Raw genomic sequence first — 288,358 nt, 5'->3', positions numbered from 1 at the left:
TCCCTAAAGACAGTTGGGAAGTCAAAGATAACTCATAGATGTAGCTCCTACGTTAATTGAGAGATTTCCTTACCTGAGACATTACTATAAGTCCTTCACCAAGAGAGATGGTATGTATATTCAGTTTAGTTCATCTAAAATTGAACTCCCAGGTCAGGTAGGTGGATAATTGTCACATAATGTATGGTAATGAACTGGACGTTTTGAAATATTCCATGTAATATACATAAAGGAGAAAGACTTACAGACTGTCTTTGGGACATGGCTCACATATTAGAACAAATAGTTGCGTGTCATGAGTTCTTGCTGTTATCCTCTAAATATTCAGACTTTGAAAACAATCCAAGGGCTAGCTGAAAAGCATTAACACTCCCCTATCTTATTCAAAACATTCTGAATACCGAGACATCTACAGAATTCAATGGAAAGGCCTAAATTTAGAGATGAACACCTGAATCTCCACTTCAGGTTAAAACCCCACTAAACTGCACCACTCCTTAGAGGGAGGCGTTTACAACAATAGTAATCATATCTGCTTCATAGCTTTTAAAACCAAGTGTGTTAAATATGGAGCATAATTGATAATCTGTACATTTCGTTTTCTTTCAGAAGGAAAAAGCTGGGGTTTTTTGTGTTTTTATTTTTTAAAATTTTCACTATTTTTTGTTTTGTTTCACTTTTATATTAAGCCCTTCTTTACTCTAAAACAAAGTGGAGAGAACTCGTTATGAAATCCTGCTCTAGAGCTCGGTATCCTTCAGGCCTTTGTTATGAACCACTGCTCGGGGTGTTCAGTATCCTTCCGGCCCAGGCCTTTTTACTGGTTTTAATCCTAATAGATAACACTGGTTTTAATGTGGTCTCTTCTTCCTTATAGGCATGGGGTCACAATAGGAAGACCAACCTCTAATATTACTCAAACCACAGAGTGTGGAAAGCGCATAGATATTTTAAGAACTGCTCGTACACATGCGTACAGTATCAGAAAATAGACATTTACATGTGAATTTTGTACATGCAAATACAATAATATACTAAATGCATATATTTAAATATAGTGTGCATGTTATATGTAAATGTATAAAACTATGTATTCAATTTGAAATAGCAATATTTTGATTTTTGAGTGTAAAAATATTAAAAAATATAAATTGGTTTGAAGCTGGGAATTGACAATTTTAGAATTGTGTGAAGTTTAAACTCAGGCTCAAAATGCTATTAAAATCAGGAACAGAAAAAAAGGCAGAGTAACTCTAAATAGAACTAAAATATAAGTGAGTATTTGTACGTTAAACAAAGTTATGCATTTAAAATCAGTCAGTTACATTATGATCCCTTTCCTAAACTTCCAAACAGGATAAAGTCATCCAGACAAAAATGTATACTAATTTCCTTTTTGTGTCAGGCAGGTAAAATGACCTCTCTGGCCAATGAGGAAGGAGGCAAAAGGCTTGAGGCTGCGTCTCTAAGGTACAACATTACATCTGGCCTGTTGTCACGTTTAAGGAAAAGGATATGAACTCCATCAGTTTGTCAGCAACCACGCTTTATCATCTTCTGGAAGCAACGATCCACATGTGCTTTTCCTGTGACCTTTGATTATCATAAAGACAACTAAAGCAAAATGACTATTTTTAGAGAAAGACTTGGCTTTGACTATCCCTTGCTTGGAAACACAATTATTTCAAAAGTTGAAAAGGCAAACAATTATTAACACTAAACAAACAATTGCTTGTTAATATATCAATATATCTAAAAAATGTAATCTTCTGCCAATAAAATAGCAAACAAAATTAAGCAAAATGTAACAATATATTTGACTATCATTTGATACTTTTTTAATGTCTTTGACTGTAGAATATAAATGGGGTACATGATTCACATTTTAGGGTGCCTGACCATGAAACAGACTGTTCTGAGCCTTCCTATTCATTCGCATTCTTGCAAAATACAGAAAATTAGGTTGCAAAATTGTGTTGAATGGATACATGCTATTCTGTAGTCAACCCCTGCTGCTGCTAAGTCACTTCAGTCGTGTCCGACTCTGTGTGACCCCATAGACGGCAGCCCACCAGGCTCCCCAGTCCCTGGGATTCTCCAGGCAAGAACACTGGAGTGGGTTGTCATTTCCTTCTCCAATGCATGAAAGTGAAAAATGAAAGTGAAGTCGCTCAGTCGTGTCCGATTCTTAGCGACCCCATGGACTGCAGCCTACCAGGCTCCTCCGTCCATGGGATTTTCTAGGCAAGGGTACTGGAGTGGGGTGCCATTGAATTTATATAAAACAGACTTCTTGAGATCTGGGGATTCATTTATATTGTTACTGCTCTTTCCCGTTACTTAAATCCACGACATGTTGGTGTATAGTAGGTAAACAAAAAATAGTGCAGGAATGAATGAAATAAAATTAGATAGAGTAATAAAATGATCAAATGGCTGACAGGAAGAGTATATGAATGGCTCAGATCTAGACACTGTCTCAAGTTGTGAAAGTAAGTTTCTTTCTCATTGGAATTTGCAGGTAAGTGACAGGCACCTTAGTGGATTATGCTAATAGCTATATTGGAAGTAATTTAGAGTTGGGACAATATGAAACTGGGTAAAGAGGATGGCAGTTCTACAAGGAAAAACAGTGCAGAAAAAACTGGCACCCAGACTTACCATTTCCTGGATTCAATATTTTTAGAGGCTGAGGTGCACTTTCTCCTTGCCAGCTTTTCGGAGTCCTTGCAAATCTCTGAAATTAATTCTGTTTTTTCTTTTCTTAAAGATTGAAGAGATTCAGCTCCCTGCAACAATAGATTCAGCTCCTTGCAACTTGAGTCCAAATATATACAACAAAGTGGTTTTTTATATCTATTTTAGTCCAAGTTTGCATTCACCACTTAGAGTAGCATGATTAAATTTCAGTTTCTGCATCCCATATTTGAAATGTGAATTCACCAGTGTGTCTCTTCCTCTAGAGAAGTCTCTATCCATATTTAATAGAAAAAGAAACCAAAACAAAGGGAAATGCCTGCTAAAAGGTAGAGAAATAAAAACAAGACCAGGGAGGCGGTAACACTAAGCATCTTGGAAGAAGCCCTGTTCGCCTTCTGTCTGGGGAGGAGCAAGTGAGAAGCAGAGTCACATGTATGACAAGGAAATTGACTTTAATTAGCAGAAAAAGATGAGATTGTTTTTACATATTTAAGTGAAAATGAAAATCACTCAGTCCTGTCTGACTCTTTGTGACAACATGGACTATACAGTCCATGGAATTCTCCAGGCCAGAATACTGGAGTGGGTAGCCTTTCCCTTGTCCAGGGCATCTTCCCAACCCAGGGATCAAACCCAGGTCTCCTGCATTGCAGGAAGATTATTTACCAGCTGAGCCACTAGGACTACCCACTGGAGTGGGTAGTCTATCTCTTCCCAACCCAGGAATCGAGCTGGAGTCTCTTGCATTGCAGGCAGATTCTTTACCAACTGAGCTACCAGGGAAGCCCACGTTAAGGGGAAGATACTTTCCATTTTGAGACCTCATCTGAGCTCCATTTGTTTGCTATGGCTTAGCAAAAATCAGAGAAGAGAGTTCATCTAGCGTTGGACTTTACCTAGATGAAAAATATGAAAGTGAAAGTGTTAGTTGCTCAGGCTCATTGCTATCTGACTCTGTAACTGTGAATGTAGCCCACCAGGCTCCTCTGTCCCTCGGATTCTCCAGGCAAGAATACTGGAGTGGGTAACCATTCCTTTCTCCAGGAGATCTCCCTGCCCAGGGATCAAACCCAAGTCTCCTGCATTGCAGACAGATTCTTTACCATCCGAACCACCAGGGAAGTTACCTAGATGGATGCTATATAATCATAAGAGAACAAAAGAATTTAGTATATTGCAAAAATGCCAACGAAATAATGATTGATGGGCTTTAAGTTCAATAAGGAAGGAAGTGAAGAAAAAATAACAGATGAAAAGAGTAGAAATCTGGACAGACAGAAGCCACCCCACCCTAGAATAACAAAAAGAAAATAAAAAGTTTGAATTAACTTTTTTCAGAACTCCAGAAATGAACCAAAGGCTTGTCTCAAATCTGGAAGACTTATTAAAAAAAAAAAAAAAAAGGCACTTTTCCTGGAAAGATCAATCAACTTTGTGGAGTATTAACTTAAAAAGTCCCATCACCTGATCCCCAGCTCAGTGGTAGCCTTGAAAATAGCAGTGTGCAGATGGTAGCAAAAAAGCAGACAGGGCTCGTTTGTGAGAACCTGTGACCTGTCTTATTCTGACCTGTCTGGTGGTTGCATGGAAGATTGGTTCAAATTATCTCTGATTGTCTTTATTTCACCTAACTCAGGACTGACCTGGTGCTAAAGCTGCTTCCTGGGGAAATTTGTCAAAAAGAATTCATGGGCTAATTTATTAGGTTGCTGCTGCCTGAGGCAATAGATAAGTGTTGGTGCAAACAGCATACTAATCAAAAATACACAGAAGAGAAGCTGGGGAAGGATACATACATAGATTTTTTTTCTTATAAATCCCCACATTGCTGGGAATCTAGAATGTCACACACATGGGCAGGGCTTTGCACATGACCAGGGAAAGCTTCCAGCTGAACTTAAGGCTCTATGGAAAAAGGAAGTCAAGACTAAAGAAGAGGTGCCTACTGCCTGGCTGAGTGTTGAAGTTAAGCCTCAACACATAATGATGATTGCTTTCAGAAAGAGAAAGAGGAATGAACTGATCTGGGTGGAAGAGGCCTCTCCATTCATGACAGCAGGCCATTCTGCTAAAGGGTATACATAAATATCTGTTTGGGTCTAAAATATTTCAGACTTTATAAAGCTTATTTTTTTAAGTTTTAATATGCAAATATATAGTATTGCCCCCAAAACTTCTAAAGGGAAAGAATTAGTTGCTCAGTCATGTCCGACTCTTTGTGACCCCATGGACTGTAGCTGCCAGGCTCTTCTGCCCATGGTATTCTCCAGGCAAGAATACTCAAGTGGGTTACCATTCCCTTCCCCAGGGGGTCTTCCTAACCCAGGAATTGAACCCAGGTCTCCTGAATTATAGGCAGACTATTTACCATCTGAGCTAACAGGGAAGCTTGTCAAAACTTCTAAACACATATAAAGATATATATATTCTCATGTATGTGTGTATATATATATATATATATATATATATATATATGTGTATCAGTTCAGTTCAGTTGCTCAGTCATGTCCAACTCTTTGCGACCCCATGGACTGCAGCATGCCAGGCTTCCCTGTTCATCACCAACTCCAAGAACTTATTAAAACTCATGTCCATAGTGTCAGTATTTCTCCAAGTTTCTAAACAGGAGTGAACTCGTGTATTCTTCAAACAGAAGAACACAAAAAAATTGTCTGGAATCTGGAGTATTGTAGAATTTTCAGTTATGATTCCATAAATAATGGCTGAATATTCAATTTTATAAAGTAATTTACATTTGATTCATTTTGGTCCATTTTCTGGATTGTTAGACAAGTGACCACTAAAAAGTCTACAGAGTGTACTTGAGGCTCACTTCCTAGGTGATGCTAGTGGTTAAAAAAAAAAAAAAAAACCTGCCAATGCAGGAGACACAAGAGATGTGGGTTTGATCCCTGGGTTAGGAAGATCCCCTGGAGAAGGACATGACAACCTACTCTGCTATTCTTTCTGGAGAATCCCATGGACAGAGGAGTCTGGTGGGCTACAGTCCATGGGATTGCAAGGGCTTGGACACTACTGAAGCAACTTAGCACACAACACATGCTATTTATTGAGTACCTGTGACTTGACTTGATTTTTTAAGTGATTTTAGTATTTATATTCAATAATTGAAATGTTTACTCTTGCCTCATTTTGTGACTGAGAAAATGGAGTTTTCAGAGAAGTTAGATAAATCTCCCCAAATTAGAAGGGCTTCCCTGGTAGCTCAACGGTAAAGGATTCATTTGCCTGCGAAGCAGGAGATGCAAGTTCGATCCCTGGATTGAGGAGACCCCCTGGAGAAGGAAATAGCAACCCACTCCAGTATTCTTGTCTGGGAAGCCCCATGGACAGAGGATCTTGGTGGGCTACAGTCACAGTCAGAAAGGGTCAGACAGGTCTGAGCAACTAAACATCGTCATCAGACACCATTAGTGGTGGAGTTGTGATTCAAACCCAATACGGTCAGATTCTAAATCCAGTGTGCTCTTTGCAACTTAAATATCCTCTCATAATGAAAGTAAGAGAGGTCCTGAATGCTACGTGTATGCCAGTTCTAATTCATGAAATTTAATATAAGGAATTATTTATATTGCATGTCACATACAATATTATAGTAGCTAGTGACTGTCTATTAAGTAAACATAATAAAAATTAGAATAGATAATATCTCAATCTACAAAATGTTATCCAGGGAAATTGGAAAACAAGATACAAAGCACAAGCCTCTTTATTAAGGAAATTTTATTTTAACAGAGATAAACTGATTTTACAAATTCAGAGAAGTCATGAGAAATTCCGCTTGTTTTTAAATATCCCTCTGGTTTTTGACATGAATTAATTATAAAAAGAAAATTTCTGTAGAACATATTCTATGAAAAGTTGAAAAGAGAGAATTAGAAGACTGTCACACTGGAGATCTATTTTAAGACCATTTATATAAGACATCCCAGGTAATTATACTGTAGAAGGTATTTTCCCCCCTATTTTTAGGAAGCATTTTAAGTATTGAATGCAGAACAAAACCATCAAAGTCAGTAGAAATAAAATGTGATCACTTTTCACAGGGATCCTGAGAGAAAACCATCTAGTAACTAAAAAACATTCTTTGGGTTAGGTTAGATAAAATGAACGTCGTTTATTCTATTGCCACTGTTAACAGCCTAATGTTTTATAGAAGGAAAATCTGTCCAAAGTTTTACAGAATGACCACCTCCTCTTTGCTTCTGATCATAATTTGTTGAGTTTACTAAACATCTTTAATACTTCAACTGTCCATAATCTAGTCTGTGAAGATAGTTGAGTTGATTAGCAGCCAAGTCCATCCGGATAGTTAGGGGTTCAATCTCCACATAGAATGTTAGTTTTGCTCCTGTCACTTGATTATAATTGCTTCTATTGCTCTGTTCTTCTTTCTTGAAAACTAAATGACATATAAAGACATTAGAAATATTTATAACTTGCTGTAAAAATATCACAAGTACAAATGAGTGCGTCTCTGTCTGATAAGGATGGTTCTTCTAAAACTGCATAATTGCAAGTGTTACGTGTGTGTGTGGTAGCTGTTCAGTCATGTCTGTCTCTTTGCAACCCATGGACTATAGCCCTCCAGGCTCCTCTGTCTATGGAATTCTTCAGGCGAAAATACTGGAGTGGGTTGCTGTTTCCTTTTCCAGGGGATCTTCCCAACCCGGAGATCTTCCCAACCCAGGGATCAAACCCAAGTCTCCTGCACTGCAGGCTAGATGCTTTACCGTCTGAATCACCTGGAAAGCCCAATGAAAAATCTTCTTGTGTTGAGACTTCTATAGTTCTTTTGAAAGGATTTTTGTGAGAGGAACCTAGTAAACACTAACAATCTACTCAGAAAACCCAAGCATGCATAATTTAAGAACTACTGGAGAAGACACGGTTATATATCTCTGCTCTCTGAAGCACCTCTGATGGTCTGAAAAATAAACTGTCGTTTGGATAGGACAGGTTTACTTAAAGAAATATAGGAATCTTAGTTAAATTTCAATTTCAGATAAACAGCAAATGATATTTTAGCACAAGCAAATCTCACATCTCGCATGGTATATGCTTGTGCTACACATTGCTTGCTGTTTATCTGAAATTAAAATTTATCTGAGTGTCCTGCATTTTATCTGTCCGCTTTTGATTCAGAGTGAATCAACAGAATAATGGACATAAACTAAATACACTGTGGATCTCTAGGGTCATAAAGCAAATACACACATTTGTTGTATTTCTCTTTAAACGACTCATGTTGTTCTTTAAACAAATACTCATGATTACTCTAGGCTGGGAGTCATATAAAACCTGATTCTTTATTTAAAAGACTTTAGAAAAAGATTGTTTACAGTTTCATATGATTTATAAGGATTTTGTTCATAGATTTAACTGAAGAAAAACTAGAAAGACAAACAGACCAAATTAATTTTACTTATTATCAAACTCATTCTTTGAAATAAACTCTTCAAATACAGTTCTATTCTTTCAGTGTAAACTCTTTTATGATAGTTTCTTGCTTTATGTTAATCATATTTTTGATATTGAGCACTCCGTAGACAAATATTCAACTAACTGATTACTCAACAGTTTTGCTCTTATTTTAGCCTTTTCTCAATAATTTCACATTTTAGTATTTCAAAATTCATTATTATCTACATTTAGAGGGGAATGAAAAATAGTTCATTTAATAAACCAGTTTTTCTGTTAGATGAAAGAAAAATTTAAATAAAGATTGAAGCCAGGTTTGAGATGACCTATTGGTTTCAATCTCAAATAAAGTGAATAAATGACATATTGGGTTGCCTTTAATTTAGAAAAATCCTCTGAAAAATTATCTGCCAAAAATGAAATTACACTTCTGCTTCAAGAATATTCATAAAATTGACATTTTAAGTATATTAGATGTTTCAAAAATATGTTTTAAAGTATCCTCATGTATTCTAAAAATATGTTGTTTCTTAAGTAAGAAATGTTTGATTTAAAATATTTATATTAAATATATGTATATACACACAAAAATATATACATACCCATGATATTTATATACATTTATTAACTATATAAACATTTATATATGTGTGTATATATATATAATTTGATGATGCTGGTATTAGTATTTTTACATAAAGGAAAATAGAAAAACAAATCTATCAGTGGTAAAAAAAAAAAACCACCTGCTAATGCAGGAGATGTGAGTTCCATCCCTGGGTTGGGAAGGACCCCTGGAGAAGGAAATGGCAACCCACTCCAGTATGCTTGCCTACAGAATCCCATGGACAGAAGAGGCTCGTGGGCTACAGCTCATAGGGTTGCAAAGAGTCGGACACAGCTTCGCAACTAAACAACAGCAGCAATTAATGATTTTAGCAAGGTTGTCCATGCTCTGTGAAAGCTATGTTACAGAATATATAAAAATCAATGTAATTCTTGACTAAGTTAATATAAAAAGAGATTCTATATCTGTATCCATTTATATCTTATAGATATTATCTATATTAGAAAACAGCTGCTCAATCACATATATAGCACATACATTGAACTTTTAGCAATGTATGTTCTTATAGCCTGAGTATAAAACCTGAACAGCATACTATATTATAAAATAAAATTCCTAACTAAAAGATTATGGGAAACTTTTCTGAAGAGTGTCAGCTGCAGTATGAAAATCTTACTTTTGATATTCTCTTTCTCTGCAGACCTGAGTGAAGAGACAAGACCAAAACAGATGGTGGCTGACTTTCACCCTCTGGAAACAATGGTCAGGTTAATAACTTGACCTGCCTCTTAGAAAGAAAATTGAAGCCATTCTTCCACTTGGTCTAGACAGTGACCATGAAAAGAGGCTATTATAAGCAATGTAATGAAGACCATAACATTTTTGTCATGAGCAAATCTATCACTGACAGACCTAAATTTCAACTCAAAATTTGAGATTATTCTTCAATGAAGCAAATTAAATGAAAGTAGAGAAGCCCCATACCAAGAGATAGAGAAGAAAATGCTGGTTGTAGAGGTTCCAGGGGTATGTGCAACTCTTTTCTGACTAGTTGTGTCTGACTTTGTGACCCCATGGACTCTAGCCCACCAGGCTCCATGGATAAGTCCATGGGATTTATCGCAGCAAGAATACTAGAGCAGGTTGCCATTTCCTCCTTCAGGGGATCTTCCCAATCCAGACATCGAATCCTTGTCTCCTGAGGCTCCTGCATTGGGAGGTGGATTCTTTACCACTAAACCACCTGGGAAGTCCCAGAGGCTCGAGGAAATATGTCTAAAAATTATTTGTTTTTAATGGCACAACACAGAGGCAAAAATTCTGATAAAATTTTCCCATCAAACCATACAGTTAGACACACACTGCAGGACTCCATTATAAGTTGTAGTTGTGAAGGCAGCCTATGGCTTGCGTGGATCCTGAAGACACATGTTAGTTGTTTGAGCAGCGTGTTAGTTGTGGTCTAAGGAAGAGCTGCTTGAGAAAGAGGAATTCAGGCCTGCTGTATAGATGGGTCCATAAGATACATTGGCCCTAGACAGAGGAGGATCATTTTCAGCATGAGGTTCTAACCATGGGAGGCGCTGAAGGACAGTGTTGAAAGGACATCCACCCAGTAGGCATAACTCTGAGCAGAATGTCTAGTAGTTTTTTAGTGCGTAAAAAGAGAAATGGCCAAAATACAGGACAACGTTGTTACATGGGCGGGGGCTAATCTGATGGATGGAGAGTAAACAACTTGGAAGAAGCATCGTAACTGAAAAAACTGGTGGCAAAAATTTCTGAAAAGTAGCCTATGATCATTCCCTGAGAAGATAAGCTAGCCAGGTTGACTGCATTGGACCACTTCTATCATGAAAGGGTCGGGAAGATCCCCTAGAGGAGGAAGTGGCAACCCACTCCAGTGTTCTGTTGCTGTTGTTCAGTTACTCAACCGTGTCCAACTCTTTGAGACACCTTGGACTGCAACACACCAGGCTTCCCTGTCCTTCACCATCTCCTGGAATTTGCTCAAACTCATGTCCATTGAGTCGGTGATGCCATCCAACTCTTTAATCCTATGTCGTCCCCTTATCCGCCTGCCTTCAATCTTTCCCAACATCAGGGTCTTTTCCAATGAGTACTCCAGTAATATTCCCTGGGAAATCCCATGGACAGAGGAGCCTGGCGAGCTATGGTCCACAGGGTCTCAAAGAGTCAGACATGACTAAGTAACTGAGTGTACGAGCACAATCCTGAAAGGGGCAGGATTTCTTTCTCACTGGCATAGACACTTGCTCTGGATATGAATTTGCCTTCCCTGCCTTTAATGCACCTGCCAAAATCATCATCCACAGAGAGCCATGTTATTATTGCCAAGATATTAAGCACAGCATTGTTTCAGATTGGAGAACTCACTTTACTACAAATAAAACATAACAATGGAGTTGGCACAAGGAATTCACTGGTCTTACCCTTTCATGTTACTCTGAAGCAGCTGGTTTGATAGAAGCGGGTGTGGGGTGACCTTCTGATAACTCAGCTATTAGTGTCTGTTGGGTGGCATTATTCTATGGACTTAGGGTAATGTCCTCCTATTTTTCCCCAAAGTCAGGATTTAAGGATATGATAATCAAGGGATAAAAATGAAAAGCAGATCCTCTCACTATTCCCTCTGCTGGATTTATTAGGAAAAAGAAGTTTCGTTCTCATAAAACGTTGGGCTCTGTCAGTATAGAGGTCTTACATTCCTCGGAAAGAATCCTCCTCCTGGGGAACTCAGTAACTGTTTAATTAAACTAGAAGCTTAGTCTGCTACTTGGCCACTTTGGGCTTTTTGAATGCCCCAGCTGACAAGCAAAGGAAAAGTTTTTTTATTGCACTGGCTGGGTGTTTGACAAGGACGATCATGAGAAAATGGGGTTGCCACTAAAAACTGGGTTAGAGAGGGATATGTCTGGGAAGTCTCTTGATTCCTTAATTATCCAATATTATGTGATGAAAGTTGATAGAGAGCCCAGTACAGACAGGGCAGTTATTGTCACATCCTCCAGAAATGGAGGCTTGTGGGGTTTTTGGAAGACAGAAGGAGCCCAGGGGTCATTGTCATCTGGAGGGTTCTTTGGTGAGACACAGAGGTGCTGGCAGCCCAGTTCCCTTGTTCTAACTTCTTCTATGAGCTTGTCTTTCTGACAGCTGCCTGTGCTGGTCAATATCAACACCAAGGTCACCTCCAGATGCAAAGCTGACAGTCTGACATCTCCCCCGGTTCCTGATTACAGTTCCATTATTTGCTGGACATGCCTGGCTTGACAGATTTCCTTGCAGGTTCCAACCCATCCACCCATCACATCTCAGTGCTTCACAAGAACTGGTTACCAACTTGTCTCTTCTTCAGATCCCTTCAGATCCCCTTCAGATCCCCACCAGCCCCACCTCTTTCGCTACCAAGTAAAGTCTAATTCTAACAGTTAGTCCCTTGCTTATAAATACTCATTGCGGTTATGCTTTCTTGACCCAGCACTGATTAATACAGCTCTGAATTAGAAAACAACAAATTCTGAAAGCTGTTTTCTTTTTCTCATGAACTCAGCAAGAAATATGTTTTCTGTGTAGCCCTGTAATTTTCAGACAAATCATTTGCTTTTCTGCCAAGAAAATCTCTGTTGCATTGGATTCCAATCGTCATCAATATCCAGTTATAAATCCCCAGCAAAAAAGAGATCATAGAAAGGGAGTTGGATGTGAATATTCAGCCAGTTTTAATATGGAAACTGTCCACATTCTACCTCCCCACCCCGTACCACACCCCCATTGTTTTCATCCAGAGAGGAAGTCAATCCATTAAAAGAAGAAAGGCATCAGCCCCCAGATATAAGATAGTGATATCTTTACTTCCATGAATTGTTTGAAAACAGAGCTCTCAGCGTGTTGAGATAAAGGAGATTAGCCTGTAGTTTGCTAAATGAGCTAGACATTTTTTAAATGTTTCTTTAAGATATACTGGTCACAAAGGAAAGCAATGCATCTGTGCGTGTGTGCACTTGTGCGTGTACACTGGGGTCTGCAATAAGAGGTCGTGGAGGAGAACATGATGAACAATAAGTGTGGGGTCCTAGAAATCAGGGAAATGACAAGAAGGACCTCTGGTCTGAGAAGAGAGAGCTTGTGTGAGCCCCCAGAGAGGGGCCACGGTGATGGCCATTGTCAAGCGCCTTTAGTGTAACCCAGACTGAGGCAGTACCAGAAACAGACCCGGTCTTCACGGAAGGAGAGGCTTGCGTTCTTTCCTCCCAGAGCCCTCCTCTGCAAGCTTTTGTTTGGAGGCAGAAGAGAATTTGTTTCTTAACATGTGATTAGCTAAGCAGAGAGAAGACTCTGCCTCGTGCTTAAATGCTGAGGTCTGTTCCCATCAAGGTCTTAGCTGCAGATAACTTTCCACGATATTTCAAGGCATTCATGAGCCTAAGGGGAGGCTGGCAGGAAGCATCATCAGCAGATGGGTGGGAAGAGCATGTCACATCAAAAGGAAGTAGGGAGGTTGGTTAGACATCAAGCTGAGGATACCCGCCCGGGACCCTCATCCATGAAGACCCATTGCAACAGAAGTCGGTTATATTCCCAGTAAAATAGTCACATGGTTTGAGACTGTTGAAGTTCCTTAAGGAGTTTTACTCCTTATAATAAAGATCATGATCTCCACATCAGAAGCATGCATTTTAATTTACTGTAAATATTATTTGTGATTTTCATCTTAAAGCCTTGAAGGCTTACATAACTGAATTGCTTCTACTATATACTTTGAGAAATAAAACTCTGTCAACAGCCTTGGAGTCCTTGCAGTAACCTGCCCAATCACCTCCCTAAAAGTTTTATTCTAAGTGATAGAGTGATGACTGCCTGATCTGCGCCACTAGTCTCATTTTGCCGTTTTGGGGGCATTCACAAAAGTAATCATATTGTACATCTTCTGACTGAATGGCCCTAGCTGGTCGTAGTTGTACATATCCCCAGTTTTTATTGATAAGGCATTGCTGTGGTGTGATGTGCTCACTCAGTCATGTCCAGCTCTTTGCAACCCAGTGGACTGTAGCTTGCCAGACTCCTCTGCCCATGGGATTCTCCAGGCAGGAAGAGTTCAGTGAGTTGCCATTTCCTTCTCCAGGAGATCTTCCTGATCCAGGGATCAGAGCTGCATCTCCTATGTCTTCTGCATTGGCAGATAGATTCTTTACCACTGAGCCACCTGGGAAGTCCCAGGATGAGGCATAGTAGACTACATTTTCCAAAATGGTTGTACAAATTTACACTTTTATTCACAATGTATGTGAGATTTATTTCTTTCAACTCATTTGCCTATATTTAATTTTATAATTTTTTTTCATTTTTAAGACATTCTGGTAAATGCTGATATCACTATATGGTTATAATTCATGTTCCCCTGACAACTAACACAGTAAATAAATTATTATTTCATATGTTTGATAGCCACTTAGAATTAATCCATTATGAAATTTCTGGCATTGTCTCTTCCCCATTTTTCCATTGGCTGGTTGTCAGACTTTTTCTTAATGATTTGTAGAGGACTTTCTTTGTTGCTGTTGTTGTTGTTTATAAAACTTTTGTTGTTTATTTGTATCACAAAAACCTTCTACTCTGTATATATATATATATATATATATCCCGAAGACTTTCTATTTTATATATATATTTTTTAATGAACAACTGTAGTGTCTGCAGATGAGCAGATGTTCTTAATCTGAGTATAGTAAAATACACCATTAATTTCCTCTGTGGGTAGAGCTCTCTGAATACTATTGAAAGTAACTTTGCCTAACCTGAAATTTTGTAGGTATTTTTTGAAATGACTTACTAAAATTTTAATTATCTTTCACATTTATGTTTCCCTGATTTATTTTTGGATATGATGAGAGATGAGGCAAACATATGCATACTGAGTAATACCACTCATTTATTGAAAATACCTTCCCTCCTCCGTTGATCTTCAATGTTAAACTTCTGCTTTGGGGCTTTCAGTTACATTTGGTTATTTCATTTATTGTTTAGTTGATATCACATTTTTCTAATCACTTTACTAAAGCTTGTAGGAGAGTCATGGAACCCGATGGACTTGCCAGGTGGCACAGTGGTAAAGAGTCCACCTGCCAATGCAGGAGTGGCAAGAGATGCAGGTTCCATCCCTGGGTGGGGAAGATCCTCCAGAGAAGGAAATGGCAACCCACTCCAGTATCCTTGCCTGGAGAATCCCACAGACTGAGGAGTCTGGTGGGCTACAGTCCATGGGGTTGCAAAGAGTCAGACATGACTGAGCGACTAACACTTTAAGCAAAATGTGTAGAAATTTCATCTCACAATAAGATGCATAATCAACGAAATTTAAAAGTGTATTTGGACTTTGTCTTTGGCTACCATTATTATCAGGACACCTACGAGAAAGCTGGAGGAGCTCAGAGCTAAGGCTATCAGATTTGCGTTTCTGCAACAGGGAACACAAGAAGGAAACCCATCTCCTGAGGGGAGTATGACTCTCAGAGACTTGAGAACAGACCAGTTTCATAGAGGGCCCAGCACTAAGACAAATTAATCTTGAGCTGCCTCAATCACTAGCATGGGTTTCATTAAAGAGTCTTTTAATCAGTTTAGCTAAAAGCACAGAAAGAGGCTGAGTAATTATGACATGGAGACTTGAGAGACGAGGACACCAGAATTCATGGAGATAATATTACTTCTGCTCTTAGTAAACCCACGGTAGTTAGAGAACAAGGTTGAAAGTTTAAGAATACTTAGACCTAAAGGACTATACCCCAAATTACTTCTTGATGTTTTCTTCTTCTTTTCATGGTACTCTTCCATTATGTCACAAAGTTTTATGTGTTTTATCTCTTAAATCAGGACTATTCTCACCTCTCCACTTACTTTTCCCTTACATGAATCTCGGACCATGACAGCCTCCCCTGGATTACTAAATGATCTCTCAAAGTCTGGCTGGTAGCCCTCTCAAAACACAGAGTCTTAGATGAGAAAAAGACTTCTTGAGCCATCAAACCAACATAAAAAGTCACTTCCCTGGCTTTTGTTGTTTCTCAGGATTTGCCTTCTCTTCCTGTTCTGCAAGCTGAAATTGGTATCCCTCACCTGCATATTTTACCGGTGTTCTCAACATGGATGAATGTTTAATGATCATGAATTGGGATTAAAAATTCTATCAAGGCACAGAATTATTATTATTTTTAAAGAGCATGCTTTGTGTGTGATAACACTGTTCAGGCAATATTATTTTCATTATCCCCACTGAGCAAAAAAGGCAATTCAAAGAAATTTGCAATTTTATAGCCTGAGGAAATTATTTCTATGGGAAAAAACATCCATCTCTGTTGCTCAGATTGCCTAAATTCTCTACAGTCTAGAAGTTGAGCTGAAGGGCAGGTTCCTCTCACAATCTTATGAGCTTTTGAATGACTTACTTTGCCTCATCTTTTGGTCAAATCTCATGTACCTTTTAATAAATAATTAATATGCTTAGAAAAGTGTAATTTTTATATGATTTTTATTTGACTTTATAAGGACTTGAGAAAGTATGCTTGAAATTGAGTCAAATTTTTAAACCCTACTTTCAGTCTAGGTATATTAATGTTTCATGAAAATTACTTTGCAATTACTTTGTGTATCTTATAAAACAAGTTAATGGCTGAAATTATCTTCCTAAGTTTTTGTTCACTTTCTAATACAAATTTTTCTCTCTGGAGTTTAGAAAAGTATAAATATCAAAACTCAAGTCCTTCATTTTTTTCTGCTAAGCTTTATCTATAGTACTTTTGTATTTGGCATAGGGTCTTCAGCATCACTGTGCAAAGTATAGTGTTGCCTGATGTTTACCTGATTTTTTTTTAACTGCAATGTATAGTGATGTCTAAAGCCAATTTTTCTTTTTTTTTTTAATGTTGTAATGCTCTGGATATTAGGCCTTAGTAATGTAAATAGCTATCGGTTCCAGAGGTGGCCATTTTCCTCAAAGTAAACTTTTGTTTATAAGGTCAGTTAGCTGTTTCCAGGATGATGAAACAGGAGAATGCCTTTGACTGTGTGGATCACAATAATCTGTGGGAAATTCTGAAAGAGATGGGAATACCAGACCACCTGACCTGCCTCTTGAGAAACTTGTATGCAGGTCAGGAAGCAACAGTTAGAACTGGACATGGAGCAATAGACTGGTTCCCAATAGGAAAAGGAGTACGTCAAGGCTGTATATTGTCACCCTGCTTATTTAACTTATATGCAGAGTACATTATGAAAAACGCTGGGCTGGAAGAAGCACAAGAAAGACATGCAGATGACACCACCCTTATGGCAGAAAGCAAAGAAGAACTAAAGAGCCTCTTGATGAAAGTAAAAGAGGAGACTGAAAAAGTTGGCTTAAAGCTCAACATTCAGAAAACTAAGATCATGGCATCTGGCCCCATCACTTCATGGGAAATAGATGGGGAGACAATGGAAACAGTGTCAGACTTTATTTTTTGGGGCTCCAAAATCACTGCAGATGGTGACTGCAGCCATGAAATTAAAAGATGCTTACTCCTTGGAAGGAAAGTTATGACCAACCTGGATAGCATATTAAAAAGCAGAGACATTCCTTTGTCAGTAAAGGTCCATCTAGTCAAGGCTATGGTTTTTCCAATAGTCATGTATGGATGTGAGAGTTGGATATAAAGAAAGCTAAGCCGAAGAACGGATGCTTTTGAACTGTGGTGTTGGAGAAGACTCTTGAGAGTCCCTTGGACTGCAAGGAGATCCAACTAGTCCATCCTAAAGGAGATCAGTCCTGGGTGTTCATTGGAAGGACTGATGCTGAAGCTGAAACTCCAGTACTTTGGCCACCTCATGCAAAGAGTTGACTCATTGGAAAAGACCCTGATGCTGGGAGGGATTGGGGGCAGGAGGAGAAGGGGACGACAGAGCATGAGATGGCTGGATGGCATCACCGACTCGATGGACATGGATTTGGGTAAACTCCGGGAGTTGATGATGGACAGGGAGGCCTGGCGTGCTGCGATTCATGGGGTCGCAAAGAGTCGGACACGACTGAGCGACTGAACTGAACTGAACTGAGCTCAGTGCAAAGATGTTGAAGTCTGTGAGGTTTGCTGCACCATCTAACTTTACATTCCTTTCACTTTCCCCATCACTGCCAACACTTTTCCATTGCTAGCTGTAGAATCACAGGGCTTTTCTGATTTCTAATTGCATTGAAATGATATAATTCAATTAAATGACAATGAAACAACATTCAGGAAATACAGTGAATCATATCACAATAATCACTTTATTGTTACTCATTCACACTAACCTGTAACATTTCCAACAATTTGCCTCCTTTTGTACAAACAGTAATATGTTTTTCATAAAAGAGAAACATATTTAATGGGTATAAAGCTTCAATCACGCAAGATGAATCAACTCTGGACATCTGTGCCACAACACAGTGCCCATTGGTTAACAATACTGCATGGTACACTTGAAAATTTATTCAGGGAGTAAATGTCATGTTAAATGTTGTCACTTCAGTTAACAATGTATAATAAACTTTAGCATTATAATTAATATTAGGATATTTACCATTGTTAATTAATGATATCATGGTATATTATTATATTGGTATATATCAACATGAGTATGTACAAGTAATATTATTCATAAATAATGGTACCCCTTATTTTTGCCTTTTGATATTCACCACACTCTAGTAATATGAAAGTTAGGTGTACTGTGCTAACACCTCGAACTCCATTCATTATGAACAGATGTATGTTTTTACTAACATACACAGTAATGAGCATACCTGTATGTCAGATTATCATTCGTGTCCAAATTGGTCAACAGTTTCTATGCAAAAACATCATGTATGTTCTTTTTCCCAGGGAAGATTCCTCTTCTCAAAACACTAATATTAGAGAGGCCATCATTACTTATCTTCAGGGATACAAACATTTGGGGAAAACATGATTTCTCTGCTGTAATACTTGTAAATGTGCCACCTTGTTCTTTTTGTGACTTATAAATGCATTTATCCCAATTCTCCTTAATGAAATCACCCTCCATGATGACAATGTTTATTAAAGACATTGGGAAAAGTGGGCTTCTGGATCTATGATATTGTTTCTGGAAATTCTCCTCTGAAACTGTAGCATCAAACAAATGTTTCTCTTGTTCTTTTTCTTTTTTGTTTGACCTGCCCAATATTTATTTTTTTAAATTTTTTTTTTAACCTCATTCTTGATAGGACATACCATACAGTTCACAAAGGCTGTAGATATATTTTGAAAAATTAATGAAATAAAAAATGTAGTAAAAGAAATGTTTTGAAGAAAATTTGATTTTTAATATTCTTGATTGTAAAGTTTATTGGATAAAAAAGGACTGCCATGAAAATAACACAGTCTAACCTCTCACCATACGTTGTTCAAGCAAGGATGACTGTATATTTCATATTTTTAAAAAGGAAGGAAGGAAAATTTTTCTGATATTACAACACTAAAACCAATCCAAAAAGATTGAGAAGAAAATACTGAGGGTATTTGAAGATGTATTTATGGTATAAATCAGAATTGAATATGATAGGCTTTTTTTTTTTAATTTTGAGTAAATGAAAACCAAAACAGTGATATTATGTTTCTACCTGTTTCCTATTTCCTTGCTACTCAAAATCTAGTTTAAGGTTCAGCAACGTTTGTAACACCTGGAGGCTTTATTGGAAATAAATTCAGGCTCCACCCCAGACGTGAGGAAGCTAAATCTGCACTTTAATAAGATCCCCGGGTGATTCATATACACAAAAGTTTGAGCAACATTGCAAGTTAAGTGTTTTCTTTGTGTACCCACAGAACTTGGTTACTTAACATTCAATGAAACATTTTAGTTATGTAGATCACAGTACCCATACATTTTCATAAATCTCCTGTTGTATAGTAAAAGAAAAAGAAGTGGTAAAAAATGTTTTAGGGAGGTCAAGCATATTTCTTTGAAAAGCGACATGTGTTTAAATAAAACAAATAGCTTCTCAGTATTTGGTTTGTGTGCAAGAAGAGTCATCTGAAGCACTGAATAAAATATATTGAGAGGAGACTCCCAGCACCAGGAAATTGGAATACCCTGAATTTTCACTTCACCTGAGTGCAGACCAAGTAAATATTGTCTCTTTTATTAACTGTGAAGCTCTAATGAGGTAAAGAAATACTCAGAGAGGCCTTCTTTGAGAGTGATTTCACTTTCACCTGCTTCCATGATCTTCTTACCATTACATTCAAACAATCAAAATTTATGAAGACATATTTTTTTCTGTAAATATACCCAATAGAACTGTAGCAGCACATTTCAAAAAGGTCCCGACAGTGTAAGCAAAGACCATGTCTAATAACAGTCAAACACCTCAATACTTTCCAGAAATGAGAATTCCTAATAAACGGCTGTGGTCGGGGTGGTGTCCACACCTGCAAATGTCGATGCTCTTTTTTCAGTGCTTCTGGAATGTTTTTCTCTTACAAGAAGAAAAGACAGAGGGGAAAAAAAAACGTCTAGGTTGTATTAGTTCATGACTTAGATATCTAGTTCATAATGCTGAACTAGATCTCACATGAGTAGAGTAGAAGCTGTTAGTCTAAGAAGACCATCCATATTTTAATGATTTCTTATTGTTCTATCTTATTCAGCAATTGCCTTGCCTGTGCATATAATTTGCATGTATACACATATATAATGCATATGTATATATATATGTGTGCATAAGGTATATATACACATGTGTACATAAGCACAAAGATAAATAAATAGGTAGGTAACAGTCAGAAGGAGTATATACACTGAATTAAATTAGAACTAAGTTCTAATCCCTAATCCCTGGAAAACTCTCAAGCTGATAGCTCATTTCTTTTTAATGCTGAATAATTTTCCACTGTCCGAAGAGTAGCACAGCTGATTTATCCATTCACCTAATGAAGGACATCTTAGTTCTTTCCAACTGAGTGAAGTTGCTATAAACATTCATGTGCAGATTTTGTGTGGATATAAGTTTTCAATTAATTTGGGTAAATACCAAGGAGGATGATTGCTGGGTCATATGGTAACAGTATGTTTCATTTTGTTTTATAAGAAATATTCAAGTTATCTTTTAGCATGGCAGTACCATTTTGCATTCCCATCAGCAATGAATGAAAGTTTTCAGTGATGCAAAAAAAAAAAAAAAAACTGTAAAGAATATTTTACTTTCCTGAACTTGGCAACAGATGCACATTTGTGGCCTTAAAATGAAAACATGTATATCAGTTTAATGTATCTGCTCTAAATTTTTAAGAACCAATCTAAATCATGCCACAAACATTTTAGAAGACACTTATGCATTAATTGACTGATCCAAAATTGCTTAAGCTAATCTGCAAACTGGGGCCTCCCTGGTGTGGCTCAGTGCAATCCGCCTGCAATGCAGGAGACCCAGGTTCAATCCTTGGGTTGGGAAGATCCCCTGTAGGAGGGCATGGCGACCTACTACAGTATCCTTGACTGGAGAATTCCATGGGGTCTGACTCTTTTGTGACCCCATGAACTATAGCCCACCAGGGTCCTCTGTTCATGGGATTCCCCAACAAGAATACTGGAGTGGGGTGCCATTTGCTTCTCTCGGGGATCTTCCCAACCCAGGTATCGAACCCGTGTCTCCTGCATTGGCAGGAGGATTCTATACCAGTGAGCCACTGAGGAAGCCCTTATCGGCATAGCAAGGAATATATTGCCAAGGTAGTTGTATATAAGAACAATAATTATAATTTGAGAGACTCTGAGAGCTCCAGCCTTCTCCCTATAATACACCATTTGAGACGTGCATGCTCATGTGTGTGTGTGTGAGTGTGTGTGTGAGTGTGTCTGCATCTGTCCAGAAATGTGGTGTTACAATCCATCTGAATAAATCAGGTCCAGTTGCCTTGGGAAAACGTACAAACGGCTGGTTAATTTTGCCTTTGGGCAGGAATTTTGAAGTAAGTTGTGAGTGGAATACTTTCTAATTGTTTTTAATTTTTTAAAACTCAACAATCATATGCATACATGTGATTGATTCATATGATTTATTGTCTTAAGACATTTCATGAGTGTTGTCTGCATCTTCTCCTGATTCTCTAATTGTCTTTTACTGGAGGGTGTAGGTTGAGACACCTCCTTTCCTGCCGCCTAGAGATCACCACCGGCGATCAGTGAACATGCATTAAGAGTCCCAGAGTCTGTTGTCTTGCAATATCAGATTCTAGTTGTAGAACAGACTCAGATATATTTCCTCATATGAATGTGTTCCCCGTCACTAAGTTCTTAATAGAACAAAAACATTTCTTGGACTTCCCTGGTGGTTCAATGGTCAAGAATCTGCCTCCCAATGCAGGAGACACGAGTACAATCCCTGAGCCAGCAAGATCGCACATTCTGCGGAGCAACTAAGCCCATACTTCACAAGTACTGGGCCTGTGCCCCAGAGACTGGGAGCCACAACTGAAGCCCATGCGCCTTAGAGTCTGTGCTCCTCAGCAAGAGAAGCCCCCACAATGAGAAGCCACAGCTATAGAGCAGCCCCCACTCACTGCCACTAGAGAAAACCCCACGGCAAAGAGAGATCCAGCACAGCCATAAATAAATAAAAATAAATAATTTTTTTAAAAAAGATTCTTGAACCATTTTCTCTAAATATAGTAAAATTCTAAAGACATTTTTTTTTTGCTCTCTTTTCCCCCCATAAAAGAATTTCTATGCACTGACATCAAGTATAACATATATTTGGGCTTTCCAGGTGGGTCAGTGGTAAAGAATCTGCTGGCCAAGCAGGAGACATGGGCTCAATCCCTGGGTCAGGAGGCCAGCAGCTCTAGTCCTCTTGCCTAGAAAATCTCACAGACAGAGCAGCCTGTCGAGCTTTAGTCCATGGTGTCGCAAAGGAGTCACACGCCACTTAGAGACCAAACAAGAACAGCACATCATATATTCACTTTATTCTGTCATGCCTCGGCACACTGTCCAGAGTTACATTACTTTCTTAATTCTTGTAGACATTACTTTTTAACTTTGGAAAAGAGTTTGCAATTTAATTGCAACTTCATATAAATGTCATTTGTTTCAAAATTCGAACAATGGTTAGTTAGAATCACAAATCAGTTCTCAATTATTTAATTGGTAAATGTTAATTTTTGTCAGGAATTAATCAGATGTTAATTGAATGCTTCCTTTATAATGTTCAATTTTTTAAATGTTCTGAACATCCGTTCTCATCTTCTAAATGTGTCAGGTTCTAGTGTGCACTCCTTTGTTTGGTCTTTCATGAAAGGGCAGAGTTTAAGGCACTAAGATTTACAACAAATTAAATAAATACGTGTTTCTGTTTTAAAAAACCTGGTTAGTATATATACCATGTATAAACTGTAAAATGCATAGTACACTACCATACCCTAGGTCTTCTGTCACTCTTTATGAAGAAGGACTGGTCACACTTGCTCTCTCTCAGGGCTAAAGACCTCATAATTCAGATCTCAGGGGAACATCTGATTATCATGAATTGCTTCCTGGAGCCTAATTCTTCAAAGGGTGGGGCAGACACATCCTGGTTTAGTCTCCCCTCCTCCCTGCCTCCCTCCCTCCTGTCTTTCATTTCTAAATCAAGATCTATCACTGAAAAGTGTTTAAGTGCAAATATTTATTAAGGACACATATTATGCCCTTCAATAAATATTTGTTGAATAAGTGAATGCTATTTTATCTATTTTAATTGTGTGTGGAATTGGATGCGATAGTCTATTACTCATTGGTGAAAGTAATATGTAATTTTCTTACCTGGTGAGTGTTCCTGTGTGTATGTATCTTCAAAGCAGCTTTGAACCATTTGAAAAATTATGTGATAATTTAAAAAAATTGTTTGTTGTCAGTAGTCTTTTTCTGTAAAGTAACGTGTAGTAAGTATTTGTGGCTTTGGAGACCAGACAGAGATTTTTGCAGAAGCTACTTCTGCCTTGGTACCACAAAGGCAGTCATGGACAGTGCAGAAACAAAATAGCGTGCGCGTGCTTCAATAAAACTTTATTTACAAGACAGGCAGTAGGCCAGGAAGCAGTTTGTTTAATTCCTGCCCTAAGTACTTAAAATGTTGGATTTAAAAAAATATGTAATCAAAGGAAAATAAATTTTATTGTTTATTAACACTACAATCTTCAGATTTTATTAAATTCATAAAAATTATCTAGATTAGGAAGAATGTTAAACTAGTCAACAATGTCTTTGCCATGACTATCTTATACTTAAGATTATATCTCATTAGTAAACCTTTTATCTTCTGAAATGAAAATATATGAGCTTATTCAATTCATGTACCTGGGCTCTGACCCTAAAGAAGAGAGACTGCTGATCAATCATTGTGACATTCACTGATCTAGCAATCTACTTGTATGTTATACAGATTTTTGTGAAGACTTTCATTTAAATATAAATCATTTTGTTACTGTTTTTGATAAAAGTATTGTTCTTAGTGGCTATTTTAAATGAAACTAAGTAAAACACAAAGATAAAAAGAAATGAGAACCTAAAATAAATTTAGTTGTTTGAAGTTACACACTATATATATGTATGTATATACATATTTACATATTCACACACATAGATGCATGCCTGTTTTATTTGAAAACATTTAAGTAATATAAAAAAGCTCAAAATATTTTTAAAAAATTTAACAACACAACAATCTACTTCTCCAATTACATTAAGATGAACCATCCCAATGAATATTAGCAATGAAACCCCTAAAGATTAGCTTTTTCTCTTTAGAGAAATAATTCAAGTATTCATGTGTTACTTTAATTCATCCTCAAAGTGTAAGTCATATACTGTTGTTAGAGAAAATACAAAAGCTATGCTAGGTTCTAATCATCTATAACTCAGCTCTTCCTAAAAGCTAGTGTACAAATTGGATTCAATGGTAGCAAATCTTATTGTACATGTGAAAACAACTGTATTATTATTTTTGCTAATTGTGATGGATTTTTATCCTCTGGGAATTACTAATTCTCAAGAGAAATATAGCATTCCTTCTCATGTTGACAAAGACATTTCTGCTGAAGGATTTGAATTCTGCAGCCAGATTTCCTGGGTTCAGCTGGTAGTTAGAGCAAAACTCTTAAGCTTTTTGTGACAGAGTAAGCTGAAAGGCAGGAAGAATAAAAGCATTGTGGTTACCTTATTATTTTGTGATGGTTTAATCTGAATCATAAGGAACTATTAATAAAGAAATATGTGCTTCCTTGTTTTTCCTTAGAATTCATTGGTAAGTGTGTATTAAAGAAGTCGACCAAATCAGAAGATCAAAAAAAAAAAAAAAACCAGAAACAAACTTTTTTTTTTTTCATTTATTTTTATTAGTTGGAGGCTAATTACTTTACAATATTGTAGTGGGTTTTGTCATACACTGACATGAATCGACCATGGATTTACATGTATTCCCCATCCCGATCCCCCCTCTCACCTCCCCTTCCACCCAATTCCTCTGGGTCTTCCCAGTGCACCAGGCCCGAGCACTTGTCTCAGAAACAAACTTTCAAAGATTGTCTTCAGCTCATGATATGAGTATTGTCCTCAGCTCAGCTGGGAAAAGCCCCTGCTCTCCAAGCATCCACTTTACACCCAGTTCTTCAAAGCCCAGTACTCAGCGCCGCACCCCTGACCACCTGAAGCCTGGCTAGAGATTTAGGGTTTCCCTGGGGTGTGTGCACCAAGTCGCTTCAGTCGAGTTGGACTCTTGTGACCCTATGTACCCTAGCCCAGGCTCCACTGTCCATGGGATTCTCCAGGCAAGAGCACTGGGGTGAGTAGTCATGCCCTCCTCCAGGGGACCTTCCCGACCCAGGGATTGAACCCGTGGTTCTTACCTCTCCTGCACTGGCAGATGGGTTCTTTACCACTAGCACCACCTCAGGTTTTCCCCGCCTCTCCTAAAATCTGCAGAAAAATTTGCTAGATCCCGAGTGATTTTTGTCTCATTCATGTCTGAGGAACACGGCTGTAAGAGAGCCGTGTGTATTACGAATGTGCCAAGTGGCTTTAGCCATGTCCAACTCTTTGTGACCCCATGGGCTGTAGCCCTCCAGGCTTCTCTCTCCATGGAATTCTCCAGGCTTCTCTGTCCATGGAATTCTCCAGGCTTCTCTGTCCATGGGATTCTCCAGGCAAGAATACTGGAGGGGGTTGCCATGCCCTCCTCCAGGGGATCTTCCGCTCCCAGGGATCAGAAACACATCTCTCTCGTCTCCTCTGCTGCCAGGCGGGTTCTTGACCACTGGCACTACCTGGGAATTCCATATTACCAGTGCCTGGGTACAAGTATCCCTTCAGTCCCCATCACTAGGGTACAGCACTCAGATGCTATCCATACACCTGTTCAGGCCACAGAAAAGTGTCTGAAACCCCATCCCTATGTCCTTGGAGAAAGACTATTGCATGAAAGGCTATGAGTGCTACAGTCAGTGTGAGAGATGGCCAATATTTTGGACTTTGTGGAGTATTTGAGCAGTGAAAGTGCTAATATAAGAAAAAGGTGAATTAATTAACTTCCTGATCCTTTCTTTCAGGGAGTATAATAATAATAGCTCATCTATTCCTGGTTCTGCTGAGTGTCCATTTTCTTGCTTCTCTTCTTGTTCCAAGTTGGGGAGCCCTAGGAATTCAGGATTAGTTCATTATTCACAACAGTTGCACAGAAAACTTGAACATTCAGTGATATTATAAAATGTATATCACTTAATAGCAGAAGTAACTTTCTACCAATTCCTTACTTCCATGACTTTGGCAATTAAATAACTATTGATTACTAAAACTACAGACTTTTATTTCTTAAATCATTGATTCAAATAAATGTTTCCAAAAATAAAGTAGCTTTAATTCATTGTAATTATAATTTTACATGCCTGGATTACAAATTATTTCTCTTACAGCTGATTTTTTAATATTTCTGGAATACAAATGTGAAATTTATTCTTAATTTATGCTTACATTTTTATGCTTACATTTGTTCTAATTTTTATTTTTGTGAAGACATTATTATTATGACCACTTGGGATATAATTACATTTTACATTTTAATTCTTTAGTTTCTTTCTTTTTTTGGTATATTGGATTCACTATTTGTTTGCTAGAAATAGTTATATCAAGGTGATAAAAACCATAAGATTAGAGTTATTAATTACACTTGGCTGATGACCTCTAAAAGGTACATTCACTATTTCAAAGATTTGAAGGAATATGTTTTTACAAGATTGCATTTCTTTTCTGTTGTTGTTGGCATATAGTTTTCTTTAGTTTATTTCTATCAGATTAAGTAAAATTCTTGGTAGCAATATAATTGACATTGGTGAAATAATGGCATATAATAAATCATGTTGAATAAATATTTAGTAATTTATTATATGTGTATGTCTATTTTCTTTCTTGTCCAAACATTGCTCTCCCATAAAGAAAACACCTAGATATGGGTAAAAAGAAAACCATTCAGACATCTTAACCTTATGTGCTGTTCAGCTTTACTATTATACAAGTGAATTGGTAAAGGAGAGAGAGGTCTTCCCTCAAGGTTTAGTGGTAAAGAATCTGCCTGCCAATGCAGGAGACATGGGTTCTATCCCTGGGTAGGGAAGATGCCCTGGAGGAGGGCATGGCAACCCACTCCAGCATTCTTGCCTGGGAAATCCCATGGACAGAGGAGCCTGGTGGGCTACAGTCCATGGGGTCACAAAGAGTCAGACACGACTTACTGACTAAACAACCACAAAAGGAAGGAGAATACAAATGTTTTCCCTACAATATGTTGGCCTCATTTACCTCTTGTAGGTATCTGGAGACAAACTATAACGTGGGCTTCTCTTTGTACCCAGCCTGAGTAAACGTGAGTGGTGGCTCTGGGTGATCTGTCTTCCTCTTCTAGCTACTTCCTGCTTCACATCAGCGCCTCCTGTCTTAGCTCCATCGCGTTGTTTTCTGTCCAAGTTCATCTCTTTCCCTCACCACGTCACCTCTTCTCTGTCTCTCCCTTCTTAGCACTTTATTTCTCATCTCCTGTTGTCAGTAATCTGTAACAAAAGTAAGGGAGATGAAAATGAGAACTTTAAAGAAACACTGGTTGAGTGTATCTCACTGCATTTCTGTACTTGTTTTTCTATAATCCCTGACATAAAATTAAACCGTTTAATAGGCAACTATCAGGGGTTTTGCCATTTCAAATTGTAAGTATCCACCAATTGACCACACACAAAGTAAGCCATCAATTGAGATGTGTGAATTCAGTGATATTTATGAGCTCTTAAGAGGATCCTTAATGATGAGATTAATTGACCTGATGACTCCTGAAATGAGATCCATTCAACATAACAGACAGATAATCCCATAAAGAAGGCAAATGCTTCCCTTGAGATCAGCCTCCCAGAGGCTTGAAAGATCAGTTTCTAAAGAAAGGATTAAAAAATTACTTCCTGTCATCCTTTTAATGCATAATACACATGTTCAGAGGGTGACTGAGTGGACTAGAGGGAATAAATTGTACTTAACATTTAGATCATAGAGAGATTGGTACAGATCATAGAGTTTTATAAATTATTTGGGATTAATCAGTCTACTTGTGTTCTGGTCACAAATTTACCCATCCCTGTGAGGCCAAAATTTAGCACTGAGTCCTGAGTACTGAGCTTTTTAGTTGCAGCCTTCTCTATCCTCAATGCATCCTTTTACTAAAGCATCTTAATATGCTTACACAATTTAGTGGAGGATGAAGGCTCAGTAACTTCTTCTTTCTGTAAGTGTTAGAACCGTGCATTTCTGGATGTGTCTGCGAACTATAAAATGTGCTGTGCTTAGCACAACTGTGCTGTGCTTAGTCGCTCATTCACGTCTGACTCTTTGTGACCCCATGGACTGTAGCCCGCCAGGCTCCTCTGTCCATGGGGATTCTCCAGGCAAGAATAGTGGAGTGGGTTGCCATGTCCTCCTCCAGGGGCTCTTCCCAACCCAGGGATCGAACCCAGGTCTCCTGCATTGCAGGCAGTTTCTTTACTGTTTGAGCTATCAGGGAAGCTCATAAAGTGCAGTAGGGTTTATTAAATTGAATCTATCAGTGCTATGACAATGTGACATAATCAAAGCATATGGTTTTCAGGCCTGCTGCTGCTCCTGCTAAGTCGCTTCAGTCACGTCCAACTCTGCGACCCCATAGACGGCAGCCCACCAGGCTCTGCCATCCTTGGGATTCTCCAGGCAAGAACACTGGAGTGGGTTGCCATTTCCTTCTCCATTGCATGAAAGTGAAAAGTGAAAGTGAAATCACTCAGTTGTGTCCGACTCTTTGTGACCCACTAGCTGCGTGGCTTTGTGCAAATATTTTAACTCTCTGAATCTTGATTTGCTCAACCAGCAAATGGGAATGATAACAATATTTGCTTGGGTTCACTTACAGTGATATGGTGAATATCCAAAGAATTTAAAACACAAAATCATTGTAGAAATGAAATTAATATGCTCTGGCATACAATGTATTCTGAATGGATTATCCTAGAGTAACTTTTATTAGTCACACACACTAAGAGCCAACCTTATCTATCTTCACTTCTTCAGTGTCTAGCTTGGGTCCTAGACCCTGATGTTGGGAAAGATTGAAGACAGGAGGAGAAGGGGACGACAGAGAATGAAATGGTTGGATGGCATCACCAACTCGATGGACATGAGTTTGGGTAAACTCTGGGAGTTGCTGATGGACAGGGAGGCCTGGCGTGCTGCTGTCCATGGGGTCACAAAGTCTGACACAACTGAGCCACTGAAGTGAACTTGGGTCCTGGGACCAATGACTTGCTATAAAACAATCTTTGAGAGTCAAACATCACAAAGTCCAAAATACTGTCTCATTGTCTTGAGACTTATGTTACTGATTAAAAGCTGAGTGAGTAGTATATGCCTCAAATGTAGCTAGCTGTTTAAGGAACAAAAATTAAATAAATTTGCTGATTGGTTAAGTGAAGTATCCTGAGAGCACTTGGATTCCCCTCAGATTACTGAGGAGTTAGAGGGTGAGGGTCAGTTAATGCAAAGGACATTGTGACTCTTTTAAGTGTTGATGTTGAAATGTGTGGCTTGTACCATGTCAGTGAAATGTTCTTAGGCAGGTGAGTAGCAGGTGAGTGAAAGGTTCCTCAGTCATGTCTGACTCTTTGCAACTTCATAGACTATCAGTTCAGTTCAGTTCAGTCGCTCAGTCATGTCCGACTCTTTGCGACCCCAAGAATCGCAGCACGCCAGGCCTCCCTGTCCATCACCAACTCCCGGAGTTTACCCAAACCCATGTTCATTGAGTCAGTGATGCCATCCAGCCATCTCATCCTCTGTCATCCCCTTCTCCTCCTGACCTCAATCTTTCCCAGCATCAGGGTCTTTTCCAATGAGTCAGCTCTTCGAATCAGGTAGCCAAAGCATTGGAGCTTCAGCTTCAACATCAGTCCTTCCAATGAACACCCAGGACTGATCTCCTTTAGGATGGACTAGTTGGATCTCCTTGCAATCCAAGGGACTCTCAAGAGTCTTCTCCAACACCACAGTTCAAAAGCATCCGTTCTTCGGCTTAGCTTTCTTTATAGTCCAACTCTCACATCCATACATGACTATTGGAAAAACCATAGCCTTGACTAGATGGACCTTTACTGACAAAGTAATGTCTCTGCTTTTTAACATGCTATCCAGGTTGGTCATAACTTTCCTTCCAAGGAGTAAGCATCTTTTAATTTCATTGTTGCAGTCCCCATCTGCAATGATTTTGGAGTCCAGAAAAATAAAGTCAGCCACTGTTTCCACTGTTTCCCCATCTATTTGCCATGAAGTGATGGGAATGGATGCCATGATCTTAGTTTTCTGAATGTTGAGCTTGAAGCCAACTTTTTCACTCTTTTCTTTCACTTTCATCAAGAGGCTCTTTAGTTCTTCTTCACTTTCTGCCATAAGGGTGTTGTCATCTGCACATCTGAGGTTATTGATATTTCTCCCAGCAATCTTGATTCCAGCTTGTGCTTCTTCCAGCCTAGCGTTTCTCATGATGTACTCTGCATATGAGTTTACTAAGCACGGTGCCAATATACAGCCTTGACGTACTCCTCTTCCTATTTGGAACCAGTCTGTTATTCCATGTCCAGTTCTAACTGTTGACTATACAGTCCATGGGATTCTCCAGGCCAGAATACTGGAGTGGGTAGCCTATCCCTTCTCCAGCCGATCTTACCAACCTAGGATTTTAACCAGTGTCTCCTGCATTGTAGGCAAATTGTTTACCAACTGAGCTCTCAGGGAAGACCCGATATCATGTGAGTGAAATGTTCTTCGGCAGGTGAATAGCAGGTAAGTGTGTGCAAAGGACTGAGGGAAGGAAGGGAAATAGGTGATCTGAGGATCCTCTGTGAGTTTTGTATGCATTTCTGCACCAAGAGAAAATGCCATTGATATTGACATTCCTATCAGCTAACACAGAACTTTCTTCAAGTTGGGTAGAATGGACAAGTGCAGGGTTATGTGAGGGAGGGCTTTCACAAAGTATGAAAGTTCAGTCATAATGGGGTTTATCTTGGATGCAACAAAAGACTTTGGAAAAGCTTTATCAAAACTGTGTTTTAGAAAGAAACTATATTCAGAAAGCCTATATCATAGAGAATGAAATGGAAGAAGGGAGACCAATTAAGAGGTTTTGTAATAATCCACATGGGAGAGGAATAAGAACTCCAGGTAAGATGTGGGGGCAAAGAAGGAAGTATTATATCTAAATTATTTGATAGATGCTGAGATATTGCTTATTAATTTGATGTGGAACAGGATGGAGGGGAAGGCTCTGAATTTTTGCTGCAAGTACATGGCGATAGTCATTTAAATAAAAATTTCAAAATGAGAACAGAGTTTTAGGGAAGCAAGCATTGGTTTTGCATATTTTGATTTTGAGGTATCTAAATTACAAACCGTCTCCAATAAGGATGTGAAGATTGCATGGTTTCTCTGTCGGACAGAAACCTGTTCTAGGAATAAAGGGTCAGAGGGTTTACCACACAGGAGAGGGCTGAGTCAGTGGGGTGAGTGAGATGACCTGGGAAATCTCTGGATACAGACAAGAAAGAGTAGCCTCCAGGAAACCTGTGAGACTCCAAGACATATGGAGGAACAGAAGAAAGCGTCTTGGGCAGTGAAGCAAAAGTAGGTAGGAGGAGAAAGCTATTTTTGCAATGGTCTGACCTGAAAATCTTTCTGTCGTTCTGATTGATTATATTCTAGTTTTACTTCATTTATTTTCTATGGAAAAGTCTAGACGCTCATCCTAAAGCTACTTGGACAATTTGTGTCTGTATCCCAGGTGAAAACCAGGTCCACATTGAAATACTCAATATTAATTGTCTTGGAAATAATTTTTTAATTAAAAAAAATCAATTACAAGGTGCATGAATAAAAAGAAATCCTTCTTTTTAAAAGAGCACCATACAATATTCTTTTGATGATTGCCTCACACGCACACATATGCTATTCAGGAAAGAATGTGTTAAAATTACATCTGAAATTACAATATGATTACTTCACAGAGCATGCTCTCAGGTTGTGAAGGAAGCTAAAAGATAACATCTGTGCTCAGTAAGCATTTCCACCAACCATCCAGTGAGTGCCAAAACGCTTATACGGCAATGTGAGAAATCAAGGTTATTTACTTCCTTGTTAATTCTTTGTTATGCATGTCTCTTCCTTTCAGCCCCACATATTTTTCTTTTTTCTTTCGTGTTCTGACAGCTCTTTCAGTCCTAGATTGAAGGCTGTTGGTTCCTAAACACCCTCAGCATTTAAGCTCTATTAATTCTATAACCACGTGGACACTTTTGGCCTCAAACAGCAGAAACCCTGGGTGAAATGGTTTTGCTGTTACTGTAAGTTTTAGTACCTGAGGTAACAAGAAATCTGGACAGAGGCAATTCCAGAGTTGGCTAATTTAGTCTCAACAATGTCACCAAGTGTATGAGCTTTTTTTCTCTGCCTCACTCTTAAGTGTTAGAAAGGCCTTGCTCAAATCAGAAAGCGTATTTAAGACAGTTTTCTCTTGTGATGTACAGGTGACTTCACAGGTAAGCCATCATCAAAGAGGGGTCCAAGAAAGAGTATTTAAGGTAGCTTACTTTACCAGGGTTTCCTTGGTGGCTCATTGGTAAAGAATCCATCTGCAATTCAGGAGATGTAGGTTCAATCCCTGGCTGGGGACGATCCCCTGGAGGAGGGCGTGGACAGGGGATCCTGGTGGGCTATCGTCCACAGGGTCTCAAAGAGTCACACATGACTGAAATGACAGCACACACTGCAATGAAAATTAGTTAATAAAAAAATTCAGAAAGCAAAGAATTATATTACCTAACGTCTTTCTCTGTCTCTTTTTTCTTCTGTGGGTATAGAATTCAGCAGCTCAAATTTCTCCTTCTCTTAAACTTGAATCCTGAGAAGAGATCAAATTCAAATCAAATTATGTTCTATTGGTCACAAAAATCTATTCATATTATTTATTACACAAGAGGTTTTTAAACATCTGGTTTAGCCAACTTAGACTTTTATGGATTTCACATTTCTCATTTCCTGAAGATGCTCACAGCATTGGGCAATTTTACTTTAAAAAGATACAGTTTACTTCTCAATCAGTTCCTTCCTGTAAATTTTTTTCATTTAAAAAAAAAAGAGAGAGAGAGTGAGGCTTTAGGGCTATGTCCTCTTCATACTCAGTATTTGTACTTTGAATACATTTTGCGAGATTTGAAAAAAAGTGAAGAAATTAACTACTAACTGCTTGTCTAGAAAAGTTTTTCTTGCAATTTTGTTGAGTCAGTGATGAATGATAATAGTGTATACATTTTACAATCTGCTTCTTAATACAGGGCGTCCCTGGTAGCTCAGTTGGTAAAGAATTCACCTGCCATGCAGGGGACCCTGGTTCGATTCCTGGGTTGGGAAGACCCCTGGAGAAGGGAAAGGCTACCCACTCCAGTATTCAGGCCTGGAGAATTTCATGGACTGTATAGTCCATGGGGCTGCAAGGAGTCAGACACAACTGAGCGACTTTCACTTTCATGTTGATGCTGTCTTGCATTTTGAAAAAAAGAATGAGAGAATCACGCCGAAGCAGCAGAAGATATTAAGAAGAGGTGGTGAGAATACATAGAAGAACTATATAAAAAAGATTTTCATGACCCAGGTAACCACAGTGATGTGATCACTCACCTCGAGCCAGACATCGTATGTATAGTCCATGGGGTCGCAAAGAGTCAGAGGCGACTGAGCAACTTTCACTTTCTTAATGCTTTTACTTTCTTAATATAGATGTTCTTAATATGCCTAATAATTATTCTTTAAATCTACATTATCATGATAGAGTAGAAATATGGTGCTCTTCATACAATAAATAAGGCCCTTTATCCCATCTCACTTGGGCATGTCATAAATCCGGCAAGCACAGCTACTGAGTCTGAAAACGTTCACTATTGCATAACTTGTGCAGTCATTACTAAGTCACAGCTTGCTGGCTGTTACAGGATGCAAAGCTATATGAAATATGCCCTAGAGTTGCTCAGGATCTCATCTGGGAGACAGAATAATTATATGAGATCATCTTTCTTAGTTTGACATACGAGGCACCATGCAGTTTGACCTACTCTATTTTTCTAGTCTCATCAGCTACCGTTTCCCTGCACCACGGCCCCCAGGAACCTCTCCCTGCTCTTGAAAGGTATAGACCCTGCCGTGGTTTAGTGACTTTACGTGTGGTTGTCTTTATACACGGAAGATACATGTCTCATGCTGCAAGAGCACCATTCATCTGTCAATCCAATGCTCAGGAGCACACTCTGGACCTCAGCCTACAGCTAAAATGTTCTCTTTCTACCTCTGTCTGTCTCTGTGTCTATCTCTGTCTCTTGTCTGTCTATCTCTCTCTCTCTTTCTTTCACACACACATTTCCCCAAAATCCCTTATCTATAAAAGTTTCCATGACTCAACTTCTCACAACAGAATTACACTTTTTCATTTCTTTGTGGGTTCACATTGATTATTTTCAGACTGGAAACTCTCCATACTAAATTGTATTTTTCCAGTGTCTGGCCAAAACTCTTTTCCTTCCAAGTTTCGCAGTCATGCCCATACTAGCCCTTCGGCATCTTCAAAGCTTAATAATTTAATCCTCTGCAGGACTCTACATCTACTCCAAATACTTAGCCCCTTCTTGTCTTCATTTCTTCCCATATATGTCAAACATTTCATGATTCTTCACTTGCATCCATAACGCAGTACAGCCCTTAATCTTTCCAATATATTGAGAAAAATCCCTGACTTAACTTGATCATTCACTTTCTTCTTGCTTCGAATTTAGCTACTAACAATTGACCCAGGAAAAATCATATTTTAATGTATTACTGATTTCTAGTTTCTAATGCCCATTGAGGCTCCAAAATGTCAACAAAACTTCCCTGTCCCTTCCTGGTGAGGATAGTTAATTAAAAACAGTATCACATTCTGCAATAACGGTGAACATTAATGCCCTCATTAAAGATCTAAAGGAAGCCCATGCCTTGTGATGTGTGTCATATCTTCATTCGCTTGCCAATCTGGTTCTTGCAAGACTAGATGGAGCCTGGAGAATGACTGTGGAATAACTCAAGCTCATCCAAATGTGTTCTTTTCCATTGCAAGAGGATCGGAAGAAAGAGGATCAGAAATAGTTCTCATTCACGTGGTATTGAAAATAATGCACATTAAGTGTAATGTTTCAGAGCTATGTTAACTCTGTCCTCTGTCACAATATAGTCTGAAAATATCCAGACCATCTGGACATCCACACACAACATCAGGCACAGATGATATCATTCTCTTCAGGCAGGATGAACATGAGAGGGCTTGCCTGATGGAGGCTTTGCTAAGAAACATGTCCTGTAGTGGGTGGAAATAAAGTTTTTAGAGAGCCCATGGGCAGGAGCATGCTAGGATATTGCTTCTGAAGGTAAAGATAAATTACAACATTTTTCATGTCATTCTACAAAGTATGAACAATATTTGGTATTGCTCATAGATACTAGGAGAAATTCAATCAAACTAGGAACATTGTTCAGGATAATAGATCAAGTTAAAGGGAAAGTTGCCTTCTTTAAATAAGGCCAAGAGGAAAAAAGAAAGTTCTCTAGCCTTTCCTTGGGTCATATAATCTGAAAGCTCCATGGTGATGGATGTGCCAATGGTTAAAAAGGAGTCTATACAGTCAAAGCTATGATTTTTCCAGTAGTCACACACAGGTGTGAGAGTTGGACCATAAAGAAGGCTGAGTGCTGAAGAATTGATGCTTTTGAACTGTGATGTTGGAGAAGACTCTTGAGAGTCCTTTGGACTGCAAAGAGATCAAACCAATCAAGCCTAAAGGAAGTCAACCCTGAATATTCATTGGAAAGACTGATGCTGAAGTTGAAGCTCCAATACTTTGGTGAGAAGTATACTTTGATGGGAAGAGCTGACTCATTGGAAAAGACCCTGATGATGGGAAAGATTGAGGACAGGAGGAAAAGAGGATGACCGAGGATAAGATGGTTGGATGGACAAGAGTTTGAGCAAAATCTGGGACATAGTAAAGGACAGGGAAGCCTGGTGTGCTGCAGTCCATGGGGTCACAAAGTGTCGGAACAACTGAGCGACTGAACAACAATAGCAATGGAGTCTATGACAAGTTTGAGAAAGAGAACTGCAAAGTGGAGTATGGTTTTCTGGACTAAAGCCAGTTACCCTACCGCAGAAAATTGCATGCTTTTTGAGGAAAGAAAGACACATGCTGCTATAACTTGTGGAGACTGAGCACTCAGCTATGGATTCCATGAGACCAGGCATCCCATTGCTTGCCTAAGTTGGGTCCTGATGGCCTTACAGGCGGCAATGGTGGGTGTGCACAGCAGTGATTCATCACCAGATAGACATGGAATATCCCGGATGAAGCAGGACCAGAGGGCACAGACAAGATGCATGAGATAACAGCCTAGAGCTCACTTCTCCCATTGTGTTGCGCTGGAGTCTCGTCTTTGACCGTCACCTGGGATGATATGTGGTGTCCTCTATGACCCGTTGAGGAGGCTAGAAACCCCCATCCTCACAACATGGATGAGTTGATTTGTGTCCCTAAGAGGAAATGGAGCAATGGGGACTGTCATTGTCCACTGTCTTCCTCTTCCAAAACCAATTCCCCGAGGAGGAGGAAGTCTTATATGAAACAGCCTTTGAAACAGTTGATCCTGAAACTGCAAAGAAGTGGAACAGAGTGGCCCGAAGCAAAGAGTGGCCGAAATTCACATCTCCCTTCTAGAAACTACTTTTGTCTCACCTGTGTGGGTAACTGATCATCTGCAGATGTTTGCTTCTCTAAGTGTTCCTCAGCTTCCCAGCTAAGTCAGACTCATCTCGGGGAAGCCCCAGCCAACCATTGTGCAAGATGACAGTATAGGAGTCTAGCTACGTCCGCCTGATGTGGGCTCTTCTGTCCTCCATACTCTGTCAGTCTGCTGCATAACCTGGCATCAGAAGGCCACTCAGTGTCTAGAGAAAGGAACGAGGACCTCACACCTCAGCAGAGCAATGCTAACACCTCTTCAAACGAAGAATACATGCCATGGGATATGTTGGCATGACATCTTTGGAAAATGCCATCTGCTTCTTTTCAAACAATATAAAGGTCCTCATTTCTTTTATTTAAAAAATAGCTAAACCTGCATCCATATGGTACTTTTCTCTTTCCTTCCTACGATAGGAAGGATTTTAAAAAAAAAAAAAGACTTCTTCTTCCTTTCTAAAGCCAGCTCCCCATCTGTGTTCCAGAGCATATTCTTTGTTGCTTCCTTGGTGGTCTTTTTTTCTATGACGTATGTCTTTATGTGTCTATCCCATACCCTTGAGTTTTTTGTCCCTAACATTATCTTCCAGCCCACACAAAAAGCAATATTACTCCTCTTAAAAAAGCCAAAAACAAGTCCACCATGTGACTCTAGGTGTCCCACCTCCTGTCTAACCTATTCCCTGCCCTTCTCAGCCAAGTATCATCAACTATATTGACACTAACAACATGTGTTCCCATGCCTTCCATGTATTACTCAATCTACCGATTTTTTAGGACCCTGATTGTGCCATCCCCATAAAGCTCACTTTTTTGGGACTTACACAACTTCCTTGCAGTCCATACAGCTTTTGCTAATAACCATCCTTCAGTTCTCTTTGGCTGCTGGTATCTGTGGGGTCTTCTTCCTTCCTCAATAATTTTCTCCATCCTCTCCTGACGTCTTTCATTCCTTTGAAGCTGCTTGTTTATGCACCCTTCCTCTCCCCATATGTTAAATGATGAGATTCGTCATGCCTCTTCATTATCACATTTCGTCTTCTCGACTTAGAGTTTTCCTTGACAATTTCAAACCCTTATGTGTTTGTTTGTTGTCTATAACCCGAATTACTCCTAGATCTTTAGCCTGTATCTCAGATCTTCAGAGTTGCTTTCCAATAAGCTTTGTTTTTGTTCCACTGCATTTTAATCTCTACCTAAGATTATACTTATCACAGACTAATTTATCATGGATATATTTCTCCTTATCCCACTGTCCAACCATGTTCCAAGACTTGAGGTAACTCCCAGTTTTGGTCCCAATTGACCTAAACATCCAAGTCTTGGATGAGTACCCCCAATATCTTTCCTGAAATAACTTATTGGATCAAAGGCAGGTATCTATACATAGTCCTACATCATAGGGCTTGACTCAAAAGATCAACTGTACCAATCAGATTTTGTTCAGAATTTCTCACTACACCCTCAATGGGGACTTTTTATTTTTCAAAGAATAGAATGAGTGGTCCATGTGCCATGTCATGCTAAAAATTATCTATATAATTCAGCCTCTTTCAGAGTCTTAAATTAGTTTTTAATGTTCCAGGAAAGTTGAGATGCGCTAACATTTCTGGCCAGGTATTCTTGAATGTCTTTCTCATCTCTGCCTCTCTCCCTATTCACTAGGTATCATCATCTCTGTCGAGTGCTCCCAGAGGAAATAATCATGGCTTCTAGTCATCACTGTTTTATGCTCAGTATTTCCAATGACCTTTGCAGTTCTTGTGATGTATTTGGGGGAACAGAACAGCACAGCTGCAAGTATAAGAAGAGAAATATTTTCAGATAAGACTAACATATCAGTTTTGTTTTGTTTTTTTTTTTTAACAAGGAACTCTCTAAAGTAACCCTAGTTCATTGAGTGTTTTTTTGAGGAATGGGGAAATGGAGCTCATAGGATTACAGGACTCTACAGATAAATTATTCAGCTAAACTTCAGGAGCACTGGAACAGAGTGCAAATCAGCTTTGAGGAGCTTGGAATAGTCAGTTTCTCTCTGAGGTCTTCTTCTTATTATGTCACTCCTTCACTTATTTTTTTTTTATTTCTCTTTACTATGTATCTTTTATTTATATTTTCCTTACTCATAATTTATGCTTCTTTCTCACTTCTCTCTTTGGAGTCTCTTTATGTATCTTTCAGGATTCCCAGATAGCTCAGTTGGTAAAGAATCCACCTGCAAGGCAGGAGACTGCAGTTGGATTCCTGGGTTGGGAAGATCCCCTGGAGAAGGGATAGGCTATGCACTGCAGTATTCTTGGGCTTCCTTGGTGGCTCAACTGGTATGGCATCTGCCTGCAATGCAGGAGACCTGGGTTCGATCTCTGAGTTGGGAAGATCCCCTGGAGAAGGGAAAGGCTACCCACTCCGGTATTCTGGCCTGGAGAATTCCATGAACTTTAGAGTCTATGGGCCTGCAAAGATCTCTCAGATTTAATTTGCTGCACACTCACTTCTGTGATTAATATTTTCCTGTTCATATTTCTAAGAAAATCTGATTAGATTAACCAACAATAAGCTCAGATTTATTTACAGAGTATGTTCTAGGTGCTCTATTATCTCGTAGAGATATCATTATCCTTATCATTATGCCCGTTTGTTGGAGGAAGAACTTGAAGCTCAGAGAAGTTATTTATCTTAGCCCAAGTTAAAAAAAAAAAAAGTTAAAGAGATAGAACTTGGATCCAGTTTCTCCACATGCTCACCAAACACAAGCTTGCATATCTCATTATCCTACCACACTATTTTCTCTGAGATCGTCCAGATCAGCCAGGTTGAGCAAAGTGACAGGGTCCAGACTATGAGTGCCAGACCCAACTCTCTGCAGGAGCTTCAAAACCAATCATTTCTTCAGAAGGAGTTGTGCTGGACAGGTTAAAAATGTGCCATACTGCAGTTTGAATACGAAGGTAAGGAACTTATGCTCAATTATGAAAACCAATCGTGGAACTTCAAATTCTAGAGGCCCTTCTAAAGCCATTGATTTTCTTGCTTAGCGAACACACTGGGAAATTAAATGAAGAGGGAAGAGCATGCAACTGTGGATGGGCGATGTTTGCACACCTAGGCAAATCTTTACTCATGCCAATTTAAGTGATAAGCATGGTGAACAAAATCAGCCGCTTTCCCTGCTTCCTGTCAACCCATGAAGGAGAAATTCAGAATGAGAACAGTCACCCAGAGAAGAGCCATTAAATGACTGGACGTGGTTCCCTGGCCAGAGAAAGAGGCCAACGTAATCAAATAGAAATGAAGAGCTTGGAAGATGAGGGAAAAACTGAGTCACTGGATTACTTTTCCATCTCTTATCTACCCTCCACTTTCTGTAAGAAGAAGGAGGATCCCAGGTGTGAATTTCTGTCTCTCACTCCCTGACACACTTTTACTTTCTTCTATAAATTTACATCATCACCTTGCTCACAAGAAACACCACTTTCTGCCAACTGTGGTTAGTCCTGCCCTTTCCACATGTCATGTATCCTCTGCAGTGTTGCACATTATTGCATTTTCATCCTATATCATTCATTTTTATGTCTCCTATGGCACCCCTTTAAAAAACACACACAAAATCCTAAGTCAACGCACAAAATTAATTGAGATCTAGATTCCTGGGTTATGTGACCCTATGGACCTTAGCCAGCCAGGCTCCTTTGTCCATGGGATTCCCCAGACAAGAATATTGGAGTGGGATACCCTGCCCTCCTCCAGGGGATCTTCCTAACCCAGGGATCAAACTCGCATCTCTTATGTCTCCTGCATTGGCAGGTGGGTTGTTTACCACTGGAGGCACCTGGAAATCCCTTTAAATTATTAAGAGTAGGCAAAGCTTAGATACAAAAAAAAAAAAGAGAAATTCACCAACATTGTTGTTGAAATTGGAGCCTTTTGGAAAGAAACAGGAAGAACTGGCAAACTCAGTCACTAATGAGTCACTGATGTCATTGAGGGAGATGGGTGAATGTCAAAAGCATTCAGAGCAGATTTTGAAGAGAGAACATACCATCAGGATGAGCCAATGGTAGGAATCCCAAGACAGGATACATTATAAGAGAAGAGGGTGTTCTAATTGTCTGGAAGCAACAGCAGGCTCAAGAAGCACCGCCCCAGGCAAAACTAATTGCTAACATCTCTCTAGTCCTGAATCCTAAGGAACTTGACTCTTACTTCTATTATCCTCTACCTAACCATATAATTATCTTTTTTGCTCCACTGAATGAGCAGAGGAGGACTATTTTTCATCACTGTATTTCTAAGATCAATCACTCATCGGGGAACAGAGGGATAATAAATAAATATTTGTTAATAAATGATTGAGGAAATCACAAGAATGCACTGAGAATGCTGACACTATTCCTGATCTCTTGAATGATGGGACATAAGAAAAAAAAAAGAATGATCTGAATTGGAAAGATCTGTGAGCGGCATAGGGTCCTCCAATAATTTCATGAGTTGGTAAAATGGACGAAGAAAAGTTTAGGACTTCACCGGCAGTCCAGGGCTAAGACTCTGCACTTCCAATGAAGGGAGGGCATGCCAGTTAACTGGATCCATGGTTCGGAAACTAAGATCCCACATGCTGGGGAAAAAAATTAAAATTTCAGAAGATAGGGATAATTGTTTATTATACATTCCTGAGAAATAAGAGAGGTAAAATGGCCCTCATTTCTCATCTATAAATTATGAGGCTCAGCTTTTTAAAATCTCTGTAGTCCTAAGAGTCCCTGGTCCCCACTGTGCAGACACACTTTGCCTTGGCAGTGACCAGAGAGATGCTATGTGGCTCCGTCTCCTTGGGAACAAAAGCAGAAAAGAGGTCAAGAGATCACAGGAGTCCTGGAGCACTCTGATCGTCTCATTCCCCCCTGACCGATGGCCCTTTCTGCTGGTCCCAGCCAGTCTGCTGTGAGGGATGTCGTATCCAGACTCCTGCTGTGGGAGGAGGGACAACACATTGCCCACTTAGACTATGTTTCTGATCATGATTATGATTTTTCTGTTTTCAGAAACCACCTATATTTTACAAAGATCCTTATTAAAAGGGAAAGTCTTAAACAAGAGTATCAAATGATAACCCATCGAAATTGTCTCAGTAAGCATGTTAACTGTTCTTTAAAATTGTAAATGAAACACACCCAGCCCATAAGATAAGAAAAAAAAGCTTTTGGAGGTATGGAACTTATTGTAGTTCTAACCTTTCAGATAATGAGAACTGAGTTAATTCTACAGGCACAACTATGAAAAATTAGCTGCAAGAGAGAATGAGCTGTTTCTGTTTGAGCTAATGAAGAATGACACTGTAAAAAATACCGTTCAAATAAAAATAAATGCTCATTTCAAACGTTGCTTCAGATTTGAGTCTTGCTGTGACTGTGTACTAAGAAGCTTCTGTTAGAAACAGTAAAACTTGCTTTCTTCTTCCAACAGCTAGTCATTTCTTCTAGTCTACGGTGGATTTTTTTCAGCTTAGAATTGTTATTTATGAAGTTGTCAGAGGTGTTAATAAGCACACATTAATAAAACTCCTGTCTGAAATTGAATACTTAGTAGATTAATGGTTGAGCAGCCACAAACACATTCAACTGGTCTAAGTTAAAAAAAAAAATACACCCAAGTTCCTTCCCTCAATTAGGTACACAGAGCACCTAGGGCTTAAGGTAGGATTACAAAATTTATACTCCTTTGCCAAGACCAACTCTAACCCAGGATCCAGATTTTTACTGAAGAATGTCATTTTGTGGAGAAAGGACATGCAGGAATGTCGCTAAAATTTATTCAGAGGTAAAGGTTTATTTTTGCTTTTGTTCTATTGGACAGTATTGATAGTTGTCGCTGAAACTGTTCAGAGATGAAGGTTTCTATTTGTTGTTGCTATATTGGATAGTATTGATAGTACAAACATAGTTAATTTCCCCTGAATATGCTTTCATTCCAACCAGAAACTGTGTGAATGTAGGTTTGGGGTTACAGAGGCATAAGAGTGGATACTGTCTCTGACGCTGGTGAATTAGAGTAATCTTAAATAAATTGTTTATAGGGGTGTGTGCGTGCTCAGTCATATCCGACTCTTTGCGACCCCATGGACCACATCCCACCAGGCTCCTCTGTCCATGGGATTCTCCAGGCAAGAATACTGGAGCGGGTTGCCATGCCCTCCTCCAGGGGATCTTCCCAGCTCAGAGATCAAACCCGCATCTCTTCTCTCCAGCGTGGGCAGGCGGGTTCTTTACCATTGCCCCACCTGGGGGTCTACATGGGTGCCACCAGTTTTTCAAAGTTCCCTTGACTCCACTTAGCTTTTACACAAGGCCGACATTTGTACCTGCTTTTACTAACGGAAAGAAATTTGAAGAGGATTTTCACTTTGCCGGAAAAAATGCGTAAGAAGAAGTAGCGTTCCGTGCCCGTTCCGCAGCGGCTCTGCAGAGGAAGGCCGCGCCCGGAGCAGGGTGAGCGGAGCCTCCGCCTTCCGTGCCTTGAATCGCGCTCAGTCTCAGAATCGAGCTCCCGGTGCCTCGAGCCGTCCAGCGTGTCAGCAAGCGGCCCACAGCGGCGTTTGCCCCATCCTCGCTGTCGGAGTGGCTGGCCTGGGGAGCAGTGGGGACCCTAACTCAGTTCTCTGGTTTCTGTCTTTTCCTATGTGATGCATTCTCACTGACGGTTTGCCTGTGTTCAGTTCTCTTTCCATAATTTTGACTTCTAACAAATCAAGCTATTCCTTATAGAGTAAGCCAAGGCTTAAAAAAATAGATAAGGAAATGTTTTTGATGTTTTTTCATAGCTGCTCATTCATTTGGACTCTCTGGATCTGAGCTGGCTGTTCAGCCCTCTGGAAAGGATGTTAAAATCCATCGATGAAATTTAAGAGATTTCTAGACAAGGATAATGCATTCCTGTCCAGTCCAAGGGTGCCAAGTCAACTGAGAGATGAGTGAACAGGAAAGAGGGAGGGAGACCAGGAAATGAGACATAAATAGAAGGAATGGGAAAGAGACCAGAACAGGTGTTAGAAAAAAGGCTATTTGGCCAAATTATGTTAAGAATTTGGCAGAAGGACAAGAGGAACAAAACCCTGGCTATTAGTCATCTGTTTTTGTAGGAATATAAACAGGACTAGTGTTCAAGTAAGAGCTGGTGTCTTAAACCAAGAAAAAGAAATGACATAAGATATTGATGTGAAATTAATGTGCATTATTTGTACCCCAAGGAAAGGAAAACAAAATAAGACAATTCCCCCAACAATTCTAAAACACATCCTGAGTTCTCTATGAATATTTGTCATCCCACATACAGAGATATCATTAGACTGCAAATAACAATAAATGTTATGAACACACTCAATTAGTGCAAGGAGATGACCTAGATTTAGTTCAACACTCGGGATTTTCTTAATTAAAAGGTTTTTATACCCATCAACACTTTAAATGATCTCTCATAGAGTTTGGAAACTTTAAAACCAGATGGTACTTTTGTGAACACTTTAACAGGCAAATGTGATGTTGTCATTGGATTTAAAAGGAACATGTGAATGTGAATTGAGGCCCCTGTAAGACAAACATAAAATTTTAAAGTGTCTGGATGTGTCTGCTCTGTAATCAGAGGTACCTATCATCATCATCATCTGATAATGAGTCAAGGTGGATGAAAGTGACCTGAGATTCATACTTTCACCAAGTATTTTCTTTCTATTCGGATACAATACACTTTTTAGGTTTACTTTGAAACACAAAAAGAAATGCAAAATGTAAATAAAGTACAGTAGAATCAATAAAGGATCCTTTTTACCATAAAAAATTGATTTGCAATTTTACCCAGGCCATTATAGTTGAAATCATTACACTACTGCAGAAAGTATTAATATCCTGTTTTCACATGCAAATTGTCTTTTCTCTATAATCTGGCATGTGATCATTATCACTTAATCAAAAGAACAGATGTAATGGATTAGCTGAGCCACACAAACAGGTCAATAGTCCACTGTGTTTGACCTACATAAAAGGCATTTTCATGTTACTTGACATAAAGCATGAATCCTATTACTGCTGCTTTGCTTAAGAAACAAAATTTCACCAATATTACAAAGAACTTTAAGCACCCATGACCCTTCTCCTCCTCATCCTCTGATTGCCTCAGAGTTTTGTGGTATTTAATCCATGGCTTTATTTAGAGTCCTACCATACACTATATGCTAGCATAAGTTTTTAAATTTTGTCTTTTTGGATGCAATATTTGGATAAGTAATCCCACAGCTGCTTTTCCAAGCTGACTGTTAAATACACCTGTTTAGGGAGCAGAAATAGAGGTCATCCATTTCCATTTATTATCTTATGTGGGGGTCTGTGTGTTTTTCATTTCCAAAAGTATTTTTGTAAGCATTTTATTGATTGACTTTTTACCTTAACTGGTAAAAAGTCTATACCTGTAGAATACTAGATCTTTGAAAGTTTCAGGGCTTATCTTTGTGAACAAATAGACAAATGTCAAGAATTTCTCCTGTGGGGAAAAACTGATATATTCTTCAACTATCGAATGCAATGATAGATATCTACAAGTGTACATAATGTGTATCTTTCTCACACACATACACGTGGATGTGTGTTTCTGTGTGTGCCTGTTTAACTTTAATTAATTTTGCTAATCGAGTCCTCTCTATGTTTTTTTCTGTTACATGAAAGTGAGCTGTCAGTCTTCTCATATACAGTAAATTTGTCAACATTTACATAGTTCTGTCCATTTTATCTCTTATATTTTGAAATTGTATTATTAAGTAGATCTATTTTTACATTTGCCAAGTCTTCCTGTTAAGTTGTATATTTTTAAAATTCTGTGTGGAAATACAGCCCGTTTATGTCTAGTGATGTATTTTAAACCTAAAGAACATTTTATTGGCATTTATATACCACTTTTCTTTTGGTAGTATTTTCCAGGTAAATCTTTTTTAAATTTGTAATCTTTCTGTTCATTTTGTGTTAGATATGTTTCATATAAATCTAATATAGTTAATTTCTTTATTTTTTAAACTCAGGTATATAATCAGTTTTTTTTTAATTTAAGAGAGATATTTCTACATAAATGAGTGCCTCTGTGTTGACTGAGATTGCTGACATATTTTAATTTATTTTTGGCACTCTATTTCCTATATTATAACATTTCAATATCTCCCTTAAATTCTTAAGTGGTCAAATAGTTTTAATCCCAACAAACTATGCTTCAAATCTTTCTATTTCAAAGAAATTTACTGATATGGGTCAAAAGTGAGTTTATCACATTTTCCTGTAAATTATAGAAAACCCCAAATGCAAAGTGGAGTTTAAAAATGTGCTTAGCGACAAAACTTTACCTTAAATTTTCTTATTGCTCCTCTCAAATATATCTATTCTTCATGAATCTGAGCTCAAAAATTGGGTACAAAGGTGGGTGAAGTTTTTAAAACTTCTGAAATGAGTTAGAGAAAATTATTTTGTTTAATCCAAGCTTATACTAGGTAATGAAACAATCATACAGAAAATCATAAAAATGATAATATTAGTTATAGCATGGTGGTTTAAATGATTTACTTAAGCAGATTAAAATGGCAAGGTAAAAATGATAATGGTGAGTATAAAAATATCCATCTTTCACAATTTTAAAATATTGACTTTGCTGTATGGTATAATTAAGTCAAGTCTACTGGGTGGGTTTCAGGCATGCAGGTGACTCTTTCCTCATCACCATCATAAATGCTGCTGCTGCTGCTAATCGCTACAGTCCTGTCCGACTCTGTGCGACCCCATAGACGGCAGCCCACCAGGCTCCCCCGTCCCTGGGATTCTCCAGGCAAGAACACTGGAGTGGGCTGCCATTTCCTTGTCCCATGCTTGCATGCATGCTAAGTCGCTTCAGGCGTGTCCGACTCTGTGCGACCCCATGGACAGCAGCCCACCAGGCTCCTCTGTCCACGGGATTCTCTAGGCAAGAATACTGGAGTGGGTTGCCCTTTCCTTCTCCAACTTGTAAATGCACACATCTGTAATTTTTCACAAAGCTATGGTGCACAACTTTTTCCAAGGTAGTGTTGACACCTGTAAAAGTAGAGATGGAAGGGAAGACCCCACAGATAACATCAAGTTAGACAATTAAGACAGTGAGTAAGAGCAATAGGTAGGTAGCTTAGCAGTCAAAATCTCTAATGTTTGGAATTTAATTTGCTCCTACATAACTTACATATTTTTAAGATCAAAAAATGTGCATCTCATTTTGACAATTCTTGGGAAAATTTTCCCAAGAATTATATGTTGTCAGTTTCTGGTTTGCTTTCTTTTTGCAACATATAAACATTTACCAAAATGCACTGTACTTAAAAGGATCTCAATAAATGTTAGTTGAATTTTCAAAAAAAGAATTAGAAGAGATAACTGGTCAAACTATAGACACAGGTGAAGTAGTTCTCTAAGACAGAATAAACGTAGACAAACAAAAGATCTTTTAAAGGTAAAAAAATAAAAGACAAAAGATCTTTCACATAAAATTTATTTAATGTCAAGATGAATTTCTGCATATCATATGTGCACTAAATGATATCCACATGTAATAGATTCTTGTGGAAAAAAGTAGATAAGAAAACAAACTGAAAAATATCACAAAACATATCAAGATCTCAAGGAAAGTTGTGAACAATACAACACAGATATTGAATACTTGAAATCAATTGCAGGAGGGTGGAGAAGTTCAGTGAAAATTCTAGAGAACATCTCAGCATGTAAAGAGATTAAATTGCAGAGAAAAACTTCCCTGGAGCATACAAGTCCACCCTAAAGTTCCTACAAGTGAGGAAACAGCTGTGGATAAGCCTAACGTGCAAGGCTAGGACCATAGTATTGGAAGGAGCATCTTATGAAATGCACACTATTTTGATCGTGGACCAAGAGTTAATTCATTTTTAGATATGTCATTTCTAGTCTTCCTTTTTTTTCTGCTTCAGAAAGTTTCAATATTCAGGTCAGGATTTGCAATACACAGTCAGGGAGATGCTATTCGGAGAGGAAAATGTGACCTTTGAACACCTTGTTGCTAATGAAAGGTTCAAGTTAAACCTTGACTAGTTAAGGAACTTGTAAAGTTTTACAGAGGCTTGCCTAGAATCCAGAATAAGGACCCGGAGCTGAGGTCAGACAGTGGCTTGAAGGAGAACAGTAGCCCTAAAGGGTTTGCTCGGAGGAGACAAACTATCCACCTCTTTTCAATATTTTGCCTGAGGCCCCTCTGGCCCTGCCATTCAAAATCATCTTTTCTGTCATTCTGGCATTTGTGGTACATTACAGAACCCTGATTTAGGCTGGCAGGTAAATTTAGAATATTCTTCCTGACACTTTGTTTTAACTTAGTAAAATACTAAATAAAATACGGCTTCTTGTCACAGATCCCAAACATCAAATATAAATAGATAGCAGTATTTATTTCAAAATGAAATTTGCTCTGGCAAATGCACTTCATCCTTGGTTGCAGTCATTCCACGCAATTTCCAGTTTCTCTTTCTCACTTTGGAAGCACACAACTCTAGGTTTTATGTCTATACAGTCTCTCGCATGGGGCCATTCAAAAACAAAAAGTGCATCCTTAACATTACATTTCTTTGCTTTTAGCTTGCACCAGAACGTTCCCCCCGTCTCAATGTGGCTTTTGTATGGGCACGTGCAATAAAAAAGCTAATAAACTTAATAAATGGTTCAGTTGCAGGCTGCACCTGTGTGTTACCTTCTTCCTCATTATCCATTTCCTCAGACATTGTCCATTACCTCGTCGTGGTCACAGAACCCTATTGTAAGTCTAAGAAATAGTGCAATAAAAGTAAATAATCTGAGAAAATATTACAGTGCAAACTGAAAATAGTTTTGTTGTAAATTTATGCACGTTTTTATTCACTCTGCCAAGTACAAGTATGTTGGCATTCTACTGTTCGCTTTAGATCTCCCAAAGGGATATGACCCAAATCCTTATTTCTTACGAGCTTCATTCAAATATATATTACAGTGGCTCAGTGCCAGCCAGTTTTTTTCTCAATAGGATTTGTGAAAACTGACTTAGACAATAGCACATGCTCTACACACACACACACACACACACACACACACACACACACGTACATATATTTCTGAAATGACCCTCTGTAACTGTCTGCATGCTCAAAGTAAAATAGAAAATTAAGTTTTCCCAATGGTTCAGACATCAAATGCATTTTCCTCCTGATAAATATGAACAAACTATATATTTTTTTCTTGAGACTTTTGAATAATAGATATATTTCCAAACAGTTGTGAGTGTGTGGACTCTGTTAAGAAAGGGAAATGGCAAGAGTTCCTGGTGACACTTAGTCCTAACATTGTCTATCAGATAACAGCGAGATATGAAGAAGCAAAGGCTCAATCTCCTCCTGTCTTACTAGCTTAAGAGAACTTTGCTCTTTTTAAGGTAAAGACCATTTAAAAAAAAAATGTGCCATCTAGTTAGTCTACATGACACTGTGTTTTCAATCACTTTTTTGCATAGGCTCTGTTGGCTGTTGATGATAGTATTCTCATCAATACTTTTGACAGTTCATAGCTGTCAGTCAAAAAAGATTTTCACAAGCTGCATTCAAGGCATGAGAAATGCACAGAAATGAAAAAGGTGATCCTAGGCTGACAGATCATTTGGGATAGCTCAAGCAGGCTCTAAGTGACTCTTGGTTTTCTCTTTACGGCTTTCTAAAGAAGACAGTGAATTGTTAAGTGATTTGATGAAAATTTTAGCTAGACTGTGTCTGTTTCTGCCACTAACCAGGTGGCATTAGTGGTAAAAAGCCCACCTGCCAATTCAGGAGACCTAAGAGACGTGGGTTCAATCCCTAGATTGGGAAGGTCCCCTGGAGAAGGAAATGGCAACTCACTCCAGTATTCTTGCCTGGAGAACTCCATGGACAGAGGAGCCTGGTGGGCAACAGTCCATGGGGTCACACAGGGTCAGGCACAACTGAAAAGACTTAGCAAGCATGCATGCACCCTGCCACTAACCAATAGGACATATTTACACTACATATACTCTACATATCTGCACACAGGTTTTAGCATTTCCATTGGCTTGCATAGCATGCATGCATGCTCAGTTGCTTAGTCATTTCCAACTCCCTGCGACCCCATGGACTGTAGCCCACCAGGCTCTGCTGTCCATGGGATTTCCCAGACAAGATTAGTGGAGTGGATTGCCATTTCCTCCTCCAGGTGGCTTGTGTAGAGAACAGGATATTTTCCTTTACAGCACATTTTGTTCCTTTAACTAAAAACAGGACTAGGAACAGCCAGATAACCTCTGAGAGTCATAAAAATATGGAGACAGTGTCCAATAGTTTATGTGTGGTAGTTTATATAGAGCAAAATTTCCAGCAAGATATATATGTATATATATGTATATATATATATAAGTTTTCCACTATGTAAATTTTATTTATCTCTAACCTGATTAAGAGGTGAAAACATAATTTAACCATTTAAAAACTCCTTCTCTCAGAAATTTTTTCCAGGATACTTTAAAATGCTTTGTTTATAATAAAGTAACTATCGGGACTTCCCTGGCAGTCCAGTGGTGAAGAATCCTTGCTTCCAGTGCAGGGGGTACAGGTTTGATCCCTGGCTGGGGAACTAAGATCCTACATGCCATGCGATATAGCTGAAAATTTTAAAAAGAAAAAAGAACATTAATTTTTTTTAAAAAAGCAACTATCAGTTTAGTTCTTGCTAAGTGCTAGACCTTGCACAGAGCACGGGGCCTCCACTAATCCTTGCTTACCTTTATAACTCTACAAAGTAGACAGACTTATCCTCGGTGTTCGGGTGACACCATTTATCCGGAGGTAAATTGCATGACTTGACCAAGCCCATAAAGGCAGTGGCTGGCTGATACAGAACAAGGCTGCTTGGATCCCAACCCTTAGATCTTTCCTGTCATGTCACTGCGACTTCTGAGGTCACCTTCAGTTCAGTAGAATCTCTTTTATTTCTTGCGTAACTCTGCTTGTTGGAGTAGTTCAGAGGCCACTGCTTTTTGTTCTGCATGATTTCCTTCTCCATTCCAGGTGTGTATGCCTATGTTTCAGTTAACTTCCCATTTACCAAGTTAGAACAAAGCTCTAATTAGAATGACCCCTTTATTGCATCAATATCAAAATATAAATGGCATCTTTAAAAAATTAAAAAAAAATAAATGGCAACCTTATAAATATCCATAACTACTTATGATTTTCAAATGATGCAAAGCAATGGAAAATAATTGATAATTTGTTTAGCTGTGCACAAATACTGTGCATGACTTGTTATTCGAATGTTGCCTGACCTGAGAATATTTTTCAGAGCATATTACCTATCAGAATTTTATTTGATGATCCTAAAGTGAATCTTCTAGACTAAGCTATGGTTTCTCCAGAATATGTAGAAAATTTAGTGCCCTGAGTTATCAAATATTTGAGATAAATGATCTAACCTTAACTCCAACTTAAATATTTGAGTGAAATAATCCCCATATACAGCCTATTTTCACTTATATGATGTATAGATATTTTGCATATTTATGAATACATGTAGTTATATGTTAATAAACAATAATATTTCCATTAGATTATTTTAGTATGGAAAGCATAGAAATATAACAGAATAGCATACATTTAATGCTAAAACTATGCAAGCAATAGTTTTATCAATATATCCTAATTCCTACTTCAATGAGGGTCATCATTGGAAACAATAATTTTCAATGTCTATATAAAAAATATAGAATATATAACATGTTTAATTGCACATAATTTCTGCTTGATGAATGTTACATAAAGAAATAAGTGAATACTTTAATAAATGAACTACTAGAGAATAAAAAAAAAAAAAAACAGAAAGAAAGAAAGTGGAATCGCTCAGTTATGTCTGACTCTGCGACCCCGTGGACTATAGCCCACCAGGCTCCTCCGTCCATGGATTTTCCAGACAAGGCTACTGGAGTGGGGTGCCGTTTCCTTCTCCAGGGGACCTTCCCAACCCAGGGATCGAACTCAGGTCTCCTGCATTGCAGACAGGCGCTTTGCCATCTGGGCCACCAGGGAAGCCCAAAAAGACTCTTAATAAATGCTTAGTGAAATAAATTGAATCTGAAAGTATTCTATGGTGTATTTGGAATAATATTTTGAAAAGTACATTCTGAAAAATCATTTCCTTCATGGGTGACTCTCAAGTATGTGTTCCATAATCACATACATTAATGACATGTTTTACACTATATAGGGCTTCCCTGGTGGCTCAACCGTAAAGAACTCAAAAGCAGTTTAGGACACTCAGGAGACCGTGGCTTCAGTCCCTGGGTCGGGAAGATCCCTTGGGGGAGGGTGGGGCAACCCACTCCATTAGCCGGGAGGATCCCATGGACAGAAGAGCCTGGTGGGCTACGGTCCGTGGGGTTGCACAGAGCTGGACACAATTGAAGCGAGTGAGCACATACTATGCACCCCTTTTGGGGACTTTAAAGTGTTAGTTTACTTGGCTTCTGACAACTTTTACAGTAAAGAAATCCTCTTTAACTTGATCCATTCATTCCCCAAGCCTAACTGACTCCACTTAAATTTTGCCAGTGGGGCAGCTAGCTTTCCCAGTAAGTCAGTATAAGAATCATTGATCAAGATGTCAATTCTTTGAATCAAAAATTCTTAATATTACCATATTTAAAATGCATTTGTCCCTTTATAGATGACAACTTTTATCTATAGCTTATATTTGGGTTTCTGCTATTTATGCTTTAGCGAACAAACATCTCAGTTGTAATAAATAGGGATATAAATGTGCTTTGAAAATGTCCCAGTTGTCTTAGTATTATCATGACTAAGCTTCATTACGGCATCTTGAATAATAAGTGCCAGTGCTTAAGATGAGGATGAAAATAATATGAATATTTCTTCTTTGCAATTTTTGAAATCTGTCTTAGGACATACACTCAAAATGTTATGCTCCCATCAATAGATAAGAATTCAAGACACGTGTCTTCTCATAGAATGCTCCTTTTTTAAATTTTTTAGGTAAACTCCATTTTCTTTTTATATGAAATCAAAGCTAGTAGTTGGTATAAATTATTCATGATAAAATTGCTTTTTATTATATTTTATTCTTGGCTTAAATACTTTAGTTAAGAAATTGGAGTTTAAATTAGTTTTAATAATGTTTTTAAATGTTACAGTAATACACTAGAAATGAATATATCCAGATGTATTTCTTTGTGAGTATGACTAAGAGGCAGAATGAAGAATTGAAAGGGTATGACCTTTGAAGTCCCCTAGATTTCAATCTTAGATTTGCCATAGGAATTCTGTGAGTCATAGATTAATTATTTAATAGCATGGGATATATTTTTTGTTAATCTTTAGATTTGTTATGAACCATAGGTATAAGCTGAGACTACTTTTTCTTTTGAGATAAAAATCATTGACTCAGTGTTTCTATTTTACCTTTTATAACTAAAAAAATAATAAAAAGTCACTCAGTCATATCTGACTCTTTGTGATCCCATGGACTATACAGTCCATGGAATTCTCCAAGCCAGGATACTGGAGTGGGTAGCCCTTCCCTTTTCCAGGGGATCTTCCCAACCAGGGATCAAACTCAGATTTCCCACATTGCAGGTGCAACCCAGATCTCCCACATTGCAGGTGGATTCTTTACCAGCTGAGCCACTAGGGAAGCCCAAGCGTACTGGAGTGGGTAGCCTATCTCTTCTCCAGCAGATCTTCCTGACCCAGGACTTGAACCGGGGTGTCCTGCCTTGCAGGCAGATTCTTTACCAACTGAGCTGTCAGGGAAGCCCTGTAGGAAGTATGACAAAAATCTCAAGATTGCTACAAATCCCTGTTATAGGCAGATTTGTGAACTCTCAAATTCATGTATTGGTCTTAACCCCCAAGCATAAACTTGTTTCCATAGGTGAAAATAACATCATTAAAGCAGTAATTAAGTTAAAACTAATTCATTCAATGGACCTTAGTCAAATATAGTCGGTGTCTTTTTAGAAGAGGGAATTTAGACACGGCATACACAGAGGGAAGGCGTTAGGAAGTAATGGGAGAAGACAGCCACCCACAGTCCAAGGAGAAAGGCTAGAAAGCTCTCAGTACCATTAAAAGGAGCCAACCTTGCCTACACCTTGATCATGGACTTCCAGGCTCTAGAACTGTGAGAAAGTAAAGCTTTGATGTTTAAGTCATCCAACTGCTGCACTTTGCTTGGTTAGCTTAGGAAACTCAGCTATGAAATTAAAAGATGCTTGTTCCTTGGAATAAAAGCTATGACCAACCTAGATAGCATATTAAAAAACAGAGACATCACTCTTCCAACAAAGGTCATATAGTCAAAGCTATGGTTTTTCCAGTAGTCATGTATAGATGTAAGAGTTGGACCATAAAGAAGGCTGAGGGCTGAAGAACTGATGCTTTTGGACTGTGGTGTTGGAAAAGATTCTTGAGAGTCCCTTGGACTGCAGGGACATCAAACCAGTTCATCCTAAAGGAAATCAATCCTGAATATTCATTGGAAGGACTGATGCTGAAGCTAAAACTCCAATGCTTTGGCCACCTGATGCAAAGAACTGATTCACTGGAAAAGACCCTGATGCTGGGAAAGATTGAGGGCTGGAGAAGAAGGGGGCAACAGAGGATGAGATGGTTGGATGGCATCACTGTCTCAATGGCCTTGAATTTGAGTAAACTCTGGGAGATAATGAAGGACTTGGAAAGCTGGTATGCTGTAGTCCGTGGGGTCACAAAGCCTCGACATGACTTTGTGACTGAACAACAAAGGAAACTCGTGCAATCCCAGGGGTCCGCAGGCCTGGATCTAATGCTTAGATTCTAAAGCTAAATCCAGTCTCTATACATCAACACCAAATTCAATCTCAGAGACAGAGTTTTGGGTAATACAGAAAAGAATTGCTTTGCCAGGCAAAGGGAGCCAGCAAATAATGCCCTCAGAACTGCACATTCCAACTTGGAGAGGGTAGTAAGGAGTTTAATAGTAGTTCAAAGAAGGCATGATCAACTCATAGACATTCTTCTGATTGGTCAGTGGTGAGTTAAGTGGGACCATCAACTTGGTTCTGACCTGTTTGGGGTCCCTGTGCAGGTGGACAGCTTACCCTTATCTTCTCCCACCTGGTGAGGATTTTAGTATCTGCGAAACAGCTCAAAGGTATTATTATGTGTATCCCTTTAAGAGCAACCAGGAATCTGCTCCAAGTCTGCACTATTGCTTTCTGACCATTGCTCTCTTATCTCTGCATTTCCTCGATTCCCTGATGAGCAACTGTTTGAACTCAAGGAAGAAGACAAGGAGAGGCTTCTGTTCCCAGGAGCCTCCAGGCCCTGCTGTTGTCAGTTTCTCTATAGTGTCCGACTCTTTGCCACACCATGGGCTGCAGCCTGCCAGGCGTCCCTGTCTGGGACCATCACCATCTCCCTGAGCTTGCTCAAACTCATATCCATTGAGTCGGTGATGCCATCCAACCATCTCATCCTCTGTCACTCCCTTCTCCTCCTGCCCTCAACCTTTCTCAGCATCAGGGACTTTTCTAATGAATCAGCTTTTCACATCCGGTGGCCAAATATTTGAGCTTTAGCATGTCCTTCCAATGAATGAATATTCAGGGTTAATTGCCTTTAGAATTGACTGGTTTGATCTCCTTGCTCTCCAAAGGACTCTCAAGAGTCTACTCCAGCATCACAGTTCAAAAGCATCAGTTCTTCAGCCCTCTGTCTTCTTTATGGTCTAACTCTCCCATCCATACATGACTACTGGAAAAATGATAGCTTTGATTATATGGACCTTTGCCAGCAAAATGATGTCTCTGCTTTTTAACACATTGGCTAGTGTTGTCATAGTTTTTCTTACAAGGGAAGAAGGTCCTACTTGGTTTCAATTCCACTAGACTATAATCTGTATCTTCACGAAAATGTATGGAATTTAGGAGACAGGTATATTCTCAATTTTCTGCTTTGTAGTAATCTATAAAAAATGGTCCATATTTCTTGGTTTTTCTAAAGTGAAAGTGTTAATCGCTCAGTCGTGTCTGACTCTTTGCCACCCCATGGACTGAAGGCTGACAAGTTCCTCTATCCATAGAATTTCCCAGACAAGAATACTAGAGAGGGTAGCCATTCCCTTCTCCTGGGGATCTTTCCAACCCAGGGATTGAACATTTTTCACATTCCTTGGTTTCTCTAAAGACCACTCATAAAGTTTTAAAGGTGATTTCAGGTTAAAATAAAAACAGCACAAACAATCCAAACCTGTATATCGTATACTTTTTTATTGCAAGTCCTTTATTTAAAGCCTCAGGAAATTTTTCAGCTGTGACATTTCTTTGCAGATTCTAGACTGCAACATATAGTGTTATTTGAATCCCATCTCTCCTCTCCCAATTCCAACCCCTCCCCCCACACACAAATCTCTCAGCTTTGTATTCTCCTAGGTTATTTTTCTTTAAATCCTTCCAAGAAACTGCATTCCCTGCATTTTATTATGCAGAAAAATTTGACATTCCATTTGGGCCTGGCTTTGTATCAATAAAATACATGGGTTTCACACTGAGTAGTGACAAGTCCTGGCTAAAACTTAGAAATGTGAGCCTCACTTTTCTTTTCCCTTCACCCGTCTTTATAGGTAGGAAAAAAAGGGGGAATAAAAATGCATTTATTTCATTATTATGTGTGCCAACTCACTCCAGCCCTGTCCAGCTCTTTGCAACCCTTTGGACTGGAGCCTACCAGGCTCCTCTGTCTATGGGGTTCTCCAGGCAAGAATACTGGAGTGGGTTGCCATGCCTTCCTCCAGGGGATCTTCCTGATCCAGGGGTTGAACCTGTGTCTCTTCTGTCTCCTGCATTGGCAGACAGGTTCTCTACCACTATTGCCATGAACATCAAAGGGTATAAGGTATACAGAAGTGTTGATCATCCTATTAAACAGCTCAGGCTGCCATAGCAAAATATCTATGGCAGACTAGGGGGCTTCAACACCAGAAATTTAATTCTCTTGGTTCTGGAGGATGGAAAGCCAAGAAGGAGGTGCTGGCTAACTTATTGCCATGAGAACTCCCTTCCTGACTTGCAGACAGCCACTTTTTCCCTATCCTCATGTGACACAGCAGAGAGAGCAACCTGGTGTCTCTTCCTCTTTTGATAAGGGCACCAGCACTATTAGACTAGGGCCCCACCCTTGTGACCTCATTTAACCTTTAGAACCTCACAGGCCTTATCTTTATATAAAGTCACACTGGGGCTTGGGGCTTCAACATGAATTTTGGGGGAACACAATTCAGTTGAATTTGACCCTTCAAATTTCACATTCATCTTATATGTAGAATACGTGAATTCCATCCCAACATCCACAAAGTTTTAACTTACTCTGACATCAGCTCTAAAGTTCAGTCCTTGAATCTGTGCTCAGTCATGTCCCACTCTTTTCAACCCCATGGATGGTAGCCCATAAGTCTTCTCTGTCTGCAGAATCTCCAGGCAAGAATTCTGGAGTGGGTTGTCATTTCCTTCTCCAGGGGATTTTACAAACCCAGGAATTGCACCTGAGTCTCTTGCAGCTAGGGGCTTGTAAGACCAGACAAATTATGTGTTTCCAAAATACTATGGCAGGAATAGCTATTTCCACTCCCAAAGATAAAAAAAAAAAAATAAGAAGAAGAAGAAGAAAGAGGTGACAGGTCCCAAGCAAACCCAAACCTGTCAAAGAAAACGCCACTAGCTTAGTTTTATGGGAAACTCAGTTATCTAGGTGTGATACAGGGTAGAATCCTTTAACTTCTATTTAGATGTGTTGCAGAATAAATTGACTTATGAAAAAATGTTAAGTTAATAAGCACTGAGCAACAGCTAAAACAATGTCAAAATACAATACATTTTCAGTTATGTTAATTTCACGGCTACAGTCACTGGCGACGGGTAGATAGCAGCACTGACTCAATGAACATGAATCTGAGCTAACTCCTGGAGACAGTGAAGGACAGGGCCCCCTGGTGTGCTGTAGTCCATGCAGTCGCCAGGAACTGGACCCAACAGGGACTGAACAACAACAGTGACAATTTACACTCTGAAAGCCAGCTTTAAAGTACCTGCAAATGCATCTAAATAGAAAAGCCTTGTCCAGTTAATCACCAGCAAGACCTCAGTTGGTTGGCCCAGTTTTATTAGAGGTCCATTTTGAACCCAGCTCAGGAACAGGCAGCTATTTCTACAGTCAGTCCCTTCTGCAGCTTCTCCAAGTTTTTTTTTTTTTTTTTTCATTTTCTTGTCACCAGGGATCCTGAGACATAGCAAGCCTGAAGCTTCTGAAACACAGATCAGGTTGAGCAAGGGTGGTAACAAAACTCAGCAGACGGATGCTAAACCAGTATATAACGCAAGAGACAAAAGAACAAGATGAGAGAAGGGGAAATGCCACCCTTTGAGCGGGAGCTGTGACCAGCTGAGCAGAAGTAAGCCAAGAAAGGGAAAACAAATATCTGTAAGCAGGAAGAGATTAGGGAGAGGTAGCAGAAAGGACAAGCTGGGCTATGGGAGGAAATGCTTGGTAATTCATCTTAATGCCTCAAGATGCCATGCCCTCGGATGGGTGATTTCTCCTGCTGCAGTTCATATACCTACTCAAGAGAATGTTAACTGAAGAGTGTTACCTGACATGTGAAACCCTGAGCCCATCACGGTACGCTGTTCTGTTTTCTTGGCTTGTCAATCGTCTGAATAAACATGTGGCTTTTCATGACGCTTGGTGTCTTTGTTTTCTTCTTTTCTGCAAGGCAGCTGTGTCCTGCCTGACTCCTCTGACCCGTCAGCCTGTCCTCTGTGATCTGGATGCTCCTGTTCACTAAAGGCAGTCTCTACCACAGATAATCAGTCAAGATCCACCCCTGAGCAGTGCCTCCTTCAAGGTGGACTTGGACGCTTTTTTTATGAGCTGGCAAATTTTCTCGTCATTAAAAAAAGGTATATAACTTACCATCGATCGTAATGCTGGGAAAGATTGAGGGCAGGAAGAGAAGGGGGTGGCCGAGGAAGAGATGTTTGCATACCATCATTGAGTCAATGGACATGAGTTGGAGCAAACTCCGCAAGAGGGTGAAGTTCAGGGAAGCCTGGTGTGCTGCAGTCTATAGGGTTCCAGAGTCAGACACAACTTAGCAACTGAAAAACAGCAATATGAAATACATTCATGGTATAGTACTGCATGTGACAGTGCAATATTAAGCAAACATAAGCTCCAAGATTTAGTCACCCATCTCTAGGAGTATTCTGTTGCAAAATCTGCAGCTCCCTCAGTCTAGAATTCCAGACCTTGAAGGCAGGAGAAGGGGATGACAGAGGATGAGATGGTTGGATGGCATCACCGACTCAAGGGACATGAATTGGGTAAACTCCAGGAGTTGGTGATGGACTGGGAGGCTTGGCTTGCTGCAGTCCATGGGGTCACAAAGATTCAGACTCTGCTGAGGGGCTGAACTGAACTGAGCATGAAAGTCAGGTCAAATAGAAACAGGGAAAGAAAACTGTAAATGGACCTAGAGTCTATCATGCAGTGTGAAGGAAGTCAGAAAGAGAAAAACAAATATTGCATATTAATGCATGCATGTGGAATCTAGAAAAATATGCAGATGAACTTATTTGCAGGGCAGGAAGAGAGATGCAGATGTAAAGAACAGATGTGTGGACACAGGAGGTGGAGGGGGGTTGGAAAGGGTAGTGGACTGAATTGGGAGATTAGGATTAGCATATATACACCACCATGTGTAAAAATAGATAGCTGGTGGGAGCGTGCTATATAACACAGGGAGTTCAGCTGGGTAGGCGTGGGCTGGGGAGGGAGGGAAGCCCAAGAGGGAGCGGACGTATGTTACATAGACCTGATTCATGCTGTTGTACAGCAGAAACCAATACAATATCATAAAGCAATTGTAGTCCAATAAAAAATGAAATACAATTTTAAAAAAATGTAGAACTTACACTGCATAAAGCTTTCATTCCTTAAGGAGGAGGAACTCCAGCCTGCAGTCCCTAACTCTTACCTGCCTTCTCTTCATGCTCCAGCTTGGACTCTCTCCACCGAAGGACATTAGCAAATAGCATGTCCTTAATTTTCAATCCTTGAGCCCTTCCCCTCCCCCTCTACATTTCTAACCGATACCTCTTTAGAGAGAATTTCTGACTCAGCTCAAATGCCTGTTTCTAGGTAAAGATTTTCATACACTTCCCCCCACTCCAACTCATCTCTAGGTTCTTCTTTTGTTTCTTCACATAGGTTTTTGAACACCTCTATCACGATCCTTAAAATGACTGAGAGTTATTACATACTTATCTGTCAGTTTTCCCAGTTTGTGGTTAAACTCTAAGCATCTGACAAAGGGAAGACCCTCTGTAGAAGTCAGCCAATGAAAGAAGTGAATAAAATAAACTGGCATCTCAAAAAACTGAGCATCATGACAGTTGCATTCTGTTTCCTAACAACCAGAGAAATGTATAACTTAGCAGATTGATGTGTCATAATATACATGTACGAACACTAACATCTAAATCCATGTAGGTTCAAAACTATCAAAGCTATACAGTGTATTTGAAATGGAAATTATGATAAACAAGCTTAATTTCCCAAAGATCAAATAATTGTTTTTCAATGTAAAACACTGAATTTTCATCTCTGAAAGAAGAACTTGGGTTTAAATCAGTTTTTACATTATTTTAAGCAGTGAGGTCTCCTTTGAAATTGTTTTTGTCTTTGCTTCAGTAAAAGTTTGTGCAGGGCCCCAGTATACAATAAAAGGATCATGACCCTGTTTGGCAAACTTTGTGAATGTTCTTTCATGCTCTGCTCCATGGAGGCCCTTGATACTTGCTGTGAAAGTCAAAGGCTTCATCCTACACAATTTGAAAATAACACACCTATGATCTGTTAGTTTCTTTCCCATTCTTCACAGCTTTGAATTAATAAAGCTGAGTCTTCTCATAGACAAACATTGACTGGTTCGTATATAGTATGCTTAATCTATATTGCCAATGTTTTATTTCTCAGCTCTAAATAGTTAAGGGCATCCTGTTATTAAACTAACACTGGTAAATATGTAAATAGCAAGTCCATTTTTTTAGTCTAACTAAATCCACTCAAGTCTACCCGTTGGTCCAAAGCTATAATGTTGTTGTTTAGTTGCCAAGGTGTGTCCAATTCCTCTCAACTGGAGAAGAAGGGATGCAGCAAGCCAGGCTTCGTGGTTCCTCACCACCACTCCTTCACGGATCGCTGCCTTGTCGCAGAGGGGCTTGCATAGCAATGAGGCTACAAGCCGTGCCGTGTATGGCCACCCAAGATGCGCAGGTCATAGTGGAGATTTCTGACAAAACATGATCCACTGGTGGAGAGAATGGCAAACCACTCTGGTATACTAACTGTGAGAACCCCATGAACTATATAAAAAGGCAAAAAGGCTCTAATATTGTATAACAAATTACCCAAGAGCAGACTCCAGCAACAGATCAAACATATCTGAAAGAAGCAAAAAGATATCCTAGAATATGTCCTCAAAACTTTATTCTATACCTGTGAAAAATACTTCGCTATATTGGAGTTCAGAAAATTACTAAAATGTTTTCAATGCTATAATATGGTTCCCATTGTATAGCCAATGTAATTTCAGTTCTCATATGCAAAGCTCGTCTGTAACAGCACTTATATCAAAGTGGCTGGGTGCTTTCATTCATTTTTATAGCTATTTGCATTGTACATTCATCATCTGAAACACAAAACAGTACGTCTGTGAAATAGAGTCAAATTTTGCATGCACAGCCCCTTGCAATATGCAAAATCATCAAACTTGGAAGCTCAAGGGGTTGGTGTTGGAAACTAACGAGGAGAAATGTGTTTGGAGCTTTACCAAATCAATAACTTTCAATATGCAGTTTAAACCGTTTGTTAAAGTCATAATGTGTGCAGGTATGCACATCCTTAAACACATGAATGTTTTGTATTTACTGGATGTGCACAGAGATCAAAGCTTTTGTCATAAATATTCTCAGTGTTTGAAGCACTTCTTTGAGGTAGAAGTCTGGCTCAAAAAAAAAAATCATAAAATGACTTGCAAAAAACAATGACCTATATTAATAGCATATTTAGAACCTTAACCAGTGCTTCCTAACATTCAAGTTTACATCTTAAGCTTTGATATAAACCATGTTTAAAATATTGAAACTATTGTCTTACTCTATGAATGCAACCTGCCAAACCTTATTGCACACCTATTTGGTGTAAGTTATTGCTGTAGGCATAAATTCTGCCTGGGCTTCCCTGGTAGCTCAGCTGGTGAAGAATCCACGTGCAATGTGGGAGACCTGAGTTCAATCCCTGGGTTGGGAAGATTCCCTGGAGAAGGGAACAGCTACCCACTCTGGCATTCTGGCCTGGAGAATTTCGTGGACTGTATAGTCCATGGGGTCGTAAAGAGTCAGACACGACTCAGTGACTTTTATTTTCACTTTAAAGTCTGTTCCAGTATTAAATTTGCAACTCATTTTCCAGAACGCTTTGACAAAAATCATTTTTCCCCCAAATTGTACTTATAATTAGTACATGTCTTTATGTTCATTAAGCACTGCAGAATAATAACAAACTTGGCTAAGAGATTAAGCTCAATATTTACACATTGTTGTTCAACTACTATGTGTTGTAATGAATCAAATTCCAGGTCATGGAAAGTCCATCATCAAAGGTTTAACATGTAGAATGTGAGTCCCTTGATTTCCTTAAGATTACTTATACAACATAGAAACCTTAATGGTTTTGATAATTTAGAAGTTATTTTAGCTAATAGATTCTACCTAACATTCTCTCCACCAGAACTTTGATTAAACTATCAGTATTTCAAATTTGTAGAGCCAGAGAGAATGCATTCACAGAAAGTCCAGATATTTGGAAGTAAATAACAAAAATAAAATACTGGTCAGAGATCTATCCTCTAACCAATACTTGGTCAACTGTAATATCAGTTGAGATGTGAAGTCTTGCCTTGCAGGTCTATGTGAATATGACATGGATATTATCTCAGGACTTTCTTTGGAAATGAGGTTCAAGATATCAGTTTTGCATCAGTTCCTTCTGTTTCAACTTCTTCTCTACAATAACAAGGAAAGACAGGAATGAATGATCTTATGAAAGATGAAACTCATCTGTCCCACCAGGGCAGGACTTCAGTGCATCGTGAAAAGGGAGGTCCTTGATCATTAAAGCTTCCCTGGTGGCTCAGTCATAAAGAATCTGCTTGCTAATGCAGGAGACCCCAGTTCAATTCCTGGGTCAGAAGATCCCCTGGAGAAGGGAATGGCAACCTACTCCAGAATAGTCTCACCTGGGAAATCCCATGGACAGAGGAGCCCTGAGGGCTACAGTCCATAGGCTTGCAAAAGTCAAACACCTAAAACAACAACAGGCTTGATCATTAAAAGAAGGATGATTAGAAACCAGGAGGCATCCAGTAAACAAGATTTCTCCAATTTTCTTGCTGAAACAAAATAATTTTCTTGCTGAAACAAAATAATTTTCTTTTGTTTTTTTAGTTTAGTTCTCACTTAAGCAAAAACAGCTTCTGCTGGAAGTACAAAGAAAGAGAAGACAGGGAGGTTGGGAGACTAAAATGATAATTTTTTTTTTTTTGATGGAAATTTCATTCCCAAACTTGGAACCTCAGACCATGTACTACAGCTAATGGCTTTTTGTGCAAGAAGGAAAATTTAAGTTGAGTTTGAATAGTTAGGACTTCATTGAATTGACATCAATATTTATGTAAAATATAGCACAGCCTTCCCGCATTTAATTGCATTTTAGGAGAGAAAGGAGAATCAAACAGAAGTCATAAGCAGTTGCTGAAATGTCCCACAGTAGAGTGTGTGCCTTGTGGAGAAATGAAAGTTATATGATGTGCTACCTTTTCATCTGTTCCATGTCTTTGCCAGCTGTGGAGATATGTCAGATGCCATTATTCCGTAAATTTGACTCTCTTTTTCAATTGCTAACCTCTTGTTGACAGTAATCAGAACTTGATGGCGGGGCCTCTGCAGGTGCTACGTGATAGTTGGTGCTGGTTTGATATAGCATGTGACAGCTTTAGTATTACATCCTGTAGGATGATACTTCATCAAAAAATATTTCAGATAATCCTTAGTCTTTCAGCAGAAACGTAATTGTTACTCATCTAATAATATTTCCAGATGGCATGGTGGGTGAGGTGTGGGCTAAAAATAAAGGAAGACTAGGCTTAAAAATTGACACCAGAGCAAAACGTGAAAGAGAAAAAAAAAAAACTTGCTAGGGATTGTGCAGAACTACAAAACTCTTTTCAAAACTAGGGTTGTAGAAGATGCTATGGCATAATACTTGGATAAAATGGAAGGACAACGTGAAATGTGCCCCACATAAGATAAGGGGCAAGCTTTTCAGTAAAAGCAAATAATGTTTTTCTTTATAAATTTCAGAATGAGGTCCCCAGTTTGCAGAAATTACATTCCTGCAGATAGCATTTTATGGTAACTGGCTGAATATTGCAATATACGATTCTACAGTTTTCCACAAATTTTGATTTGCTAAACCGCAAAGTTCAAAGGATTTGTTGCTAGAATTCATGTTTGTCTTTGTTAATTAACTAGCTTACATTGTTTCTCCACCAGAGTGTATCAAGATTTCTTTATTTGTTGACCAACTAGGCAACGCTTTCTAAGGATCCAATGCATTTACTGCAATAAAGGGCATGGACTTGAAAAGAATTACGTGCATGCATGCTGAGTCTCTCAGTGGTGTCTGACTCTTTGTGACCCATGGACTGTAGCCTGCCAGGCTCATCCCTGTAGCTGGCCTGGAGAATCTGTTCATGGGATTTTCCAGGCAAAAATATTATAGTGGGTGGCCATTTCCTTCTGCAAGGTAGAAGGCCCACTTAATTGCTATTTACAAGAGCAAATTAAGACTTTATAACTTACATAAAGCCCATTAACTTATTAGCTCAATTTAATAAAGTATTGCACCTATAAGCAATTATAGTGCTTCCTTAATAACAATGCATGTAACACCTACAAGATACATTTTCTAAACTTGCAAGCAAATATTTAATAAACAAATATTCTATGACACATCTTGTATTTTAATCAGTGAATGAATTTTTTTTCCTGTTTTAGAGAATGAAAAAGTAAATAAAATTTCCCTAAAATTTTTACAATCTCCACAAATAATGCTTATATTTAAGTTCTTATATAATTCCTCTAAAATTTTACACTGTATAACTAAAGTGTACTTGTCTTATAAAATGGCAGAATTTTTAATGCAATACTTGGTAGACCAATTATATTTCCTACTGTTTTGTTTACCCAACAGAATGAAACAGGACAACTAGAGTTACGAAATACCAACTTTTGACAACTTTTGATAAAAAAAAAGAAGTAGCTCAAATATTTGTCTTTGGTACAATAAATTAATAATTATAAATATTTAGTTTTACCTTTTCTTCATTCAGATATTCTTGTCTTTAAGGCAAATCTACAGCATAACCTACTGGATGCATATAAATGTCTTGCTTTTTTCTTCTATTTAGAAACCTGTTTAGAAATAGGAATCTTCTATTTAGAAATCATAGTGGGTCTGGGTAAGTTTTCTAATGTGAAGATCAGTACACTTTATATATTTTTCATGTATACTCTAAGCCTTTCTTTGAGGTAAGAATGAAGAACATTCCCACTTTAGCAAGTATGTGAAAAAAATTTTTGGATAAGCTACAGAATATTTAAATTGATTTGTCCAAGTCTCAAAGCAAGCGAATAGAATAGTCAGGAAAATAAAGTAGAATATCACTTCTCTCACAGGTTTTTCTACTCCACCAGCCATTAATTCATATCAATATGCTAATGCTACGGTCTAAGTCTGGGGCTATCAATAAAAATGGCTTCAGGTTTTTCATTGACTTGATCATAAAACAATACTGTTTGTTGATAACAAATGCCTGTCCAATTATTATCTTTCAGTCATTTCAAATATTTAAAGCTGCCTACCAACCTGTATCTAATCAATTATCTACCTCTGCCCATTATTGTATTTATTTATTTATTTTTTTAAGTATAGGAGTCAGGAAATAATGGGTCTTGGAGAGGATGATAAAAGGTGAACAAAATGCCTTTCCTGGAGTTTTGACTGTCTTTCCATAGCCTCATTATAAGATGAATCTCCAAGGTGTTAAAGATGTACCTTCATATTTATCCCAATTTAAGATCTCCAAGTATGGAAATTGCACCGCAGATGGTGCAATCACTGCAGATGGTGACTGCAACCATGAAATTAAAAGATGCTTGCTCCTTGGAAGGAAAGTTATGACCAACCTAGACAGCATGTTTAAAAGCCCAGACATTACTTTGCCAGCAAAGGTCCGTCTAGTCAAAGCTATGGTTTTTCCAGTAGTCGTGTATGGATGTGAGAGTTGGACTATAAAGAAAGCTGAGTGCCAAAGAACTGATGCTTTTGAACTGTGGTGTTGGAGAAGACTCTTGAGAGTCTCTTGGATTAAAAGGAGATCAAACCAGTCCATCCTAAAGGAAATCAGTCCTGAGTATTCATTGGAAGGACTGATGCTGAAGCTGAAACTCCAATACTTTGTCCACCTGATGCGAAGAACTGACTCATTTGAAAAGACCCTGATGCTGGGAAAGATTGAAGGCAGGAAGAGAAGGGGACGGCAGAGGATGAGATGGTTGGATGGCATCACCAACTCGATGGACATGAGTTTGAGTAAACTCCGGGAGTTGGTGATGGACAGGGAAGCCTGGTGTGCTGTGATTCATGGGGTCGCAAAGATTCGGACACGATTGAGCGACTAAACTGAAGTATGGAAATTATAAGCTGTAGGTTTGTACCTTATTTTTTTTTTTTAAACAAAGATGTCGGGACTTTTTCTTAAAGTCTGCACTGTTTGTTAATTTAACCATAATTTCTTTGGATGCTAGGAGAAATCTTAAAGCATAAGATTAAAATGAGTTAGTGTTGAGTAAGCCTCAATTTGGGCGTCCCTGGTGGCTCAGTGGTAAAGGATCAGCCTGCCAAATCAGGAGATGCAGGAGACTCAGGGTCAGGAAGATCACTTAGAATAGAAAGTAGCAACCGACTCCAGTTTTCTTGCCTAGGAATTCCATGGGCAGAGAAGCCTGGAGGGCTACAGTCCACAGGATCGCAGAGTCAGACAGAACCGAGCACGCATGCACAAGCCTAATTTTGCCAGAGTGTTCTACATTCTCCTTTCTGTTTACATATATTCTAAAACCATTCTCTAAGCACAAGCTGTGTTGTTGCTCTAACTGAGTACTCGGCACCACGTTTTACAAAATCTTTACAAAATACTTTCAACAGTTTTCTATTACTCACACAAACTGAGAGATTAGAAAACTGAACCCAGAGAGATGGCTTCATTTGCCTGAGGTCACACAGCTATTAAGTTAGTGAACCTGGATGTGGAAACCAGGTCCATTTGTCCCCCAGGTTAACATAGGTTAGCTTGCTAATGTGGCCCTAGGCTGGTGGCTATGGTAAACTGCTTAAGATGAATAAAATAGATATACTTTTCAGTAAGATCCTTTCATAAGACTATATACTGTTTTGCTGTACTTATTTTTATTTTTTTTCACCTTATCCTAACCCATGCTTAATGCAAGAAATTATGCTTCCTGGTCACCTGGAAACTGTCTATAACAAGTGATGGTGATAATGACAATGTGTGTGTGTGGGGGGGGGTTGTTAGTCGCTCAGTCCTGTCCAACTCTTTGTGACCCCAAGGACTGTAGCTGGCCAGGCTCCTGTGTTGATGGAACACTCCAGGCAAGAACAGTGGGGTGGGTAGCCATGCTCTTCTCCAGAAGATCTTCCCGACCCAGGGACTGAATCTAGGTCTCCCACAGTCCGGATATATTCTTTACCATCTGAGAAACCAGGGTCTCATTAATTAATGACAACATCAACCCTTAAAAGGACAGCAGGGTGATTGTTTTATATATTTTCTCTGTTAGCACATTAATTCAGTGATACTTCATATTTATTTATATTTTAAATATATTCCTGATCTTAGCATTTTTCCCTTCAAAATCTTCATTCTCTATGTAATTAGGTTAAACAACTCAATTTTTTTTACAGTACTTAGTAATCCTGCATCATACATGCTTTTGTTTCTGAAAAATGAAAGTGAAGTCACTCAGTCAAGTCTGACTCTTTGCCATCCCACGGCCTGTAACCTGCACAGGCTCCTCCGTCCATGGGATTCTCCAGGCAAGAATACCGGAGTGGGTTGCGATTTCCTTCTCCAGGGGATCTTCCCGACCCAGGGATCAAACACAGGTCTCCCACATTGCAGGCAGACGCTTTACCCTCTGAGCCACCAGGGCAAGCCCCTTGTGGCTCAGCTGGTAAAGAATGACTTATGTTTCTACCTGATACCAATTTCAGAGCAGTCCTGTCCTGTGACTACATTCAAAAATTCTTTTTTTTTCAGTTTGGGCCTGAACAATATGTAACAAATATTGCTTTCTTAGTTATTTCTTTCAAATCTGCAGCCAAGAACTTGAGATCTACATTTATTACAGTGTTCACATCTTCAGTCACTATATACAGAGAAAGAGGTCAATTGAAGCTAGCATCTTGGCTTTAGGTTATGCATATATTTATAGGTAATTAGTGTCAAGAGAGAAGTTCTAGAATTTTGATATTAGCAAATATGTTTTTCTCTTGAAATTTCCATGACAAGCAATATTACTAGAGGGCGATTTTTCCTTGTAATTATTTTATAAAAGAACTTCTATTTAACTTTTCTCAGAGTAAGTCTGTACATACAGAAACCAAATCTGAGCCCAGTTAAGAATTAGCTGATCAATAGTTTCACTCCAGAATGTATAAATATCCAAAGCAATATACTTATTCAGGAAGAAATCCTTAGTTTTCCAAAAATAAGAAAGAAGAAAATAAGGAAAGAAAGAAGAAAAGAGGGAAAGAAAAAGGAGAAGAATTTTGAACATAATTAGAAGTAGAATATTGTGGTCTAGGAGTTTTATGGCTGGTGGAATTAGTGCCCCTCTTTGGATATTTCAGAATTTCATTCCAGGTGTGAATAACCTCAGAACAGGGACACTTTCTGCAAAGCACATTAGCTCTAAATTACTAATAAAAAACAGATTGTATTTAAGGGCAGAGTTAGTTCGGGAATTGAAATTCCAAGACTGCATATTATTGTTCACTCAGGGATATTACATGAGGTAACAGTGAAGGAAAAGGAAAAAGAAAAAAGAAAAAAAAAAAAAAAACAGTGGAAAGGCCAGTAGTCTTAACATGGAATACCAGAGCATGTTCTGAGTGTGAACCATAATACCCAAAGGGACTGGAGTCTTGATGTCAGCCTGCTTGATCTAATCCTATAATGTAAGAAATGAAAGGCAGTTGACAGAAGCAAGCAATGTTATGTCTGTTTTGTTATTTTTTTAAAAAGTATTTCCTCCACTATTCAGGTGTTCCCTGTGAGGTACACAAAACCAGTTTTCATCAGTTGAGTCCATGCACTTGTGTTTCTGCCCTAAAACAAACCAAAACACAGCAAATAAGATAGAATGCCACCTCTTCCTCTTTGTGCTGTGATATTTTTTCTGTGATCTCCACTGAGTTATGAACATGTTAAAGCAGAGAAAAAGGAATGAGGTAGTTTGACTGGGTACAGATTTAGAAAATTTTACGAAAACGGAGAAAGCTTCCTTCTTAGAATGACCAATCCCTACTTGAGTATCTCCTTTCTTCCTGACTCATCTATCCAAAGACCTGTATTTATAACCATTTCCAATGCTATGTTTTTTGACCTTTTCACTAGAAAAAAATTATTTGAGCTATGTAAAATACCAACATCTTCATCAAACCTACCCTTTTACTAACGTGTTTCAAGCTTTTTTAAAGTAAAGAAACTGTTGCTGGATTCGGATTACACAGAATTGGTGAAACTGAAGAAATTCTGAGATCTGTAGATGTCCCAAGTGTGACCAACCAGACTGTGAAAGAGGCATTTGAAAAATCATGGTGCATAGACCTGGGGTGAGAGAAGATGAGTCCCAGAACAGACAAGATGCAGGACTAGAGGCTTGCTCAGCCGGTTGAAAACACAAACTGAAAATAAACGTTAACTGCTTCCAGTAAAAGAGGCTCTCAGGGTCAACGTACTGACCAGGAAGGAAGAGAGATGAAATTAATTGGAAGGAATGGAACTCTGAAGGAAGAGCTCATTTCCTTTCATTCTTTCTTTGTGTTAAGTGAATTTTTTTATTGGCGTATCCCTGATGGCTCAGTGGTAAAGAATGCACTTGACAAGGTAGGAGGCACGGGAGGTGTGGGTTAGACCCCTGGGTTGGGAAGATCACCTGAAGAATCCTCTGGACAGAGGAGCCTGGCAGACTATAGCCCATAAGGCCACAAAGAGTTGGACACGACTGAGCGCACATGCACAAAAACACAAATTAAACAGACAAACCCTATGTTTACGAGTTTACACGGGGTTTCCAAGAACCCAATTGAAGGATAAAATATAAGGTGATGTGTCTAACAGAGCTTAATGCCTTATCTCATGTGTCCCCAACCATTAGTTCTCCAATCACTTTGTTGTTGTTTAGTCGCTAAGTTGTGTCTGACTCTTTGTGATCCCACGGACTGCAGCACGCCAGGCTTCCCTGTCCTTCACTATTGCCAGGAGTTTGCTCAGACTCATGTCCATTGAGTCGGTGATGCTATCAACCATCTCATGTCACCGCCTTCTCCTCCTGCCCTCAACCTTTCCCAGCATCGGGCGAGTCAATCACTTTAGAGCCTTTATTAGGCACGCTTATCTTATATTTGTAATTCTAATTTGTGTGTGTGTTATTCTCTCAGTCATGCCGACTCTTTGCAACCTCATGACCTGTAGCCCGCCAGGCTCCTCTGTCCATGGGATTCTCCAGGCAAGAGAACTGGAGTGGGTTTCCATTCCCTTCTCCCTTCTTCCATAGGAAAGCCCAAGAGTTACTGGAGTATAGGCTACACACTCCAGTATTCTTGAGCTCCCCTAATAGCAGTTCACTGGAGAAAGGATAGGCTACCCACTCCAGAATTCCTGGGCTTCCCTAGTAGCTCAGCTGGTAAAGAATCCACCTGTACTGAGGGAGACGTGGGTTCAATCCCTGGCTTGGGAAGATCCTTGGAGAAGGGAATGGCTATCCACTCTAGTGTTCTGGCCTGGAGAATTCCATGGACTATACCTATACAGTCCATGGGGGCGAAAAGAATTGGACATGACTGAGTGACTTTCACTTTCACTACCCGAACTTGGCTTAGGAGCATCCCTGAGAAAAACACAGGACCAGGTAGAAAGCAGTTCAGGTAGAAAGGAAATCCACAAACACAGGTGAAAGCTCTAACCCCTGCCAAACCCCTCAAAAGATATTCAACCCATTGTCTCACAAAGGTGAGTGTGATTATTTACAAGATCTCAGTTCCCAAGAGCAAGAGCGTGTGCGCTCAGTGGCTAAGCAATGTCAGACTCTTTTTGACCTTTTGGGCTGTAGCCCACCAGGTTTCTCTGTCCATGGGATTCTCCAGGCAAGAATACTGGAGTGGGTAGCCATGCCCTCCTCCAGGGGATCTTTCTGACCCAGGAATCGAACCTGCATCTCCCACAACTCCTTCTTCAAAGGAGGATTATTTACCACTGAGCCATCCATCCAGGAAGCCCTCATACTTACCTCCGCCCTAACCTCCTTTTCATCATAATTAGACAGCTTCGTCTCCTACCTCAGCTTTTAATTAGGCTCTACTTTCTGCTAACCAAATAGTCTGCTAACTAACTAGTGTCACTTCGGTTGACACTAGTTAGTTTCTCTTTCAGCCTTGAACACTTTCCCCTCCTTTCCCTCCCAGTTACTAACTTTATTTCCTTTGTCCCCTTTGCCTCACTCTAGACTTTTTCTTACCAGACCATTGCTCTTACCGCCTTGCTCCTTCTATATCATAAGCATTACATTTCACAGTGTTCTGTTTAAGGTCATCTCTTCTCAGTTTCCACACTTTCTCCACAAGGGGTGACTTTCACTTTCAAAACTTAAGCCACCATCTCTAAGTAGACCACTTGTGATATATAAAATTGCTCTCTTTAAACTTCAAGCATCTCTTCTTCAAAGATTATGAAATGGAAGGATACTCAGAATGGATGGAATAGGAACTGCAAGAAGACCATTTGCAAACTGGTATCTTCATCCCCACATTATTCTTCGTCCCGATCATCTTCAACTCTGGGTCTTTCAAGTCCTTCCAATTAAATACATCTAAAACTTAGTTCTTCACCTCAACTCCTTGATCCCTCTCTCCAGATGCCTATTCCCTCCATTTTTGACCATGATAACTTGCAACTGTACAAGCAGGAAACCCATGGAGCAACCCTGTTCTCACATCCTCATACGGCCATGCCCCGTGTCAAGTCCTTCACACTCAGCTGAACAACTTTTCTTCAAATCTGATTGCCCCTCACAGTTTGTACTGCTAATATCCAGCTCTCCCAGCCACTGTTTTTTCTCAGCTTAACAATCACAACAAATCCTCATCCTGTCTTGCTTTCTCCATTGCTCTTTCTCTCACCCTTCCTCACTGGTAAATAAAACCTGATAATGTCTATAATTCCAGCTTCAAATACTTCCATTTTTTTCCAAAATCTCCTGGGTTTAACTGCCTTCCATGAACCTGTATGACATTTCTTTTTTTACTTGCCAATGTACCCCTCGTAATTCATGGCCCATCAATTCTAAATTTCCTTCCATTCATAATCTTTTAAAAAGAGACTCTCTGGAAATTTTAAAAGAGTAATTTTAAACAAGGGGCTTCCTAGTTAACACTAGTACTAAAGAATCTTCTTGCCAATGCAGGAGACACTAGAGACACAGGTTTGATCCCTGGGTCGGGAAGATCTCCTGGGGTAGGAAATGGCAACCCAATTCAGGATTCTTGCCGGGGAAGCCCCAAGCACAGAGGAACTTGGTGGGCCATAGTCCATGGGACTGCAAAAGCGCTGGACATGACTAAGCACAACTTTAAACAATCAAAATAATTATCTAGGTAATAGGTTTTTTTAGCTAGGATGATATATGTTTGAAATATGAAGAATTTTATGAAATATGGATTCTACACCAACCCCAGCACTAGTGGTAGAGTGACACAAAATAATAGTAAGGCCACATACAACTTTATGTGTTAGTGATGTTTTCTTGATTGCAAGCAACAGAAATTGACTCTTACTTTTTTGAGGGGACTGGGTACTGTGTTAATTCGTGGAATTAAAATAAAAATTCAGCAGTGAAGTCAGGGACTAGGTAAGAAACCAGGATGACACTAGAAAATCAGGTATAGGAGTTTGTTGATTTTGCCTTGGAAACTCTACTTTTGCTGAGGTTCAACCTAGATGACTCCAGGCTTTGAGTTGCCCCATCCCAAGTTTCAGATAATTGGGCACCAGAATCTGATCATCTCTATTGGAACCAAGTGTCTGCCTTGGATCAAATAGCCAAGTCCACTCCGCATGCTACAGAGCGTAGGACACGCAACCTGGAGCCCTTCATCTCTATCTGTAACCAAGTCAGAAAATGAAGACTCGCTTTAATTCAGGAGTATTGATGGGGTCTATTACACTAGTCGGTGTTTACTGTAAACTGAACGTGCAAGTTGCTCAGTCGTGTCTGACTCTTTGCAACCCCATGGACTATACAGTCCGTGGCATTCTCCAGGCCAGAATACTGGAGTGTGTAACTATCCCTTCTCCAGTGAATCTTCCTAACCCAGGAATCGAACTGGGGTCTCCTACCTTGCAGGCAGATTCTTTACCAACTGAGCTATCAGGGAAACCCAAATTTATTATTATTATCATTATTATTTTGGGAGTGCCAGGCCAGAATACTGGAGTGGGTAGCCATTCCCTTGTCCAGAGGATCTTCCCAACCCAGGGATCGAACCCAAGTCTCCCACACTGCGGGCAGATTTTTTACCAGCTGAGCCACCAGGGAAGCCCATTTGCTGTAAGTTTTTGTTTAAAGCAAGGACCATAAAGATCTTGTGTCTTTGGGGAGTGAATGAATAATTGACCATTTTAGAGAATGCTTTAGCAAGTGATGCTGGGAGGGGTATTATACAAAAAGAGTTTAATTCATTATTCTAATTGCCAACTATGAAAGGAGAAAAGTGTAACAGCTTTCTACTGCAGCACAACAGGATTCCTTCTATGCTGATTCAAGATGATTTATAATACAGCCTGAACAGAGGAGAGACGCCCCGTTTTTTATATTTAGAATTGCATTACATTGAGCACCTAAATATTTTATGTTCTTAAGGGTATTTGAACAGAGCCTGTAGATTGTTTTGTCTTTCTAGACTTAGATCTTGGCCTAAGGCATGCCCACCTGCTGGGGTAGCAGCCACCAGCCACCCACAAGTCTTAGAGAATTCAAGACTGCAGAGCAGTGGTACTGCAGTTTCTTGTGAACATGTCCAACTTCCTACTCCTCCTTTGCCTCTCCAAACTCCCTTACCTGGAAGCTGCATGAGAGCCATTTATTATTGAACGGAATCTGAGAATATGAAACAGCTGGTCATGCCTAATGTCTTAAAGATGCACGCGTGCTCACTTTTCACTTGATGCCCTCCTGGTAACTCGAGCAGATGCTGACTGCAACGGCAACATGAGTCATCTGAAAAGGCATGTATCTTGGAACAGCTCAAAAATATCAGAGGAAATTTACATAACTTTTTTAAAAAGCTAAACCAAAAATACATATACAAGTGATTATAGGAAGCAAAGAGATTTCACCTAAAATCAACTGATTAGTGAAGACGTACTTGCATGTGCAAGATGTTTTTTGGTTTTTTTTTTACTGAAATAGAGGAAGGTTATTTTATCTATGCAAATAGAGTGTCCTTGAATCTAATCAATTCTGCAGTGTGACAAAATAGTCTGTTGCATGGCCAATTCACCAAGGTGTTTTTGCCATGTGGGATTGATGCAAATTGTTTAATTTATGACTGTTAAAATGCATTGGAAGAAATTGTTAAAGGGTTTAAAATATTGTTAAAGCCTACATACTAAAGCAGTAAATTACGATAAGAGGAAAGCTTTTTTAAAAATCTGTTCTATTTTTTAATTAGCTCAGTGCCCATAACACTACATTTTATTGTCTTTATAAAGAAGCCTGCAATCACCATTGTCTGACATGTGACTTTTATGTCATATTTTCTAATATGAGTGTAACAGATTTTGGCACTGCCTCACTAATTTTGGCATTGCTTTTTCTCTTATTTAAAATAGTGACATTATTAAAGATTTCTTACCGCTTCTGGCTTTTGAGATCAAAAGTATAAATACTGATTGCTTTAAGAGAAGAATCAGAAACAAAATCATTTAACTTTGAATTTTTTTTTTTCCCCCAATTGCTCTATATCTATGTCCTCATAAGCGGAATATCTGGATAATGCAAGATTTAAAAGAAATCCTGTGTGTCATCTAAATTAAAGAATGTGTAATTTAGGACTAGATGAGGCTATAAGCAATATAAGGGCTTCCCTGGTGGTTGACATGGTAAAGAATCGGCCCGCAACGTGAGAGACCTGGGTTCAATCCTCTGGAAAAAGGAATGGCTACCCACTCCAGTATTCTTGCCTGGAAAAGAAGTCCATGGGCAGAGGAGCCTGGCGGGCTACAGTCCATGGATCTGCAGAGTCAGATACGGCTGAGGGACTAACACACACACACGCAAGCAATATAAAAATTAATGCCAGTGTAAACGAGATAGACACTCACTTCTCCGGCGTACTAAGCGAGTTTCGAGACGGCCATCCAGAGGTTCGGGAGCAGTGTACCACGCCACGGATGGCGCCTGGCGTCTCGGTGCTCCATTAGCCAGGACTCCAGGCTCAAGGCCAGCTCACACTTTGAGCAGTGAAGATCTCCAACTAATTACTCAGATAATGAAATATAACTAGGCTTGAATTATAGAATTTACTAGCTTCATTGTCAATTTAGGTAGAAAAAAAAAAAAAAGCTACCTTCTCCTTCCTATCTTCTGCTCAACTACATAAAAAGGGAAGCCTGCTATTTTGTAGTTACAACAAGGACAAACAAGGGAAGATTGTTTACACGCTCTGCCAATCCACAAACAAACATTTCTTATAAAATCAGATATTGATGAATCAGTAATATTTTACAAAATGTGTTGTATGTCACAAACAGGGAACTATTGGGTATACAAAAATGAGTAATACATACTTATATGGTAGTATCAGACTAATAATTCAAGATGTTTATAAATATGTGATGCTGCCAGTGTTGATAGTGTGAGGACCTATTTATACAGGGGTCAAGGAAAAAGGACAGGAAATGATGTTTAAAAGGAAAAAAAAAAGCAACAAATCGATATATGAATCGGCCAAATTGAAACAAAAGTTAAATTAGTGCCTTCAAGGAAATAAAAAAATAGAGTAGAAAAAATTTTAAGACATGCAGATTTCCTGATAAAAAGGTAAGTGTAGTAAAAACTTTTAAAAACAGAAGCTTTAAATTGATTTTGACCTATTATCAGGCAAGTGACAATTACACCATGGATATAATTGTCTAGACAATTAAATGTACTCTAAGATCTAAAGTGTAAATATTTGCTTCTCATTTTTTCATAGCTCTTTTCGCACCAAGTTAGTAATGATGAAACATCTAAAGGGCACAGAAAGCAAGCTGCCTCAGACAGAATGGCCAACAAAGGGACGGTATTCCTTCCCAGATCTGCAAAAGTAGCTGTGAAACAAGAACTGTATTTTCTGCCAAGTTCATCATGCACAGAGGCACTAGCTAACGTTGTCCAATTTGAACAAACTTGGCACGGAGAAAAAGAAACAATTCTTGTCAGTGAAATCTGGTCAAAGAAAAGTTAAATAAAAGCAACTCAGGAACTGAGAAAAAATTATACATGGTGTCCCATCAGTTAAACATAAAGTAATATGAAATAACCACCAGAATGATTGTTACTGAATTGAATAACAGTGTTACAGACCTGGAGAACTGAGATATACCATAATGGACAGTTTTGAAATATGGCGATGAAGTGGAATATATGAATGCTGATATTTTTAATTGGTGGAAAGTCTAATACAGAGATGAGAGAATAAAAAACACCACAACCAACCTTATCTTATTTTCTCAATTAAAATTTTTTAAACAATCTTAAACTTCCTATGTCTTTAAAAAATTATCTTAACATCAGAAAGCAATTAATTCACTCCAGAAACCTTATATGTCAGTAATTTTTACACTTTGCTTTTATGTTTACATCTATTTCAAGAAAAATTAAAAAAATTAAAAAAAAAAAGAAAAATTAACAGCACAATTCAATAATTTTAAAACCATGCATGATATGCTAACATTTACAGTATAATCTTAAGTGTATTTTGTCAACTTTGTCAATTTTATATAATGCTATATATTTATAAAAATATCTTTAGAATCAAGTGCAACTAATGTTAACCTCTATAATTCTGATGGAGACATTAGGAAGTTTTTGCTTTCTTTCTTTCTCTTCTACCATGTTTCAGTTCAGTCCAACTCTGCCACCTGATGGACTGCAATGTGCCAGGCTTCCCTGTCCATCACCAACTCCCGGAGCTTGCTCAACCTATGTCCATTGAGTCAGTGATGCCATCTAACCATCTCATCCTCTATCATCTCCTTCTCCTCCTCCCTTAAATCTTTCCCAGCATCAGGGTCTTTTCCAATGAGTCAGATCTTTGCACTGGGTGGACAAATTGTTGGGGCTTCAGCTTAACCATTAGTCCTTCCAATGAATATTCAGGACTGATTTCCTTTAGGATGGACTGGTTTGATCTCCTTGCAATCCAAGGGACTCTCAAGAGTCTTCTCCAACACCACAGTTTAGAAGCATCAATTCTTCAGCACTCAGCTTTCTTTATGGTCCAACTCTCACATTCATACATGACTACTGGAAAAACCATAGCTTTGACTTTGTTGGCAAAGTAACGTCTTTGCTTTTTATTATGCTGTTTAGGTTGGTCATAGGTTTTTTTCCAAGGAGCAAGTGTCTTTTAATTTCATGGCTTCAGTCACAATCTGCAGTGATTTTGGAGCTCCCCAAAATTAAGTCTGTCACTGTTTCCATTGTTTCCTCATCTGTTTGCCATGAAGTGATGGGAACAGATGCCGTGATCTTAGTTTTCTGAATGTTGAGTTTTAAACCAGCTTTTTCACTCTCCTCATTCACTTTCATCAAGAGGCTTTTTAGTTCGTCTTCACTTTCTGCCATAAGGGTGATATCATCTGCCTAGCTGAGGTTATTGATATTTCTCCTGGCATTCTTTATTCCAGCTTGAGCTTCATCCAGCCTGACATTTTGCATGATGTACTCTGCATATAAGTGAAATAAGCAGAGTGACAATATACAGCCTTGATGGACTCCTTTCCCTATTTGGAAACAGTGCGTTGTTCTATGTCCAGTTTTAATGGTTGCTTCTTGATCTGCATATAGATTTTGCAGGAGGCAGATAAGGTGGTCTGGTATTCCCATCCCTTGAAGAATTTTCCAGTTTGTTGTGATCCACACAAAGTCAAAGACTTTAGCATAGTCATTGAAGTAGAAGTAGATGTTTTTTCTGGAATTCTCTTTCTTTTCTATGATCCAATGGATGTTGGCAATTCTTCATGCTAAGAAAGTATGTTCCACTGGAAACATTATTTTTCTAGGAAACTTTCTAAATAAAATTTTAGCAAAAAATTGTTGTGGGGAAAAGAACTTAATTGAACTGTTTTGATAAATGAATTAAACATATCTGCTTCTGGAAAAAAATTCCAATGTAAATTGTTTGGTTACACAAACCATTATAAGTATTTCCAGAACATGTCATAATTGCAATTAAGCCATGTGGAACTCGACAGTATAATTATGCAAAGTTAAAAGCTTAAGACTGTGTTTGTGTGGGTTCACATTGGTTATGACAGTGAGATTCCTAAGAAGAAAGCTAAAATTTTTTAAAAAGCAAGTTTTTTTAACTAAATAATATTGGTTGGAGAAACCATATGATGTCCAATATTTTTAAGAACTTTTCTTAATTAGCAGAGGGATATCACTGCTAACAATAATTTTATAGGATACATATATATATGTATAAATATGCATTCTTATATATTTATATATGTTTATGAAACTTCCAGGAAGCACAGTGAAAAATAATTGCCTACCAGTGAAGCTCCAATATCTTTGCCCTCTGATTCAAGTAGCCAACTCATTGGAAAAGACCCTGATGCTGGGAAAGATCTAGGGCAGTAGGAGAAGCAGGCCACAGAGGATGAGATGGTTGACTGGCATCACCGACTCAGTAGACATGAGTTTGAGCCCACTCTGATTGGGATTCAATCCTTTAGTTCCTTGGTGGTGAAAGCATTGAGTTCTAACCACTGGACTGCCAGTGAATTCCCAACTAACTGCTTTTTTTGACCACAGAGAAACTGTGTTACCTCACATTACAGAATACTTTGCAAAGTGGATAGCATCACTAGTCAGAAAAAAGAAAAAGCTGGACAATTTAAGGAGCATATGTATTATCAGAATCAACCTGAAATTTATATTTTTCCCTAAAAGAAATTTATATCACGTCAAGAACTTAAAAATTTAAATCCATCATGAGTAAAAAGCATGGCAAAATCTAACTGTTAAGCATAGTGTTTCATATTATTTCAGCAATAAACAAAATTTGCAGGTTTCATAAATCTTCTCCAAGAAGATTTAATACATCTGTACCCCATCCTTGCTTTTTTATAAAACAGGTAAACATTTATCAGGGAAGCCCAAATATCTTCCCTTCAATTATACCTTGAAATGTGAATTTTTTCTTTTGTAGGCAAATATTAAAGAATAATGGTAGGTCATGCAGTGATAAGGGTCTTGGAACATAATAGCTTAATAAAAGGAGGAATATAAGCAGCATAAACTAGAGTTGGGTACAGACTATTACATCTCTTTATGAGAATGTGATCAGCCATAGACAAGCATGCCATCTGAAAATCACACAGCTGAGATGACAACACATGGAGATTGTATTACTTTGCCGGGGTTGCCTTAACAAAGTACCACAAACTGAGTAGCTTACACAACAAAACGCTGCTGTCTCAGTTTTGTAGCCTAGAAGTCCAAGCCCCAAATACTGGGAAGGTTTTTCCCTCCTGGTGGCTGAGGGATGGGGTGGGGGTTGCTCTCTGCTTTTTCTGGCCGTTCTCTGGCAATCTTGGTTTCCCTGGGTTGCGGCTGTATCCTAGCGATTTCTGACGTCTTCCTTACTTGGCAATCCTTCCGTGTGCATGGGTGACTTGAAATGTCCTCTTTTTATAAGGATACCAGTCATATTGGATTAAAGGCCCGCTCTACTTCAGTATGGCCTCGGATAATTGCATTGCAATGACCCGGTTTCCAAATAAGGTCGCATTGGGAAGCGCTGGAGGTTAGAACTTAAGAGAATGAATTCGATGGGAGAGGGGCATAATTCAACCCCTAACAGAAATCTTCTGAGTTAATTGAAAAGCTTTAAACCCTGAAGTAAAGTTAGAAATCTGATTCCTGGAATTCAGACAGAAATTCTGGCTCATGTGTCAATCACAGGCTAGTTAAATAATTGGATAAGGCAGAGACTGGGGCAACAATGCCAATGGTGCGTATGTAGGCACTGGTAGGAGACAACAGCTTGAAACAGAGTGAGGAGGGTGGTGAAAAGAAAGTGAAAGTATTAGTCTCTCAGTTGTGTCCGACTCTTTGCGACCCCATAGACGGTAGCCCGCCAGGTTCTTCTGTTCATGGGATTTCCCATGCAAGAATACTGGTGTGATTTGCTGTTTCCTTTTCCAGGGAATCTCCCAGACCCAGGGACCGAACCTGGGTCTCCTGCATTGCAGGCAGATTCGTTACCATCTGAGCCACAAGGGAAGCCAGGAATGGTGTAGCAGCAGCCAAATATTAGGCATGAATAGATCAGGGTGACGTACAGCCTAACTAGGGAAGTGAGAATTTCAACGGGAGTGCAGTTAGCATTTAGCGAAGCTCCATCTGCCTCCAAGCCCATCGATAAAAGTACTGGGATACTGGTAAATATACCTGTAGTCCACTAGAGTTGGGAAGATGGGAAGAGGTCAGAAGCTCCAGGCAAGGAGATTTAATAAGGATCGGCCCCAGGGACACTGAATGCACATGTGAAAGAACAGGTTTACATTTGTGCATTGAGGTAAGTTCACATCAAGACACACGTGAGTCTAGCTGACTGTATGTTGCCCTGAACTATCCAGATACTGATGAGACAAGATGAGATTGGTCTGGCTCAGGGGGGCTTTCTTCTCTTTCTGCCCTTACTTCCCCACTAACTGAACTCCTTACACCAATCAAGAACAGTCACACAAACACTATTTCAGAACCAAGTCTTAGAAAACCATGAGGGAGAAGGGAGGAACAGCATTCCTCATCTGAGGACACTGGCAGTATGGACCAGGGAACTTGATTGGCTCATTACAGGATTGACATTGGGGAAAAATATCACTTTGCTGCAAACCTCTGTATAGTTAGAGCTAAGGTTTTTCTAGTAGTCACATACAGATGTGAGATTCAGACCATAAAGAAGGCTGGGCACCCAAGAATTGATGCTTTTGAACTGTGGTGCTGGAGAAGACTCTTGAGAGTCCCTTGGACTGCAAGGAGATCCAACCAGTCCATCCTAAAGGGGATCAACCCTGGATATTCATTGGAAGGACTGATGCTGAATCTCCGATATTTTGGCTACCTGATGCAAAGAAATACCAACTCATTGGAAAAGACTCTGATGCTGGGAAAGATTGAGGGCAGGAGGAGAAGGGAAAGGCAGATAATGACCACTGCCTCAATGGACAGGATTTTGAGCAAACCCTGGGAGTAGTGGAGGACAAGGCATGTTGCAGTCCATGGAGTTGCAAACAGTTGGACACAACTTAGTGACTGAACAACAACAAAACCACTTGTGAGTGTTTGCAGTCCAGTCAGAAGAGATGGTCAAATCATCTCCCTTTGGGACTCTAGAGGTCCTGAATTCTGAATTGCTATTACCTAGCACATCAGGTAGACAAACTAAGACAGCAGACATCTGGGGCTAACCTCATCTGGCAATGTGGATATAAAAACTTAAGGAAGATTTCCCTTGCTTTCTCTTCTTCATAAACCTATGACTCCAGTGCTAGTATTATATCAAAAGAGGACAGAAGAATGTAGCTGATCATGTGATGCTCAAAAAGAAATACCATTTGGCAGTAATAAGATTTGGAAAATTATATCAGCTAATCAGCTTGCATCCTAAAAGAGGGAGTGTGGCAATATGGGAAACTCAACCTACATTGGAAGCAGTAATTGTAACCAAAGCTTTAGTGGATGGGAGTGGCACTATGGTACACCAATAAAGATAGTTTATTTATACCAATGCAAATATTGACATTGCTTTTAGGACACTGTGACTAATCAGTATTGATGCTGCTTGTGTGAAATAATACTATTATCCAGTATTAAGGCATACTTTTCATTCCACAGTCGTATCCTGAATTGCATAAATAAAACACCACTCCCTGGATGAACAGGTAGAGGAGTAACCCCATAGCATACATTTTTCAGAGCCAAGGCATTCATAAGTGGAAGACTTTTATATTAAAAGAGACAGGTCATGTGATGGTAAGCTTGTACAAAGGAAAGAAACTGCTATCAAGTATATGAGACATTCCAAGCTCAGAGCCCCTTCACTGGCTCCTGTCCTTTGAAGATAATGCCTCTGTATTACTTATGAATGTTTCCACAAGTCTAGAAGCAAGTGGATGGACACCAGTATGTCTAATGAGGAGGTCATACCTAACAGACCACAAGTATTTGCCTCCTATGGTGGGTGCCACAGATTGGGGTCTAGATATGGATGGAAAATTGAGTTCCACTGTCAACTATAACTACTGATTATACTAATCATGTACATATACATCTCACAGGATGAGTAGGGAGCAATTTGTAGGAATAATCTAACAGGTTCCTAAAATCTATTCTGGGGTCAAGAGAGAACTAATGAAGAAATAAGAGTATTTTAATATACAATTTACATTGAAGAGTTGTTGAAAATCATGCAATATAGTTGCCTTATCAGGACAATGGAATTTACCATATTGCAGATGACACAGTGTCCCAAGAAAAGGGGTCAGGAGAAATCGGTGTTCCAGAATCACAGAACCTTTTAGGTTCCATTTTGACTTAGGGGAAGAATTACATTGTGTTTACTGGGGGAAAACATTTTACCTAATCTCTTGGACAGTTCTTAGGATCCACAGCATTCATCAAAGCATATGCATAAGGAAGTGGCTCAAGTTATCAATCAGTCTTGAAATGTAGCTTTAGTTTTCCTCTATTTGGGGAACATGAGAGGTTACATATCAAGTTTCTTCTGTTTTTTGTTTGTTTCTTTTTTGTTTGTTTCTTTGTTTCACTTTGTTATGGCGAACTGTTCCTTCTTCCTTAAAAGATGCTGCTATAGCTTTGAAGCCATCTCCATGTATTTTAGGTCATCCAAGTTTTAGTGCTTTGGAAAGAAAAATGTCTTCCCTTTGCTCCCATCGAAGCGTTGTATAGATCATAAAGGAGCCGTTATCTTTCAGTTTCTTCACGGAAAGTTTTTCTGTTAAATTAAAAGGGGCCTTGGCTTTGTGATTCAGCTAGAAATCTGATACCCCTGAACTTCAGAGTTGCTTTTGGATGAAAGTTGGTACATGCTGGTCCAAGAATGTCATTTCTGCCAACTTGCTAAAGAGTGAACATGGACTCTCTATCTATATTGATATTTTTGATGCTAAAAGCCTCAAAATGATGCAACCATGATACCTAGAAAAATAAATCAGTCCTTCAAGTTTTCCACAGTATTATAGTGTGTCTCTGAGGTGCCTCTGCCCCCACACAATGGAGCTCAGACACACATTCTTTAATAAACTTGTTCAATAAACAATAAACACATTTAGACACACATTCACCTACAGTCTTGAAAACAACTAACATCTAAATTCTACCACTTTATTATACTTTATTTTTATTATACTTTATTATATTTTATTATACTTTATTTATACTAAATTTTACCACTTTATTATAATAATAGCTAGATCACATTATGTTAGTCTTCATAGAGATATTTCCAGTGAGTGGCATTTTGAACATTATGCCATTTGTTTAAATCTTAGGGATGTTAATAAGAAACAGCATTGCAAAATCCATTGTTTCTTTTATTTTGGTAAAATATACATATCATGGGGCTTCCCAGGAGGCACTAGTAGTAAGGAACCCACCTGCCAAGGCAGGAGACATAAGACACTTGAGCTCGATCCCTGGGTGGGGAAGATCCCCTGGCAGAAGGCATGGCACCCCACTCCAGTCTCCTTGCCTGGAGAATCCCATGCACAGGGGAACCTGGTAGCTACAGTCCACGGGGTCACAACATGACTGAAGTCAGACGTGGCTGAAGCCGCTGAGCACACATACACTGCTCCCAGAGCCTGGCAACCACCATTCTACTGGTCTACTTTCTATCTCTATGAATTTGACTCTTTTAGGTACATCACATAAGAGGAGTCAGACAGTACGTGAATTCTTATGTATGGCTTATTTCCCTTAGCATAATGTCTTCAGCACTCATCCATTATATAACACGTGTCAGAGTCACCTTCCTTTTGAAGGCTGAATTATATTCTATTGTGTGCATAAAACATGTATTCTATCCATTTATCTGTTGACAGACACTTAGGTTGCTTACACCTTTTGGCTCTTGTGAATATAGCTGTGATAAGTCCCTGTCTAAACTTATTTTCGGTCTGTATCCAGAAGTGGAACTACTGACTCATATGGTGATTCAATGTTAAATTTTTTGAGGAATTGCCATACTAGTTTCCATATCTGCTGCATCATTTTGCACTCCCACTTACATTGTTTTTATGACTAATATTTTTGTTGACACTTGCTACATTGTTATACACATAACCACATCTACACTCATATCCATATCTTTGTTTTATTTTTATGAAGAAAATGTTAGTTGTTCAGTGGTGTCCGACACTTCGTGACCCAGTGGATTGTATCTTTGTCCATGGGATCCTCCAGGCAAGAATACTGGAGTGGGTTGCTGTTCTCTTGTCCAGGGGATCTTCCTGATCCAGGGATTGATCCCAGGTCTCCCACATTGCAGGCAGATTCTTTACCATCTGAGCCATCAGGGAAGGGCATGCAGAAAATTGTTTATGTGGGAAAAAAAAAAAAAAAAAGAACAGCAATAGCTTTTGTCCTCCAAAACAAACTGTTGTTTTACTCCCATTGGATATTATGAGTCATGTATGTATGTTTCTCTTTAGCCTCAATCTGTAGGAAGTAGAGAGTCAAGATTTCAGCCCACACCTAACAAATCCACATCTAGCACTTAATGTCTAACTTTTCCCCAGCTTCAACTTGCTTTCATAAGTTTATTTTTTCTGGTCTGAATTTGCTCAATTTTTTTTTTTCATGATGAGCCACACGAATTTGTGTAAGCAGCTGGAACATGGTAGGCTACAAATAAACATGCAATATCTAAATTACTTCAAATTTAATTTCCATTCACTTGAAATAGCTTGGAGCTTGAAAAAAATCTACATCTTGCCTTTTCCCAAGTAGAGTGAGAACTTTAATGGAGATAGACTTTGTCTGAAAATAATTATTCTTGTTTACACTGATGAAGAGCAATATGAAAAAGTGAAAGTCACTCAGTAGTGTCTGACTCTTTGTGACCCCATGGACTATAGCCTGCCATGCTCCTCTGTCCACGGGATTCTCCAAGAAGAATACTGGAGTGGAATGACATTCCTTTCTCCAAGGGGATCTTCCCTACCCAGGGATCAAAACCAGGTCCCCTGTGTTTCAGAAAGATTCTTAACCATTTAAATCACCAAGGAAGTAATATATGGAAGGTCAAAACCTGCTAGAAAAGTTCAAAGAGAGTAAAAATGTAAGATCAACCCTTTCCTTCCCTCCTAGTTGCTAAGAAGGGTACGTATATTGTTTTAATTCTGCATTGTTGACTTGTTAGCAGTAATTTTAATGGGTAAGAAAGAGAATTGTGTTTCCTCATCAATGCCTAAGTTTCATGTTTTATGTTTTCAGTGAAACATGTGAATGGAGAGGGACAAAAAGTGTTAAAGGCATTTGGTTTTTGAAGTGCTATATTAAGCTTTAGCGTGGATTTCTGTGAGTATTTTCAGGGAGCCTTCTCCTGGGGGCTCCTGGGGACCACTGAATATAATTACAGCCCAGCTTCCACTGGGCTCAATGTGACTGACACGTGCACACATCTTCCTAGACCTCCCGAGTAAAGGCAATGTGTGACCTTGATTCACAAGATTCTGGAAGCAGCCATCGTGATTCATAGAGGTTTTGATGAGCTCATGTATTTAGGGCTCAGTGAGACACAAACAAGGCATTCATGACATTGGCTATTGCAGAACACAAGCAGTTTCAAATTGTTCTCCTATCTCCAATTAAATTGTTATGAACTTTCGATATATATATGACCTGTACATAGTAAGCCCTTTACAGGCTTCCCTGGTGGCTCAGCTGGTAAAGAGTCCGCCTGCAGTGTGGGAGACCTGGGTTCAATCCCTGGGTTGGGAAGATCTGGAGAAGGGAACGGCTACCCACTCCATCATTCTGGCTTGGAGAATTCCATGGACAAAGGAGTCTGGCAAGCTACAGTCCATGGGATCTCAAAAGTGTCGGACATGACTGAGCAACTTTCACTTACATATATTTGGGAAAATCAGTTCATGTTGCACTTAAAAATACAAACTCCCAACTACTTCTGTGTATGATATTTGATTAGCAATTACTATGAGAAATTTAATTTTAAATGCTAAAGAAAACAATGTGTACATATATACATATACATTAAGTACACTAATTTATATTCAAGACAAATATAGATGTAATCTATTGACTTTATTATATATCTATATTCATATCTATAGATGTGGGCTAGTGGCTCAGTTGGTAAAGAACCTGCAATGCAGGAGACTAAGGTTTGATCTCTGGATCAGGAAGATCCCTTGGAGAAGGGAATGGCTACATACTCCAGTATTCTTGCTGGAGAATTCCAGGGACAGAGGAGCCTGGTGGGCTAGAGTCCATGGGGTCACAAAGAGTCAGACAGGACTGAACCCACACACACACTCAAACATTCTGACAGCTGGGTAGCAATGCCTCATTCTGGTTTTCATTTGAGTTTCCCTCATGACTATTGTGGTTGCACAGCTTCTTGAGTGCATATTGACCAATGGGATTGACTCTTCTCTGAAGTGCCTATTGGAATTGCTTGTACACTTGTTTTGATTTATCTGTCTTCTTATTGATAGCTAGGCATGCTTTCTATATTCCGAATATGAGCAGCTTGCCTGATGTTTATGATACCTTCTTTCACTGTGTGACTTTTCATTTTTCTCACATTCTATTATTTAGTTTTAATTGGAGTATGATTACTTTACAAAGCTGGGTTAGTGTCTTCTGTACTGCATGTGAATCAGCTACATGTGTGTATATATCCTCTTCCTCCTGAGCCTCCCTCCCATCTTTCCACCCCACCCTTGCAGGTCATCATAGAGCACCCAGCTGAGCTCCCCAAATGGTGTCTCTCAATGATCAAAAGCTCTTAATGGTAAAGTGGTGAAGTTGATCTATCTTTTCATTTAGATTAATGTTTTGTTGTTTCTGTCTCATTTGACAAATCTCATTTTCCCTGACATCAGGAGCTTATTATCCCGTATTTAGAACTACAACCCACTAGACTAGATTTTTTAACATAGTATAAAAGGAAAAAAAAAAAAAAACACTTTTTAGTTTATTTTTCAGCATAGGTAACAAGTTCTCCCATATACTTAAAAGTTTGTTCTTTCTCTTCACTGCTTTGCAGTGCATATTTGCCATCGATCAATATGCAGGAGCATATCTGAATCTTTGTCCTATTGGTTCATTGGTCTGTCTTCACACAAGTACCATACTCTCCTAATTATCATAGTATTATAATAAATATTCATACTCAGTAGAGAAAGTTCTTCCAGTTTAATCTCCTTTAGGATTTTCTTTGAACTCCATATGCATTTTAGAAGTAGCTTGTCAGAGCTCATCAAAATACCAGTTGGAGTTTAGTTTAATTTACATAATATATTAGCAGAATTGATGTGTTTAAAAAATCATCTCCCTTCCATGAAGATGGCATCTTCTGTCTCTTGTTTAGGTTGTCAGCAATTGCTGTCAAGGACTAATACTTCTTTCTGAGTAGAAATACCATGCGAACTTTATTAAGCCTATTCCTAGCCGTTTGTATTTTGTTGATCGTATAAGTGGAATCTCTTGAAAATCTTGCATTTACTAACTCTTTAGTGTTTCCATATAGAAATGGAAGTGTTTTTCAGATATTAGAGTTTCTGAAAAACTGCTGAAACTACTCATTAATTCTAATAATTTCCTCTAGTTGCTTTGGGATTCTAGAGGTAGGAAATTACATTGAATTGATGCCTTCGAATTGTGGTGCTGAAGAAGACTCTTGACAGTCCCTTGGACCGCAAGGAGATCAAACCAGTCCATCCTAAAGGAGATCAACCCTGAATAATCACCGCAAGGACTGATGCTGAAACTGAAGCTCCAATACTTTGGCCACCTGATGTAAACAGACGACTGACTGGAAAAGACTCTGATGCTGGGAAAGATTGAAGGCAAAAGGAGAAGAGGGCGGCAGAGGATGAGACGGGTTAGGTAGCATCACCGACTCAATGGACGCGAACTTGGGCAAACTCTGGGAGATAGTGAGGGACAGGGAGGCCTGGCAAGCTGCAGTCCATGGGGTCACAAAGAGACAGCCACGACTTAGCAACTGAACAACAAAAACAAATTATGTTGTCCATGAATAGTTTCTTTTATTTATCTTAGTTCACTGATCAGGACAAAATTGATCTCATTGTGATATTAAGTATACCTGTCATGTCAATTACCTCACAAATAACACTTTTGGCATCTCATTATTAAGTGTTATGTTTGTATTTTGCTTTTAGATTTTTAAAAATGAAACTAATAAACTTCAATTTTTCCCCGGTCTGTTAAAATATTCCATCAGATATATATGCTTTTTTTCATATATTATGATGACCATATGACCCTTCTCTTTTACTCTAATGATAAGAAAAACTCAATTGATAGAATTTTTGAAGGTTAAACTACCCTTGAATTATTGAGAATAAAGCAACTTGCCATGATGTATTATTCCAGTTATATATTTATGGAATTCCTGTGTTGTATTTTCTCTTCATTTTTAAAAAGCATATTCATGAGTGAGTCTGGCCTTTACTGTTCTGTAAGCTTGATGTCCTTATTAAGTTTGGAATAATGGTTATTCTGACCTTTTAAAAATTAGAATTGATTCCTCATTTTTTGGTTTCTGAAAGAAATTGAAGCATTTGGTTATTTCTGCTTTATGTATTTAGTAGAATTTCTCAGTGAAACTATCTGGATATGAGAAAGTTAATATTAATTCATGTTTCATTTTCTTAAATAATTACATGGCTATTTAGATTTTCTATGTCCTATTTATCTGATTTTATGAGTTGTATATTTTTCAAATACTTTTCCAGTTTACCTAATTTATTCATGCTTTTCGCTGTGGAGTTGTACCTACCTGGCAATTTCTGTGAGGATGTCCCACATTTTACATGAATCTAAGTTATTTTGTGCTTTCTCTTTTCTTTTCATTGTCTTCCTCAGAAACTTTTACCAATGGTGGTTATTACTTCGAAGGACATATTTTTGTCTCAATATTTTCAACTGTGTAATTACTTTCTATTTCACAGATTTATATTTGCATCATCTTTTTTTTTTTTTTTTTCCTGTTTTGGGGTTTTCTTTTGATAACTTCTTTACATGGATATTTAGCTCACTAGTGTACAGTCTTCATTATTTTTTTATAAGTTACTATTTATTTGGCTGCTCAGATTTTAGTTGTGGCATGTGGGATCTTTGGCCAACTAGCTCCACCCATTATCAGAAAATTGGATTAAAGATTTGCTGAGTATGGCCTTGCCCACCAGAGCAAGACCCTGTTTTCCCCACAGCCAGTCCCTCCCATCAGGAAGCTTCCATAAACCTCTTATTCTCACCCTTCAGAGAGCAGACAGAATGAAAACCACAATCACGGAAAACTAACCAAACTGATCACGTGGATCACAGCCTTGTCTAACTCGACAATCTTAGTTATTTGAATGTTGTGAATTTGCTTGTCGTGGGTATCTTCTCATCAATTTTTGAAAATGCAAAGTATTTTCTCGAAAAGAATGCATATTTTAAGTTGCTGAGTGTAGTGTCCATTATATCATCATGTCAGACATTTTGAAACACTCATTTCAAGTAATGTCTCAGCACGGTCCAATAGTATCTCTGTGATGATGTACAAGTTTTGTGTTCTAAATTGTCTAGCATGGGAATCCTTAGTCCATGTCCTAAGGGGAATTTGAAATATGGCTACTGTAGCTAAGAAAGTATAATTTTAGATTTAATTCATTTAGATTTAATTTTTTTTTTCCTTTTTTTTTTTTTTTTTGGTCTTGTTTAATCTCACAAGACCTCCAAAAATTATTGGGAAAGAAAATCTTCTCTTGGTTCTACTTGACCTAGTCTGCATGGCAGTACCAGAGACTAAGCTCAAGTAGAAGCAAGAAAGGGAAGCACCCACTAGTCGCCTAGAGTTTACTATATTAGATGGGGACAGTCCTGTACTTCTACTTAATTTTTCACTCTTTTTCCTAGCATGTTCAGTTAGAGGTGGGTTAAAACCTCCCAAGACCCTTGCTTACTTCAGAGCTGCCCATTTCATTTTGAATATTCTGATGTTGCTTTTTAGGTGCATATGTATCGGGAACTATTATGTTTCCCTGGCAAATGAATATTTTAAAATATTGTATCCTTCTTGATAATCTCCAGGCCTCCCTGGTAGCTGAGCTGGTAAAGAATCCCCCTGCAATGCAGGAGATATGTTAGTGTCATTTCCTCAGATTTTCTTTGTTATTGTTTTTATGATACCACTTTCTCTAGTATTTTGTTCACCACATCCACATCTTTATATTTCAGATGTCTCTTGTAAACAATATATACTTTTGTTTAATTTAATTCAGTCTGAATGCAGTCACTCAAAAATTGCAAGGTTTTACACATATATATTCAGTGTAAAACTTACGGATTTAAATGGATTTCTTTCTGACAGTTTTCCACTTGATGACTATAGTTCATCACTTTCTTTTTTTCTCTCTGTCCAAACACTGCACAAACACATACTACCATACAAGTACTAACTTGCTATTTTATTGCTAGAAATAAAAATATGCTTCCTAAACTTACCAGAAGCTAAATTAAAGTTTTACTTCTGCTCTCTTCACAGAGTATAAAGAACTTACAGCACTAATTATATTTGGTTTTGGCTCTACATGCTTTTATTGTTGCTCTGTATTTTATCCTTTGTAATATTTCAAAACTCATAAAGCATTATTATTATATTCCCCAGCTCTTATTTAGTTAGATTTACAAATGTAGATTTTCATTTTCAGTTTACCCTACTTTTATCTGCATCTCTAAAATTTAATCTCAGATTATGTTCCTTCTATTTCAGGAACACACCTCAGGTTCCCCACTAGTATGCATCTACTGGAGGTAAATTTTCTCATTTCTCATTGGTCTAAGCTAAGTTTTTCCTTCCTTCATAGAAGACACTTTGTTGGGTATGGAATCCTAAGTCTGGAGTTAATAAATCTCTTTCAGCTGTGCATCTCCAATCTGACTGTTCCCGTTGTGCAATTCTTTGTAAGGCTTATTTTGTTTTCTTGAAGGTCATCTTTTTGCCTTGGCTGCTTTTCATATTCTCTCTCTGCTATTCTTCCTCCTTCCCCGCGTTCCTCTCTCTACAGTTTTGTTATGTTTCTCAATACAAATTTCCCATTTTTCAAAAATGTAATCAGTGTCAGGGTTCATAGTGCTTCCTGAATCTGTGAATCGATATTCATTTATTTTTGAAAACTCTCATCCATTAATTGTCCAAAGCTTGCAGCTACTTCACATTCTATCTTTCCTTCTTCTGGAGCTACAGAAAATTCCTTGTTAGCTTTTCTCATTGTATCTGTGCATTTTGCCGTCTCCTTTCAATATGCATCAATTTTAACTGCTACCTTCTGGTTATTTTCTTTGTAGCTATTTTCCAGGTCATAAAACCTATTGTGCTACTTATCCTATCCCTTTGGTTCTAAATTACAGTTGCATTGATTGTTTTTATAAATTTTCTATAATTTTAGTTTGATTTTTTTTAAGTATTGGGCGCTTATAAAAAATCTACTATTTCATTATTATTTTGATACATTAGAAAAGAGATGTAAATAGGTCTCCATATGTCCTTCACTAAAGTTCCCCTTATATTAACAGTTCATGTCATTGCAGAGCATTTATCAAAAATAAGAAATTAATCTCAGTATTGTACTATTAACTAATGCAAAACATTGATTCATATTTCACCATTTTTTCCACTCATGTTCCTTTTCTTCTGTTCCAGGATCCAATCTGAGAACCTGCACTATATTTAGTTTTTCTGTCTCCTGAATCTCCTCACGTCTGTGACAGCCACTCAGTCTTGCTGTGTTTCCCGTGTCCTTGACTCTGCTGGTGAATGTGGATTTGCTCTTTTGTAGAATATCCTTTGGTGTGGGTTTTCTCACGGTCACTTTGGAGCTGTGTATTATTGCAAAGGATGCTGAAGGCCATTTTCCTCCCTTTTCACTCTGAGCCTTGTCCAAACACCGTCAATTGCTTTGAGGTCCTCTTTCCCCCATGAATGTTGACCAGGCGCCCCGCAGCCGGAAGTGCCAGGGATGATGCTGATCATGGTCTGGAGAGCGCAGGCTGAGTGGGGGGTGGTCTGATGGGTCCACAAGAGAGGACCACAGGCCCTTGTTCCTCCCTTGACTCCAGGGTTTAATTTGACTGTGTTCAGTGAACATCCAGACCCAGAGGTCCCTTTCTCTGTGACCTCGTGATTCCTCCATGATTCTGTCCTGAATCTTTGGTGCTGTGGCTCACCTGTCTGTCCACTCCTCATCAGACCAGACACGTGGAATCCGACAGTGACCTCAGTTATGGGTCCTGCCCTTTCCCCAGTTTCTCTAAGGTCCTCAGCAGGGTGATTTCCCTCAGGGACAAAAAGACCTGGACCCCAAAGATAATCATCTTTTTTTCCCTAAATCAGCAGAAGTTGAGTAGAGGGCAAGAAGGCATTCTGGACATGAGCAGAAAGAGGGGCTCCGGGTCTGTAAGATCCTACATTTATTTTCAGTTTTGTGCAACCACCTGCTGCTCTGAACAACATTCTCATGTTTGGTGTTTTTGGTTGACCACGAATCCAAAGATAAAGTCCTCTCTACTGAGACTGGTCATTTCATGTGTGGGGGCTCTTTAACTCAGGAGACCCAGTCACACTGCCTTTCAGAGAAGGGGTCTTAGGAATTGCCGATCCTTTGTTATAAAAGTCTCCATTGTACTTGGAGGATGTGAGCAATAACCAAGTCACTGATTTAATGGCTTGTTCTGATGTTCCTTTTTCCAACTCAGCATCACTTACAGGCCAACTAGTGAGCAGCTCCTACTTCTGGTCCCTTTACAGGTGCTCAGGCCAAGTATTAGCTACCAGATTCCAGGGTTGTCTTCTCTTATTCCCAAGTCAAGACCCACTGAATCTTCCTCCCTTCTTGTCCAGAAACCCATGCCTCTTTCAGCCTCCTACGTCCATCACCAAAAATATCGGAATCTCTGACTCGAACTTGCCTTAGTTACAAATGGATACATTCCTCTGATACTCTTTACAGAACGCTGGGAGAAGACCAGAAGGACTTCATTACTCCTGGCACAGGAACCATCATGAATATAAAGTGTTTGATATTTTATATACCGCTTACCCTGCACCTCAACCCACGTGGAGAGCCCGGGTGGTGGCCAGAACATACTGATGGTTGCTTTACTAAGGAGGATCAATGAGTTTGGGGAAGTGTTGTTCTTTTAATTTTATTTGTTTTCTCCTTGTGGGTGCTGAGTCCTCGTTCTTGCATGGGCATTTCTCTAGTTGCCAAGCAAGGGGACTATGCAGTGTTTGAGCTTCTCCTGTTGCAGAGCACAGGCTCTAGACTGCATGGACTTCACTAGTTGCAGCATGTAGGTTCCGTAGTTGCAGCTCCTGGGCGTTAGAGCGTGGGCTCAATAGTTGTAGCACTAGACCTTACCTGCTCTGTGGCATGTGGGATTCTCCCGGACCAGGCAATCCAACCCGAGTCTCCTGCATTGGCAGGTGGATTCTTTACCACTAAGCCACCAGGGAAGCCCAGAACTATTGTTTTATAGCAAGCAGTAAGCAAACTTGCTTTTTGCCCCAGAGGGAGACATCACGTTATCCTTCAGGCCTGCTCTCTGCAAACACAGTCCTGAGCAACATGCCAGATAAAGAGTGGCCAGAAACACATCACTCCCAACAGCTTTACAGGGAAGCATGGGTTTGAAGGGACAATGATGCAAAGGAATAAACTGCTTTCTTTTTAGTGATCCCACTAAATTTTTAAGCTAAACATATTTAAAAATTATATGCATACACAACTCTACTATTCTCTTAAGTATATTGCAAAATACCAAATTGAACTACATTTTCAAAAGAATAAGAAACAATAAATATAAGAACAATATCTAATTCTCCTTTCTGTAAAGTGCTGAACCATCATCCTTTTTTTTTTCTTTTTTTTTTTTTTTAATTTTTTTATTAGTTGGAGGCTAATTACTTCACAACATTTCAGTGGGTTTTGTCATACATTGATATGAATCAGCCATAGATTTACACTTATTCCCCATCCCGATCCCCCCTCCCATCTCCCTCTCCACCCGATTCCTCTAGGTCTTCCCAGTGCACCAGGCCCAAGCACTTGTCTCATGCATCCCACCTGGGCTGGTGATCTGTCTCGTTACTTCACTTCTTAATGCACAACTAGAGGATTTTTAAAATTTTCTTGTGTGTGTGTCTGTGTGTGTTTAGCATATTTCCCTGGTGTGTAATGGATTTTACCTGGCTTCCCTGTTGGTTCAGATGGTAAAGAGTCTGCCTTCAATGTAGGAGATCCAGGTTCGATCCCTGGGTTGGGAAGATCCCCTGGAGAAGGGAATGGTAACCCACTCCAGTATTCTTGCTTAAAGAATTCCATGCACAGAGGAACCTAGTGGGCTACAGTCCATGGGATTGCAAAGAGGCGGACATGACTGAGTGACTAACAGTACTGTATCTCCTCGTCATATATTTGTTGAAGAATTACTGTGGTAGAAACATCCCACAGCCGCCGGCGACTCTTAATTTAGTGGTGTCTAAGCGTGGTCAGACTCTGGCGGAGTCCCTCAGTCTCAGCTACCTACTAGACGTGGATGGACCACGTATAACCTGTTCATCTGTCCCAAAGCAACAGTCAGAGTTCCAAATCTGCTTTTGCACCAAAGGTGGTCCAAGTTCTATTATTTTGTTTCTCGTCTGTGAATGTGTACAATTTGTTCCATTGTTTCTGCTGAATTCTTTCTTGTCATAAAAGCAAAGTTGTTTGGAATATCAGGCAAAACAGACAACGAGTTGGATTTCAATCAAACCCCTCAGATTATTGCGGCAAAACAGCAATACATCATTTCCTCTTGTCACCTTCTATTATTTCCTCGATTACAGGAATATCCAACCACAGAAACGCAAAATCACTGGTCAAATATGCAAGCCTGAACCGTGGCATATAAATTCCCTGGAAGATAAGATATAATAAGAGCAGATGTAATAAATCACAGGGTTTTCTTTAGAGATCTCCACTTAGAAGTTGGCCCATGTTCTGGATTCATCAATTTGCACTTGGTTGTGCCTGATCTATAATTTCCCATGTGCCTTTAATGTTTCTTAATCTATCACTTTATAAAAAATGAGTAGGTTAATTTATCAATAATGTTATAGTTAGTATAAAATTTTTAGAAAGTGAATAGAACTTTTATTTATCCAATATAGATCATATTTTTTATTTCTCTCCCTCCCCCACCCAAAAAAAAAAAACTGAAGGTTTGAATACTTTAGCTGCTTTAGTAACATACAGAGACTCAAGGGTTATGGAAGGGAAAAGATAACTAAACCAAGAAGAGGTAAGTGAAAGTTTCACTGATTACATGGATTAAGCTGATATACTAGTTGAGGAAGGAGGTGAAGTTAGTAAGAAAGGAATTTAGAACCAAAACATCTACTCAGGAAGTGTTTGTAACTGAGAGGTTAGGAAGCTTTAGAAATGAGTTTGTGAAAATGCCAAACTGGAATCACTTTAAAATTAGACTGGTCATCTATCCAAAAGGATAACTTAAGAAATGGGAAAAAAAGCCCTGCATTTTTGAAGAGATTAAGTGACCTGACAGGTCTTTGCTATTTTTACCTTAGAAGAGTTCTTTATCTAGTCTCTCCTAATGGCATGCTGCATGCTAAGTCATATCAGTTATGTCCGACTCTCTACGACCCCATGGGCTGCAGCCCACCAGGCTCCTCTGTCCATGGGATTCTCCAGGCAAGAATACTGGAGTGGGTTGCTATGCCCTCCTCCAGGGGATCTTCCTGAACCAGGGACCCAACACACTTCTCCAGCATTGCAGGCGGATTCTTGAGCCACTAGGGAAGCTCCCTTCTAATCATAAGCCTATTAAAACAACAACAGCAACTGACAAAAAACACTGCCTTGCATTAAAGTACCTATACAACTTCAGGTGAAAATAAAAGATGTAGACAGTGTATAAACAGTAGTCTGTGTGGATGTTAACTAGGAAAAATGTACCAAAATTTTTAAAAAGCCAAGATACGTTATTATGAGACGGGCAAAATTTTAGGAGTCTATTTTGAAATGACATTTGATCAACACTGGATCAAGTTATTGTTCTAGATCTGTTCTTAACTAGCTATGTGAATTCAGATTTTAGATCTACAGCTTACAAAAATTGGATTTACTTATCAATAAGATCCTTCACGTCTAATAGGAAATGTCTGTGACTCAAATTATAATGTATAGTGTTGTTATTTTTGAACATTGATGTCATCATGTTTTTTTTTTAATCTGTGAAACTTGTAGTTAGAAAATTACAATCATAATACAGCATTGGAACATGTAAAGAGGATTTTATTTCTTCATTAAAAGGAATTAATTGGGAGAGAAGATGTTTTTCCAACTGCAGTGCTGAAAATTCCTCAGTAATTGCACCCAACATTTCCGAATGCTTTGTATTTGTTAACTTCTCTATATTAGAGGAATAATGTTCACTCTCTAAGCTGTTGGTCCAAAACGCATTCCCAAGCTCTCTCTATACTAGCACAATCAACTTCTTTTCTAAAACACAGGTGACCTAGGTTTGAAGACAGCTTTTCAGATACAGTGTCAAAGTCACAACCTATGAAAGAAATAGTGGATAAGCTGAATTTTAATAAAATTAAACATTTCTGCCCTGCACAAGATACTGTCAAGAGAACAAAAATGGAAGTCACAGACTAGAAGAAAGCATTTGCCACAGACAATCTGATAAAGGCTTATACTCCAAAATATACAAATAATTCTTCAGACTTCATAATAAGAAAATAATCAGATAAGAAAAATGGTCAGTGACCTTAACACACATCTCAAAAGAGAAGATACATAGATGGCTATCAAGCCTATGAGATTATAGTCCTTCTCATCTCTCAATAGTGGGAGGCAAATTAAAACAACAAAATCCAGAAAAATGGACAACACAAAATGACGATGAGCATGTGGAACAGTAGGAGTTCTCACAGATTGGTGACAGAAACTCAACATGGTAAGCCACTTTGGAAGACAATTTGGCAGCTTCTTACAAAATTAAACATGCTCTTACCCTCCCGTCCAACAGTCATGTTTTTAGTATTTACCCAAAAGAGATCAAAACGTGGCCACATGAGAAACTTGAGCATGGATGTTACAGTAGTTTTATGCATAATAACAAAAGCCTGGAAGCAACCAAGATGTCACAGGGCTCATGTTAATAGCATACCAAGTAAGAAGAAATCTATTAAATGTTGACCAAGTTAAATTTGCATGGATGTTCATATAGCCAAAACCATTCCCCTATATTATTGCAATCGTTGATGACAAATTCACCATACACATCTTTACATGTTTTAGCTATACAATGTAAATCAACTTCAAATATTTATCTTTTTGTGTTTGATATCATTACTCAGAAAAAATGTCTGTGGGATGCAGATTTAGCGTCAAGGGTCTATGTTAAAGGGAATTAAAAAAAATTAACATCAGGCTTTCATTGAGGACTTAAATACTTCTCAGAGTCCCTTTGTTCATCATAAAACTACAATGTTTCCAGTGTGTTTCTGCCAAAGTAGAAATTACTGTGAGTGCTTCAATTAAAATTGTATTGATATACAAAATACCCACAGCTGCTTAACAGGAAGTTACTATTAACTATGCTATTGTATTCCCCACTTAAGGCAGAAATAAACCCAATATATGTTCATATTTGTGCTGATTTTTTCCATACATTTATTCAAACAAAGTGACACCCGTTAAGGCTCTTTCTTATTAGTATAAAAGTCTTATTTGCTTTTTAGATTTCTGAAATTAAAGCCATTTATTATATCACAAGGCTGAAAAGTATTTGCCACCATTGGCAGCTTTGAAATTGGCAGCAATTTTAATTCTCACTTCAGCTACGTGGCAGTGTTCCCTCAAAGCTGAGCCTAGCTCTTCAGCAGTGATGCACCTGGCCAGGTTTTCTATCCTTAGGTTTGTTTTTGTTTTTAAATAAATGCTCAGAAAGTCTATCATGGATGAATATAAAGCAAAGTTCATTTTCTTCTGCTTAACAAAAGAAGTATGAAGTCTTCAGACATTAATACAATATTTAAACAATTTTATACTTTATTTGATACCATATGATTTCTTTGGAAAATACTTGAATGTCCTCATTCTGTATATCTTGGAAAACTGCAGCAAACCATTATAAACAATATGGTTCTAATCCAGATCTGATTCTTTTGAAAAAACAAATTATATAAGATACTTTTCAATGAAATTAATGCTTAATTTATGTGCTATGTATTTTGCTATTTTTGATGGATTTTAAGAAGAAAGACTATCTTCTATGTCAAATTCATTTTGATCTTTGTGATTCAAACTGATGCTTCCTAATTCAGTGGTAGTTAATGCGAGAAAGTTTAAAGTTTAGTTTTTATTTCTAAGAAACTTGTGACATGAAGTATTATTTACAGAAATGTTTTCAAGCAAGTGCCCTGTGCTATAGGGACAATATTACAGACAAAAATAAAACAGCCCGCAACAGCTCTGCTTACACTGAGGGACATAAGAACCTCTATAGCTCTTAAAACAACTGTACTAATTGGTCCTTTGCAACAAAGACAGTGTCCAGAGATGGATCAGGGCACAGTGACCCTGAAAGATTATCAAAGACTTTCTTCATGTGCTTACACCCACTTGGTTTCTGACTCAGAAGTCTTAAACTAAGATAACTCATTTCCTTTCTTTTGAATAAGAAGACTGAAATAAAATCCCTTGTACCTACTAGGTTGCACACAAGTAATTGTAACACTGTGAGGGTATGAAAGTTTACACCTTCTGAAATTTATACATAAAATCTGCGAACAAGTTTTGTGAACAAGTGGCAAAGAGACTGTTTAGACTACTCAATGGAATCAAATGGTTTTGAATATACCACAGGGAATTCAGAGATCCTAGTCTCTAAATTTGTTACTAGCCTACAGAGTTCACAACTTTATTATACATTTAAAGAAATTAAATCAAGACAGATTAACCAAAATGTTGTCTTCTAATGACTATTACAGAGAAAACTAAAACTGAAGTCCTATGCTTTCCATTAAAGTCATTTTAAAATGAGAGGTGAAGAGTCAATATGTTTAATATCATAATTCATCTGCCAATTTTGTAGCAGTACATTTTAATATATGAAAATACATTTTAAAATTACTTTTAATTGTATGTATTCATTATTTTATAAGAGCAGCCTCCAATTTATGGATTTCAGTTCAGTTCAGTTCAGTCACTCAGTTGTGTCCGACTCTTTGTGACCCCACGAACTGCAGCACACCAGGTCTCCCTGTCCATCACTAACACCCAGAGTTTACTCAAACTCAAGTCCATCGAGTCAGATTTATGGATTCATAAATTTATGCATTTATGGACTAGTAAAAAGAAACTAAGAATTTTATCAATAGTAATAATAATATTTACAGCACCATTTTTCCTGTAGTTTGTGATCATAGAATCAAGCATTTTATATTGAATAAAAATAAGTCAACTTGAGAAATTAACTTGTATTTACTTACAGGAGAAATAGAAAAATTAATTTTAAGTGAGTTAATTTTAAAATATGTTTATGTCTCTCGTTTTCAGCATAATTATTTATTTCATCATAAATTTTTTTCCTGTATTTTGAAAATTATATAATTTGCACAGTTTCTAACATTATTGTAAAAATAGCAGAACAAAATCCATTTTACTTTGGAGTTTCTATCTAGACCACTCTGCTTTCAGCTGGAGAAATAGCAATCAATTCTAAGCACAATTTTTCAAATGGAAGCCCTGGCAAAGAGTTCCTAATTCTTTATTATATATAGGAGCTTTACTCTGTACATGAATTAGGTTTTATATTTGTGTATTTAAAAACTTACTTTCATGAAAGTCATTTTATTCAGAATTATCTGACCTTTTTGAGCACCTGCTATAAACTTTTACATCATCTTATGTGTTCCCTTACAATAATATTTCTCTTCCATAAGAGAACAACTCTGACTCTGAACTAGATTATGTCTGAGAGCTCACTTCCCAACAAGCATTAGCTACATAGGCATTTTTTGCTAACTATATAATTTCTTTCTAATATTTGTTCCCAAATTCCCTGATTAGGGTATACTTATAAAGAAAGAAATGCATATTCTTATCATTATATTGTTACTTAAGATCATTTTTTGCCATGTTTTTAAGAGTATGAAACAATTTTTCAGTGTATTTAATTTTTACTGCATTGCATTGACATATTTTACATGTTCTACATATTTTACCTTTGTGATGCTTGTAGTACATATCATTTGTAGAGTTTTCTTTTCTTTTTTTAGAAAATGTGAAGGAGGAAAAAAAAGAACAAAAATAAATAAGGAGAAATAAAATAAACAAAGTAAATAAATAAACAAATTTCATTAAATAAATATAAAACCCAATGTACTAGAGGAAAAGACCCTAATGTTGGGAAAGATTGCAGAAGGAGAAGGGGACAATAGAGGATGAGATGGTTGGATGGCATCACCAACTCAATGGACATGAGTTTGGGTGGACTCCAGGAGTTGGTGATGGACAGGGAGGCCTGGCATACTGCAGTCCATGGGGACGCAAAGAGTCGGACACGACTGAGCGACTGAACTGAACTGAGAGGACATGTATTTCTTAATTTCCATCTTATAGAGCCCTTTTGTTGTTTTGTTCAGTCACTAAATCACGTCCAACTATTTACAACCTATGCACTGCAGCACACCAGGCTCTTCTGACCTTCACTGTCTCCTGGAGTTTGCTCAAATTCATGTCATTGAGTTGGTGATACCATCTAACCATCTCATGTTTTGTTGCCCTTTTCCACTTTTGCCCTCAGTCTTTCCCGGCATCAGGATCTTTTCTAGTGAGTCAGTTCTTCACGTCAGGTGGAGTTTCAGCCCCAACATCAGTCCTTCCGCTGAGTGTTCAGAGTTGATTTCCTTTAGGATGGACTGATTTGATCTCCTTGCAGTCCAAGCGATTCTCAAGAGTCTTCTCCAACACCACAATTGGAAAGCACCAATTCTTCAGCCCTTAGCCTTCTTTATGGTCCAGCTCTCACATCTGTACATGACTACTAGAAAAACCATAGCTTTGACTATATGGACATTTGTTGGCAAAGTGATGTCTCTGCCTTTTAATATGCTGTCTAGCCCTTTTTAAAACTGCTTAAAAGATTTTGACTTTATGGAAATCATTTATTTTCCCAGTCAATATTGGACTAGAAGCAGCTTTTATTTTTAAAGCAAAATATTGTTTGTGATACTCTGTGGAATTAATATTTTAGATTTTTTGTATAATTCTTCCCTTAGTTTTAATTTTATGTGTATGTGTATCTTATGCACAAATGGGAAACAGGTTTTTTTTTTCCTCTATATTGGTAGGAAAAATGGCATTAATTACAGGCTTTGGGTTATGAAAAATTTTCATAACATGTGCTTTGCACAGGATTTTAGCTCCAATAACCGATTTAGACACAATTTCAATTTTAAAGCATGATTCTTCTCAGGCATCCTTAAAATTCAGTCCAGGTGGGAAGAAGAAGAAAAAAAGAAAAATTGGCAAACTTGCCTTCTGACTCATTTTGTAATAAACATCTTGTTGAGCTCAATTCAGAGTAACAAAACACATGTGATCCAGCAGAAGATTGACCAGGAAACCTTAAATATCCTGTCTATCCTAAGAAGATTGAGAAAGGAGAATGAGTCCTTACCTTTAGAAATAATTTCTGAATTTATGTGTTTCCTTGTCTCAATACGAGCACATTTCCAGTGTCTCAATGGTGAAAGCTTCAATTCTGAAAGCTCTGTGCAAGCAGAGACTCAAATCCGAGGTGTGATTGGGGAGACCTCCTTCCAAGAGAAACGTGGCAAAAAGACGCAAATACCTCTGCCGTACAAGGAGTGGAGCTAAAAGGCTTAAAAAAATCATCGCCATATGTTTTCTACAGTAGATCCTGACTCAATATGTTAGTTAATTGGATGAATAACAGAAGGTTAGTGAGTGGCCCTCGAGTGATGACCAGGAGATAATGATGAGAATTAGCTGGAGAAAGGAAGAAAAAAGGGAAGAATCGATTCTGTTAAATAAGATCTGAAAGTACAAGGTGAAACCTCTAACCCGGGGTCTTTTCCAAACCTCTTCTATTCTGCTTCATTGGATTACAGCATCCTCTGTTGGAGATGAGTGGATAAAGAAGATGTGGCACATATATACACTGGAATATTGCTCAGCCATAAAAAAGAATGAAAGAATGCCATTTGCACCAACACGACTGGAGCTGCTGATTACCATGCTCAGTGAACTCCGCGGGGCCTACTGCCCTCCCCCAGGTGGAGGGTGAACAATGACGTTGACCCTCCTGGCTTTAATCAGCTAAACCTTGGACTCTATCAATCTTTGCCCCCATTCTACACTGAATTTTCCTCTGCTCAAGCCCCTTCATGATTATGCAAGCACCCTGAGCTCAGAGCTTCCCCAATTTTGCTGTTCGGGGAGACACTGCTTTGGGGAGGATCCCTGGTGTTCTCCTTACTTGCTGCAAGTAATAATAAATATTTCCTCCTCCGAAAAAGATAAATAAGTAAAACCGAGGTTATCTCAGATTAAAGCCCAGCCCCCACCAATTTCCATGGTTTTTAGCAAAATAATTATGAATATTGTATAATGAAAGTCTCAGGAAAATAAAAACCCTTGTCTTTGATTTAGCTATACACAGCAGTTCAGTTCAGTTCAGCCACTCAACTAAAACTCATGTCCTTCGAGTCGGTGATGCCTTCCAGCCATCTCATCCTCTATCATCCCCTTCTCCTCCTGCCCCCAATCCCTCCCAGCATCAGGGTCTTTTCCAATGAGTCAACTCTTCACATAAGGTGGCCAAAGTATTGGAGTTTCAGCTTCAGTATCAGTCCTTCCAATGAACACCTAAGAGTTATCTCCCCTAGGATGGACTGGTTGGATCTCCTTGCAGTCCAAGGGACTCTCAAGAGTCTTCTCCAACACCACAGTTCAAAAGCATCAATTTTTTGGCGCTCAGCTTTCTTCATAGTCCAACTCTCACATCCATACATGACCACTGGGAAAACCATAGCCTTGACTAGACTGACCTTTGTTGGCAAAGTAGTGTCTCTGCTTTTTAATATGCTGTCTAGGTTGGTCATAACTTTCCTTCCAAGGAGTAAGGATCTTTTAATTTCATGGCTGCAATCACCATCTGCAGTGATTTTGGAGCCACCAAAAATAAAGTCTGACACTGTTTCTACTAGCAGTTAGCACCAAGTAATAAAGAGCATAATATGCATAGCTGTTAGTCTTAACATAAACACAGAAGAGACACACACTTTTCAAGGAAGTCACAAAATTTTAATGTATTATTTAATTCCCTTGTTCAGTCAAATTTGAAACAGGGTCAAAATACAGTTGACTCATGAACAAGACAGTTTTAACTGGGCAGGTTCACATATATATGGATTTCTTTTTTCAATCGTAAATACTGTAGAACTACATAAACCACAATTGGTTGAATCTATGTATTTTGAACTGTGGATATAGTATGTGTGCATGCCGGATGAGTCATGTCTGACTCTTTTGCGACCCCATGGACTGTAGCCCCCCAGGCTCCTCTGTCCATGGAATTCTCCAGGCAAGATTACTAGAGTGTGTTGCCATTTCCTTCTTCAAGGGATCTTCCCAACCCAGGGGTATAACCTGTGGATTCATTACTGCTGAGCTATTGGGGAAGCCCCTGATATGAAAGAAAAACTATCTGTTAAACCTGGATTTTTCCACTGCTGAGAGACCTGGTGTCCCAGACCTTCCTGTTGTACAAGGGTTAACACAGTACTAATGCCTTTGTTTTATTAGCTTTGCTTATTTTTCTTTCTTTATCTTTTTAATCTGTAGACTGTTTTGTTTTATTGGCCACAGCTGTGTAGCATGCAAGATCTTAGTTCCCCAACCCAGAATCAAACTTGTGCCCCTGCATTGGGAGGCTGGAGTCTTAACCACTGGACTGCCAGGGAAGTCCTTAGTGTTGCTTATTTTTAACATTTGTGCCGCTGAGTGAGAAAAATTTGTCAGGGTTTTTTGCTACATAATTCTGTAGAGTATAATGAGTAGGTGAAAAAAATATATAACTAAATAATTCATTTTATGTAAGATAACCAGATTTATATCTTACTATTACCATGAATTTTTACTAATTGGAGAATTGAAGTTTGATCTATATTTTTCATCAAAACCTGTGTTTTGTTTGTTTGTTTTTTTTCAAACTTAAACAACCTGTTCTTGGTAACTTCTAGGAAAAGATGCAGACCACAGGCAAGAGAGTTAAATAAAATGATTATAACATTCACAGCATCAGGTAGACTTTTAAAAATCCCCAAGCCTTAAACACGTCTACTCTGAGAGATGTTGAGTGAAGCACAGAAGTGTCCTGTATTGTGAATAAGCGTAGATACTGACATTAAGCTGGCATGACAGTCAGAGCTGCCTGGCTTCTCTTTCGTGTGATCTTCATTTGAATGGACTTTCCTGTATTAGCATCGTACTCTGGGAGGCAGGGAGACTGTGAGGACTGGCCTTACATTTCCAGAAAGGTTTGGTGAATCTGAGGTTGACGGGGTTCGGGGGATACTGACAAGGAAAGAGCCTGAGACACCTGGGACTCCATCTCTTCCTACAAAGTACACTTCCTCAGATGGCAACATTCCTGTTAAAGGTGTTTGATGTGTGATCTGAATTTTAAGCAACCTCACAGACACTAAGGAGTCTGGACACAAATCCATAGGTACATATATTACAGTGATTCCAAACCCATGCAGATTTATCTGATGGTTGATAATTTAAAATAAAAATACATATTTATGTGCCTAAACATCGTTATTTTACTTCTTTCATCTTTGTTAAAAACTGACGAGAAAAGAAGGACTTCCCAGGTGCCGCTAGTTGTAAAGAAACTGCTTGCAGATGCAGGAGACAAAAGTCACGTGTTCAGTCCCTGGGTCGGGAAGATCCCCTGGAGAAGGCATGGCAACCGACTCCTCTATTCTTGCCTGGAGAATCCCACGGACAGAGGAGTGGGTGGGCTACAGTCTGTGGGGTCACAAAGAGTCAGACACAACTGAAGCAGCTTAGCATGATGAGAAAAAAGGCAAAAATATTTCTTTCTAATTGAATAAAATATTGGTATTTTATAATGTCAATGTAAAAAAAATTCACAAACATTATTATTGCCACTGTATAAAGACTATGAATATGGTATAAATGATAATGGTATGTGGCAGCCTGGACGGGAGGGGAGTTAGGAGTAGAAGGGATGCATGTATATGTGTGGCTGGGCCCCTCTGCTTTCCACCTGAAACCATCACCACATGGCTAATCAGCTAATTAGCTAATAATTCAATACAAAATAAAAAGTTTTTTAAAAATGTCCTATAAAACAAAAGGTTTATAATTGTGGCAAAAAGAAAGAATATAATCTGAATCTCTATTTTAGGTTTAATAAATAAAAGTTTTATTAAAATGTGTTTCTGATTCTGGAACTGAGAAAGCTGAGTAACACATAGACATGAATATAATTATATTTTCTTGTTAGCCTCCAGTTCTGAACCTCTAGGTTGAACTAGTGAGTTTGTTTGATGTTTTCATTCTTTTAAGAATATTATAAAGTTATTTTTATGGATTTTTTTTCTTTGAACTGTATATTATTTTTATAAACAGATCAATAATAACCTAGGCTGGAGTGGTAAACTCCATTTATTTTCATGTTAAGGAAAGAGGGAGATTCTTTGAGGAGATGTTGACCTGGAAAAATCTCCAGAATTGACCTGTTACAGTAAAAAAGGGAAGGGAAAAAAAACCCAACTCAGAGAGGTAGGCAAATTAAAGTCTCTTTTCCAGCTGCTGGTTGCTCCCGATATCTCCTTCTCTGCATACTATCACCACCATCGCTGACATGAAGCAACCCCCACATTATGACTAGTTTATCTATTCATCTATGTGCGTGTTCATTTCCCCCATTCTCTGTATTCTACAATCATAGTCTAGTCTTGACATCGTTTCTTAAGTTTCTAAAAGGAAGGCTCTGAAAATGATTACTAATTTTGTTCAAAATTAATTTTTTCTGAATTTTATTTAATATGAAAACAAATTCCAGAAGAAACCATTGAAACACTTCTCATGGTGTGCAATCCGTCTATCCTTCCCATTTTCAAATGGGCCTCAGCCTTTTTCCTAACATCCATTCCAACAACTTGGTGAAATGTATTTTTGAAAAGAAAACAAAGCAAATGAACAAAAAAGACTTCTTTGTAAATCATGTTTTTTGGGCTCTCCTGACTGCTGAGATCATAGCGCCATTTCTGGCACCTGCATCGTTGCTACACTTCCCTGGGCTTGGTATCTGTTGTCTATAATATGTTTTGCTAAGTTCTGCCTCTTTGAGTTGATCACGTTTCTACAAAGTGGGACTCATTTCCGTCCCAAGTACTATTCAAAGCACCTGAGAAAGTATTAGGGCAATCCTGGGTGAAGAATAATTCATGTAGGGAAGGCAATGAATAATATTCAAAAGTTGGTTTGCCATCCCTTAGCTGGGAACAGATAATATTAGATATAAAATATTGTATATTTTAAAAGTATATTTGATTGCAAAATTATGTATAGATGAGCAAATAATGCCATAAGGTGCACAGTGCTATACTAGTGTGTATATTCATTAGGCATTCTCAGTGAATATTATGGCTAATTTCTGTGACTCTTTCTGATACATTTGAAGAACCCATTAGTTAAAGGAAAAGAGAACTGTCAATATCAGGAGTCTTAGCAAGAATGTGTTCTAGGATTTTGAACGTACCCTGTCTTGCCTTCTTATCATTAGCCGTTCTTGGTTCTGTTCTGTGTGACATTTCTTTTCTGGGGGTTGTACAAAAGAAGCACAGTCCCAGCAAGCACATCATCTGTTTGAAGGACATCCAGGGAGGGATAGCCAACTGTGCAGTCGCCAGACACGGGCTCCACTCCCAGGGGAAGTGAAGGAGGGAGACGGACATTTGTGCAAGAGCCAAACTGCCAAGCACGCTGATTCTTTAACTAGGAGCTTCCGCGCGCTGCCATGGAGAAGGTGCTGTGACCCAGTGTTCTAAAGATGCATGTTTTCTTGTCATGTTTCTTCCTCCTCAAAAAAAGCAAATGTCATCATATTTTCAAGCAGCAGAAATGTACCCCTACGGCTCTACTTTTCAAACTAAGTGTATAAGTACTGCAGCCAAACTTCTAGCAAAGCGCCATTCTAATAACAGGGGCAAACTTTTCAAACATGGAAGATGATCACTATAGCCAAGAGTCTCTGTAGGTGTGCAGTTATTGAGAATTCAGTGTGACTGATTCATTCACTTGTGTGACTTGTCTGTCACTTGGACAGACATTCCTGTTGGCTAAGAGTGTCTATCAAAATCAGCCTTTCGCTAGTGGAAAAGTCATGGGAGAAAACCCATGAATAGCAGGAAACAAAGTAAGCAAAGGGAGCAGGCAGAAGCTTCAAATCAAAATAAAAATCTGAAAATACTGAATATCATTGAACACTAACTTTTATATACATGGATAGCTTCTGCTGGAATTGAAGTGTCACAAGCCATGAAGAGCATAATCTGATGAACTCGACTCTTATCATATTAATTATAGAGGCAAACAGTCTTTCTCTTCTCAGACGTCAGATCACAGATTTCAACTCCATCTAGAAACTAACTAGTATTCATAAAGGTACTGATGTGGAGGATTTAGTGCATTTGTATAAAAGAAGGGGCAATGAAAAACAGACTTTATATGTATATATATATATAGGCTTCCCAGGTGGCTTAGATGGTAAAGAGTCTGCCTGAAATGCAGGAGACTCAGGTTCGATCCCTGGGTCAGGAAAATCCAATATACATCTATATGACGAAATGAGCATCTTTAAAGAACAGATGGCTAAAAGTTCAAGACTTGAGCATATGCAGATTTGATGTATCTAGAACTCCATTTTTTGGAAGTTCTGTATAAACAACATCTTAATCATTTAATGATGTTTTTCACCTGCAAGTTTCTGCTCTTTTTTTCTAACTGCTATATTATTTTTTTCTCAAAGTACATTTTATCAAACACTTTTAGCTGTTTTAGAAATAAGAAATTTGCCAAAGGAATGCCAACCTAAAAGAAAGAAGGATTTCTTTAAAATATAGTCAAAGGGGAAAAAAACCCAAAAAACAAAACACTAGATTACTATGTCGACTCCAAGTCACATAAACTTGATTTTTAATGGCAATGAAGATTTCATTTTGTTTGTTAGAGAATACAAGGGCACCTTGGTTTTTGGACAACTTCATCTTGGTCATCCTGGCACAGTAAATAAGTATGACATCTACTAGTTAAAGTAAAATGATTGATACAGTCTTACAATATCCTGTCTTAATATCTGAAGAGAAATATCTCAGTGTGCGTGTGTGTTTCCCTTTGTAACATAATTATGATAGTTCTTTATTAGAAAGAGCTGTGTTACAGAACTTGGACAACTTCTTTCCCTTGCGCAACCTTCTTGATGAAATGATGCAGACACGAAATGCAATTGTGCATAGTCGTGGCCTGCCGTGGCAAAGTATAAATCAGAAGTGATCACTAGTTGGGCTCAATTTCTGAGAAGTTAATTTCCTTCAAACTGTTACAAGCTGACAGGCAGAACCATTTGCCTTCAAGCTTTCTGACAGATCCCATTGAGACCAGCCAAACAGCAGCTAGAAAGCTAAATGGACGCCTTCAGCCAGCTCCTTGCCTTTCTTCCGCTATTCAAGGTTGCGTTGCCAGGGACTTCTGTCTGCAGATGGCCTTGACACTCCCATGGTCACACAGGCAGCCTGGGTTATCTCCTACAAGGGTGATTTTTACAAGACTACGAAAGCAGTCTGTAGCTTGGAGTGTCCAGAGGTAAGTCACAGGGAACAGAGCAGCTTTGGACAATAGCTTCATCCCAGCAGGGAATGACCACAGCCAGGCTGTAGAGTGGGTCCATCCACTGTGTGGGAGGGCGGGCAAGATTTCTTAACAGCAAGGTCAGTGTAATACAATGTTTTTGGTAAGAAAGATGGAGTTGGCCTTGAGGAAATGGAAAACGGTTTTATAAAAACACAATGCCATACACTGATGAAAAACCACTACAATATTGTAAAGTAATTAGCTTCCAATTAAAATTAATTAATTAATTTATAATGAAGGAAAAAATACTTAGTAAAAAACAAACAAACAAAAAATCCATAATACCAAAAGGTACATCCTTTCGTGGAATACCTTCCTATTGTAATAATCACAGTAATTATCCCATAAAATATCCTCACTTACTTTTTTTTCATATTTAGCCCTAATGTTTGTGGTTTTCTGCCATGATTAGAGGGGAAAGGGAACTTTAAATTTGGAGTAACAGGATGGGCTTGCTGAAAAGGAATACTCTGAAATATAATGGATAGTGGGGAATGGATGGCAGGCAAGGAACAGTGATGAGAAATCAAAGGAAACAGGCAGAGGTAAAGCTGGTGAACTGGATGGCATCTTGACTGCAATTGGCTTTTGCCTGGTGGGAGGTGCTAAGCTACAAGGCGCCGTGCAGGCTCAGGGTTCTAAGCAGATGGAATCCCTTGATGGGTTTCTACCCTTGTCTTCACGTTTTAGACAGTACAGTTGAGTTGGTACCACGATCTTACATGGAAAGTGGTTTCAGAAAACTAATTAGGCAAAAAAAGAAGCTGAGGTTCATGTATTTGTATTAAGACCGATTTCCCTTTTCCTCCTTGGTGTGCCAGGAAATAAAAGACAGAGAGGAAACCATGAGCAGAGGTGGCCAGAATCACCTCCTTACCACGGTCCAGTGGAAACTGGTAGTTTTGACCTGAGGTTTCCATTTCTGAGGGATGAATTCAACCAAACAAGCCCTACTGTTTGGGATCACAGGAACAATTTATTAACAGGGGAAAAAAAAAAAAAAACACCCAAAACATTGGTTTCCATGGAGATCTTAAGTAAAGTATAATCCCGTAACAAATCCAACACAAATTTTGTGTACAAAATTTACCTTAATTGAAGCAAGTATCTTAGATGCTCTTTTTTTAACCAAATATGCCTCAGTTAAATGCAAAACTGTTTGTGTGTGTTAGTCGCTCAGTCGTGTCTGACTACGACCCCATGGACAGTAGCCTGCCATTCTTCTCTGTCCTTGGCATTTCCCAGGCAATAATACTGGAGTGAATTGACATTTCCTTCTCCAGCGCATCTTTCCAACCCAGAGGTTGAAGCCAGGTTCTCCTGAATTGCAGTCAGATTCTTCACCATCTGAGCCACCAGGGAAGCAAAACTGTGTATGTGTACATAAAACCATCACATTTGGGTGTAAAATTTTCTACCTGTCTTCTGACTTATTTTTTTCCATATTGTATAATTATAATAAGACATTAGTAGAATTTCAAAATTTTAGCATTAAATGCATGTTATCTAAAAGTATTTTCAACTTCATAAGCACTGAATAACTATTTTCTTACATTGCTGTTTAACTTTTACATACATAATTCTTACCTCTACATTAGATTTTAAGCATCTTGACAACTTTCATGCCTTTTCGATAGGTTTCAATGAATTGGTATTCATTGAATATTTTTATATTCTTAATTCATGTATATATTGTATTTTATTGGAAAACTTTAAAGGAATAGTTCTTTAAGTAAAAACCATGTAGTTTTAGAAGCATATTTGCTTTGTTCTTAATAACATTGAATTAAAAATATATAATTGTATGCACTCATGATTGTATGCACACATTAATTGATAATTAAAAGTTATTCAATTGTGGAATAAACTTTGGGCATTATAAAATTTGTTTTAAAAGTACAGCCAGTACCTCATTAAAATGACTTATGGTATTGGTTACTTTTTGCTAGTTTCTTTTTTTGCTTTTCCTGTCTCAGCAACTAAATTTCATGTAATTTGCTATTGAGAAAACCAAAGCACAATTCTAACTAATATCCAACTACCCTTGACTATTTCTAATTATACAGTTTAATGTAAGAATTATGAACTTTGAGAACCACATATATTTTAAAAGTAAGAGACATGGATGAATATCTCTGCACATGTAATTCTTTTTGGTGAATACAAATAAAACGTCAATTAAAAAAATTATTTGACAAATCACTTTAATGTTTTTTATCTACTTGCAATCATATTATATTAAATACTTTCTTAGCCTCATCTTCCCCACTGTAAATAATTACCATCCTTCAATGTTTTTATCATCCTCTATTGCCATGATTCTGTCACTAGAAGTTTCTTTCCTGTGTAACATTAAATGTTGGAGACCAAATTTAATGAATGATTTTTACAATATAGTGTAAACTGTGCATTACGTCCTTAGATTATATCACTAAAATAACAATGACTCCCTCTTAAATCCACATATTATAATTGCACAGTGATATTCTGTAACAGACAAGTGCTGATCATTTAACTTCCCTGCTTCAGTCCACCATGACAAATACATTAATCGGTTCTGTTATTTCTCTCTTGTTTCTATACCTTAGTGAAGGTAAGACTAAATAGCCATCACATATCTATTGTTTAAATGAAATATTATTTACATATATTTTCATGCAACCAAAAATAACCAGTATAGATTTGTAAAATAATATTTACTTCAGAATACTACCTTATTTAACATTAATAAGACATTTTTATTTTACATATTTTATTTAGCATTAATAAGAAGGTATCTATTAATATTAGACACAGCATAAAATTAAGTCAAGGCAAAAATTTTTGTATTACACTATTTCAAGCACTGATACATTTTAATATGTAGTTTAAATTAATTTTCATTTATTATTTAATATTTTGAAAACCACTTTCTTTTCAAAAATTTGAAAATTATTTCATCTTTTACTACTCTGAGAAAAACATACAAAATCTGAATCCACAATAGAGATATATTTATGTCTTATGGGGGCTACCCAGGTAGCCAAGTGGTAAAGAATCTGCCTGCTATGTAGTACATGTGTGTTCCATCCCTGGGTGAGGATGATCCCCTGGAGAGGGAAATGGCAACCCACTCCAGTATTCTTGCCTGGAAAATCAAAGGGACAGAGGAGCCTGATGGGTTACAGTCCATAGGGTCACAAAGAGTTGGATATGAATTAGCAACTTAATAGCAACAGCAATGACTCGTGACTGATTCTTTCCTTTTATGAAAGGTTTTTTTGATGATAATTCTTCTGAAAAAATTTTAATTCTACTTGAAAAGCATTGGCAAAACATTTAAGATGATAGCATGAATAGAATTTTAAGAAAGAACTCTTAAGACTTGCAATCAAAGACGTCCCTGTTTTAAATATGAAACTAAGAATTTATATTACGTTTAAATTTAAACCTGCAAGAACCTTGGTCTTTATTTTACTTTTGTTGATATTAAGAAGAGAAAATTACACACAGGAATCTGAGACTATGCCAGCAACAGAAAATGCTGCAACATATAAAACTGAGCTCTGATATCTGAGCTTGAATTGTCTAATCCTGTGACCCATAACAAACTTACTGTAATTAAATAAACTGAAGATAAATTGAATGAAAAAAACATTAATTTTTTATGCTTCACATTCAAGTGTTATCATATGGAGACAGATTAAACAGCAAATTGTCTTTTAACATTGGAAAATGATAGTAATAAAAATTCTAATAATAATCCTTCAAACCATAGGAAATTGCTGTTTTTATATGTGAACATCACTGAATATTGGCAATTTTCTATGGCTTAATCTATGAAAGAGACACATTAGTGGTTAAATCAATACGTTCAGATGTCATCCAGCCTAGATTGAAATCTCAGCCTCGTTTATTAGCTGCGAGATGAAGCGCTCTTTTCCTCAGTTCCCTTAACTTTAAAATGTGCATAAGTAATTCTCCAGCCATCTAGTCATTAAGACTCTATGCTCTCAGTGTCGTGGACCTGAGTTCAATCCCTGGTTGAGGAACTAAGATCTGACAAGTTGCAACATACTACAAGATAAATTAATAAATAAAATTTTTTAAAAAAATAATAAAATAAAATATAGGTAACATTACCTATTGCATAGGATCATTAAGAGGCTTATAAAATATGAAAAAATATAGAAGAATGTCTATTGTTTTAAACTAAATTAACAATATTGTGTGAATATCTTAAACTGAACTAATCAAGTTCTATGAGGATATCAGGAAGACTTTCAATACAATCTCCAAAAATGCCTTTATTAATAGGTTCTCAATAGGATCCTTTCCACATCTAGCTAGGCTCTTCAATTCTTATTTTCCTGAAATCTCTGGAATAGAAACGTTCTTCTAGTGCGTGGGAGCTAAGTTGCTTCAGTCATGTCTGACTCTTCGATCCAATGAACTGTGAACTGTAGCCCGCCAAGCTCCTCTGTCCATGGGGTTTCCCAGGCAAGAATACTGGCGTAGTTAGCCATTTCCTTCTCCAGGGATTCTTCCTGACCCAGGGATGGAATCTGTGTCTCTTATGTCTCCTGCACTGGCAGGTGGGATCGCTACCAGGGGAGACTTCTCTACTATTTACTCTCCTAATCCTTGAAAAGATCCCCTGCAAAAGGAAATGGCTTCAGTATTCCAGTACTGTTGACTGGAGAATCCCATGGACAGAGGAGTCTAACAGGATACAGCCCATGGGTTTGCAAGAGGCGGACACAACTTAGGGACTCAACCACCAATATTTGAAAAAAGTACTTGGCCTCAGTACATTCCTTGCTTCTGAGCAGTAGTGTTTGTCAGTCCACAGCCAAGAAGTTCAGTTCAGTTCAGTCGCTCAGTCGTGTCCGACTCTTTGCGACAACCAAGAAAGGTCAAACTAATTATTTAATTTTGTATTTATCCTTCCACACCTTTCATATGATGGAGTAGTGATTTCACTATGCTGAATTTTAGCCTCCCAATCTGTAAATAACTATAGTAATATGTGAAAGCAGTATGCAAACATGATACATTATATGTGAATTCTGGAAATTTAAACTCATCAATTCACAAAGGGAAGAAGTTATTATGATGTATCAATGGGGGTAAAAAGGTGCAAGTGTATACTTAAAAATTATACCCTTCTTAGGAATATGTTGTTGGTTTTAGCTGCTAAGTCATGTCCAACACTTCGTGCATCCCATAGACTATAGACCCCCAGGCTCCTTTGTCCATGGAGTTTCCCAGGCAAGAGTACTGGAATGGGTTGCCATTTTCTACTCAGGGGATCTTTCTGACCCAGGGATTGAACCCCAGTCTCTTGCATCTCCTGCATTGGCAGGTGGATTCTCTAACACAGAGCCACCAGGGAAGCCTTCTTAGAAATATATCTACTGGTTAAAGAATGCACTCCTGCAGTATGATATCTGCTTTTTTTGATGTTTTCTAAACACACAAAACATACAGGCATTGGGCTATAATCCTTGCCTGAGGCCCTTATTTAAACAATTTATTCATTACTTCTGAATGACTGTTAAGATATTTAAAAATAATCTGATAAAGGCTCTAGATTTGTTTCAGAAAGCCTTGGGATGTGGAGGTTTATTTCCGAAGTCTCTCAACTGGGAACTACTCTTTCCCTTGAGAGAATTAAACAGCTCCGAGTGTCAAACTTTGATCTTAACTGCTCACATCATTCAGAAGGAACACCGAGATGGCAATTTCTTTCTGTTTTCATCAGCAGTTGAGAGTCCCAATAGCAAAACACAGAAAATCCCAAACATAAAAGTGTTATAGAGAGTATTCCCCAGGGTGTATTTTAATAATTATCTCATTTCACTCATGATATATATATATATATATATAGGAGAGATAGAGAATGGAAAGACAAGAGTGCAGAATTCGGCATCATATTTTGTGTCTACTGGTTAAAGTAGATGGCAATTTAAAATGTGATTTTTGTGTATTTTAACAGCCGTGTATAAATTATTTCTAATTACAAAGTAAGGAATGGGACCACATTTTCTGAAATCCATTTCAAGCTCAAGCAGTCCCAACAAATGAACAGGGCTCCCTAGACACATATTTCTTCTGTATAACTTTATCTCTGTGATGCAGATGCTGTTCTGAGGTCTCTGATACCGGAACAATATCCTCAGGAAACCCTCCCTCCTCCAGGTAATGGAGATAAAAATAATTTAGTCCTGGAACCTGACACTTTCAGGTCCATGTTGAATACTTCCTGTTGTTTGATTCTGCCAGTCTTTGCCTCTCACTCTCTGTCTTCCTGCCTCTCCTACCAGTTGCTACTGCAATTGACAATGACAATTCCTTCCCAGGAATTTGGTGGCATCAAGACACAAGAACACCAATGTTCTCCCTGTCCTCAAGCTCACAGCCAGAGTCCCTTTGTTTTATGAGTAAGTACACATCGAGGGTTCAAGTAGGTCCTCCATGTATTTTTTAATCCAAAGATTAGTATCAATCTATGAGAATCAAGGCTTTCTCTGATTTGTCCAAACAGATTTCCACCCCAAGTGACATGTTAAGTCACTTCAGTCATGTCCGACTCTTTGCGACCCTACAGTCCAAATCTCACCAGGCTTTTCTGTCCATGGGATTCTCCAGGCAAGAATACTGGAGTGGGTAGCCGTTTCCTCCTCCAGGGGATCTTCCAGATCCAGGGATCAAACCTGCATCTCTTACTATCTTACTTCCTTGGTAAAAAGTATTTGTGTATCTGTAAAGAAAGCTGAGTGCTGAAGAATTGATGCTTTTGAACTGTGGTGCTGCAGAAGACTCTTGAGAGTCCCTTCCTTGAACTGCAGGGAGATCCAATCAGTCCATCCTAAAGGTAATCAGTCCTGAATATTCATTGGAAGGACTGAGGCTGAAGCTGAAACACCAATATTTTGGCCACCTGATGCGATAAAATGACTCATTGAAAAGACCCTGATGCTAGGAAAGATTGAGGGCAGAAGAAGGGGAAGACAGAGGATGAGATGGTTGGATGGCGTCACCAACTCAATGGACATGAGTTTGTGTAAACTACAGGAGTTGGTGAATGACAGGGAGGCCTGGCATGCTGCAGTCCATGGGGTTGCAAAGAGTCAGACACGACTGAACAACTGAACTGAACTGAAAGTGTTCTATCATTCCCTCCATTTCTCTAGACACTATATGTATTTTTAAAAGGAAGGAAAGGAGGCTGGGAGGGAGGGAGAGATGAGGATAGAGGAGAGGGAAAAAAGAGAAATTTGTTCCATTAGCTTTCTATCAATGGGTAAAAACTATCACAAAATTAGCAGCTCAAATCAAAACAAATTTACCATCATCAGACTTTCTGTCAGTGAGGAATGGGGCTGGGGGTGATCTGGGGTCTCAGTTCCATGTTTCTCCAGACAGAAAACCAGTAAGCAAGATGTCGGCTGGCACTGGGATCTCATCTCTGGCTCAAGGTCCTCTCCCAAGCTGGCTGAATTTAGTTGCTGGTGACCCTCAGATATGCAGATGACACCACTTACGGCAGAAAGTGAAGAACTAAAGAGCCTCTTGATGAAAGTGAAAGAGGAGAGTGAAAAAGTTGGCTTAAAACTGAACATTCAGAAAACTAAGATCATGGCATCTGGTCCCATCACTTCATGGCAAATAGATGGGGAAACAGGGGAAACAGTGGCTGACTTTATTTTGGGGACCTCCAAAATCACTGCAGATGGTGACTGCAGCCATGAAATTAAAAGATGCTTACTCCTTGGAAGGAAAGTTATGACCAATCTAGATAGCATATTAAAAAGCAGAGACATTACTTTGCCAACAAAAGTCCATCTAGTCAAGGCTATGGTTTTTCCAGTAGTCACGTGTGGATGTGAGAGTTGGACTATAAAGAAAGCTGAGCATTGAAGAATTGATGCTTTTGAACTGTGGTGTTGGAGAAGACTCTTGAGAGTCCCTTGGACTGCAAGGAGATCCAACCAGTCCATCCTAAAGGAGATCAGTCCTGGGTGTTCATTGGAAGGGCTGATGTTGAAGCTGAAGCTCCAATACTTTGGCCACCTGGTGTGAAGAGCTGACTCATTTGAAAAGACCCTGATGCTGGGAAAGATTGAAGGCAGGAGGAGAAGGGGACAACAGAGGATGAGATGGTTGGATGGCATCACTGATTCAATGGACATGGGTTTGGGTGGACTCCAGAAGTTAGTGATGGACAGGGAGGCCTGGCGTGCTGTGGTTCACGGGGTCGCAAAGAGTAGGACACGACTGAGCAACTGAACTGAACTGAACTGATGCTAGATAAATATTTTTATGTGTCCATGATTGCAAATTTTACTTTCCCCTGCTTATTTAATTATAGGTCACATGATCAGATGGGGTTGTTTGTTTCTGAAGGTTAGTTGTTGCTTAGTCATTAAGTCATGTCCAACACTTCGTGACCCTATGGACTGTAGACCACCTCTGTAGGCTCCTCTGTCCATGGGATTCTCCAGGCAGAATACTGGAGTGGGGTGCCATTTCCTTCTCTGGGGAGAAAATTTTGCATTTTTGAACATGGCTTTTCTGTAACGCTCTTCCAAATAATCATATTTATTTGTAAAAAGCTTTTAGCTTCTATGTACTATATAAAACACCTATTTTAAAGCACAGATGAAGCCTATATTCCTTTCTTAACTACCTTAAGCAACCTTAGCTGATTGTCTAAAAATACTTCTATTGTCTTTCATTTGAACTGCCTGGCCTTTTCACTTCGGTATTCAAGCAGAGGTTGCATCTTCTCTGATGTATGTTCCATGGTGACACAGCTTTCTCGGCATTTCTTCTGGACTGTTCTCCTCATACGCTTTCACAGAGCAAGTCCTCTGAAGGACTTGCAGACCTTTGAAGGTTATGGGAAAGTCAAATTATTGGAAATAGACTCTACAAAGTTCCAAACGATAAAGTCTTTCACTTTGCTCTGAAATTGCTGCAGGTAGCTTTGGCAATCACGGTGCAGTCCGGGGAGTAATGACCCTCCTAGAAAGAGGCATCCTCCCGTTGCTGAAGGCAGCTGAAGACTGACTGGGAGGATGAGATTCACAATTTTGGAGCAAAATGTAGATGCAGGCAAGTCAGTACTGAATATACATTGTACATTTCATTGGAGAAAACTGGACATAATTGTTATCATTTGTCACAAATAGTGTTTCTACCTATTTCTTTGCCTGCTATAAATAAAAAGCAACTTCGGAGGTTGCTGAAGGAAACCTTAGGTTATTCTCACTGCTGCTTCAGAGGAAAAGGAAATGAAATGTCTCCACCTCCTATTGAGGAAGAAATATGGCCGGGAAGAGCAATCCGGCCCAAGACTGGAGGGCAGCAGCTTGCTAGGATCTAGTATAGTCCACCTCATGCACAATCTACCTCAGACTTACCAGTGGAACGTATTCTATTTATTCTCACAGAAAAGCAAGGCATTAGCAATACTATGTCTGCTGCTATCCAGGAGGTTATACTTAATGCATGTATTAATATTGAGAAAACTTAGCGAATGAAAAAATATCATTGAGTATAATGGTCTAAAATCCCAGGAGGAAGGTAATTTTTTTTTAATTACATGGAGTCCAAAAAAAACTCCTATTGTATTTTTATACAGTTTTATTTTAATTTAATGTACAATAAACTATCTGTATTTAAAATATACAAAATGGGTTGGCTCAGACTGTAAAAGCATCTACCTACAACTCGGAGGACCCGGGTTTGATCCCTGGGTTGGAAAGATCCCCGACAACCCACTCCAGTACTCTTGCCTTGAAAATCCCATGGACGGAGGAGCCTGGTGGGCTACAGTCCATGGGGTCACAAAGGGTCGGACATGACTGAGCGACTTCACGTTCTTTCACTTTCACGTTTATTTTGTATTGGGGTATAGCTGATTAACAATACTGTGGTAATTTCAGGTGAATAGCATAGGTACTCAGGCATGCACAGAGGCAAATTTAGCATCCTCTCTGGTTCTCTCCTTTGTTTTCTGCCATAAGGGTGGTGTCACCTGTGTATCTGAGGTTATTGATATTTCTCCCAGCAGTCTTGATTTCAGACTGCACTTCATCCAGCCCTACATTTTGCATGATGTACTCAGTATAAAAGTTAAATAAGCAGAGTGGCAATATACAGGCTTGATGTGCTCCTTTCCTGATTTGGAACCAGTTTGTTAACTAAAGAGCCTCTTGATGAAAGTAAAAGGAGTGTGAAAAAGTTGGCTTAAGACTCAATATTCAGAAAACTAAGATTGTGGCATCTGGTCCCATCACTTCATGGCAAATAGATGGGGAAACAGTGGAAAGAGTGACAGACTTTATTTTGGGAGGCTCCAAAATCACTGCAGATGGTGACTACAGCCATGAAATTAAAAGATGCTTGGTCCTTGGAAGAACAGCTATGACTAAGCTAGAGAGCATATTAAAAAGCAGAGACATTACTTTGCCAACAAAGGTCCATCTAGTCAAAGCTATGGTTTTTCCAGTAGTCATGTATGGATGTTAAAGTTGGACTATAAAGAAGGCTGAGCACCAAAGAATTGATGCTTTTGAACTGTGGTGTTGGAGAAGACTCTTGAGAGTCCCTTGGACTGCAAGGAGATCCAACCAGTCCATCCTAAAGATCAGTCCTGGGTGTTCATTGGAAGGACTGATGTTGAAGCTGAAGCTCCAATACTTTGGCCACCTGGTGTGAAGAGCTGACTCATTTGAAAAGACCCTGATGCTGGGAAAGATTGAGGGCAGGAGGAGAAGGGGACGACAGAGGATGAGATGGTTAGATGGCAACATCGACTCGATGGACATGGGTTTGGGTGGACTCCGGGAGTTAGTGATGGACAGGGAGGCCTGGCGTGCTGTGGTTCATGGGGTCGAAAAGAGTCGGACATGACTGAGCAACTGAACTGATTCTCTTCCCTGATAAAGGCACATAACTCACCTGCCACCTCCCACTCAGCTTCTCGAGGGACTCTGTCATTTACAATCATCACAATGTGATTTGATAAACCCTGCAACATCCAAAATTTGTTCTACCTTCTCCATAATTCTCTTGCCGGAAGAGAATGAAACCTTTTTTCCCCCAGAGAGTTAGCGAGTCCCCTGCGCTCCTGACCTGGGTAATGCGGGGTGTTGTCTGTCTCCTCTAGAACTTGGAAGAAGAACCTGACTGATGACTTGAGAAATCAGGCTTAGGTAGAGGACGACTGGATGAGTGGCTCAAACATGAATCAGCGACACATCAAAGTAATGATGAAAATTGTAATATGTTACAACCTTGTAAAGCATCATGAACATAAAAATGACAAATTCTAGGGCACAATGAAATATGAATTTGTATTTGCATTAAGTGATATTAAATACAATAGTTTCTGATAAACTATGAAATTGAAAGTGGCTCAGTCATGTCCAACTCTTTGTGACCCCATGGACTATATTGTCCATGGAATTCTCCAGGCCAGAATACTGAAGTGAGTAGCTGTTCATTTCTCCAGGGGATCTTCACAACCCAAGGATCAAACCCAGGCCTCCCACGTTCCAGTTGGATTGTTTACCAGCTGAGCCACCAGGGAAGCCCTGAATATAACAGTTTCTCATAAACAGCAAAACAAAATTAGAAAATGTGAACAAATGTACTGTGAACATGAGAAAAATAGATTTATTTTAATTCCTGATCCATCTGCACCTAGTTCCTAATAGGTGGCCAGTCATTAAACTTTATAAGACTGCAGGAAATGGCAACCCACTCCGGTACTCTTGCCTGGAAAATCCCATGGACGGAGGAGCCTGGTGGGCTACAGTCCATGGGGTCTCGAAGAGTCAGACACAACTGAGCGACTTCACTTTCACTTTTCACTTTCATGCACTGGAGAAGGAAATGGCAACCCACTCCAGTGTTCTTGCCTGGAGAATCCCCAGGACAGAGGAGCCTGGCGGGCTGCCGTCTATGGGGTCGCACAGAGTCAGACACGACGGAAGTGATTTAGCAGCAGCAGCAGCTAATATCATTGACCTCATTTTTTAAATGCACTGTCCTTAGTAATTGTTTTCTTTTTTTTTCATTACAAGTGTAGCACACAATTTATAGAATCAACTTCTTTTTTTTCCCCCCCTAAGAGTAGAAGGAAGAGAACAGAATCATTCAAACATCCTTCAAATTAACACTTTTTGTCTCAAAAACAAGTACAAGGCAGCAGATTACCTGGAAGACTGTAAAGCCAGACACTAAGTTAACACAAATATCATTCTCAGGGAGAAATCAGAAAAAGCTGTTGACAAAAATTGCTCTATTAAATGACTCTGTTGGAAGTGGCAAAATATCAATGCCATACAACCAAGAACAGTTACTCTCCAGATGAGTGGAAACAGTATTTTATACCAAAGGTGAACAAAATCAATTTGCACCATAATGTGTAGATTATAAACCAGCACTTAGTTTATGTGGATAACATATCTGATGGAGAATATTTTAACAGCTTTTCCATGTATTGCTAAGACTACTTGGAGTAGGAAAGTACATTTTATTTAAATAGAATTGATTATTTATGAGTTGTGATGTGGCCATAAAAGAGGCTAAGTCATGTGGTCAGGGAGCACCAGCTACATTCAATGACAGTGTTTATAATAGTTAAATATTTAAACTTAAAATATGTAACCTCTTATGTTCCCTGGCGGCTCAGACAGTAAGGAATCTGCCTGCAGTGCAGGAGACCCAGGTTTGATCCCAGGGTTGGGAAGATTCCCTGGAGGAGGAAATTCCAGTATTCTGGCCTAGAGAATTCCATGGACAGTGGAGCCTGGAGGCCTTCAGTCCGTGGGGTCACAAAGAGCCGGACATGGCTGAGAGACTAATACTTTTACTTTGACTTTCCTCGTGATGTAGGCAGCACTCTAACAGAACCAAAGGAAAACATAATCCATCTACCTGGAGTACCAGTCCACAGGAGCCAAAGTTCAGCCCTAGCACACATAGAGTAAGGAAGGACACTCCTCTAAAAGTGATAAAGTAAGGAGTTTTTCGGTGGGGAAGGAGGTCAAACTCTGCCTCCTGATCCTTAAACTAAACCTGATTAAGGAGGGTTTCGATGATCTCTTCTATAAATTTGAGCTTCCATAGCAGCCAATGCAGTTAAAGCATGTCAACTCTCCCAAGGCTGGTGCCCACTCCTCCTCCACGCTCACCTGTAATTAAGAGAGAAATGTACATTATTGGATAAATAAGGTTCCACTTTGAATGGAGGAAAGAATAGGCAAATGGAGCTTTTTACTAAGAAATGTGTGGAATGTCGAGTCTTCATGGAAAATTGAGTCTTCATGGAAAAGAGTATAAGACAAAATCAAGATGCAGGGTTAATAGGGTCGAATAAGATATTTCACAGTCATAATGACATTTTTGCACACTAAAATCATCTTAAGACAGACGTCTAAAAACATGTTCCAAATGTTAATGTATTCTGACAATTTCCCTGGTGAGCAGTGTACACAGGAAAGTTGGAGGGGCTCAGGGTCACAGAGTGAATTTATAACGGCCTGAACCAGATTTTGAGAACCAGATTATTTATTGGGATCAAGCTATATTATCTCTCACATATTTTAAAGTGCAGCTTATCATAATTAAATTTATCTCTGAACATAAAAATTGGCTCTTTTGTAATTAAAAATATGCATCAAGGTGGTAGGTGATGAGTTATCCATATTTGCTTATCATCTATGAATTTGATTTCTTGTGTAAAAAGCAGAGCTTATTAGAATTCACAGATTCCAGTTAAAGAAAATTTCCAAATTAATGATCTTTGGGAGGAAAATGAAAGTCACTCAGTTCTGTCTGACTCTTTGTGACCTCGTGGACTACAGTCCATGCAATTCTTCAAGCCAAAATACTGGAGTGGGTAGCCTTTCCCTTCTCCAGGGTATCTTCCCAACCCAGGGATGGAACCCAGGGTCTCCCGCAAATGCAGGCAGATTCTTTATCAGCTGAGTCACAAGGGAAGCCCAAGAATACTGGAATGGGTAGCACATCCCTTTTCCAGCGGATCTTCCCCAACCAGGAATCGAACCGAGGTCTCCTGCATTGCAGGCTGATTCTTTACCAACTAAGCTAACAGGGAAGCCCATCTTTGGGAGATGTAATGGGTAATTAAGCATTAATTCACTCAAAACATTGTATATAGTTCTATATGTATAGTTGTCAGAATAAAATATTCCCTATTTGGTTTGGATGTGCAATAATAACTAATTCTTTCACAAAAGTGTGCTTACAAGTCTCATTGGAAATATAAAGAATTATATAAAAACAATGTCCATAGACTCAGAGGAAACATAATCCAACATAAAATGTAATTATGTATTGCAAATTAATTTATCTATAGAGAAACATTCTTGGAGGATTCTTTCTCTTTAGCCCTTGAAAAGAGTTAAGGCAATTTTTCTAAAACAAATAATTATTGAATACCTATTAAATGTCAAAGACTGTGAAATATATACTTCATATATAAACTAAGTCTGTGACTTGCTTTATCTCTTAAAGAGTTTATTACCTATTGACCCTTTCATAAACTTATTCAGAGATTTTCATGTGGAATAATAACATAACTATACAGGCAAGTACAAATGTGTTCCCAGGAAAAGTCAGCCCTCTGTGGAATCAGTAGAAGGAATGTAAGAATTAAAGTAGTAGGTTGTATTTGTTGTTTAGTCACTAAGTTATGTCTGACTCTTTTGCGACCCCAGGGACTGTAGCCTGCCATGGGATTTCTCAGGCAAGAATACTGGAGTGGGTTGTCATTTCCTTCTCCAGAGGATCTTCCTGACCCAGGGATCAAACCAGTGTCTTCTGCATTGGCAGGCAGATTCTTTACTGCAGAGCTACGGAAGCCCAAAATAGCAAGTAGAAGAAAGGACAAATGATAAGCAAAATGATTGCATATTGTTATTTCAACTCCTTTCTTTTGAGTTCTACCTGTTTCTTATTTAGGACACACACTTTACTCTAACTTGTTATGATTATTTATAAAAGTAGTGTTTACTATTTTTTTAGTCACGAAAAATTGGTAAACCTCCCGTTAATGTTTACTTTTATGAATTTTCATGACATTATTACCATTTGGATATTGTTAGAAGCTGGATAGAAAAACAAAAACGTAGTGAGGTTTTCACTTAATTAGGGACACAAAAATAGTATGTATAAAGTCAGGATTTTAACACAGTTTCTTACTGAATGTGTCAAGCCCCACACAGTAAAAACGACACATATCTCATCTTTCCTACAATATATATCCTGATTAAAGGCAAGTCAGTGTACATATTTCATCTACAGCAAATGTAACAGGGAACATGCTCAGAAAAATCTGTGTGATCAGGAACTACTCAGTGTAATGACGTTTTCCTAATTAATCCATGAAAAGTGAAAGTGCTAGTTGCCCCGTTGTGTTCAACTCTTGGCGACCCTTTAGACTGTAACCTGCCAGGCTCTTCTGTCCATGGATTCTCCAGGCAAGAAAACTGGAGTGGGGAGCTACTCCCTTCTTTGGCAGACATTTCCAACCCAGGAATCAAACCCAGGTCTCCTGCATTGCAGACAGACTCTTTACTGTCTGAGCTACCAAGGAAGCCCCAGTTTATCCATAAGATGACCTATACTCTCATATATCCTTGGTCTCAATTAACTATGTAACTCAGGGTTTCCTGAGGTAATAATACATTTATAAACAACATTCAACAGTGTTGAATATGTGTCTGTATATGAAACTATAATATGTTGCAGGTAATTTGCTGGATGCTAGGAATGAAAAAAACATTTTTTTTTCAAGAATATTTTCTTATCTCTGAGGATTTATAGTTTGGATGTAGTAGACATATATGTGCTATAAAAATACAGATGCTGTGATAGACATATGTGTGGCTAGGACATTGGCTATAACAGAGGAAATAGACAAAAATAAAAACTCAGATAAACAGAAAAAGATTCTTAGGAAAGAGGTCAGCATTTGTAGCTTAGTCTTGAATGAGGTGTGTAACAAGGAAGAGAGGACATTTGGAATAGAGAGACCAGGATGACCAAGGCCCCAGGCAAGTTATCAGTCAAGTATGTTGATGGGAAGGAGGAGAATTCATCTAGTCCATTATGATGTGACTATGGGTGTGGGGAGATAGTGGTTAAAAAAATGAAGATGAAAAGATATGCATAAACCACTTCCATGGTAGTTTACATGAATTTTAAGTGAAAAAAAAACAGTTGATGTTTTACTTGGGAAAATAACATAATGTGTGTTGAGTTTTTAGCACTGTGAATATCAATGAAATCAAGGATAGCTAAAAAGGAAGAAAAATGATTAGGATGATCTGTTTGTAATTTGAACAAGATTTGAAGAAGTCAATTCTGATGATGGCAAGAATCAGAGGACAGATGCTAGGCATGATAAATGTTCAACCGGAAAGGAGAATATGATGATTAATTGAGGATAACTAAAACCACACTATAAACTGGGAATTATGCATGTTCTATGACACAGTCAGAAGGAAAACTGGTACCCTGCACAAGAACTAATAAGGGGTTTACTGTGTGTTTCTGATACCAGTTTTTGATCCTTCTCCTAAGGCAACATCCTTCTCTTACCATCTAGTGATGACAAGAGCAGTCACAGACACACTCGCTTTCCTCTCTGCATCCCTCAGATCTGCTCATCCCCCCTGAACTGCTGACTCAATGGGATGTGGGGTGTGATGTGTTCATATGACTCACAGGGTCCCAGTCTTCGCTGGTCAGATCACTAAGTATGTTCCTAAGATTATTTCCTAAGTTAGGCTTGGCAAAATAGCTTCTGCAAATCACTTTTTAATCTTCAAATTCTGACCAGGAGCACACTGAATCCAAGGTACATCTGGTGGAAAGAGAAGGCTGATTGTGAATGGAAACCAACATGGTCCAGAATTCAGACATTTGAACATCAAACCAAAGAACCTGGAATGAAGTTTAACAGAATCACAGCTTGATGAGCCTTTGGCAATCATTTTGTCTATACCCTCACATTATAGAGAAATAAATTGAAATCTCAAGAGGTTTCAATAAACTCACAGACATTTAGCTAATTAAATGGTAGGTCTAGAAAGAGGATTGAAGTTTTCAGACCTAAAGTGTGGTGTTATCACCATCTATTGACCAAGGGAATTCAAGAATCACTCAGGTAGAATTTTTGGGAAATAATACTAAGAAAGATCTAAGTTGGAATGAGAAAGAACTTCCAAAGCTCCTAAGATGCACCAAAAAAATAAATAAGATTTATGCTTAACGTTGAAGAAAGTTGGATTCTTCATTTGCACTTCTAATTCCCTTCTGTAATTGCACTTCTAATTCACTTCTAATTCCCTACTGTTGTATGGTTTTTATACAGCTTCCACATACCCATGGTAGAGTAGTTTTCATTGTGTTTCATGTAACTGAACTGATAGGAGACACATAGGTGTAAATACATAATTTCTCACAGCTGTGGCCATAGTCCCAATTATTTGAGGTTAGTATTTCACCGAACTCATTAAAAATATCATTAGGCTGACTTGTTACAACATATAGAGCCTTCCTATGGAAAGCAACTTTGGATTGAGTGTAGAGTAACTTCAAGTTGTTCTGGAGCAAAACCGTTTTTCTATATTACTCTAAAATCTCATGAAGATCAATGTCTCTGTGTCTGAGTGTTCAGCCAAACAGAAGTTACAAGTTAACCCCCTGTATTTGCAACTGTATTCTAATTCAAACAATATGTTGGGCTAAAATATAAATGTGTAGCTTACTAATGTGACCGTTTTACATTTGTGAGTTTCAATTTGCATCTGGACTTCCCAGTGTCAGCGACTTCATACAGATATAAAGTAAAGAAGAAAGAAATAAATCAGCCACAGACAAGATTCCTGCTCTGAGAGGCGCAGATCTGATTGTCAGGGGCACAGTTGTGTTTTCCAAGTTATGTTTATACACCTTGGCTTCCTGATTCCCTGAATTTTTGCATCACTCTACACTGTTTATGCTCCTTGAAATTCAATGAAAACTCTGTGAAAGCTTAGTTTACATATTTGTCCCCAAAGTCAGCCAGCTACACATTTGTGTTTTTCAAATGGGCAATTGCAATGTAAATGAATGTGGTCTCTTAAAGCATAAAGTGCAGACTGTAGCTGCTCTTCTGTACGCTGAAGCAACTTTTAGCAATGTTGCTTTCTTACAGTGAGGTTTATTTTTTCCCTGTTTTGTTAAATATATCATTCAGGTTAGGCTGGTTTTTGCCCAGTTGAACGATTCAGTCAGGCAATGATTCAGTAGAGAGAGGTTTGTTAGGGTGGTAAAACAACCCTGAAATTTCATATTTTAAAAAAGAAGTTTTAATTCTTGTGAAAGCAGGCGGTCCTATACTCTGTAGTCACTCAAGATTTCAGGTAAATCTGGCAGTTGGTTAGTAGATCACAGGGGAGAAAAAAAAAAAGGTTATTTCTTGATAATTAAATACTACAGACCATCGCTTGGCATGTAGCTCATTGATCAGAATTAGTTATGAACTCTCCACCAAGGACTTCCCATGTGGCTCAGCTGGTAAAGAATCCACCTGCATGTAGGAGACCTGGATTCTATCACTGGGTTGGGAAGATCCCCTGGAGAAGGGAAAGGCTACCCACTCCAGCATTCTGGCCTGGAGAGTTCCATGAACTGTACAGTCCATGGGGTTGCAAAGAGCTGGACAGGATTGAACAGCTTTCACTTTTCACTCTTCTCCACCAGGGGGGCCAGAACATAGAGTCCCAAAATGTACCCAGAAAGCTGAAAATCAGAAATATTTGCCCAATTAAGACTGAAGATCATCTCAGGCAACAATTAAATGTACGTTGTGTTTCTGATAACAGAATCAGGAAGGCAAGTTCTTAGTATCTCTTGATACATGTTTGAATCAGCTAATTATCTAGCATCCCTTTTTAGTTGGTTTTCTTTCTCATCCTGCTCTTTCAGATAAACAAACTAAGCCCAGAACAATGAAGTTACTGGTCCTAGTCATAAAGTGAATGAGTGGAACCGGGATGGAAACCCAGCCATTCTACCTCCAGAAACTCATGTTCATAACCATTAAACTACTTCAAATTGTAAGCTTTCATGAGCACCTATTGTGTTCCAGTCTCCTGGCAATTCAGAGCACAAACTTTGTGCACTGGTTGGAATCTCTGCCTCTATACACTGCTCCCCACCCCCAGAATTGTTCTGTAGCTAAGTCAAGTCATTTGCAGTCTCTGACCTTCAGTATCTCTATCTGTTAAAGGCAGGTGCCAATGACAGTAGGTGGCTCAGCCGAAGATTATGAATGAAATGACTAAGTGCATATGAAGTACTGACACTTTGGCATGAGGTAAACACTTGTAATACTGCCAGACTGCACATGGAAACAAAGACTCATATTATCTCCTTTAATGCTAGCAAGAGCCCTTTGAGCCTGGTCTCGGCACTTCACACTTAGGATAGTTGAACCAAGGGAAGTCCATGTAGCACTAGTGGAAAAGAATTTGTCTGCCAACGCAGGAGATGTGAAAGACCCAGGTTCAGGAAGGTACCCTGGATAAGGGCATAGCAGCCCAGTCCAGTATTCCTAAAGACAGCTGAAGCAAGTCTCTTAGGGACAGATGAATTGTCCCAGTGCCAGACAGCTCCTGAGTGGCACACCTAGGATTTGATCCAGATCCTTCTAGTGCTAAATGCATTCTTCTGTCCTCACTATCTCAGAAACAATCAGCTATCACAGATTGAGGACAGAACTTAAAAAAAAAAAAAAAACAAACTTAAAATTCTGGAGCATTTTGGTTTTCCTATTTGGATCTCTTGAAACAGTCATTTCTGCTGGGTTTCTCCACTGTAAATTTACTATTTTCTCTCTTCTCCCTTTTATAGTTTATGCATATTTGGGGAAGATATTTTGGAGATTATGCAAATCTACTGTTTCTCAATGAGAAATTGAGAAATGAAGTTTCAAACTCTCATTTTCTTATTTTAGCACTCATTCTCTCCAATTTCCACTTTTCTTCCTCACCTTCATCTCAGTAAGAAACTGATCATTTCACTTTCTGGTTATCCTTTCTATGTTTATTTTTAGGTATATGTATATTTTAAATCCTTGTCTTTCTTAAAGGCAACATATTATACTTTTTGTGTTTTATTCTACTCTGTTTAACAATATGGAGTCTAGAAATCACTTCATAGTCATTCATTAATGACTTTTTTATAGGTGCACATAGTTGTGTCTTCTTTTCGCCTTTGTTTTTATCTATTCTGATGTTCAGTTATTGTGGTTAGAGTATTTACATTTGAAGGGACTGTGGATACAGTTGACTTCAAATGTGCCATGTTTGTAACTGTTTTTATTCATTGTGCTTTTCTTTGTCACCGTTTTTCCTTCCTCTGTCTTCTCAGGCTTCATTGATTATTTCAGTTACACGCTTTCTGAACACATGAGTTACATGTCCTTAGTTCTGTTGTTGTTGCCTTTGAGTTAATGTATATCTACACTGTGTGGCGCAGTGGTAAAGAATCTACCTGCCAAGGCAGGAGATCCAGGAGTTTCAAGTTGAGGAGCTGAGTTCCATCCCTGGATCAGGAAGATCCCCTGGAGAAGGAAACGGCAACTCACTCCAGGGTGCTTGCTGGGAAATCCCTTGGACCGAGGAGCCCGGGGTACAGTGCATGAAGTCACAAAGAGTAGGACATGACTGAGCGACAGACCTAAGCTATATACTATGTAGGCTTTACTGTTTCATGGGTGACATAGTGTTCTAAACTCACCCCTCCTGTTCTTATAATATTTCTGTTCTTCATTTCCTTTATCCATATGCTGTAACTACCTTACATATTTTTGCTATTACTTTCAAAAGAGTATTGTCTATGAGATCAGTTAAGAACAAGAAACAGAGAAAAATACGTCATTTGTTCTTCATTTAGTAAATAGCAACAAAGGCACCTGGGAAGAAAGAAGCGTGCCTAGTGTTCAGATCATCTGTTCTTACGCCGTTCTCCAACACAGAGTACCTGGTCTGCTGGATGAAATGGCTGATTCTACAGCTGGGACAGGAAAGACATATGATGAGCCTGAAGGGTCTTAAAGTCCCAAAAAGTGAGAAAGTATTTAAAAAAACAAACCAAAAAAACCCTGTAAGTATGACATATGTCAAAGGAACACAGACGCCAAATGAAAAAATAAAAGCCTTAATGAGATATATACAGAACATTTTGAGTAAGGGCATATAAAGTAATATTTGATTAGAACCCAAAGTATATCATAAATATCCAAGAGTGCATACTACTATAAGTAAGTGATTGCATGTATAAATCAATGGAAAGACAAACTTCCTATGCAGAGGAATTCCAAATGATGTCTTTAGAGACTCCACGCTCAAAGAGGTGAAGCGCAATGCCTCCTTGAGTATTAGCTGCACGTAGAAGCTTCCTTCCTGAGCGTACGGCACGAAGGTTCAGCATGGCAGAGTAGAAGGACATGCACGCACCTTCCCCTTCAACGGCCATGCGCCCCCATGCATTGATCCCCTCTAGCCCTTTGGCCACTGAATACACTCTCTGATGCTCTGATCTCTTCACTGATGTGTTTCCTAGGTCTAATCTCAGGGTGCAAGCAGAACTTGGCTCTCAGATTCAAGTCAAATTCATCAATGTTCTTGGTACCAGAGAGGTCTTCTGCTGGGGCAGTCTTTTACCTCCATATCTGGGCATTAGGAAAGCTGATACTGTTGGGACAATTTAATCTGTGAGGATAAAGGCTGAAATAGATAGGTCAGTTCCTAAGACTGCATTGTACCAGTCAGGAGCTTATCTCTGGCTTGGACCAAGGAATTTTTTTTTTTTTTTTTTTTGAGCTGTGTGCCTTGGAATTTTGCCTTATAGACCTAATCAAGGACGCCTAGGTTCCCTGCCAAAATTTTTGTTGTTGCTTTAAAATAAACATTTACAAATGTTTAAACAATTTTAAGTTCACAGAAAACGTCTGAAGATGACACAGAGTATACAGGTGACCTCTTCCCAGTTTCCCCTATAAACATCTGACAATAGTGCGGTTCATTTGCTAACATCAATGACCTGACCCTGATACATTTTTATTGTTTCCTGCCTTCAGAGAGTACAGGGTTTGTGGAGTGGAGCAAATAGTAGATTTGTTAAGGAGGGAGGTCACTGTGTCTACCTGCACACAGGAAAGAGGCTGGGTGTTCATACCACCGTGCTGGCCAAGGAGCTCCCCTGGACAAATGCAGTCCAAGATAATCTGTGCTCTGTCTTTTAAGACAAGCGCTAGTCCTTGCATGTTCTTAGCATGTTCTTGGTTTGTTGTCAGAGAGGTGATCAGCAGCCCTCCATTTCCCTTGTGACCCTGGGGACTAGAGGCGTGTTCTGCCAGTATCACCACATTTCATACATGCAGAAACCAAGTCCAAGAGTTGTAGAAAAATTTGCCCCAGAACACAAAGTGTGTTAGTTGCTCAGTCATGTCAGACTTTTCGAGACTCCATAGACTGTAGCCCATCAGGCTTCTGTCCGTGGAATTCTCCAGCAAGAATACTGGAATGGGTTGCCATTTCCTTCTCCACGGGATCTTCCCAACCCAGGGAATGAACCCTCATCTCCTGCATGGCAGGCAAATTCTTTACCATCTGAGCCACCAGGGAAACCCAACACAAAACAAGTTAGAAAATAAGAATCCTCTGGTTACCTTTCACTTTCTCGTAAAACACAATTTATGATATTTCCCTACAAAGTAAATGACCCCAGTGGATATAAATTGTGATGTTTCATTTTGAGTGAAAATTGAGATGTTTATATCTTTTTGAAGAGTACTGGGAAATGTCAAGGAAAAGAAGACAATTCAGGCTACCTGCAATGAACATGAGGAAAACGACAGCTGCAACTGACCTGGATTTGTAACACAAAGAGAGCTACGGCAGACTTTTAAAGAGGACAAGATTTTGGAGGAAAATGGCCAAAGAAATCTAAATGACATATTTACTTCTCAACCCATCAGCAGAAATTGCTGCCAAATTGGCATTCTCTGATTTATTATTACCCAAATAAATAATTAAGAAACCGAGGGAACATTTGCTGTTGTTGTTTTTTTTCTTTTTCCCCCAGAAAAATGGAGCTTGTGCAGATAGAGAGGGCAAGCTAGCTGCAGTGAAAGTAAGTATAATATACTGGAGAGAAAGGAGCCCAGAAGGAAGTAAATACCACAAGAAAGACATTTCTGGGAGGGGATATATATCTCTGTGCCATAAACCAAAGAGAGTGAAATTGCAGGAAATAGAAAGAATATGAGGTAGGAATTTTGCCAAAAAGAATGAAAAGTGAATGGAAAATAGATTTCGGACAGAAGGAAAATCATGGGCTAAGACCCAATCGTGTGTGCTCAGTCAGGCCCAACTCTCTATGACCCGTGGACTGCAGCCTGTCCAGCTCTTCTGCCCATAGCATTTTCCAGGCAGGAATAATGGAGTGGATTGCCATCTCCTACACCAGGAGATCTTTCAGCCCAGCGATCAAACCCAAGTCTCTTACATCTCCTGCATTGGCAGGAAGATTCTTTACCACTGAAAGGGAAAAGTAAAGTGAAAGTGAAAGTCCCACAGTCATGTCTGACTCTTTGTGGCCCCCTGGACATGGAATTCTCCAGGCCAGAATACTGGATTGGGTAGCCTTTTCCTTCTCCAAGGGATCTTCCCAGCCCAGGGATCAAACTCAGGTCTTCTGCATTGCAGGTGGATTCTTTACCAGCTGAGCCATAATGACCACTGAGCCACCTGGGAAAGTCCTATAAGAACTATTCATCCAAACAGAAAGGCCCTCATAAAATTGCAACAGAGATGGAAGACCTTCAGGGGTCTGAAAAAAACCCTGTCACAGAACTGAAAAAATGAAAGAAAAGAGGGCAAACAGTCTTGCATCCTTCTCCAGGCTCTTCCCTCATGAATACATGCCATTGGACTGTTCACTACTTGACTACTCACTACTTCTTGTCTTGTTAAACTATTACCTATGGTCCTCTGGCCCACTTTCTCCCATCCCCTCACAATGTGTTACCTGGATGACTATCTCATTCTTCATTATTATTTCTGCCACAGTTCAGGATGATTTAAGAATTCACAGAGACAAGTCTTAGTATCTTAATTAGTATCTTAGTATCTTAATCTTATCTCCCCCTTAGTATTACAATGTCATCTCTGTTTCATAGATCCTTTTGTTTTGCCCTGGTCCAGGACACTGCCTTATCTTGCCTGTGCTATTAGCATCCTGCTTCTTTTTCCTGGTTTCACCCTAAGTTCAAAACAAGCAGTTTTCAGCAGTGCACCCAGAGTTATTCTTTCAAAAATGCAAGGACTCTCACTCTTCTACTCTTGGCCTTCTAACAGTCTCCCTGCTCATTTAGCAGAAAAGCAAAAGTCATTCCAGTGTTCTTTCTGAAGAACCCATCTCCTGCCACTCTCTCCTTTGAGCATAATTTTCCATCCACTGTCTCTTTATCAGTTCAGTTCAGTCACTCAGTCATGTCCGACTCTTTGTGACCCCATGGACTGCAGCACGCCAGGCTTCCCTGTCCATCACCAACTCCCAGAGCTTGTTCAAGCTCATGTCCATCGAGTTGGCAATGCCATCCAACCATCTCATCCTCTGTCCTCCCTTTCTCCTCCTGCCTTCAATCTTTCCCAGCATCAGGGTCTTTTCCAGTGAGTCAGTTCTCAGGATCAGGTGGCTAAAATATTGGACTTTCAGCTTCAGCATCAGTCCTTCCAATGAATATTCAGTACTGATTTCCTTTAGGATGGGCTGGTTGGATCTCCTTGTTGTCCAGGGGATTCTCAAGAGTCTTCTCCATCACTGTTCAAAGGCATCAATTCTTCAGTGATCAGCTTTCTTTATGGTCTAACTCTCACATCCATGCATGACTACTGGAAAAACCGTAGCTTTGACTATTCAGATCTTTGTTGGCAAAGTAATGTCTCTGCTTTTTAATATGCTGTCTGGGTTTTTCAGAGTTTTTCTTACAAGGAGCAAGTGTCTTGTCTTTTCCTGCTGTTCCCCAAACACCACAAGCTGTCTAGAAAATGTGTCTTGGCCACTGCTCTTTAGGAAGCACTCTTTCCAAAGATGGCTCTTCCCTTGCTGCTTCGTAGTCACTCATGTTCCCATCTCTTCAACCTCAATAACACATCACATGTATCAGAATTTAGTACCGGTCTCCCCTCTTTTATTTTTTATAGCACTTATACAGATCAGATTCACTATTGTTCGATTCATTTGTTTACTATTTGTCACCACTTGGAGAATTTAAATCATAGAAAGGCAAAAATCCGTCTATATTTTAACCACAAAGCTAACATCAGACTTACCTGGCAATAGAACTCAGGTATTTTCTTAAGAAGTGTATCATTGTTACTACTGAATTAATTTATCAATAATTCATGATGAACATTTTTTTAAAACAAAATAAGAGCACACATATGTTTCAGAAAAACAAAACATAAATATTAATTGTTCCACTGAAAGACTTCAGAAATTTGCTTATATTCTCTGCTTCCTTACCTGGAAAATAGTTTAATTCTATCTCATTTATAGGATGAGTATAATACACTAAATAATGCATGAAAACAATTACATTCACATGCCTCAACCTTGTGATTTAGAAATTATTTTTGATTTACCACCTAATTGTTGGACAGTACTCAGCAGAGAGGGAATTGTAATTGATGTTCAAACATGGGAGGGGTAACATTACACTACATAAATATGTCAATTTATTCTGTGCTCTTAGAAAAAACGACTGAGATAGAATGGGAGTCAGGTTGAAGGCAAGTGAAAGGACAAGGAGAAAGAAAGAGAAATAACAGTGTAAACACTGGCTGATTCATTTGAGCACTTAGCTCCATGCGGTTATTCCCACAGGGCACCGTGCGATGCCAGGCATGACGCTGCCTGTCGTCTATCACACCGACCAGCCCTGCCTCTCCTCAGAGGCCAGCTGAGGAGGCCACTGGGATTCTACTTTTAAAGATAGGGATTTTGGAACCACATGGGTCATAAATGCAAGCCACAATGAAATTAGGTGCTTATTCAAATAAGCAGTGATCTGGTCATCCTTGGGGGGAAGATCAATGGCAAAAATTCTTTTGAGAGGTTTTATGCAGAGTTCCAACATTTTCTCTTCTTGAGAGATTATCGAGACTTATACTACATCAGTCAGTTCAGTTCAGTTGCTCAGTCGTGTCTGCATGAACTGCAGCAAGCCAGGCCTCCCTGTCCATCACCAACTCCCGGAGTCCACCCAAACTCATGTCCATCGAGTCGGTGATGCCATCCAACCATCTCATCCTCTGTCGTCCCCTTCTCCTCCTGCCCCAATCCCTTCCAGGATCAGGGTCTTTTCCAATGAGTCAGCTCTTTGCATCAGGTGGCCAAAGTATTGGAGTTTCAGGTTCAGCATCAGTCCTACCAATGAACACCCAGGACTGATCCCCTTTAGGATGGACTGGTTGGATCTCCTTGCAGTCCAAGGGACTCTCAAGAGTCTTCTCCAACACCACAGTTCAAAAGCATCAATTTATCGGCGCTCAGCTTTCTTTATAGACCAACTCTCACATCCATACATGACCACTGGAAAAACCATAGCCTTAACTAGATGGACCTTTGTTGGCAAAGTAATGCCTCTGCTTTTTAATATGCTGTCTAGGTCGGTCTTAACTTTCCTTCCAGGGAGTAAGCATCTTTTAATTTCATGGCTGCAATCACCATCTGCAGTGATTTTGGAGCCCACATGTTTGCTCTATAAATCATAAACACAGTACGTGTTTATTTGATTCTCCTGTAGAAAAACGGCCTCAGTGGACCAGAGCAAAAAGAGGGCCTCGTGTGTTGAATCAGGAGAAATTAAGTTTGATATTCATTTCTCTTCCCCAAGAGCTTTCTATTTCTCATTCCCAGGTTTCAGTGTTTCTATGGAGCAAATAGGTAGTTAGGGAGCCCGTACATGAAACTATGTAAAAATAATACGAACCCAATGTGTAGAGAGCAGTTTGATTCTGTTCTTGGTGAACATTAAGAACACGGAGTAGCCCCTCTCCATTTAAAAAGGTCCCGAGATCTTCTTGAAGGCGCTGGATTATTTGGCCATGACGCCTGAGAACAGAGCTGCTCTCCGTGGCCCCGTCTGACGGTGAGGTCAGGTGCGGGTGGGAACGGCAGGCAGCGATGCCTCGGGCGCCTCCGCAGAGCCCTCCGTCCCCGGGAGACTCGACCCTGCGGAGCCAAGGACAACACAGGAAGCGGGAAGCGATCCTCACCTTTGCATCGGCTGCGGGGGGCTTGGTCATGAGCCAGACGGCGGTAAGGTTAATTCAGAAGAGCACAAAGCAGGGTGTGGCGATCCAGGTACCGCTTCTGAGAAGCCGCCTTTCCTAATTTAAAACAGAGATCATCATGTTGCAAGCTGTTCATTGTGCCTGCTTCTCCACACCGGCTTACCCCTTGACCCACTGCCTGGATCTGAAATCAAATACAATTGACATGAGACCAGGAACGCCACAAAAAAGGCCAGAGCTACTAGGTAAAAACAATTGTGGGTATTACAAAGATACTGTGCTTTAAAAATCGGACACTGGGGCAAGGACTATTTTAATAAAATTATTATTTTTTTTTTTTCTAGATGCTGTTCATGATTGAGGGACAGGACAAAATAATTTTTCCTAGAGAATGTTCGTGTTTTCTCTGGGCTGGGTCTAGCTGTAGCATGCCATGGTTTTTCTTCAGGTTAGGGTGGATCTGCTAAATCACTCCCATGCTGGAGACAGAGATCCCTCACTGAGAAGGCCTGAGATAATCTCATGGCTATTACAAAAATAGCTTAATAATACCATCCTCTCTGTCTCTCATAAAACTAATTGTTCTTCCAGCAGTGCTGCCATCAAAGAGAAAGAAAATACATTTAAACGCCTAAAACATATTTTATTGAACTATAGTCGTATTATCTTTTCAGATTAAATATATAAAAATGATATGGGATTTACAATTTTCATCTATCCCTTGATTTAATAAAGTATTCATATTAGAAATCTTCATTATGATAAAACAGGTCATTTTTGCTAATTGAGGTAAGATACTATAATGGCCAAAAAAAAAAAAAAAAAAAAAAAAAACCCTTTTCTCTGCCAGTAGAATAATGAAATTGCTTTTGAAAAGGTGAATTTTACATCCAATTTTATATTTCAATGGAGTCTCACTATGAAATTGGCCTCAGGGTTCAGACCACAGGACAATGCTATAATTACGTCTTTCTGGTGATTTCAGTAATAGGATTCTTTGAATTGACTTTGAGGTACATGAGCCTTGTACTGAATTTAGTCCCAGAAGAACTTTGTTCTGTTGAAACTTGAACACACTTTTATTCCATCAGTGTTGGAAGTCTTGTTCTTTAGTTCTTCTTAAATACATTGTGTTAAATAAGTAAGAGGGAATAAAGCATGAAAATGGTATAATAGGGAGCTTTGGGAAGAAACTCCCGAATCATGACCATCTTTTCAGGCTAGTCAAAAAACTTCCCAGTATGGAGAAGACACGTTTCATGACAGCTCAAGTTGTTCACAAGCTCCAAATCAATACTACCGTTATTTTTAAAAAGTGAACATCAAAATGACTTGAATTTGTTTCTTTGTTACTTAATGCTTAATAGCTTCACAGATCATGCAATTTAAAAACACGTGCAAAAGCAGATTTAGAAATGGCCAGATTGCAAATCACCACTTGTCAGTCAATTGATGAATGTTGTCTCTTGGCTGCTTGTCATTGATTTGTAATATGAATGAAAAGGAAAAAAGAGTTTTGATGAAAAATATTTTGTGGCATGGAAGTCCTGCCATCAAAAAGTTTTCAACAGTGTGCAAATCCTGGACTATTTTCCCATGGAAGTTAACAAAACTTATCAAATGAAACAACTATAATAAAGTTATCAATAAACCAGTTATTTATTTTCTCTGTGTTTTGCACTCTGTAACATCATCACTGGACATATTGTAGTAGGTTAAGATAAGTTTTCATTATGATGTTAATGTGCATTATTGCACAATATCTGATATTAAATTAGAACAAGTTTCTTTTTTTGCACCAAGATTCATTCAACCCAATGCACATTTAACTCTCCAATTAGTAGCAACTTCTTGAGGCTTGGAGAGCTATATAGCTGTTAATAATGCATTTCTGCTTGTTAACATAAGTTTCAGAGCTCCCCAGGTATTTATATGAAAATTCATTTATCTTAGCCCCAGCAGTGCCTTTCAAACGCAAGTAGTACATTTTGCATCACTGAAATTCCCAAAGATCACATAGTTACCTATGTGAGATCACAACTAAAAACAAACCCGTGTGTAGCTTACATTTCAAAGACATTTTCCCTTGTATTCTTAGCATGGATAATGAACCCAGTCTTCTGTGAACAGTATGAGATGATTTATTCCCACTGTGCCGGGTTTTTATAGTACTCAATTCAGCAATATTTTCCCCAAGAAGGTTAATACGATTAGATAGTACTACAGTATTGCCTTAATTTTTAAACCAGTAAAATACATTTGATCATGTAATATTTATTAGCTACGTAATTCAATTAACTGGGTAATTAGTATATGAACAACAAGATCTGGAGTTCAAAAATAGCTACAGAAAAATACATTTTTTCCCCCCACAAGTGGTGAATTTTTCACACCTTCCAAATTCAGGTGGCTTCCAGCACTGCCCCATTATCACTGTAATCACCATCATCATTAATTAATCATCAACTGGATTTTGCTCAAATTAATCTTCCAATTGTTTTAAAATCTAAGCATCTTGTTTTATTATACTTCCATTTTCTGAAAGAAATAAAAGTTTGAAATAGGAAGCATCAGTTCTCTAAAGCATTTCACAGACATATTTTCCTGAGTTAGATTTCCTTTCTCTCTTCAAAATAAGTATTAATTTTAAAATGTCGATTCTGTTCTATTCTGGAGTTCTATTCTATTTCTACCAAACTAAATATGGTAGCTCTCTGTCAACGAACAATAGTGATAATCATTAATATCTTGCTATATAATTATCGATGTTGTATTAGCATATTTTAATATCCTTATCCTTTCACTTTTTAATCCCCTTGATATTCTATAGTTGATTTTTTAAAATATTGAGTTTTGATGGTTTTGATAGTTTTTTTTGATAGTTTAAATATTGAGTTTTTCCATTTCACCTGGAAATGATTATGTTGCCATGAATTTAGAAAGCATGTCCAAGTCTTAGGAACAATGTCCAGGGATTTCCTTGGTGGTCCAGTGGTTAAGACTCCATGCTTCCATCTCAGTGGGTATGGGTTCAATCCCTGGTTATTGACTAAGATTCCTCATTCCCTATGGCACAGCCAAAAAAAAAAAAAAAAAACACTGTCCATATTGCAAACTCAAATTCTCAAAATATTCCATGTCATTTGCCCTTTCTGTTCAAAAGTAGCTAAATCTAAAGCAGGTTTCTCCTTCCAGGTGCTCTGGGTGCACACGTAATCCGGGAACAATAGATGTCTGGATAGACAGATCGATAGATTGCCAAGGCTTCTTTTAAGCATGACCCCTATTCCCAGAACTCTGTGTACTTAACCTGCTGTGAAAATATGTTCACCCACCTTCATCTGCATTTAGCACCTCACACAACGTGACAGCTTCAGAGGAAGATGCTGGGACGGTGAGGTCCAAGGGGAATATCGCATTCAGGCACATCTCACAGCTCACTTCCCTGTGTCATTTTAAATTACAGTGTCAAACACTTCCTGCTGCATAACACTCACATTTGTGTCAGAAGCAGTAAGAGGTGACACCTCTCCTTGCACGAAAGTTCATTTTGTTCTAAGTCAGAGAGAATTTTGGAGAGGACGATTACCACCTTTCTTTCTGCCAGGGCAAGGGGCATGAAGCAAAAATGACAAGCCCAGCGAGCTGTCCACAGAGTTCATTACGCCCCTCGACTTCAGCCAGATCCAGCTTCTGAAGCTTGGTCACAGTTCAGCCCATTCATCTTGTGATGTCCTCTGCTAACCTGGAGATCCACAGGGGGGGAAACCATCCGTGGATAAGAAGACTGCACTGATGAGAAGTGAGACTCGGTGTCTCTGTTAACCCAAATATTTTGCTGAATGCTCACTCTTACTTGTTGGTGGAGCTTTAGCACTTCTTTTGTCATGGCTGAGCAACTTGCCTGTACATTGTCCCTTCCCGTTGCCTTGGAATCTCCAGCAGATCCCCTTGGCCACAGTCATGCTTAGCTTTGCCAGATACCCTCTGATCTACAAGCTTCCAAATCCTACCAGAAGCCCCATTCCTGCCTCTTTTGTTCTTTACAATTTTCTGCCAACCTCTATTCTTGCACCCAGATAACTCACACCTGGATCTGTGTAGGAACTTCCCACTTAACTACATATTCAAATATGATCAGATGTCTGAGTATTCCTTCCAAACAATCTGGGGGTGGGAAGTGGGTACAGCTGAAACAATATTGGCTATAATTCCAGAATTATTGAAGTTGGCTGGAAGTTACATGGATTCTGTTATACTCTTCTTTTTTCTTTTGTATCTATAGGCTTAAAATAGTTTTAAAACATTGTCAGGATGGATGTTAATTTTAGTTACAATGTATGAAAAAGCAGAGACATCACTTTGCTGACAAAGGTCCATATAGCCAAAGCTATGGTTTTTCCAGTAGTCATGCACAGATGTGAGAGTTGAACCATAAAGAAGGCTGAGCACTGAAGAACTGATGCTTTCAAACTGTGGTGCTTGAGAAGATTCTTGAGAGTCCCTTGGACTGCAAGGAGATCAAACCAGTTAATCCTAAAGGAAATCAACTTTGAATATTCATTAGAAAGAATAATACTGAAGCTGAAGCTCCAATACTTTGGCCACCTGACGCGAAGAGCTGACTCATTGGAAGAGACTCCGATGCTGGGAAAGATTGAGGGCAAGAAAGAGAAGGGAATGACAGAGGATGAGATGGTTGGATGGCATCCCTGACTCAATGGACATGAGTTTGAGCCAACTCCGGGAGATAGTGAAGGACAGGGAAGCCTGGCATGCTGCAGCTCATTGGGTTGCAAAAAGTTGGACTTGACTTAGTGACTGAACAACAGCAATATATATGCAAACATTCATTAAAAAAATAAAGTGAAATTACTGTTATCCATCACAGAAATTTTGCTTTATTTGTTTATTTATTTTTAGCCATAAGCTAAAGGCCCTTAGATGGTTTCCCTGACAGCTCAGTTGGTAAAAAATCCACCTGCAATACAGGAGGCACTGGTTCAGGTCCTGGGTCGTGAAGGGCCACTGGAGAAGGGATAGGCTACCCACCCTCGTATTCTTAGGCATCCCTTGTGGCTCAGCTGGTAAAGAATCTGCCTGCAGTGTGGGAGACCTGGGTTGGGAAGATCCCCTGGAGAAGGGAATGGCTACTCACTTCAGTATTCTGACCTGGAGAATTCCATGGACTGCATAGTCCATGGGGTTGCAAAGAGTCAGACACAACTGAGAGACTTTCACTTCAAAGGCCCTTAGAAACAGCTAAATAAGGAACTTTATGAGCCAGGCTGGTTGATTTAAAATTCCAGGTTTACTACTTGCCAAATGTTGGGCTTTGTACAAGTTATTTTGTTTCTCATTATCTCATTTTTTTTCCCCCTATGGAAAAAAATCAGTGAATAATAGCATTTACCTTAAAGAGGATTAGAAGATTTAAACATGTGTAACAAATGTAGACACGTCCTGTTACACAGAAAATTCTCAATATAGGTTAACTACCTCTATAGAAATTCACTCCCCAGTGTGGCTCTTACAACACCTTATTTAAGGAAAATACCTGAGATCTTTTCCTTGTGTTTTATTTATGGAGATACAAATACATTAGAATAAACTCTAGTGTATTAATAGTCTTTTTCTCCATTTATTCTTTGTTACTTGGGAATGAGACAACTGACACATTATTTGTAGAAAAACTAAAAGTGGCTGGATTACTTTAAAGTCAAATTGAATAGCATTTTAGAATATTTTGTTAACATTCAAAGACAATCACTAAGAGCTGATTTGATTCACTTTGACTCTTAACTCTACATTTGGGTTGTATTCTATAGCTGTGAATAACAGCTTTTTCACCTGCCTTCCTAAACATATCTATGATCCATAGATACAACTTCTACCCTCCTGTTCACCTTATTTATGTGCTTCTAAGTCAGAGAAAAACCCAACAAGGCTTGGGGCTACAAGGATCAGGGCTCCTGGAAAAGTGACAAAGGTTCAAACCGAAGTACTTTCCTCAAAACATGTTTCAGTCTCAAAGTTGTCTAATGGTGCTGTGGTTTGCGTAGAAATGAGAAGAATGATTCTTTTCATGGGACTTCCCTGGTGGACCAGTGGCTAAGACTCCACACTTCTGATGCAGGGGGCACAGGCTTGACCCCTGGTCAGGGAACTAACATCCTGCATGCCACACAATGAGACCAAAAAGTATTTTGTTTCTTTTTTTTTTCTTCACAAAACAGAAACTTTATTTTAAAAAGAAGAAGAATGATTCTTTCAAAATTCTATGAATCCCAATGTCATCTGAATGTTTAGCTTATTTTTGTTGATTTATTTATTTCAAGGACAAAGAGCAAGGAAAAAATACACTGTTGCACCAGAAATACACATATTACACTAAGTGTAACAAGTTAACATATTGCACTTAATATGCACATAAACCTGATCCTTTAAGCAGCACTGTTTGTTTCAGAGTTCCACTGATCATCGCAAGTGAATGAGATCATCAGACATCCAGGCTGATCTCTCTCTGTGGGCTCAAAGAAAATGAGAGTTGGGTTTAGTGGATCCCCCATTCAGTTCAACTTTTCATAATTTCATTCCCTCTCATCTTGGGAACTCATTGCAAAAAAATTCTCTTCTAGCTGGTATTCAGACTGTCTAATATGGGGCTTTCCCTGTGGCTCAGGGGCTAAGAATCTGCCTGCAGTGCAGCAGATGTGGCAGACTAGAGTTCGATCCCTGAGTCATGAAGATCCCCTGGAGGAGGAAATGGCAACCCACTCCAGTCTTCTTGCTGGGACAATTCCATGCACAGGGATGACTGGCGGGCTACAGTCCAAAGGTCTCAAAGAGTTGGACACAAATGAAGAGACTGAGCACAAATGCAGATTTGTGCTTCATGCACGTGGTTCCTCATGAAATCACTGTGTACATATACAATGTGTATATTATATATAACCTTCAGAAAGATTTCCGTAGAGCTCCTAAGGGTAGGCACAACTTAAGATCTTGGATAATTTAGTGGCAATGGCATTGAGCTAGGGAGAGCATGTACCAGTTTGAATCTACAGTTCCGGGTTTCCATTTTTCAACAGTTTTAATACATTCAGAAATATAGAATTTCCTTTCTCTCATTCATGGAAATGAAAGGATATCTTTTAGTCTAGGTACTATACACTCAAAAGCAAGAGTTGACAACTTTCTTCTTTTTCTATTAATTTTAAGAATATCTATTATTTCTCTTACCTGCCTCCTGAGAAATCTGTAGGTAGGTTAAGAAGCAACAGTTAGAACTGGACATGGAACAGCAGACTAGTTCCAAATTGGGAAAGGAGTACATCAAGGCTGTATATTGTCACCTTGCTTATTAACTTATATGCAGAGTACATCATGCAAAATGTCGGGCTGGATGAAGCACAAGCTAGAATCAAACTTGCTGGGAGAAGTATTAATAACCTCAGATATGGAGATGACACCACCCTCATGGCCAAAAGCAAAGAGGAACTGAAGAGTCTCTTGATGAAAGTGAAGAAGAGAGTGAAAAAGCTGGCTTGAAACTCAACATTCAAAAAACAAAGATTATGGCATCTGGTCCCAACACTTTATGGCAAATAGAAAGGGAAATAATGGAAACACTGAGAGACTTTATTATCTTGGGCTCCAAAATCACCTCAGATGGTGACTGCAGCCATGAAATTAAAAGACGCTTGCTCCTTGGAAGAAAAGCTATGTCCAACCTAGACAGCATATTAAAAAGCAGAGACATTACTTTGCTGACAAAATTCTGTCTTATCAAATCTATGGTTTTTCCACTAGTCATGTATGGATGTGAGAGTTGGACTATAAAGAAAGCTGGGAGCTGAAGAACTGATGCTTTTGAACTGTGGTGTTGGAGAGGACTCTTAAGAGTTCCTTGGACTGCAAGGAGATCCAGCCAGTCCATCCTAAAGGAAATCAGTCTTGACTATTCATCGGAAGGGCTGATGTTGAAGCTGAAGCTCCAATATTTTGGCCACCTGATGCTGAGAACTGACTCACTGGAAAAGACCCTGATGCTGGGAAAGATTGAAGGTGAGAGGAGAGGGGGACAACAGAGGATGAGATGGTTGGATGGCATCACCGACTCGATGGACATGAGTCTGAGCAAGCTCCAGGAGTTGGTGATGGACAGGGAAGCCTGGCATGCTGCAATCCATGGGGTTGCAGAGTCAGACATTACTGAGTGACTGATCTGAACTGATTATTTCTCTTTACTAGTTGGAGCTAAGATAATAATCTTTTCAACTCAATGGGTATAATTTTTCAACACCTGTGATAATCCATAACACAGGATAATGTCAAGAAAGATTAGTAGAAGGTTATAGGTCAAAGAGTGGGACTAGGAAAGAGAATTATTCCACCTTTGTTTTGTTTTTTAATGCAAATATGATCAAATTTTTATAGGTGTCTTCCTCTTTTCAAAAAGTTTGTGAGAGTTATTGCTGGAGAAAACAGATAAGACCCTCTGATACATCTGTAATGTGTTATACCCAAAGGAAGGACACACTGTCGGGTGTTGCCAAAAACGTTTCAGCAGCTGTGTTAAAATATTTCACAGCCAGTAGAATAAACTAGGGCAACCATTAAATTAGTTTGCCTGCTTTTAAAAATTTTCAAAGTCCAGCTATCGCTTCATGATGGAGAAGGGAGGAATTAATGCCAATGGTGTTTTTCTCAACCACTTTCCATCAAAGATGATGAGAAACAGATCTGTGTTTTCTATTTCCCTGTGTAGTCGTGCCAGAATTGGCACAGCTAAACTGCCAAGCCAGTTTTTTAGATATTAGTACTGCCTGCTGGCGACGGAGCACAGTGGGAAGACCATTTGTTTGGAATCAGAACAACCAGCTATGTGATCTGGAGCAGGTCACCCAACTTATCTCAGCCTTCAGAGTTGTGATCATTGAATAAGAGAATATAAATGGAAAATCTGTGATGTACTCATGAGGCAGGATGGTCTGCAGGAAATAGTGTTGCATTCAGAGTCTGGTCAACTCAGATCGGCCCCATTCCCCATTTCTCATCCATCTCCATCACTGACTCTATCACCTAATTTTATGAAATTGATAAAGTGCTAAAGCATTCAGAAAGTGAAAGTTGTTCAGTCGAGCCTGGCTCTTTGCAATGCCATAGACTGTAGTCCACCAGGCTCCTCTGTCTGTGGAATTCTCTAGGCCAGAACACTGGAGTGGGTAGCCTTTCCCTTCTCCAAGGGGGTCTTCCCAACCCAGGGATTGAACCTAGGTCTCCCACATTGCAGGAGGATTCTTTCCCCCTGAGCAACCAGGGAAGCCCAAAGCAATCTGAGCAATATTTATCTTTAAGGTGGGAATAATAATCTTCACCGCTCTGGGTTGCAAAAATGAAATAAAGGGACATGGGAAAGCATGTATAAATGTGATAGGCATACAGGATAATTTCTGCATGGATATTTTTTCTCTCCTTAAAGCGAGAGATGTTAATCTTCCTGTATGTGTGTACGTGCTAAGTTGCTAAGTCGTGTCCAACTCTTCGTGACCCCACGAACTGTAGCCCACCAGGATCCTCTGTCCATGGTATTCTCCAGGCAAGTACACTGGAATGGATTTTCATGCCCTCCTGATGGGATCTTCCTGACCCAGGGATCGAACCTTTGTCTCTTATGTCTCCTCTATTGGCAGGCAAGTCCTCACCACTAGTGCCACTTTCCCTCTGCTGTTACAGCTATAAGGCATCACCACCCACCTAGTGACTAAAACAATAACAACAAGAAGTCAAATTTATTATACGGTTTTGGAAGTCACAATTCTGAAACTGACTTTACCGGGCTAAAATCAGAGTGTCAGTAAAACCGCATTCTTTCTGGAGGCTCTGGGAGGAGAATCCATTTCGTTGCCTTTTCCATCTTCAAGGGTTTCTCATATTCCTTTTCCTGTGGCTCCATGTACAAAGGCAGCCTGGTGGGCTATAGTGCATGGGGTCGTTAAGACTCAGACACAACTGAGCGGCTAATCATGTAAGCACGCAACGTGCTCTGGGAACGGGTGAGGTCTGAGACAATAGACCAGAGCTCATAATACCTGGATCCATTGAAAAGGCCATTGTTGATATTTAGGACATTTAGGACATGACAGATTTTCATGCAGGGCTATGGATAAGTGTGAGTTACAGAAAAATATATACAAAGCTTGGCAACAACGTTAGAAGTGAATTGGAACTGGAGGCACTTGGAAGAGTTTTGCATGTTCGTGCATATGTGTGTGCTAAGCTGCTTCAGCCATGTCCAACTCTTTGCAACACCATGGCCTGTAGCCCACCAGGCTCCTCTGCCCATAGGATTCTCCAGGCAAGAATACTAAAGTAGGTAGCCACGCCCTCCTCCAGGTGATCTTCCAAAATCAGGGATTAAACCTGCATCATCGCTTATGTCTCCTGCATTGACAGGTGGGTTTTTTATTTTTAATATTTAATTTTTTTTAACGCTAGTATCACGTGAGAAGCCCTTACACATTCATAGTCTATTGCAGTAGACGAAGGAAAAAACAGAATCAGAGCTGAGGGAAATGTATACCTGTGACAGAGAAGGAATCAATATAATCCATAACTTTTATTGGGAGTAAGAAATTAAGGATAAGATAGAATTCAGGTCAAAAACGTTTTTTTTTTTCTTTATATGACCCTACAAAACATTTTTAGACATAATTAGACATAGAGGAGGTGGGACACATTTGGAAAGAGTAAATAAAAACAAGTTAAAAACGAACAAACAAAAACAGAATGTGTACTGAATATGAAAAAGTCCAGAGGCAGGTGAATATGATAATAGTGTCACTATAGCAAATGGTAAAATTTTGACTGTTTCTTTTTAATCATTTTATTCAGTGTATTCTGCTGTGTTCTTTCACTCACATTGAAGCCATCCTTGATGATTCCAACAGAAGCATCTGACCTCCATTTTTGACCAGTTATTCTCCTGTTTAAATCCTTTTAATGGCCTTTTAAAATTCATATGATTAATCCAAGCTTTCTGACCTGGGGTAAAAGCCCCTATTCACGTTCTTTTAGAGTCATAGTGCTCTCACCAATGAAACCAGCTGATTCTTGTGTAAAGAAATAAGCGGCATTAGAAGCAGGAACTTGCAGACTTGATGTCCAGATTTCTGGCTTTGTCTGTGATTCTGGGATTTATAGATAAAATGAAAAACTCTTTGCCAACTAAACAATTTTACCTCTGTGCTACTTGGAGAAACACCTCTATGTGACTGATTTTTCAAGTCCTTTCATCCTTCTAAATGAACATGAATGAATGAATGAATCTAAAACAAATCACCAGATTTATTCCATAATGTGATGGTGTGAGATAAGAAGATTGATTACAGCATGTTTCCACTCAGTCCATGATCATATGTAACATATTGATACTGAAAAGTTGTCCTTTCATTTAAATAGCAACAACCCCAAAAAACCAAATGATTCTTGTCTTTACGATGCCTTTGTGCGTGTATTGGTCATGTTGCTTTAATTCGATTTTAAAGAAAAGATGTGGTGTTTGAACAGCCTGAAAAAAAAAAATCCCTAGAAACTATTTTTCTACTATTAATTTTTTATTTTTTTTATGAAACATTGCTTATGACCCAAAGACCTTGTAATGCATTTCCCACTTACAATAAAAAAGAGAGAGAGAGAAAGAAATTGAAGAGCTTCACCTTGATAAGATCTCATCACCAGACAGGGCAGAAGTATGACAATATCTGATATGTAATCTTATCCTTCTTGACAGTTCTATGCAGTTTTGAAATGGAGGTGCATAGAGATATTGAGCCAGTCTGATCAAAGATTTTAAAAATATTACTTGGTAGGCTATTTAAACCCTTTTCTTCCCTGGTGTTACTTTAGAAATCTAGTTTAGTTTGAGACTTAAATATATTCAGAAGAGTAAAACAGTACAGATCAAAAGCACTGGGAGTGGTTTACTAACCATCTAACACATGTTAATATAAACATTTAGGGAAAAGCTAATTAGCTAATTCCTATGCATTTTAAGATGCATATGTGTATTATTAATTGATATATTAATTCTTCAGCATATTTCCCTAGCTTGTGCCTTGATTTGTACTTAGCATATTCATAGAATTGATCATTTAATATTTAATAACAATACATAGTAATGCAGGGTTATAATGAAATTACAATTCATGGTTATCAGGAGAATATGTTTGCCTCTTGTTTTTAACTGCTTTAAATTATTGCATGTACAATAAACTTGTAAAACACAATTATACAAAATAAATTATCTCAAAAATAACTGACAGAATATAGAATATTCTCTTTATTATCCTGCCAAAGTTCAACCCTTGGAATATTGAAATAATATTACCTTTGGAACTCCGACTCTGAGAGATAGTAAGAGTATAAACTGCTTGCTTGTCATTTTTTTTGCATTATATTAATTTATCTTGAGCCAATATTCATTTGAAAAATCAGTGGGATACTTTGGAAAAATAAGTATAAATCTGCAATATCCATTCATTAAAGAAAGGAATGTGGATGTATTGTACAGAACAACTGCCTTGAGAAGTATTTACATTTGAGCAAAGATTCACTTAGTAGGAGGCCATCACGGGATGTAGTAACTTTGATTGTTAAAATTGAAAGAATAAATGCAGAACTACTGCATTAGTTTCTGGGGGCTGCTGTAACAAAGTGCCAGAGACTGGATGGCCTAAACAAGTGGAATTTATTGTCTCAGATCCAGAAACCACAAGTTCAAGTTCAAGGTGCTGGCAAAGTTGGCTCCTCCTGAGACTGTGAGATTCTGTTCCCAGGTCATCTCTCTGACCTCCCAGTGGGTGCTAAAGGTCTCTGACATTCCATGATCTGTAGAGGCATCACTCAAATCTTTGCCTCCATCTCCATGTAGCTAGCATTCTCCCTGTGTGCCTGTCTGTCTTTGTGGCCAAATTTCCTTTTATTTGGATTAGGAGATGCAAACCTCCAGTTATAAAATGAATGAGTCACAGGGGCGTAATATACAGCATGAGGAACATAGCCAATAACATTGTACCAAATTTGCATGGGGACAGATGGCTATCAGACTTATCGTGGCGATCATTTCATATTGTGTTCGAATGTCAAATAATTGTGCCGTGCACTTGACAGGAACGCAATACTGTATGTCAACTATTTTTCAATAAAACCTTTCCCATTTTTATAAAGACACTAGCCCACCCAAACGACCCCATTTTAACTCATCATCATAGAAGACCCCATTTCCAAATTAGCTCACATTCTCACTTCACATTAGAACTTCAACATCATTTAGGGGAACACACTCAACTCACAACAGCTATCCTAAATCTTTCCAATGACTGTGCCTACAACCTCAGCGGCTCAGTCGTGTCCGACTCTTTGTGACCCCATGGACGGCAGCCCGCCAGACTCCTCTGTCCATAGAATTCTCCAGGCAAGAATGCTGGAGTGCATTGCCATTTCCTCCTCCAGGGGATCTTCCCTACCCAGGGACTGAACCCGAGTCTCTTTCCTCTCCTGCATTGGCGGGCAGATTCTTTATGACTGCACCACCTGGAAAGCCCCATCCTTTGTTCGCCTCTTCTCAAGTGGTCTTTCAGCCTTTGATTCAGGGAGAGTTTCTTATTTGTATTTGCAGCCCTAGAAACCACAGTAGCTGGCATATAGTAATCAATAAATAGCTATTGAAAGTATAAAAAAAAATAAAGAAGTTAAGAAATATAAATGCAATTCCAGGCATTTGTGTGTTCAGGTTATTATATATATAGATCTATCAAAATGCAGAGAGAGGCCTGAAAGGGGGACAGCCAGCAATCTGTCCCTGGTCCATAAAATAAAGACGTGTGTAAATGCATCACCCAAAGAAAGCCTTGAATGTGGCTGCCAACTGTTATTACAATGCTGTAACTTTCGCTAATAGTGATGGTTTCCAGGAATAACTGGGCTGCACTGTGATGTGTATCTTCAGGGGCTGCAATTTGTGGCATTTTGTTAGTGATCATCAATGTTAAATATAAACTGTGTTCAGCTTAACACATAATCATTTTTTTTAAATTTATTCTGTGAAGGGGATTGAGCATATTGTGAAAGGCAGAGGACTGAACATATTGCTAAGGGAAAGAATTCCCTTTAGCAGGAGGTTCTGCTACTGGAAGCTTCATGACACAACCTTAAGAGGACCATAATGGACAGCTTTCCAAGTGAAAACAGATACTGTTAAGAGAGAAACTGCAGAGTGTAAAGTGTAAATTGCAAAGACAGAGGAGAGACAGACAAGCCTGCTTCATTTTCCGTATTAAAGCATCAGAGACAGGAGTTATCATTGGCAAATCTCGAGGGAGTAATTTGATCAACGCTCAGCTGTGACCTTTTCTATCTGAAATAGCGGGTGTGTTTGCTTTATGATTTCTTATAGTCTGTTAGTGATGAAGTCACACATACACACAATAATCAAAATATGATGAGACCTATTTGAAGCTGTTTCCTCAGCATCAAATATAGTGCATATTTCATTATAAATCCATTCTTATCCATTAAAATGCCATTTTCAAAGATGTATCAGCAAATGTTTTCAGGATAATTTTATTCCAGTAGGTGATGATTTATAGTACTAAATCGTATAGGTTTAAATAGCTAGCACAGAAAAAATGAGACTCATGTGAGGAACACATCAAAATTTCTATACAGTGTTATGACTCAAATAGGAGAAATGCATTATTCAATTAGTACTTTTAATATAATTTCAGCACCATCAGTCAAATTTGCTTTTTAATAAGTCTGGGAATATAAAACAAAATTTAATACACAAAAATCTCTGGGTAAAGTATTCTCTCTATTTTTAGGAGGTTTGTTTCTTCCAAATAGTTAAGTAATTTTCATTTTGCAATATTTAAGTTATTTGAGCAACAGAAAAAAGGAAAAATAACCTTTTAGAACTTTTCTCTTATTTTCCATTTATTTTAGGATTTTAATTATGTGATACAATTGAAAATACTTCAGTCAAACCAAGGAAAGCTAGCTAAACCATCTGAGAAACCAAGGAGCAGATGGATTGTTTTTGTTCATTTTATATACACAGTTTGCTATTTAAGGGATCTATGGACATAATCAAAATCTACACTAAAATGTCAAACATTGTACAAGCTTGATTGTTTTCTAAGTAAATTTTATTTTTTTAAAAAAAAGCAGTGTTGACTTTTAGTGTTTGTTTCAGGGGTATAGCATAGTGATTCAATATTTTTTATAGATTACACAAAGTTATTATAAAATGCTGACTATATTCTCTGTGCTGTACACCATATTTCTGTGGCATTTATTTTATAGCTAGAGTTTGCACCTCTTAATCCTCTTCACTTATTTTGCTCCTTTCTCTCTCTAGTAAACACTAGTTCTCTATCTGTGAGTCTCTTTCTGTTTTGTTATACTTACCCATCTGTTTTGTTTTTAGATTCCACACATAAGTAGAAACATTACAGATTTTGTATTTCTGACTTACTTCACTAAGTTTAATATCCTCCAGGTTTATCCATCTTGTCACAAATGACAAGGTTTCATTCCCTTTTATAGATGAGTAATATTCCATTGTGTATATATACCCCATCTTTGGTTTCTTCCATGTCTTGGTAATTGTAAATAATGCTGCTATGAACACTGGGGTGCATAAATCTTTTCAAATCAGTGTTTTTGTTTTCTTTGGATAAATACCAGGAGTGGAATTGCCGGACTGTATGGTCATTCTATTCTTTTTTTTTTTGAGGAACTTCCATACTGTTTTCCATAGTGGCTTCATCAGTTTACATTCCTACCAACAGTGTATGAGGGTTCCCTTTTCTTGACATCCTGCCCAACACGTGTTACTTCTTGTTACTTGACTACAGTCATTCTGATAGTTGTGAGGTACTGTGTCATTGGGCTTCTTTGCATTACCCTGATGAGTAGAGGTGTTGAACATCGTCTTTTTTGTCTTTGGAAAAATGTCTATTAAGATTCTCTGCCCATTTTTATCTGGATTGTTTTCTTTTTTTTTTTTTTTTTTTTGACATTGAGTTGCATAAGCTCTTTATATATTTTGGATATTTCAGCCCCTTATCAGACAGATCATGTGCAGACACCTTTTCCAGTTCAGGAGATTCTGTTTTCATTTTGTTGATGGCTTCCTTCTCTAAGGTTGTGAATGCAGTTCAAACTGATCAAAGGTTTATACTGATTAAAGATGCCTAATGGAAATGTGAAAATAATTTTCTTGGTTTCAATGTTCTGAAGGACGGGCAGCCATGCCTATTTTGAAGACAAACCCCAGGGGCCCATGCTTAAGCTGTTTTTAGTTATATGTGATTTAGGAATTGGTGAAAGAGATAAACTCTTTTGTAACCTAACCTGTTTCTAAGTGAAATGGGCGCTGGCATATTGACCAACTTCTCATGTAAGTACCATATACATTCCAGATTTCATTGTGGTTTTCTCTAGGAAGTAATAAGCACATTTCCTATGGACAAACTGTATCATTCAAGCGAGAAGGCACGATGCCCTAGTTCCTGTTTCAAATATAGTCACTGATCCTGAACCAAAATAACAGGTCTCAAGATCAATAATGACAAAAGAAACTGCATTTTTTAATTGGACCCAGCAGCTGCTAGCAGTAAGATTTCATGGCCTATATTGATTGGGAAGTGCGATCTTTAATGGTCTGTTTAAGCAGATATCTCCATATATATGCAAGTGTACTGATAAACGATCATCTCTTCCCCTGCCCCTACCTGCTTCTAGCTGCCCTTTGAGCATACATGAACTGAAAGAAGTATTTTTCTGTCTGGAAAAATTAGTATGTAAAAAAGCTTTTCATGAGAGAGTGTGCCAGGGCAACCTAGTTACATTTAACAAAGTTCTGCACAGTTGATCACTTAATATATTTAGTACTTCGGCAAACTGAATAATTGTACTTAAAATAATTCAAGATACAGGAAGAGTTAGTTGGAGATGGCTAGGGGCTGAGAGAGGGTGCAGGTGGGTTCAGGGGTTCATGGGGAAAGAGACGTGTAGGTGCTAAACCAAGGAACAGATGAGACAGTCAGGAGAGACTTCGAGCCTAGGGTTCAGCAGGGCATAGACTTTGGAATATCCAGGGGAGAGGCAGAGTGTAAGGAGAGGATGGTAGGTTGTTGAGTTGAAAGATGAGGAGCCAGAATAATCCCTTCAGGAAAAAAGCACTCAGATACAGAAAGGGACATAGAATCCCAGACTAGGGGGAGAATCAGCATTCAGGTAGGAGGGTGTGGAGGTCTCCAGGAGCCCTCTCTAGGTTCTAAAGACTCTGGAGAAAGGAGGGTGATGGCAGGAATAAAAGCTGAGGGGTTGGAAGAAAGAAGCTGAGAGGGAAGTTTCTGGAAGTGTTTGGATGAAACGTCAGAAAGCTAGCTCTTCTGCCAAGGGGCCTAGGTTCTCTGGATTTCCAAGGGTCCCCAGGGAAGTATTCTGTCATACATGGTGTCACATTTACCTGGGTCAAGCCTGGGGCTAGAACTTTGCAGGTAAAGACCCAGGATTCATGGTGTCATGGTGTCTGGACCAGCTTCCCCAAGGCCTTGCTGAGCCAAGGAGAGGACTCTGGAGATGGAGCTCACAGTCCCCTGACTGCATACCTGCTTTCCTCCTCTGACCACTGATAGCAGAGAGGATAGAAATTGTTTATAATAGCCAGGACATGGAAGCAACCTAGATGCCCATCAGCAGACGAATGTATAAGGGAGCTGTGGTACATATACACCATGGAATATTACTCAGCCATTAAAAAGAATTCATTTGAATCAGTTCTAATGAGATGGATGAAACTGGAGCCCATTATACAGAGTGAAGTAAGCCAGAAAGATAAAGAACATTACAGCATACTAACACATATATATGGAATTTAGAAAGATGGTAATGATAACCCTATATGCAAAACAGAAAAAGAGACACAGACGTACAGAACAGACTTTTGAACTCTGTGGGAGAAGGCGAGGGTGGGATGTTTTGAGAGAACAGCATCGAAACATGTATATTATCTAGGGTGAAACAGATCAGCAGCCCAGGTTGGATGCATGAGACAAGTGCTCGGGCCTGGTGCACTGGGAAGATCCAGAGGGATCGGGGAGAGAGGGAGGTGGGAGGGGGGATCGGGATGGGGAATACATGTAACTCCATGGCTGATTCATGTCAATGTATGACAAAAACCACTACAATATTGTAAAGTAATTAGCCTCCAACTAATAAAAATAAATGGGAAAAAAAAAAAGAAATATAAGGAGGGGGGTTAAAGAAGTGCCCAGATTTCTGCTTTCATTTTAGGATACTCAGGCCTGATTAAAGAGATTTAAAAGAAAAAAATGGAGTCTTGAAGGAAATGACACACCCATCTGAGAGAGCAGTGTTAAAGCTAGAGGGTCTTGTACCTCCCAAGGTCCCCAGGTCTAAGCATGTCTGCCATGTCCAAAGTGCAAGGAAGCCAGTATGACTCAAAGGGCAGAAAGAGAGGAGAGAGCAGGGGTAAGAGTTAGTAAGGATCTGGCCTTTATTCTCATAGGTGAGAATAAGATGAGATGGTCAGACAGCATCACCAACTCAGTGGACACGAGTTTGAGCAAACTCTGTGAGGCAGTGAAAGCCAAGGAAGCCTGGTGTTCTGCAGTTCATGGGGTCACAAAGAGTTGGACACAACTTAGCAGCTGAACAACACCAAGGTTAGAATGAGGCTTGGTGCTTTATTCTTGGCTTTCCACGTGGCTCTAATGCGAAAGAACCTGCCTGCCAGTGCAGGAGACAGTAAGAGAAACGGGTTTGACCTCTGGTTTGGGAAGATCCCCTGGAGGAAAATATGGAAACCCACTCCAATTTTCTCGTCTGGAGAATCCCATGGACAGAGAAGCCTGGCAGGCTACAGTCCATGGGGGCACAGAGTCAGACATGACTGAAGAGACTTAGCGCACATGCATGTTTTATTCTTAGGGTAGAGTAAAGTCATGGGAGCGTTCAAGTAAGGTAAAAACTTGCTCTGGTTTATTTTGAAAGACCCCTGTGGATGCATTGTAGGAATGAGGATATTTATATATAAGTAACAGGAAGATTTGGAGGGTTCTTCTGATCCATGCTAGAGATGATGATGGTTGGGATCTGAGTGTGAACTGGGGGAGTGATGAGCCAGGAGTTGATTTGCGATAAACTTTGAGGATAGAGTTTATAAGGCTTGGATTCAATTTTGCTTATTAAAAAAAATAAATAAATAAGAGTCATGGTTGGCTCCACATCTTTTGGCTGAAACAGCTGAGTGACTGATGGTGCATTTTAGTGATATTGACATACTTACTAACTAAATGCATGACTTTTAACCTCACTAAACCTTGTTTTCCTCATGTGAAAGAAATGGAAGCAAAGATTCCTGCTTCACAGGATTTGTCAGCATTAACCCAAATAATGCATTCAAGACACTACTTATAGAGCCTGTCAGATAGTAAGGATCTAATAGACAGGAGGTGTACTTAATCATGCAAAATGCCAGGCTGGATGAAGTACAAGCTGGAATCAAGATTTCAGAGAAAAATATAAATAACCACAGATATACAGACGACATCACCCTTATGGAAGAAAGCAAAGAACTAAAGAGCCACTTGATGAAAGTTAAAGAACAAAGTGAAAAAGTTGGTTTAAAACTCAGCATTCAGAAAACTAAGATTGTGGCATCCAGTCCCATCACTTCATGGCAAATAGATGGGGAAACAATGGAAACAGTGGCAGACTTTATATTTTTGGGCTCCAAAATCACTGCAGATGGTGACTGCAGCCATGAAATTAAAAGACACTTGTTCCTTGGAAGAAACGCTATGACCAAAGTAGTCAGCATATTAAAAAGCACAGACATTACTTTGCCAACAAAGATCCATCTAGATAAAGGTATGGTTTTTCCAGTAGTCATGTATGGATGTGAGAGTTGGACTGTGAAGAAAGATGAGCACCGAAATGTTGATGCTTTTGAACTGTGGTGTTGGAGAAGACTCTTGAGAGTCCCTTGGACTGCAAGGAGATCCAAGAAGTCAATTCTAAAGGAAATCAGTCCTGAATAGTCACTGGAAGGACTGATGCTGAAGCTGAAACTCCAATCCTTTGGCCACCTGATGTGAAGAACTGACTTAGTGGAAAAGACCTTGATGCTGGGAAAGATTGAAGGCAGGAGGAGAAGGGGATGACAGAGGATGAGATGGTTGGATGGCATCACCAACTCAATGGACATGAGTTTGAACAGGCTCCAGGAGCTGGTGATGGACAGGGAAGGCTGGTGTGCTGCAGTCCTTGGGGTCACAGAGACTCAAACACGACTGAGGTACTGAACTGAACTGAACTTAATCTAGGGCTTCCCAGGTGGCACTAGTAGTGAAGAATCTGCCTGCCAATGCAGGAGATGCTCGTTCGATCCTTGGGTTGGAAAGATCCCCTGGAGAAGGAAATGACAACCCACTCCAGTAATCTTGCTTGGAGAATTCCATGGTCAGAGGAATCTGATAGGCTACAGACCATGGGTTTGCAAAGAATTGGACACAGCTGAAGCGACTAAGCATACACACATACACATGATTAATCTAGGGCTTCCCAGATGTTAGTGAAGAGTCTGGCTGCAATGTAGGGGATGCGGGTTGTATCCCTGGGTTGGGAAGGTCCCCTGGAGAAGGATGTGGTAACCCACTCCAGTATTCTTGCCTGGAGAAATCCATGGATAGAGGAGCCTGGCAGGCTACAAGCCATGAGGTTGCAGAGTCAAACATGACTTAAGTGACCCAGCACAGATGCATACTTATCTAAGTAATCATTGTAAAGTACCACACCATCATCTTTAATTTGGCCATCGGCATTTTAAGGTCTCGTTTTGTCTTTTTCTTTTTGCCACTCTGATAGATTCTCTGCCTCCTTCCTATCATAAGAAGGGCACTCGTCCTATGCTCAGAGATGAATTAAGGGATATTTTCAGGATAGAAATTCTACAAACACAGATCCTATGATAAGAGACTCTGAGAGCAAGTTTGAATGTCCAACTAGCTAAACAGACTTAATGGTCTCCTTTTTAAAGCTCCAGTTTCACTCTGAAGTTAAAACTACTTCTAACGCTTATTTTACCTTTTACATTGTAAAAGTGCTTTAAAATGTGTAATCCTCAAAGTATCACTATGAGAGGCATTTCATTATAATAACAATAAACAAGCCAATAAAAAAAAATAACAATAACTAAGACTGAGACAACTAAAGTACCTGCAGGGTCACAATGGTTGGCAGACAAAAATGCTGGTTGTTTTAGAGCCGATATGTGGAAATATTGGCTTAAAATTCTCCTCGCCACAAATGCTGTACTCTGTCCACTGTTGGCTCACTCCTCAAGGATGGGATAACTGCAGTTCACCTAGAGGAAGAGCAGCTCAGGAAACAGGAGGATAGTTGACTTCCCTAGATTTGAAGTTACTTTGAGATAAAGTTCCTCCCCCAAGGGAATTTGGCAACCTTAATGTAAAGAATGGGCTTCCCAAGTGACACAGTGGTAGAGAATCCACCTGCTGATGTAGGAACCATAGGAGATGTGAGTTCCATCCCTGGGTTAAGAAGATCCCCTGGAGAAGGACGCGGTAACCCACTCCAGTGTTCTTGCTTAGAGAATTCCATGGACACAGGGGGCGGGTAGGCTACCGTCCATGGGGTCTCAGAGTCAGACACGACTGAGCAACTAACACACACAATGTAAAGAATGAAGAAAGCAAAATCTCCCTTCATCATTGTCATCATTTTGCTTTTGCCTGGAGTCTTCTGTCCTACACATCGATTCTTCCGATACTCAGGTCCCTCTCACTTTTTGCCTCTTTCTTGGATAAACAAATGAGTATAGAAAACCATTCTTAGCATCAACATTTGTGTGAAATCATAAATCAGTTGTATCAGAATCACCTTTAGATAGGATAGTTTCTATATTAAAATGATTTAATCATTGAAATATTTGAACTTTTTTTTTTAATGTGTCAGGCACCATGCTGGTCATTCAAAGTAAATTTAATGGGCCAAGATAAATGACCACAATGTCCCATTATAATTGTAACTCTCAGGGCTTTTGATAAAATGTGAAATAAGACCAGTCCTTGCCCTCAGAGATCCCCTAGTTTGTCATAAATGATCTTCTCCTGCCAAGTAGAGAAGAGTGCTCTTGTCTAAATTCTAGCCAATGTTTAGAAGTCTGGCTGCACCAGAAGGCACTGGTGTTTGAGCATCTCACATCTTCCCCGTAATCTTGTCTAGATTCATATGGCTCACCAGATGTCCTAGAAATGCCCAAAGGGCGGAGGCTGGGTTTCTGCCATCTGTAAAGACTCCTTTGTAATTTTGCAACTACACCATCTCCCCTTTCCCTCCACCCATATCAAAAGCCAAACACAACAGCTGGATGTTCAATTATTCAGGCTCCATAAGTACTCTTTAATTATCACTATACACTATCTTTTAACCCAATAAACACAAAATGATGCTGTGCAGTTATAGCTATAACTACACTAAATATGGGAAATATTTGCAATACTTATTTTTTCTTCAGGACTTTTAAATGTACATTTACAAATGGAAAGATCTATTTTTTATATATATTTTAACTTGGAATTTATTTATTAATGTATAACCTGCATTTAATTTATAATTATCTTTATTGTTTAAGGTGAAATGTCTTTAATTTTACTGTCTTTTTTGTGACTAAGTTCTTAGTTAGATATAAGAAATATAAGAATGCATGAAGAGAATTCAAGGACCTTAGATTGTCTGGCAATATAAAATGAATTTAACTTATGTGCTAACAACTTACTGGGGCTTTTAATTATGTCTTAAAAAATAAAAAATAACCCTGCCATGATAATCACATGACACCTAATAAACTTGATTTGCAAATAAAAAGCACTTTCATAAAGAAGTCCATTTGACAGAATATCTTGTATGTTGTTTATTTCAAGTATAACAAAGGATTATTTGAAAGTAATATTTTAGATATTAAAAATGACCTATTGAAACAAACATTTTCTTTTCCTTTTCCTTTAACATTGTTTTCAAAGAAAAAATAACTAAGTGACTGTATGTATCAATACTGCATCATTCCCAATGTCTTTCATTAATTACTAAAAAAAAAAAACCTTCATTATTTAGCTTTTTAGCATAACTTTGCATGTGGATTTGTCCAGTAGTTTTACTGTGTGAATATAAATGACTCGTGAAGAGCCCCAAATAGGATTTCACTAAGAAAACAGTTGGAGCAACTGGACATTTGAAAATGGTTATTTCCAGATAACATGATTGGTAAACAGAAACAAATATACGAAGAGAAGCAAAGGAAATGAGCAATGTATTAGGATAAAGGGACTTTGATGCGAACTGGGAACCATTCAAATAACAAGATTCTAAAAGACAAGCACACTAAAATGCTAATTATGAGTATATCTGTGTAGTGTTAATCTAGGAAATTAATATATACTTATTACAGTCTGGGGATTTTCATATTACTTATATGATCAAAAAGAGTAGTGGCTACATAGTTTCTCAAAGAATGGGAAATTGCATTATTTAGAGCTTTAGCGGCTTGATATATAGAGTGCCTCCCGGTCTTTATTCTTGTCAAACTCTAAATCACTTCCTGGTTGTAAGTTAGTCACTAATGTAGATAAATTAAGTCTACAGGGTCACTTGAGCATCATTTAGGGTAATGCTTTATTCTGGAAAGTGTAGGGAACTGCATAGTAAACATGGACCATTACAAAAGGCAACTGCACATTTTTAGTGGGTTTTTTTTTAAGCAAATGTATAAGAACACACAAGGTCACAAGTTTGTGGTCCTCGCCATATTTCAGCTTCAAAAATCAATATTTTATTCTGCCCTGCTTCTATTTGTCCAAATAACTCCAAGTCTCTTCCTAGTTAATAGTTTTCTGTTTTGTTTTGTTTTTTCAGATTTTAAAATAGTATCATTGGTGAGAAGCCTTAATTTGGTGGTGGGGAGGGGGATGAGATTGACTTTAGAAATTAGACAAATGCCACTCAAAGCCAGCTACAAGGTTTAAGTCTGTGATTAAAATATATACCTCAGCAATGCTTCAGTGAAATATCACAAGACATATAATATAATGGCAATAATTCTACCTGGAGCCAAGGGACCTGGTTGTAACACCTGTGTCAAGGGTTGAAAATCTCAGAGAATCACTTAAGATATTTGAAACCCTGTTTTATCCCCTTGCACTAAGGGCTGAGTCACCTCAGCCGTTTCCGTTCAACTCTTTGTGACCCCATGGACTGTACCCGCCAGGCTCCTCTGTCCATGGGGTTCTCCAGGCAAAAATACTGGGGTGAGTTGCCATGCCCTCCTCCAGGGGATCTTCCTGACCCAGGGATCGAACCCGCCTCTCCTGCATTAGAGGAGGAGGGTTCTTTACCACTAGCGCCACCTGGAAAGCCCTTGTAGTGAAGTCGTTCAGTCATGTCCGACTCTTTGCGACCCCATGGACTGTAGCCTACCAGGCTCCTCCCATGGGATTTTCCAGGCAAGAGAACTGGAGTGGGTTGCCATTTCCTCCTCCAGAGGATCTTCCCCACCCAGGGATCGAACTCGGGTCTCCTGCATTGTAGGCAGACGCTTTACTGTCTGAGCCAGGAGGGAAGGAAAGCCTTAACCTGTAGTAATATTAATAACTTCCCTTTCCTCAAAGAGCTTGTGGTCAGAAACTGATAAAGTTAGGGCTCTTGTTTCTATTGCAGACAGGGTCTTTGTAAATACCTTGGGCGGTGCTGCTGTCTTAGTCTCTAAGTCATGTCCAACTCTTTGCAATCCCATGGACTGTAGTCCACCAAGCTCCTCTGTCCATGGGATTTCCCAAACAAAAATACTGGAGTGGGTTGCTATTTCCTTCTCCAGGGTAACTTCTCCACCCAGGGATTGAACCTGGATCTCCTCTTTACCACTGGGTCACCAGAGAAGCCCAAATACTGTTGGCAGTAGGGGACATTTTGGACATTTACCTCTTCTAAGCTGACAGCTCAAGGTGACATGAAATACATGTTTTTTAAAAATATGTAATTAAAGGATAAATAAAAGTTTAATTTAGGTCTCTATAGTTACTAAAATAAAAACACCCACCTGCAATCTGTACTTCCTACATCAATGCATATTATAAACAGAAAATATCCTTCCTTCTGTATTTTCTGTAAGTGGTGGAACTCCATTTTTTCTTACTTAATATATCTTGGGTCTTAGTAGCCATGATTTATGGATAAACTACTTTCCATAAGTATAGATATGAGATTTATAACCATTCTGTCAGGAAAAATTAACACTCCCTTAATATATATTTATGTGTATAAAACATTCTTCATGTAGTTATTGGGAGGGAGGTTACAAAAGTGTGTAGCAATGATGATAAATTAGTATTTACTAGAATCACTCTGAATAAACCTTTTCTTCTGGCAAGATAACTATGGACAGGATTAATTTCCTTTTTTTTTTTTTAATTTTGATTGTGATTTTCCTCAAGAATTATTTAGGTTTCAAAGTCTCTCTCGATGGAATAATTTCTCCTGTGTTTTGTACATAATATTGACTCTGGTTCTTTAGAGAAATGAAAAGATCTGTTTAGCACAGCATTTTGTACAGAAATTTCTGGTTATGTATTCTTACATCAAATCTCCATGCTTACTTTAGATCACAAAGCATCACTAAGTTTAGTTCAATATGTTGTGTAGATTGTCAACATTAGAACGGCACAACCTATTGTTTCAAAGCAAATGTGTATCTCTATGTATGTACACGCACATATACGTAAGCATATAATCTGATCAAAAGGAACCTGTCTGATACTCATTCATATTACGAAGTTGAAGATATTAATATTTGCCCTAATATTTTTTATTCTGATTCTACATTAGAAACGTATAGCCTGTGTCTTGTAATATATAAAAATGCAGGTAATATACAGATAAGTTTTCACGTGACTTGGTTCTCAAGGTAAGTCTCATAAAGTGATTTTGCCAAAGGTCAAAATCCATTCATAGCTCAATTGATTTATTTGAAGATTAACACTTTTAAATACCACTTAAATGAGAGCCCATGCTCTCTTGCAGAATTTCTTCATGCGAGCTTATGTTTTGTATGCTCAGTGACCCTTCTTTCTCAATATCCTTTGTTCTTTCCTCATTTCCTAAATTCTAAAATTTGAGAGTCACAGAGATTAACCAGGATCGTCTTTCAGTCTCTTGGTAATCTCATACCATCCTAAGACTTTATTCTGAGAAGCCCTAAATTTATATAATTTATATTATTAACTTCTCCTCTCCATGGGAGTGAGTCCCAGGGCCTAGTGGACAGCTCGACATACATATCTAAGCGATAGCTCAAATTTCCTGAGTCAAAGCTAAACTCCCGATTTTCCTCTGAAACCTTCACTCAAGGACACCACTCAAGTAACTGTGTTTGTTTGTGAATTACAAACATTCTTTGCTTGGATGCAGATCAAAATTTTGGCTGCATATAGACCAAGTGCATACTGTATTACCATGGGGGGATATATATATATATTTATATATTTATAAAAGGCACTTCAGCAAAAATAATCAGGAACAAAATGCATGATTTAGAGAGAATGGGACCTATACTTTATTCATCACTCACTGCTTTGGTGGGATTCCCAGATAGCTCAGTTGGTAAAGAATTCACCTGCAATGCAGGAGACCCCAGTTCGATCCCTGGGTTGGGAAGATCCCCTGGGGAAGGGAAAGGCTACCCAGTCTGGTGTTCTGGCCTGGAGAATCCCATGGACTGTATAGGTCATGGGGTCTCAAAGAGTCAGACATGACTGAGCAGCTTTCATTTTCACTGCTTTGGCAGGAAAAACATCATCTGTAAACCATGCCTTGCTCTGCCCTTAAACCCTTCTCTATCAATAAGTGGTGATTCCTTTGTTGTCTCATGTCAACTGCTAGCTGACTTCTTGATTTCACTTCCACTGCCCAACCATCAAAATATTCTCTTGGCTTTGCCTCCCCAGTGATGTCCAGAATCTGATCACTTCTCCCACCCTAACCCTTCTCTCACTTTCATTTCTTACCTTGATTAGTACAGGAGCCTCTCGCTTCCCTAAAGCTTTATTTCAACACAGGAATAAAAGTCAAATCAGCAGTAAAGAATCTGCCTGCCAATGCCAGAGACGTGGGTTCAATCCCTGGGTTGGGAAGATCCCCTGGAGAAGGAAATGATGGTCCACTCCAGTATTCTTGCCTGGAGAATCCAACGGACAGAGGAGCCTGGTAGGCTACAGTCCATGGGGTGGCAAAAAGAATCAGACACAACTGAGCGACTAAGCAACAATTTAAAAATTCTCTATCAGCTTCGTGTGTGCCTCAGGAAGTTCTTCCCATTGTCTACAAGACCAGCTCAGTCAGGTCCAGTTCCCATCCCTAAGGCCCTCCTAACAGCTCCGCCCCTGGTACTCACAGTGGGGGCCACACTGACCCCTCGCTCCCCCCTAAACCGGTCAGGGCTCTGACCTTGCCCTTCCCTCACCTGAAGTGGTCAGTCCCTCCAACATCCACATGGCTTGAGAATCAACTGCTGCTAGTATTTGCCCCAGTATCTCCCTACTGTCTTAGTTAAATTTAATTTCTTCCCTTATATGTTCCCAATGCCCTTTCTTTCCATTTATCCACACAGCACTTACAGTCGTTTGACCTGATCCCTTCTAAAGCAGGTCGCTCCTGGCCACGTGGTCTAAAATCTCAACCTCCTCTAATACCACCCACTCTCTCCCCTAGTACTATTCTCCTTAATGCTCAACATTATTCTAAATTACTATACAGTTTTTTTGCTATTTTTGTTTAGAAGTGTATCTTTGGTCTTATTAATTTGGAACTATATGCTCCTCTAAATTCTTGGTGTTTGTATGTATGATTACAACATTATTATATTATTATTATTCTATTATTTTTTAAGATATTATCACAAAAGATTCTCATACAAATAACTTTGCACTCACACAAATATCTTTGTGGGATAGATTTTTTTTAGGTAGAATTGCCAGATCACCATGTATATGCATTAAAAAAAATAGATATTACTCATTCTTTTTTCCAAGATTCACTGCTATATAATATTCATTTCTGTTGCAGATGAGAACATCAAAATTCTCACATTCTCAATAACATCTTACAGCATGATAATATACATTTTTTCCAATCTGAATGAGACCTGTACTAACTTTGTTTAATACATTTTCAGATATTTAGAAGTCATTTTCATGACTTTTTTGTGATTTAAGTATGCATATATTTTGTCTATATTCTATTTGCTTATATGCATTTTTTTCTCAGTGATTCTGTTTTTTAATATATGCTATGTGCAAACTATTTGTAATTTGTGTTGTGAATACTTTTCTTGAATGGGTATTTCTCTTAAGTTTATGCTGTGTTTTGTGGCACAGTTTTTCTTGAATTAATAATTATTTCTAGTTTAACATTTTCATTTATGTCCTATGGGTTTTGTATAATGCTTACACATTTTAACCTGAAATTTGACAAATAAATCTCAAATGGATAGACAGATATTTTAAATTGGTATCATTTAGCTGAAATTCACAGTGTGTGAGATCAACAAAGTAACATACCCTTACTTTTTCCTTAAGAAGAACCAGTGTTCCCAGCTCCATTTTAAGAACCCATCCATCAGTCCCTTCATGCTATGAAAAATTTTATTTCTCATTTAATAAAATTCCTTATGTGTGTGGATTTGCCTTTGAATGTTATCCTCCTCCTGAAAGGTATTTCACCGACAATAATTCTTTGATGACCGTGGTTTTGTACTACAATTCCTGTGAAATCTAGGGCACTGCCTCTTTCTTAATGAAGTTGTACATTATCAAAATTCCTTTGCTTCTTTACATCTTTCTCTTCTGGATGACCTCCCCAAAGGGAATAATCAAGATTGTTCTTTGTACAAAGAGCGATTTAACTTCACCCGTAATGAAATTTGCAAAGAAGCAAAGCACAATTGAATTTATAGCCTTTTCGGTGAGTTCAGCCAGCACTGCTCGTCTTAAAGTTTAAAGTGCTTACATGAAGTATACAATAATTTTTCTCTTACTGTGTGTGTGTCTTATAGTGTAAAACAATGAACTCTACTTAAGAGCAAATCAATCCCTTTCTTTTATGAAAAACAACTACTACATATGAAAGAGTTTTTAAGCTTTCCCACAGTAAAATTTCTGTTAATTCAGAAAAACAAGTTTTCTGCCTCTTCCTTTTAGATCACAAGAGAAAATATGCACCAAAAATGTGCAAAATCACTATTTCTTCTCCACACAATTTTCTTTTAATGCTTTTCACATGTTAGAAGAAAATAAATAAAACCAAATGTATTAAATTCAAAGTTTTTTTTCTGAGTTTCAATTCTCCTTGACATTGAGCACTCATAATAGCAGCACCTGCTTTTTATGCTGCTGTGGCCCTCGTGTGCTATTCAGGACCCTAGCTTGTCTTCTGTCTACTTATCCAGTTGGTACTCGGAGCTAGGACCTGAAGCTCCCTAAATAAAAGCATTCTACAGGTTTATTTCTACAGCCTTTTATCTTTTTATATTACCACGGTTTCCCCTCTACTTATTGCTAGATGATCCACATCAATGCCATTCTTCCAAATTTTAGTTCTTCTTTAGAGATCCATGCTCAAATTGCCCAACGTGATATTGAATTCTCTGCTAACCATCTACTTCCTTTCATGGATTCTCAGTTTCTGTTGATAATGTCGCAGTCATCTTGGTCATCACTGTTCAATATTTATGGTTTCATCTCTATTTCTCTCATACTCACCATAAGCATCCAATCAAACAAGGACCAGGACTCATTTTCTGTTCGTAAGGTCTTTTCCATTTTTCACTTTTTCCCCATGACAATCATCCTCACCATATTCTAGACTCTCACTTTGCCAGAATGTCACAATATCTTTATTCTAGCCCTTCTTCAATTCACAAATACACTTGCTAAATTAATTTCAAAAAGTCGTCTTGCCACTATTCTTCTAAGTGTACATAGTAGCTCCTCAATAAATTATTGACTGCCTGGCTGAGCTTTAGTTGACTTCTTGTTACCAATAGCATGTAGATAAATCGCTCCAAGATGGCAATTAATATTTCTGTATTATGTCATATTTTGTATATGTGTTATGTTATAATTTTACCCTTCCTGAAATCTCTGTTCCCAGATACATGCTGTGGCTTTCTGACCACACTAGGATGCATCCATAACTATTTGTCTGCGTCTGTAACTTATTATATATGCAAAAGCAAATTCCAGCCTTTTCATGAAAATGTTATATATTCATCAAGTAGAAATACAAAGCTGAGTTCACAAGAAAGTTCCCTAATTTTTGAAGCCCTCTATGAGTTGCTTTGTTTTCAATGTCTGTGTGGTATAACTCGTGTATCACTTACCTACTACTCTGCATTATGGTGATCTGTATCTACATATTTTCTTCCCAATTAGACTAAACATACATACATTTTGTGTATCTGAGATACATCTTTACTTATTGGTCTTTCTCAGCTTGGTGGTGTTGTTATTGCTTATTTAACTTTAGCCAGTGTGTGCACTGGTAGGAACATTAGGGAGGAGATTTGCTTTGCATCTCTGAATCTTAGAATAATCTTTTCATAATTGTCACCATACACATTTCTAGCCTCTTTTTTTAATTCCTAAGTCCACATATTCTACTCCTTGCTTTTCACACACCTAGACTTGTCTACCATCCAGGAACATATTCTTCCTTCACATGAAATTCTGTATGATTCAGCGTATAAGACATTGATCTGTTGTTGTTAGTTGCTCAGTCATGCCCGGCTCTTTCGTGACCCCATGAACTGTAGCCCACTAGACTCTTCTGTCCATGGGATTCTCCAGGGAAGAATACTGGAGTGGGTTGCCATTCCCTTCTCCAGGGGATCTTCCTGACCCAGGGATCAAAGTTCCGTCTCCTGAATTGGAAGGCAGATTCTTTACCACTGAGCCACCAGGTAAGGCTTCTGTTTTTTTTTTAATCTCAAGATTATTTCTCTGTTGACAGCTCCATTCCACCAAAGAGTAGAAAGCATCATCTTAATCAATCAAATGAAGTTCAATCAACCTCAGATTTTCTATGTAAGGGTTTCCTGCTCCTTTTTTTTTTTTCCTCCCTGTAACTTCATCCAGATGTTAGGGTCCTATATAATGGCAAGAATGTTGGTGAAATATCTGGTTTAGTCGTGGTCATTTGGTTACATTCTAACATCAATCACTAGGTAATTCTCTCATCAATAATGATATCCAAAGAGATGTTTGCATTTCTACCTGGACACATGATATAGACAGTATTGGTCATTGCGAACTTTTGTCCTAATCTCAAGGTCCTCTGGATTCTGGATTTTCAATGTCTCAGTGATGCTGCTGCTGTTGTGTGTGGTGGTTGCTCACTTGTGTCTGACTGTTTGCAACCCCATGGACGGCAGCCCACCAGGCTCCTCTGTCCACGGGATTCTCCAGGCAAGAGTACTGGAGCAGATTGCCATTCCCTTCTCCAGGGGATCTTCCCCAACCCAGGGATTGAAGCCCGGTCTCCTGCATCGCAAGCAGTTTCTTTACTGACTGAGCCACCAGGCAGCTACTCTGTTACTCCTTTTAACTCTTGGGGTATTTCAGTCTCTATGTGCAGAGACTCTCCTCTAATAACTGTTGTTCTGTTTTTATCTCAAGCTCCATTTCCACATCAATACCGTTCCCAGTCCAGCAGTTTCCCCACCCCCTCTCTGGTGTTATCTTTATTATGCTGCTCTGGAGTGCACCTAACATGTCACCATTTGTTTTCGTCCCGTCAGTTTGTTTCTCCTCGGTTACACTGCAAGCTGAGTAGGTTCACTGAATATCTCCTGTATTTTGCCAACTCTAATGGAGCAATCACAGGCAGCCTAGGTTAAAACCTGAACCATAAGAGATGAGAAGCTGGTAGCTGAAAGCCAGCATACACACCTCAGAGATATATGTTAGGAATGATATTTTGTATCATCTGTCTCTATCGTTCAAGAGAAATTTTCACCAATACATTTTTAAGAAAAGTTTGACTGAAGTAAAACTTAAATACAGTAAAGTTTACAAATAGTAAGTGTAAAAGTCAACAGAGTGTCTTCCTGTAATTATCACCCAGACCGAGGAAGAGAAGATGCTCATCACTCCCTGCCTTATCCTTTCCCCCTGGCAATTTTGGCTCCAGAAATTATCATTATATTTACTGACACTCTAAATTATGTTAGTTTTGAACCTATATGTGTAAAACATTTTTTTTGAGTCAACCTCTGAGATGCCTTCATTTCATTGTTCATTCACTGTAATCATTATCACTGTAAATATATATCATATAACTTATTTATCCATTTTTCTTAGCTCATGGACATTTGCGTGCATGTGTGCTCAGTGACTTAAGTCATATCTGACTCGTAGACATTTGCAGTTGTCAGATTTAGCAGTTATGAATGTTGCTGCCATGAGCATCATTAATAGTAACTTCTGATGCTAGCTAGTATCTCCACCCCTCTGTATATATGTTCACCCTTCTGCTGGACATGACTAACAATAGAAGTGCTCAACCAGGTCACCTCTACCACCTTCAGTTGCTACTGGTAACCTGTCTTACAGACTGCTGGGTCATTTTAATTGATGGTTTGCTTTCCTTTTTTTTTTTTTTTTATCTCCGGGACTTCCTTGGTGGTCCAGGGGTTAAGGCTTTCCCCTTCCACTGCAGGAGACAGGGTTCCATCCCTGGTTGGGGAACTAAGATCCCACATGCTACGGCAGCGTGGCCAACAAAATGAAAACACTTAGCTTCTTGCCCAACTGAGCTTAACAATTTAATAAACACATTGTGTAGGAACCTGCAGAATCTGAAACTTACTTTTGTGCACCTCCTTTATTTACTCCTTACTTACCTGGGGCTTCCTTGTTAGCTCAGTTAGTAAAGAATCTGCCTGGGTTTGACCCCTGAGTCAGGATGATCCCCTGGAGAAGGAAATGGCAACCTACTCCAGCATTCTTACTTGGAAAATCCTATGGAGAGAGGAACCTGGAGACCTGCAGTCCATAGTGTTGCAAGGGTAAGGCATGCCTTATCTACTAAACCACCTTTACTCACAAAGATATCAGCTCTTAATTCCTAGCTACCTTGATCTCCCCATGCTACAATTTTTGTTGCTCCATCAATCTTAGATTATCAAAAGGTCTGTTGTATTCTCTGAATTTGAACACAACCCTTGCCTGAAGGTTTCTCATCTCTGCCTGATGGTTTTTCATCTAGGTTTCTCATTTTTTGCCAAAAAATTATATATGACCTTAGGAGAAATCAGTTTAAAGAAGGTCCAACTTCTTTGAAACCATGCCCTCCCCCACCAAGATCTTATCCTTGATTTAATTGTGCTTGTGCTCAGTCATGTCTGACTCTTTACGACCCCATGAACTACAGCCCATCAGCCTCCCTGTTCCTGGAATTTTCCAGGCAAAAGTATTGAAGACCATTGCCTGCCAGCCTTCTCTATCCATGGAATTTCCCAGGCAAAATACTGAAGTGGTTTGCCATTTCCTGCTACCGGGAATCTTCCCTACCCAGGGATCAAACCTGCATCTCTTGTATCTCCTGCATTGGCACGAGTAATCTTATCCACTTGCACAGGATGTGGGAGGCCCACCTAATTTCATCAGCAGCTGGCTAATCTTTCCCATTTTATTTTGTTGTTTGCTTTAGATCCAGCTTTCTCAGTTGCTCTCAATAGGGACAGGGTCTTCTAAGAGCTGTCTCTCTAACGTATTTGGTAAAAATGCTCCAGCCTTTCCAGTTCGGGGTCTGGGAGGAAGGATGGGTGATTGTTCAAGGCTGCTGCAATTGAGAGAGCTGAAGCATGTCCCACACGGGGAGGCACACTGTTCAACATGATATGAGTAAATGTAGAAGGAATTTATGAACTAAATTCACTTCTGCCAAAGGAGTTGTACATTGTGAGCCTCTGATCCCAGTTGGACTAAAATAATACATATGATAATGTGTGTCCTTGTCTCTACATTCAAACATGTTGAATGAAACGCCATTGGCAAACCATTCCAACTTTCTGTTCCAATTCCAGATGTTGGATTGCTTCCAGTTCCAACAGTTCCACAACTTAAAACTGCCATAGCTTTGGTATTAGAACCAAACTTGCCTTGCCTTCTAAACTACAGCTTACAAAAATCCCATGTTACCTCACACTGATGTGATTTTGATATTATTAGCAGTGTCAGAATATAAACATGAGATTCAAATCAGTTCTTATATTGTCCTTGGATGGTGGAGAAGGTGTGCAATACTATCAAGCAAACTAAACCATAGTTGAAGCGAAAAAGTGTAGGATCTTAAACAGATATTTTCCTTTACAAGTATAACCATGTTTTTCTAAGAACAAATGTTTTTACTTGTAAAATCAAGAGATATCTTTTCATTAGCTGATGCATTATTGTAAATCTTTATTTATTTATTCAACAAATATCTAATATCCAATTACGCCATGCAATGAATTCATTTTTACATAAAAAGCATTCGAGTTCATTAAGCGTATTTGTTGAGTAAGTAAATTTGTTACGTTCAGATTCTGACTCAACATACACTGAGTTTATAACTTTTTTAAGTCTTAGGAATCTTAAAAAAGACTATTTCAAGAAAAAAAATTGTGCTCCAAAGAAATATTAAAAATGTGGTATAATTACCAAAATATAAAATACAGAGAGTGGGGTGGAGTGGAAGTCAATCTTTGGCCTCCCACCAAGCTCAGCACTTGTCTAGCAATTATCCTAAGTGTTTCCCCACCACCGAGAGTGAGAAAGGAAGCCTCTGTGGCTGCCACTTCTGGGTTGCATGTTGCTATTTTATCCAATCTATTCCTGTAAATAACTTCTCAAAAACCTTAAATACCCATTTCAAAAGCCCTGCTCAAAGCAAAGTACCCACTCATCCTTCTTCCTCAGAACTTTGTATTCCAACTGCCAAAATTTCACAAAGGGTGGAAACAGACTGCTGAGAAAATTGAAAAAAAAAGGGAAAAAAATAAAAAACAGAACTACCTCCCAGGGTTATATCCAAGTACTGTGGTTTACTTTCTTTTTTCATGGTGACAATATATTGTTTTAGTTAACCCACAGACAAATAAGAAGGAAACTGAACTGGAAACTAAATGCCTCCCATTTGCCATTGGTAAATAAATATACCTATTTTATATTACCACATTGTATCATATAAATGGGCCTCTAGCATTTCTTGTTTGATAATTGTGCATCAACATGTTTTGATGATGCTTGGGAGAGTAATGTTAGAAGTAAAATTGGTTCTAAGCTGTTTCAAATGGTGGTGGTTTCGTCTCTCAGCCTTGTTCGACTCTTTGTGACCCTTTGGACTATAGCCTGCTAGGCTCCTCTGTCCATGAGCTTTTCTAGGCAAGAGTGTCAGAGTGGGTTACCGTTTTCTTCTCCAGGGAATGTCGCAACCCAGGGATCGAACCCAGGTCTCCTGTGTTGTAGGCAGTCTCCTGCGTTGCAGGCAGATTCTTAACTGACTGAGCCACCAGGGAAGCCCTAGTTCCAATTGTGTGTGTGTGTTACTTGCTCAGTCCTGTCTGACTCTTGGTGACCCCATGGACTGTGGCCCACCAGGCTCTTCTGTCCGTGGGATTCTCCAGGCAAGAATACTGGAGTGAGTGCCATGCCCTTCTCCAGGGGATTTTCCCGACATAGGGATCAAACCGGGGTCTCCTGCATTGTAGGCAGATTCTTTACCATTGAGCCACAAGGGAAGTTCTAATTGGACACATTTTAATTAAAACCATGGGGAAGTAATACACGTCTGGGAATCTGCGGAACTGGGTGCAGCCCCAGCCTGACACTACCCACTCTGTTCCATAGACAGGCCACATCATAACCTTATAAGAATAGCAAGAGGCGTTGCAATCCTCAGTCCATTGAGTATCTTTCAGCTTTAATGTTCTATCTGCTTGCTGCAGCCTCCCTGCTGCTGGCATCGACCTTTACTCATAGCTACATTTTTGCAACAGAATTCTAGCTAGTGGGTTGTCCTTCCAATATTTTTATCATTCCCTGTTCTTTCTTCCCACCCATCTTGCACAGAGCTGCCCAACTCTTCACACATCAGTCATCTGCTCTACCCCAGGCTTCAGGGAGCTGGCCCAGAGAAAGCTGGAGCAGGAGAAGGGCAGTGTCTTCAACAGGCAAAGAAATGTTAAAAACTGCCTAGTTCATGGGAGCAAACATTCTAAGAAGTAATTTGAGATTTTTTCATACAATTTTATCTATCTTCTTTATTTTTGGTTGCACTGCGTCTTCGTCACAGAGAGGGCTTTTCTCTAGTTGCAGGGGGCGGGGGCTCCTCTCCAGTTGCAGGGCCAGGCCTCTCATTCACTGGCTTCTCCTGTTGCAGAGCACATGGGCCCCAGAGCACAGACTCAGTAGTGGCACATGAGGTTAGTTGCTGCACGGCATGTGGGATCCTTCCAGGTCAGGGGTCGAACCCATGTCTCCTGCGTTGAAAGGCAGATTCTTCACCAAGTCACCAGGGAAGCCTCGGATACTTGTGAATGTTTCTTACAGTGATCAAAGGAACTTTTGCCAAATGAGGGTTGGAAAGCCATCAACCTGAGTTTCCATCCAGGGACAGAAATTTCCATACTGCAAACTTTAAAAGCATGATAAGAAATACAATACAAGTGCTTTGTGATAGCTTCCCATTACTCCAACATGTGCAGAATACTGGGTGTATTTCTCCACGGGGGCCGGAATATGTGCTACCAGAAACATAAAATAAAATACTCGAATGAAGAATGCTTTAGAAGTGAGGGATTAGACTGAAATGTGTACATACGGAGAGATAGGAAAGGGGAAAAATGAATGAGTGTGGCTTTTTTAGCAAACTCAGTGAGGTTGGTGTGCTTTCACAGAGGGATTTGTATTATGGGGCAGTGGCATACAATGGTTTTTAAGTGCTAAGGTAAGAACTTTAATTTCACAGGTAATTGAAATTCTTTATGTGTATTTGAAAAGAAAACCACAGTGATTCAATCTGTGATAAAATCTGAAAATCTCTAGTGGAAATATAGATAGATAGATAACAGACAGATATGCATCAATGTCCCATCATGTATTTGTTATTACCTTAGTATCTAATGCAACCAGCCTTAGGCATATCTTAAGATAGCTTCATCTCCTTTGCTTAAAAAAGAAGCATTCTAAAAAGTATACAATTCTAGAATTTTAGTTATTATTTTTTTAATACTTTAGGCCACACTGAGCAGCTTGCAGTATCTTAATTCCCCGACCAGGGATTGAACCCACGGCCCTTCAGTGAGAACAGAGTCTTAACCACTGGAGTGCCAGGGAACTTGTTTAAAATTCTAGAACTGTAGAATTTATTTAGTTATTTGTCTAGTGACTTTCTTCTGGTCTTATATACATGTGAGAGAAAAATGAGGATGGCTTTAAAAGAAAGTAGGTACCGTCCCTAAGAAAGTCATGAAATTGATGATTCAAGGGAGGGATTCTGGGACACACGGCATGTGAGCATCCTGTCACGGTTTATTCTGTTGCTAGAACACTGAGGTGTTTCTTCCTCCTTGGCTCTCCCTTTGGACCCCTCCTACCCGCCCTGTGTTTCCTAATGTGGCCGCAGAAGGTCTCATGACACATGGGTATTGCCTCTCTCACCTCCCACTGCCTATGAGTCACTGGTTTTTCTTGATTTCTCCATGATTAAGACCAACTGCTTTGAAAGGGCATTTATAGTTCTTTATGAATGAGCCTCTTGATCTTTTCTTTTTCCAATCTCATCTCTTGCCATTTTTCTTCTCGATATATTCTTGTCCAAGGGCTACAGCAAAACCACAATGATTTAGGGGGACATAGGGCAATGATAAAGCCAAGTCATTGTTAAAACAAACTAAAAGTAGTTGGAGATGGATTCTTTGTGGTTACTTTCAACAGGAACATGAAAGTTTATATTCTTATCGTGATTTGATGAGAAGCAGTGTGTGAATAATGAAAGTTCATTGCCTGTTCTGGAGGAGTGAGGAGTCCCTCTGATCTTGGTGCCAAGTCGTGGCAGGTGAGTTTTCAAGTCCTTCTTTAGTAAAAGCAGCCTCTCTCACTAACCTTTGAGACACTGGAGTAGAGTGATGACATTGCTCCTCTGTTCACACATACCTGACCCAATCCCTTCCCCTGTTACATGTGGATTAAGGCAAAGGATGTTAGACAACAGTGGTCAAGAACCTACACTTCGGTTTAATTAACATGTAGAATTAATTTTCTGCTTTATACCTACTAAATTTGGAAACATTGCAAACATAGTCTTTTAAGGCCTCCAAATTCTTATCTGAAAAACTGAAATGGTATTTGTGCTTTAAAAGAAAATATAACTAAACAAGCAAAACACTTAAAGCGTGGAGACTGTTGGTCTAAATTTTTAGGATTTTAGCTTTATAGATATGACTTTCCTTTCACTTTTCAATCCAAAGTGACTAAGAGGCTATGTTCAAATTTAGTGATCTTCATTTAATTTTCCTCCTATGCATGGAAGATTCAACTTCACCTTGAATTTGAACTAAAGGTATTCCCAGGTGGCCCAGTGGTAAAGAATCCGCCTGCCAATGCAAGAGATGCAGGAGACGGGGATTGGATCTCTGGGTTGGGAAGATCTCTTGGAATAGGAAATGGCAACCCACTCCAGCATTCTTGCCTGGAGAATCCCATGGACAGAGGAGTCTGGCAGGCTACAGTCCATGAGTTGGACATGACTGAGCACACACAGACATCACTAAAATGGTCATTGATTCCATTCCACTTTTAAAATAAATTTTTTTCACTTAACTTTTAGACTTGAAAATTAATATATATATAAAATACATGGAAAAGCTACGCAAAAATTCTGTGGTCTCTTAAAAAATGACAAAAACACATACACACGAAAATATTCCATCTACTTTTTCTTTAATGCTATCAAACCTCTTTCTCTTGCAAAATTTTGCTAATATTTGCTGTCATTTAGTAAATAAATGCGTATGCTCTGTTTTCTTCACATAACCAGAAAAGCAGGCCCCTTTCTAAATTATTTTAACTCCTCTATAAGTATAATTTTGATGAATGCAAAAACATTCTTTACCAAAGTTGATATCTTGATGTAGTTTAACAATTAACAATTGTTTAATAATATTTTCTAAAAGCTCAGCTTTATACCTAATATTTGAGGAATGTCCCTATGCTTACAGGTTTTTGCGATATTTTCAGATTATTTTTTCTTTGCCCCGAATAGATTTACCTAGTAAGAAATATGAATATTTTATGTTTTTTACATTTATTGTCATATGTAACATTAGTCTTTATGATCTGCATTTAGCACATCATTGGATGCAGAGAGATAATCTATAAATTTTCTTTCAATTATTTGTACAAACAGCATTTTAAAATTTTTATTTTTTGTACCAAACATAATTATAGATGGTGATGATACACTTGTGAACAATATAGAAAAGCTGTCTTTTTCTAGGTGTTTCAGTAGAGAAAGGAAACATATCATAAATCAAGTAAGATGAATGAAAATGAAAGGCTGACAGGAAAGAAAGAAGCAGAGGAGGGAGGGAGAAATAACTGAACAAGGGGAAAAAGAAAATTTAAAAACAGGTTCAACAGTGAAAGAGGCTCTGCAGACAATGGCAACATCTGTAACATTTAATTGGCCTAATTGGGAGCTGTCTGCTCTGTCCTTCCAGTGGTCTCTAACTCTCTGTGGCCCCATGGACTGTAGTCCGCCAGGATCCTTTGTCCATGAGACTCTCCAGGCAAAAATCCTGGAGTGGGTTGCCATCTCCTTCCTTCTCCGGGAGATCTTCCCGACCCAGGGGTAGAACCCGAGCCTCCTGTGCCTCCTGCAGGTGAATTCTTCACCGCTGAGCCGCTAGAGAAGCCCATATTTAAGAGATAAAGAACCAACGATTTTAATGACAAAATTAGTGAATTGAACACCAACTTTAAATAAAGGCAGAACTATGTGCCTGTCCAAGGGATTAGGAAATAAAAGTTCCAAGTTCAGCATTGTCATAGAAAAATTAAGCAAGCGAAATATCAATTGATTATGGGAAATTCAAGGTTTCCCAGGTAGCTCTGATGGTAAAATATCTCCCTGCAATGCAAGAGACCTGGGTTTGATCCCTGGATCCGATCCCTGGGTCAGGAAAATTCCCTGGAGAAGGAAATGGCAACCCGCTCCAGTATTCTTGCCTGGAGAATTCCCTGGACAGAGGAGCCTGGCGGGCTACAGTCAATGGGATCACAAAAAACTGGACAAGACAGAGCAACTAACCACACACACACACACACACACACACACACACACAGGAAATTCAAGACTCTTATATGACCAAAATTCACTGTGAGTGACATCACGGGGATTCCTCATTTCTACATCTGGGGGATAATCTGCTTGATGTAAGAAGTAATGAACCAAGACTTTCATGAAATCCATCTTATAATATCTCCAGGAAAGGAGGCAGTGAAACCCATCATTTTGCCAACACAGATTAAAACCTTAACATGGATATTAACTCATGAGATCATTATTCGGGAAAAATAATTATTCATGTTGACCTAATTGATATTTGAAAGGAAGAAGTATGATTAGATCATCAAGTTTATTTTCCACAGGCCACAGCAAGAGAAGCTTTTCAACAAAGTCACCTGGCCTCATGTTTTCTGAGGAAGTTCTTGGCTTCTCCTAATGGGGATGACTGAATATGTTCCAAATAGATTGTTTGTTATCTTCTTTGCAAATGATCACAGAGCATATGATGATTCAAAGTGACTTCCAAATGCAAATAACTCAATTAGGGAAGACACGATTCCAAGAAAAATAATATGGTTGCAATTCATAAGTTAGTTACCAAAAATACTCGTTTTCCCGTACCAGTGTTTTGAAAGTGCTAAAAAGTAAGTTTGTCCTTTTCATTGACATAGCCACCGATGAGCATTGTGTTAAAGATGTTACTTCTTAAACTGAATATTTTACACTTTTCTCCCCCTTTACTGCAATTGCTAACTTTTCTATTGCCAGGAAATTTCCCAGTTTGAGGCTGAGCATAGCATTAGAGAGGAGCAGTTGTCTGCATAACAATATTTTTGAAAATTAATTAGTCATTGAGATGATGATCCTTTTTTTCTCTCCTTAGGAGTCTCACTTGCTGAGAAATAGTGTGAACTTTTTTTTTTTTTCCCAAATGGAGTGGTGGCTTTTACAGAACAATGCGAGGGCTGGTTCAGTGTGGGTGTCTTTTGTTTTAAAGTGCTGTCTTCTATTGTGAAATTAAATTAAGCAAGCCATGTTCAATATTAATGCTATTTCCCTTTTCTTAATAGGTTCAAATTTACCACAGTGTGAAAAAATATCTGGTTTACGTTGGTCAGTGGATCTCTTATTTAAAAAAATGTAAGTTTATTAATCTGTTCTTCAGGTCCTATTGTCAGGGGACTAAAGTAGGTATGAGTTACGATTTTTTTTTTCCCTCCTCAGTGTGTGGGTAGTCACAAGGAATGACTTTGCCAGCTTCCAGCTTTTTAAATCAGTCTTTCTCCACTAAGCTGCCAAGAAGAATCCTCCTACCCCAAAATATTCTGAAGTCATTGATCTGGGGTGATGTTTGGTGTGCATTTTGTTAAGCTCCCTAGATCAAATCCACCACCCACATTTGTCAGCCAAGCAAGCCCGCCCTTCACGTGTCCACATGTTCTAAGGTCTGCATTAAGTGCTCCCACTCTGTAAGAGGTGCTCCACCATCCCACCTTGATAGGGAAGTCCTTGTGAGGATCCAGAGGGCTGGTTACACAAGTTGCATGCGGGGACTCCTGGGAGTTCTCCCAGGAACAGGACAGCAACAGGGCCGTGAGTCAGCCTGCCCCATTCGGAGATCTTCCCTACACCCTCTCTTCCCACCTGCCGCTCTCCTCTGCACCGTGACTCATCCCACCCCTGTGGACACTCTTGGGACGATAGGGCTGTGAAGAGCAGACCTGTCTTGGTCTGCCTTTGACAGGATGGATTTAGGACAGAGACTCTGGGTCAGGAAGTGGGCTTGGACCCCCTGTCAGGGAGCGCTGGGGTCCTGGGTGCCCGCAGCATGGGGTTGCACAGAGTCGGATGCCACTGAAGCGACTTAGCAGCAGCCGCGGTCATTGTATTAATATGATTTAGGAATGGCCTCACTTGTGAGGGATTAATCCTTAGCATTCCACAGCTAATTGTAAGATTAACGTTTTCTGAAACTATACCTTAGGCATGTCATTGCACACACATAATTCTAACCCAGGGATGAAGCCTGATTTTCTTTGTTGATGTGTGAATGTGTATGAGTGTGTGTGTGTGTAGGGTGTGTGTGCCTGTGAGAGGCAGGTGTCTGTCTCTGTCGCCTGCTCACTCCGTGCCCTTGTCTTACAGTTTTCTCTATTTCGTCCTCTCCCCTTGGTTTCTTGTTCTCTCTCCACCACGTGCTCTCTTTCACTCCATCACTCTTTCATCGTGCTCCAGTCCTTCGTACAGTCACACAAGCTCAAACACACGTGCACACACAGGCACCAGGTAGCCTGACACACGGGTGCAGATATGAGTTCGACTATAGATACGACTTCTTGAAGAGCATCTTGAGATCCACAGGTGAAAACATACTTAGCATCCAAATCAGGATGCGCCTCCCAGCTGAGCAAAACTCTGATTGCGGTTCGTTGTTCAGTGGCTGAGTCGTGTCTGACTCTTTGTGACCCCATGGACTGCAGCACGCCAGGCTTCCCCGTCTTTCACTGTCTCCCCAAGTTTGCTCAAATTCATGTCCAGTTTTGATTCACTTTCCACCTCTTTCTTTGGCCAGGGAGAAAGTAGGCACAGTAGTCCAGAAATGCCACCATTTTAACTAAGGAAGTAGGCCTAGCCCAGTTAAGTAATCACACGACTGTTATTCCTTTGGGTAGACAGATGGCATGCATCAGTTCCTTACTGAGGAGAGGAAGGGGCATTATTGAGTGCAGTTAGGGGTAATTAAATTGATAAAACGATGATGTCAGCGGCCCAGAGTGAGAGGACAAAGGACCCTGGCATTTCCTTAAATAACTGAATACTTCTCGTACCCTTTCTAAAACAGATTAAATTATCTGATTCAGAGGCACCTCTCTTTTGTTCCCATAGAGATTGCTGCAGTCACATTAAACAAAATGCTATAGGCCATGGATTTATTATCAAGCAGCTACTTCCTGTTTTAATTTAGAAGCAGATCTCTAGGTTCTGTTATTTTACTTCTTCTTCTTAGATGTTTATGTATTTCAAAATGAAGACACGATGTTGAAGTTTAAGAAAATACATGTGATACATTTCACTTCCTACAGTTTATTTTTCCATTTCAATAACTATGCAAATATTTATAAGGCTCTCCTTTTTTTGGAGGGGACAAAATTTACCTTATAGAACAGCATTTAAAGAAAACTAACCTATTCATCCACATACAGAATATTAGGCTTGGACATAGCACTGGTGAGATATTTTAGTGTTCTTCAACTAGATTAATTCAAATAGATAAATAAAGTATGAATTAGTTTTTTTTTGTCTTTCTTACAATTTTATCACTTATATGTTAATCTCTAACCAAGCCTAAATCAACCAAACCTAGTTTTTTTATACTTAAATGATTTGACTAATTAATTGTGACTCATTGCCACCAAAAAGTAAAAAATTGAGCTTTCTTTTCAAATTATCACATGTAAATATATGTCATCTATGTTATATAGTTTCTATATCTATGCATATACAAACACAACATAAAAAAAATTTTTTTCCTGCATTTATTAGCTGATGCCTTTAAGAGCCAAGAAGTGTCATCTATCATTTTTACAGTATACTGCTAAACAATATTATGGAAAAAGTTGGTTTTAATATCATTTTCCAAAGAATCACACTTGCTATTTCTGAAACATTATGATTAAATTTTGCTTTAATGAACAACTTTCTGAAAAAATTGAGAAATAGATGTCCTTAAGAAGCATATGTGATTGCAATTAAAATAAGAACATTTCTGTATCTTAAATCCCAAGTGTTCAATAAAAACTGATAACTTTGTGGTTGAACAAAAATATATAATTTTTATAACAATTCAGCTTTTTGGTTTTTTGTCTCAGCAATAATCTTTAAGAAACTTTGATGGTTCCATTACTTTCCTGAATTTAAATTCTAAGAGCTTCAAGGCTTGTCTTTGGAAGCAAGGCGGGTTAATATCTCAAATGAGAGAGCGGCATAAACTCCACATTCACAAAAGCAAATTACAAGGTCAATTCCAGAACTTCCTTTTCAATTCAAATGAAGCTGCAGACTCTGTTTTCTTTTTTTGGAACCTTTTCAACAATGGGGTATTATTTCCCATATTTAATTCATGAAATGGATGATTTAAAATCGTTCTCATGGTTAATGTCTCTGCACCTTGATTTACCACAGAAAATATGAGTCTGTAGAGCTCCTCTCCAGCTTAACTCGGAGAGCCAAAAAAGAAAAAAAAAATTCTTGAATAAATGCTTTCAAAGCTAAGGCAGCTGCTTGTCAGTTAAGTGAGGCTTTTTATTGGGTCTCTGGTCTTTTCTCAGCACAGATTTTCTTCATTAAAGTTTTTCCCCCCTTTTCCTGTTTCTGAACATGCTTTTGTTAAAAGAGGAGCAATAAGAACAAGCTATTACACAAGCCTGATTTGTGTTCCTCTAAGTAGTTAACCTTTTGAGCAATAAGCAATGGGCTGAAAAAAATTGGGGTTCAATTCCATATCATTTAATTCTTAACTGGGATGTTCCCACTGTGGATCTCTCTGGAAATGGTATGATATATGGCACATCCTATAAAAAAAAAGACATATGGGTGTGTGTGTCTGAGTGTAAAATGTTGCCGTGTCTGGGTGATGTCACAGTACTTGAATATGGCTACAAAACATTTCCAAACTTTAAAACTGTATGAGCAAAGAGTTCAACTGTCTAAGGAAGCAAAACGTCTTTTTCTTTATCCACTTTTCTCACTTTATGAGGACAAGAAGGCAGTGGAGGTGATTATTGTGGTTTCAAATATCATAATCTTGGCGAATGCATACAACTGAGAATTATTCCACTAACGTGTAACTTTCATTCTTCGACAAGTGCATTTATATTCATAATGAGGCAGCATCTACCAGGGGGATTATGTGAATGGAGTCACTGGAATCTACACAGGGACATCCAGCCGTGTTGGTTTCCTTTTTGTTTGCCCATCAATTCCAGCTGGTTGGTTCCATAGACTAAGATGGGGTAAAGGAATAAGGGATAAGGAGAAAGACTGTTGTCAAGAATTATATTATTCCTTAAGATGAAAGGAATAATGCTTGGAAATGTCATTGACCAGTACCATACAATATAAACCTCGTGGAATAGTTACATTCACTGGTATATTTACATTTTTTTCTCTCACTTTTTTTCAGTGAGATTTTAGTATATATGAACATATATGTGTACATAAAAGGCCCCTTTTCATTTGCATTGCTGAACAACCTTTAATTAAAGATTTTTTTAAAACCTGGAGTCGGGGCGGGGGGGATGTCCATTCAAACTCTCCTTTTCCTCCATTCCTTCTACCTATAGAACTCTCCCAAAGAAGAATGAATCTTATTTGCATGAAGTTATTCTAGCATAACGTTATACTTGCTGAAGGAGACTCAGAGGAGGGGTTGAAATAAGTCAGCCAGGGATCACTCCGTGTGGTTACTCCAGAACACCATCCCCATAAACCTGCCTACCAGTGCCAAAGGCTTTGCACAGAAATCACCAGATGTTGTAAGAGGGATACAGGTGAGCACAGCTTTGCAGGTAGAGATTCAAGCAGAGACATTTCAAAACACTCTGCCCGACACACTGGGGCTTAACTGAGGTGTTTCCTTTTGGAAGAGGTTCATGGGAGCCCCATTTCATAAAGCTATCTTCACGTTGGGTGTGCACATACCTGTCCGCTTACCAAGAGAGAGAGAAAACTCAGGCCTGTATGGGAGAGGGGACTTTCTGAAAAGCGTTTTTCCCTTTTCCCTGTTGTTACACATGGAGGATATCATGGTAGATCTTAAGGCATCACTAAAGGCTGTGCCTGCTATATACAGGGGATCACAGTTTTGTTTTTTTCCCCTGCTTTTGCTTCTAACTATCTCAATGCTTTATAAAGCCAAACGTTGCCTGAGTTCATGGAATAAACAAGATTTCTTGTTAATAGATAGTATGAACATACATTTGTTGGGAAGATCCTTATTGATTATTGCATAATAAGTGCTACAGAGCTGATTTGCACTTGCACGCATATAGTGTTCCAAGGGTGCCCAGGTATGCCAATACATGTTTCCATTACTCTGAATTGTTTTATAGACGTAGACTTGTTAGATTTGCCAGCAGGCCAATGGTTATATAAAAGGTCTATGCAGAGCTACCAGAAATCATATGCATTTTCTATCTGAAAGTAAATCTGTAATTTTTGCTTAATCAACATTACTGGGTATAGTGTTAAGACTCATCTTAGCCAAACAGGCAGTTACAAACTTGTAACACCCTATTTAGTATTAACATATAATTACTGTAAAGTACCAATGTATTCTTTTGGAAGTACATAAAGCCTGTTAAAAAGATAATTTTTTTTTTCTTATTTTGCTTTTTAAACCGTTTTTCAAATTTTGTCATTGGTATTTAATACTAGAGGACAAACATTCTATAAACACACAAATATGCATTATGTGTATACATATGCATGCATATATCTGAATGAGCTGTTTTTAAAAATTTGGGGCATAGTTACTGTACAATGCTGGTTTCTGCAGCACAACAAAGTGAATCAGTTGCATGCATACATACGTCCGCTCCTTCCTGGACCTCTCTCTCACCCCTCTAGGTCATCACAGAGCGCCAAGCTAACCTCCTTGTGCTATATAGCAGCTTCCCACGAGCCTTACAGCCCATTTGCTGGGCGTGAATAGAGACGCAGAGATAGGGAAACGTCTTGACACAGTGGTGGCGGTGGGCGTGGGATGAATTGGGAGACTGGGGTGGATTTCTGTGCATCGTGATGTGTAAATGGGCTTTTGAAAAACATATCTTACATGTTTTGTAAATATATTTCTCATAAAAAATTAAGAAATCATCTCAGCAGATCATATTTGGGGGGGCGGGGGCCTTTTCCTGAAAACTGTTCAATCTTTCGGTTCCTTTTCTCAAACGTCAATAATGTATGAAAATCTGGATTTTTAAAGAGAAGTCCTTTCACTTATTTAACCCCAGGATCTTATTACTTTATATTTTGCCGAAAGGTTGTCTAAGTGCCAGGTACCATGAGAATATCAAGTCTTCAAAGCATGCTAAAATACTTTTGTGCCCAAGCTGTAGCGCATGTCAAAGTCACAGTGCGTTTCCTGTGGGATTAATGCACAGTGGAGAGGGATTCCAAGAGCATCATTGCACTCATCTGGGTGGGACTCTCTTCTTCAGATTTCTCTGGTCGATGCCTCTTTGTACACAGGCTGAGCTGGAAGCATGGCTGGGGTGCCATGGCTTCCTCCTTTTCTTCCCAGCCTCCTCTCTCTGAACGAACTCCAGGACAGGAATGCAATGCTTATCATCCAAGGAAACATGTGTGACATCTGTCCACAGAGTCTTTGTCAATGTGTTGTTGTTGGAGCACCTTCTCAAGAGTGAGGCTAGACTGTGCCACATGACGGCAGCCGTGGGTGTAGGAACTGCCTGGCACTGCAGGGAAACTGCTCCCTAATTGGCAGCAGGATGCTGTCCCCAGGATATATTGCAATACTCATCTTAGCAACCCAACCTTCCCACTTAGGGCTGGTCTAAATGGAATTTTCCAGTTTGGATTTTTTCCTCTCTCTATACTTCTAGAAATACCTTACCTTTTATTGATGTTAAAAACATACTGACCTAGAAAACTTTTGGGTGCTGTTTTCAAAACAAAATAAAACAACACAAAAATTATATACATTTTCTGGAAAAGGGAATGGCAACCCACTCCAGTATTCTTGCCTAGAGAATCCCATGGAATAAAGAGCCTGGTTGGCTACAGTCCATGGGGGTCTCTAAAGCCAAACACGTCTGAGTGACTAACACTATCTGTAAGGGTTGGCTGTAAAATTCATTTGGAGTTTTCCATAACACCTTACCAAAATTTGAAACAAACTTTTCAGCCAACTCAATATCTATCTATCTATCCTCCCAGGTGGCACAGTGGTAAAGAATCTGCCTGCCAGTGCAGGAGAAACAAGATGCAGGAGTTCTATCCTTGGGTCTGGAAGATCCCCTAGAGTTGGAAATGGTAACTCACTCCAGTATTCTTACCTGGAAAATCCCATGGACAGAGGAGCCTGGTGGGCTACAGTCTATAGGCCACAAAGAGTTAGACATGACTCTAGCAACTGAGCACACACATATCTATCCATCTACATCTAAATACTATACATACATACATATATATATACATACATATACATACATGTACACATATATTGGTAGAAACAGCTCGTGGCAAAACAAGAGTACTTTTTGGTTGTTGTTGTTGTTGTTTTTAATAACAAAGTTTCAGTGAGAAAACATTATCTTTATTTATTTTATGAATGCTTTTTTATACCCAAATTAAAGTTGCTGAATCATCTCTATCAGTCAGAGATGCTTCTGCAGGTGGAAGAACTTCTAAAAGGGCAGTGGCATATGCTGTCTCAGTTCTTTAAGTTGACCCTTTTCTGCAGTTGACAAAGAACATTCGGGAAGTCTTCTCTTTTCCTCTCAAAATGCATGCATAATGTCTTCCTAAATGGATATCGCTCCAATGAACTACAAGAATAGTTCAAAGTCAAACCAAAAATATACACCATGAAAGATTAAGATGCATATAAACTGTTGAGTAAAACAGTCTTTTACCCTACCTTCCAGTTTTACATCCTCCCCAGGTCAATGCTTCTTTCATCAGTCTTACACCCTGGCTGCTTCTGACTTCTTGTAAGTCCTAGCACTTAGAAGAAATGGTATTTTATCTAGAATATGGACATGTGTCTGTGCTCGGTCACCCAGTTGGGTTCAACTCTTTGCGACCCCATGAACTGTAGCCTGCCAGGCTCCTCTGTCCATGGAATTTCCCAGGCAAGAATCCTGGAGTGAGTTGTCATTACTCCAGGAGATCTTCCTGACCCAGGGATTGAACCCCTGCCTCCTGCGTCTCCTGCATTGGCAGGCGGATTCTTTACCACTGAGCCACGGCCAGGTTCTAAATATTTTAATTACCCTCCGGGTTCTCCGTGGAGCTTTCTCTAGACATTTTCTGAAAGTTTTTCCATTACTTCATTTACCCACCTGGACAGCACATGCTCTGCTGGTTTAGTGAGGAAATGGGGGCGGGAGGATACAGAACAGAGTCACAGAGAAACTGCACTGACTGGGTTACAGGTCTCACAAGAGGCCGCTGCGATGAACTTATAGGATCCAGCACACATTCTAGGTATTTTCTATTCACCAGTAAGTTAAAATTCATGCCTCAGACATCCCGGTAGTATCTTCATTTATTATCTCACAGAGAAAGAGAATGAATTCTTCATCCAATGAGATGCTTTTTCTTCTTCTTTTTAATCAGTGAAACACTCCAGTGAGCAGAATTTGAGGTTAAAGACCTATCAAAGGAACTTCAGACCGTATATTCTCATTGTTAGCTAATATTTAAAAAGGTTGTCAAAGTCTGTCTGATAAATCAGTTAGATATTCAATCTTCATTAAGTACATTTTATTCAGATCATTTAAAAAAATACTAACCTGAGAATATGGGCAGAAGGAAGGTATCAGTAAATGGTAGATTTTATCACCAATTTCATTATTTTACCTATTATAAAAAATTAAATTAAACACATATGTTGTGCTGACGTGCCAGGATCTTTGTCTAATTTGCTCTACAAACCTGTCTGATTTATTTCCACTTTCTAGAATTAAAAAAATGAGGTTCTGTAAGCTTAAACAACACGTCTTATATCACTCAGCTGGTACACAGCAAGCAAGACGATCTACCAGAAAAGACTACACTCTATGTTGTGCAATGTTAAATTATATTTTGATTTGTAGGAAAAACTATTAGATGGGAATGAGTGGTCAGTGGTTGTCAAATCAAAAACAAACTGAAAATACATTGAGGAGACTGAAAGCTGAGAAAAAAGTTCGGCATTCAAGATATCAAGCTATGACTCCTATTTCAGAGAGTGGTGTGGAACTATCATTTAAAATGAAAGAAGAAACCAGCCAGAGAATTAATATATATTTCTTGCCAAATATTTTTCGTGCAACGTACTAGTCACTTTAGGTATATAATCTCATTTAAATGTCACAATAAAGCTTCAAGCTTGTCATTCATTATCTAGTTAAGAGATGAGGGAATTTCAAGGGACAGCAAGGTGAACATGTGTTGAAGGTCATCGCTAGCTAGGAAGTACCGTGCCACGCTAGGTCACTCAGTGGTGTCTGGCTGTTTGCAACCTCATGGACTGTAGCCTGCCAGGCTGCTCTGTCCATGGGGATTCTCCAGGCAAGAGTACTGGAGTGGGTTGCCATGCCCTCCTCCAGGGGATCTTCCCAACCCATGGATTGAACCCAGGTCTCCCACATTGCAGGAGGATTCTTCACTGTCTGAACCACCAGGGAAGCCCAAGAATACTGGAGTGGGTAGCCTATCCCTTCTCCAGGGGATCTTGCCGACCTAGGAATCAAACCAGGGTCTCCTGCATTGCAGGTGGATTCTTCACCAGCTGAGCTACTGGAGAATGTACACATTTTCCATTGTAGGTGGACACACATGGCCAGAAATACGTATTTATAAAATAAATCAACTTACAAATTCATTTGTATATTTTCCATTAAATATAGTGTACCCAACTATATGGTTGCGCAAACATCTCAGCATTTAGCAAGTTGAGTTTGGATGAGGAAAAAATATATATATACACAAAGTGTAATCTAAGGAAAATGACAATGGTGTTTTCAAGGCTATAAAATTTCAGAATACAATTTTAGCCATGTCTAAATAAGCCAACAGGCCAAATACTTGCCAAGGTATTGTCTTTCTTCTAATTGATGCTAAAAATTCCCAAATAGGACCTGAATGCTGCCTATATGCCCAGAGGACTAATACAGATGACCTAGCTTACCTCCCGGAGTTAGAGCTCGAAAGTATAATATTAAAGTATATTAATATTAATATTAAGTATATTAATAAATATACTTAATAAATATTAATAAAATGTTAATAAATATTTATTAATAAATAATATTTATTAATATATTGATATTATTAATAACTTATTATTAAAATATTTATCATTTATTATTGAAATAATAAATTATTATTAATAATAAAATATTTATTAATATTAATATTTATTAATAAAAACCTAATAAATATTAATAAAATATTAAAGTATAAATATTATGGAGGAGGGGGACTTTGACACTGAAATCTCTTGAGTTGAAACTGCTGCTAAGTAGTAGAAGTTATATTTCTTTTTAAATAAATGTGTGTGTGTTTTTTTTAATGACATCTTCTTTCATTTCCTCCACAAAAAAAGTGAAAGAAATTAACTGTATGTGCAAAAAGTTAACTGTATGTACATCATGAACTTACTGTGTGTGCATGCTGGGTCACTTCAGTCATGTCCAACTACTTTGCAACCCCATGGACTATAGCCACTGTCCATGGGATTTCCCAGGCACGAATAACTGGAGAGGGTTGCCATTTCCTCCTTCAGGGGATCTTCCCCACTCATGAATCTAACCCACATCTTTTAAGTCTCTTGCATTGTCAGACAGATTCTTTAGCCGCTGAATCGCATGGCAAGTCCACGAAGCTACTGAATTGCATCTTTTTCCTAAATTCCTTCAATAGGTATTTTGCATTATAGCAGGTAGATTCAAGGAATTTGTACCTTGATATTTTTGCTTCTGTATTTATGGAAGTAAAACTGGTTTAAAAGTCTGTCATTTTAATTTATATAAGCCAAAAGAACAGGCAATAGATTTAAATAATAAATTTAAAATTAATGCTTGGATATTCTGTGACTCACAATCTTTCTGAAAGTCATACCAGAATCTTCATAAACGATATTGGCTCCTACAACATGGCTGCAACATAGATAAGATTTAAAAAACAAAAAACACTAAGTATTTGGTGGATTTCATTATCCTAATTATCTGTAGAAATATTTTCATGCTATGAAATTTTTTGTAAACTATACTTCCAAGATTAGAAGGTTTTATTTTTATTGTAAAACAGACCATGTGTTCACAGATTGCTTAATACAAGCTTGAAAAATGAAAGTGTTAGTTGCTCAGTCATGTCTAACTCTTTGTGACCCAATGGACTGCAGCCCACCAGCTTCCTCTGTCCATGGAATTCTCCAGGCAAGAATACTGGAGTGGGTTCCATTCCCTTCTCCAGGGGATCCTCCTGAACCAGGGATGAAACCCATGTCTCCTGAATCGGCAGGTGGATTCTTCACTGTCTGAGTCACCAGGGAAACTTACTTTTCTTTCTTGTCACTTTCTTGACAGTTAATTATGAAAAAAAAAAAATTTTTTTTGATGTGGATCATTTTTAAAGTCTTTATCTAATTTGTTACAGTATTGCTTCTGATTTAAGTTTTGGCTTTTGGCCCTGAGGCATGTGGGATTTAAGTTGCCCAACCAGGGATAGAACCTATACCCCCTGCATTGGAAGGTGGAATAGTAACCACTTGACCACCAGGGAATTCCCTCTGGATAAAAATTTTGATGAAGAAGCATCAGTTTTGCTGATACATGCCAGATAGAGAAGATAAGGTTGTTTACAATTTGAAAGAGTGGACAATGAATTTAGATTCAAGAGTTCATTTGCATAGAACAATCCATACAAGGAGATAAATTCTGACTCACATGGTATTCTATAAGCAAGCGTTTCCCTGTTTCTTTAAGTTATGTCATGTGATAATACATGGGATTCTTTGAGAATTATCTTATTGCAAGCATTTGCAATTTTTTTAATGTTTACAATAAGAAAGTAATTTATCTCCTTGTCATTGTAAATATTTTAAAAAGTAGCATATACTGGGAATGAGACATGCTCCCCCATGAATACACACACACATATATAAGATATATGTATATATATATATATGATGTAAAGAATCTCCCTACAACACAGGAGGCCTGGGTTCAGCCCCTAGGTTGGGAAGATCTCCTAGAGAAGGGAATGGCTACCAACTTCAGTATTCTTACCTGGAGAATTCCATGGACAGAGGAGCCTGGTGGGCTGCAGTCCATGGGGTCACAGAGAGTTGGACACGACTGAGCGACTAACACTTTCACTTTCATATATATACATATATGTATATATATATATAGTTATTGATTAGGAAATTGACACTGAAAAATGTTAATAACTTCTCTCAGTGGCAGGGTAGAATAGAACATAAAACTAAATGCCTCTATACTGAATCATTTTCCCAACATCTGTTGGCCAGAAATTTTTGGATTAAGATTATGGCATATAGGAATTTTCCTGTGTCATGCAAAATTATTCCATGTCTGTAGGATATACGAGCTGGATAGAGATGCTGGAAAGAATGCTAAATTGATCACAATAGCCATTTAGAATGCCTTTGAATATTAGAATATTTTCTTTAACATGTCTTCCAGCAGAATAAAGGAATTAGTTCTACCACATATTTAAACCTTTCCATGTCAAAGTTCTCAAAACTTGAATTTTTCACAAGGCCTTTCTAATGAGTTCATTGTTTTGTTTATTCTGCTCAAAGGAACATCTGATATGACCTTTATAGTTGCATTGCTAATCTCTATCAATGGTTGATTCCCAGGTTCTTTCTGCTATGGCACTTTGACAAAATTAATTGAGATCAAAGTCCATTGACAGGAAGACCATCGGCCCAACCTGGCTGATAAAAGGAACAATCAGAATCATCAGGCCAGATTCTTTAGCAAAAAGTTCAGAATCTGGACTGAGACAGATAAAACAAATAAGACATATGTTGGGAAACATGTTTCAGAATTAAATTGCAAGAGCAAGGACAGAAGCCTGGAAGAAAAGAGTGAGGAGGGATGGAAGAAGCAGGAGCACTCACTCAGAGACTTTTGGGAGGGGCCGGTGTGGGAGCATCCTCTTCAGGGAAGGAAATGTCCATGGCTTTATCACGCTGCAGTGTACCTGGATGCATTTTTCTCTTAAGTTCTCAAATTTCCTGAATACAGAATCACCTAGAGAAACTGATGGTCATTTCTATTCAACTTTCATTTATGCATGTACCCAAGATAGAAAATACAAGAAGTTTATTATTGTATGGGAAGAAATTTTTTTAAAAAATCACTAAATTGAACCCTTGTAAGGCACACTGGTAGCCCAAGGAGGAGACTGTCCAATTCTGTATTTCTATGCCATGAGCCAGGAAAGTCTTCTAAAAGAGGTAATGCTTGATTCAGGCTTGAAAGATGGTAATTAAGTTCCAAATGGGTAAATGTAGAAAAGGTATGTTGAAGAAATGGCGGCTTGGGGTCATTGATGCACCCCAGAGGAGCACAAACAGTTCTTTACGACTGAAGCCAACCATCAGTGGATATTCACGGTATTGCCAGGGAAACCATAGGATCAACCGCACTTGAGATACAGAATGCCTAATTATTAATAAATCCTGCTCCAAGAAATGGCAACCCACTCCAGCATTCTTGCCTGGGAAATCCCATGGACAGAGGAGCCTGGTGGACTCCAGTCCATGTGATTGCCAAAGAATCATACACAACTTAGTGACTAAATAACAGCAACAACAACCAACCCATAGTAGCCAAGAAATCTTGGGCAGGCTAAGTGACCTATTTGTGATGTAAAGTGGCAATAGGGCTTCCCTGGTGTTTCAGTGGTTAGGAATCTTCCTGCGATGCAGGCAATGCAGGAGACTAGAGTTCGATTCCTGGGTTGGGAAGATCCCCTAGAGGACGGCATGGCAACTCACTCCAGTATTCTTGCCTGGAGAGCCCATGGGCAGAGAAGTCTGGCAGGCCACAGTCCGTGGGGTCACAAAGAGCCTGACATGACTGAAGTGTCTGAGCATGCATGCATGCAGGCGCAAAGAGGAAATAATCACAGAGCCTCCTGCAGGGTTGCCGTGAAGATTCATGGGTTAATGCCTAAAAATCATTAAAACCGCTAGCACATAGTAGGTCTAACGTAAAGGCTCTCATGAAAATGGTGGGCAAAATTCTCCTGTTGAACTTAATACTAGATTTTTTTTTTTTCCTTTATTCCTATCCAGTGAATATAAGGGTTGGAGAAATTTCTTTTCTCTTGAAATCTCTTACTCATTCAGTGGTCTTGAACAGTTTATCTGTTCTGTTTTAATTTTCCTTTCAGCAGAAACTTGCTAATTTCAAACTATACTTTCTTTATTTAGATCAAGTCTTGCTTGCTTCTGAAATTCAACCATTCTGCTAGAATTAGAACAACAGGTACACGCTGGTCAAATGACAGTTTTCTAAAATGACTAAGCAACACACTCATAAGACAGAGGTGAATTTACTGATTCCTGAAGGAAAAACATTGTCTCAACAGAGCTCTGATGCGGTGTTGGAACAGGAGGGTAAAAGGTAAATGTGTGTGAATTTGAGATCTAGTTTAATAAGGAGGCTCTCCTCAAAACAGTGGGATCTAGGGTGACCGTAGTGGGAAAGAACCCACCTGCCAAGGCAGGAGATGCAAAACAATTCCTTCAGGGAAACTACACATTAATCATATTTACTTTAAGTTGAGCCACGTGAAAATGCCAATACTTTGCTGTTTTAACATACAAAAGTGGTAATTTTACACAATTTAACACAGAATATTAATGTGCTTGTTCTTCAGTTTTTAGTCATATGATTGGTGGGGAAAGTAACATTTTGCTTTTCCTCACTCAGTCCTCAAATTGCTTTGAGAAATGTTCGATTGCCTAAAGTCAGTATACGACGTCGCTATGTTCCCTTTGGCCATGTTTACCGTGACAAAGCGATCACTACGATCCAAAGCAAATCCACGGTACTTATTCATAAGCTGTAATTCTCTGTACTCTCACACTACGGGCAACTTCTGTCTGGGATCTTAGACAAATGCTAGAGAGCAAAATCTAGATTGAGGCTTTTGTGGAGATAAGGGAAAAACAGAACCTGCTAGAGTTAACATAGACAGATAATGCATTTTTTCTCCAGAAATGCACACCCCAAAGAGAACATATGCTGCACACAGCTGTAGTAGCATAACCTCTGTTCCCCACCATGTGTTCTCAAAAGACTAGTTTCCTTTTGGCCCAACAAAATGTAACTTTCTTTCATGTCAGATCTTGATTAATAATTTACACAAGATTTATAATTACTGGAATGCAACACAAAATAAAACAGGGACTTTAAAGAGCATGCCTTTTCTTTGATGAAGGAAGTAATAAACATGTATATATACGGATAACTTCATCGACTCAATGGACATGAGTTTGAGCAAACTCCAGGAGATAGATATATACATGCGTGCGTGTGTGCTAATTTGATTCAGTCATGTCTGACTCAGTGCGGCACTATAGACTGTAGCCCTCCAGGCTCCTCTGTCTTTGGGATTCTCCAGGCAAGAATACTGGACTGGGTTGACCATGCTCTCCTCCAGGGGATCTTCCCAACCCAGGACCCAGGGATCAAACCTGGGGCTCCTGGATTGCAGGCGGGTTCTTTACCACTCAGCCACTAGGGAAGGCCGGCTCTGCTCAGAAGCATGAAACAATTATAAAAGTAACTAAAACTACATTAAATCAGGTTTAAGATGGAAAATCAAATAAAATTACAAATACACGTTTAAAAAACATTACCTAGCCTTGAACAAATGAGCTTTATCATTGTTAAAAAGATATAAGTTGCAGTGCAAACGACCTGTCATAAATTCAAGTGATTTTCGTCAGTGAGGAAATATGTTTCTTGCTGTTTTATGGAACAGATGAAGCAGGAAACAATCTCAGCATCCTGCCATTGGCAGTTTCAGAAGCAGACACAACAGAAAGTGTCTGAATAGCTAATACTTTGGGGATGATTCAAAAGTGCCATTAAAGACAGCTTTGCATTAGAGTGTGAAAATAGTAGGCATGTTATCCTACGCAAAAAAAAAAATTGGAGGGTGAGTGTGGATTTATTTCTGTTGTAAAAACGGACATTGTCTTTGTATACTGGGTTCCTTCATCAAGGCTTTCCACAATTGCTTCTGCCATGCCAAACGTTCTTCTATTTTGTTGTAATTAAAATATATACAGGGACTTTCTTGGTGAACCAGTGGTTAAGACTTTGTCTTCCAACGCAGGGGCTGCAGGTTCAATCCCTGGTCAGGGAGCTAACATCCCACATGCCTCGAGGCCAGAAAATCAAAACATAAAACAGAAACAACAGTATAACAACTCCAATAAAACTTTTAAAAAAGGGTCCACATAAAATATATACAGACTTAAAGAAGGTAGACCTACCATGAACAGTAGAGATTTGGGAAATGTTATCTGCGTCCTTAGCAGCATTTAGTAGGAAAGAATTGACAGAAAAGAAAAGCAAGTAAAAGGGTCAGATTGTTATAACACGTTGATTTGAAGAGGTTTATATAAAACATTTTAAAGGTCAGAGAAAGGTTTGAGTAGATCTCACTGCAGAAATTAAATGGGCTAGTTGCTCAGTTGGGTTTGACTCTGCGACTCCATGGACTATATAGCCCATCAGGCTCCTCTGGCCATGGGGTTTTCCAGGCAAGAATCCTGGAGTGGGTTGCCATTTCCTTCCCCAGGGGATTTTCCTGACCCATTGATCAAACCCAAGTCTCTTACACTGTAGGTAGACTTTTTTTATTTTTTATTTTTTTACCATCTGAGCCACCAGGGAAGCCCTGCAGAAGTTATGTTTCAGGTAAAATTGTCAATCAGCATTAAGCTCATAGGGAAGAATCAAAAGAACAGTCCCCCTAACCCAGCACTCCAAAGGGGAGGGAAGTGCCCTGGTCCCCAGGTAAGGAAGCTATGTCTGTGGGCCACCTTTGCCCGACTGTCTCACCAAGGGTGATGGCTGTGTCTCCGTTCAGCCTTCTGGCATTCATAAGCTGCCTACTTTCTCTGTCTGCCTATCCATCTGTGCAAATGGGATTCGGTGTGATTTTAAATCTGTCTGAAAATGAAATTCAGTTGCAAGGTAAGAACTGTGAATAGAAGTGAGCAAGTGGAATAAAAAGGTGTTGATATGGTAAATTAAAAGTTGACTTCACACCAATAGCTCATTTTAAAATGAAATTAACCTATGGCTGCAAAAACTCTCATATAACAGGTGATTCCCCATCACCAGTGTACCTGTGAATCTGGAAACTGCTAAGACCTTACGCAAAACCAGATGCACTTCAGGTCACAGACAAGGTGACAGAATGCTTAGTGGGTGTTAGGCTACATATCTCTGCCTTTTTCTACTTAAGGAACACATAAAATCGCCTTGATTTCAAGCACAGAAAGCAGCTCCCTTCATTTGGTTGCAGTTTCTTAACATGTATCTTGATGTAGTTGAGTTTAATTTCAGCTATGTGTTTACCACCACCTCTGTTGAATTAGATTAGAGGATCTCTTTCAAAACTATCTTAGGTAGTTGCTATGTGATTCTAGAACAGAAACTGGTAAGGTTAAAGACCCAGCCTTTTTATTTGTAGAGAAGAAAAAAAAAAGACAGGAAAAATGTTCACATATCTGACAGGCTGCCTAAATAAAAGTTGTATTAGTTTAAATAAATTAAACCATTTGGAATCTAATGACTTATGAGGTCTTCGCTGAGAGTCATTCCACAAACCTGACTGACCTCCACTAACTTACAGCCACTTTGCTGGCCTACCAAACACCTCCGTGAAGCTAACTCATTTTGGTTTTTTTAAAGTATCCAGCTTTTTAGATCTTATAAATAAAATGAATATTAATATTTGAAAGAGCAGCAGGAGTTATATTTGATTGTTCAAAGGAGCATCAAAATGAATATTTAATGCGGAGTCCACTTAGGGTACTCTAAATATAATTGCTGGCGTTTGTCCAGCTACAGAAAAAAAGATCTGGGGGAGGAAAGTACATACTGCTTATTTTAATTAGTTGAAATTATGTGGTTCAATAAAGCATGACAGTCTGCATAATGAGAGGAGAGCCCCATGTTTATGGGAGAATTATTGGTGACAACAATGTTGGCAGCATGCATGTTTTACTGAAACAGTTGAAAGCCGCTGTTTTATCTTTTCATTCATAATTTCCTGCAATGCCTTTTAAAGATAAACTGATATCAAGCAGGAGAAGAAAAACAGGGACGTGTGTTTTTTTTTTGTTTTCTCTGTTTAACGAAGATGAAGATAATATGTTTGCAGTTATTTCTGAAGATGATCTAAAAGCTGCCAGTGATTCTGTGTCTCTCATTCTCCCTTCACTTCCCCTTTCTCTCTCTCTCGCTCTTTGATATTTTAATAAACATTGTACACATATATGCTTGTATATTATATTACATGGGTGCTTAGTCACTTAGTCTTGTCCAACTCTCCGTGACCCCCTGGAATGTAGCCTGTCAGGCTTCTCTGTCCATGGGGATTCTCCAGGCAAGAGTACTGGAGTGATGTACATAGATAAACATATATATATATATATATATATATATTTGGTTTTCCTTTTATTAAAAACAAGTCTTTATGAAGCCTTTGAAATAGAAAAAAAGAAACAAAAGGAAGAAGTATTATAAAAATAAGTGATTATTTATCCATATTGTCTTCTGTTCCCTTTATTTAGAGTATATACAAAGTGCTTAGTTAATAGGTAGCACTCTATAATTTTTCCTAAAATATTTCATTTAAACTGTATTTTATAAAGACAACTGAACAGTGTTTGATATTACTGAGTGAGGGGAAAAAAGCATTTTTCCCCAATTGACGCTGTTGTTGTTCAGTCACTAACTCATGTCCGAATCTTAAACCCCACTGAAAACTCACTGCAGATTGGCAGAAAGATTTGTACTACCAAACCTCTAAGAGAAACCCCCATGGAATCAGAGGGGAAGGGAAGAAAAGAGATCAAGTCAGTACTAGCGCGGTGGAAAGACACCTAGAAAAGGAGGAAGACGCACAAATGGAGACCCCTCTCCCCCCACAAGAAGTGAGCAGTTTCAGACCTGTCCTGGGCACCTCGGCCTTGACGTCCCAAACAAACCCTCTTGGCTGCTCAGAGGATAGGTGGGGTCAACGGGAGGACTGTGAGAAGCTTAGATTCCACTGATGAGTGTGCCCAGGCTTGCTTGTGCAGAAGTAGGGCAGAGAGTGTAGGTTCGAGCTGCACCAGACACTTGGCCCCTCCGCATAGTTGCCCAGGCAGACACCCCAGCCTGAGCCAAGTGCCCCCTTGGCCTCGCTTCCGGATGCGGGTACGCACGGGAGCGCGGGCCGCTGCGGCGGAGGGCGACGGCGGCGGCTGAGCCCCAGAGCGGCGTCCGAGTCACTGCGCTGGCCCGGGCAGAGCAGCAGCAGCGTGCATCTCTGAGCACACGGGGACCTCGGCAGCCTGAGCCCAGGCCCACCCGGGGCCTGCACCGGCCCTTCCTGCCCCGGAGCGGCTCCGGTCTGGGCTGCCGGTGCCGGTGCTAGAAGTAGGGAGCCCACTCGCTTGGAAGGGATGAAACAGCTGTGAAAGGAATTCGACAAAGAAGAAAAAGATAAACAGAGCTGATAAACCTTTAGCCAGGTTCATCAAGAAAAAGGGAAAAAGAGGGGGCCCAAGTAAAATAAGAAATGAAAGGGGAGAAATAACATCCGATATAACAGAGATGCAAAAAGATCGTAAGAGAATTCTATGAACAGTTATATGGACAGCCTATATATAGCCTATATACAGTTGCAGTCCAACAGTCAGCAAATTGGACAACCTAGAAGAAATGGACAGATTTTAAGAAACATATAACCTCCCAAGACTGAATCAGAAAGGAGCAGTCTGGACAGAAAATGATCACTAGCAGTGAAATCGAATTTGTAAAAGCAGAATAAAAAAAATAACTTCCCAGCAAATGAAAGTGCAGTACTAGAGGATTTCACAGGGGAATTCTATCAAACATGGAAAGTAGAGCTGTCACCTACCATTCTCAAACTACTCTATAATTATTGAAGAGGATGCACCTACCCTAAATTCACTCTGTGAGGTCACCATAGCCATACCAAAACCAGACAGAGACACTTAAAAAATGTTTTCACCAATGTTTCTAATAAATATAGATGCAAATATCCTCAACAAAACATTAGTAACCCAAATCCAATACTATATAAAAAGGATTATACATCAAGATCAAGTGGGATTTTAATTTATTCCAGGGACATAAAGATGATTCAGTTTCTGCAAATTAATCAGTGTGATACACCCTACAAGTAACAAGACATAGAAATCACATGATTATCTCATTTGACAAAATTTAACATCCATTCATGCTAAAAATCTTCATCAAAGTTGGTAAAGAAGTAAAAGATTTCAACATAATAAAGACCATTTATGACAAACCCACAGCTAACATCATACTTAATGGTGAAAAGCTGAAAGCCTTGGCTCTAAAATCAGAAACAAGACAAGAAGCTTCACACTTAACACTTCTATTTGACTAAGACTTGACTTCTATAGAAGTCTTAGCCACAGCAATCAAAAAAGGAAAAGAAATAAAAGGCATCCAAATTGTACGGGGGGAAGTAAAACTGTCATTATTTGCAGATGACATGATACTAAGTGTAGAAAATCCAGAATTCTCCACCAGAAAGCTATTAAAACCAATATGTGAATTCAGTAAATTTGCACAAGATTAATATATGGAAATCTGTTGTTTTTCAATACACTTTAATGAACTATCAGAAAGAGCAAGCAAGGAAACAGTTGCATTTGAAATTGTACCAAAAAGAAGAAAAGATCTAGGAATAGACTTAAGGAGGTGAAAAACCTATTCTCTGAAAACTATAAAAATTTGACGAAGGAAATTGAAGCTTATACCAAGAAACAGAAATATATCTTGTGCTCTTGCATTGAAAGAATTAATATTATTAAAATGGCCATCCTACACAGAGCAATCTACAGATTTAAAACAATCCCTAACAAAATATCCATGATATTTCTCACAAAACTGGAACAAGTCATCCCCAATTCATACGAAACCATCAGTTCAGTTCAGTCGCTCGGTTGTGTCCGACTCTCTGCGACCCCGTGGGCTGCAGCACGCCAGGCTTCCCTGTCCATCATCAACTCCCAGAGCTGACTCAAACTCATGTCCATTGAGTCGGTGATGCCATCCATCCCCTTCTCCTCCTGCCTTCAATCTTTCCCAGCATCAGGGTCTTTTCCAATGAGTCGGTTCTTCGCATCAGGTGGTCAAAGTATTGGAGTTTCAGCTTCAGCATCAGTCCTTCCAATGAATATGGAACTATAAAATACCTCAAATTGCCAAAGCAATCTTGAGGAAAAAGAGCGAAGAGCATCAAGTTGTCAGTTTTAACACCTCCATCTAAATCTGTAATCCATGGGTGACATTGTGTGAAATACATTATTCCTAAGGGTTTAAGATTTAGTCTCCAAGGACCTCTGTATAAGACTTGTGATACTAAAACTACTTGTTTTCTGTTTAAGTAAGATGGTATCCAAGGTTACCATTTCTTACAGAGGTAAGAGGGAGTTACATAAGCAATCTTAATAAGTTCAGATGATTAACCTGGTAGAGGGAACTTAAACACAGTTCCCCTTGAATATCTCCTTCCTAAGATTATACTTTCTGCTTTTCCTTAAAAAGTAAACTGTCTTCCAGTCTCCTATAGATCTGACATTTAAATTGACAATCATTCAGTTGGTACTTCATTTTAATAATTTTAATATTAATCATGATCAAATGAAAATATAGGAAAATATTTCATAATAAATAATAGCAAATGAGTCATCCCTTAACTCAGTTCAGTCAGTTCAGCAGCTCAGTCGTGTCCGACTCTTTGCAACCTCATGAACCGCAGCACCCCAGGCCTCCCTGTCCATCGCCAACTCCTGGAGTCCACCCAAACTCATGTCCATTGAGTCGGTGATGCCATCCAACCATCTCATCCTCTGTCGTCCCCTTCTCCTCCTGCCTTCAATCTTTCCCAGGATCAGGGTCTTTTCAAATGAGTCAGCTCTTCACACCAGGTGGCCAAATTATTGGAGTTTCAGCTTCAACATCAGTCCTACCAATGAACACTCAGGACTGATCTCCTTTAGGATGGACTGGTTGGATCTCCTTGCAGTCCAAGGGACTCTCAAGAGTCTTCTCCAACACCACAGTTCAAAAGCATCAATTCTTCAGCACTCAGCTTTCTTTATAGTCCAATTCTCACATCCATACATGACCACTGGAAAAACCATAGCCTTGACTAGACGGACCTTTGTTGGTAAAGTGATGTCTCTGCTTTTTAATATGCTGTCCAGGTTGGTCATAACTTTCCTTCCAAGGAGTAAGCGTCTTTTAATTTCATGGCTGCAGTCACCATCTGCAGTGATTTTGGAGCCCAGAAAAATAAAGTCAGCCACTGTTTCCACTGTTTCCCCATCTATTTGCCGGCTAAAATTAACCTTCACAAAACAAGAATGAGAGACAGTAAAAATAATGATAATTTAGATTAACTGTTTGTAATCCTTTCACAGTTTCTGTACAATATTTAGTTTTCTCAATACATAATTAAGTACGAAATTTGATTTAACTTTTAAGATTAAAACTAGTAAAGCATTTTAAATGTCCAAATGTATTGAACATGATGTTATTTAAAAGTCACAACATAAGATAGTGATTTGCACTATCTTACATTTTTCTAAGCAATATTACAAGAAATTCAGTGTTATCTACCTACCTACCCATCACCTACCCTCTCCACCTACTCACCCACATAAACATTTACTTATTTTCAAAATGTTAGAACTGACAGTCTGGGATGTTATTTTTGACTTCTTAGATTGTATTCAGTTTTTTGAGTGAGCCACATATAAAAATGATCAAAGTGACTGAGTTAATGTATGTGTTCCTTAACCTCAGAAGTGTCAAGAGACATTGAGAATCTAGAAATTTGTGTAATGACTAGGACTTCTACTTTTTAAAAAAAAATCCCACAGTTAGGTTGGGGAATTTTTCAAAGAGATTAAAAACTCTTTCAAGAGGGAATTGGAAAACAGTCTGCTACTCGTCTTATTATATAAAAATTCTTCATTGTTGGTATCAACTTTGCTCATGAAAGACTACAAAGTAATTTTTAATATTTCATTATATTTAAGTTCAATTAGAAAATTCACAGTGCTTGACTGTACTGTACCATGATGACACTGACTTTTTCTGGTCTTCCCTAGTCACTGTATCTTTCGCCCTTACCAGCCTGCCTAGAACAAGGTAGAAGCACCATATATGTTCAATGAATTATTAAAAGTATTATTTCTCTCTTTTTCACTGTACAGACATGTAATTACATTTTACTTTAAAAAATAAAGCAATTACCTGCCAGATAATGATTACAAAGTTTTTACTATTCACTTGCATAAAAATAAATAAAAAATATTATCCATACTCTAGATATGTATCATTTATATACAGGTGGTGGTGATGGTGGTTTAGTCGGTAAGTCATGTCTGACTATTTTACAACCCCATGGACTGTAGCCTGCTAGGCTCCTCTGTCCATGAGATTTCCTAGGCAAGAATACTGGAGTGGGTTGCCACTTCTTTCTCTAGGAGGATCCTCCCCATCCGGGGATCGAACCGATGTCTCTAGCAGACGGATTCTTTACTGCTGAGCCATCATGGACGCCCCCGTTTGTATCATACTTAAGGCCAAATGCGGGCCTCGCTGGTGGCTCAGTGGTAAAGATCTGCCTGCCAATGCAGAAGACTCAGGTTCCATCCCTGATCCTGTAAGATCTCCTGGAGAAGGAAGTGGCAACACACTTCAGGATTCTTGCCTGGGAAATTCCAGGGACAGAGGAGCCTGGTGGGCTACAGCCCACCGGGTTGCAAAAGAGTCAGACACAACTTAGCAGCTGAAACAGCAACAACAAACACCAAACATATTGATATTTATTGAATCTTGACCTTTAAAACCCACTGCACTATCAGGAGTTCTCCCTTCCTGTAATTGTTGTTACTAATTTCAAAAAAATGTTTTATTGCTTCAATCACAGGTAATAGCACAACTAATTGATGGGAGATGCTTTTCCAAAAGCGGTTCAATTTATTTGATTGGGTTAATTATCCTTATTTTCCTTGACCACTTCCATGTTAATTCTTGTCTGAGAGTGATGACCACTGCTGGTGAGAAAGGGATAGCTTGGCATGTGGATCTTGTGCCTGACTCAGCCTTTAGAATACCGACACTTCTGGCAGATGGTTCAGTTTGTTGCACGGGTGGAATCCAAACCAGTAAACACCCCCTTTGCTTTTCACGTTGGGGTGGCCAAAAGTCAGCAAGGGAAGGTTTCCACATGACTTCCAGGTTAAAGCGCTAACAGGTTTCAGTCCCTGTGCTTATTTTTGGTGCAGAGTAGATGAGAGAGGGCATGTAAAACACTGCAAAGAGCCCAAGACTCCGGGCCGATGTGTTGTTCTCCGGCATTCCCTAGGTCCTATCTTTAACATTTGTTTCTTGACCTGACCTCGCCCAGCCCAGGGCTGAGGTTCTGAGCAGTTCAGTAATGTAGGGGGTCTGCCCTTCTCAAAAGGTCCTGCCGGGTCCCTCTGGGAGACGCGTTCATTCAGGAGGTCTGAGAACAAGAGCCTTTTCGTAACCTCAATTACCACAGGGTCAATGAGCAAGCGGGCGTTTCCAGTGGTCCTCAGCCTGCCTGGCGAGCAGCTGTGGCCAGAGAGCTCCTCTGAAACCAACTTAAACCATCATCAGTATTTGTTTCCTAGTGACAGCAGCCACAGAGGATATTTTCTGATAATTGGCTTTTTGAGCAACCAGACCTGGGATCTGACTCTTGAACAAATAAAGCCTTGTCAGGATTAAACCCCCATTAGTAATTCATAAGAAATTTCTGTCAGGATTGTGTGTGTGGTTTTGATAGAACAAAAGAACATTAATTTCCTGACTGCGAGACCTCATATGCTTTACATTTATTCATGCATTTTACTTTGGGAAAAAAAAGAAAAAGGTATATTGCATCTTTCTAATAAATATATTTATGGTCTGCCATGAGATTCATGCATAAGAATTGAAAATTACCATGAAGCTGATGGCATCCTGTCAATTGATTGAGAATCTTTCAATCTCTTTAGTACTCAAGCACTCAGTGAGGGCTTGCTGTAGGTCAAAATATGGTATGAAAAGGGCATTAGGATGAAACAAATCAAGGGATCCGGTTAGATTAAAAACAATGTTCAGCTTGGCAAAACCCGAGTGAGAATGTTTCAAATCAAAAGTGAAAACTAAAGCAAATGGTTTAACTTAAAGTCTACTATATAGCCTTATTAAGGAACTGAATGTGTTGTAGTCACAACCGTTTGGATGTTTATGATATATTATAAACATACATGTTTTATGCATTACGAAAGCCTCCTTTGATCTCTCCTGAAAACCGCAAGACCCTACTGACAGTTGCTTTAACTTGACAGTTTTTTGGAGAAAATCCATTAAGGCACACAGAAAATCGCATGCTATCATTTTGAAATAATTTATTCTGGGGGGAAAAATGCTTTGCCTAAGATAGTTGGTGAATTTAAATAGGAACTTTTTACTTATTAGTAACAATATAATTGTATGTGTGTCTCAAAGTTGTGCAAACTGTTTAGCAATGTTTATTGCTTAATATTTAAAACTCCCCTGGTGGCTCAGATGGTTAAGAATCTGTCTGCAATGCGGGAGACCTGGGTTTGATTCCTGGGTTGGGAAGATACCCTGGAGGAGGGCATAGCAACCCACTCCAATATTCTTGCCTAGAGAATCCCCATGGATAGAGGAACCTGGTAGGCTACAGTCCATGGGGCCACAAAGAGTTGTACATGCCTGAGCGACTAAGTGAGGCACAGCGCATTTAAAACTTAAGTAGTACACATGCACAATACTGATCCATCTTTTTCTTTAGCATGCTGGCTCCTTCACCTGGTAATAAAGATGCCGCCATTTATACCTTGGGTCTTGTTCTTTAAATCATTTCCTATAATGAAAGTCCTCTCCATAGGCTTGGCTCATTCACAAGGACCCAGGTACTAACTTATCCCGCGCCATGCCTCTAGTGCCTGGAATAGCGTCTTACACATACAGCTGCTCAGGCAAGGTTTGTTACAGAATGGATATCTAACTTTGTGTATTAACAAAGCAATGAAAAAGCTACTGGTCCATGTTGATGGTAATGGAAAGGCTGAAGATCTCTTGGAAATAATTTGGGAAAGTTATGATAATAACACTACCCTTATGTGTTCGGTCGCCTCGGTGACGCCCTACTCTTTACAACCCCATGGACTGCAGCTCACCAGGCTGTCCATGGGATTTCCTAAGCAAGAATACGGGGGTGGGTTTCCACTTCCTTCTCCAGCGGATCCGCCCAACCCAGGAATCAAACTTGAGCTTCCTGTGTCTCCTGCAATGCAGGTGGATTCTTTACCACTGAGCCACCAGGGAAGTCCCATAACTCTTATAACCCTAAGAAATGTATAATGTAGGATTCTAATGACTTGCCTTTCCAGGCTTATGTTAATCTAGTCATGTAAATGAAGGATATTTCTAAGAAGACAAGAATAATTGTATAGGCACAAACCATTTCTTAATTTCAACCAAGTTTTAGACTTTTCAGCTACATAAACAAATGCAGTCTGGGGAAAAAAAACATAATGCACTTTCAAAGTTCAAAAGTGAACTTTGATCTTGATGGCAGATAAGGCCAAGCAAGTGTCTCTATCCAAAAAGGGATCCTTTATAGCACCTTGTCAAAACAAAACCTTAATGACTACCTCTTAATTTCACCAGTTAACATATATCATTTAGATAGAAAGTTAAAAGAAGAAAAGAAAATTTGTGTTTTCTATGTAATAATTAGCCATCATGTATATTATTTAGTTTAATTCTTACTACTCCCCATTAGCAATGAATTAAAGGAAAACCATCTTTATTGATTACAATATAAGGGCAAGCACACTGTTCTAAAGACTCCCCTGATAGTCCTTAAGACTGTGCTTCCAATGCAGGGGCTGCGTGTTTCATCTCTGGTCAGGGAACTAAGATCCCACATGCCACATGGCCAAAGAAGCACACAATTCTAAAAATTATATATATATATGTATGTATGTAGAAGAGGGAGAGAAAAAAGAGGGTAAATAGAATGAAGAGAAAGTGAGTTGGGGTGGGAAGATGCAGAGGAGAGGAGAGGGATAAAGTGCTTGGAGAAGACTTCCCCTTGGACCACAATTCTTTGGTGATTAGAACCAACGGCGCAAGAGACGACCCTGACCTCTTGCAGTCCAAGCTGGGAGGGTGAACATCAAATGATGCACTGAGGTGATATATCCCTGAATACATGATATATTTGGGCTTCCCTGATAGCTCAGTTTGTAAAGAATCCTCCTGCAGTGCAGGAGACCCCGGTTCGATTCCTGGGTCAGGAAGATCCACTGGAGAAGGGATAGGCTACCCACTCCAATATTCTTGGGCTTGCCTGGTGGCTCAGCTGGTAAAGAATCCGCCTGTAAGGCGAGAGATCTGGGTTCAATCCCTGGGTTGGGATGATCCCTCGGAGAAAAGAGAGGCTACCCACTCCAGTATTCTGGCCTGAAGAATTCCATGGACAGTATAGTCCATGGGCAAAGAGTCAGACATGACTGAGCGATTTTCACTTCACTTCACTTCCATAATATATTTACACCAGCATATGCTGGTGAAGCAGCTGATGGAGGAGGAGGGAGAGGGGAATTAGAGGCATTACCAGGACCACTCCGATCCCCAGTCTGTCTCCTCTGTTGGCCAGCGGTGGTGCAGAATCCAGGATGAGCCTTCTCATCCGCAGCACGTGGGGCTCTGCCCCACACACTTAACTTGTCACAAGCCTGCAGGATAGATTGGTCTCCACTTGGCAGATGAGAAAGCTACAGTTTTACGAGACATAAACCATAGCTACTCCCTGACCCACCTATGAACAATCCGTGCCTGTGGATCGCAAAGTCCAAGGTCTTGAGGAGTGTTACAGAGTGCAGACTCAGGCCTTGTCTACAGGTACATGCACATGTGTACATTTTCTTGACGGTTCCTGTGGTTCGTATTTGGCTTCAAAAACACGACTTAAACAGCTATTATGATTTTTGTGTTCATTTTCTACTGCTGAATAATAAGTTACCACAAACTGAGTGGTTATAACAGCAAACATTTGTTATCTCATTTCTGCATGTCAGTGTCTGGGTGTGGTTCAGCTGGCTTACAGCCTCTGGTTTCAGGAGGCTGCAATCAAGGTGTCATCTGTGGCTGCAGTCTCCTCTGAGGCTTGGGGTCCTCTTCCTCGCTGTTGGCAGAATTGAGTTTCTTGTGGCTGTGGGACTACGATCCTCAGCTTCTGGAGACTCCACCGTGGTCTGCCCTGTGACTCTCTCTAGACCATACAGTGTGATTTTTTTTTGAGGCTGAAAGGAGTGTGGGTCTCATTTCTTTGGCCTCTGACCCCTTGCCCACTTTTGAAGGACTCACCTGATTAAGTCAGAGACACCTAGGATAATCTCCCTTCAATTAACCACTGAGTAAGGACCTTCGTTAGAGCTGCAGAATGCCCTCATCTTTGTCATACAAGTAATATAACCATGAGAGATCTCTCTTCCCGTCATTGCACTATTCTCTTAGAATCAAATTAAGGCCCGTGCCCAGACTCAAAGACAAAGCAAGGGCATGCCATGTCCACAGTTCTCTGAGACTTTCATCTATTAGACAATACAAACTGTGTAGGATTTACCTTCCTACATAAGCCTCACACTCCATGTCACCTGCCTAGCTCATGGGTACATTTGAGTTTATAGAAACTTAGTTGCTAGTTGAACATGATAGAAGTGTAGCAAGGTACCTGGATTTTACAACATTGAGTCTTAGAGAAAAATTGGTGATTTTTAAATACACTTGTAATGAGTGGTGGGTTTTTTGCACGTTAATATTTGAGAAGTACTATCTAGTTTACATGTTCCCCCATGCATCTGTACCTTTGACTATTCTTTCCTTGTTGATTTTAAATAGAATACATAGGGAAAAAATTAAGTTTCTTTTAGGTATTTAATAATATCTACATAGATATGCTCAGCAAAGTTTGGAATCCCACAAAGTTGAGAAGCTTAGGAGAATAGGAGGATAGCTATATCCTCCTATTTTCCTCTTTGTTCTCCTATTTTCGTGTCCTCCCTGAAGCCATAGACCTTATTTTCTCTTTTCCACTTCAAGTAGAGAGAGAAAAAATTTAGATTAAGCAAAAAAAAAATCAAACTGGAAATACCTTACTGGCCAGAGGTAAATGGGATGAATTAAGGAATATTTTCAGCCTGCCAAAGTAGACTTTTTAACTTCATAAGTTATTAAAAGGGAAGGAAGACAGCATAATATCATAAAACCATATAGCTTTCTTCCAATGCAGGCGAGTCTTCGCTTCACAGAGCTCAGCACGGGCTATGACTCATTTTTGATGTGGCACACTGCAATTATTTAAAGTTAAAATTCAAAACATATTTTTGCATGAAAAATTCCTCAGAAACTACAGGAAAATTATATAATAAGCGCCTAAAGATCCAGAATCTCTGGTCTTATGAACCATTAAGTTCAATAAAAATTTTGAACAATAAAAGAAGAAGGAGGGGAGAACTTAATTTTAAAATAGCTTCTTCCCACATTTGATATTTGTCAAAGAAATAATGATTCTTGCTTTATTATCTTCTCCATAAATTATATTCAAAATTAGTAAGGGTTCAACATAATAATTTTATTTTCACTTTCATGCTCTGAAAGATAAATGTACTCAAAATCAGCTATGTTTTACAAAAAAAAAAAAAAAACCTATCTGGTTTCATCATCAATCCTCAGTCATCTGCTTTGCTTGAAGTTAACACAGATCATGGAGTCAGAAGACCATTAAGTTGCAAATTCACACTGATTTCCTGTGTCCTTTGGAAAATTACCCAAACTACTTCAGCCTCAGTTTCAGGGAGTAAAGCATTAGTAAAGCGTTATAGTAGGGGCTTTCCTGGTGGTTCAGATGGTAGAGAATCTGCCTGCAATGCAGGAGTCCTGGATTCAATCCCTGGTTTGGGAAGCTCTCCTGGAGAATTCCATGGACAGAGGAGTCTAGCAGGCTAGTCCATGGGGTTGCAAAATGTTGGACATGACTGAGCAGCTAACACCTCCACTTCCCTTCAAAGCTTTACATAGTTATGGCTAGTCTATTAACAGATCAGTTAACGTGATGCCTAACAAATAGTAAATTGTTAATAAGTAAAGCTAGTGTTGAAGACCTCCCTGGCGGTCCAGTGGTTGGGATTCCATGCTTTTGACCAAGGGCTTGGATTTGATCCCTGATCAGGAAACTAGCTGTGTGGCTAAAATCAAAATCACAGAACAGAGCTGCCACTGTTATAGATGGATAAATGCTTACCCCAAAACCCTGTCTTCAATCACGGTTAAGATATTTGTAAACAAGTGTAACTTGAGTTCTTTCTTCATTGACAGCTGCCATTTAAGACTATGACGATTATTATCAAATGTTCTAACACTGATATAGCAAAAGGAGCTCAGTCACTTCCTCATTTCACATTTTGTGCCTTGACCAACATTGAAGTTATCATCAGGGTAATTGTATTACCCCTGTATATTGCCATTCTTCTGTTTCACTTTATTAAGATTTTTTTTTTTTTCTTTTTGACCACAAGACACGGCTTGGGGGATCTTAGTTCCCTGACCAGGGATGGAACCCATTCCCCTTGCAATGGGAAGCGTGGAGCCCTAATCCCTGGATGGCAAGGGAATTCCAAGAAAATTTTAAAAGAAAAAAATACTAACAATACTTTTGAGTTGTAGTTATTTTGTGAGTAATGTTTTTGTATTATGAGCACTGAAATTTTTTTTTTTAAAAATATGATTTCACCAATGATTTTTGTATCACTATTTCTGTGTAAAATGAAAAAACAAAGTTTTTCTAAATTAGTTTGGTTTGTATTTGACCAGCAAGTGTATGTTATATATAAACTACAATCTTTGTTCTATGATAGATAATAGAAGTTTAAGCATGATCTCTGCCCTCAGGTATGTAATGCCCAGAGAAGAGCAAATTAACACACATCAAACAGCAGGGAGTCCAGGACAGAACAACTTAAGGAACCTCATTTTCATAAACCACATCATTTTGTGCCAAATTTTGTAAAGCAGACAGAAAAAAATCTGTGGAAGCACAGAAATGAAAATGAAAGAACCTGAAAAAGAATAAATACATGTATACGTATGGCTGAGTCCTGCTGCTGTCCACCTGACCATCGCAATATCAGTAATCAACTATTTTATTTTTCTTCAGTCACTCAGTCATGTCTAACTCTTTGTGATGCCATGGACTGCAGCACCCCAGGCTCCTCTGTCCTCCGTTCTCCCCCGGAGTTTGCTCAAATTCATGTCCACTGAGTCGGTGACCCTATTTAAACATCTCATCATTTGCCACCCACTTCTTTTGCCTTCAGTCTTTCTCAGCATCAGAATATTTTCCAATGGGTCAGCTATTCACATCAAATATACTCCAATATAAAATAAAAAGTTTTTAAAAAGTGAATGGAAAGTGGCATGATTCTGGTAGCATTATTCATTGGCTCACCTTCCCACTCACTACGTATACATCTGTGCTCCGTTTGCCTCTTCATAAGACCCTTACAAACTTGCAGAAACAAAGAGGAAGGTGTAACTTGCTTGCTAAAGCTTGAGTATCAGGGACAAACACAATGAGGAAGGTTGGAGCATGTTTGGTTTTTGATTATGGTGGAAGGTTCTATTGAATAATGCAGTGTATTCCGGAAACTTACCAACACTTGTAGAAGTTCTATTAGCAATCATTGTCTGAGAAGCACAGTGTCCTCCACCTGTCACCTCCCCAACTCTTCCACTTCCCCAGCCAACTGGACCAGAAGTCTAGGCCAAGTCCAAATCCACCTGACCTATCTGAAATGACGCAGGGGCCACTAGCTAGTTGTTGGAAACTGACTTGAAGCGGGTGGCTGAACAATGCCCTTCTCAAACAAAAGGATTTCTCAAGCACAGAGTGTAGAGGGCATGTTCCTTCTGGAACACAAGAGGAGGTTTGTTCTCAGCTGCGTCCCAGCAATGTCCTTATTGAGCACAGTGGTTTAGATCTTGTGCTCATCCCAAGGACTATTGCATTATGAAAATAGTTACTCCTACCAGCCTTAGTTGGAATTTCTCAAGTGTTTTCTGTATTTTGTAACCAAAGGATCTTGACTGGTGTTGATGTGTAGGATGAAGCCAAGTCATGGTGAGTCAGGGAAGCTGAGCAGAGGAACTCTGTTCAGTTTTAATGGGGAATGACACCATCAAAGCCTTTGAATAGGAACCCGAAGTGATCAAAGCTGTTTTAAGAAAGAGGGAGTTGGCAGTAGCATTCAGGATTGATTAGATGATCCTAGAATCATATAAGCCAGCCCAGGGGTTCATGCAGGGTATGGACAATCAGATTTGTAAATGTGATATACATTTATATAGATGTGATATACATCTAAATAAAATTAATACTCATTATTACAGAAGTAACAGCTACCAGATGATGAGAATTTATTAAACACCAAGCACTGTACTTGCTAAGAACTTTATGTATATTAATGCATTCTATGTTTACAGTCAATATTACCCTTTTATCTTATAGTAATTTAATAAGTTTAGCAAGAACAAACATCTGGTTCAGTTCTTCATCTGGGACTTAAATCCAATTCTATCCTGTACCAAGAACGATTCCCCTTCATTTTCCAGATTTTTGATAAAATGGACATGATTGTAACATATATCTTATATCACATCCTAGAACCTGGTTTAGATGCTGGGCATGTAAAAGTGAACCACCCTGGTACTCTGAGAAGTTCATACCAACTGCAGTGTTTTTCCAAGGCACATTACCAAAGAATCTTTTTGTATGAAGTTTTTGTCATTTAATGTAAAACAATAGAGTGCCTTAGGATAATTGTCTCAAAGAATTTCGAATGCAATTATCACATGTAATTATCACATCTCTAGAGAAGAACATCATTTACAAAGAAAAATACTTAAAAACACTTATTTGAAAGAGTTTTCTTGAAATAACAGGCAAGGCCATAAAGGGAGACCAAGGTTGTAGGAAAGCAGGTAATTGGAGGGGTGAAGTAAAGACTCCAGTTCTGGAGGACGTGACCAACCCAGAGTAGGTGCTTGAGTTCTCTTGGGAATGGTTACAGGCATGAGAAGGGACATGGGTGTGTCTCAAAATCTATCACGAAACTCTATGGAGGAGTCCTTACGAGCCCAAACTCCAATACTTTGGCCACCCGATGCAAACAGCCAACTCGCTGCAGAAGCTCTCTCGCCTCCAATCTGGCCAGAATTTATACTTAGGTCCTGGGCTTTGATCACCTCTATAGATGCCCCAAATGAGAAATAGCCATAGATACTCAAAAAAATACAAGTGAAAAAACTTAAGATAGCTATAGAATATATGCAACAACAACAAACCCAGACAACCTATTGCAGAGGTGGTACCATTAATAGACCAGATAGGTTATGAATAAAATAATACAACCTCAGAATAACAAATATCTTTTAGTGAAAAGAACCAGATATTTTAAGAATGAACCAAGAACAAATGTTAATCAGCTTCAGAATTTGCAGTTTAACAAAGATAAGTCTTAAAACTTATTATTTAGATTGAAAACTAAGGGCTTCCCTGGGTGCTCAGGGGCAGAGAATTCACCTGCCAATGCAGGAGACACGGGTTTGATCCCTGATCCAGGAAGATCCCACATGCGGAGGAGCGACTAAGCCCCCGTGTGCCTCAACTACTGAAGCCCGTGCGCCAAGAGCCTGTGCTCCGCAACAAGAGAGAAGCCCCCGCTAGCCACAACTAGAGAAAAGCTTGTGCAGCCAGGAAGACCCGGCCCAGCCAATCGTAAATATAAATAAATAAACAGAAATGTTTTGAAAAGATTGAAAACTATAGATGTGCCCTACTGCCAAGAGCTTAAAGATAATAAAACCCAGATACTTCAGTAGCACCCAAAGCACTTCAAATGATACAGAATCTTGGGCTTCATCTCTAGTCATTACGACATGAGAGACCCCTGGTCATTATGGAGAAAGACAGACTCAGACAGGATTTCTCAAGAAGCACACCGTGGATGTTTGGGGCTGGATATTCATTGTGGACGCTTAGTTATGCATTATACGGTACTTAGCAGCATCTCTGCGCACCATGCTCTAGTCGATGGTACCACATCCCCTCCCTCGCCCCATTCGCCTGCTGATGGCAATCACAATATCTTCAGGTATTGTCAAGTCGTCCCTGAGAGGCACTTATGCCCAGGGAAGACCCCCTAGATTAAAAAGTGATTTCCTCTTTCCTGGACATTTTTCATGATTATGTCAGGTCAGTGTGTCCTGCTTTATGACTCCTGCCTTTTTAATGAAGAAGTCATAAACTCCCTCTCCTCTCTTCCCTCAAAGCAGGATTGTGCCTGGTACCTAGCCCGTACCAGTCAGAGAGACCCGCACAGGACTCGGGGTCTTTAGAGCGGAATGCCGAGAAGTAGCATCAGGTTGGATCCTCGGTCCATCCGAGGTGATGGGGGAGCAGCTACGGTGCACGCGCGCTCAGCTGCCTGGCGCTTAGCTTCCGTGATGGAGCTGCTATGCCTGAAGTAGCAACGGGGCAATGCAGAGGCATCTTGTCTTCTATTTAAGAGGCTACTTCTGGCTCTAGAGACTTCACCCACTACCTCGACCTGGTGCCTCAACTGAGCTATCAGATGCAAAAATGATTTAAGTGATTATCTTCTCAGCTCTCCCAAAGAGGGTCATTACAGTACCGTTCTACACTCTTAGGAGGGAATTTCATCCATTACATACTACAGAAGCCTTAGCAGATTAGGGCTTAATTGTCACATGGAAAATGGGTTGAAAAAAAAGGAAAACAAAAAACATTTTCTGCTAAAACCTGCTATTATGATTCTGTTTTTCAAAACTAAAGTGCTTACTGCTAACAACCTTCAATGGAAGAATCATAAACAACTTTAAAATGCAGGTGATTTTCTTTAGCTAGATCTTGAAATATGGTTTAATGATGAATAATTTGCCTATTTCTTGTGTTTAAGTGTTTTCCTAAGTGCTTTTATGAGGACAATACAAGAAATTCTATTTGAGGGTTCCAGTATGGTTGAATGTGATATTGTTTTGTTCACTTTTTATGACGTCTTATCCAGACTGGCTACATAATTTACAGGGCCCGGTAAAAACTGAAATGCAGAGCTCAAAAACTGGAAATTTAAGATGACAACAGCAGAATCTTGAAGTCAACTTGGGGGTCTTTATCATTTCGAAATACTCCCATGAAGCTGAAATATCCTCTTGAGATCATAAGTCATATGTCATGTTTCAATTTACATAGGAGGTGGCCAAGACTCAAAAGCTTCATGTATGGTCTCATGGCAGTTTAGGAAACAAATCCTGAGAGTTCATCAGTTGGCACACAAAATTAGTCCAGAATTGCCACTGATCCAGCACTTTGCTATCCCTTTGTTTCAGTTGAGCTGTTTCAAATCCTGAAAGGTTATGCCGTAAAAGTGCTGCACTCAATATGCCAGCAAATTTGGAAAACTCAGCAGTGGCCACAGGACTGGAAAAGGTCAGTTTTCATTCCAATCCCAAAGAAAGGCAATACCAAAGAATGCCCAAACTACCACATAATTGCACTCATCTCACATGCTAGTAAAGTAATGCTCAAAATTCTCCAAGCCAGGCTTCAGCAATACGTGAACCGTGAACTTCCAGATGTTCAAGCTGGTTTTAGAAAAGGCAGAGGAACCAGACATCAAAATGCCAGCATCCGCTGGATCATCGAAAAAGCAAGAGAGTTCCAGAAAAACATCTATTTCTGCTTTATTGACTATGCCAAAGCCTTTGACTATGTGAATCACAACAAACTGTGGAAAATTCTGAAAGAGGTGGGAATAACAGGCCACCTGACCTGCCACTTGAGAAATCTATATGCAGGTCAGGAAGCAACAGTTAGAACTGGACATGGAACAACAGACTGGTTCCAAATAGGAAAAGGAGTATGTCAAGGCTGTATATTGTCACCCTGCTTTCTTAACTTATATGCAGAGTACATCATGAGAAACGGTGGGCTGGAGGAAGCACAAGCTGGAATCAAGACTGCCAGGGAAAATATCAATAACCTCAGATATGCAGATGACACCACCCTTATGGCAGAGAGTGAAGAGGAACTAAAAAGCCTCTTGATGAAAGTGAAAGAGGAGAGTGAAAAAGTTGGCTTACAGCTCAGCATTCAGAAAACTAAGATCATGGCATCCAGTCCCATCACTTCATGGTAAATAGATGGTGACTGCAGCCATGAAATTAAGCGATGCTTGCTCCTTGGAAGGAAAGTTATGACCAACCTGGACAGCATATTAAAAAGCAGAGACATTACTTTGTCAACAAAGGTCCACCTAGTCAAGGCTATGGTTTTTCCAGTAGTCATGTATGGATGTAAGAGTTGGATCATAAAGAAAGCTGAGTGCTGAAGAATTGATGCTTTTGAACTGTGATGTTGGAGAAGACTCTTGAGAGTCCCTTGGACTACAAGGAGATCCAACCAGTCAATCCTGGGGGAAATCAGTCCTGAGTGTTCATTGGTAGGACTGATGTTGAAGCTGAAACTTCAATACTTTGGCCACTTGATGCAAAGAACTGACTCATTTGAAAAGACCCTGGTGCTGGGAAAGATTGAGGGCAGGAGGAGAAGGGGACGACAGAGGATGAGATGGTTGGATGGCATCACTGCCTCGATGGACATGAGTTTGGGTAAAATCTGGGAGTTGGTGATGGACAGGGAGGTCCACGGGGTCACAAAGAGTAGGACACGACTGAGAGACTGAAATGAACTGAACTGTCCCGAAAGGGACAAATAGTCTGTGGTGCTGAGTTAGAGTTGTCTGTGGAATGATGCAGGCAGTATATTATTAATATACACTGAAGCCTTAAAAAATGAAAGAGGCAAAAGTTACATCTGTATACAGATATATACATAAATCCTGAAGCTGAATTATGGTAGTGCCAAGCCACTGACAGCACAGTAAAGTTTGTTGACATCATCACAACTAACAATGGATATAACATTATTTATCACTACAGTGATAAGTCTACCCTCACTAATGAAAAGAATGAACCGAGTAGATTCAGTGAAGAAGCAGTTTATCTGAGCAGACTACATCATGGCTTGAATATTTTTCCTGACTATGGACCCTCAAGCCTGACTCCCCTTTTTTAATGGGATTCTATTTACCACAATAGAATAATACTGGATAATATTTACCACAATCTTCATTGTTCAGCTTCCACTCGCTAACTCCTATCCTAATTTGGAAGGAAATAGTCACTAAGATAAGTCAAATGATCCCAAACTTGTATGTTATAATACTCTACTGGAGTTGAAAATTTTAAGTTAACTTTTTCAAAGAGTAGGGGATAATTTTCAGCATTAATAACTGCCTGGTGAGTTTAGATCTTTGGATAATAGATCATAAATTTGATATGTACAGTGGTTTTTTATAATTAGGAAGGGAATTGACTTAAATTATAAATTAAAAGGTATTTTAGTGATTGCTTTGAATACAGGGCTCTAACTAAGAAGCAATGGCTTATTAGTTCCAGTGACAAATTCATTTTATAAATCATGCCTTAGTAAACACATGGCAAAATCACATAGTCTTAAATTGTTGATATATTATTATATGAATTATCTAGCCTACAATACAATGTAGTTTTCATGTTTTACTTTTATTTGATTTATTTTTGATTCAAAATACTGTATTTTCTGAATAATGATATATTTAAATATGTAAACTTCACAGACTTCCCTGGTGGCTCAGCAGTAAAGAATCTGCCTGCAATGCAGGAGACACAGAGACATGGATCCAATCCCTGGGTTGGGAAGATTCCCTGGGAAGGAAATGGCAACCCACTCCAGTATTCTTGCCTGGGAAATCCCCTGGACAGAGGAACCTGGTAGGCTACAGTCCATGGGGTCGCAGAAGAGTTGGACACAACTCAGCAACAGCAAGGGTATCTATAGAGGAACATACAATCATGGGGATAATATCACTTTATTGACATTTATTATGGTAAGTTATTAATCTGCTAATGCAACTCTTTAATAGATTCTTCCCTTTGCCACCCACCACAAACACACAACTGTATACAAATAATGATCACAAGAGAAAAGCATGGTAGTTTGTTACACTGAATCAGGAATGACTGCGAAAAAAGTCAATAAAGCCAAGGACGTCTTTTCTTTTTAAACTATGATTTCAACTGGGTTTAAAGAAAAAGTCATCTAGGACATCTTCAATTCTAAAAAAAATTCCCCTCCTGGAAGGATAGTTCTGCTGACACACCAAACATTTGCTTTCTTCATTGATTGGCCTGTAATAGCTCAGCTTTGATTTCTGGTCTTTGATCTAAACCGTTTGTCCTTTGAAACAGCTGTTGGTCATGTCCATCAGAAATTACTGTGGGAACAGGCACTTAAAAAAAAAAGATATAATTAACATATAATGTTGTATTAGTTTTAGGTATACACATAATGATCTGCCATGTGTATATTTGTGAAATTATTACCCCAGTAAATTCAGTTGACATCTATCACCATCTATGGTTGCAAATTTTTTTTTTCTTGTGGTAAGGACTTTTAAGATCTACTGTGTTAGCAACAGTAAACCATGGATCTTGATATGCTCATTATTTTGTCTCAAATATATCATTCAAAAGGATGAAATTTGGGTGTTTATTTAAAATGTTGCTTCTAAGACACTCACTAGTGATCATAACTCAGTAGTCTGGATGTGTGTAGAGAAACTTTCATTTTTATCAGGAACTCCGAGACTTCCCTGGTAGTCCAGTAACTAAGACTTTGCATTCCCAATGCAGGGGGGGCTGGGTTCAATTCCTAGTCAGGGAATTAGATCCCACATGCCACAACTAAAAGATTCTGCATGCTGCAGTGAAGATCAAAGATCCTATGTACCTCAACTAAGACCCAGAACAGCCAAGTAAATGAATAAAAAATAGAAAAAAATAAGAAAAAACCCAGGAAGACTCTAACAGTGCGAGTTTGTGGCTTATGCTAAGGGAAATGCTATCATTTGTTGAATTCTTTCTAGAATGCATGAAGAATCAGCAGAAAGAAAAGAAGGCAATGGGTGAAGCATAGTTGCCACAGGACATCCTTTTTGTGAAAATACTGGCATAGAAAGACCTCCACATTTATTCGGCAACAAGAAAAAGTATTTGAGGTTTTATGCATTTGGAAAGCCTTGTATTGGATGGCTTATGGATTAGGAAACAAAATAAGGGAATGAGCTAGAATTTACATTCTTGGCAGGAGGGATTTTGTTGTTAATGCCACTGTCAGGACTAATGGGTATGAGAGAGAAAGGTTACTCATGATCTTCTAAGGGGAAATATCCCAGAGATCTCGCTTCCCTTAGAACAACTTAGATTGCAATGATCAGTTCTGCTCTGTTGGTGAGATGGAATTGTGTGTCTGGTGGGGGTGGAGGGATGGAGGGGGTGGCAGGTGGAGGTGGGGTGGGGGCATGGAGCAGGAGGGACAAAGGCACAGAGACAGCTTCTTAAAATCCAAACGCAGCAGGGAAGCCCCAAGACAATAAACGCAGGAAACCAAATGAGGGTCTTTGGTGGTGGTCCAGTGGTTAAGCCTCTGCGCTTCCACAGAAGGGGCTGTGAGTTTGATCCCTAATGGAGGAACTAAGATCTTGCATGCCTCTTGGCATGGCCAAAAGATTAAACAACAACAAAATAAGCAAATATGGTAGTGAGGTGATGGCTAGGGGTAGGCTGAAACTAGGAGGGGGCAGAGGTCCAGAGCAGAGGAACTTTCTCACTGGTGGAATTCCTAGCAAGGGTCTACATTCTCGTCTGAAACATGAAGCCCACTTAATTGATGATTCTTCTATGTTGTACACTCCATAGTACAAGAGCCTAGGGAGAAAAAATATCCTCCAATATTTAATAACATTTCTTCAGTTTAGAGAAATAACAATGAAAGATAAAACTTCTTATCACGTCAAGAAAACTATCTGATAAAAAACACACATGGTATGTGAAGGGATTACAAAACCAGCATATGTTTTTCTTAAGTACTTTCCTTGATCCTTTTTAAATTGTTCTTATACAGCTTTGATTTTAGTTTAGAGGAACATAATACAGCACTTTTTGCTTATCACTCACAAAGGATAAGAAACTTCAAAAGAATAGTCTGTTTTGTAGTGTGTTGTTGTTGTTACCTAGCAATTTTTTTCTCCTTAGTTACCAATTTTCAAGATGGATAGATGCAGAAAAGACAATTGATACCTGCAGGTTGGATAAATTGTGATAGTTGACTCTAAAAATCCTGCTAAATATAACTCAGGCTTTACTTTGCCCGCTTATGACATCAGCAGGTCCCTTTGAGTAAATTATGACTTGGGATCTGAGTCTCAGTCATTTTTCTCTGTGTCTATTGCATTTATTTTGCACTTTATCATTACAATTTTGGTATTTTTGGACAGAAGTATTGGAAAACCAGGGTACCCAGAGTACTTCGTGTTAGTTCAGTGAAACTGAACTGGGATGTATATTAAGGCAATTCTAAGAAAAGCTATAGAGAAAATGTTGAAATGAATTATCCCATTCATTTGTTTCTTTTCATGCTATTTGGATCCACTATTACATTCGTAAGGGCAATACGTTTGGTTAACAAGTGTTGCCCCAGAAGACAGGCTATGCAGATCCTGATTATTTTCCCAGCACCTTAACTACAAATTCAATGAGCAGTTAGTGTCTCTCACCTGGACTCTGAGTACACAGAAATACAGATGGAACCCCAGGGCACTGTTGAGAGTGTTGAAGGACATCTGATACTGTTCACTCAACATGTATCTTCTTTAGTGTCTAAAAATCTGTGAATCTTGGAGAAACATGGGGGAAAGAATTTAAGCAGTTGTTGCCAGGGTCATAGGGTTTTCCATTTCTTTTTTTTTGTCACATGTCAGCAAATTCATTTTTTCAAGTTCAGCAATGAATATTTTTTTTTTTATTTTTATCTTTTAGGTGGATTATTTGACTCTCTTTTCTTTTTTAGAGCTAGCCATATCTAGACATTCCAAAAAAGAAGTTTCTACTTACATGTTTCAGGAGACCAAAAAAAGAAAAAAAAAGGTGATTAGAAAGCCTCAGTGTTTGAAAGTAAAATTTAAAGTCGCAGTCGCATCCAACTCTGTGATTCCATGGACTGCAGTCTGCCTGGCTCCTCCGTCCATAGGATTCTCCAGGCAAGAGTACTGGACGGGGTTGCCATTTCCATTTCCAGTGTCTGATACTTTAATTAAAAGGTCATGAACACAACCTTATCGTGTACCCTACCCCCACCTCTGATGGGGTGGAAACAGTCATACAGACGACAGTCAACAGTGATGTTGAGGAAAATGAAAAGTGATGTTCTTCTGTCCATATCTGCTCATCTATGACTACTGTCTGGTTTAGTAACTTGGGTATTTTCCAAATGCTAATAGAAATGTTGTTAATAACTCACTCCTCTCAAGGAGTTCTATTACTTAAAAATGTTCCCAGCACTATTTTACATGCAAACAGTTACAATTTTTGGTTGCTTTTGTGGTTAAGGGTCATTAAGAGGTGTCATGAAAACTCACTGGATTGGAGGTAGAATCTTCTGATGGTGAAACCCTCAAACCCAGAGGGTCCATGTACAATATCTGTGGCATTGTTATTAATAGAAGTGAAGTGAAGTGAAGTTGCTCAGTCATGTCCGAATCTTTGTGACCCCGTCGACTGTAGCCTACCAGGCTCCTCCATCCATGGGATTCTCCAGGCAAGAATACTGGAGTGGGTTGTTGTCCTCCTTAATTATATACACCCTCCACACAAGCACAAAGAGGAACATCCTAAAACAGAAATATAAACACAATGGGAATGACTATAAGAGTCAAGTCTCCCAATCTTAGCCTCATGGCAGTATTTTTTCACGATGTTTGTTATTATGTCACATGACAACTTGTAGGCAACAGCGTATGTGGGTTCACAGTGTTTTTGAAGCAGAGCAGCACTGATGTCTTAGTCACGCTATCAGCTGCTGCTTATCAAGATGATCCTTGATAATCCTTAAGTCTGCATCGTGTTTACTTAACTTGCTAGACATTTAATTGCAATTTTCCCTGAAGAAGCAATTTCTATTTCCATAAATGAGTATCTTTTTTGCAGAAATGGAAGTAGTTGAGGGAAGTATGACAAGGAAACCACCTTGCTTCTCAGAGGTGGGAATTCAAAAAGATTTTTGTTGTTCCTCCTCTTCCTCCTCTTCTTCCTTTTATAATTGCTAAATATAACATCTAATTATGTTTAATTAGTTCCCAGGTCAAATATAACTTGAGATAGAAATAGGTTAAAAATTTAGCATAAAAATTATTTCCCTACTTTTGAAAGAGAAAATTTTAAATCGATCCTTGGCATTATCCATTTTGAATGGATATCCATTTGAATTATGAATATCCATTATCCATTTGAATGATGAATAGTTTTACCTAGTAAGAGTAATAAGAAATATTCGTCAGAAAATAATTTTGAAAAATGTTTCACGTGGGATTAGACTTCTCCTAATGGGTGCTTAATAAATACTGTTAGCCAAGAGAAATTATTTTTCAGTGCTTTGCCTCCTGTTACTCTGCTAGTGAGTACATGAAGCATTTCAACAATTCTGGAGGACAGTTGGACCTTATGGACCAAAAGACTTTAAAGTATGAATAGCTTTGTTTTTTAATTGCCCAGAATATTTAAAGCTGAACATACTAATAACTTGGCTGAAACAATTCTATTTGTGATGTAGTGTGCAAACGTGCTAAATTTCTTCAGTCACATCCAACTCTTTGCAAGCCTATGGACTGTAGCTCACCAGGTTCCTCTGTCCACGAGATTCTCTGGGCAAGAATACTGGAGGCGGTTGCCATGCCCTCCTCCAGGGGATCTTCCGGACCAGGGATCCAACCCAAGTCTCTTATTGACAGTAGGACTCTTTAAGACTAGCACCACCTGGGAAGCTCATTTGTGATGTCAAATAATGACAAAATAGATGGACCCCCTTCATAAACAGATATCTGCATAGACAGACATGAATGTTCAGCAAAGTATTATTTGTAATAATTAATTATTAAGGAAAGTGCACATTTATAAAGAATGATATTACCTATGAAATTATCTCTCTGATAATGTCTATGCAGCCATTAAGAATTACCCTTCACAGATTTATTTCTACAAAAAAAAAAGTTATAAACCTCAGTAACATTAAGAGCAAGTCAAAAAATATTAAATTTATGTATGTATACAAGACATCCTTGTAGATCATAAATCACAATGTTAGTGATAATCTTAACCAAAGAGTTGGATTACTTGTGAGTTTAATAGTCTAACTATCTTCATGTTTTCCAGACTTTCTGCAGTGCATTGTTAATATTTTTAATGAGAAAAAAAGATAAAAATATCTGAAAACCAAACTATAAAGCAATGTTTTAGATTTTCTGATAGTTTTTCTTATAAATGGGCATAGTAAACAATATAAAACTACTAGACTTTTTCACTGAAAAAATTTAACTTCTCCTCATAGTAAAAATTTTCTTAAAATTTCATTTGCTCTAAACTTTAAGTTCAAACATAAATATCGATCAAATTTTTCCATGTTTTTAACCTGATACCTATAAAAAACACAGTAGGATCTGGGTTGTTGGTCTGGTATTTGTCTCTCCCAAACGAATCGTCACATTTGGGGGATTTTTTTTTTCCCCCAGGAGCTAACAACTGTTTAACATGTTTTAAACATCTTATTTATAAGGAAGAGTACATCATAAAATTATGTAAATTTTAAGACAGCAAATATGAGTGAAGATTCTTTACGAGGTACAAGTTTAAGAATGACTCATGAAAATAATCAGGCTAAGGAAATCCATTCTAGAAAACTAAATCACAAAAACGTGTATTGGTGAAAGCCCAGGTGTCTTAGTGATAAAGAATCTGCCTGCCAATGCAGGAGACACAAGCTCAATCCCTGGGTCTGGAAGACCCCCAGGAGAAGGAAATGGCAACCCACTCCAGTATTCCAGACTGGAAAATCCCATGGACAGAGGAATCTGACAAGGGACAGTCCAAAGGGTCACAAAAGTGTCAGAAGTGACTGAACATGTGTGCATGTCAAAATATTTTACAGTCTTGGAACTGATGCTGGATGGTTAAATTTTAATTATTTTAATCTAGATGGAAAATGATGTTGTATAAGCCAGTGCTGCCCCAAGCCAAGAAATGGTCATGGTTCAATAATAAAATGTTTTGATCTCTAATCTCAAAAAGACTCAGAATTTTGGGCATGGTCCAGCAAAGTGGTATGTTGCAGTGAAGAGACAATGGAAAAACCTTGATTGCAAATAGTTTCTCTTTCATGAGTAAGATAAGGGTAAAAGTTGCTCAGATGCTAGTTATGTAAAGGCTGAAAAAAATCTAAGACAGCATTTTCTTAATTATCATTCCATATACCTTCTAGCATTTTATCTTGTCTTGTTTACCACAGCCCCTGCAGAAGAGAAATATATTAAATATACTAAATGGGCCATGGGGTGTCATTCTTTCTTTCTCCTTCTTCCTCCCCCCATCCCCTCTCCTCTCCTTCCCTCTTTCTCTCTAAGCATGTAGTTATGTATTTTTAAAAAAAAATTTTGTTAGGTTTTCTTTTGTTCTGTCTGTGTGATGTGGCATGCGTGATCTTAGTTCTGTAACCAGGGATCGAACCTGGGCCTGCTGCATTGGGAGTGTAGAGTCTTAGCCACTGGGCCACCAGGGAAACCCCTGGTTATTTTTAAGACAGAAATGTGTCTGCTAAAATCATGCCAATTCTGAAAATTTTACAATGAAAGTACCACTACCATGCAGAGACACCACCCCGGTTTATTGAAAACAACTGTCTTCAAAAAAAAACAAGAAAATGCAAAAAGAAACATGGAACCACAGTTTGATATGGCCGAGAAAATTAATTATTTCACTGAACAGGGTCGTATGTTGTCTGATAGGCCTTTCTTTCAATTACAATAAATAATTTTGCATTTATATATTAATGATCCACATATTTTCATATTACTTATTGAAAACAGGGGGGAAATACCCTTCTCATTTAATCATTCTCTGGCCACTAGTCCATTGAAATATTGGAGAGGAACAGAGTTTTTTAAAAAAATGGATTGTCTGCCTGGTGAATTGTGCCAGATGATTATGTGTCCAGAAGCAGTGTTCCTCACCTTATTTAAATATTTTTACAAAATTCCCTGGTGGTTCGGTGGCTAGGACTCAGAATGGTCACTGCTGAAGGCCCAGGTTCTATCCCAGGTCAGGGAATTAAGATCCTGTAAGCTCTCTGTGCAGTGTACCCTCCCCCCACCAAAAGGATATTTTTAGTATAAAATCTTTACAAGTATATAATAAAACCATATCAAATATTTCATTTAACTGATCAATTAATAACAGAAACTGTAAGGTATTAGAACTAAAGGCAAATTGAAAAAAACACATATAGCCATCAGAGACACTGAAATGCATGTATAAATTGGTTAAAGTTCATAAACAAAAATCAATTGAATCTCCACTTCGCAATATTTCTGTTTTTATAGATGAGCATTGTTTGCAGAAGGCTTCCCCAGTGGCACAAGTGGTAAAGAACCCGCCTGCCAATGCAGGAGGCATAAGAGATGCAGGTTCGGTCCCTGGGTTGGGAAGATCCCCTGGAGAAGGAAATGGCAACCCACTCCAGTATTTTTGCCTGAAGAATCCTGTGGACAGAGGAGCCTGGTGGGCTGTGGTCTTAATAGCAACAGCATTGTTTGCATACAGATATACTGATACTATACAGTAAATAGTACCATATTTACACAGAGCTTTGAAAAACTCAAGAATGATGAAAGATAGGTTAATGTGATAAGATGTGCTAAGTAGAGAACCCAATGAACATTTTTTTCCCTTTCAAAATCTTTAAAATTTTTTTTTTTTTCAAAATCTTTAAAATTTTTAAATGACAGCTTCTACATCTTACCACCAGTACCTCCCAAACTTTCCCAGAGCAGTTGAGTTGCCCACTCCCCGCCAAACGTTCTTGTCAGCTACCACCTATACTTTCCACGTATCTAGAATGGAGGGGGAACGAGGCACTGAAAGTGAATGGGGGGACCAAAAGCACGCAATATGAAGAAGGACTCACGCTGATTCCCCAGGATCCCCATTTCACCTGACACCTCTTCCAGCTCGTTGTCTTACTGCATTTCTTCCCAAAGCTATGCCAGACCTAATCTCCAAGTTCTCAAATTAGGACCTGTACTTTAATCATATTTATAATCATATTTGACTCATTGGAAAAGACTCTGATGCTGGGAAAGACGGACGGCAAAATGAGAAGGGGACAGCAGAGGATGAGATGTTTAGATAGCATCATTGACTCAATGGACATGAATATGAACAAATTCTGGGAAATAGTGAAGGACAGAGGACTCTGACATGTTGCAGCCCCCGGGGTCACAAAGAGTCAGACACGACTTAGTCACTAAACAGCAGCAACAACATCATATTTCTAACTGTGCTGGTGCCTTTCAATGCTTTCTCCCTCTTGTCTGCCTGTCATTTCTCAGGCACGCCTCAGGATCCGGTTAAAATCCCATCTGCTGTATAAGGCCTTGTTCTGAGCCCTCTGAACGTCCTCTTGTGGCTATAGTTGTTTGCAGTAGTACCTTAGTCAGATTCGCCTCACTTTGCATGTACTTGGAACATGGAAGGTGATGAAAGACTATGCGTATTAAAATAACTAGCATTGTATTAATGAATAACAGGATACATGTATAAATAAGTGTATGACTGAGTTAGAACATGAATAGGGAACTTCCCTGATGGTCCAGTGGTTAAGACTCGGTGCTTCCAATGCAGGGGGCATGGGCTTGAACCCTAGTCAGGAACTAAGATCCCACATGCAGTAAGATGTGGCCAAAAAAAAAAACAGAAAAGAAAAATGAAATCATAATAAGAAGGAGGGGAGGAATGAATAGGATGACTTAAAAATGTATGCCAGTTCCCCCTTTCTTTCTCAGGGATGTGAGTCCTGAGGTCCTGGTTGATTACCCTCTAAGCAGAGACAATAAGAAAACTATCAACTTTATCTTTCCCCACAATTCAAGTCCTAATATAAAACTGCTGTATGAATTGATGTACCTTTAGTCTTTTATTTTTTATTTATTTTTTACCTTTAGTCTTTTATTTTTTATTTTTTTTAACCTTTAGTCTTTTAAAGTACTTTAGGGGTGAGGTTCTGTCATGCCCATCAAAAAATTGAATCCTTAAAAAGCAGTCCTTTAAAAAGAGAGGGACTGCTAGTATCAAATGCTCAAAACTTCAGCCATGGGCTGAAAGAGACACATGCACGTAAAACACTCCTCTAAGAGATTAATATCTTAGCGTCAACAACCGCTAATATTGCATTAGGTCCGAGAGAAGAAATACAAGACATTCTTTTGTCTCCTTTATCAGTATCATCAAATAAATTCTGATAGGTGCATGTCTGAGAAGTGTGTTTGGATGTATCGGGATAAGTGGAGATTTCATACTAGCATCTTGAAATTTATGTCAACTCTAATAATTAAAGGTGAAAAGTCTGGTTGCATAGGTGAGCTCCACACCGCACCACCCTAACCTGTGTGAGCTGAATTGATCTGAAGGGATTCTGAGGTGTTTGTTTTAGGGATGACAATGGGAATTGTGTGGGTAGATGCCTTCAAGCTCTTCTCTGCAATGAAGCTCCTTGCTTGCAAGCACTGATAAGTTAATTTCCAAATATTCAAGTGCCTATCCAAAACTTTCCAAACTGCCTTCTCAACTTGCCAATGCATGCTCAAGTTTGCAACAGAATGGTTTGCAATACCCCTTTTGTTTCTCATCTTACCCGACTGTTCTCCCCAAGTGATAGTGTTGACTGCTTTTATGGAAAATGCAGTATGTGTCTTATTTTAATGTCTTAGTATCCTGTGTGACAGATTGTACATTCCTAAATTTAAATTTAATAATTTCTGTGAGTTTAAATCCAGACTTGCATTAACTTTACCGTATCTCTTAACAACTCTGTGGGAATGGCTTAATGTAAATTGCATATTATAATATCATCTTGGTTTTACAGGAGTGCTATGAAAACAAAACAAAGAAAACACTGGAAAATATGCGATATTCTGAAAACAAATAGCTCTGATATTTCATCTAGGAGGTTTTATTATTTTTTTTTTTGAATGAAACTTTGCAAACTAGGCACTTTATAAAACAATCAGAAATATGAAAACAGAGATAAGAATTGAGTTGGGAGGGTCAGTTTTAGGAATAAGAGCCAGGATATGGTTGAAGGCTATATGTATTAGAAATTATAGAGACGCAAGATGTTGAAAAAGCTGATTGATTTGAACTAAGTTGAAATATGGAAGTGTCCAGACCTGTATAAAAAGGGATTGAATTTTGATTTACTGGTGGTTCAGACTTCATGTAGTTTACATAACATGGAGATCAGAGACGTTTGACTTAGGATCACTAAGCATATAGAATACGTTTCAAACCCATAAAAAGGTCTAATAATAAAGAAGCTGTTACTGGCTAAAAGTTTTAGGGAAGTTGTATACTTTACAGGTGGATTGAGGGTAAGCATTCAAAATTTAACACTGATGTCAATTTTTTTTTTCTCTTAATGAGCATGCTCTGCACTTATAAATTAAAAATTTATTTTGAAATTTTCTTTTTGGCTTAAAAAATGCATATCTGATTTTTTTTTTTTAATGGTCAATAATATGACTTCTGTTTCCTTCTTTTCCCTGTCCCTTAAAATTAATTCCTTTGGGAAAGAAATCATCTGGGATTCAATACTCTCCAAGATTGAAAAGGTGAAGGTTTTAATTAACTGCCCTAGAGCTTATCAGTGCAAGATGGGGGTATTTAGCTCAAGTGGTGTGAAGAGCTCTTAAATTATTCTAGCAATTGAGTTTCCTTGCCTTTTGTTCTATATTGTAAAACCCTTAAAGACTCAACACACCCAAGAACTTGGACTTTAGAATCCCTGAGCAGCAGGGGGCAGATCTGTAACTGAGGTAATTAATGCTCACTCCCAAGTGGACAGAATCGAATCTTGAGACTTTCTGGGATTCATGCATATGCTAAAAGGGTGGGTGTGAATTCCTCAGAATGGCTCTACTCCGGGAGGCCAAACTCTTTGAGTTCCCAGAAAGAAGGTGGGGGAGGGGGAAGGGAGAGGATTAAGAAAATTGAAAGTTAAAATAAACCAGAATCAGGCCCTCCTCTAAGTTCTTCTCACACTAAATGAGGCCAAATGCCAATACGCTGATTTACAAGCGTCCGCATCAAGTTACTTTAGAGACAAGGAAACATGTCTGACTTGCAGGGGCAGATGGATGTTCAGCTGACCTCATGGCCATTCATCATTGAGATGGGGGAGTCAGTTCACTTATCCACACTTCAGTTAACAGCCCCTAAAAGGGTGAAAGTCAAGACTTGGGATTAAATCTCAAGGTCATTCTAGTTGTCCAGCCAAATCCTGAAACTTTGGTCGGTTTACCCTCTGACAATATGCATGTCACTTAACCTTTCTGTACAATTATGCTTATTGTATATCATTGTTTTTAAAGGAGAAATGAGACATCTCAAAGTAACACATTGTCAGAATTCTCTTCCTTTAGTGAGGGTGACAGATGTCCTGAAACTAGCACTCAGCCTCCATTGAAGTTCCCAGGTACCATTCAAGGTGTCTCAGAAAGATGATTCATAGCATTTTCTAAGCTCTTGCTACTGAATCTGAATCCAGCCTCTATACCCTGACAGCAAGTTAAATCTCAGAGGCAAGCAGAGTTTCGGGTGAAATAGAAAAGGATTGCGTTATTGCTTTGCCAGACAAAGTGTTCCAAAGAGAATCAATGCCCTCAAAACTGGTGTGTTCCAACCTGGGGTCTTGAGGAGTTTTATAGTCGGGGGATGTGGTTACTGGTAAGGTTCATAGCCAGAAGGATTCCTTCAACCCAGAGCTCACCTAGCCCCAGGTGATGATGGGGGAACTGTGACCTTCTCTGGAAGGAGGAGTGCTTCATCAATTCCTCCCTTTGGTGAGAGTGTTAGTTTGGAAGAACTCAAGGATAGTGTTCAGGACTCTGCGCCAAGGCTGCAAACTATTATTTCTTGACTTTTCCTCCCTTGTCTCTGCGAGCTCTCCCTTCCCTGATTAGTGATCATTTGAACCTGCCCTTCAGAAATCAGGGAAGGGGACATAGAAAGGCTTTCGTGCGCAGGAGCCCTATGGGGACCTGCTTGGTTTCACTCCTTTCACAAACTAGCAAAAGATTGCTAGAAATATTCAGAATCCCAAGTCCTATCCCAGACCTACTTCTTGACTCATAATTTGTATTTTAACCTTGTTGTTGTTTAGTAACTAAGTCGTGTCTGGCTCTTTGCAAACCCGTGGACGGTAGTTCACCAGGCTACTCGGTCCATGGGATTTCCCAGGCAAGAATACTGGAGAGGGTTGCCATTTCCTTCTCCAGGAGATCTTCTGGGTCCAAGGATCAAAACTATGTCTCCTGTTTGGCAGGTGGCTTCTTTACCACTGAGTCACGTGGGAAGCCCCCAATACAAGATAATTTAAGTACATATTAAAGTATGAGAAGCACTATTGTAATAGTTAGTTTGTGTATTAGTCATAGCATAGCATAGTTTAAAAAGCTATGGTAGTCTTCCTTAAAACATAACCAGTTGTTTCATTTTTTCTTTTCCCCACAAGGAAGCAATATTTTAAAGTCCAGTTCCTGAGCCCTGTGAAAATGTGGCCTTCTTAATTATCTCCACTTCTCGAGAAACTTCTGATTTCCTCTGACATAAAGAACTCAAGAAATATTTGTGGAATTCATTTAGGATGTAAGCTTAGAGCAACGCCATGGGCATGAGCATCTCCTCTGCTGGGTATGTTAGAACAACCCCAGGGCTCCAGAAGACCGTAGGATGAGATGTTGGAACAGGTCTGGCCAACCAAGGAAACCACTAAAACTACACTGAAGTCTTTCTGTTGCAGAAAGGAGGACCTGTTCTAGGGCCAGAAAGTGTGTTCTTGTCTTGAAGGAGGAAATAGACAGATCAGGCTCAATCTTGAAAGCAGGACTCCATCTTGGGCTGGACTATGGACTTTGAGCTATATGCCCAGTATCTATGGAAACAACATACCAACTGGTAAACCAGACCACCCAGATGGAAGAGCCCCAGGGCACACACCTAGACTCTCCATCACCTTAAAGAATACTCTAATTATCTGCGAAACCGAATAGAATCATACATTCTATTATGCTTATTGGGGTATGACCACAGGCCTATTGATAATTATCCACTGTTAACTATCTAGGTTTAAGGCATATGAATCACGGGTTAACTTTGATTGTATCTTTTTCTTTGTTCAGACTAGTTTCAGGGAATTTGGGGAAGTGGGTTTGGGCATGTACACTTAGGGTATATAAGGTTTTTACAAAAACTGGTCGGGGTCCTTGGCTAAGAGGAGACTGCCTTGGGCCCGCCGGTGTAATAAACTGCACTGAACGACCTGCATTGTCCTTCTGAGTGAGTTTGTTTCCCAGAACGCGTGGCTACAACAGTCGAACACTTGGACTTGAGCTGTCTGAGGAGACACGCGTGCTGACAAGGCAGAAGACGTTATTGAGAAGGGGCACCCAAGCAGAGAGCAACAGGAGAACTGCTCGGACACGTGGGTCGCAGTCTCCGGATTGACGGGGATAGGGTTAGTTTCCAGATTGTCTCCGGCCAGTCACTCTGACTCAGGCTCCTTCCTGGTGGTGCACATATGGCTTAGCCAAAATAGAGTCCAGCAAGAAAGACGCTGCGAGGTGGACAGGGCCTACGGGCTGGCGTCTTCTCCCTCCTTTCAACTTCTCTGAAAGTCTTGCGGTTGGTGGCAACGTGTTAGCTTTGTGACCTTCAACAGGACTTCCTGTCGTGTTAATAAGATGACACATGCAACTCGTTACAGTCTTGCCCGGTCAGGGCGGACGGCTTCGGTCAGTGATTCCACTCACATTTCTGTTTCTTTCCATTCCCTTCCCCTTACCTTGACTGAGCTCATCTTTAGAAGAAAGAAAGAGGATCTGTTCTCTTTGTCCAGCTCCCACCTTCAGCCTGACTATAACCACCACTCTAGTCTGTAATATATATTCTGTAAACATCCCAAAATAAGGGCAAGGGAGTCCTTAAGATTAAGATATTTTATATATACATGTATATATATATATACACATAATATATATACATACATATATATATACATAATATATATACATATGTATGGACTTCCCTGGTGGCTCAGACACTAAAGAATCCACCTGCAAAGCCGGAGACCTGGGTTTGATCCCTGGGTTGGAATATCCCCTGGAGGAGGGCATGGCAACCCACTCCAGTATTCTTGCCTGGAGAATCCCCATGGACAGAGGAGCTTGACAGGGTATAGTCCATGGAGTCACAAAGAGTCGGACACGACTGAGCAACTAAGAATAGCACAGCAGAATTTAATAATTGTGAATTTGCTTACTTCATATATATATATATAATTTAAATTTTAAATTATTAAAGAGGAATTAAATTATTAAAGAGGAAAATCATTCATAAAATTCCTGTCTATATTCCAACTTCCAATGGGAATCAAAATCATAGTTTCCTCTTTAATTTTCCAAGAGACTAGCATAGCTTTTAATCTAGAAATGGCCCAACACGCAGATATTCCTGTCCTTGTATGGGAATGTTCACTGTCAATAGTAAAATCATTTTCATTTGCTTCTGTGAAGCCACTTAATTCACAATCCATTTAAAATAGCAGCATCTCTGATAGCTGTAATTAGTTTCATAACAACTCTTCCTGCTGCCACTTTGCAAATCAGGCTGCGAGTCCAACTTTTAACACAGACATGTCACTAATTAGCACGGTCCAAAACCAAGTCCAATAGGGCCATAATGAATGCACGACAATTGGGGAAGTGAGTTCATTTCTCTATTTGAATCTTGGAAGCAATCCATTTTAATCTGTATGCAAAGGTCGACTTTTGAAGGAATAATTGTACTTTGTTTTGGTCCATCTGGATTGGGCTATAAATATGCCTTCCAGGTTTTATAACATTAAGTTACACAGACAGCACTCAATGTCATAGTAACATTCAAGAAGTCCTATATGGGTGATTAACTTGAGAACATTCATCAAATCAGTGCCCTGATCTTAGGGGGAAAAATGCATTTTTAAACTAGAAGCGAGTTCTGGGCTTTTGGTTGTGGTGAATGAGATGAATTCATTAAAAAAAGAAAAAACGTTCCAAGTGCTTTTTGTTCTCTCTTATAATTAAGCCTAATAAAATAAGCGTGTTTTTTCTTCTTTCTCTAACATTTGCATATTTTCCTATGCCAGGAATTACATTGAAGTGTTGGTGTAATAACAACAACAAAAAATTCCATCATAGTCCCTGTGGTTTAAAGCCTGTACAATAACCTTCCATGATAATTTTGTCCATTATACTTTTGCGTATGTTTTTGCAGGATTTACAACATGCTTCAAAGCATTTGAGGTTTGAGATTTCCACTTGTTACTATTTATGGTTTCAGTGTTCACATACCGTTGATTATTTTTCCCCTCTCCCTCTCCAAACCTAAATGTCAATTGTAATCTAAATTAATTTGCACTTGGAATTGGCAAGATGGTAACTCCAGTTCACATAGAAAAACCACAAAGCAGAGCAGGGGGCATTAACTGTAGTTCCTGATCCATCTTCCTGATATTTCTGGCTTCTCTAGTCAGTTATCCTTTTAGCCAATTAGATACTTATTTTCATCTGGGAAGCAGTTTTGAGAGAATCAATGTATACATTGACTTTGTGTTTAGAAATATTACATCTGAATTTATTACAGAAGAAAAATTATGAATTCCCCATTGGTAAACATGTATAAAAATCAATTTTGATAAGCTAAATATCTAACTTTAATAGCAAAGTTAGATAAAATGTGGATCAAACGCTACAGGAATTCATTAGATACCTGAATCGTGTGCTCTAGACATCTTGAATCTCAAACACATGGCATAGTGCTTGAAACGTTGGAGATGCTTGGTAAACAAGCTCTATGAAGTGAAAGTGAAGTCGTTCAGTCGCGTCCGACTCTTTTCGATCCCATGGACTGTAGTCCATGGAATTCTTCAGGCCAGAATACTGGAGTGGGTAGCTGTTCCGTCTCCAGGGGATCTTTCCAACCCAGGGATCTAACCCAGGTCTCCCGCATTGCAGGCAGATTCTTTAAGAGCTGAGCCATAAAGGAAGCCCAAAACAAGCTCTAGATGATGTGAAAAAAATTATAAATGGAAATAAAAGTTTTCTGTCTCTTCAAATCCAAATCTGTAGCATCCAAACAACCTCTGTGAAATGACATCACACATCACTACAGAAACCAAGGAGACAGAAGAAACTAGGAGAGGATGTTTGGGCTTGACATGCTTTATTCCCAATAAAGATGTGTGAACATGGAGGAAAGATTCATAATAAGCTCAAGAACACATAGAAAGAAACTAATCTCTAAGAATAAAATGACTTGGATTTTAAGCTCATAAAAAATGAGACTGAGGAATGCAAATAAGAGTCATATGAACTTTAGGCAACTAAAATTGGGGTGATGGAGTGGACAATTAGGAGCTTCATCATGATTCATCATGATGAACCACCATATGTGCTCTCCTTGAATTTAGATAGTTTAAGAGAGTATAAAATATTTACCTTGATTTGCAATTTTCCCCAGCACTTCCTGGACACATTAAAAACTGATCAACTGAAGATTCCTTGGAATTTAACCACTTCCTTTGGGAAAAGGACTTCCCTGGTGGCTCAGACGGTAAAGCTTCTGCCTACAATGTGGGATACCTGGGTTCTATCCCTGGATCAAGAAGATCCTCTGGAGAAGGAAATGGCAACCTGCTCTAGTACTCTTGCCTGGAAAATTCCATGGACAGAGGGGCCTGGTAGGCTGCAGTCCATGGGGTCACAAAGAGTCAGACCGGAATGAGAGACTTCACTTCGGGGAAGTAATGGAGACTGTTGAGCCAAATGAGATGGAAGAGGAAAAGAGAGGGTAGAATGGAGAGAGAGAGAGAGGCAGGAAGATCTGAGTGGGAAGACCTGGGGACCGGGTTCTTTCCCCTTTGAAGGTTCAAGAAAGCCAAGTCCTTAGTTTAGGAAGGAAACTCGTGTCCTACCCACCCACCCTACCTGAATTTTGTTTGCTCTAGACTAAAAGAAAAGCCCCATGCTTACATTACTTTTAAGATAAGTCATATTGTTGTTGCAATCACGTTCGGAAGGGTGGCACCTAGGCAAAGTAGCTAGATGCTCTCCATAAACAAAGTCTATTTATTTACTGTAAGAGGACAGAACAACGTCAGTGAAGCTGCAGATAAGTACCTAGTACAGTTTTCCATCACAGATCCTTAACTGTTGCTTAGTCATTAAGTGCCACATTCCAGAGGAGCTAAGGATCATTTTAAGTCTTGATGTCTCAAGGGGACCTCTGGAGATAAAAGTCAGGATCTTTTATACCGTAATTAAGAACAAGCAGAAAGTGGACAGGAAGGAAATTTTTGTGTCTCTAATTGGGGATTAAGGTGTGTGTTCTCTGGATCTTCAAATAAGCCCCAGCTTTCCGTCATGTCTAACAAGACACGAGGGGCTAAGTAACAAAACCACCCATCCCTCACCTCACCAGGCAACACAGCCTTGTCATCTCAAGGTCCTGTAAGAGCTGCCCAGGAAAGCTTACAGCGCCAACCTCAGCTGCCCACCAGCAGGATGAAAATAAAGGCTATAAAGTTTGTACTTGTCTCTCTCCATGGGATGGACACTTGGGGATTTCAGTAAAGACTGGGTAACCTTCTTTGCATCCCTGTCTGTCTGTATACTGAGAAGAAAAGCCATTTAGACTAGAACAGAGAAGGAACAAGTTACCTCCCTTCTCGTGATCATCTGTGGCTTCTGAAGCATTTGCGTCAAGGGACTACTTATTATAAATACATTTCCCCAAGAAGCGTTTTACTGGCCAAGTGAGAATCCTTCAGAAATGTGGTCTAAGGAGAACCAAGCTATTTAGATACCATTCTTTTAAACTCAGCCTAGGTATCTGAATCTATTTTCCTTTGATTAATATATATAAAATAAAGGATATGAAATGATTTGTAAACTAAAGAACAGGGTCAAATAAAGAGGGTTTTCATGTTCCTCAAATGAAGAGGACAGTTTCTTCAAGGACCTCAGGGTACAACATTGAGTGGCCTCCGCTATGCAGTTCATGGGATATAGTGTATCACTGTTTCTAGTCTAGACCTAGATCCTCTCTTGTTTTGCTTGATTTCCTGCTTTCTTCTATGTTTTCAATCCTATCGCCTTCTCTCTCATAGAAACACTCCCTAGTATATTTAAAACATGTCCTTCCAATACAGATTCCCCTTTTTAAAAGTTTGCATATTTTTCCGAACGTTTCTTGGCTGTTCATTTTTCTATCCTTGGTGTTATGCATATATCCAATCTTGTTTTTTCAGCCAGCATTTTGTTTTTGAGGTTTATTCACATTAGTATTGGACTTCCCAGATGGCACAGTGGTAAAGAATCTGCCTGCCAATGCAGGAGACGCAAGAGATGCAGGTTCGATCACTGGGTTGGGAAGATACCCTGGAGTAGGAAATGGCAACCCACTCCAATGCTCTTGCCTGGAAATTTCCACGGAGGGAGAATCCTGGTGGACTATAAGAGTCCACAACTTTTTGAGTCCACAAAGAGTCAGACACAGCTGAGTGAGCACACACAGCCCAGCACGGCATGGTCCTTCCAGGTGATGCAGTTATCTCAGCCAAGATAGATTCCAGATAGATGGATACGGATTCCACATTGTTATATGCAGATTTAGTCCATAGCACCTAATTGTTGCAGAGCATTCTCTTATATAAATATATTTGATTTGTTTGCTAGTCTCTTCATTTCCACATGTTTTTCATCTGGTTTTATACTTTTCCAATCTGACAGATACACAAATTTCATTTTTAGTTTATTTATTTCTCTTCCATTTCCATTTTGTTATTTTGGGCAAAGGTCATGAGTTGCAGAGGATAACTCAGTTGCAGGAGAATTACCCTCTACGCTCCCTCTAGTACTCCTGGCACTTTATTAGGGGGTGGGATCCGGAGATCTGTGTTCACTCCCTAACTCATACAAATGGACAAAGTGGTTAACTTTGCAATTCTAAGACGCATCAGTAACTGCTATCATAACCTCATGCTTACTAAAGATCACCCTTCAAATATGCCATGTTTGTGCTTTCTCAGAGAATAGAGAACCTAAAATATCTGCTAAATTTAAAATCTCACAGTACAAAAATGATCCAACGTGTTAACGAGAGCATAACTAAGTACAAATAAGTTACTTTGGGTATTTACTCAGATACTAAACTCTTAGAATATTCCCTCTTCAAACAGATGTGCTGTGCTGTACTTAGTCATTTACTCATCTCCGACTCTTTGTGACCCCATGGACTATAGCCCGCCAGTCTCCTCTGTCCATGGGAATTCTCGTGCCTCCTCCAGTGGATCATCCAGACCCAGGGATAGAACCCAGGTCTCCCAAATTGCAGGCGAATTCTTTTCTGTCTGAACCACCAGTGAAGTCCATGAATACTGAAGTGGGTATCCTATCCCTTCTCCAGGGGATCTTCCCCACCTAGGAGTCAAACTGGAGTTTCCTGCATTGCAGAGATTCTTTAGCTGCTGAGCTACCAATGAAGTGAAAGTCGCTCCGTCATGTTTGACTCTCTGCAATCCTATGGACTGTAGCCTGCCAAGCTCTTCTGTCCATGGAATTCTCCAGGCTAGAATACTGGAGTGGGTAGCTAGTCCCTTCTCCAGCGGATCTTCCCAACCTAGGGATCAAACCCAGGTCTCCCACATTGCAGGTGGATTCTTTACTGTTGCTGCTGCTGCTGCTAAGTCACTTCAGTCGTGTCCGACTCTGTGCGACCCCATAGACGGCAGCCCACCAGGCCCCCCCGTCCCTGGGATGCTCCAGGCAAGAACACTGGAGTGGGTTGCCATTTCCTCCTCCATCTTTACTGTTGAGCCACCCTCAAATAAATATATGCACAGTTAAAACAGTTGTATATCCAATAAAGCACATATACATTGATGCAAGGTCTTCAGTTGCGGCCAGTTATTAAAGGTCGTTAAAAGAACTTTTTCTTTCTATTTCTTAAGGCTAGGTCCAACGACACAAGTATCACTGCCTTCAGTCACGTAAAGCAAACTGAAGAAGCTTCACTTAGAAATAGGAAATAGTTGGATAGGAAATGTTATCCAACTTTATCAAAAGGGCTTTGAGATTTTATCTCAAGGTCTGACCTCTTTATCAGCTCCAACTTTGTCCGAGTGGCTTCTGATTTAGAATTTTCACTATAAGTGCCAGTGAATAGGGGCACAAGTCAAATCCGTGAACTTTTACTCCAAGCCCCTGATCTCAGGGACAATGGCTGCTATCTTTATAGGTAGGCAATCTCAATACTTGAATTTATTTTTATCTTTTTCTCCATCCCTCTAATAAAATGCATTATTTAAACTTTGCAGTGTGCTTCAGGTGCATCTTTTTCTCATTCCAACCAACATTATCCTGCAAGGTTGTACTTGAATGAATGCAATAATATTCCTTCATTGTATTAACAGTTCTTCTCATTTCACTTTCATTTATTGCCAGAGAGGAAGCTGGGTAGCATAGTGCTTAGGACTGTGGGCTCCAATGAAAGATGCCTGGATTCCTATATTATTTCTCCTCCATAAAACTAGAAATTTGAGAAACCTAGTTAACATTGCAACACCTAAGATTCATCATTTTAAAAAGGGGGCACTGATGTTTCCTCATGAGATTACTTGAGGGTTTTTCCGTGTAACCTGCATACAGTGAAGCATAATTCATGGTCTGCTCTGGAAATGAGCAGAGATATTTGTGTGACTTAGAAAATATACAGAATAAAGTGCCACCATTCCTTCCATATCTGAGAATGTGTTTCCAACAACTTTCATGAACTTTTACAGATTGACCCCATATTACATTCAATATCAAAATTTCTGTTCTTTTGTTTCTGATGTAATTAATTATTAAAAATCTAAAATAATTGCTTACATTCTCTTAGTGTGCTACACTAGCCAGTCTACTTTTTATTTTCTATTTTCTCTCTCTCTCTCTCTTTTTTAATTGCATAGCTGATCTCTTTTGATCCTCACTACAGTAGGCTCATGTTCAGGGAGGGAAAGAAATTAGGCCCATCATAGATGGTAAAGATCTAAATGTCTGAGAAATTCTAAATGTTAGATTTTTTTTCTCTCCATACAAGAACACCCTCTTTTAACAAGATAGTTTCTTAAAAACTTACTATTAAGAATTTTGGGAAAAAATTATAATTACTAAGAATTTTCCTAGAGTATCAGGATTTTGGAAAATAATGGAACATAGGATTTTGAGCTTCATGCTCTGGTGATAAAACCAAAGTGCTGATGTAATTCTTATGAACACGAGGTGAGGTCTCTGCAAAGCAAAGAGCAGAGGTGCTCTGTCAAAAATTCAAAACAAGAGAAATTCAGAATAAAACAAAAATAAATGGAAAAGAGAGATTTATTTTTCTTAGATGGGAAGATAAAAATATTTGCACACAAATAATTTTAGCATAATGTATTAGTTTACTGGGTAACACATGTATAAAATATTTTTTTTCAATTTGTTTGCATCTCTTTGCTTCTTTATATAACAGGTGTTTGTAATTCATTTTCTATAGGGAGAATGGAAATGAAATTCGGTCTTCAAAGATGTTCTTACTCAATTTCTTTTTCATGTTTAAATGAAAATGAAGTTGCTCAGCCGTGTCCGACTCTATGCGACCTTATGGACCATAAACCACCAGGCTCCTCTGCCCATGGCATTCTCCAGGCAAGAATACTGGAGTGGGCTGCTATTCTCTTCTCCAAGGGATCTTCCCGACCTAGAGATAGAACCCAGGTCTACTGCATTGCAGGCAGACTCTTTACTACCTGAGCCACCAGGGAATCCTTATAAATGAAAAGTTTCAGTGAAATTTTAATATGAAATTGAAAAAAATACTTAAACAAGCTTTCAAAGACACAAAGTGATTGATAAAATTTTAAAAACAAATAGGAATGAAAGATTAGGCTTTGGATACTTGTACCTCTCATAAAGAAGATGAACCTTACAGAAAATAGTTCATATTTGGTGTTTATAACACAAAATATAACAAGGTTTCCTAGAAAGGTATATCATCAGGATATTAGGTAAAAATCAGACTTCATTACATATAAATATAATATTTAATAATAGAAGTATCATTGCTAATGTAAAGTAGAACATTAAGCAAGTGATTCTCTTTCAGGTCAAGTTACTTAAAAAAATAAATTAGACTTTGACCTTACATGGTATAACAAAATACATTGCAGCTAAACTTGAATTATATCTTTGAAAAGCTATGAAATGTTACATTGATATAACTGCCAAATCTGTCTTAAAACAATAAAGAAAATAATAGAGTTAATGATGAAAATGAAAAAATTAGCATCACATCTCAAAATATGTTATATAATCATAAGCAAAAGAGACAAGCAAGGAACAGATTAGGTAGAATATATGTGATGCAATTATAGTAAATGTGTATTATTTTCATTACAAAAAGCAGGAATTTTGAAAGAAGCATGGTGGATGGAACACACGTTTCAATTCTGCTCAGCCATTACATCTCACTGAAATGAAAAAATACTTATAAAGCAAAAAAGAAAAGGGCATAAAACCATATGGACAAATGAGACAAGATAGCAGACATGAGAATACAGAAGTGCAGCATTTGGGGAATTGTGTTCTGGGTCCCATATCATCCTTGTCATGGTATGATCCCTCAGTTTGTGTGTTCATCCTTCAAGCACCATAGAGATTGTTGTCCTTGTTTGGCTGTGAAGTTGTATCCAACTCTTTGCAATCCCATGGACCACAGCACCCCAGGCTTCCCTGTTCTTCACTATCTTTCAGAGATTGCTCAAACTCATGTCCACTGATTCAGTCATGACAGAGATCCTGACTTTGAAAACAAGGTTGAAAGAGCTCCCATTATATTTGTTAATGTTAAAGCTGAGGCTAATACCGTGCAAGTATGAACACATTAGTCAGTCGTATCCGACTGTTTGGGACCCATGCACTGTAGCCCACCAGGCTCCTTTGTCCATGGGATTCTCCAGGCGAAAATACTGAAGTGGGTTACCATTTCCTTCTCTAGGGGATCTTCTCGACCCAGGAATCAAACTCAAGCCTCCTGTGTCTCCTGCATTGTAGGCAGATTCTTAACCCACTGAGTCACCTGGGAAGGTGTTAATACTGTGCAAGCTGGTACATAATTTAGGTGAGGTTCCTATTCAGCTATGTCTGAATATTTATAATACATTAGAAAAATATATTTCATAATTAAGTGTCAATTTTAACAGGTACCAAAATTCAAGATAGGTTAATTTTTTCTCTAAGTAAATGTCTTCTAGGAGCCCAATATTGTGCTCTGAATTCTGATGACTTTTAAAACTAGAAATAGAATTCATGATCTTTGCTTTTATGAACATACATTGATCAGAAACTATTTATATCCTGAGGGAGAATAGATGCTGAGAAGTCTCTCTCTCTCCTTTTCTTTGCATAGACACTTTATTCTTTGTTTGCTTTTAGCTCAAAGGAACACCATGTGATATTTCAAATTAGAATTAAAATTAACTTTTCCCAATTAATTTATATCTGATTTTTCATACATCTGATAATATGTAAAGTACATTTATTATTTCCCAAGCTCCCTGAGACATTTAACAGAGATGTACATTTCAGGAAAACATAAAATATCGAACGAATAGGCTGGAATCACATACCATGAAAACATCCTGCCTGAAGACAAAAAAAAAGCTGTTGAGTTCTTAGTGAAATGACATTGAATGTTTTTTGGTAATTAATTGTTTTTACTATACATCACTGAAAACAATTCCAGCTATGTCTTGCCTTTTTAAACAAGAAATGGATACAAAGAAAGGTCCTTCAAAACAGGCTTGCTATCAGAAACATGACTCTGGAGAGAGGGAGCAAGAGGTAAGAGAAAGAAATTTGATTTTTCCAAATACCAAACAAATTACCTATCCATGAGTGATTCTACAAGTCCACAATAATCAAAAGACTGAGGGAAAAAAATGAAAGTATCGTCATGGAGCCTAAAATGTAGCCTTGCTCATCATCTACTCTGTGGTTCGGCAGCCACCAGTCCCAGAAAGCAACTTATTCAGTTCAGTTCAGAGCAGTGCAGTTGATCAGTCATATCTGACTCTTTGCAACCCCATGAATCACAGCACGCCAGGCCTCCCTGTCCATCACCAACTCTCGGAGTTTACCCAAACTCATGTTCATCAAGTTGGTGATGCTATCCAACCATCTCATCCTCTGTCGTCTCCTTCTCCTCCTGCCCCCAATCCCTCCCAGCATCAGGGTCTTTTCCAATGAGTCAACTCTTTGCATGACATGGCGAAAGTATTGGAATTTCAGCTTCAGCATCAGTCCTTCCAATGAACACCGAGGACTGATCTCCTTTAGAATGGACTGGTTGGATCTCCTTGCAGTCCAAGGGACTCTCAAGAGTCTTCTCCAACACCACAGTTCAAAAGCATCAATTCTTCAGTGCTCAGCTTTCTTCATAGTCCAACTCTCACATTCATACATGACCACTGGAAAAACCATAGCCTTGACTAGACGGACCTTTGTTGGCAAAGTGATGTCTCTGCTTTTTAATATGCTATCCAGGTTGGTCATAACTTTCCTTCCAAGGAGTAAGCGTCTTTTAATTTCATGGCTGCAATCACCATCTGCAGTGATTTTAGAGCCCCCCAAAAATAAAGTCTGACACTGTTTCCACTGTTTCCCCATCTATTTCCCGTAAAGTAATGGAACCAGATGCCATGATCTTAGTTTTCTGAATGTTGAGCTTTAAGCCGACTTTTTCACTCTCCTCTTTCACTTTCATCAAGAGGCTTTTTAGTTCCTCTTCACTCTCTGCCATAAGGGTGGTGTCATCTGCATATCTGAGGTTATTGATATTTCTCCCAGCAATCTTAATTTCTGCTTGTGCTTCCTCCAGCCTAGCATTTCTCATGATGTACTCTGCATATAAGTTAAATAAGCGGGGTGACAGTATACAGCCTTGGCGTACCCCTTTCCTATTTGGAACCTGTCTGTTGGTCCATGTCCAGTTCTAACTGTCACTTCCTGACCTGCATACAGGTTTCTTAAGTGGCAGGTCAGGTGGTCTGGTATTCCCATCTCTTTCAGAATTTTCCACAGTTTATTGTGATCCATACAGTCAGAGGCTTTGGCATAGTCAATAAAGCAGAAATAGATGTTTTTCTGGAACTCTCTTGCTTTTTCGATGATCCAGCAGAAGTTGGCAATTTGATCTCTGGTTCCTCTGCCTTTTCTAAAGCCACCTTGAACATCTGGAAGTTCTTGGTTCACATATTGCTGAAGCCTGGCTTGGAGAATTTTGAGCATTACTTTACTAGCGTGTGAGATGAGTGCGATTGTGCGGTAGTTTGAGCATTCTTTGGCAGTGCCTTTCTTTGGGGTTGGAATGAAAACTGACCTTTTCCAGTCCTGTGGCCACTGCTGAGTTTTCCAAATTTGCTGGCATATTGAGTGCAGCACTTTCACAGCATCATCTTTCAGGATTTGAAATAGCTCAACTGGAATTCCATCACATCCACTAGCTTTGTTCATAGTGATGCTTTCTAAGGCCCACTTGACTTCACACTCCAGGATATCTGGCTCTAGGTGAGTGATCACTCCATTGTGATTTTCTGGGTCATTGAGATCATTTTTGTACAGTTCTGTGTATTCTTGCCACCTCTCCTTAATATCTTCTGCTTCTGTTAGGTCCATACCATTTCTTTCCTTTATTGAGCCCATCTTTGCATGAAATGTTCTCTTGGTATCTCTGATTTTCTTGAAAAGATCTCTAGTCTTTCCCATTCTATTATTCTCCTCTATTTCTTTGCACTGATCACGGAGGAAGGCTTTCTTATCTCTCCTGGCTATTCTTTGGAACTGTGCATTCAAATGGGACTATCTTTCCTTTTCTCCTTTGCTTTTTGCTTCTCTTCTTTTTCACAGCTATTTGTAAGGCCTCCTCAGACAGCCATTTTGCTTTTTTGCATTTCTTTTCCATGGGGATGGTCTTGATCCCTGTCTCCTGTACAATGTCACGAACCTCTGTCCAGAGTTCATCACACACTCTATCAGATCTAGTCCCTTAAATCTATTTCTCACTTCTACTGTATAGTCATAAGGGATTTGATTTAGGTCATACCTGAATGGTCTAGTGTTTTTCCCTACTTTCTTCAATTTAAGTCTGAATTTGGCAATAAGGAGTTCATGATCTGAGCCACAGTCCTCTCCCCGTCTTGTTTTTGCTGACTGTATAGAGCTTCTCCATCTTTGGCTGCAAAGAATATAATCAATCTGATTTCGGTGTTGACCATCTGGTGATGTCCATGTGTAGAGTCTGCTCTTGTGTTGTTGGAAGAGGGTGTTTGCTATGACCAGTGCGTTCTCTTTCCAAAACTCTATTAGCCTTTGCCCTGCTTCATTCTGTACTCCAAGGCCAAATTTGCCTCTTACTCCAGGTGTTTCTTGACTTCCTACTTTTGCATTCTAGTCCCCTATAGTGAAAAGGACATCTTTTTTGGGTGTTAGTTCTAAAAGGTCTTGTAGGCCTTCATAGAACTGTTCAACTTTAGCTTCTTCAGCATTACTGGTGGGGCATAGGCTTGGATTACCATGATATTGAATGGTTTGCCTTGGAAACGAACAGAGATCATTCTGTCATTTTTGAGATTGCATCCAAGTACTGCATTTCAGACTCTTTTGTTGACCACGATGGCTACTCCATTTCTTCTAAGGGATTCCTGCCTACAGTAGTAGATATAATGGTCATCTGAGTTAAATTCACCCATTCCAGTCCATTTTAGTTTGCTGATTCCTAGAACATCAACGTTTACTCTTGCCATCTCCCGTTTAACTACTTCCAATTTGCCTTGATTCATGGACCTAACATTCCAGGTTCCTACACAATTTGTTCTTTATAGCATCAGACCTTGCTTCTATCACCAGTCATATCCACAACTGGGTATTGTTTTTGCTTTAGCTCCATCCCTTCATTCTCTCTGGAGTTATGTATCCACTGATCTCCAGTAGCATATTCAGCACCTACTGACCTGGGGAGTTCCTCTTTCAGTGTCCTATCATTTTGCCTTCTCATACTGTTCATGGGGTTCTCAAGGCAAGAATACTGAAGTGGTTTGCCACTCCCTTCTCCAGTGGACCACATTTTGTCAGAACTCTGCACCATGACCTGACCGTCTTGGGTGGACCCACACGGCATGGCTTAGTCTCATTGAGTTAGACACGACTGTGGTCCTGTGATCAGATTGGCTAGTTTTCTGTGATTATGGTTTTAGTGTGTCTGCCCTCTGATGGCCTCTCGCAACACCTACCCTCTTACTTGGGTTTCTCTTACCTCGGACGTGGGGTATCTCTTCACGGCGGCTCCACAAAGCGCAGCCGCTGCTCCTGACCTTGGACATGGGGGCTGCGCAGGTACAGGGTGGGGCTGAGAGGAGCTACTCCACGTTCAAGCAGCTTATCACTTGAGTTTATCTCCTAGAACGGAGGATGCTCTGTAGAGCAGAAAGTGGTACCTGAATCCTGAATCTTCTTTAGTTTAGGCCCCGGGGTTTGAACACCTCAGAGTGTCATTCACTTCTCCTCATTATCTGATATGATTTCATGATTGACCTTGAGCCAATCTGCCCACCCATCTCTCGCCTCTCTCTCTTTCTTTTCTCGCCCTGTGTTTCCTGCAGGTATTGGCTAGCTTCACAAGCTGTCATAAATTCATTGCTGGTTTGATCTCAAGGGGAGAAATGTCCTCATCACATCCAGACTCGTTTCCTTAGCACCAGATGGATAGTAGCAATAACAGAGGATATTTACCCCAAGGCTCCTTCTGGGAGCTTCAACAAAGTCATTCCTAAAAACATGTCAGACAAAGACATGTTCAAACCTAATTGTAGATAAGACAAGCCCATCTTCTCTCTCCCACATAGTGGAGTCACGCAGCTCCACACCATGCCAACGTTTAACACTAAAACTAGATAGCCACGTTCGTTGGAAAAAGTGCTTGAAAGTGCTTCACTCCTGTGAAAGAACACTGATGCTCACCATCTAGAATATACCTTGAGAACACCCTGCTGGATTTTTACTACACACCATGATCTATCATGTTATAGAAAATGCCTTGTAGAACCTGGCTTCTGTTTTTTAAAAGTAGTGCATTGCATTTTTTTCTCAATTTTACACCTAAATGCTCAATGTGTTTTTTTTTTTTTTAACGGAAAGACTTCAGTGACCTCTTTTCTTCTTTAAGCAGGTTTCTTAGAAAATATCCACTATCAATAATATATTGCTATAAATGATATCTATTTACTGAAAGCAAGTGAAACAAAATTTATTACAACTCACATCATAGGTTTACTATGCTTGCTCACAATGTTTTCTGTCATTTAATCTCCGATCATAATCTGATATCTTATAAAAGTTCATACTTGAAAACTACTCTGACAGTTGAAAGTACAGTGTATTTTTCTAAACTAATTTGATGGGAGTATGGTTTTACTTTTTTTTTTAATTCATTTTTAAAATTGATTTCTATTTCAGTGGTAGGTTCTTTCATTGTACTCCAAATTCAAGCTTCAAACCATCTGCATACTATTGACCTTATGGGGGCAAGATTCATGCTATCGTGACAACTTGAAGGAAGTTATCGAGTGTCATAAACAACTTAATTTAGATCTTAAGCTTGAGGGTTGAGGAGAACTAGCGATTCAACTTTGTTTCCCACTTGAAAGCTCCCTTCCGAGATGCTGAAGATTTATGCGGGACAGGTTATTATACTTCACTGACTAATCAGAACTCTAGTTTCCTTGGCAACCTGCATACTATGCTTCCCCCACACCAGCATTCCTGAATCCTGCCCCCCTTACCCCAAATGATTTATTTCCCTATTGCTACAGCCTATGGGCACATTACATACTTTAAAACAACACATTAATCTATAGCTTTCCAACCCAGACAGCAGACACCGCCGCCATCCTTCTTGATAACCACCTCTGGCTATTATAAAGAAAGCATTCCTGATTTAGGCCACAGTCAAGAAAGAGTAGGGATGACGCGTCATGCACTAGTCTCGAAACTTAGGTTTAGGCAAACTGCCAGGAGAACGCAAAACCCACAGCTGCAGATTTTCATTGAAAATGCCCTACACAATTCTCTGACACTGAATTTCGACTACTTGTGACCGGCCTCCTTGAAAATAAAAAAATAAAAACAAATTCACATTTCATTAGAGAGAGAGATGGATATGATTAATGCATATCTCTGCCCTTTCTCTCTTCACCTAGGTTAGCATCAGTGGATGAGATCTCCTGAATCTTTCCTTTTTTGCCCCCACATAACCCTTATATTCAGAGTAAAACCTTACACTAAAAATTTTGGATTTATTTTCTGATTTTTATAGTACATGAATTTGTAAAAGAAGTAACTTTCAACTCTTTGCCAGGAGAAGAGTAAGTATGTTGTTGTTTCTTTGCCAGGATAAGAGCAAATGTAGATAGAGCAAATATAGCAAATATTCCATCCTTTAAAGAAAGGCAGGTCCACTGCAAACACAAGCCTTCTCTTATGTTAAAATGATTCTTTGATGTGTTTTCTTCAGAATTATCCCATTACCTAGAATAACAGATGTATGTTCAGGTAGCACACAATTCTCCTTAAGCAAAGATTGATATTGGGCAAGAATATCAATACTGAGCAAGCATATATGGCATTAAAGGAAGAATAATTAAGATATTTTCACCTGTAAGCTTTATTCTCATCCATGCCATGTATAATGAGTAAAAGTGGCATATGTATGCCATAATAAACTGATTTCATTCTATTGACATACGTTTCTATATTATTTTCAGAATTCTGCAGTGTGGCTCACCAACTTTCTTTTTTTTAATTTATTCTTTATATATCTACTTTTTAAAAAGTGAAACATCACAATAAACAGCTAAAATGCCTTTATCCATTCCTTTGCAAATTCTTCCTTTCTCTGCTTAGAGATAAACATTATTCTAAAGTTCTAAATATATTTCTTTCATGTTTTTAGATTTCTATTTCATGTTGGAAGTATACATGTGTATATATTTACATGCATGCATATATGCATACCTATGTGTTTAATCTATATATATATTATTTTAAATGTTTATTATATATAATGCTATTCTTTATTAGCCTTCGGTAAACATTATATGGTTTAAATAAAGCATTAAATCTAAATTCATTTATTTTAATTTCTGAATAAGTGGCTCCCAGGACAAGGCTTTGTATTCTTTATAAATAAAATTAATGTCAACAATCATTTAAAATCAAAACCTAAAATGTTAGGGCTGACCTACTTTAGAGGGTTAAGAATCTTTTAACCAGGAATCTAGAACCTGACACCAAGTTCTAATCATGTAAATCTCAATGTAATCCAATTAATTTAAATGCTCATGTAACCTAGATTAATGATCTAACACTTACCATTAACTCTAGGTGGCTGATAGTAAACGCTTAAGAAAAATGAGGCCCATAATTCACCTAAAATGTGTAATACTAGACCAGAAGGAATTTTCCTTCTGACCACACATAGCCTACCTAATTTTTCAGTAAGCCTATGTGGGAACTTTTCTGGTAGTTCAGGGCCGGGCCGCTACTTGGCTTAGATGTTTCATAGTTCAAGTCACTGTAAATAGTTACAGTTTTGCTCTTACTACAATTTTATTTGCGTAATTAAATTTTCTTTTTCTAAAATGGGCTTGAGTTAGTTTCTTGATACTTTCTTCTGCTATGACATGTCTAGGAAGTTTGTAAGACTGACACTGTTTTTAAAACACCTAAACTCTGCAAGCAGAAGTGCAATACAAGAGAAAATACCTTTCAGCTAATCCCTGAAAATTTCTACCTTTGAACTGTGGGCTTTGCACAATAAATGGGTTTCCTTAAGTTCTTCAGGTTCAATATGTTCATCCTTTACTTTCCATGAAGAAATAAGTTATTTGGGAATTCTCTAGTGGGCCAGTGGTTAGGACTTGGTACTGTCACTGCAGGAGTTGTGAGTTCAATCCCTGGGCGGGGAACTAAGATCCCACACATTTCCTGGCATGGCAGATAAAAAGAAAGAAAAAAAGTAAAATAAAATCAAACCACATTACTGCTCTTTTGGATAAAAATCCCTGCATTTTCCATCGGATTTAGAATGAAAATTCTATCTCTTTTCATGGCCCAAGTGGTCAGCTTCCTGCCTGTGTCTCTGGCATTGTTGTTGATGTTCAGTTAGTAAGTCAGGTCCAACTTTGCAATCCCAGGGAGTGCAGCACACTAGGCTTCCCTGGCCTTCACTATCTCCTGGAATTTGCTCAGATTCATGTCTATTAAGTCAGTGATGCCATCCAAACATCTCACTCTGTCGCCCTCTTCTCCTGCCCTCACTCTTTCCCAGCATCAGGGACTTTTCCAGTGAGTCATCTCTTCACATCAGGTGGCTTAAGCATTGGAGCTTCAGCTTCAGTATCAATCCTTCTATTGAATACTCAGGATTAGTTTTCTTTAGGATGGACTGGTTTGATCTCCTTGCTGTCCAAGGGGCTCTCAAGTGTCTTCTTCAGCATCACAGTTTGAAGGCATTAATGCTTCATCACTCAGCCTTCTTTTTGGTCCAACTCTCACATCCATACATGACTGCTGGAAAAATCATAGCTTTGACTATATGGACTTTCATCAGTAAGTGATGTCTCTGCCTATTAATACACTATCTAGGCTTGTCATAGCTTTTCTTCCAAGGAGCAAGTGCCTTTTAATTTCATGGCTGCAGTCACTGTCCACAGTGATTTTGGAGCCCAAGAATATAAAGTCTTTCACTGTTTCCATTTTTCCACATCTGTTTGCCATGAGATGATGGGACCAGATGCCATGATCTTGGTTTTTTGTTGAGTTTTAAACCAACTTTTTCACTCTCCTCTTTCACTTTCATCAAGAGGCTCTTTAGGTCCTCTTCACTTTCTGCAATTAGTGAGGTGTCATCTGCATATCTGAGGTTATTGATATTTCTCCCAGCAGTCTTGCTTCCAGCTTGATCTTCATCCAGCCCAGCATTTTGCATGATGTACTCTGCAAATGAGTTAACTGAGCAGGGTGACAATATACAATCTTGATGTACTCCTTTCCCAATTTTGAACAAGTCACTTGTTCCATGTCCGGTTCTAACTGTGGCTTCTTGACCCCCATACAGATTTCTCAGGAGGCAGGTCAGGTGGTCTGGTATTCCCATCTCTTTAAGAATTTTCCACAGTTGGTTGTGATCCACACAGTCAAAGCTTATAGCATAGTCAATGAAGCAGAAGTAGACATTTTTCTGGAATCCTGTTGCTTTTTCTATGATCCAATGGATCAGACCCTTTGCATTTCAGCACTTAGCAGAGGTGACATTAGCGTACTTCACGTTTTATTAAAAATTAGGGAAGGGTTCAGTGCTCTCCTCCATAGTGTGTTCTTTTCATTGACTAGTTCACGGTGCACCTTTTACCTATTCACCTGAATGTCGATTATCACAGAAACATAAACTGAAGATATTTATTCACTTCCTAAGTAAAACCACAGGCGTGGGCACATTGTATGGGGAATACAAAGTTAAGCCAATATCTGTGGAGCAGAAATCTTGAACCAAATCCTAAAGTTGCTAAACATGGGCTCCTGTAGACTGCCAGAAGGAAGAGTAGACACTATGTTGAAGCCTTAGTCAACAATACCTTTGTCTTTATTTAGCAACTCTTGGCAAGCCTGAGTCCATAGTTGCTGGAATAATTTCCAATGTGAGGCAGAGGTTTGTGCCTAAGAATCAACTATAAACTGAATAGTCTTAGTAACAATCTCTCAACATGTAGTTTATTTTTTAAAATAAACTTTATCTCAAAAAAATGAGCTTTCTAATTCACTAATTCACTTGTTGGGTCCAAAATCACTGCAGATGGTGATTGCAACCATGAAATTACAAGATGCTTACTCCTTGAAAGGAAAGTTATGACCAACCTAGATAGCATATTAAAAAGCAGAGACATTACTTTGTCAACAAAGGTCCGAGCACTGAAGAATCAATGCTTTTGAACTATGGTGTTGGAGAAGACTCTGGAGAGTCCCTTGGACTGCAAGGAGATCCAACCAGTCCATACTAAAGGAGATCAGTCCTGGGTGTTCATTGGAAGGACTGATGTTGAAGCTGAAACTCCAGTACTTTGGTCACCTGATGTGAAGAGCTGACTCATTGGAAAAGACCCTGATGCTGGGAAAGATTGAGGGCAGGAGGAGAAGGGGACAAAAGAGAATGAGATGGGCGGATGGCATGACCGGCTCAATGGACATGGGTTTGGGTGGACTCCGGGAGTTGGTGATGGACAGGGAGGCCTGGTGTGCTGTGGTTCATGGGGTCACAAAGAGTTGGACACGACTGAGTGACTGAACTGAACTGAACTGAATTCACTTAGTGGTAATTTTGTCTCATTTTAGAGGAAAAAGTCTTTTGTTTGTTCAATTATGAGCAGTTGGAAATACCACTGCTTTAGCAAGGGCCTCAGTTATACGTAGACGTCGCTCTTGAAGTCAAGTTGAAGTGTTAGTTTCTCAGTCACGTCTGACTCTTTGCAACACCATGGACTATCACCAACCATGCTCCTCTGTCCATGGGATCCTCCAGGCAAGAAGACTGAAGTGAGCCCCTTTTCCTTCCCCAGGATCTCTTCCCAACCCAGGGATCAAACCCAGGTCTCCTGCAATGCAGGCAGATTCTTTACCAGTTAAGCCACTAAGAGAAGTAAGCCCCCAAATGAGATCCTCAGGAGCAGATAAGCATTGCTGGGGGCAAGTTCATGCAGGGGAGTACCTTTAAAGAATGAGTGGGCTGAACAGAAAGGCTGGAAGGACTGTTGGAAGGCACCAGTTAGAATTAAATGATGACAAAGAAAAAAACCAAAAGTAAAAAGACTGTGCATGCCTAGATTTTGAAAACAATGAAATTTCTCATGAAAGAGGGGTATGAAACACAAATATGAGTTACCACCATAGAAGACACACTGTTTGGTCACTTTGTTTTTAAGGGGCCAAATCTATGTTCATTATGTGGATACTTCTGGGAGGCAGAGGGGAGAACAATTACTGCTTCATATATTTTTTAACTCCAATTAAAAAAAAATATGAAGCAGTTATTGAATTTGGGTATAGTTGCTTCACAGGGCTTCCCTGATAGCTCAGTTGGTAAAGAATCCACCTGCAATACAGGAGACACCAGTTCGATTCCTGGGCTGGGAAGATCCGCTGGAGAAGGGAAAGGCTACCCACTCCAATATTCTTGGGCTTCCCTTGTGGCTCAGCTGGTAAAGAATCCGCCTGCAATGCGGGACACCTGGGTTTGACCCCTAGGTTGAGAAGATCCCCTGGAGTAAGGGAAAGGCTATCCACTCCAGTATTCTGGCCTGGAGAATTCCATGGACTGCATAGTCCTTGGGGGCTCAAAGAGTCGGACACGACTGAGCGACATTTTTACTTTCATAATTGCTTTACAATGTTGTGTTATTTCCTCCTGCACAGCAAAGTGAATCAGCTATATGTATACATACGTCCCCTCCCTCTTGGACCCCCCTCCCACCCCCCATCCCACCCCCCTCAGTCATCACAGAGCACTGAGCTGAGCTTCCTATTGAAACAAGTAATAGTTTGTATAGTCCTAACAGAAATGTGTGTGTGTGCTGGCTTTTAAGGTTGATTTTACCAACGAGTTCTGTCTTGGTTCTTCACCGTGACTTCCTAAATAGTAGCAGTTAGTTATCACTGTGAGAATAATGGTAATAAATGAAATATATAAACCCTGTAGTGCTGTGCCTGGCATAGAGTTAGTGATAGATAGATGGTGATTCTCTTCTCTCAACTCCAAGACTCCACTAGATGAACTGTTTGTTACTCAAAATAAAGAAAAGGATGGTGGTTTTACACTAGACTGAATCAAATTTTAAATTCTACTTATTTCATGATCTAAAGACTTTTCTAAACAACACTTGGAGTTAGCCACTTGTGTTTACTGAACCTTATCCAAATTGAAGCCTGCTGCATTCAAACTTGATGACAAAATCTAAAAGAACAGTTCATCCATAGGTTGAGTGAGTCACACTTTCTCATTCAAGAAGCTACTCTGTGGGAGTCGTTATGCATTTGGGAAATTATATCTACCGCCTACCTTAAGTTTCAATAATAAAATGTACTAATTTCTTTTTTCAAATATGCATCAGATAGGTGCAATTTTGGTGGAATTTTCCAAAGGATTATAAAGTTCTATTTAATCTGCTACTAAGAGGAGAAGAAAGCTCTAGATTAGCTAGGATATATTTTAAATAATTGTTGTTATAGAAGAACAACAAATCCTGATTAACCCAACAAAACAAGGTTGATATTACCAATTCCAACAGAATGCCTGAGACTGCCAATCACCTCTTTATCCATTACAATTCCCATAAATGTTACGTAGTTAATGCCTGTAGAAATAATAGTTCCAGAAGTAGTTTTGTTCCATTGAGGATGAATCTATTTTTTTCCAAATATGAACAATTAAATATTTATGGAAGTTTGAGCTTAATCAAAGGACAGTGAGGTCACACTAGAGATAAGACAGTAGAGATAGATCATTGCACCTTGCTAAGTTTCTTTCTTTCTGTAGATTTTAAAAAATTCAGAGTAATTTGTGTAGGTATTCCTGGAGAGATTTCTTTTTTTATAAGTAAGCAACAAAGGACAAAAAAATGTAGAGAGGGCTTGTAGTTCTTCATTTGTCTACAGTCATTACATACACAACTGAATTAGAAAGCTTCATTACAAAAATTCAGTGTCAGTGGTATGAATAGTAGCCAGGAAAATATTGATTGCAATTTTTTTTTTTAATTTTCCATTTCTCATGAAGATGAAGAGTTTTAAAATTTTGGTTGTGATTTTCCCCATGCCTGTTTCTTTATTTTCAGTCTTCATTGATCTGTCTTGAATATTTTTAGATCTTAAAAACAAAGACAGAGAAAAAACAATTTAAAGTGCTCGGCAGGCAGAGAGCTCACACAGCGACGTCTTACTTCATCCACTTCTTTACGTAATTTTTAAGTTAGGTTCCTGCTGCTCTCATAAGTGTTTCAACTTTAGAATTCTTGCCAACACAGACAGACTATTGACAAGAAAATATAACAAGAGCATTTCTTTTTAATTTAATTCCTAATAACTGGATTCAGTGTAGAGTCTGGGAACAAGTGAAATATGGGCAGAAACAGTGTCCAGTAGGAAAAATAAGTGAAAGAACACTGTTTTGCAATTCTCTAGTTTTTTCATATGTATGCCAAAGAGTTTTAGTTCTATCCTGGCTGTATTTGGCAAATAGGGACCTGCTGATCATAACAGGAAGATACTAGGATAAAGTTCGTCTTTCTATGTTCCTGGGAAATTCCCTAACTTGTTTTCATTACTGTAATAATGAGGTTATTTATTTGCTCCGTAGGAGTGGGGCAGAGATTATTTGCTATTCTTTGGAAAGGACTGTATAATTATTACCCTAAAAATTCCTTCACTGATTCCCCAAGTTAAACAAAAAGCATAATAGAATTATTTTTTTAATACCCTGACACTTAATACACTTACAGCTCTTTCTGCTCCTCAATTCAAAGTTGAAATGACAGCAAATTAAAAAGAAGGTCCTTTGGGAAACATTTATGCACTACAGGGAATTTCCAATTTTCAGCAGTTTGCATTTCGTCGCTCAACTATTTGGAACTTGGAATATATAATTTTAAAAATGCAGTGGTGTTATTTTGCAAGAATTTAGGTTTCCCTTCGTAAATTGAAGTACCTACTCAAAAGGAAATGCCATGAAGGGAAAAATCTCTCTAAAATGTTAAGGTAGGAATATCTAATGTCAATGCAGAATGGAAAAGGAACCTCACTCTAATGTCACTTTGAGAGAGGTAGAGTGATGACCTGGGGATCTTAGGGGACCTGTGGATTAGAACCAGTGACGCCTTCCAGTTAGAAATCAAAGGAGAAAATCCACGCCTCTTTTGTGGAGAAAGAGCAATACAGCACTGTCTGGTGACTTTCCTTTCTTCTTTCTCTTTTATTTCTTTAATAAAGGTGTACTCATTGCCTATTGCTGCTGTCGCCAACTTCCACGAGCTCAGGGGCTAGAATCAACACCCATTTATGATCGTGCAGGTCTGCAGGTCAAAGTCCAGGACGTTGTACCTGGTTCATGGCTGCGGGTCCCTTGAGACTGAAGTCAGGGGCCAGCTGACTGCATTGCTTTCTCAAGGCTCCCAGTTTTCTTCCAGCTTCTCCTTGTGACTGCAGAACTCAGCTCCTTGAGACTATGAGGCTGAGATTCTTGCATCCTTGCTGGCCGTCAGTCCCTGAGACCACCCTCATTCTTGATCATGTGGCCCCCTCAAAACAAGGCAGCAGACAGTGCCTCATCCTTGGAATCTCTCGGACTTCTGTACCTGTCCCTCAGCCAAGATGGACTGTGGTGGGAAAAGATGGATTCTGGAAGCTTGGTAGGATAAATGGGCTGTCATCTCCTCTCTCTTTTTGACCTTTACAAAATGAAAGCTTTAGTTGCTCAGTCCTGTCTGACTCTTTGCAGCCCCATGGACTGTAGCCCGCCAGGCTCCTCTGTCCATGGAATTCTCCAGGCAAGAGAGAGTAGCTATTCCCTTGTCCAACAGATCTTCCCAATACAGGGTTTCCTGCATTGCAAGCAGATTCTTTACAGTCTGAGTCACCAGGGAAGCCCCCAGAATTCTGCCACTTAGTGGGAGAATGTTAGTTCTGTGTTCCCTAGCAGGACCTCCCCACAGTGAGCCAGAGACAACCTGTGCTTGCCAAGGACTCTCCCCTGAATGAGCCCTGGTCTCCACACTCTTAGCTTAGCTCACTTGGGACCTTCATTACATCTGTACAATCCCTTCCCAGAAGCACCTAGATTAGTGTTCCATTGAGTAACCAAGGATGAGATTCTTGGAGACCACCTTTAGAATCTTCCCACTGCAAAAGTTAACACTCCTGGTGGCTGATTGTTGCCTCACCTGCTGACCTTGTAATTATCCTTCCCAGCTATTTTCCTTTGATCTTTTCCAAGGAAATAATGTTTTCTTTTCTAATCTTGAAAAAAATATGCATAATCTTCAGGATATCACTTTCTATTTTTCTGAAAAGAATATGAACAGCATGTGGAAAACAGTCAGTTAAATACATCCTAATAAAAACTGCCCTTGGTATTTATCAGGCTTCCCAGGTGGCTCAATGGTAAAAGAATCTGCCTGCCAACGCAGGAGATGCAGGAGACTCAGGTTCAATCCTTGGGTGGAGAAGATCCTCTGGAGGAGGAAGTGGTAACCCATTCCAGTACTCTTGCCTGGAAAATTTCATGGACAGAAGAGCCTGGTGGGCTGAAGTCAGTGGGGTCACAAAGATTTGGACACCCCTGAGCGAGCACGCTGTTTCTTGGTATTTATCAGTATACAAATACAAATTTAAGCACACATGGTTAGATTCTAGTCTTTGCTGCTCCAATTCAGGTTTCCTTAGGCCTGTCTTTCAAATTCCCAGAGCCTTCACTTTTCTCTAGCAGTTAAATCCTGGTTGTCTAAGATGACTCAGGTTTCCAGAGTATTCTCTCTTATCTCATTCTGCACTTTCAGTTTTTAAGGAGCATCTGCTATTCAGTAAGGTATAGGCATGAAAAGATTGGGTCAAAATCTCTGATTTTTTTTTTCTCCTAGGGTTTCTCCTATCTTCTCATTACTTTTTCATGGTTTCTTCACAAGCCAGGGAGGAGACTCCATCTCTCTTCCTGGGCCAGGACTGTAGCTGGGAGCACTTTGTCTACCTTGATCTTTCTTTCACTCTTGTACTTTGATATACAGAGAGTTAGAAGAAGCAAGGGGGAATTCCCTGGCAGTCCTGTGGTTAAGACTTCCCCTTCCAAGGCAAGGGTGTGGGTTCCATCCCTGATCAAGGAACTAAGACTACACATGCCATGAAGTAAAAACCAAAACATAAAATAGAATCAGCATGATAAGGGATTCCATAAAGACTTAAAAGAAGAAGCAGGGGCTGTGCCCAGCAATGACTATGATGAGAATCCACTTTATGCTAAGGATATGTGCGTTCAGTTGTGACCCCACGGCCTGTAGCCCAGCACACTCCTCTGTATGTGGGATTTCCCAGGCAAGAAGACTGGAGTGGGTTGCAATGTCCTTCTCGATTATGCTGGGGGTGAAAGCGTTACTCACTCACTCATGTCTGAGTCTTTGTGACCCCATGGACTGTAACCCACCAGGCTCCTTTATCCATGGAGTTCTCCAGGCAGGAATACTGGAGCGGGTTTCCATTTCCTCCTCCAGGGGATCTTCTCCACCCAGGGATCAAACCTGGGTCTCCCACACTGCAGGCTGACTCTTTACAAACTGAGACACCAGGGAAGCCACGCTGGGTTGGGGTGGGGGGGGTTGCTGCTAAGTCGCTTCAGTCATGTCCGACTCTGCGTGACCCCATAGGCGGCAGCCCACCAGGCTCCCCCATCCCTGGGATTCTCCAGGCAAGAACACTGGAGTGGGTTGCCATTTCCTTCTCCAATGCAGGAAAGTGAAAAGTGAAAGTGAAGTTGTTCAGTCGTGTCCAACTCTTCATGACCCCATGGACTGCAGCCTACCAGGCTCCTCCATCCATGGGGTTTTCCAGGTAAGAGCACTGGAGTGGGGTGCCATTGCCTTCTCCGTGGGTGGGGGGTAGACTGGGGTAATTTTATTGACTTTTTGGCTATCCTCGCCCACCCTCATGTTGGAGCCGCCTCTATGGCAGGTGTTTATTAATCATGGTATTCCCCTGAACAGCCTTTGTATTCCAGGGTGAGGCTTCTAAGGTGGCTTGAGGAATCATACACCTCCACCCCCACTGAAACCAATGCACCATCTTCTGACATGTTTTCTCCTGACACTCACACCACCATGACTTCAAGAGAGTGAACAAGAGCCTGTCTTTGCAATGACCCCCACCCCACCCCTGCCAAACACATTGCCAAGAGGATCCACTGAAAATGAAAACTGTAGTAGTTTGGGTACTTTGAAATTTCCACACACTATTCATCTCTGCACTGAGCTGCTTTTTCCCTATTTCTGTTTTTCTTTTTTAATCCTTGACTTGCCTCCCTGTTCTCATAAGTCAAAAACCAAAACTCAATTCTGGCATCCATACACGGTTTGCATAGGGGAGTTTTTCCCAAACACCTGGGACCAGAATAGGATAAAAGTCATACAAACACACACACAAAATATTTTTAACAAGGAGAAGGAAGGGCATAAGATGTGTGTGCTATCTTGAGTGGCCTCAAGCTACCCAAAGCTATTGTAAAGTCTTTTCTGACTCCAACCAACCAGGAGGCAGTTTTGACAGTGAGGGGAGAGTTTGGGGGAAATTTTAAGTTAGCTTAGTAACGTAATCATTTTGGAACACTCTCATTATTATAGTGTGTGCTTCTTTTGCTGGCAGTATCATTCCCTTCTGGATTTTTGTTCTGTTCTCTTCACAAGTTTAAAATCATATAAGGGCACGCACGCAGAAGCACACACAGGCACTGTGAGTCTGCAGCTGTCCGCTCCTTCCCCTCGGAGGCTGAAATTCGCTATGGAGTAGATGAACTCCGGGAAACATTTAGGTAAGGAGCTCCCACTGGTGGTGGAGGAAATCTCACCATCCACATGAAATCCTTCTCCTTATTAGTACTCTGAGAAGGCCTGTCTGAGTCACAGATAAAAAGTGTGCCAAGATTGCTCTTTCACCCTGGGATGAAACAACAACCAAAAAAAAAAATAAATAATGCCATTGTTCTCTTAGGTGGTTCCGGGGGTGAGTCACAGCTGATAATAACCAGGAGGTGAGGGTGCACAGCCAGGACTGTGTTGCTAGTTACGAGCCTGGATGGATGCCACGCGCGCTGTTGTCAAGTAGCTTCGCTGCTTTTAGACGTTGAGGGCTTCCAAAGCTACTGCCGCAAACCCTGCAGCCATCTCCGCTTAGAACAAGCTTTATTGCCTTCATTACTAGTTTTACATTCAAGCAGAGAAAGCATGGCTTTTCAAAGGTTAAGCTTCCCTAAACTGCTTTTGTGGAAGAACTGGGATTTACTGCATTTGAGATTAGTCATCGAATATTCAGTTTGTGGAACTGAGCCACATGGATTGGCAAGAATTGGCAGCATGCGTCACCGAGGCAGATGTAAGTGGCTCCTTTGTTGTATAGGCCCCCTTACGTTATGTCGCTGTTGTTCAGTCCCTAAGTTGTGTCTGACTCTGTGACCCCATGGACTGCAGCACGCCAGGCTTCCCTGTCCTTCACTGTCTCCTGAAGTTTGCTCAAATTCATGTCCATTGAGTTAGTGATGATATCTAACTTCCCCATCCTCTGCCACCCCTGTCTCCTTTTGCCTTCATCTTTCCTAGCATCAGGGCCTTTTCTACTGAGTCAACTCTTTACCTTGTAATATTTCAACCGCCACATGGCAAGTGACCATCTTTATTGAAGTCACCAAGAATGAGTCCCTTAAAATGCTTGACATATGTAGAATATAGGTGACAAAAATAACAGAAAGGAAACAAGCTTTGTGGTCTATGGGATAAGAAAGTAGGTTCCTCTTCTAGCTGGTATCTTCAGTTAAGGTATTTTGGTACACTTGTCCAAACAGACTTTGAGAACAGGAAAGGAGGGCTCTGGTCTAGTCTAGTACTAACAAGAACCCTAAAGCAGTGAGATAATGAGGCCAAAAGTGAAGCTTCAACTGACTTTTAAATCCAGAGCTCAGGTCGTTTTGTAATCAGAGCTCAATAGGAAATTTCAGTTGGAGAGCCTCATGATCTGAATTAGGTAAACCTTCAGGCTTCAGGAAAGAATGCTGGAATGGGTTATCATTTTCTTCTCCAGGGGATCTGCCTGACCCAGGCATCAAACCTGCTTTGCAGGCAGATTCTTTACCATCTGAACCACCAGGGAAGCTCTTTGAAACAGCAGGATAACTTGAATCCTAGCCTTTACGTCACACTTTGTCAGCTTATGAATATACCTTCAATGAGACTTCACGAAATGGACAACATATTTTTGCTCTGTTATTCTTAGAATCTAAGCATCACAAGACTAGGCGGCATAAATCAGAGCTTAGTTAATTTGGTCGAAGGTAGACTTTCTTTTTTTTTTCACTTATTTTTTATTAACTGGAGGCTAATTACTTTACAATATTGTAGTGGTTTTTGCCATACATTGACATGAATCAGCCGTGGATTTACATGTGTTCCCCATTCTGAACCCCCCTCCCACCTCCCTTCCCGTCCCTTCCCTCTGGGTCATCCCAGTGCACCCAAAGGTAGACTTTCAAGATGAATTGCACCAGCTCTTTAATGATCACTAGTAATCTGAGCTTCATTGTCCCATACCTATTTTATGAATACCATGTCTATCTCCTTAAATTAATTAGACCTGAAAAGGAAAGTCAGGAAGATAGAAAAGACAAATAACGTTTGAGAGAGATCTATTGAAAAGATTTAATTGGGGGAAAAAGAACATTTTTTTTTCTTTTAAAGCATATTTTCTAGCACGTGTCCTCAGTCACTTCAGTTGTGTGTGAATCTTTGAGACCACAAGGACCATAACCCATCAGGCTCCTGTGTCCGTAGGATTTCCCAGGCAAGGATACTGGAGTGGGTTGCCATTTCCTCCTCCAGGGGACCTTCCCAACCCAGGGTTTGAACCTGCATCTCCTGTGTCTTCTGCATTGGCAGGAGGATTCTTTCTAGCACTGCGTGGTATTTTAAAAGCACCCAGTGACGACCTTGATGTGCTCCCCTCTTTATAACTTGGCTCATTTCTTCATGGCTGAGTTTAAAATTTATGTGAGTGGGCTTCCCTGGTGGTCTAGTGATTAAGACTCTGCATTTCCAATGCACGGAATGCGGGTTCGAGCCCTGGTTGGAGAATTAAGCTCTCACATGGCCTAGGGTAACTAAGCCCATACAGTAGAGCTACAGAGCCCGCACACTCTGGAACCTGAGCACCACAACCAGAGAGAAACCCCCGCGCTGCAGCTAAAACCTGAGGCAGACAAAAATAAATGATAAATAAATAAAATCAAAACTTTTTTAAAAAGTAAAAGTGTGAGTTGCTGAATCGTGTCTCTTTGAGATCCCATAGACTGTAGTCCACCAGGCTTCTCTGTCCATAGGGATTCTGCAGGTAAGAAGACTAGAGTGGGAAGCCATTCCCTTTTCCAGGGGATCTTCCCAACCCAGGGAATTGCAGGTGGTTCTTTACCATCTGAGCCACATGTGAGAAGTATAATGCACTGCATGTTCACACGTGTAGCTCATATGTACCACACATGACTGGCAAGGCTATTCCCAAAAAAAATTGCCACAGGATAGAATACAGGGGCTTATCCATAATCTCAAGGGTCATGAAAGATCATTTCTTATTCTTTGAACCTTCCTGTAGCCACAGAGACACAGAGGGGAAAGCAGGTAACACCTGTCAAGGGATCAACACCTTCTCCCCGGCTGGTTTGCTGCCAGTAGGTCAGATGCCAGCCCTGTTCTCTCCATAGCTCTCTGCCAGGTGAGATACGGGAGCAAGGTTTAACATGTGGGGATGTGGGTCACAGGGCAGGCTGGCGCTCCCAGGTAACTGGCTTTGCTCTACGAATTGCCTTCTTGTGACCCCAAAATGAGGACCATTATGGATGTCTTCTAATGGAACTGCACAGTCTCCCCAAGAGTTTAGAATGTACTAAAGCTTGATGGACTATGAATCAGGGTTTATGGGCATGTGCACACGCACAGACATGGATGTGTGTATCTATTATTTTCATGATGTCCTTTGAGTCCTCAGGAAAGAAATGTCTTTGTTCAGATAAATACATTGCCAAGCACTTAGAATTTGGAATAGGGGATTCTAAAATGAAGGGTTTAAGGGAGACAGCAGAATTGAACGGAAATGAGGGGGGTGCCAAAGAGTAAAGTGTAAAGATGGGGTAGGCAGGATGGCGGGCCCCTGGAAATGACAGAGCCAAGCACCCAGAAATAACGTCCCCTCGGGGGAACAGCAAATGGGATTTTCAGAGCAGTGAACTTTGCTACATCGACACGCGATGTATATAATGTTGTTTAAAATCTAGTTTATAATGGGTGAGGTATTGAGTTTCAAAATAAATTTGAAAGGACTTGTTTACTCTTCTGTCTTGAGGCAATGCTGCAAAAGAGGCTAAGTTCCAATTCTGGGCTGGGAAAGAAACAAGAAAATAGCTGCAGAGAAACTTGGAACCGGAGTCTACTTTGTATATGTCAAATTCTGGAATTTATAGAATTCTTGGGCAAGGCAACAGAGTTTTTCCAGGAATTCAGGTAGAAGGTGGTTTGATTTAAACTGATCAAAACACCGAAAGACTAGGAAACTATTAGGGGCTTCCCAGGTGGCACTAGTGGGAAAGAATCCACCTACCAATGCCAGAGACACAAGAAACTCAGGTTCGATCCCTGGGTCAGGAAGATCCCCTGGAGAAGCTCATGCAACCTGCAGTGTTCTTGCCTGGAAAATTCCATGCACAGAGGAGTCTGGCATGCTACAGTCCATGGGGCTGCAAAGAGTCAGACACGACTGAGCACACACACCCAGGAAGCTATTACTGATATCTGGATAATTAATGATTTACTAATATAGAGACTGCAAATATTTTAAATGAAAGCAGAAACCGACTCATCTTTTTATTGATCTTAAAAGGCGTCCCTACACCTCCCTACAACCCCCTCACCCTAACACACACACATACCTTTGCACTAAGTTGATGAGGGATGCTGGGAAGCCGGGAATAGTTCCTCTTCTATTCTTGGGGGAACGAGGTGGCTTAAGTAGGACTTTCTGGATGTTTAGCCCATTACGGGGCACAACTTAGAACACTGACAGATAACCTAGATGGAACCAGTAGAGCAGGTTACCAGAGGGAAGGTGATGATTTCTACACAGCACAGAGACTTTTTTTTCCCTCACAGGGGTCAGTGAGATAATGAAAAGCTCTGCAAACTTTTTTTCAATTTTACAGGTAACAGCAAACAAATAGATCACTTTCCCTGAAAGTCTTTGTTACACATAATCAGACTCACCAACAGAAATAGAAAAATATGTAAAAACTGTGTGAGCCAACCTATTCATTTTCAAAGATAAGAAAGCAAACTGCAGAGATGTCTAGAAACTAGTTCATACAAGTTTGGGAGTTTGAGAGGATTGTATAGTTAGATACATGGTGTGCTTTAAATTGATGGTGATTTATCATTTCCTTGCTGTAAATTTTTTTTTTTTGCAAAATATAGTTATCCAATATGAGCTTATTTGCAGTTAAAGTAAAATTCAACCTGATTCACATTAATGTTTACTAGAAAGTAGGTTCTGTTTTTTACAGTGAAGCAGAGAATACGCACTCATATGCACACACTTACCCACACAACTTCCCACATAGCCTGCTCAAGTATCATCATCTCATTGGAGTAATTCAGGAAGAACAACTTATAGAAAATCTCCAAGTCACATGTTCTATGTGAATTCTGGGAGATACAATTCAGGAACATCCAAAATACCTGGGGAAAATACAGAGAAATCTTTATGAAAGTATATTCTGTAGTTTTAGTAGTTAATGAAATAAATAAAAAGCTATCTCCCGTCACAAAACTTCCCCTCCTCATTGGTCTTACTTTTCATTCATTCCCATCTCATGATTTTCACAACAGCTGATCTTTGAAACCCACTGTCCATGTCAGTTGTATATATTCCCCCCAATTTAACTTCCTATTCCCAAGTATTTGTTAAATATGGCTTACTTCACTAAAACACAGAAACAAAAACACCACCCTCCCCAAATAAGGAAGACAAAACCAAACACAGAAGATTGACTTTCCTTTCCTCAATCAAGTCCTTTCGCTTTAAATCTGGAGAACATCACAGCTGACTGCCCAGACCCTCCTTTCTCTAGATTCTTCCCGTGTCTCTGTTCTGTCTTGTGGCACAGGGGTTTGTATCTCATTCACTATGAATTCCTGGCCATGCACACCATTTGGAGCAGGGGAAGAATCATGATTTACTTAACATATGACTTTACAGACACTTGCTTGGTATCTGTACATTTCATGTACATCTCTGTACATTCATGTACATTTCTACAACATTAGTGAGGTGTCCATGAACCTTCCATAACTGCCCATCATGGATATCATAAGCTACATGCTTTTCTTTTTTAATTGGAGTATCACTGCTTTATAGTGTTGTGTTAGTATCTTCTGTCCAATGACGTGAATCAGCTATATATGTACATACCCCCCATCCTCCCCGCTGCCACCCTAGGTCATCACACTGAGCTGAGCCCCTTGGGCTCCAGAGCAGCTTCTCACTAGTTATCTATTTCCCACAGGGGAGTGTTTCTACCTCAATCTGACTTTCTCAGTTCATCCCACTCTCCCCTCCCCGCTCCCCCGTTACTCAGTTACAAAAAGGAACGTATTTGGGTCATTTGTAGAGATGGGGATAGACTGAGAGTCTGCTGTCTTTCAGCGTGAAGTCAGGAAGAGAAAACAAATAGTGTACATTAATGCATAGATGTGGAATCTAGAAAAATGGCACAGATGAACTTATTTGCTGGGCAGGCAGAGACCCAGACATAGAAACTACATAGCTTTTATCCTAGACTTTTCACTAACTCCTCTCCTGTCTTGGCAATGTGGCCTCAACTTACCTTTCCTTTAATCCTTGACAAGCCCTTAGTCCTCGCTTCCATGTATACGTATCTTTGACGACTCCATCTTCGTGCACAAAGACGCCACCCCTCATCCTTTCCTGTCCGGGTGGAGGGGGGCGGTCTGGCAGGACCATCCCCCTCCCGCGCCCTCCTGGGTCATCTTTCCCACAGGTTTGCCTCGTTCTCCTCTCTCGCGATGGTACCATTTCTTCTCATCCCTGCATGTGCTTCTGCGCGTTATGTTTCTTTTCCTTAGCCCCGGTGTGACCATTCACCAACACCACTGTATTCCTTTTATGTTTTTGCTACCTTTACCTTCACTTTTTACAGTTTTTGCATCCATTCCTCTGTAACTTCAGGGACACAGCGGGCACTGCCTGAACTATGAAGCTATCTTTGATCTCTGCGTACCCGGCACCGTTTCCCTCTCTGCTGCTTAGCACCAGGTCAGGCCCTGGGCAGCAAAGAAAGAAAGAAAATGACAGTGTGTTCACCAGGATCATAGGTGCTTTCATGAGAGAAACAGCCAAGTGTGCCGGCCGCTAGTCACGGCCCCTTGAACACCGTCTTCTCTAGTTTCTCTTCTATCCCATTGTCGCCTAAAGTGGGGTCCGGCTGCTTGCCACCCAAGAGGAATAGAGAGACCCAGTTGGTGGGAAGGAAAGTTTGTTTTATTATAGATGCTAGCAGCTGGGGGTGGGATGTGGACTCCTGTCCAAAGGCTGACATCCCTACCCTGACAATCAGTGCTTAAGAGCTTGTAGAGACAGAGGAAGGGGGCTTCAATCTGAAACAGCACAGCCAGCTCTGACAGTCATCTTGAAATTAGTCACTGATGGTCTGGCCAGCATCATGCTGATTATTTTCAGTTCAGTTCAGTTCAGTCGCTCAACTGTGTCTGACTCTTTGCGACCCCATGGACTGCAGCACGCCAGGCTTCCCTGCCATTCACCAACTCCTGGAGTATACTCAAACTTATGTCCACTGAGTCACTGATGCCATCCAACCATCTCATCCTCTGTCATCCCCTTCTCCTCCTGCCTTCAATCTTCCCAGCATCAGGGTCTTTTCAAACGAGTTGACTCTTTGCATGAAGTGGCCAAAATATTGGAGTTTCAGCTTCAGCATCAGACCTTCCAATGAACACCCAGGGCTGATCTCCTTTAGGATGGACTGGTTGGCTCTCCTTGCAGTCCAGGGGACTCTCAAGAGTCTTCTCCAACACCACAGTTCAAAAGCATTGATTCTTCTGCAGTCAGCTTTCTTTATAGCCCAGCTCTCACATCCATACATGACCACTGGAAAAACCATAGCCTTGACTAGATGGACCTTTGTTGACAAAGTAATGTCTCTGCTTTTTAATATGCTATCTAGGTTGGTCATAACTTTCCTTCCAAGGACCAAGCATCTTTTAATTTCTTGGCTGCAGTCACCATCTGCAGTGATTTTGATTATTTTAGGCCAAGTTAATCTGCAGTTCCAGGGTCGGTTTGTTCCCACTTCCTTGAGGTCCGTACTCAGAATTCTGGCAGTGCATGTCATGGCTACAGTCTGGTCCTCATGTGGTTTAACTTCTTCCACCTGGGATGCTGGCGGGGAGGTTTCTGTCTCTACAAGAGAGCTCACAGGACATGGCTCAGGATGTTGTCTCCTGCCCACGTGTGTGTGCTGGGTACTCAGTTGTGTCTGACTCTTTGTGATCCCATGGACCATAGCCCACCAGGCTCCTCCGTCCCTGGGATTCTCCAGGCAGGAACACTGGAGTGAGTTGCCATTTCCTTCTCCAATGCATGAAAGTGAAAAGTGAAAGTGAAGTCCCTCAGTCATGTCCGGCTCTTAGCAACCCCATGGACTGCAGCCTACCAGGCTCCTCTGTTCATGGGATTTTCCAGGCAGGAGGAGTGGAGTGGGGTGCCATTGCCTTCTCCACTATAGCCCATGAGGTGGGACTAAAGGTCTTTGATTTTGCTTAATCACTAAACTATTATTATTAGGTCTCTTTTGTTTTCCTTTGTTTCTGCATTTTCTCCCTTCCTTGATTAAACTTATTTTTTGGCTCAAGTTTTTCCACAGACAGAAGGCAGGCTGAGGACCTGGGGCCGGGGCGGTAAGATCATATATGGTCATGCTCCATTCACTATCAGAGTCCTAGATTCTCCTGGTGAAGGTACTCTTAATGACAAATGTGCCACTTTCTGCATCTAGATGGTGGCGGAGGGCCGATATTCACCGCTTCATAGTTTGACTATCTACGTGAAACCATAATGGATAGTTGTTTTAGTTGACAATTTTTAGATGGATTTTGAATTCACTGTTATCACCTGGAGGCAAAGACATTATGATTTGAGGAAAGAGAGGGGCTTGGAAATGTCTCTCCCACCTCAGGAAACTTCCAGTTGGATTTGCACACCCCAAAAGGTGTTTACCTCACAACAGCTAATCAGGGACATAACAATTATGCTATGATATAGCAATCCATGATCATGGATTTTTGTTTGTTTACACTGAAAACTTACAAACAAATGATTGTTGATATATCTCCTGTCAATCAGTTTCCTTTCTTCTTCTTTTTATTTATTTATTTATTTATTTTTTATTTTTTTATTAGTTGGAGGCTAATTACTTCACAACATTTCAGTGGGTTTTGTCATACACTGACATGAATCAGCCATAGATTTACACGTATTCCCCATCCCGATCCCCCCTCCCACCTCCCTCTCCACCCGATTCCTCTGGGTCTTCCCAGTGCACCAGGCCCGAGCACTTGTCTCATGCATCCCACCTGGGCTGGTGATCTGTTTCACCATAGATAGTATACATGCTGTTCTTTTGAAATATCCCACCCTCACATTCTCCCACAGAGTTCAAAAGTCTGTTCTGTATTTCTGTGTCTCTTTTTCTGTTTTGCATATAGGGTTATCGTTACCATCTTTCTAAATTCCATATATATGTGTTAGTATGCTGTAATGTTCTTTATCTTTCTGGCTTACTTCACTCTGTATAAGGGGCTCCAGTTTCATCCATCTCATTAGGACTGGTTCAAATGAATTCTTTTTAACAGCTGAGTAATATTCCATGGTGTATATGTACCACAGCTTCCTTATCCATTCGTCTTTTTGCTTCTCTTTTAAAATTTTAACTAATTTATTTTTAAAATTTACTGTGTGTGTATATTGTTTGATTGTTTTCTCTGAGGCTCCCCATTGTGCTATGATGCATTTAATAATATGTTTAATTAGGTAGTTAATTAATTTAGGTCCCATCACGTGTCTTGTGGAATCCTAGTTCTCTGACCAGGGATCGAACCTGCACCCATGGCAGTAAAAATGCAGAGCCCAACCACTGGACCGCCAGGGGACTCATTCATTCTTTCTCCTTCTTTTAAAACTGATTCACAAAATAAGAGTTTTTACACACTCAGATGGCCTGTAAAAGAATATATATATATATATACATACATATATGTATACATAGTTTTGTTCTGGGTGAACATCTTCGGGAACGGTGTGCCCAGGAATCTGTGTCAAGAGAAATAAATTATTTTTAAAACACAAAAGAAGATGAGAATGAAAAGAGGAATGCCACGGTACCTCACATCCAGAGTTCACGGGCCGAGTTCTGCAATCTTAGATAAGCAGTTTACATACGAGCGGAGTCGCAAAGCACAGTCGACTCAAAAATCTTGCCAACGCAAACAAACCAAAATTTTCTTCCTTCATCTCAAGCAGCAGACAGAGTTTGTATTTAACAACTAGGCTTTGCACTGATGGAATTCATTAAATATTTAGGTCTCCCACCTGAAGCTATTAAGAGACAAATAAAATCCTCCTCAGTGGTTTTGAAATAGAACTAGAAGGCGACAGTGAGGCGTTTACTTATGAGACGGAACACATTTCTCATTACAACTTTTGTCATTTTGAATACCGAGGTTCATCAGTGCATGGATATACACAAGATTCCTCTCTTTTAGTTTACAAAGAGGGGACTTGCTCATCAGTTCAGTTCAGTTCAGTTCAGTTCAGTTCAGTCACTCGGTCGTGTCCGACTCTTTGCGACCCCATGAATCACAGCATACCAGGCCTCCCTGTCCATCACCAACTCCCAGAGTCTACCCAAACCCATGTCCATTGAGTCGGTGATGCCATCCAGCCATCTCATCCTCTGTTGCCTCCTTCTCCTCCTGCCCCCAATCCTTCCCAGCATTAGGGTCTTTTCCAATGAGTCAACTCTTCACATGAGGTGGCCAAAGTATTGGAGTTTCAGCTTCAACATCATAGGTCCTACCCAAATCACTATGCTCAATGACTGTGTTTGTGTGGTGGTAAGTTTTTAACAACATATATGTGAGTGCATAAGAAGCTAAATTTTCTCTGAAGTCAAATGCTCAACAACAATAGATTTTTGATAGCTGCAAGAGAGGAGACTTTTTATTGGGCTTGACTAAAACATAGATTAGCTTGAAAGGCTAAATGAAAGGAGTAGGCCAGTGTATGGCTGTGGACATGACCCGTGATTTTTACTGTGAGTTGATTTCCCACCTGGAGAGAGACAGAGATGAGGACATTCCCCATCACAAATGGGGCCAGAGGGGTTTTGAAGGAGGGAATGGGCTAACGTGACTCTCCTCCACGCTGTTGGAACCCATTTCCTTTTCCATTTTTGTAGACCACCAGTTAACTGATACCCTTAATGTAGGGATAGCCTGAAGAATTTTATCGTTCATAACCGGTTAACCAGTTAACTAGTTCAAGCAGATGGCAAGGAAGAGATGGGCAACGGGAAGACTAAAGCTCTAGCCTGGGTTTGCTCAGATATTAGCTGTGAAATATATATACACCCCTGGAGAAGGAAATGGCAACCCACTCCAGTGTTCTCGCCTGGAGAATCCCAGGGACAGAGGAGCCTGGTGGGCTGCCATCTATGGGGTCACACAGAGTCAGACACAACTGAATCGACTTAGCTGCAGCATATATGTTTATATATACATACCCCTGGAGAAGGAATTGGCAACCCGCTCCACAATTCTTGCCTAGAGAATTCCATGGACAGAGGAGCCTGACAGGATGCAGTTCATGGGATCACAAAGATATATATATGTATGTGTTTATGTATATATGTGTATATGTATATTTTATATATAATTTTAAATATATAAAATATATATTATTAATTTATTTTATATACTATTTTAAATATATATATATATATATATATTAAATGAAGTCATTGCATTTTTAAACCAGTGATACCTGTGAAATAATTACTTTCCTTCCACATCAACATTTTGCAGGTAAGAGTGAGGCACACAGAACGGATGAATGACGAGGTGAGTTTACTCAACCAGCGCGCCCTGGAAGCTGGTTTGTCCCTGGCTGGGTTGGTCGGACAGGCCCTTGATCCCCCCGGCTCTGTGTCCCTTCCCAGGAGCTGTGACAGTCACATGCATTCACTGACAATAACATATAGGAAAATGTAGCAGAGATCATTAGAAAACACGGGTCTCAGTGAAGCAAGGATAAAAAAGCAAAGACTGGTTTGAGGAATCAAGACAATGGTGCAAAGAGAAATTAAAACCTGATCGAAACGTGAAGAATTCTTGGCAGAAAACTGTTACATACTCTGTACTAAACAACAACGGCCACACCACTGGAACTCACACTCACATTGAATGTCTTAGGAGTTGTGTGCTGTGTCCATGTTCAGTTGCATTTGACTCCTTTGTGACCCCATGGACTAGTCCCCCAGGCTCCTCTGTCCGTGGGATTTCCCAGGCAAGAACACTGGAGTGGGTTGCCATTCCCTTCTCCAGGGGATCTTCCCAACGCAGGGATCCACCCTGAGTCTCATAAGTCTCCTTCATTGGCAGGCAGATTCTTGATCACTGTGCTGCTTGAGAAACCTAACAGTTATTGTGAGGTCAATGGCATAAGGTTACACCTAGGAAAATTTTCTGTAACTTAAAAAGGTATGCAAGTAAAAACAGAAGTAATTCTGAAAAAAAAAAAAAAAACAACCACAAAACAGGTAACTCTTACATACCCTTAAATATTTATTTTAAGGTGGCAAAATTCTAAATGTAGAATCACTATGTTTTTTTTTGTCTTTGTATTCAAGTGTGATACCCTTAATGAAGAGACACCACGGAGAATTCTATCATGCATATGAGTTTGCCATTACAAACTGCACACATAAGGATGATTGACTTTACATATTATATAGTATTTTTATAATATTTTTCTATTATAAGATTTTTATCTCAACACTTATCTAAAAAACCGTTCTCCATCTAAAGTTTTCTCATGTAAAGCAGTTGAGTTGAGATATAATTCATCACATCTCCTTTCCATTTTTAATTTGTGTAACAGGCAATACTTGAGATCCATAAAAACTACACTCTGAGAAAAATGCATATAAAAGTTTTAGCAGGAAAGTGTTAGTCGTTTAGTCATGTCCAACTCTTTGCAACCCCATGGTATGTAGTCCCTAGCCTCCTCTGTCCATGGAATTCTCCAGGCAAGAATACTGGAGTGGGCAGCCTTTGCCTTCTCCAGGGGATCTTCCCAACCCAGAGATCGAACCCAGGTATCCTCCATTGCAGGCAGATTCTTTACCATCTGAACCACCAGGGAAGTCCTTTACAGGAAAGGAAGAGATTAATCCTGAAGTGAGATAAATAGGAAAGGAATGATTATTTTTTTCCTTAGCAATTCCCCGACCTACAAGGCTGGGCTCTTTTACCATCATTTTTTAAAACAGAGACTATTCGAGTAAAGTGAGATTTTACTCTCTTATTGCCGTTTCCTTTAGTGATGGTAGGAGGCAGTTCAGTATGAATTAAATGCTTGAAGAAAGTCATACATTTAAATCCAATATTTCTATTTTCCTGAGAGCTCTTTTGTCAGTGAACTATGTGAAATATCTTCTACCATGAAATAAAAGAGGAAAATAAGTAGATAAATCTTCACATTGACTCAGATGGGATTAAGATTTTTTTCACTCTCCTACTGACAATTTCATATGAAGAGAAAATTGATATATAACAAGACAGTTCAGTCCAGAAAGGAGGTGAGGAGGACAACTTATGCAGGTGCCTGGTTATGGCAGTTGACATTACAGGTGTCCCAGGGTGGAGGCGACACAGGGGTATTTCATATCCTATTATATCGACTACCTCCAGGTGGCTCAGTGGTAAAGAATCCCCTGCCAATGCAGGACACTTGGGTTTGATCTCTGGGTCAAGAAGATCCGCTGTAGAGAAAAATGACAACCCACTCCAGTATTCTTTCCTGGAGGATCCCATGGACAGAGGAGCCTGGTGGGCTACAGTCCATGGGGTTGCAAAGAGTCAGAGATGACTAAGCACCTATGAGATGTGGCACTGATTCTCATTTTCTTTAAATTTTTAATCAAAAATTGAGTGGATATTTTAATGTTATGAAAGTTATCCATTCTATTAGAGGATGATAATAAATGATCAATATTTAAATAACATTTCCTAATATTGCTTGAGTTTTAAATTAATAATAATGCAGTATCAAGTTATTGAGTACATACCATGTGTCAGACACTATCCTATATGCGTCAGATGAAATTTCTCATTTATTTTGCAATAAAAAAACTGATAGGAAATCTCATTATTTTCTTGTTCACAAATGGATAAGTTAAGCCTTAGAAAGATTCATTTGCTAGAGACAATACAGTGTTATGATTTTAAATTAGATAGTCCAACTGAAGGCCATCTAACTCACCATTAGACCCAGTGGTGTAATTTATTTTTAACATTGTTTTAAGAGTAAATTGGTATTAAATAAAAGTGCACATACATGACAACCTTGAGATTTATAAGGTCTTTATTCTCAATTTCACTTAAATTCATAATGACTAAACACCAAAATTTAAGGATTGCATAATAAAAAACAAATAGGAAAGATTTACTCTTCTAGGGGAAGTTCTATAACACAGATACCTTTAAAAACTTATTTTAAATAGAATGGTTTGGCTTTTTTTTTTAATTCTTCACTGAATGACTTTTTAAGTTGAGTAAAGCAGTTTAATAATAAATTCAAGTTGCCAATACCTGGGCTCCAATTATACCTGCCCACATATAAGCAACATGTTGACATGAGGCTATTGGGTCTAGGTGTACAGCTTGAGCAGTGGTCTAGGGCTGTTGACCTGTGAAGCTAGAATGGTTAAAATTCAACACTGTCTCTGTTTATCAAGGCTTGTGATTGAAGATCTACGTTCATTCCAACAAGGTGCCTTTTGTTTTGAGTACTGAGTACTCAGACCAGAGGACTGATCTGACTGGTAGCCTCCTGAAGTCACCAGAGAGCAAAGCTGGCTGAGTTACAAAGTGTAGAGATTGTGATGATATTCAAGAAAGGTCTCCAACTGGTCATTTGGTGGGACATTCTAGAATAGATTTGAAAAAGATCAAGCATAAGACATGATTAGGTTAGTAAATGTAGAGAACAATGGGTCAGATTGAAGCAAGGACTTTCATAAGACTGGGTTCAGAGACTAATTCAAACAGGGAATTTCCTAAAGTTCAGTATATATCTACCATAAAGTTTCTATATTGGATTAACTTTCTCAGAACTCAGTACTGAGATAAATCAGCTTTTTAAAAAAAATTTTATTGGCATAGAGTTGATTTACAATGCGCTGGTTTTAGATGTACAGCAAAGTGAATCAGCTATACCTACACATATATCCACTCATTTTTAGAAACTTTTCCCATAAAAGTCATTACAGGGTATTGAGTAGAGTCCCTGATGCTATACCGTAATTCAATCAATTAGATTTAAGTCATGAATGGTCAAAGGCTTCTCATTAAGATGATTTTCCAATGACCTTTGTTTAAGAAATTCTGTCTTCCAAAATCTAATACTTTATAACAATCCTTGAAAGCTCAGGACTGAAAAAGGGGACACAATTCATCTCATGTATGAATATATATATACATATATATATATATATATATATATATATATATATATATACACACATATGTATATTTGTATACACACACACACACTAACCATAGTGTTCAGATTACACTCAAATATGACAATATATTTACTAATTTCTGCTTCCTCAAAACAGAGTTATAGGTAAAAGAAAGTGTACTAGACAAACACATACAGTGTCTTCCTACACCTAAATTCACTCTCCATATTCATATTTAAATAAATACTTACCAGCTCTGCTCTTTATACAAGAAAGATGAATACAGAAGCAGCCAGTAATATCGGAAAATAACTCTTTAATTTCCTCATATTTTGCCTTAAGTAAACTCAAGAAGAAAAATATTATACTGCATTATGTGTCTGATAAAATTATCTAAACACCCTTCAAAATCATCTGTTTCTAAGAAAGGGTATGAGTACCCCTTAAATTAAATAATGATAATTGATGAGAGGCTCCAAGGGGACTGTAATTAGGAAGTATACACAAGGTAAATGATTGTTCATTGATTTTTTATTATAGTGATTCCCTGGTGGTCTAGTGTCTAGGATTTCTTCTTAATATTAAAACTCCAGGATATTGCAACTTTGAAATGTATGCCTCAGCAAATAGCTGTAATTTCATGGAGAATCAGAACAAGTGATTTGTTAAAAAGCAAAATACATAGTGTTTGTGTTTCAGTTTTGTCAACGTTGCTATGCATATAATCTCCTTTTGTCCTATTATAAAACTGGTTTAGTTTCTTTAATGAAATCGGTTCAACTTGGCTTCCCATAGGGAAGGAAATCTTTTGTCTGTATTTTTCATGTTCCTCTTTCCTGTGAGGAGAGAAACAACAGAGTTTTGGATGTATGGTTTTTTACTAATTATGGTTTAGAGATTCAATTCCAGCTGTGGCCCAGCTGAATTTGAAGCAATGTGTGATTTTGTTAGATTCTAATTGGCATTTCCATATCACTTACCTGTAAAGCCTAGTATCAACATACCTGGTTCCCCACGGTTGCTTTGAGTTAAATAAATAAGCAGATAGAAGTCATTAGGTAGACTGCAAGGCAACTATTTTATTTATCTTTTTATATGTGAAGAGTTGTAGAATTTCATAAGCTTCAAATAGCAATCTTCTACACTAACCTTTGTATAAACTTCAGTAAAGTCTAGATTTCCTTGACTCAAAGAAGGAAAAATTTGTATAATCTGGGATAAAATGTCTTGTTAATCTTTTAGAAAATTAAATATCATGTATTTTAAAAAATAATTGTCAACTATATAAAGCTTCTACTATTTAGTAAGAGCTTAAATGCCTATTCCCTCATAATAACTCATATTATGGGGTGCTTAAAATGAGCTAGACTGATTTTGGACTTGTGGTCTCCAGAAGAGTAAAACAGTAGATGTGGGCTGCTTTAAGATGCTAAGGTCATGGTCATTTGTTACAGCAGCTATAGAGTACTAATTTCAATTAGTATGGAAGAAATCACAATGAATAGAATTATTGTGTTAAACAGGGGGGTTGGGTATTTAAGGCCTTTACACAACCCATCAGAGGGATGGGATTGAAAAAATGCCATATCCTGAGTGGAACGACCTCTTACTTTTCTATGTAAGTGTGAAAGAGAGGATGGTGGTAAGGAGAATACAACACCATTTTTCCTGCTGTTCAGTTCTTATGACACGGGGGTTTTCATTCCCGGTAATCTGGTTAAAATGCACAGCAGTAGTCCCTCAACCCATCCCCAGCTATTCACAAATACTTCCAAAGAGACTCGAGAACACGGAAAGGTTAACAGCAAATATCTCTCCTACACTTAATTTTAAGCGGGTCCTGCAGGTGTTACCCCAGGTGTGTTCCGTACTCTGTCAATACTATTGGAATATTCTGAGAACAACCTGAATCCCACAGTTTTATTACTTTGCAACTGTACATTGCCAAGTTTTGACTTTAACTTACACAGAGGGATATGGTAATTGAATCCAATAAGATGTGTTCACTCTAGTCAATAAAAAATAGCTGTTTCTATCTCCTACAAGGAAGGACTGTGCTGTTGCTGCCGCTGCTAAGTCGCTTCAGTCGTGTCCAACTCTGTGCAAACCCATAGACGCCAGCCCACCAGGCTCCCCCATCCCTGGGATTCTCCAGGCAAGGACACTGGAGTGGGTTGCCATTTTCTTCTCCGATGCATGAAAGGGAAAAGTGAAAGTGAAGCCGCTCAGTCGTGTCCGACTCTTAGCTTCCCCATGGACTGCAGCCTACCAGGCTCCTCCATCCATGGGATTCTCCAGGCAAGAGTACTGGAGTGGGCTGCCATTGCCTTCTCCAAAGGACTGTGCTAGCTTCAGCAATAAAGTGCAGTCCCTATTCCTAAGGATCTCAGCGTCTAGGGAGGGAAATAGGCAAATGTCTGGGGATATTCAAATATTAAGGCAAGGTATTAGAGGAACACAAAATCCAAATGGGAGGGTTGAGGGAAGACTTAAGTTAGATAGACTCTCACAGTGATTGAATGGGGGAGGAGGAAGGTGGTAAGAAATACACAATTTAGTTTAAACATAATCTGTCTTCCTGCTCCTTTAAAAAATATCTTGCAAAAGACATTTATTCAGTATGTGATTGTTGAAAAATACATTGTTCCTATGTTCAGTAAAAGCCTAGGGAAGATTTCTGTATGGCAACTCTTGCTATCAGTGACCTGCTCTGGTTAAATCTGCATGTTACTTTAAAAAACTACAGTGATGCACGAAATGCTGTATTTGGATTTTAGGATAACACCCGCTGATTCCACCGACCCAGAGTACACAGTTGTAGGGAAAAACAGTTTCCTGTTTCATGTCTTCCCTTTCATATACCGAGAGTTAATACCAACAGAAAACCATGGTGATCTTGGCATACTGAAATAATTGTCACCTTCAAATTTGTAAAGCCGCAATATATTTCCTTTAGGAAGCTTTCGTGACCTCAAAAAGAACTCAAAAACACCCAAATCTCTCAAATCCCTACATAGTTCACAGAGGAATATGTGCCTTCCAGCAAAATTTAGGTTTTGCCAGGAATGTAAATATGATAGACTCTGGAACCATCCCATATTTTAATTCAAATTCAAATAAATCCTATGCCAAGGCCTCTGTGTAAACAGAGCTCTTTCATGGTGGAATCAAATAAAGAAGTCATTTGAAAAGAAACCTGAATTATTTCTTTAAATAAACTCAAAGTAAAACTAAATTAAACACTAGGATCGTAGTTTCTCACCTAAGCTCTGGATCCTAAGATAAACTTGAAGTCAGCCACATAACAGGTTGCTGTGACTGTTTTTGATCATGGCAGTTCATTTGAAACCAATTTACCAGGGTGGCCTATCTTTAAACTAAATTGACCAGTTGTCGAAACTGACTGAGCCTACCAAGTATTTTCTTGTCAGTTACTTGCAGCTTTTCCAAATCAACTCAAATGACTGTGGTAACTTCAGGGAAAAGACTTTAAAGAAGAAAATATAAATTATTATTTTTTTCCATGTTGCCATTTTCCCTGAGGTCTTTACACATAAAAAGTATGCTGAGAACACCAAAATTCACTTTTAAAGAGGATGTGTGTATATTTGAAGTCTTTTGGAAAATATTCCAAGCCCATTGAAAATTAGAGATTAAGATGATCATACACATGCTGAGAAATCTTATGTGATTTTAAGTTAGGTAGAACACAGTAAAGCAAGTAGGTGGTTTGGGGAACCTCCGTTTCCCTCCTTCATGCTTATACAGATGACCTTGAATGACATGACGGTTAGGGGCACTGACCCAATTTGATGAGAATTTACTCTGGTTTCAGCGAGGGAAATGGACTTAAAGCAGTAAGTCAACAGGCAGAAAAACGAGTTAGGAGAACTTTGATAAGGTACACTTGACCCTTGAACAACATGGATTTGAACTACATGGGTCCAGGTATACAGAGATTCATTAGATAAGTGAATTCACAGATCTGCTTACAGAGATTTTTTTCAGTAGTAAATACTACAGTACCACGCTATCTGTGGTTGGTTCAGTTGATGTCCAACTAGCAACGGACAGGCTCAAAGCAAGGTGACAACAGGCAGAAGGAGTTTGATCAAAGATTACTGAAAAAAAAAAAGTGTAAAGAAAAAATTAGCACATATTATTTGAGATACTAAATTATATTTTCTGCTACTTAAAAGGTATTCTTAAGCAACAAGGATAGATTTTTTTGGGGGGGGGGGTAGAACCTCTAGACTTTCTTTAGCTCCCTGGGTTGGGAAAATTCCCCTGGAGAAGGAAAAGGCAACCCACTCCAGTAATCTTGCCTGGATAATCCCATGGACAGAGGAGCCTCATAGGCTACAGTCCATGGGGTCACAAAGAGTCAGACATGACTGAGGGACAATACTAGACTTTCTTTAAAGGGAAGCACTATAAAATCAAAAGATAATTGATTTTACTGGGTTTTGATCCATCTTTAGTTAAGAAACAATAGAGAAGGAGAAACTAATTTACCAGGGTGGCCTACCTTTTTTTATGTACTCTCTGTGTCTTTCTCCTCCTCACTCTTTCTGGTTGATACATCCTATAATAACTGACCACCCCGCCTCACTTGTGTAGCTGCAAAGTCCTCTTCAACTCACTTTTCTGCCTGCTGACTTATTGCCCTGATTGCATCTTCTGCTAACAATTGTCTAGAACATGCTCTACCTCCACTATTTTCCCACTATCTGCATTTTTATTGCAGTGAGTTGTTTAGTGTCTGACTGATCTGTAAATTCTATTGGAGTTAGGGCTCAGCTGCATAGCTCACTACTAATCCAGTGCTTAGCACAGCTTGAGGTGGCAGGAAAACATTCAGCGATTTTTGAGTCAATATATGAACAAATAAATAGATAATTGTATGACTTCTAAAGGGTCATCTAAGGAGTAAGTGTGAACAGAGTGTTAGGTGACATATTTTCTCATTGCTAAAAAGCAAACTTTACCCCTTTCTCATCAAGTGGATGAAAGAATAATAGTTAGATTTTAATAACTTCTTACTTTGTTTTTTTCCATCAGGATTCCTCTTGATTTATAGAACTTGGTTTATAGACTTAAAAAAAATGTATGATTTGAACATTGCGCAAAACCCCAGTAAAATCAGTAGATGTTACAGCCAGTTTTGGATAGAATGACATTCGAATCTGATGGGAAAAAAAAAAAATGTGTCATTAATAAAATATCCATTTGGATTTTGTCCTATAATATCAACAAATATTAAAGACATTTAAAGCTATTTTAATAAGTATTTAATAAAACTGATATAGTTGACCTATATATTAAATATTTAATATAAAGTAATTAAATAATATACTTAATATTTAAAATAACATTGTGTGTGAGTATGTGCGTGAAAGTAGTTCAGTTGTGTCTGACTCTTTGCAACCCCGTGGACTGAATAGTTCATGGAATTCTCCAGGTCAGAATACTGGAGTGGGTAGCCATTCCCCTCTCCAGGGCATCTTCCCAATTCAGGGATTGAACCCAGGTCTCCCACGTTGCAGGCAGATTCTCTACCAGCTGAGCCACCAAGGATATTAAACCCACAAAATAACAAGCTGATAAGTTGTCAATCTATATGAGCAATCTGATTTTTATTTAAAATTATATAATTACAAAACATTTCTGGCTGTTGATTTGGGATGATGGGACTCCATGACACTGTTGTGTGTGAAACTTCATATATGTTTGAAACTTTTCGTGAAGAAAGGGCAAACAATATGTAACTGCACATATTATCTCTTTCCAAATATGGGAAGAAACAAAAATAACATTGTCTTATTTGTACTTTTACTAAAACTTGTGTCTCCATATGAACGTCCTGAGAATTTTCAAAGGTCCATTAATAGTCAATGGTCTTTCCATTTGAGATCAACCAGGGAAGGATAGATTAGATTATAGCAAATCTGTGATATTTTTTCAGTATTTTGACAATAGAGTCTGTCAAAATGCTATTAGTTTGAAAATATGACCTGGATTCTTAGTCTATGACTTGTCTCCTCTTCAAAGGGCCTGCCTCACTACTAACATTTGGCTTTCCCACCAGTGACATTTTGGCACTTAAACTACAACTACTTGAGCTTTTAGCAATACATGCCTTTCACTCATTTTTATAAAAGAGAAATGTCAACAGCAAGAGATTAGACATACAATGCACTGAAATCTATGGCATATTTTGCATGGCTGCTTAAAAGGTAACCCAAGCAAAACGCATGCAATCACTTGACTTGTAACTCTGCTGGATGAGAGAAAATGTGTTTTTATCCACAAAGCATTTGGGAGTGTTTGTGTAAGATATGCACAGTCCAAGTGACATCTCTGACCAATAATTTGACTTCCATAATGGCAGCCCGCTTGAGGCATATATCGAGAAAAAATATGCTTCCTGGATCAATTTAGATATGGTAAAACAGGTTGCACACACATTACTCTGAGGAGGGAACTCAGCCTTCATAAACCACGTAGCCTACTGGAATGATTATTGTGCCATGGTGTGAAGCTGGTGAAAAAGTCTTCACTGAGGAGCCGTTATCTGTACGGCATGATTCTGGATGCTGCCTTGGGTACCAACACAAATCAAAGAACATGCATTGCCCTCCAGCACCTTTTAATCTGTTTGGGAGATGTCATACATAGACTAAATTAATAGCTCTCATAAAACAAAATAGATTAAGTAGAAATATAGTAACTGTGTGCACAAAAATCATGTTTCTCCTACAATATGGCATTGCTACATGTGCAGCAAATAACTGGGTTTGGAGTGGAGGATAATTCACCAAAAAATGAATTTTTGATTAATTTTGTTTTTATAAAGGAAGGCTTTAGCTTCCTTCAGATGGACATGGTCATGTAAGATAGTGGGATCACGTCATAGAAAAAGTGGGCAAAAAATTATGAGATATAATCTCAATATGGAAGAGAAAATAAAGTAATTGGATTTCATTATTAGTACTGAGATGGGTCATAAGAAAATGAGACCTTAGGTGACACGTGCTCTAGTTTATTATTTCTTCCTCTGCTATTTTTCTTTATGAGTTATCTTCCCAACTACTACAAAGACAAAAGTACCCAACAGATATTAGAACCAGATGAAATCTTTGAACCCCAACTGTGTCTTTTGCCCCATCTGTACTTAATATGAGCTGAATTGTCTCCTTTCCAAACTTTATATGTGAAAGTATGAACCCTTAAAACCTCAGAGTGTGACTGCATTCAAATGTAAAATCTTTAAAGAAGTCCCTTGGATGGCAAGGAGATCAAACCAGTCAATCTTAAAGGAAATCAATCCTGAATATTCATTGGAAGGATTGATACTGAAGCTGGTATTCCAATATTTTTGCCACCTGATGTGAAGAACTGATTCACTGGAAAAGACCCTGATGCTCTGGAAGATAGAAGGCAAAAGAACAGGGCTGCAGAGAACGAGGTGATTAGATAGCATCACCGACTCAATGAACATGAATTTGAGCAAACTCCAGGAGACGGTGAAGGACAGGGGAGGCTGGTGTGCTACAGTCCATGGGGTCACAAAGAGGCAGACATGGCTTCGCGACAGAACAGCAAAGAAGTGATTAAACTAAAAGTCATGATGTTGAGTCCAAGTGTCACATGCCTCAGGTTCTTAGAAGAAGAGAAATGTTGTCCATGGACGTGGACAGAGAAAAGACGAGGTGAGGACACAGTGAGAAGACAGCTATCTACAAGTCAAGGAAGAAAGTCTGAACCCATCTCCCTTGCGGCCCTCATGAGGAGTCAGCCTGCAGACACACGTTGCTCCCAGACTTCAAGCCTCTAGAACCGTGGGAAAACAAACTTCTGTTATTTAGGCATATAGTCCGTGCTGCATCGGTATGGCAGTTCTAGCAACCTAACTCAGTAGTTAACATACAAATGCCTTCAAACAACAGGAAAATGTGTTAAAATGTAAGTTACCACATCAGACTTTCCTATCCTGCCTATCTATCTCTCTGTGTTAGCACAGCAGGGTAGAATAAACTCAAAACTGAGGATGTACCATCTACATCTGGACATTTTGCTGAGACAAGTAACTCAGTCTTCAGGACTCGGTTTCTCAGAATCGCTAATTAATAATTAACAAAAAGTTCAACACAGGACAGGGTACATCATCCACTAAAATATAGAATAAATACGAAAGGGCAATGAGAATTTACTCCATAGGGAGTCACAGTTTTACCTAGGAATATTTCTGTTTTCTTTAATAATAAATCAATATTTACTTACTGGAAGAAAGGGGAAAAAAATGACTTAATTGTGCTGTCATTAAATATTGGATAATTTCTTTTCATTCTTTTTTGGGGAAAAACAGAAAAGAAAAACAAACCTGATTTTCTGCAAGGTAAATACAACAGATTGTGTTGGAGTCTTAAAAATACCATATTTGGGTAAAAACTGAAGATCCAGATGAGCCCGGTGGCCATGTTTACTGGGGAAATTTCATCCTTCTGCTTAATTTTGTTGTAAATGATTTTTTAAATCATACGGGACATCTGCAAATTTTTAGGCACTAATTTTCAAAGACCATGAAGCCCTCTGGGTGACTCTTGCATTTCCGTAACAGATAGTTTAGTTGTAAACTACATACTTTCCTTTGGCAAAGTGAGAGATGAAAAGCTTGCTATAAAATTGCTTTGGCATCTGTAATAGTCCCCCTGAATCCACGGGGCATACGTTCCAAGACCGCCAGAGAATGTGTGAAGCCGTGGATAGTATCAAACTCTATATATGCTCTGTATTTTTCTAAATGTACATAACTATGAAAAATTTAGTTCATAAATTGGGTGAAGTAAGATATTAACAATAATAACTAATAATATAATAGACAATTAGAACAATATCCTGTAATAAAAGTTATATGAATGTACTCTTTCCCTCTCTTTCTCCTTCTTAAAATATCTGACTGTACAAGGCAATGGTTTTTTCCATAAGGAAGGCTGACTGCTGAAGAATTGATGCTTTTGTACTGTGCTGTTGGAGAAGACTCTTGGGAGTCCCTTGGACTACAAGAAGATCAAACTAGCCAATCTTAAAGGAGATCTGGGTCTTTATTGGAAGGACTGATGTTGAAGCTGAAACTCCAATACTGTGGCCACCTGATGCGAAGAACTGACGCATTAGAAAAGACCCTGATGTTGGGAAAGATTGAAGGCAGCAGAAGGGGACGACAGAGGATGAGATGGTTAGATGGCATCACAGACTCAATGGACATGAGTTTGAGCAAGCTCCAGGAGATAGTGAAGGACATGGAAGTCTGGCATGCTACAGTCCATGGGGTTGCAAAGAGTCTGACATGGCTTAGAACAACAAAAACAATGTTACTGTAGCTATAACTTTTGCAGTTTGAGGTCAGACAGCAAAATTAGCATGAATTACTTTTATCTTCTTCAGGGTTTTGCAGCTAGAAGATTGGTTCTTAATGTAGATCTTCGCAAACTCAGCATGGGACTTATTTCTTTCTTGATGAAGCTGAGAACTTTCACCTTTTCACTTACAGCAGGCAACTTATGGCTTCTCTTTCGCATGTCCAAATTGCCAGCATCACTACTCTTGAGCTTTGGGGACATTATGAAGTAAATTAAAGGTCAGTTGAACACCAGCACTGCAGTACTGTGACAGTTGACCTGATAACGAAGACAGCTGCTAAGTGACCAGCAGGTGGGTGATGCTGGAGAAAGGGATGATTCGGGACCTGGCAGAACAAAGCAGGGCCAGCTGAGATTTCGTCATGCTATTCAGAATGGCCTGTAATTGAAAGCTTATGGATTGTTTATTTCTGGAATTATCCATTTAATATTTTCACACTGCAACTGTCTGTAAGGGAAACTGCAGAAAGTGAAACTGCGGGTAACGGTGGGGTGGGGGTGGGGATGCACCTAAAAGAGAGCTAGGGAAGTGGTGCTGCTAACCCAGAAGCCCTCTTCACAAGCATATATCCACAACTGCAAACGTCACTCGGATCTGAGGGGAATTCCCCACCCAAACATTCCCAATAAAATTACATTTACACTTTTTTTAAATAGAAGGATGCTTGCTTTACAATGTTGTGTTGGTTTCTGCCATAGGACAATGAGAATCAGCATAAGTATACATGAGCATACACATATTTGATATTCCCAGGTGGCTCAGTGGAAAAGAACCCACCTGCCAATGCAGGAGACACAGGAAACTGAGTTCAGTCTCTGGGTCGGGCAGATCCCCTGGAGGAGGAGATGGCAACTCACTCCAGTATTCTTGCCTGGAGAAGCCCATGCATAGAGGAGCCTGGTGGGCTACAGTCTGTGTGGTCGCAAAGAGTTGGACACGAGTGAACAGCTGAGCACACACACTCACATACACACACCCACACTTTTAAACTTTCAATTGCCATATTTTTGAAAGAAAAACTATATACTTTTATCTGTGACATTTTTTTTTGCCCATAAGATTGTAAGTTCTTCAAACTGTATGCTGGCCATATCCATTTTAACAGAATAGAACATGTGGATTTTTAAAATATGTTTGTAATAAATTTTGGCTGTTCCTCAAATAAATGAGCAGGAACATGTCCTTGCAATGTTTGCACAAACAAAGAAAAGGTGACTATCTGGTCACATGTTCTTAGTCTTATTCTTTAGACATGATCCTATACATATATACAGACTAGATAATTTAAAATTAATAAGTATAATTATGTTGTCTAAATTGAATCCAAAACAGAATATCTTCCTATGAAAAATACAGAGAGCATCTATAAATCTAAGCTCAAAAAAATGGAGACAAATCCTTAGATAGCATAACTTAAGGGATTCAAATATTTCAGGAAAAATGCTCTATTTTAGTTTTTAGAAATGCAATTAGAATTCTTAAACCAAAATTTACATCAAGGCTATATAGTGTCACCCTGCTTATTTAACTTATATATAGAGTACATTGTGAGGAACGCTGGGCTGGATGAAGCACAAGCTGGAATCAAGATGGAGAGGAGAAATAATACCTCAGATATGCAGATGAGACCACCCTTATGGCAGAAAGTGAAGAAGAACTAAAGAGCCTCTTGATGAGAGTGAAAAAGTTGGCTTAAAGTTCAACATTCAGAAAATATTATAGCATCTGGTCCTATCACTTCATGGCAAATAGATGCGGAAACAGTGGAAACAGTGACAGACTTTATTTTTTCAGCTCCAAAATCACGGCAGATGGTGATTGCAGTGAAATTAAAAGACGCTTGCTCCTTGGAAGAAAAGTCATGACCAACCTAGACAACATATTAAAAAGCAGACACATTACTTTGCCCACAAAGGCCTGTCCAGTCAAAGCTATGGTTTTTCCAGTTGTCATGTATGGATGTGAGAGTTGGACTATAAAGAAAGTTGAGCACCGAAGAATTGATGCTTCTGAACTGTGGTGTTGGAGAAGACTCTTGAGAGTCCCTTGGACTGCAAGGAGATCCAACCAGTCCATCCTAGAGGAGATCAGTCCTGCATATTCATTGGAAGGACTGATGCTGAAGTTGAAAATCCGATACTTTGGAAATCTGATGAGAAGAACTGACTCATTTTTTAAAAGACTCTGATGCTGGGAAAGGTTGAAGGCGGGAGGAGAAGGGGATGAAGAGGATGAGATGGGTGGATGGCATCACCAACTCAATGGACATGAGCTTGAGTAAGCTCCGGGAGTTGGTGATGGACAGGGAGGCCTGGTGTGCTGCAGTGCATGTGGTCGCAAAGAGTCGGACACGACTGAGTGACTGAACTGAACCAAAATTTAGTTAAAAAGAGCAAACAAACAAAAAAGTAGCTAGAAAATGTATAATAGACTATTGTATTCCCTTTCTTCTAATGTGCTTGAGCCAAGCTTGTCTGATTTACAGTGTAAAATGTCTGAATGCCTGTTAAAATGTCTTGATTAAACAGTGAGAATTTGAGGGTAAATAGAAAAAGAATGCAATTCCAAGAATTTTAGCTTCATGGAATTTGCTTACAAGTATTTTCTTCACTGATTGTTTTTTTAAATCAGAGTTTCATGCCTTGTGACCAAAAACATTTAGCAAGGTGGTGGGAGGGGGAAACTGCCACTGTAGAGCATTTCAACCTAGTGTCTAAAGACCAAAAACCAAGCTTCATTCAAAGAGCCAGCTAGTGACAATCGTTTATCACAATAGTCAAACTCTGACCACATGAATGTCTCATAATACTTTCATTACATAGCGAATAAATTCTTCCAGGCATTTTAACAGAGGCTGAGAGATACATATTTCATTTTCTTCAATTAATTTGAGTTACTTCTGTACAACTTTATTATATTGCCTTTTTTGTAAAGTCTTTGCTACCTAGGCCATTTTACAATTGATTATATTAGTTATACTAATATTAATTAATATGACTATTAATGAATCAAGTGCTAATTGCTAATTAATACAAAGATTAATTGATATTTGTTGTATATTTTAATAAAATATTAAATAAATACTAATTAATTACAATTGATACCAATATTAATCACAATATGAGTTTGGGTAAACTCCGGGAGTTGGTGATGGACAGGGAGGCGTGGCGTGCTGTGGTTCATGGGATCACAAAGAGTTGGACATGACTGAGCAACTGAATTGAACTGATTACCAAATTAATATATTAATATACCAAATTAATATACTAATATAAAATTATATAAATATATTAATTTGGTAGTGTAGTATTAGTCACTCAGTCTTGTCTGACTCTGTGACCTCATGCACTGTATTCCGCCAGGCTCCTCTGAACACTGGATTCTCTAGGTAAGAATACTGGAGTGGGCAGCCATTTCCTTCTTCATGGGATCTTCCCAACCCAGGGACTGAACCAAGGTCTCCTGCATGGCAGGCAGATTCTTTACTGTCTGAGTTACAAACTAATAAATTTGGTAATAAATTGTAATTAACATTAGTATTAATTGTAATTAATTAGCTTTGGTATTATAATATACAGCAAATATTATAAATTAATGTATTAATTTTTGGAGAAGGAAATGGCAACCCACTTCAGTATTCTTGCCTGGAGAATCCCATAGACCGAGAAGCCGGTTACAGTCCATGGGATCACAAAGAGTTGGACATGACTGAGGGACTAACACAATGTGTTAATTTATAATAATATCAATAAGTAACTATATATATATATTAATTTGCTATACATTAAAATTAACTTCTAAGAATCTCTGATTGCCAGCAGTTGATTTCACCATCGCTCCTTTTTTCAAAATATGAACATTGATGTTTCTTAAGTAATCATCCTAATCTACCCATTGTAGTGATCTGTTGTCCTAGCTTAGGAGAAGGTCATTCTGACTTTGCTTGAATTCTTCTCTTGAACTCGGTCTCTGCACAGCCAGCAATTCCATTCTTGTAGCACTCAGGCTCCAGAGCACTTCGTCGAAAGATGCTAGACTCTATCTTCCTGTAACTTCTGCCCTTGATCCAGTTTCTGAAACTTATAGCTGCAGAGAGTTGACCTAGTCACCCCTGGACATGACAGCTCTGCACGCATTTGGAAACAGTTGTCTGGAGCCGTTTTCTGTTTGATCAGTCCACTGTTGCTAATGCATTGAGTTAGGGCTAATGCAAATGTATAGTATGCTTTCTTTCCCACTAGTGCTATGAGCTCCCAGTCTCAGAGACCACTTTTGAAATTAAACGTTAATCTTCGTACTGTTCACAGACTATTTGAAATGATGACTGCAACTGGAGTTGTAGACTACTCAGATAAAAAGGAAGTGCTTGATTGAGATGTTCTCTGGGAGGCCGGTTGGATACTTGAGTAGAAATTGAAGCAGACAAAAATCTCAAATGGAGATTTGCAAAGAGTTTTTGTGCCTTAGGAGATCAGCCAGCACTAAGTCCTGTCAAATATGCTAAGGATTTCTGCTGGTTGGAATCCTCATTTTTTTAGCAAACTTTTTGACATTCTGTCTTAATTCTTCCCTTTTCCCTATGTTTCTATACTACCATAACTGTATTCCCTTTTAATCGCCTTTTCATATTTTGATTAGATATTAAAAATAAAGCAAATATTTCTAGTATGAAATATGGCATTTATTTTCTTTAACATCATTTTCCTATGTTTTGAAATTATGTTTCTACCTTTCCTTAAACAATGAATCCGAAAGCCATCATCCTGGATAATGCAAGCTCAGATTTTATACTGAAGATTGTTATCAGTGAGATAGTTACCTGGTGATTCTTCTGATAGTGTGATAAAAAATTTGGAATCTTGGCATTTCTTATGCAGTATTATATCAAAATTACTTGGGAAGGAATTGTGTCCCTTGGATAAATTATCTTCCATACAAATATGTGCAGATGCATGCATCTGGTGAGTTATAAACGAATGTGTCACATATCCATGAATATGCATGTGTGTGTACATATGTGTGTGTAGATGTACATACATGTAAGTATATGCATATACTTTTATTTCTCCATCCTCAAAATATTTTTCTCCTATGCTTTAATATCCTCAGTTATGAGCATATAATATTACAGTGAAGTATAAACAGAAAAATTAAATTGTTCACTGCATTACTTGGCACACAATAGCAACTCATTACAGATGTATTTTCACTTCACTAGACTTAATTGATCTCTTAACCAAGCACTGGACACTCAATGTTTTTTCTGAGATTTCAGCTTAATTGATCAGGATGATTACTCTATGCAGTATGGGTAGCCTTATCTGTTTTTAAGATATTTTATTTCTGCCCAGAATTTTATAAAAAAGAGAGAAAGGAAAAAGTAAATTCAGTATGTTCTTGTTTATCCCAAGCTATCCTAGCA

The sequence above is a fragment of the Cervus elaphus genome, chromosome 30 (genome assembly GCF_910594005.1).
Source record: "Cervus elaphus chromosome 30, mCerEla1.1, whole genome shotgun sequence".
NCBI classification, from domain to species: domain Eukaryota; kingdom Metazoa; phylum Chordata; class Mammalia; order Artiodactyla; family Cervidae; genus Cervus; species Cervus elaphus.
Note: the sequence above shows the minus strand (reverse complement) of the source record.